The following is a 288,358-nucleotide window of genomic DNA, read 5'->3' as shown; positions in this document are numbered from 1 at the left end:
CAGCCCATGGGATACTGCCCACATTCAAGGCTGGTCTTTCATTGTCAGTTCATCCTCTTTGGAAACACCCTCACAGACACACATACTTTTATGTTTCACCGATGTCCTAGTGTTTATTAATCTAATAAAGTTCACAAGCAAAATTTACTATCATAGGGGGTCAGCTCTAGCCTTCTTGTAACCTAAAGTTCATAGATACTTTCAAATTAAGACCCATCCCAGTGCTCAGGTCATAGCCAGATAGTCGGCCCAAGAGCCAAGACAAGTGTCTGCAGCTCAGTAGTGGGCATCCCCTCCCTCAGCCTGGTCTCATTTCAAAGGGGCTGGCATGTCCACCATGGAGATAGCCACCCAAGTTACTGACTCTGGCTCCCTCCTGGTGAAAGCTTTCACTTTATACATCTGCCTGCACACATTTTCTCCCTCTATAGACTATGTTGGTCTCCTAATGCTAGGCCCCGAATTAGAAACCTTTGCAATGCAAGTGACATAAAATCATGTCAGACTGAAATAGCAAAGAGAGTATATTCAGTCATGTATCTGAGAAGTGCAGGAGTGGACTTCAGGTGAGCCTTGTTCCAGCTGCTCACAAACCCAACTCTCTTCTTTCTACTTTTCCTTAAGTGGTAAAAAGTGTCTTTTGGGTACCCCCAATTTCTCCAGGATCTTCCCTCACATTAACAAAACAACTGTCATGGCTCTATACTCATACCCACTCCCCACAGTCTCTTCTAGAGATCCCATAATAAAGAGAAGAAATTACCACAAATATCATCTCTCACTATTTTGGCTTGGGTTTTTCGAGGAACTAGTTTTAGTAGAAAGCACCTACTTTGGGTGAAAGTCCTTTGGGGACCAATTATCCCTCTTGTGGTTCAAAGTAGACTAACTTTGAAAAACAGACACAAGAAGGCGAAAGTCCCACTCACAAGTCCTCACCCCATGAAGACCTCAGCCTAAGACAAAACTGGTCCACAGGAGCCTTGCTCCAGGAGAGGAGTTCGGGGGAGGCATTATAAGGGATAAGACCTGCTAGTCCAAGCAGCATGAACACAGAGGGTTACCAAGCGAAGACTCTAGGATGAGTAAGAGAGAGTGTCCCCTTCAGAAGGTACAGTCTGAGGAAAGGTAGGAGGCAGAGACATGGTTCCTTAACATGGCAGGATACATCCCAGGCCACCCCGAGTGATGGTCAGTGAGAAGCAACAGGCACATAGGCCAGTCACGGGGCCCAGCCTCCAGCCTCAACAGACACAACTGGTTCTTGCTTGTGGGGGCTTTCTTGACCTATAACTCTTTCTGCAGCAACTTCTTCCTCCTCAGCAGCTCTGGCCTGGCTTCCCACTGTTTGTCTTGTGCAGCTGCTTGGCTACACTCCAGACTGTGTCTGGAAGTCATTAATGGAGAGTGGGGACCTCCTGCTGTCTGTACCCAGCCAAGAAAGCAGACAGAGCCTGAGTGAAGGCCCTGAAAGAGCAACCCCCGCAGTCCAATTGCCCCAGAAAACACTTAGCTGGGGGAGGAGAGAGGAGCTGGAGGAATTAGGGAGAAGGAGGAAAGTGAGAGAACATGGCCATTTGGTGATTGTTGTCTTTGCAAAGGAGAAAGAGACATGAGCGAGCCTCACCGGGGGAGGTGACAATCATAAAGATGCCTACAGGTCATCCTGGCTGCATCTCTGTGTCTCTACAGAGCATGCCACCTGGGTTCACATGGGCTGAGCTCCTCCTCACTAGAGGACTTCAGGAGGATAGTGCAAGCCTCCCCTGATTTTCTAAAACCCTCCTTGGGTCATTTAAACAACACAGAAGAGTTGAGGCAGGTGACCTGCCAAGGGGCCAGAGCTTCAGAGGGCCAGGCCATGAAGAAGTGCCCCACTGGGTATACAAACAAATGTTGAACAAGTGGAGGCAGGGACATATCTCACACTCTCTTCTGGCTCTGACAACAGCACTGCTTGGACTCTTTGCAGCTCACGGAAAGCCCAAGGTTCTGGTTGCCATATGAATCTTTGGTTTAAGAGAATATGCAGAGAGGAGTGGGGGGAAGAGTGAGACCCTGGCTTGTTGGAGAGCTTAGGTGGGTGCCCTCACAACCACAGTTTACCAGCATACAGCATTGCTACCACTATGTGGGGTACTATTGGCACATTTTTAAGATGGAAAGATGTGGCCCAGAAAATACAATCACCCATGCAAAGCTCAGAGCTGCAAGTGTCTGGGCCTGCCAGCCTCAGGCTACCAAATCAGGAAGGGAAGGTGGAGTCCCGCTAGCAGCCATCTTTACCCCAGAGGAAGCTGTGCTCCTTCCTGCCCACAGGGTGCTGGCAGGCTGCTCCAGTGTGTTATGGCCAGTGCCTCCAGGGACAGACCCTGGTTTCCCGCTGGACAGGCTCCAGCTGCCAACTCACAGAAGAACCAGGTGATGAACAGGTTCTTTTCTGGCTCCCTAAAATGAGCAGGGGCTTGAAGCATACCCTCTTCTCACTATCAAGAGGAGGGGAACACAGGATTCTCAGACTAGGGGCCATCTCCATTTTAGGACTGCACATTCCAAGATAGAAAGTAATTTCTCTGTTCATCTTTGAAATTTTGGCAATGACTAGGTTTGGGCTTCAGGAGCGGGAGGACTTGCACCCATCGCCAAGACTGGCTCCAGGTTCTGTGAACTTTCTCTTCTATTCACAGATTCTGCCCTGAGGACAGACACCATCAAATATGGCCCTTCACTGGCATATGATCTGAAAAAATCATTTTACCATGCTTGATGAATGTCTTGCTTACTGTTTTTTATATGTTTTTCTCTTTGTATTGCTGTAATGGTTGCAATAAATTAATTTCCCTTTAAAGATAGAAAACAGCACTGAGTTTTGCCGAGTTTTATGTATAAACAGAACAAACCTCTCCTTTCTTACTGATAAGGTTCAGATGTGGCTTGTACCCCAGGGTTTCACACATTAGAAGTGTGGTCTGAGTGAGGTTCTAGTAGGAGTTTCACAGCGTTTTGGGAGAGAAGGTGACTAGGTAAGTGATGGGAGACATTAAGGCTTCTCCAGAAGAGTGAGTTAGTGCCCCAGAGACTGAGTCATTATGAAAGACTGAGCCTAACCCCTGACTCCCTGTCTGCTCTCTACATGATCTCTTCCTCCCACACAAACTTGCACCACTGTGACACTACTGACTGAAAAACCCTCTCCAGAGCTGAGCAGAAAGCTAATATTATGGTCTTAGATATTTAAAAGTCTGGGCTTAGTAAACCTCTTTCCTCATAAAGACCCGGATTCAGGTATCTTATCATCGCAACAGAAAATGGACTCACATTTTCCATTCTGAAAAAAATAAAGATCTTTTTAAGGTCATACTTGAGTCTCAAGAAAAAGATGGATGGAGAGGTCGTTATAAGTCAACACAGGGTCAAGAACAGTGATACTGGACAGCCAATGGGAACTTCCAGATCTAAGGGTTTGAGTCTTCTGGTTGTCAGATATGTTAGCTTTCCATTACTAGACCAAATGCCAGAGAGAAGTAACTTATAAAGACAAAATGTTTATTTTTCTCTCAATTTGGGAGGTTCCAATCCAAGATGGGGCAGTCCATTGCTCTGGGCCTCTGACTATACCTCAGCAAAGCACCTAGTGGACAAACTTGCTCACCTTTTGGCCAGGAAGCAAAAAGGAAGAACTGGGGTCCCACAGCCCCCTCCAAGGGTAGGTTCTTGTGGTCCAGGGACCTCTCACTAGCTTCACCACCTCCCCATAACACCACCCAGGTATGAAACACAGAACCTGTGGAGTATGCAGCAGCAAGCTTGGGTGAGCCCTAGGACTCCCAGCCGCCTAGCTCCAAACTCCATCCTAAACCTACATACTCCTCATCAGTCTACATGTAATCGAGGAGGCACAGGTTAGGCACTATTCTATGATTCAGGAGGATAGCAGTGCACAAAATGGATAATAATCCCTATCTTCATGGAGCTGACCTAGTGAAAGAGAAACACAAAGAACACCTACTTAGTGTACCACATGCAGGAGGTAAGAAAAAGCTAGAGAGACGGAGAAAAAGGGAAGGAGGATGGAGAGAGAACGGATAGAGCGCAGAAAGGAGATGGAAAGAGATATAAACAGAGGGAGGAAGAAAGGAAGATGTTAAACATGGGGTATGAGTGCATTATGAAAAATGGTTTTCAGGAAAATATCTCACTGAGGCAACACTCTAGTCATAGGCTGAATACTGTCCCACTAATATACTTTGGATGTCCCCACCAAAACTCATGCTGAAAAATAATGCCACTGTGAGGTATCAAGAGGTGGAGACTTAACCCAACAGTGGTATTTGAAGGTGGAGCTTCTGGGAGGTAGTTAAGGTTAAATGAGGCCATAATCCATTGGGAAGGTTGGCTTTACAAGAAGAGGAGGAGGCTGGGGAGCTAGATCAGTAGGTAAAGTGCTTGAGGACCCAAGTTCAAACCCACACACTAACATAAACGCTGAGCATCACAGTACATCTCTCTAATCCCAGCACTGGGGACACTGAGGTGGAGGACCCCCAGGGCTTGCTGGCTAGTTAGTATAGCTGAACTGGGCTCAGTGAGAGAGCCTGTTTCCAAAACTAAGATGAAGAGTGATTGAGGAATATACCCAACATCAACCTTTGGCCTCCACATGCATATGTACACATGTGCACCTACACACACACACACACAAACACACACACACACCAGCAGACTAGAGAACTGAGCCAGGATTTTCTGCCTCACCCTGTGCTGCCCTTCATTACATCATGGCCTAGCCAGAGGGCCCTTGTGAGATGCAGCCATCTGATCTTGAACTTCCCATATTTCAGAACTTCAAACTGAATAAACCACTGCTCTTTTAAAAATGATTAGTCTGGAGTATTTGGTAATAGCAACAGAAAATGAAGACCTTGCTCAGAAAAGATGCTTCCATATCTCAGGACCTGTGAATAAAAGCTTTCTTTGGAAAAAGAGTCCGTACAGGTATAATTAATTTAAGGATCTCAACATGAAATTTTCCTTGTTTAACCAAGTAAGCCGCAAATAATGTTATGTCCTTGTAAGAGACAGAGAAGAAATAAGGGAGAAGAGGAGAGTGCTGTATGAAGCTGGAGGAAGAGGTGGAAGTTAAGCATCTATAGTCCCAAGACTGCTAGATTCACCAGAGGCAGGAGATGATGGGAAATATTCTCACCAGAGCCCTCATAGGGAACATGGCTCTGCTCACACTTTGACTTCAAACTTCTGGTATCTAGGACTATGTAAGAATATGTGTTGTTCTAAGTCACCTACTTTTCAGTGACTTGCTATGGATGCCAAAGAAAGCTACTATACCACCGCAGGGGAGGCAGGGAAAGTGAGAGGCGGGTGTGGGGCTCACCCTAGGGCACAGTTACCCACATTAGCCTCAAGTACATACGACTTGAGAGAGCGAGAGCGAGAGAGAGAGAGAGAGAGAGAGAGAGAGAGAGAGAGAATTGGCACATTAAGGCCTCCAGCCACTGAAACCTAACTCCAGACATGTGTGTCATCTTGTGCACAAGCATAACCTTGTGCACACATCACCTTGTGTGTCTGGCCTACATGGGATCTGGGGAATCAAACATGGGTCCTTAGGCTTCACAAGCAAGCACCTTAATTGCTAAGCCATCTCTCCAGCCCAAGACTTGCCATTTTCATGCTTGGATAGATTTTTGAAAATCATACATTTAAAAAAAAATATTTGGGAGCAAATCAGGTAGAGGGATAGAGAGAACTGGTACATCCGGTCCACCTGATGTTTCAGGTGAACTCTAGACCCCTGTGTCATTTTGTCCATCTGTATTACATGGGTATTGGGGAATTGAACCTGGGCAGGCAGGTTTTGAAGGCAAGTGCCTTTAATCACTGAGCCATTTCCCCAGACTAACCACCTGGATTTCTTTAATTTTCTATTTTTATTTAAATCACCTTGTTTTAAACTGTCATCAGAAGTTAAATATATAACCAGATTAATTTTCAACACACAGAAGATAACCATGAAAATAAGTTTAATAAAAACAAAATTATTAATATGTCCTAGTGAGATTCTGAGTCTGCAGTCTCCATATTGTGTCTAAAAGCATCAAACAGGGCCAGTGTTAGTCAGTGGAGTCAAAGACTAGCATGTAAGGGAGCTCCGCTCACCATGTGACTTTGTGTCTCTACATCCTCTGTACTTGTTCCTTTCTCACTTCTGGGACAAAATACATAACGCTCGGTTTACGCTCGGTTTACTTGAGCTCATGATTTAAGAGAACACAGTCCAACATGGTGGAAGGGGGGGGCATGGCAGCAGGAACATGAGCTAGCTGGTCACATTGCATCTGCAGTCAGGAAGCAGAGAGAGATGCATACTTTTCTATTCTCTTTTCTTTCACTTTTTCTTTCTTTCTTTATTTGATTTTTCAAGGTATGATCTCATTCTAGCTCAGACTGACCTGGCATTTTCTCTATAGTTTAGGCTGGCCACAAACTCACAGTGATCCTCCTACCTGTGCCTCCTGATGCTGGAATTAAAGGCATGTGACAACCATGCCTGGCTTCTCTTTTCTTTTTATTCAGACCAGAACCCTAGCCCATGGTATGGCACTGCCCACATTCAGAGCAGGTTTTCTCTTTTCTATTAAACCTCTCTGGAAATGTCTTCACATACATGCCCAAAAGTGTGATTCCATGGTGATTCTAAATCCAATCAAGTTCACAATGAGGATTCACCACCACACCCTCTGAGGTCAGCTTTGTTCCCATATTGCATAGCCCACACCTAGTCCAGCACAGCACATATAGCTATGACCCCCAAATCATAGATGGCCCAGCCAGATGAGCTGTACATGATACCAGTGTAGTGGTACTGTCATCTAGTAGTGAGGAAGAGGGTTTTCTAGATAAGATGATGTAGTGGGTAGGGACTTGTCCTAGAGAACCTATAAGTAAAAAGTCATCTTGCCAGGGGTACATGAGGAAGAGGGGACTCAAGAGCCAGGTTCAGTGCTCATAAGAGGGACCACTGTAACCGAATAGCTTAAACTGTTGGGAGCATCTTCCCTGGGCAAGGGAATCCAGGTTCACTGGTAGTTTTAGTTGAAGTGCACAAATGTTTAATTACAAGTTTATTTTTGCATGGTTTTAAAGCCACGTGCACATATGGTTCTGACATGCACTGTACAACCCACAGAGCATATCATACATAGAGCCCACAGTATCCATGGGTCCTGCATCCATAGACTCAGCCAACCTTGGAGGGAAATACTTTAAGAAAAATTGTGTCTCTTCTGAACTTGTGAGGATTTTTCTAGTCTTTACTTCCTAAATCATATATTGTAATGACCGCTTATGTATTATTTTTATTGTGAGGTATTACACATAACTGATAAACTTGATTGTCAACCTGATTGGCTCTAGAATCACGTCAGAGACAAACTCCTGGGAATGTCTGGGAGGGACTTTCTTAATTAGGTTAATTGAGGTGGGAAGATTCACCCTGAATGTGGGTGGCATCATCCCATAGGCTGGAGTGTCAGACTGAATAAAAAAGAGAAAGCTAGCTGAGTACCAGCATGCATCTCTCTCTCTCTCTCTGTGCTTCCTGACTGTAAATACCATGTGACAAGCTGCCAAGCCCTCCTGCCACCATGCCTTCCCTGTCATGATGGGCTGGACTCCCAAACTGTGAGGCAAAAGTAAACACTTCCTTCCTGAAGTTGCTTCTGTCAGCTATCTGTTGCAGCAACACGAGAAGTAACTAATACAGCAACCTAGAGATGATTACTATATAGGGAATGTATGTGTAGGTTATATGTAAGTGCTGTGCTGTGTTAGTAAGGTCACAACCTAGAGATGATTACTGTATAGGAGATGTGTGGAGGTTATATATAAATTCCGTACCATGTTAATAAGGTCTTTGGCATTTTTGCAACTGAGGGAGGTCCTGCAACAAATTCCCCCATATATAAAGATATGGCTGTACTGGTCCTAAGAGAGATTCCTGTAGTTGGTCTTCAAGGAGCATGAAAAAAAACATGCACTGGACTATTTAAATGTTTGCCTGACTTGGAAGCAAGTTTTCTTATATCAAATCAGCGTGATGCTGTAGGAGATCCAAATTCCAAGGCAGGCACTCAGAAGTACAAGCAATGAGTGCCAAGTGACTTCATGTGCCTGGAAGCCTGGCCTCTGGAATAAACCAGTGGGCCATCCCTCTTAAAGTGGGCTGAGAAATCAGGGTATGTAGTCCCCAGGTCCTCTCCCTGCAGGGACAGTTTGTCCTGGCTATGTCCTTTAACAAAGGTCACTCACCCTGGCTGGTGACTCCACACAGCATCCCACCTCCTCTGGTTCCTGACAATGCGCAGTGCTTCATGCCTGCAGTCAAAGGGTGCTCACTCACTGCATGTTGCTAAGGATATATAGGGTGCTGCATGCTCCTCTGAGCATTTCTGCACCCCTCGCATACCTTAATTGAACCTCTTAACCATCTCTCTCCAAAGAAAGCAAATCTCCCATTTGTAGCATATGGATGAAGTTATGTGAAAAGTGTCTCAGAAGGACCAGTGCTGCTGGATTCCATGTGCCGAAGCATGAAACATAGTCTGTTTCACTGAAACAGAGCCACATAAACAGTATCCACGTATGCCCATGTAAGTCAGATGCACAAAGTGGCTCATGCATCTGGAGTTCGTTTGCAGTGGCTAGAGACCCTGGGGTGCCCATTCTCTCTCTTTCTCTCTGTCTACCTCTTTCTTTCTTTCGCTCTCTCAAATAAATAAATAAATTATTTTTAAAAAAGAAAGAATACAAGTCCAGTCAGCAATAAGTGATATGTTTTCAGGTGCATTTTTAGAGGTATTGTCTGTGATGGTATCACATTATACCCATATGTACAAACTTACTAGGATTCATACATTAAAGGTATATAATTTTATGTATGGTTACACCTCAATAAAGCTTTAAATCCACCAAAAGAAAACCTTTTAAACTAATAGCCACACACAGACACATATGCACTGACACACATACAAACATGCATACACACATGCACATGCAAAAAGTTATGTAAATATAAATCTTTCTTATAAGCTGCCAAGTGGCAGGTAGCATATATCTGTGGATACACTGAACAACAGATAATTCACTTACTCCAGGGCACAAAGGGACCATGGGTATTGTTATCATGCTAGTCAGAATGGCAATTCAAATGCTAATTATTTCTGAACTTTTCCACCAATAGTTTGACAGAAGTCATGTCACAGTAACCACTTTCTGAAAGTAAAACCCCAGACAAGAGGAAGGGTACTACAATTAATGGAATTTTTAAAAATGACCCTTCTCAAAAAAAAAAAAAAAGAACCTTCTCCACAGAAAACATCATAGAGTTTACTTGGGGTCAAGAAGAAATGAACACCTAAAAATGTATAACAGCAAATGCAAATGCAAATGGAGCATCCTAATGCTCTGTGAAAACCTGGAAGGTGGTTATCACCAGCAGTGGGAAATGTATCTCAATGTTTCTGGCAGTGCAGTCTTGGAAGCTTCCATCAGAGATCAATAGAATGCTCAGGTTCACTCAGGTCCCTGACATTCAGTACAGAAAAAAAAAAAACACCTCAGTATCAATGAAACAACATTAGTTTATCAATTAAGCAGACAAACTTTGAGATGCATTCAAACAGAGTCAAGTACAGACATTGGCGGATGAATGTACCTTTGTGCCTTAGCAGTAGCTGTATGTCGATTGGGGGCTTTGACTACTTAATCTGTAGCCAAGCTTAGATATTAGGGGAAGTATGTGATGGATACTTATCTTTCTTATCCATTAAATGCTATTTTTGAAGAAAAAGCTTTTTTTTTTTTTACTTTAGAGAGAACCAGAAAGAGAAAAAGAGAGAGAGAGAGAATTGGTGTGCCAGGGCCTCAGCCACTGAAATCAAACTCCAGATGCTGTGCCACCTAGTGTATCTTGTGCTTGTCTCACCTTTGTGCATCTGGCTTACAAGGATCTGGAGAGTTGAATGAGGGTCCTTAGGTTTCACAGACAAGCACCTTAACTGCCAAGCCATCTCTCCAAGAGAAACATTTTAGGTACACTGTTCAGAGATATCAGCTAAGATGAAAACACCAAGTAGAGAAATCCATGCTAACTTGATGGTCACAGGGGATTTGACTTAAGATATAGTTCATCATCTTTTTTAATTAACTTGTGATATTTCTCAGAGAGGAAAGTTCTTTTACAGGTGATGTGGTTACTTATAGTGGGAAAGTGAGGGGTCCTTTCCTTCCTCTGTTCCCTCTATTTCCTGAACAGCCCTCCTGCCTCAGTTTTCTGTCCTTGGCAGCAGGGACAGCAAGTATGGCTGAGAACCAAGCCCAAGATCTGATTATAAGGGTCACAGGGTTGCAAGAGCAATGAAATATTCAGTGTAGCTGGGGTCAGTTACACATGTCAAGGGCAGCAGAGAGGGGAACCCTAAGACAGGGGGACAATCAGACAGACACAAATGAGATTGAGAACTCTGAATACACAGATTGAGTCTCTCTTGACAGAGCTGGTCCTTTGTCCCAGGAAACTGACTTCTACTGTAGTCACCTTCATGTTGCTGGGACAAAATACCCAACTGAAAGCAACTGATGGGAGAAGGGGTTTATTTGGGCTTACAGACTCATGGGAAAACCTCAAGATGGCAGGAAAGGATAGAAGAGCAGAGACTGGACATCACTTCTTTATAGCAACTGGCAAAAAGCAATGAGAGGGTGTGTCAGACAGCACAGGCAAGCTGGGGCTAATGAACCTCAAGGTCCGCCCCCAATGACACATCTTCTCCAGCAAGGCTCCACCTTCCAGTTGCCCCAGTCTGGGGACCAGTTATTCAAAATACATGAGGCTATGCAGCATATCTCACCCAAGCCACCACAGCTGCCTGTACAGAACAGCCTTTCAGAGAGGGTCCCTGCTCCTCTGCCCTCCTTGTGTATGGGTAGTACACATGTACAGTGCTGTGCTGTGCTGTTGTGATGCACTGTGCGTGAGTCGTATGTGTGTGCAGTGGTTGTGGTGTGTGTGTAGTGCGTGTGATATGTGTGGTGTGTATAGTGTGTGTGGTCTATGTGATGTAGTGTCTGTGATGCAGAGTGTGTGAGCAGTATGTGTGTGTGTAGCATGTGTTGTGTAGAGTATGTAGTACAGGTGCGAGTGGTATGTATGTAGTATATGTGGTATCATGTCTGTGGCATATGTGTGTAGTGTGTGTGGTATAGTATATGGAGTATGTGTGGTATGTTTTTATTATCTGTAGTATAGTGTTTGTGATGCTGTGTATGTGTGTGTGTACTGCGTGTGATGTACTGTATGGTATGTTCATATGTGTATTCAGATGTGTGAGTCCCATGTGTATACATGTAGAGGCAATAGAAAAATGTTATGTCTCCTCTATCACTCTTCTGCTTGTTTCCTTGAGATACAGTCTCTCACTGGATCCGAAGCTGCCTTTATTTTCTAACAGTCTGACTGACCAGGAAGCCCCAGATATTCTCTGGTCTCCACTTTTCATAGGACTGGAATCACAGATGTGTGTGTCCACACTCAGTCTTTTACAAGGGTGTTGGGGATTGTAGTATTGTGTTTGTGCAGAAAGTGCTCTTATCCACTGCACCATCTCCCCAACCCTTCCTATAGGTTATAATATGCAGCTTCTAATACAATTTCTAATACCATCTGCTATAAGGATTATTTAGAAAGATTTTTTTTAAATTCCAAGACAAAAAACACTTTTAACTATCCTCTTATTATAATCAGAAAAATGTTTTTGTAGTTCTTGCTTTAGAAATATTTAAATTTCTTGGGCTGGAGAGATGGCTTAGTGGTTAAGGTGCTTTCCTGTAAAGCCTAAGGAGCCATGTTCGACTCTCCAGGTCCCACATAAGTCAGATGCACAAGGTGATGCAAATACGCAAGGTCACACATGTGCACAAGGTGGGGCACACATCTGGAGTTCAGCTGCAATGGTTGGAGGCCCTGTTGCCTCAATTCTCTCTCTCTCTCCCTCCCTCTCTCTCACTAAAAAAATACAAAAAACGAAATATTTAAATTTCTCATCAATTTCATAAATATTCCACTAATTTTTTCTCACATAATCCTCCTACATAACAGTGAGAGAGTATCACTCCCATTTCACACAGGAGACAACTGAAACTCACACAGGGCTAATATGATAAATGATTCATTTTAAATGTCAACCTGGTAGCTCAGTCAGTAAAGTGCTTGTTAGACAAGCATGACGACCAGAGTTCAGATCCCCAGCACCCATGTAAAAGCTGATGCACACCTACAATTCCAGCACTGGGGAAGCGGGAACAGGAGGATCTCTGGGACTAGCAGGCTAGTCAAATTACTGAGCTCTGGGTCCAATGAGATCCTGACCAAAAAATTAAGAAGAGAGCAGTTGAGGAATACACTGAAGTTGACCTCTGACCTTCATATACACATATGCAATGAACCTTTACACATGTGCCCACACGCATATGAACATGCATACATATACCACTCACAATAAGAGATCAATTTGACTGGACAAAGGAATATGTGGTATAGTGTCATTTCGGGCTGTGTTGGTGAGGGTGCTATCAGAGGACTTATTGGACCAAGCAGGGGAATCTGCCTCAATGTGGGCATGCTCCATCAAACCAGCTAGAAAGAAAGAAAGAACAAAGATAGCAGAGAAATGACAACTTCCTTTCTCTCTCCTGGAGCTGGGACATTTTTCCTCTCATTCATGGATATAAGAACTCCAGGCTCTCCAGCTGTCCACATTTTGGACTCCAGGACTTGTACCATTGGCTTCCTAAATTCTTTTGCTTTTGGCCTTGGATTAAGAGTGACACCACCAGCTTCCCTTATTCTGAGCCTTCAGGTTTGGACCAAGCCATAATACCAGGGTCAGGGTGTTCAGCTTGCAGATGGCCTGTTGCGGGACTTCTTGGACTTCAAAATTGTGTGAGCCAATTTCCTTAACAAGTTCCCTCTCACCCAGATGGACTAGATAGATATATGCAAAGAGACACAGTGAGAGGAGATAGAGACAGATGGCTGTGCTCTCCTGTTGGGTCTATCCTCTGGGGTACCTGACAACAGCTAGCAATTAAGGGTCTTGGGCAGAGCCAAGACTCAAACTCTACCCAGCAGACTCCAGCAGCAGGGCTTTGAGGCCTGAGAACGGTGCCGGGGGACCACCAGCAGGGCAGTGTAGCTGTCTGGAAGGAGCACCTGCTGGCAGTGATTCATTAGCCCTGACCTGAGCTCTGCCATTTCTCAGTGGCTGAAGGACTTTTTTCATTGCTGTGACAAAAGCAACTTAAGGAGGAAAAGGTTTATTTTAGCTTGTGGATTTTCAAAGTCTGGTTCCTTGTGGCATGAAAAGCATGGGGGCAGGGGCCTGAGGTGGCAGGTTACATTGCACCACAGCCAGGAAGCAGAGAGAGCCGAATGCTGGTGCTCAGCTACCTTTCTACTTTGTTCTGTCCATCGGATGGTGTCACTTGCCTCAGGGTTTGTCTTCCCTCTTCAGTTAAGCTTTTCTGAAAGCATTCACACTCAAATAGACACATCCAGAGGTGTGTTTCCATGGTGATTCTAAACCCAGTCAAGTTGACAACGACCCATCACAGTGGGTCATAACAGAGCAATGAGGTTGAATAATTGGGGATGCACCGCCACTCTAATAGTGCCTTCCTTGCTTTTTCCCAGCCCACTCTTCAAGAGACCAGTATCAAGCTAGGCTCCACAGGGCAGCAGAATGAGCAAGGCAACTTGTAGGGGTGTGTGTGTGTGTGGGGGGGGTTACCTACTGCCTTGCTCACTCAGCTTGGGTCCTCCCAGAGGGAACTGAAGTGACAGCTTGAGGTAGACGTTTGGCTGAATCCTGGTGAGCAAAGTCCAGGCCTGGGCTTCAGAGGGGGCTGCCAGAGAGCAGTGGACTGAGGGGTAGATATCAGGCAGGTTGTTAGAACTATTGGGGGCCTTTAACACAGGGGTAGTCAGAGAAGATTTCTTGGAGAAGGTGACAACAGCCAGTCAACACAGGCAGAAAGCTTCCATGCTGAAGGAAAAGTGAGGACAAAGTCACGAAGATGAACAGTAATTTACTGTGCCAGCCACTCCTTTGTCACCAGAGACCCAAGTTCACATAGGCCCCTGTAATGGTTAATCTCCACTGCCAACTTGACAGGACTTAGAATTGCCATAGAACCAGCGCTCTGGGCACATCTTTGAAGGATTTTCTAAATTATGTTAATTGGAGTGGGAAGACCCATCCTAAATATGAGTGGGGCTGGAGCTTTTAGACTGTATAAAAAGGATAAAGCTAGTTGAGCACCGGCATTTATCTCTTTCTGTCCTGTCTGTGGATGCAATGGAACCAGCTGCTTCATGCTCCTGCCACCATGCTTTCTCCAACTACAAGCCAAAGTGAATGCTTTTGAGCAAAGGAACTAACACAGCCACGCCACTAAGTTTCTTCATGCCCATTCTTTGGCTTCCTGGCACACACACACACACACACACACACACACACACACACTCCACAAGTAACACCTTACCAGAACTCTCCTACCTTTTCTGAAGACATACTGAACTAAGATGGCCTGTGAGCAAGTGTGGAAGTAATGAAGTATGTTTCAAACCTGATAGCACAGTCCTGTCAAGGCTCCTCCTATAGTCTGAATCAGCTGTTGTTCACTTTGAGGGTCTTTGTCCTGCCAGATGCCTCCAGACAAGGTGTTCAGGCTCTTGGGTCCCTCGCCCATCTGTCCAGTGGGCTCATTGACCCAATAGGCCTCTGAGTCCCTGTAACCCACCGTGGTTTCACTTGTATGTACTCCTCAAGTAAACAACGCACAGCTCATTGTCGCTAATCTTTACAAATCTCTTTCAGCTATGATGGATGACAGGACTTTCTGGCCAACACCCATCCTGAGGTCAGTGATCATTTAGTTCCAAAGTGTGTTTTTGGAAGAAAATAATTAAGGCTCTGGATTCTTCCAACAGGGTGGCTCTGTGCTATCCTTGGCAGTGACTCCTGAAGCAGAGCCCCACTATGAAGCTCTCCTCTCCTGGCTTTGGCTCCACCTGTCAGACAGCTGGGGCACTAGAATTTAGCTCACTTGGAGCATCAGAACTGCTGTCTCCTCTCCATGAACAGCTTGACCTTTGTCTGAACTGTAGCTCCTTTGCCCCTACCCATTCCCTGACTGCTGTCCACTTCCCTGCCACCCTCTGAGCACCTGTCTTGTGTTTCCTGGGTTCCACCTGTTTCCACAGTTGCCTGGGAGCCAAGTTTTTTCAGTCCCACATTCCAGATGGTGGAACCAAGGATCCAATAGCTGAAGGCACTTGCCCAAGCAAGCTTGGGGACCAGAACTCAGACCTAGTTTCCTGATATAGCTTTTTCAGCATTTTACCTTCCTCCCCTTTGCCCTCCATCTCTTCAATTCCACATTCCCAAACTTGGATCAGTCTCTAGAAGGTCTTTCTGTAAGCTTCAGAACCATATCCAATGGCTTGCAGACTCCTCCACTAAGGGATTGGATGTCCCCTGGCATCTCAAGTTCAACCCCTCTGCAACCTGTTACCATCTCATATCCTGAATGCCAGCAAAAGGCTTTCTGGGGTATACCTCTCATCTCTGGAGGCCTGTTTCAGACACCTCCCGGAGTTCCCCCATTCACCTTCTATCCCATATTTGCACTGAAGATCATTCATCCAGTATACTACTTCAGGCAAGATCTTTCTGAAATGAAAATCTTACCAGATCATTTCTGCTTAAAGATTTCCATTGACCCTTCCACAACAGAGGGGACAAGGAGGCTCCAATCCCTCAGTCTCTTGTGCTTTAGCTCCCAGCCCAACCTAAGGCTCCGATTCCTACAGCGCTAGCTGCTGCCCACTCTCTTTTCTGCCTCACCCTGTGCAACAGTTGCTTTTCGCATTATTGCAACCAAATGCCAGACAAGAAGAAACTTGAAGTAGGAACAGTTTATGTCAGCTTATACTTCTAGAGGATATAGCCCACCATGGCAATAAAGGTGTGGTGGCAGAAACATGAAGCAGTTGGTCACATTCAGGCCACAATAAAAATAAAAGCTTAGTGATGAATGCTCATTTTTAACATAGCTTTTCCCATCTTATGTAGTCCAGGACCCAGCCCATGGAATAGTGCTGGTGCCACCTACATTTAGGATGCACCCTTTTATATCAACCTAATCTAGAAAAAATATATGCCTAAAGGTTTGTTTCCATGGTGATTCTAAATGTGTCGAGTTGACAGCCAGAGATTAACCACCACACATTGTCAGATGACCTTCCCTCTGCCTCCAGTAGTTTCAATGGGCAAAAAGCTCCTCTAGTCTATTATACGTGTCCTTGGTCTGGTACTAGTACCTCCATCTTATCTTACCTTAGAGTGGTCATTTCACTCCACCCCCAGAGCAGGTCTATAATCTAAACCTGCCATATCATATGAAGTATTCAGACCATCCCAGGAAATCCCAGGAGAGAATGCTCCTGCTCACTGGGCTACTGAATTAGTAGGATGCAAGACTTGCATAAAATCGTGTAGTAGCCAGGCTCTAAGGTCCACAGAATAGGCAGTCACTATGACTTGACTGTGCATTTAGTGTCAGTGGGTGCAAAGACAATGCGTGTCCCTCCAGGAAAACAACCCACCTATTATCAGTGTCTCTGCTATGATCTCATTTACTCACTTGGATGTGCCAGGGTGGAAAGCTGGGTGTGGTGTCTGATGCTGGTAAGTGGTTAGTTATTTTTGCTCACTCACATTATCTATAGACCCATGAAAAAGGGTTCAAAGCATCTGACTCCTCATACTGAGGTCATGACATGGAAAAACTTGTACCTTAGAGAACAGAGTCCCTGTTCTTCCTGCCCTGACTTCTCTGTCAAGGAGTAAACCAGCCAGACTGGCTGGTGCCAGAACCCATGACTCCTGATTAGCAGGCTGGGCAGGGGGAGGAGACACAGGGATCACCAAGAGCAGAAGGGAAGGGACATCTGGACCATGACACCTCTACGGGCAATGTCCTGCCACTAAGCCTGTGAGGGATTCAGTATTTGGGAACTTAGTGTATCTGTACATCATTAAGTGCCTCTAGAGTCTGTGAGACTCAGAAGACTTTAGGGAGCCTGAATCATGGGCCTGCACTGGCTAACTTGCAGACACAATGGGGGGGTGGTCTCACTACTCCTCCTTTCAAACAGGACAAGAGGGTCTCACCACTCCATCTTGTGCTAAGGACAGGAGGGTCTCACCACTTCTTCTAGGCACAAGCCAGCTCTTTTTCTTCTAGGATTACCATGGACAAGAAGCTATTCTCTCTCTCCACAATCAGAAGCTTATAATCTCTCTTTCTCTGTCGTAAGTGTTTCATGACACTCCTCTTCACCAACTTGAATAGACTTGTAAAGATTTGTAATCCTCATGGAGACACCCCTCTGTGAATGTCTGTGAGGGGATTTCCAGAGAGGTCTCACTGAGGAGGGAAGTTCCACCCTGACTGAAGTCCCAGACTGTATAAAATGAGAAACTGGGCTGAAGAGATGGCTCAGTTAATAAAATACTTGTTGCACAAGCATGAAGACCTGAGTTTATATCCCTAGCATCCATGTAAATGCCAGATGTTTGTGTCATGTGCCTATAATCCCAGTGTTTGGGAGGAAGAGATAGGGCTTGCTAGCTAGCAAGACTAGACAAATATGTGAGATCTGCATTCAGAGAGAACCCCTATCTCATTAAATTAGGTGGAGAATGATTGAGGAAGATATCCAGTATCAACCTCTGGCCTCCACATACAAATACATGCATGTGCACTCATATACATGCATACATACACATGCATCCATACTACACACATACACACTTAAAAAAGGAAAACTTGACCTGAGCACCAGCATTCATCTTTCTGCTTCCTGACTGCAGATGCAATGTGATCATCTGTCTCGCTCTTGCCACAATACTCGCCCTCCCATGCCATGAGGAACTGTACCCTCAACTGTGTCAAACTAGATCCATCCTTCCTTGAGTTACTTTTGGCAGATATTTTATGACAGCAATGAGACAAGTAACTAATCCACATCTCAAACTGATTCTAAGAATGTTTGCCTAAGTCTATTACATTAAAAGTCATGGAGTTGTACCCTTCATCTTCCCCTAGCTTTATCGAAGTATAATTGACAAGTAAAATTATGCACATTCATAACGTGCAATACAATGTTTTGATGGATATACACACTGTAAAACAATTATTATGATCAAATTAGTCAACATGTCCATTTACTTCATAGTTACTGGCTTTTGGACTTGGGGTTTTCTTTTCCTTTTAAAGAACAATTTATTTGTTTGTAAGAAAGAAAGAGAGAGAGAGAGAGAGAGAGAGAGAGAGAGAGAGAGAGAGACAGAAGAGTATATGAGCATGCCAGAGCCTCTTGCCACTCCAAACTTCAAATACATGAGCCATGTTGTGTATCTAGCTTTGTGTGGGCACTGGGGAATCAAACCCTGGGCTAGCAGGCTTTGCAAGCAAGTGCTTTTAACCACTGAGCAATCTCTCCAGCCCATAGGCTTTCTTTTCTTTCATTTGTTATTTTAAATGAGCATATTTAAGATGTACTCATGACAAATTTAAAGTATTATTAACTGTAGTCATCATGCTAGATGTTCGCTGTCCATCATATTGATTATACAATAAATAACAGGGTTATGACCCTCTTTTTCTACATATCACTATAGCCCATATAATTGTAGGGCTACATGATATTTCCTTGTGTGTAAGACCTATTCTTCATACAACTCAGTCCTCTATCAACTACTGTTGGTTATTTCCAATGTTTTCTATGTATAGCACTAAGTAAACAATTAGAATATATTTTGCCCAGATGATTTTTGTCTCATTGGAATAATTTTGTGTGAGAATATATACATTTCAAGATCTTTGGTAGATATTGCAAAATTTCTCTCCAGAAAGCTGTGCCCATTGAAAGGTCCTCCAACCTGTTTTATGGAAGAGGATATGTACTTTATGCTGTAGTCTGTAGAGGATGCACCACAGGCCCATAAACACCAGGGTAGCTCTCTCTAAACCCTTGCATATGTCTCTGGTGTGTACTGACTGACATTTCCATCCCTCCCTCATCTCCTGTGTGCTGGCGCTGAGCCCCGAGGCTGCTACTTTTCCAGAGAGTCCCTCAGTGTCACTGCTGCCAGGAAGCAGACATTCTAAGGACCAGCCATTGGGGCTTACAGGGTGCAAAAGCATTTGTTGCCATCAGATTGTCCCAAATGGAGAACAAAAGACATGGGGGAAATAAATGTTTTCATGAATTATCTATTACAAAAATCTCAGAGATGTGCTTGTCATTGCAAAGGACAGGTGCTGTTTATATCCTATTTCAACCAATAGGCTATAAATGCAGCTTTTTGAAACCTTTTTGACAACTTCCATACTTATAGACAATAAACCACAATAATTCCCTCCCCTCTCCCACCTTTCCCTTCACAAATCTACTCTCTATCATATCCCCTCCCCCTCTCAATTAGTCTCTTTTTTATTTATATATTTTTCTCTTATATACCAATATTTTTCTTTATTAGTTATATGCATACTCAGTGTGTAAATAGCACATGTTGGTGCCATCCTTACCCACATCCTTGTCCTCCCCTCTCTGCAGAGACCCTCCTCATTGGGGATTGAGGCAAGCCCAACAGACTATCCTTTTTTTTTTTTTTAATAAGACAGCTAGAGAGAGGATTAGCAAGCCAGAGTCTAAGGACCTCGGTTTGAGGTTCAATTCCCCAGGACCCACGTAAGCCAGATGCACAAGTGGGCACATGCATCTGGAGTTTGTTTGTAGTGGCTGGAGGCCCTGGCACACCCATTATCTCTTTATCTATCTGCCTCTTTCTCTATCTGTCTGTCACTCTCAAATAAATAAATAAGGATTCTTTAAAAATTATTTTAAAATATAGGGCTGGAGAGATGGCTTAGCGGTTAAGCGCTTGCCTGTGAAGCCTAAGGACCCCGGTTCGAGGCTCGGTTCCCCAGGTCCCACGTTAGCCAGATGCACAAGGGGGCGCACGCGTCTGGAGTTCGTTTGCAGAGGCTGGAAGCCCTGGCGCGCCCATTCTCTCTCTCTCCCTCTATCTGTCTTTCTCTCTGTGTCTGTCGCTCTCAAATAAATAAATAAAAATTTTAAAAAAAATTATTTTAAAATATAAATGTTTAGGGAGCAATTTGATGAGCAAAATATATTTATTTAGACAAATACAGTAGTACTTCCTTCCTAGGGCTTATAACCTACCCATTCTTATAGCCATGAGTTTCCTCCCATGTAGCAGTCCTCAAATCTAATCATAGAGCAGTCATGCCACCATTGCACTAGTGGATGCTTCTTGCCTGGCTTGTTATATAACTTTCAGGGTTCACTGTGGGTTAAGACTATTGACAACCTTTCTCCTCCAGCATCCAGCATGGCTCTTTCCAGGTGAAGCCCATTGTTTTGTTTTGTTTTGTTTTTCGAGGTAAGGTTTCGCTCTAGCTCAGGCTGACCTAGAAATCACTAGGTAGTCTCAGGATGGCCTCAAACTCATGGTGATCCTCCTACCACTGCTTCCCAAGTGCTGGGATTAAAGGTGTGCATCACCATGCCCAGCAAGGTGAAGCCCTTTTTGCTTTTGTTTTTATTTGTTTGGTTTCCCCTTCCATCTTTTCTTCCTTTCTTCCCTCTCTCCATGCTTCCCCCTCCCTCCCTCCATCTCCTCCTTCTTTCCTTTTCCTTTCTGTCTTCTCTCTCTTGCCCAAGTTGGTCTGGAACTCATTATGTAGCCTAGACTGGCTTTGAATGTACAGTAAGCCTCCTACGTCTTCCTCCCTAGTGCTGTTTCAGACATGAGTTCCCAGGCATGCCTGTCTCTGCCATAGAGCTCTTGCCCAGCATATGTGAAGACTTGGCTACATCCCCAGTACTAGAAAGAAAGAAAAGTAAAAATACATATTTGAGACAATAAAGTAAGTTTGAATATGAAGTGAGTGTTCAATAATGTTAACGTATTATGTGGTCACAAGAATCATTACATATAAGTACATACAATAAATTATTAACAAATCAAATAGTACCAAGATTTGTTCCAGGAAAGACAAACAAAACTAAAGATGAGGAAAAGGTGAGACACATGATTAAATATTAATGCTGGTTGTTTATAAGCAGTAAGTAGGTGGGAATTCAACAGACTATTTTTGTACATATTTGAACTTTTTCATAACAAAAATAGATTTATTTATGCATATCTGCTATCATCAGAAAGATTTTCTAAAGCTAACATTGTTGAGGAAAGGAAGTTGAGATGTGTACACTCAGTTTTTATTTATAAGGAGATGTTTTTGTAGATGGATGAAGTTATTCCAGAATATAAGTAGAGCATTGCAAGTCAGGGGAATGTGGAAGCCATGTTTATCACCCAGCGTGTCTAGTCTGAAAAGGAGGTGTTTCCCTCTTAGAGACATTAAGTTCCCTGTTCATGTCAGCTTAGGCTGTGTAGAAAAAATCTCTATCCCTGGCAACAGCACCCTTTGCACATACAAAAGAGACTGAGCCAGCATCTAGGGGTGCTCATGTGCTTCCCAGCACATGCTTTTCTGCTACACTGTGAACTATGAAATCACACCTCTCCACATTCATGGAAGAAGGAGTTAGGGTAACAATCTTTACACAGATTATATCAACAGATGGTGTTGCTTCCAGCACTCCATGAGAAAACTCAAGAAATTTTACCAAGAGCAGTACTCAGAGGAGCATATATATCACAGGAAGAGCCTGCCTCTCCCAGGCAGTGTGCATGGAGGTGATAAATATCTATGTGACTTAGCAGGCCACTTGGAGAACCTCAAAACACTGTCAAGCCTGGGGAAGCAGAAGCCAAATAGTAAAGTGGTTCCTTGGTAATAAGGTCAACCTCACCAGGTAAGTCAAGGCCCAAGACATATAGCATGTATTACTACAGGCCAGAACGCGCCCAAGTCTATTGCTTCCTCTTGTTTTCTTCCAAGTAAGGTTCAGCCATTAAGGCCCTTAACTGGAAAGCCTAAGGACCAGAGAGTTCAATTCCCCAGTACCCATGTAAAGCCAGATGCTCAAGGTGGCAATGTGTCTGGAGTTTGTTTGCAGTGGCCAGAGGTCCTAGCACACCCATTCATTCTCTCTCTCTCTCAAACAATTAACTAAATTAATAAATAAAAGCAAGTTTGGCCCCCCTCTGTTCTCTGTCTACCCATATTGCAAGGCAGTCTCTCCATTCATGCCAATGGGTAAGGCTGGAAACTCAGGGTCCTTTTCTTTTTTTGTGAATACTTTTTTAAAAAAAATATTAACAACTTCCATGATTGTAAACAATATCCCATGGTAATGCCCTCCCTCCCCCCACTTTCCCCTTTGAAACTCCATTCTCCATCATATCCCTCCTCCCTCTCAATCAGTCTCTCTTTTATTTTGATGTCATGATCTTTTCCTCCTATTATGATGGTCTTGTGTAGGTAGTGTCAGGCACTGTGAGGTCATGGATATCCAGGACATTTTGTGTCTGGGGGGAGCACGTTGTAGGGAGTCCTACCCTTCCTTTGGCTCTTAACATTCTTTCCACCACTTCTTCTGCAATAGACTCTGAGACTTGGAAGGTATGATAGAAATAATGCAGTTCTGAGCACTCCTGTCACTTCTTTCCACCACCATGATGCCTTCTGAGTTATCCCAAGATCACTGCCATCTGTAAAGAGAAGCTTCTCTACCAAAAGTGAGAGTAGCATTAATATATGGGTATGAACATTAAGAGAAGTGCTTACTGGGGAGTTTGATGAGCATAGTGCATACATTTAGCCAGACAGGAGCAGATGTTACACCCCTAGGGCTCATGACTAACCCTGTTTCAGGTTTTCAGTATCAGGGATGTATTCACTCCCATGGAGTGGGCCTCCAGTCCAATTAGAGGGCAGTTGGTTTCCACTATGACAGACATGCTGCTATTGCACACGTTGGCTCATTTGGCCTGGATGGCAAAATATAAGGCTTGCAGTGTCCACTGTTGAGTATCAGGACCCTTTTCTTTATCATGCATCCAACATGGGGGTGGAGACCTCACAAGAGCCACTCAACTAATGTTTGAACTTTTAGCCTCCAAAACTGTGAGCTAAATAAGCCTCTTTTCTTTGGCTTAGATTTATTTTTTAAGGAAATTATCTTTTTAAAAGTATTATACTTATTTGTAAGCAGAGAGATAGAGAGAAAGAGAAAGAGAAGGAGGGAGAGAGAATGTGTGTAAGTATAGGTGCACCATGGCCTCTACCACTTCTGAACTGCAGATCCATGCGTCACCATGTGAATCTGACTTACATGAGTAGTAGACAATCAAATCTAGGTCCTTATTCTTCACAGGCAAGCACCTTAACAATTAATCCATCTCTTCAGCCCAAGCCTCATTTCTTAATACATTAGCCAGTCTCCAGTACTTTGTGATAATAACAGAAACTGAATTAATATAGGTATTAATTACCAGGCTCAGAGGACACCCTCCTACACCAAGGAATCTGTAGAACATTAACAATACATGGAATATAACTGATCCAGCTGCCAATGGGGACGACTAAGAAACTTTGACAGGTAGGACATCCAACATCAAGATCAGGAATAAGGATGAGAACACCTAAGGGGAAAACCCTTCTAGGGCTATAGCTAGACTCTGCAAGGTGACTGTTGCTCTAGAGGTGAGGCCAGGATTGCCTGTCCTCCCTGACCATGAGAGAAAGGAAGTTCAAGGCACAGTGTCTGTTCTTCTCCCTGACAATGAGAGAAAGGAGGTCCAGGGCACAGTATCTGTTCTTCTCCCTGACCGTGAGAGAAAGGAGGTCCAGGGCACAGTGTTTTTCTCCTTGACCATGAGAGAAAGGAAGTACAGGGCATGATGTCTGTTCTTTTCTCAGACAATGAGAGAAAGGATGCCCAGGGCATGGTGTCTGTTCTTCTTGGCCATGAGAGAAAAGAGGTGCAGGGTGCTGTGACTATTTTTCATGACCATGAGAGAAAGGAGGCCTAGGGCATGCTGTTTATTCTTCTCCCTGACCGTAAGAGTGTAATAGGGTGCTTGGGGTCCAGGAAAGTCCTTGAACTCCAAACCTTAAGTTTATTTCTAATTTTAATCAAAGAATTGAATAAAAAAGACTAAAAAGGGTAATTATTAAATTATATTTATTGAGGGAAATACAGAGCCAAGGAAAAGCACCCACATGGCTAGAGATCCCACGTAGAGGGCCTGTAAAAACTGTGGAAAGAAAGAAGAAAAGAAAGCTCAAAGAGCTCCTGCCATGTGGGAAGCCAGGAGCCAGGAGACGGGGGGGGGGGGGGGATAAAGAGTCCATGTAGAGAGTAAGGGCTAAGTGACTCTCCCCTTGGACCAGCTAAAGGAGAATTCACCCACAGCTGGAAGTTCTTAAGTGGTCAGGCAGCTCCAAGAGCATATCCTTTCTTACCAACTGTATTTATAACCTTATATTAGTAAGCTCTGTCTTCTAGCTCAGGTGAACCAGAGGGACAGCTGATTGGTTAGGTCTGGGAGCTGTCTCAGGAAGAGACCAACCCTGACATCAAGTTCTGGGGGATAATCTTGACTAACCACAATGTTTAAATCCTATGAAACACCTACCTTCCAGCAGGGGTCCAGGTTGTTTGGGAAAAAACAGTTCTAAGGAAGTAGGCAAGAGATAAGAAGTCAGATCATCTTTGATTTCTAGCAAGTGCAGACTTTCCTACCTTTTTAAAATATTTTCAGAGACCCAGTCATCCTAACTGCCTATTCCCTCTCAAGAGAAAGGAGGTCCAGGGCATGTCTGTTCTTCTCCTTGACCATGCGAGAAAGGAGGTCCAGAGCATGACCTCAGGTCCTTCTCACTCTCATTTTAATAGAGAAGAATACAAGGACGCAAGAATGCAGGATTGTCACCAAGACCTCTCTCTGCATTCACCTTTGTTTCCTGAACATTCTGATCTCCATGAAAGAAATTAGATGAGACACAAAATATAGTGAATAAAGTAAGCAAAGTAGAGTAGACTTTATGCAGTGAGAGTGGAATATAGCACAAAAGACTATCCCTGATGTACAAAGTTTTATATATTTCTAATGTCTCCATATCAAGTAGTTTGTCCTGAAGGCCTTTACCCTGCTCATGTGGTTGGCAGGCCTGCTTGTTTTATCAGAAAGCTTTCTGCTGTGCTATAATCTTATAGTTTAGGCTCCTGGAACCAGGTTTAGATAGTTATCAATTTGTGATGTTCAAGGAAATTCAGGATGTCATGTCTCCTTTCAGGGTCAATATGACTCAGGCCCCATCCCTCTGACCAGTACTTAGATTCCTGCAGTTCCAGTCCTTGGTTTTATGAGACGTTGATTATGAGAGAGGGTCCAGATCTAATTCTTCTAATATCTAACCCTATTTAACAGCATCAGAGGCTCTTCAAGAGTCAGATGTTAGCTAGACTGAGTGATCATTCCTAGTCAGGACTAAAGGGTTGCCTGTGGCATAGGAATTTCAGTGCTAAAACCAAGAGGCCTCTAGAATAACTCAAAGATGGCACTCCTCTGTTGCACCTTTGGCCAGGTTAACTAAAGAGGCTAACAGGATGCCCAGCTGAGGGCTGGCAATACAGCTCAGTGGTAGAGCATTTGCCTAGCATGCAAGAAGCTTTGAGCTGGATTCCAGCATCACAAAAAGAGGGAAATGCTCAGTTAGAGTGTGCCATCTCTAGACCTGTAGGGACTGTATCTCAACAGGGTGACTATGGGAGAAGCCACCAGACAAATGGTACCTAAAGCACTTGGAGAAGGCATCATGGAGAGTAAATATTCAAATTTCACTTCCCTTTCTTCTTAGACCTCTTGCCAAGTATTTCCTACTATCCAAAGCCAGCCAGAAGGCAAAGAGCCTGGGGCACTTGCTGAAACTGGCTTCTCAAGATACAAAACAGGGTAAATGGATGAAGGATGTATCTGCAAGGGGCCACGGCAAACAGTACACTGTTAAGAGATCCAAAGCAGGCACTTTGAAAAACTGCGAACTCAGTGAGGCAGGGTCTGCCTTAGCTACCAGCCCCCACTTCCCCTTGATCACCCTGGAAGCTCAAATGAGTGGCCTTGACGGGTCCATGCTCCTTTCACCTGCATCATGGCATCCTTCCCAGAGGATATGTCCTGGGAAGCCTTGAAGTCCACATAGGGGCCCACAAGCAAAATACTGCCAGTGAACTTGTTTTTGCATGCATCGCAAGCTAAAACTAGTTTTCACACTTAAAAGGATTGTGTGAAACAAACTCTTTACCCAGTGGATTTGTCCATATCTTGTTCTGCCATCACACTGCTCCCAGACTTAAAGCCTCAGACCAGGCTCCTCACCATAGCCCTGGCTATCAGTGCAGTCTCCTCTCTGGAGTCCTATCTCCAGAGAGACTCTAAAGGGACAGGAGGACCATTGGGCCACAACAACTGCTTCCTTCTAGCTCTTCAGAGCATCTAAGCCACTGGACCTTCGTGCAGCATCCTAGGACAGCTCTGGAACATAGATCTGCCCCCTACCAAGCCTTTACTAGAAGGCTGTTTATAGAATGGAAAAATTAATAAAACACAAAATACCAACCTGGAATTATTTTAAAGTAATTTTATTTATTTGAGAGAGAGAGAGAGAGAATGAGTGCACCAGGACCTCCTGCCACTGCAAACCAATGAACTCCAGATGCATGCATCACCTTGTGCATCTGGCTTTACGTGGGTACTGGAGAATTGAACCTAGGTCATTAGGCTCTGCAGGCAAACTCCTTAGCCACTGAGCTGTCTGGCTAAGAGTCTATACTATGATCACCAAACTGCCAAGTGAGCACGTCTCTTAATGTTCATACCCATATATTAATGCTACTTTCACTTTTGGTTAGAGAACCTTCTCTTTTCAGATGGCAGTGAGCTTGGGATGACTCAGAAGGCACTGTGGTGCTGAAAAGGAATGACAGAGGGGTGCTCAGCACTGAAATATCTCAATCACACCTTCCAAGGCTCAGGGTCCATTGCAGAAGAGTTGGCAGGAAGAATTTAAGGGCCAAAGGAAGGGCAGGACTCCTTACAATGTGCTCCTCCAGAAACAAAATGCCCTGGATATCCATGACCTCACAGTGCCTGATACTACCTACATAAGACCATCATAATAGAAGGAAAAGATCATGACATCAAAATAAAAGAGAGACTGGGGTTGAAGAGATGCTTAGCAGTTAAGTGCTTGCATATGAAGTCTAAAGACCCCAGTTCAAGACTCGATTCCCCAGTACCCACATAAGCCAGATGCACAAGGTGGCACATGCATCTGAAGTGTGTATGCAGTGGCTGGAAGCCCTGGTGTGCCTGTTCTTTCTTTCTCTTGCTCACTCTTGCTCTCTTTCTCTTTCTCTGTTCATCTGCCTCTTTTTCTCTCTCTCTCTCTTATAAATAATTTTAAAAAATTTACATTCTATATTTCTTAAAATGAACTTTTTTTTTTGGTTTTGCAAGGTAGGGTCTCACTTTATCCCAGGCTAACCTGGAATTTACTATGTAGTCTCAGGCAAGCCTTGAACTCACAGCAATCCTCCTACTTCTACTTCCCCTGAGTGCTGATGTTGAAGGCATGTGTCAGTATTACTTGGCCTTTTTTTTTTTTGTCTTGTTTTAGTGTCTCTTGTATATCAAGAAATTTCTAAAATCATGTAAGTAGCTGCATTAGCTTCTTTTCTCATTACTATGACACAGCAACTTACGGAAGGAAATGTTTACTTTGGCTTAGGGTTTGATGATGGATTTACAGTATCATGGTGGGGAAGGTCTGACAGTGGAATTAGAGGCAGCAAGTCACTTTGTGTCTATAGTTAGGAAGCAGAGAGATGAATGGTAAAGCTCAACTTGTGGCTCTTTCTTCCCTTTTTATCCAGTTCAAGCCCCCAGCCCATGGAATGGTGGTACTCACATTCAGAATAAGTCTTCTCTCCTTAGTTAAACTGTTCTGGAAGGATCCTCACAGATATACCGAGGTGTGTCTCATGATTCTAAATCCAGTCCACTTGATAAGGAAAATTAACCATTCTAGTAACCTTATCTCTATAACAATAACCTACAGTCATCAAAACATGCATGAGTTTAGATTTGTGATAGACTTCTTCCCAAGTTCCCACTCAAAAAGAAAAAAGGGAAAACAATCGAGTGTCTGCCAAAAACTCAATGGAAGTATCACCACTGTGCAGTCACAGCCTGGGCTGAAGAGGTGGTGGTAGAAAGAAGTCTTCTCTTACCTCCACTCTGGGATGGAGTAGGGAACTGTGAGTAGCAATTTGACACCTAAAACTTGAGCCTTGCTCCTTGACTATGCCAAAGCCAAGTGTCTAAGTGGCTCCAAATCAACCTCATTCCCCACAAGTCCTTGGGGTGGGAAGATGTCTCTGTGGGTAGAGTGCTTGTCACACAAGCAGGAAAATCTGACTTGGGACCCTACCATGCTAGGTATGGTGGTGCATGCCTGTAATCCCAGCATTGGGGAGGTGGAGAAAGGAGGATCCCTAGGATTCCACATAAGCTCTAGGTTCAGTGGTAGACCCTGTCTCAAAACATAAGGTAGAGAGCTATTGAGGAAGACACCTTTGGCCTCCACATACACACACACACACACACACACACACACACTCATAGGAACACACATACATGCAAAAAAGAAAGAAAAAAGAGAAAGATCACAGCCTCACTTTTCTGCCCAGCTTCTTAATATCAGGCTGCCTTACTCATCCCAGCCTAGACTTTTTGTCACTGTGATAAAATACTTGAGAAAACCAACTTAAGGGAGAGAATGTTTATTTTGACTTGCAGCTTCAGCAGTTTCAGTAAAACATGGCAAGGAAGGTGTGGAGGAGCTGCCAGGAAGCAAAGGAGAGAGAAGGAACCAGGCATCAGATATAATCTTCAAAGGTTCACTCCCAGTGACTTACTTCCTGCAGCTATGCCAGCCTCCTGAAGGTTCTGGAATTTCACAAAATAGTTCTCTTAGCTGCGGACTAACAGATGAGTTGTAGGAACTGCTTCACATTGAAGCCATAGCACTCCATTCCTGACCCCTAAGATTTGTGGCCATTTCATAATGTTAAGTAAATTTAGCCCACCTGTAAGAGTCTTAACAGTTCCAAAACATTTTTTAAAAATTAAAGTTCAGAGCTGGGGAGATGGCTCAACAGCTAAAGGTGCTTGCTTGCAAAGCCTGATGACCTAGGGTTTAGTTCCCCAGTACCCACCTAAAGACAAAGGCACAAAGTAGTACATGCATCTGAGTTCTTTGGAGTAGTCCTTGGGGCACCCATACTCATTCTTTCCCTCTCCCTCTCTCTTTCTGATTGCACATAAATAAAAGTATTTTAAAAAATTAAAATCCAAAGTCTCCTCTGAGACTCAAAGCAAACTCAGCCATAAACCTCTGTAAAAATTAAAACTCAGTAGCAGAGGCCAGTAAGCTAGAAAGGGGATATAAAGGGAATAGAAAGGGAGGGAGGGGGGACTTAATAGGATGGTATTGTATATATGTAAGTAGAAGGACATATTGGGGGGTGAAAAGGCCTAAGTGAGGTCAGGAGAAGAGATTGAGTAAAGAAAAGGTGGGGGGAGGGCTAATCAAAATCTAAGAGGATATAAATAAGTCATGTGGGAACTTATTTTTTGTGGACAATGGAACACTCAGGAGCAATAGTTTGTTAACAGAAAATTTTCAGTGCCAGGGATGGGATACCTTCCAGTGAGTTGCTGGCCAAGGAGGTCCCTGATACCCCTAAAATATTACAGGACAGATCTATCTTAACACTTTTTCTTTTTTGTTTGTTTATTTTTTGTTTTTCAAGGAAGAGTTTCACTCTAGGTCAGGCTATAACTGGAACTCACTCTGTAGTCCCAGGTGGGCCTCGAACTCACAGTGATCCTCCTACCTCTGTCTCCTGAGTGCTGGGATTAAAGGTGTGCACCACCATGCCTGGCTTTAACACTCTTTCCAGTCTTGTACAGTAAGATAATAAAAATCAATTTCTCTAGGCTGATCCTTCTTCCTAGGCCCCCTACCCCAGCTTCTCAAATCTTAGACAGCCTGAGGCTATTCTACTTGCTTCCAGCCCACCTAACCACAGTGCACTAATAAAAGCCTGAGAATTTTCTATTCCCACTCTGAGAATTTTTTTTTAAGTAAGTCTAGCTGGCCTGTCCTTTGCTTTTTCTCCCAGTCACCATAGGTCCACAACTAATGATAACATAAGCTCGAAGTGACTAATAAGTTCTTATTCTTGTTAAGCATCTTGGTCATGGGACATGGGCTGCTGGCCAAGTGCATCAGAGATCTTCCTCACTGCTTATACAATGCAGACTGAACATTCCTTCTCTCCATCTTTTCCTTTTGAACTATGACCTTTCGTTAGCATATTCATTAGTATATATTTGAATTGCTCATGCTCAGGAATATGTTTGTCCTAATGTACCTTCCCATATGAATATGTGTAAGCTTCACAGATATGTAGGGTGAGGGGTGGGGAGGGTCCTTGGGAGCGAAAAGGTTGGGGGGAAGGTAAGGCCTTTTCTTTTTTTACTAATTGCCTGTCTGGGTGGCCTGATAGCTCTTGAGGTTGAATCTTTGAGAACTTGCTTTGCAACAGATGTCCCTTATCATGCTATGGTCCAGGAAAGTTCTATGGTCCACTGAGATCAGTGGTCTGAGGCCAGTGGTTCATTAACCCTTCATTGATGTCATCAGATCATGAATACCACAACCACTGTAGTGGTTTGAATCAGATGTCCCCTGTAAACTCATGTGTCCTGAATGCTTGGTCCCAGATGATGACAATTTGGGAGGTGGTGCCTTACTGGAGGAGGTGTGTTACTGGGGGTGGGAATAAGGGTGTTATAGGCAGCTCCCTCTTGCCAGAACATGGCACACTCTCCTGCTGCTGTTGTCCACCTGCTGTGGCAGAAGTGACGTCCACCTCTACTCATGCCATGCTTTCCCCTGCCATTGTAAAGCTTCTCCTCAAGACCATAAGCCAAAATACACCCTTTCCTCTAATAGCTGCTTTTGATTAGGGACTTCATCCCAGCCATGAACAGGTAGCTACAATAGCCACTTTGTTTATCAAAAACAGTATTGCAAAGCACTCTGCCCCTTCCTTTGACTATAACATTCTTTCCATCACTTCTATCCCTCAGGGAAAGTCTTTGTTGCAGTCTGGTTTGCATTGCTGGTAGAAATCACCCAACCAATGCTTTAATCCCAGCACTTGGGAGGCAGAGGTAGGAGGATCACTGTGAGTTCAATGCCACCCTGAGACTACTGAGTGAATTCCAGGTCAGCCTGGGCTAAAATGAGACCCTACCTCGAAAAAAGAAAGAAAGAAAAAAAGAAAAAAGAAATCACCCAACCAAGAGCAGCTTGTGGGGGAAAAGAGGTTTATTTTGGCTTACAGGCTCGAGGGGAAGCTCCACAATGGCAGGGGAAAACAATGGCATGAGCAGAGGGTGGATATCACCCCCTGGCCCACATAAGGTGGACAACAGGAACAGGAGAGTGTGCCAAACACTGGCATGGGGAAACTGGATATAATGCCCACAAGCCGGCCTCCAACAATACACTGCCTCCAGGAGGCTTTAATTTCTAGTCGCCATCAGCTGGGGAACCTAGCATTCAGAACACTTAAGTTCATGGGGGACACCTGAACCAAACCACCACATTCTTACAAATGAGTTTTCTCTTTTTACTTTCAAGCCTGCAGTGGGTAGAGTCTATCAACTTTTGATATTCCCAGTACAAACTAATTGGCTTTTGTATATTGGTGTCAATCACTTCATAAGCCAATACTTCCTTAGCATCAGATTTATACTGCTTAAATGGTAAGTTATTAAAAAAATTTTTTTCTGCTTGTCAGTTTGTTTTCAATCCTCACTATAAACCTGGCTAAACACAGCTACCATTAATCATTCTTAGCCCACCTGTTAGAGTTTCACTGGTTTGTCACCTGCAAACTCAACTTCTCACAAAGTCTCTGGACATAAAATGTAGCCATGGTCTTTGTCAGCATATACTGTGTATCACCTCTAGTCCAATTCCCAATGAATAGAGTCCTTATTTCTACATGAATCTTCTTAAGTTATCTTTTCTGTACTATGAGCATCATGGTTTTCTAAACTCCCACCAGAATTACCCAATAGAATCTAATTAAGGGCTTCTCTGAGCCATTTTTTCAAAGTTTTCCAAATTCCTTCTGAAAACCTGTTCCAAAGACTTCTGAACCACATGGTCAGGTAGTCACAGCAGCAACTCCACTTCTCTGGTACCATTTTTTTAAAAAGTTTTTCAAGGTAGGGTCTCACTCTAGCCCAGGCGGACTTGAAATTCACTAAGTAATCTCAGGGTGGCCTTGAACACATGGCAATCCTCCTACCTCTGCCTCCCAAGTGCTGGGATTAAAGGTGTGAGCCATCATACCCAGCTGGTGCCAGTTTTTTTGTGTGAGTAAAACTTTTAATTGCTGTAACAAAATAACTGAGAAAAACAATTTAAGGTAAGAAAATTTTGTTTTAGATATTTCAGTCCATCAAGGTGGGGAAGGAAAACATAGCATAATAGCATAGTAGATAGAGAAAGGAAGGGTCACAAGACCCTCACTGGAAGTTACAACAACTATTCTTGCCTGACCCTCTCCTACCACAGCTATAAGAGATCTTGGGGAAAAGCTAGATTATATAGAAGGTGGAAGGTTAACTAGAAGGGGGATTCCATGATGCAGCTTCCATGAAATTGCTATCCAGGATGGAGTGGGCCCTTGTGGTGATGCAGCTGCCTTTGAGCCATCCATTGCTTCTATAAGTAACCCCAATAAACTCACTGGTTCATTAAAACTGGTCTTTTGGGGGTTTGTCATCTGTGCCCTATGTGGAGAAGACATGTGTTCACATCACTTCAGGGAAAAGGTTTCTTGCCATACATACAGCTTGTACCTCATTATCCAATGTGAAGACCTCAGCTTCAAACCTCAGCTCCCTGGACCCTGCTAAAATCCAAGAAGCAAGAAACACAAAGAATCAAGACAATACAATACCACCAAAAATTATAAATCCATCGGAAATGGACCCCAATGAAAGTGTTTTAGATGAAATGGCTGACGGATTTCCAAAAAATGACTTTATCTATACTCGAAGAAATCAAATGAATCAAAGAAGAAAACAAAGAAATTAAAGAAGAAAACAAACTCCTAAAGGAGCTCCAAAAGAACTCAGGAACCAACTTAATGAAATAAGGAAGTCATTACAAGACATGAGTAAGGAAATAGAAATAACGAAGAAAAACCAGGCAAAAACTCTAGCTCTGAAAAATAGTCAGTGAAATAAAAAACTGTGGAAAGTCTCTCCAGTAGAATGGATGAAGGAGAGAATAGAGAATAGAATATCTAAACTAGAAGGCCAGGTAACAGATCTAATACAGTCCAACAAAGAGAAAGGCACGCTAATAGGAAAGTATAAATGGGAATTTCAAGATATCTAGGACACTATGAAAAGACCAAAATTAAGAATTCATGGTATAGTAGAAGGAGAAGAATTTCAATCTAGAGGTTAGTAAGAATTTTCAACAAAATCATAGAAGAAAATTTCCCCCAAATTGGGAAAGAAATGCTGAAGCAGATAGACGAAGTATTTAGAACACTAAACAGAAAAAAACTAGAAAGAACCTCTGCTTGCCATGTTACAATTAAACTATTAAACATACAAACCAAAGAAAATATATTGAAAGCAATTAGAGAGAAAAAGCAAGTCACCTACAAAGGTAAGCCCACCAGATAACAGAAGATGACTCAACACAGACTTTAAAAGCCAAAAGGGCTTTGAATGATGTATGCCAAGTTCTGAAAGATACCAACTGTCAACCAAGATTACTGTATGCTGCAAAGCTATCTATCTGAATTGACAGAGAAATAAGGATATTCCACAACAAAAACAGGCTAAAAGAATTAATGCCAACTAAGCCAGCTCTACAGAAAATACTTGAAGGAATCCTTAATGTTGAAGAGAAAGCAAAACACACACATGAGGAAATAGGAAAAAATACACCGCACTCAAATAACAGTTAAAACAAGCAAGTAAAGGGAAAACAGGAAAGACTAAAAACCAAGAATGGAGAGAATAAATACATACCTTTCAATAATAACTCTTAATATCAATGGCCTCAATGCCCCAACCAAGAGACACAAGCTTGCAGACTGGATTGAAAGGCAGGATCCTGCCATGTGTTGCCTCCAGGAAACTTATCTCTCAATAAAAGATAGATACCATCTGTTGCAGTCTGGTTCGCACTGCTGGTAGAAATCACCCAACCAAGAGTAGCTTCTGGGAAAAAGAGATTTATTTTGGCTTACAGGCTCGAGGGGAAGCTCCACAATGGCAGGGAAAAACGATGGCATGAGCAGAGGGTGGACATCACCCCCTGGCCAACATAAGGTGGCACACAGCAACAGGAGGGTGTGCCAAACACTGGCATGGGGAAACTGGCTATAAAGCCCATAAGCCCTCCCCCAACAATACACTCCCTCCAGGAGGCATTAATTCCCAAATCTCCATCAGCTGGGAACCTAACATTCAGAACACTTAAGTTTATGGGGGACACCTGAATCAAACCACCACATTCCGCCCCTGGCCCCCATAAACTGATATCCATACATGATGTAAAATATAATGCATTCAGTCTGACTTTAAAAGTCCCCATAGTTTTTATCAATTCCAATGATGTTCATACATCCCCATAGTTCAAGATCTTTTAACTGAGCCATAATACCAAAAAATAACCTCAAAAAACCCATAATGGCACAGAATAAATATTCACACTGCAATAGATGGCATTGGGCATAGCAAAGAAACATTTAACCAATACAAGATTTAAAACAACCAGAGCAAACATCAAACTCTGTAGCTTCAAGTCCAGCAACTCAAACCAGTGACAAATCTTCAAGTCCGATAATTCTAACCAGCAACAAGTCTCTGGCATTCCAATTCCACCCCTCCAGCTAGGCTACTCACAGTCCTGGGAAACTTCATCGGGGCCAGCAGCTCCTCGGCAGCCATCTCATGGTCCCAGCATCTCCACTGGGTCTCCACTGCAATCCACGGTTTGTCCTCATGGCCCCATGGGGTCTCTATGCAGGCAACCAGCAAACCTGCTTCACACTGCCCATGGCCATTTCCAAAACACAAGACCGTGTTGCAAACTCAATGACCCTCTTTCCAGCACTTCTTATACTCCATGATACCAGGTAGGGTGCCAATTTGTTAATCCAGGGGGGAATAAAGCAGACTTTGAGGAACAGGACACTCCTTGAGCACCCAGGCCCCTTCAAAAGAGTTGACATTCTTTCTGTTGCCCCAGCACAGGTCAGCTAGCCCAGTCTCAAAGGTTGTAATCTCTCAGTTGCAGCTGAAAGGGCAACAGTTCACCCAAAGATTTTTCTTTCTGTGCCATATCCCTCTGCACACACCAGTTCATTTCTACGCAAAGCAACCCTGCACAACTTCTCAGGACATGGGCATAAGAGCGAGCTTCTCACACAAACTGCTAGCCCAGTCCAAGCAAAGCTCTTTCTCACCCTCATAAGCCAAACCTCACAGTCCATAGTTCTTACTGCCTTCAGGTCTTTCAGCTCTGACCAGGATAGACCATCAAGCTGTACTTACAGCACTGCAAAGCATCTCTTAGGCCAACGTTTCAAATCCTCCCACATTCCTCTTGAAAATCAGCTCCAAAAGGCCAAAGCCACAGTCAGGTGTCTAGCAGCAACCCCACTCCTCGGTACCACTTTACTGTTGCAGTCCGGTTCGCATTGCTGGTAGAAATCACCCAACCAAGAGTAGCTTCTGGGAAAAAGAGATTTATTTTGGCTTACAGGCTCGAGGGGAAGCTCCACAATGGCAGGGAAAAACGATGGCATGAGCAGAGGGTGGACATCACCCCCTGGCCAACGTAAGGTGGAACACAGCAACAGGAGGGTGTGCCAAACACTGGCATGGGGAAACTGGCTATAAAGCCCATAAGCCCGCCCCCAACAATACACTCCCTCCAGGAGGCATTAATTCCCAAATCTCCATCAGCTGGGAATCTAACATTCAGAACACTTAAGTTTATGGGGGACACCTGAATTAAACCACCACACCATCTTAGGGTGAAGGGATGGAAAATGGTATTTCAAGCAAATAGGCCTAGAAACAAGCAGGAGTTGCTATCCTAATATCTGACAGGATAGACTTCAAATCAACATTAGTGAGGAAAGATATATAAGGTCACATTATACTGATTAAAGGAACACTCCAATAGGAGCATATTACAATCCTAAACATATAGAAACCTAACATGGGGGTTACCAATTTCATCAAAAAACACTATTAGATTCAAGGTCACAGATAACACCAAACACGATTGTAGTGGGTAACTTCAATACCCCACTCTCATCAATTGACAGGTCATCCTAGCAGAAAATAAACAGAGATGCAGCTGGATTAAATGAGGTCATAGAACAAATAAATGGACCTAATCAGATATCTATAGAACATTCCATCCAAATGCTGCAGAATATAAATTTTCCTTAGTAGCATATGGAACATGCTCTAAAATAGACCACATATTAGGACACAAAGTAAATTTTAACAAATACAAGAAAATTGAAATAATCCTTTGTTCTCTATTTGGCCACAATGGGATTAGACTAAAAATCAGCAGCAAGAAAAACTATAGAGTATACACAAATTCATGGAGACTAAACAATACACTATTGAATGATGAATGTGTCATTGAAGAAATCAATAAATTCATAGAATCAAATGATGATGAGACTATAGCATGTCAAAACCTTTAGGACACAATGAAGGCAGTCCTAAGAAGGAAATCTATAGCTCTAAGTGCCTATATTAAGAAATTAGAGAGCTTACAAATAAACAATTTAATGCTTCACCTTAAGGCCTTGGAAAAAGGAGAACAAGGCAAACCAAAAATAAGTAGACAGCAAGAAGTAATAAAAATTACAGCAGAAATTAATGAAATAGGAACCAAAAAAAAAAAAAAATCCAAAGAATCAATGAAACAAAAAAGTGGTCTTTGAAAGAATAAACAAAATTGATAAACCCTTAGTGAATCTGGCCAGAAGAAAGAGAGGAGAGACAAAAATTAATAAAATTAGAGGGAAAAAAAGGCGCCATTACAACAGATACGCAAGAAACTCAGAACATCATAAGTACATACTTTAAGAATACATATGCCTCTAAGTTTGAAAATCTGAAAGAAATGTCTTCCTTTATTCATGTGACCTACAAAAATTAAATCAAGATGAGATAAACCAATTAAATAGATATATTCTAAGTATGGAGCTACAAGAAGTTATAAAAAGTCTCCCAACTGAAAAAAGTCCAGGCCCAGATGGATTCACTGGTAAATTTTACCAGGCCTTCATGGAAGAACTAATACCACTGCTTCTCTAACTTCTCCCTAAAAGAAAAAGGAAGGAATTCTACTAAACTCCTTCTATGAAGCTAGCATCACCCTGACACCAAAACTAGACAAAGACAGAACAAAAAAGAAAATTACATACCAATCTCCCTCATAAACATAGATGCAAAAATTCTCAACAAAATAATGACAAATAGAATACAAGAATATACCAGAAAGATTATTCACCCCAACCAAATGGGCTTTATCCCAGAGATGCAGGGATGGTTCAACATAAGCAAATCGATAAATGTAATACATTATATAAATGGACTGAAGGACAAAAATCACATGATCATCTCAATTGATGCAGAAAAGGTATTTGCTAAAATCCAACATCCCTTCATGATAAAAGTATTACAGAAACTGGGAATAGAAGGGACATATCTCAACATTATAAGAGCTATTTATGACAAACTTATAGCCAACATAATACTACATGGGGAAAAATTTAAAGCTTTTCCACTAAATTTAAGAACAAGACAAGGGTGTCCACTGTCCCCAGTTTTATTTAATACAGTACTGGAAGTCTTAGCTATAGCAATAAGGCAAGAGACACTCATGAAAGGAATAAAAATTGGAGAGGAAGAGATCAACTTATCATTATTTGCAAATGGTATGATTGTATACATAAAGGACCTAAAGCCTCTACCAGCAAACAGTTAGAGCTGATAAACACTTTTAGCAATGTAGCAGGATAAAAAGTAACCACACATATTTTCCTATATACTAACACCAAACATGCAGAGGATGAAATCATGGAATCTCTCCCAACCATAATTGCCTCAAAAAAATGTACCTTGGAATAAACCTAACGAAGGAAGTGAAGATCTCTACGATGAGACCTTTAAAACACTCAAGAGAGAAATTGCAGAAGACACTAGGAAATGGAAAGACACCCCATGTTCTTGGATTGGAAAAATCAATATTGTGAAAATATTAATCTTACCAAAAGAGATCTACATATTTAATGCAATCCCCATTAAAATTCCAATGGCAGCCAGGCATGGTGGCACACACCCTTAATCCCAGCACTCAGGAAACAGAGGTAAGAGGATTGCCCTGAGTTCCAGGCCACCTTGACACTCCATAACGAATTCCAGGTCAGCCTGAGCTAGAGTGAGACCTTACCTCGGAAAACAAAAACAACAACAACAAAAAAAAAAATTCCAATGATATTCTTCACAGAAATAGAAAAAAAGCAATCCTAAAATTCATTTGGAAGCACAAAAAACAATTTTGAGTAACAAAAATAAGGCTAGTGGTATCATCATATCCAATTTTAAGCTATATTACAAAGCCGTAGTAGCAAAAACAGCATGGTACAGGTACAAAGAAAGACACATAGGTCAATGGAACAGAATTGAGGACCCAGATATTAATCCAGGCAGCTACAGCCATCTGATTTTTGACAAAAATGCCAGAAATATTCACTGGAGAAAAGACAGCCTCTTCAACAAGTGGTGCTGAGAATACTGGATATGTATATGTAGAAAGATGAAAATAGATCCTTGTCTTTCTCCATGCACAAGAATCAAGTCCAAATTGATCAGGGACCTTAATATCAGACCTGAAACTCTAAAATTGCTAGACAAAAAGTTAGGGAAACCCTTCAACATAATGGTATAGCCAATGACTTTCTGAATATAACCCCAATTGCTCAGGAAATAAAACCGCTAATTAACCACTAGGATCTCATGAAATTACAAAGCTTTTATACAGCAAAGGACACTGTGAATAGAGCAAAGAGTCAACCCATAGAATTGTAGAAAATCTTTGCCAGCTATACATCTTACAGAGGATTAATATCCAGAATATACAAACAACTCAAAAAACAAAACAATAAGAAATCAAACAACCCAATTAAAAATTGGACTATGAATAGCTGGGCATGGTGGTGCATGACTTTAATCTCAGCACTCGGGAGGCAGAGGTAGGAAGATTGCCATGAATTCGAGGCCACTCTGAAACCACATAGTGAATTCCAGGTCAGCAGGACTAGAGTGAGACCCTACCTCGAAAAACCAATAAAATAAAATAAAATAAAATAAAAAGGGCTATGGAATTAAGTAGAGAGTTCTCAATGGACAAAATACAGGTGGCATATAAACATCTTAAAAAGTGTTCTACACCATTATCCATCAGGGAAATGCAAATTGAAATTACTTTGAGATTCCATCTCACTACTGTCAGAATGGCTACCACCAAGAAAACAAATGACAATAAACGTTGGCAAAGATTCACAAAAAGGGGAACCTTTCTACACTGTTGATGGAATGTAATCTGGTACAGCCATTGTGGAAATCAGTATGGAGGTTCTTGAGACAGCTAAAAATAGATTTACCATATGATCAAGCTATAGCACTTCTAGGCATATATCCCAATAACTCTTCTCACTACCTTAGAGATACTTGCACAACCATGTTTATTGCTGCTCTATTTACAATAGCTAGGAAATGGAACCAGCCTAGATATTCCTCGACAGATGAATGAATAATAAAGATGTGGTACATTTACACAATGGAGTTTTATTCAGCGGTAAAGAAAATTATGAAATTTTCTGGGAAATTGATGGATCTGGAAGGGATTATACTAAGTGAGGTAACCCAGGCCCAGAAAGCCAAATATCACATGTTCTTTCTCACATGTGGATTCTAGCTACAAATGTTTAGATTGTATGTGAGCTGGAACCAAATAATTGATAGTAGAGGCCAGTAAGCTGGAAAAAGGCTATAAGGGAGGGAGGAGAAAGAAGGATTTTAGGGGATGGTGTTATATATATGTAAGTAGAGAACAGATTATAGGAAATGGAATGGCCTAAGTGAGGCTAGGGGAAAAGATTGAGTAAGAGAAGAGTAGGGGAGGGAGGGTCCATCAAAATTCAAGGTATTCTGAATAGGACATATGGAAGCCTACTTCTTTGGATAATGACCCATCCAGAAGCCATAGACTGCTACTAGAAAATTTTCAGTGCCAGGGATGGTATACCTACCAGTGTGAGTTGTTGGCCAAGGAGGTCTCTGCTGCCTCCAAAACATTACAGGCCATTGCCAAGGCCCTTGTTTTCCCATGAGTAACCAGTGGTAAGACTCTATTGCTGAACTTCACATACGTGGGCAGCAAAATCACTGATATATCAAGCTTATGCTGAGTTGAAAACCTTTTCCCTGTAGACCAGCCAACTGAAAGCTGGAAAAAAGCTGCACTGCCCTATGAGAGACAGAAGTCGTCAGCATTGAAAACAGTGGACAATGGAAGCCTCAGGTTTGTCCAGACAGGCCAAATGACCAAACAGGTGCAATAGTGGCAAGTCTGCTCTGGGGGAAACCAACTGCTCTCTAATTGGACTGGAGGCCCACTCTATGGGAGGGAATACATGTCTGGTACTGAAAACCTAATCAAAAGCCTATGGAAGGGGAATTCATGTGCCTTAAGGACATAAAGCTTGCTCTTATCTGGCGAAATGCATATATTATTCTCACCAAACTGCCCTGAAACCACTACACTTAATGCTCATGTTCATATATTAATGCTGCTCTCACTTTTGACGACACATCCAGGGCACTGGCTCATGAATGACCCCACCTTCCTTTTTTAAACATATATATTCATAAAACAGGTTATACTCTCCCATCTCCTCTCCTCAGCCCCTGCCACCTATGGACCATCTCCTGTGGTGTCACGGGGCATGACAGCCTCAGTTAGCCATGACCTTTTAAAAAAAAAAAAAAAAAAACCTTGAGTTCGCTGCCACCCTTAGACTACATAGTGAATTCCAAGTCAGACTGGGCTAGAGGGAGACACTACCTTGAAAACCAAAAATAAAAAATAAAAAGTAAGCCTGACTCCAACTGTGCCTCATCCAGCTGGCAGGGATAGCGCTCTTACAGGCACACACTTCACCATCTGTTTCTGGGGTGTGGGACAGGGGCTGAGACCAACGTGTTTGATCTATCTCTCCCAGGGGCTAGGCTACCTCCTCTGGGATGCAGCCAGGGATCAGCCTAGGATCTCCTGCCTTTTCAGGCTTTGCTCATGGTGCAGAGCCCCTGAAAATTACTCACAGCCTTAGATCTGTCACACACATACACACACACCACACACACATGAGGTATCACAGTGCCTCTGTTCTTACCCACATCCTCATGGGCTCAGAGCTTTGTGCCAGTATTACAATGCCTCCCCTTTTCACGGTGTACCTTCAGGTTTGGGAGGGCCTAGAAGAGAGGGGCTACCTTCCTCTTCCACCCAGAGGTGGGACCTAGCTACAAGGAAATCAGTAGAACTCTAATAGCACCTTATAAGAGGGGAAAAAGCTCTTCTTCCACTTGAGACATGGGACTTGACTCCTCCCCCACTTATTGAGGTGGATCCTAGCTGCTATCTGATGTCTTACTTTGTCTTGAAGCACTACCTTGAGTTGTGAGTTGGTCCACCTCTCTCAGGAGTCTGGTTGCATGAAGGCCACTTGGAGTAGCAGAGCTCTGATTCGGAAGGAGCACCCAGTAATCCGCTGGGCACAGCCTCTCCTCCATCCCTGGAGCTCTTCATGGTGGGAAGTGTACTCCCATGTACCCTGGGAGCTGCAATGGGCTCAAATGGTTGTCATTTCCACTGCTCGCTGTTATCAGAGCCACAGCACCAAGAATGTTGCAGAAATTTGGGTTCTAGTCAGTAAGCAAGCCAAGTGCCACTCAGAGAGGATTGGAGAACTCAGGACTTTATTAAACCAGAGGGCTGAAGGGAAGCTTGTGCTTCAGAAATACCTCCAGAACCCTGAGCCTGGACCACCCATTGTTATAGTCAGCTTTACAGAACTATGTACCTAAGGACCTGTATGGAACAGAGGATGGGGGGAAGCCCCAGACTGTACCTTAGCTAACTGACACAATTGCTCGAGGAAGAAGCCCCAGAGTCATGGTTACCCTCTAGTATGGACTGGCACAGTAGCCCTCTGATTCACTCTGGACACTTCAATCACATGGCTTGGACCCCAAAATGGCCTAGTGGCCTTGGGAGCCTGTGAGTGGCACCAAGAGAAGAGTCCTGTACACAAGTCTCTCAGAGGGTTGGGGAGACAGGCAGGCCCTGGGCATTGCACCCTTGGGGCTCTGTGTTGCTTTGTTCTTGATCACTGGAGGCTGATCAGGAAAAGTTGGGTGCTGGGGCGGGTCCCAAGCTACTACAAGTTTCCTTGCAGACCCAAGGGGAACTTCTTATAGAAACTATGTGAGAATTTGCTATAACTTTCCGTTTGCTTTGTCTCCCTCCCTGGTTTTGTGGAGCTATTAACAGGGAATAGCTTAAAAGTACTTAGACCCAGGAATACTCAATACTAAGTTTGCCAAAAATTTCTAACTATATGACTACTTGCTTACATACTTTAAAAATGTGTTTTGGGGAAATTAAAAGGAAAGAGGTTCCAAAAATCAACATATGATAAAATCTATATGTGTATACTGAATAAATATTATAAATCAAGTCTGGTCTATTTTATGAAGTTATTTATAAGAACTTAATGACAAAAAAAGTCTTAAGTAACTCTGTTAAAATTCTTATAATAAGGAGCATTCTGAGACATTGCCTCCCACTCCCCCCTACAGAGAATACATTCATAACCCAATGATTGAGGGCCTTCAGTGGATTGGGGATAAAGATAAGATAACTAAGGGAATGAGACCAACATGTAACTTGTTTATACGATGGAGGTGTTCTTTTTAATAAAAGTTTTTGTTGATAGTTATAATGAAATAAAATGGTTAAAGGGATAAGCTAAAAGACTTTAAATGTTGGATGCTAAATGTTTGATAAAAATAGATTGTTATAAAGTGGTCTCATAGATTATAAGGTGAAAAATGTAAATAAAGAGTGAAAAATCAGAAATGATAAATAAACAGAGATGGAGTTTTAGAAAAAAGAGATAACAAGAAAGAACTTAACAGATTCTCTCCAGACCTAAGTAACTTTTGTTCCCCAGAGGAGTTATGGAAACTCCCCAGGCCTTAAGAAAACCTAGCCAAGTGTGGTGGCACACACCTTTAATTTCAGCACTTGGGAGGCAGAAGGAGGATCACCATGAGTTTGAGGCTACCCTGAGTCTACCTAGTAAATTCCAGGTCAGCCTGGACTAGGGTGAGACCATACCTCAGAAAAAAAGAAAAAAGGAAATATGCTATGTACAAATAATGTTGCTATTGTTGTCTAAACTTGCATCATACATTCTAACAGTTATAGATCTTGTTTTATGTTAAATTTTAAAAATTGCCAAATTTTTAGAGGTGCTTGCTTACAAAATTACTTTATGTCTTTCAGAATGTCTCTAATGTATGTTAAAATCAAACTGGTTTAGTTCAACAGTGACCAGGTTTTGCTTATTCTTAAGCTGTGTGTAATCAAACAGTCTCAAGTCAAGGTTTTCTTTAAGTAGTTGTCTCATTTCTGGTGTCTCAAGTCCATTGCTTGTTGATAAAATATTGTTTTTAGAGCAGCTAATATGTTATGCCTGTACTTATCAGTGACAGATACTTAAAAATATGCCTGCTTTCTATGTTCCAGATATGGCTGACACTGACACCTAACAACTAAACATAAATGTTAACCAGATATACTCTGTACTTCTTTAATTGGATCTGTTTTGCTAATCAGATGCATATGGTCTCTCTGAGTGATTAAAAAGCATATGTAGAAGCCAAAACCAATTGAAAACATTGGAATTTAAAACACAGTCAATATTTTGGTCCCTGCTCCCAAGTTAAAAGGCCACAGGAGATAATGGGATACTTCTAACCTCTGGTCAGTTACCTGTCTTCTTGATCAGGGAGGACATGGAGTCAGTGTATTTGCAGGAGAGTCACTTTGGATGCTTCTAAAGGAAGCCACATGGTCAGCATGGCCTTGACTTATCCTAGCAGATGATACAATGCTGAAAGTCTTAGAGCTCTTCACAGGTTCCTAAGAGACTCTCCTATGGAGCCATCACTGACCTCTGAAAATACAATACATCAGGAATTTTGGCTGCCTACATGGTCTTAAATACTCAGTAAAAGAATATCACCACAGGGCTGGAGAGATGGCTTAGTGGTTAAGTGCTTGCCTGTGAAGTCTAAGGACCCCGGTTTAAGGTTTGACTCCCCAGAACCCACGTTAGCCAGATGCACAAGGGGGCATACACGTCTGGAGTTCATTTGCAGTGGCTGGAGGCCCTGGCGAGCCCATTCTCTCTCCCTCTCTCTCTCTCTCTCTCTCTCTCTCTCTCTCTCTCTCTCTCTCTCTGCCTGTTGCTCTCAAATAAATAAATAAAAATAAAATATTTTAAAGAATATCACCACAAAATATTCTAATATAAACAAAGATTCAGACTTATAGGCTCCATTGTCCAATGTTGGCCCACAATACGAAGCTCTTATGTTAACTTATGCCTTCTTTTGCCTCTGTCTGGCCCTGATTAGTCAGCCCCTGTTTTCCTTTAAATAAAAGATCCAATAGTAATAATAATAATAAATCAAGCCCAAATGAGCTAAACAAAACTCCTCACAATGTTCAGGGAGACATTAGCAACAGACTTGACTGCCTTTCCCAGGAAACCTGTCAACTACCCTGCTTCAATATGTTGATAATTGTTTTCTGACCAGGCCTGTCCAAGGTGTAATGGGTTAAATGTGGGCCAACTGTTCTACATTGGGATGATGGGAAAAGATGCCTAAAGGTAAAATCTACCCAAATAAGTTTCAATTAATATAAATACAAATTCTCTTAAAAGGAGTTGACTTAAAGGAAAAAATTCTAAAAAGCAACCTGCTCTTCAGAGTCAAGGTTTATTTTCCCACTGGATTATGGATACCATGGAGAACTGATGGCTCAAGATGGGATGTTTGACCAGGCTGCGACCAGTCCAGCTGGAGAAAAACCAGAGACTACTGATTATGTTTACCTCAAGGTTATTAATTTGCACTGGTCCAGTCTCTCCTAGTGTCTTATTATGATGGAAATGTTTACTCTGTGTCATCATATGTTGAAAACATGGAACATACTTCATTTTTATAGGACTTACACTTATCAAACGGTCCTAAATCTCAGATGAGACTTTGGGACTATCTTAAAAGTTGGTAAAGGTTATGATGACCTTTAAATTTAGACTAAATATAGTTTACATTATGAGATGGTCAGAAGTCTAGAGGAGCCAAAGTAAAAAAAAAAATAATGGTTTAAATGTATGGGCCCATAAAATCAGGCTTAAAATCTAAGTCTCCAATGGGTGGAGCCTTACCAGGGAAAGGGTATGTCACTGGGGGCAAATCTGGAGTCCAGCTGTAAGGTATGGGGAAAATAATTTGGAGCTCTGGCTGTGTGTGCTTGCTAATGGTGGTGCTGGCTGTTTTATGATGTCTTACCATATTTAGGTTTATAGAGGTGAGCCAGTTTCTTCTGCCATTGATGGTGTTCCCTTGAAATTTGTAATACAAGGAGACCCACATACCCCTAGGGAAATGGGCTCATCCCCATCAGCTAGAGATATAATATAGATTCATCATACCAGAGTTAAGAGGACAGCATGCTCAGCTGATTGTGATGGCTGACATGTCACCAGGGACCCAGAGGTTTCCCTCAAGGTCAAGCTCCAGAGGACAACAGCCCCTACTGAGGTGACTATGTCCCTGCTCTAGCTGGCCCAGAAGCTGACTGGTCTATGCACAGTAGAAGCTTAAGGAGTCTTCAGCCCTGCTACAGTCACAATCCTGGAAGCTGACTAGTTCATGCATGGCAGAAGCCTGAGGAATTCAAGGTAAGATATCTGGGAAAATGGTCACAATGTCTACCAGTCCCACTGAAATTAAAAATATAGCTTTAACCATGCACCTCATGTGTTTTCTGTCTATGGCTGGAGAAATTATCTGTTTCTTATAACAGCTGGTGTCCTATTAATCTCTATAAGCCAGCAAGAGTCAGACACATGGTAAAGAACCTGGCTTCTTCCATTTGCTGGTCCCATCCTGATACTGTTCATGGTCCTCCTGTTTGGTCTTATATTTTCAATATGATAATCAACTTTGATTCCTATTAGACTCTATAAAATTCAAAATACTCCTCCAGGAGTACCAGAGGATTAACTTCTGTGATGATACTAGAAGATTGGTGTCTCTTTTTAGTATCTATTAAAAAGTCATCAAAAGGGGGGAATATGGTGAAAATTAATAAGAAGATTGGAAAATTAAGTGTACATTTTCAAGTGAGAGACCAGATTCAATTCTCCTTTCCTGTTCTTCCTATGCTGTGAGCTAAGGTCCATACAAAATCTTCTGCAGTTGCCCCTGCCTGTTCCCATGCTGCTGGGACCAGCTTAGCAAGTGATAAGGAGGGAATCAGGAGACATATCCTGACTTGTATTTGTCTGCTGTTGTGTCAATCCATACTAAGGATAACCATGACTCTGGGGCTTCCTCCCCGTACAATTGTGTATCGATTATCTAAGGTCACACAGTTCCCTCCACACTTTTTATGAGCTTATTTTCCTCTGTTCTATACATGTCCTCAGGCACATAGTTCTGTAAAACTGACCATAAAAATGGAGTGGCTCAAGTTCAGGGTTCTGGAGGTATTTCCAAAGCACAAGCTTTCCTTCAGCTTACTGGCATAATAATAAAGTCTTGAGTTCTCCAATCCTCTCTGAGTGATACTTGCCTTTTTCTCTGACTCAACCCCAAATTTCTGCAACATCAACAAAGGTTCTGGGATCATGCATTTTCTTGGTATAATCTATTATATTAGTGGCTGAGAGCTGGGATAGTTTTAGGAGGAAAGGGAGCAGGCTTCCAGAGGTTAGACCACAGCCTCCTGGAGAGAAGAGAAAGCGGGAGCTTAGAGAGGTATAAGTGCCAGGAGCCATGGCAAACTGCCTCTGCACTACTTGTAGCTTTATTAGTGCATGCGTCTGGAGGCTTGAGGGGTCACAATGGAGGAGGTGCATCTACTGTGGTTCTATCTTTCTGCTGGATTACCCCACAATGGAGGAGGATTGCTGGTGTTAGTGAAAAATTGGGGTGAATTTGGGGAGTCAGATTTATATTTGTGTCCATAGTGGAGCTGCTGGGAGAGGGTGAGGAACTGATAGGAAAGGTAAGAGGGGGATCTGAAGCAGAGAAGAGAGGAGAGGAGAATAGGACAGAGAGAGAAGGAAAGGTTGTCTGTTGGGAGACAGACAGAGAAGCTGAGAGAGGTGAGACAGAGATACAGAATATACACTTTATTTTCAGCAAGGCACCGGAAAAAGAGGGAAAGGATGGCATGTGATAGACGTTTTGCTCATGTCCTTGGGGGGGGGGGGTGACTGTCCAATGATGGCAGAACCTTGTGGAGGTGCTCAAGGAAGGAGCCTTGGCTAGATCTCCTGTTGGTTTTGACCACGTGGTAATGGAATGAGGGGATGGAAGAGTGCTCAGATATTCTAACAGGGGCCTTGCAGGGAGAGGCACTGATGCTCTGCTCCACTTCCTCCCTCCTCTGACCCAAATCAGCTCTTCTTCCCTGGTTACATGACATTGGGAAGACTCTTTAATTTCACCAAACCTCAGGAGTTTCCTAGGTTGCATCAAGACAGGTTCTTAACAAAGGAAGCTACCACCAGCCAACACCACCCATCAGCTGGGGCCACTAACTGCCTTCCAGATTGCTCTGCTGGACCTCAGATCCAAGTTCCAGCAGGTCAAAGGAGTCAGGAATGTACATAGTTACAAGAAGTGGGACTGAGGAAATGGTTCAATGAATAAAGTATTTCCTGTGAAACTGTAAGTACTTGAATCCAGATCCCCTGAATCCTCATAAAGCCAGATGCTATAGTGCTTGCATGTGTAATTCCAGCACACCTGCTTGGAGAGGGGAGGTGGAAACAGGAGAATCTACTGGAAGCTTGCTGGTCAGCTGGCCTGGCAAATGGAGCAGTGAACATGAGAGAACCTGCCTCAAACAAGGTGGAAGGCAAGGACCAATACCTAAAAGTTACCTCCAATTCCATACATGTGCTGAGGCATATATGTGCCTGCACTCACACACATGCCAAAAAAATGACAGCAGTGATTTCAGTGTACCTCCAGTAAAGATGAAAAGTTATTGAGTGCTTTACTTTTGTGCTGCTATAACACAATTACAGGCGGGATAATTTATGAACAATAGAACTTTTAAAAAATTATTTTTATTTTCAGTGAGAGAGAAAAATGTATGAGACCTCCAGCTGCTGCAGATGAACTCCAGATGTATGTACCACTTTGTGCACCTGGTTTTACATGGGTACAAGGGAATTGAACCCAGGCCATTAGGCTTTGCAGGCAAATGTCTTAACCACTGAGCCATCTTTCCAGCCCAACAATAGAACTTTATTAGTGCATGTTTCTGGAAGCTGAAAGGCCCACAATGGAGGGGCTGCATCTGTGAAGACAGAACTACAGTTCCTGCTATATTATCCCACAATGGACAGGCCCATGATAAGAGAATGTGAGAGAGCAAATTCAAAGCCTCATATTTTTTTTATACTTGGCATAAGGTGGAGCCCTTGTGACCTAATCAACTCTCAAAGGTCCCACTCTTAACACTTGAATTAAGAATTTTTTCCACCATATGCTTTTGGTAGAACACATTTAAACCACAGGACTGGGACTGGAGAAATGACTCAATGGATAAAGTGTTTGCTATGCAAGCATGAGACTTGAGTTCGGACCACTAGAACCAATATGAAAGCCAGGCACAGTGGCCTGACACATAACTCTAATCTCAGAACTGAATAGGCAGGGACAGGAGGATCCCTGAGACTTGCTGGCTAGTTAGCCTCACTTAACTGGTGAGCCCTAGGTTCAGTGAGAGACCATGTCTCAAAAATATAAGGTGGAGAAGTGATTGAGGAAGACAACTGACATTGATCTCTGGCTTCCACATGCACATGTGCACACATGCATTCACATATGAATCCTCACAAGTGCCTGCCCACACATAGACAGGCATACCACAGACATACACATGACAAGAGAAAAGAAATAACCATAGAATCCCAATATTGCAGAGTACAGAGACAGATCCTGGCTCTAGATCTTCAGATGCTCCAAAAACATGTAGCTTTCTCTGCCCAAGGGATCCTAGTGGCTCTGAGTCACTCCATTTTCAGACAACCTCCTCCTACCCCACCCCAAAAGTGTTGAAAAGGGCCCTAGCATCACCAGGCTAGCCTCTACACAGCTGCATCAAACATCAGAAATCTGCTCATCTTTTAAATTTTTATGTATTTTAAATTTTTATTATTGATAATATCCATAATTATAAACAATAAGCCATGATAATCTCTTCCTCCTCACTTTCCCCTTCACAATTCCACCCTACATCATATTTCCCTCCCCCTCTCAATCAGTCTCTCTTTTATTTTGATGTCACCATCTTTACCTATTACACTGTTTGTTTCTTATTTCTTTTATTTCTCAATTTTTATTAATATTTTCCATGATTATAAAAAATATCCCATGGTAATACCCTCCATTTCTCCCCCCCTTTCCCCTTTGAAATTCCATTCTCCATCATATCCCCTCCCCATCTCAATCATTCTACTTACATATATAAAATACTAACCTATTAAGTACCCTGCTCCCTTCCTTTCTCTTCCCTTTATATCTCCTTTTTAACTTACTGGTCTCTGCTACTGAGTTTTTTCTTTCTCACACAGAAGCCCACTCATCTGCAGCTAGGATCCACATATGAGGGAGAACATGTGGCACTTGGTTTTCTGGGCCTGGGTTACCTCACTTAGTATAATCCTTTCCAGATCCATCCATTTTCCTGAAAATTTCACAACTTCATTTTTCTTTACCACTGAGTAGAACTCAGGATTCATATGTGAATGCATGTGTGCACATGTGTATAAATGGGCCATATCTTCATTATCCACTCATCAGTTCAGGGACATCTAGGTTGGTTCTATTTTCCAGATATTATAAGTTGAGCAGCAATAAACATGGTTGAGCATGTACTTCTAAGGAAATGAGATGATTCCTTCGGATATATACCTAGGAGTGCTATAGCTGGGTCATATGGTAGATCAATCTCTAGGTGTTTTAGGAACCTCCACACTGATTTCCACAATGGCTGGACCAGATTGCATTCCCATCAACAGTGTAGAAGGGTTCCTCTTTTTCCACATCCCCACCAACATTTATGATCATTTGTTTTCATGATGGTAGCCAATCTGACAGGAGTGAGATGGAATCTCAATGTAGTTTTAATCTGCATTTCTCTGATGACTAGTGACGTAGAACTTTTTTTTTTTTTTTTTTTTTAGATGCTTATATGCCATTCGTATTTCTTCCTTTGGGAACTCTCTATTTAGCTCCATGGCCCATTTTTGATTGGCATGTTTGATTCCTTATTAGTTAACTTTTTAAGTTCTTTGTATATCCTAGATATTAATCCTCTGTCAGATATATAGCTGGCGAAGATTTTTTTTTTCCCATTCTGTAGGTTGCCTCTTCACTTTATTTACAGTGTCCTTTGCAGTGCAAAATCTTTGTAATTTCATGAGGTCCCAGTGATTAATCTGTGGTTTTATTGCCTGAGCAATTGGGGTTGTATTCAGAAAGTCTTTGCCAAGGCCAATATGTTGAAGGGTTTCCCCTACTTTTTCCTCTAGCAGTTTCAGAGTTTCACGTCTGATGTTAAGGTCTTTAATCCATTTGGACTTAATTCTTGTGCATGGAGAGATAGAAGGAGCTATTTTCATCCTTCTATAGATACATATCCAGTTTTCCCAACACCATTTACTGAAGAGGCTGTCTTTTCTCTAATGAGCATTTTTGGCATTTTTATCGGATATCAGGTGGCTATAGCTACCTGGACTTACATCTGGGTCCTCTATTCTGTTCCACTGATCTACATGTTTGTTTTTGTGCCGGTACCACACTGTTTTTGTTACTATGGCTCTGTAGTATAGGTTAAAATCAGGTATGGTGATACCACCAGCCTTATTTTTGTTGCTCAGTATTATTTTAGATATTTGAGGGTTTTTTTTGTGATTCCAAATGGATTTTTGGATTGTTTTTTCTATTTCCATGAAGACTGCTTTTTGGAATTTTGATGGGGATTGCATTAAATGTGTAGATTGCTTTTGGTAAGATTGCCATTTTCACAATATTGATTCTTCCAATCCAGGAGCAAGGGATGTTTTTCCACTTCCTAGTGTCTTCTGCAATTTCTCGCTTGAGTGTTTTAAAGTTCTCATTGTAGAGATTCTTTACTTCCTTGGTTAGGTTTATTCCAAGGTTTTTTTTATTTTTATTTTTTGATGCAATTGTGAATGGGAGTGATTCTCTGACTTCATCCGGTATGTGCTTGTTGTTAGCATATAGGAAGGCTACTGATTTCTGTGTATTTATTTTGTATCCTGCTACGTGGATGTAGGTTTTTATCAGTTCTAACAGTTTGCTGGTAGAGTCTTTAGGGTCCTTTATATATAGAATCATGTCATCTGCAAATAATGATAACTTGATCTCTTCCTTTCCAATTTGTATCCCTTTTATGTGTGTCTCTTCCCTTATTGCTATGGCTAAGACTTCCAGAACTATATTAAATAAAAGTGGGGACAGTGGACACCCTTGTCTTGTTCCTGATTTTAGTGGAAAAGCTTCCAGTTTTTCCCCATTTAGCAATATGTTGGCTGTAGGCTTGTCATAAATAGCCTTTATTATATTGAGATATGTTCCTTCTATTCCCAGTCTCTGTAGGACTTTTATCATAAAGGGATGTTGGATTTTGTCAAATGCTTTCTCTGTGTCTAATGAGATGATCATGTGATTTTTGTCCTTCCATCCATTTATACGATGTATTACATTTATAGATTTGCGTATATTGAACCATCCCTGCATCTCTGGGATAAAGCCTATTTGATCAGGGTGAATGATCTTTCTGATATATTCTTGTATTCTGTTTGCCAATATTTTGTTGAGAATTTTTGCTATGTTCATGAGGGAGATTGGTCTGTAATTTTCTTTTTTTGTTCTATCTTTGTATGGTTTTGGTATTAGGGTAATGCTGGCTTCATAGAAGGAGTTTTGTAGAATTCCTTCTTTTTCTATTTCATGGAAAAGCTTAAGAAGCAATGGTGTTAGCTCTTCCTTGAAGGTCTGGTAAAATTGAGCAGTGAATCCATCTGGGACTGGGCTTTTTTTAGTTGGGAGATTTTTGATAACTGTTCAGATCTCCATGCTTGTTATAGGTCTATTTAAGTGATTAATCTCATCTTGATTTAAATTAGATAGTTCATATAAATCACAGAACTCATCCATTTCTTTCAGATTTTCATACTTTGTGGAGTATATGCTTTTATAATATGTCCCTATGATTTTCTGAATTTCTCTGGCATCTGTTGTGCTGTTACCTTTTCCATATCTAATTTTATTAATTTGTGTCTCTTCTCTCTTTCTTTCTTTCTTTTTTTTTTTATTAGTTTTCTACTCAGCAAATACAGGCAGTTTGGTAACATTATTAGGCTCATCCGTGACCTACCCCCTCCTCATTGGCCCCTCCTTGTTGAGGTAAATGTGTCGTGCATTGTGGAGTTAGCCCACCGTTATTGGTATGATAAATGTCTCTGCATATCATGACCCAACATGTGGCTCTGACGTTCTTTCTGCCCCCTCTTCAGCAGAGTTTCCCTGAGCCATGTTGGGTTCATTTTTGGTCTGCTTCAGTGATGAGGTGTTGGGTGCCTCTGAGGCTCTGGCTCTCTGATTTGGTAGGAGTTGATTTTTCTGTGTTGGTCTCCTTCCCCCTTGTGCTGGTATCTGGTTCTTTAGGAAAACAGCACCCTTGCTTGTTTCGCCAATTTTCCTTAGTTTCAGCCAGGGCCTTCAGAGCTTTGTATATTGCCTTTATTATGTTAAGTACCAGCCATGCCAATTCTCTCCAATGTTTTGATCATGAATTGATGTTGTGTAATGTCAATCCCTTTTCTGCATCTATCAAAATGATCATGTGGTTTTTATGTTTAACCTTGTTTATGTGGTGTATTACATTGACTGATTTCCGTACGTTGAACCATCCTTGGGTTCCTGGGATGAATCCCACTTGGTCAAGGTGGATAATGGTTTTGATATGGTTTGCGAGGATTTTGTTCAGGATCTTTGCATCTAAGTTCATTAGGGAAATAGGCCAGTAGTTTTCTTTTCTTGTGGCATTTCTGCCTGGTTTTGGAATTAGGGTGATGCTAGCTTCATAAAAGGAGTTGGGTAGCTTTCCCTGTTCTTCAATTGTGTGGCACAGTTTAAGGAAGATTGGTTTGAATTCTTCCATGAAGGATTGATAAAATTCAACTGAGAAGCCATCTGGTCCTGGACTCTTCTTTTGGGGGAAGTTTTTTTTTATTATTATTACTTTTTCAATTTCCATGAGTGTGATGGGTTCATTGAGGTGATTAATCTGCTCTGAGTTTACCTTTGATAGATGTATGCATCCAGGAATTTGTCCATCTCCTCCACATTATCCAGTTTTGTGGAGTAGGGGGTTTTGAAATAAGTCCTAATGATTCTCCCAATTTCACTTATGTCTGTTGTGATCTCTCCTTTTTCATTTTGAATTTTGTTAATTTGAAGCTTCTCCTTTTTTTTTGCTTGATCAAATTGGCCAGGGGTTTGTCAATCTTCTTTATTTTTTCAAAGAACCAGCTCTTTGTTTGGTCAATTGTCTTAATTGTTTTCTTGGTTTCCAATTCATTAATTTCTGCTATGATTTTAATTATTTCTTTCCTTCTGGAGCTCTTTGGGTTGGATATTTCTTGTTTTTCCAGTGCCTTTAGGTGGATGGTTAGGTTATTGATTTGGGATCTTTCTGTCTTTTTTATGAAGGCATTGAATGCTATGAATTTTCCCCTGAGGACTGCCTTCATTGTGTCCCATAAGTTTTGGTATGATGTATTCTCATTGTCATTCAATTCCAGGAATTTTGCAATTTCATTTTTTATTTTATCCACTATCCATTTATTGTTTAAAAGTGTGCTGTTCAGTTTCCAGGTGCCATTGGGATTCTTGGTGGGTCTTTTGTTGTTGATTTCTAGCAATATAGCACTGTGATCTGATATCATGCAGGGAATTATGTCAATTTTCCTAAATATGTGGAGGCAGTCTTTGTGACCCAGTATATGGTCTATTTTAGAGAATATTCCATGGGCTGCTGAGAAGAATGTGTAGTCTGTGGATTTGGGGTGGAAAGTTCTGTAGATGTGCATTAGGTCTAAGTGATCAATGGTTTTGTTGAGCTCTTTTACTTCCCTGTTGAGTTTCTGTTTGGATGATCTGTCTATTACTGATAATGGTGTATTGAAGTCCCCGGCTATGATGGTGTTGGTGGCTATTCTGTCTTATTGTCAAGTAGGTTTTGTTTTATGAACTGTGGTGCCCCTGTGTTTGGTGCTTACATATTTATGATTGTAATATCCTCTTGATGGATTGTTCCCTTGATAAGTAGGAAGTAGCCTTCTTTGTCTTTTTGATTGGTTTTGGTTTGAAGTCTATTTTATCTGATATTAATATAGCTATACCTGCTTGTTTCTTATTTCCATTTGCTTGGAATATTGTTTTCCACCCTTTCACCATGAAGAGGTGTCTGTCTTTAGTGTTGAGGTGGGTTTCTTGAAGGCAACAGATAGAGGGGTCTAATTTTTTGATCCATCCTGTTAGCTTGTGTCTCTTGATGGGTGAATTAAGGCCATTAATATTTAGCATAATGACTGTGAAGATTTGATTTGATCCCTACCCTATTGTGATGGTAGATGTGTGTTGGTGTTTCAATGGCCTTTGAATATTTTGTGCCTACTCTGAGTTTGGATATTGTGATCTGCTTCTTGTAGATATTTGAGTTTGGTTATTTGTTTCTTCTCTGTGAGCATTTCCTGAAATACTCTCTGTAGGTTTGGTTTTGTGTTCATATAGTTTTAAAGCTGAGTTTTGTCATGGAAAGTTTTTCTTTCACCATCTGTTATGAGGGATACTTTTGCCAGGTAGAGTAATTTGGGTTGGAAGCCATAGGTTCTTAGACTTTGGAGTGTTTCATTCCAGGCCCTTCTAGCTTTCAGGGTTTTCATTGAGAAGTCTGAAGTAATTCTGATGGGGTTACCTTTGAAAATGGTGTGCTGTTTTCCCCTACCTGCTTTTAGGATTTTCTCTTTGGTATCAATGTTTAGAGTCTTAATGATAATACGTCTTGGAGAGTTTCTCCTTTGGTCCAGTCTGTTTGGAGTTCTGTTGGCTTCTTGTATCTTGATGGGCCTTTCTTTTAAGAGACTGGGGAAGTTTTCTTCAATTATTTTGTTAAATAAGTTCTCCATGCCTTTGGTCTGAAATTCTTCTCCTTCTGGTATTCCAGTGATTCTGATATTAGGACATTTAAGTGTATCCCACAATTTCCTCATGATCTGGTCACAGGAACTTTTGAACTTAATGAAATTTTTGAACTCTCAAACTATTTCTTCCATCTTGTCTTCCAGCTCTGAGTTTTTATCCTCCACTTCGTTGACTCTATTCTTGAGAGCCTCTAGAGAGTTTTGGACTTGTTCAATTAAGTTTGCATTTTCCACTACTTTTCTATGTATCATTTCCATTGCTCTGTCAAGCTCCCTTTTCACATCATTTTCTGATTTTCTTGATGATTCTTAGAATTCATCTGTGCATTTCTTTATGTCTTCATTTAGTATGGCCAGCTGATTTTTAAGGTCCTCTTTGTTTTCAGTCTCCCTCAAATCTATTAACTATCTTTGAACTCCTTACAATCTCTTATCAAATTATTCTAGCTTAGTGATGGTAGCATCCACACAATTGTCGGCCCTTTGTTGCTTTCCTACAAGTTCTAATAGTAGGTTGGTCAGGGTTGCATTGCTCATGGCTTCAATTTGATGTTCTGATCCTAATGACTCTTCTATGTTTTGGTTAGATGTATTTTTCATTGTAGAACTGGGTGACATAACTGGATTTTCTTGCATTTGATTTTTCATATTATTTCTTTTGCGCTATGGTCTGCCCATGACAGTGTATGGGCATGTAGGTGGGTGGATCAGCCTGGGCTCTAGCGCAATAGGAATCTGAGGCAGCCTGGGGGAGTTGCCAAGCAGCCTGGGCTTTGGTTCCCACTTGCCAAAGCTTCCTATCTACTGCCTGACAGGGGCGCCAAAGTTGCCTGAATTCTCAAGTGGTAATGCACCAAAGCTGCCTGCGTTTGAGCTTGGAGGGGGACTGAGGTACCAACCCCTGTAGCAGCCCAAACTCCTGGAACCAGAAATAGTCTGTGCTACCCCGCCACAGGAGAATGGGGGATGGCACCTGAGCTGGTGCAAGTGAGAGACACAGTCTGGGCTTGTGCAGCAGTTGCTGTGGGACTGGGCTCACTGAACGTGCAGTGGCAGGAACAGTAATGTGGGCAAATGTGCAGAGCAGTTTAAGCTTCCGCACTTAGGGATAGATAGGCACGCAGTCGGAACATGGCGGCAGTGGTGGTGGGCCTGGCGGGGGCGGGGTACAGTGGCAGTATGCAGGAGGGGTGGTCCACCTGCCTGCAAGGGGATCCGCAATTCCCTGCCCCACCCCCACCCCCGAGCCCTCCCACTGACAAGAAGACCCAGAAAACCCTTAATGTCTTGCTTTTTTCCCCCCAGAATTTGCAGCACAGCTAGGCAGTTGCCATCTTGGCTGGAAGTCTTCTTCTCTCTTTCTTTTGGTCAGATTTGCTAAGGGTTTATCGATCTTGTTTATCTTTTCAAAGAACCAACTCTTTGTTTCATTAATTCTTTGGACTTTTTTTTGTTTCTATTTCATTAATTTATGCCCTAATCTTTATTATTTCTTCCCATCTACTGATTTTTGGTTTGCCTTGTTCTTCTTTTTCCAAGGCTTTAAGGTGAAGCATTAGGTCATTTACTTGCGACCTTTCTAATTTCTTAATATAGGCACTTAAAGCTACAAATTTACCTCTTAGAACTGCCTTCATTGTGTCCCAGAGATTTTGGTATGTTGTGTTCTCATTATTGTTTGACTCTATAAATACAGGTTTTGTCTGGCTGGTGTCCTAAAGGCTTCCTGTATCTGCATTGGCGCCTTTTTCCCAATTTTGGGGAAGTTTTCTTCTGTGATTTTGTTGAAGACACCTACTATGCCTTTGGAGTGAAATTCTTCTCTTCTACTATGCCCTGAATTCTCAAGTTTGATCTTTTCATAGTGTCCCAAATATCTTGAAATTCCCATTCATACTTTTCTATTAGTTTGTCTTTCTCTTTGTTGGACTGTATTAGATCTACCACTTGGTCTTCTAGCTTAGATATCCTGTCCTCTCCTTCATCCATTCTACTGATGAGATTTTCTACAGAGTTTTTTATTTCATTAACTGTGTTCTTCATTGCTAGTAATTCTGACTGTTTTTTCTTTATTATTTCTATTTCCTTATTTATGTCTTGTATTGCCTTCTTTATTTCATTAAATTGGTGTCCTGCATCTTCTTTGATTCCTTTGATTTCCTCTTTGTTTCTTTTGATTTGTTCTTTGACTTCTTTGAACATATTTACAATCATTCTTTTGAAATCTTAGGCATTTCCTCCAACTCGTTTTCACTGGAGGTCATCTCTGATGCATTAATACTTTGTGGTGGATTTATATTGTCTTGATTTTTGGTATTTCTTGTGTTATAATGTATATATTTTTGCATCTTGGATTAAGTTAATGCTTGGATTTTCTAGTTTGCTGGGTATTCTTAGCTGTAACAATGGATCTGATGTTATATAACTTCAGTGTAGGAGATTAAGATGTTAGGTGTGGCTCTTAACACTCTCAGAGTATCTAGAAAAGTGTTCCTAGGGGTTGAGTTTGCCTGCTATGGGAGTATTGAAGTAGGCTGAGTGGAACAAAATACAGGTAGATTCTGAAATTTAACTAAACACTGTATACATTCAATCAACAACAGCACCGAACATTTATGCAAGAGTAGGTGTTATAACAACCAGCTCCTCTATCAACAAAGCGGTTAAGATTTCTGGTCTGTTGAGGGTTCCAAGTCAGCTTGTGACCAAGTGACACCCTTCCCTGGTGCAATCCCAGTTACCTTTTTGAATGATTTTAGTGTCAGTCAAGTTGGCTGGCTGGGTCACTGGACTGCTGTTCTGTTTTCTGGAGCTGGACATTGGCTTTTCCAAGCCTGGCAACTGTGGCCCTACAGATGGGCACCCCCGTTGCTGGAACCGCCACTGCTGCTGCTGAAGCTGCCACTGTTGCCGAAGCTGCCGTTGCCGCTGCTGAAGCCACTGCTGCTGGGTCCGCCGCTGCCGCTGCTGGAGCCTCTGTTGCCCGTGCTGGAGCTGTTGCTGTTGCTGCCGGAGCTACGGCTTCCACCGTGGCTTCCACTGCTTGGGGGGGAGGGGTGCTGCCGGAGCAGCTTCAGCATGCCTGTGTGGGCTCTGGATGCTCTGGGACTCTCCTACTTCTCTGCTGCCATTTTAATTTCTCATACACCTCACTTTTTAGTAAAAGTGTGTATTTTGCTGGGTTTTCTTTGGCTTTTTCTCCCCTAGGCTGCTTTGGCATGGTTCCTATGCCGCCATCTTAACCGGAAGTTCATACTGGTCTTGTGTAGGTAGTGCTAAGCACTGTGAGGTCATGGATATCCAGGCCATTTTGTGTCTGGAACAGTGCATTGTAAGGAGTGCTACCCCTCCTTTGGCTCTTACATTCTTCCTGCCACCTCTTCAGCAATGGCCCTGTTGCTCATCTTGCCTGCCTGTTTCTCATGTCCCTAAATAGGTTTCCACGACCACAGTGCAAGTCACACCCTGATTCCTGAGCCAGTGCTAGGTAGGGCCAAGCGGGTCTACTGGCTGAATAATCAAGCTCAGGCCACCACACTTGCCATGGACTCCCAAGAAGTTGGCCTCCAGAGCAGAAGGGATTCTATGCAGATGCCTCCACTAGGCTCAAAACACCCATTTATGCCCCTTCTCACTGTGGAAGATGTGAATTTACAAGAACAATGACGCTCAGATCTAGGACTTGCTGCAACCCAGGGCTCCTGCTGTCTTAGTGCTAATGAAGGCCTGATAACACGTCCTGTCCCCACTTCCTTAGACAGTGGTGGCCAGTTGGGGGCAGAACACCCTACCTGCCATACTCAGGTTCTAGCCTTTGGGCTTGGACCTTTTGCAAGCATCTGTTTCTCTTCTCTAAGTCTGTTGACTTCCTTCACCAGCCTGCCCTGACACTGACATGTAGCCCTAGTCCTAGGCAGAGCCTCATAACTCTCCCCTTCCAGTTACAGTTCTGCCTGGCCCAGTCCCCTCCCTGTATCCCACTTGGAATTGTCCAGTTCTCTATGTCATCACTAGTGTAGTGTCTGCTCTGTGAGCACCAGCAGGGAATAGGCTAGATCTTCTCTCACTCACGTCCTTAGTGCCTAGACAGGCATGAAATGGAAGCTTGGGAATGAATGGATGAATGGATGAATGAACAAATGAATGAATGGACTTGACCCTGAGTAGCAGAGTAAGTAGCTAATGCAGCAGCTCCTGAATCAGCTCTGACATTTCCCAGCAATGTGATTCAGCCAAACCCTCTCCTGTACTGCCACTGAACCTGTGTCCTCCACACTGCATTGGATACAAGTTCATCCTCAAGAGCCTTGGGGACTTGTGAAGCTGGAGAGACATTATGTCAGAAAAAAAATAAAAAATAAAAACACCCTATTCGGGTGTGGTGGCTCAAGCCTTTAATCCCAGCACTCAGAAGGCAGAGGTAGGAGGACTGCCTTGAATTCAAGGCCACCCTGAGACTACATGGTGAATTCCACATCAGCAAGACCCTACCTAAAACATAAAAAATTTTAAAAAAAACCACCGTAGACAAGACTTAAGGGTCTTTTATTTTCTTTTTTAATCACGATATAGGAGATTCTGTTTAGAATTTCAAGACTTTTTTTTTTTAAGAGAAAGAGAAGCAAATAAATAAATAAATAAATAAAAACCCACCAGATTGCTTTAGTGCGCAGAAGTTGGGCCAGTTCTCCAGACCTTCCTCTGGGGATGCAGGAACTTGGAGAGCAGTGGGGAGAGGGAGGAGACCTCCGGGAAGCAGGGCTGGGGAGTTCAATCTCTGTGACTCACTCCTGGCGGAGCCCAGTGAGGCTACAGGCCACACTGGGGCGGGGGAGCTCCTGGCTCTTGGCCGGTGAGCTGCTGCTAGCAAGGCTGGTCATGAAAACAGCTCCAAGAGGAGGCGGCTTCCCCGACTGCCCCAGCTTTGCTTCCACCCTGGGGAATTCCCGCCTCCAGATGCACAGCAAATCCCAGGTTCGAATTCAACCATGTGTGGGTCAAGTTCCTTCTACCTTTGAGGAGCTTCAGTTCTCTCCTCGCAGGGTGGGGATCAAGCTGACAGGCCAAGTGTGCCACTTTTTCTCCTTTTCCCGCTGTTCAAGAAGCCTGGCACCGAAGGGCACATTCTAAGAACAGGGGCCCTGTGTGGGGCGTGCTCGGGTACCGGCGCCTTGCGCTGACTACCTTTAACCTCGCCGCGATGATCCACCGTCTGACTCGGAGTCTGAACTCCGATCGTCTGTGGTCCCCTCAGGCCGCCGCCCTCGCGCTGCAGTGGAGAACGGCACCCGGGGCAGCCCCTCACCCCTTCCCGGACCGCCCCGCTCCCCAGACCCGCGTGGTCCCAACGACCGGAGCCAATGGGGAGCAGGCGGGCGGGAGCGCCCCGCGCGGCCCCACCCCTCCGAGAGCCGCTGCTATAAGGCGGAGCGCGCGGCGGGAGCGGGATCCCGGCGAGCAGCTGGCGGCGGAGCGGCAGCCACGATGTGCGGTGAGTCCACCCCCGCCCCGGCTGCCTCCTCCGCGGCCTTCTAGGGCCTGGGCTTGAGCGGGGCGCCGGGGACCGGACTGCGGGCTCGCACGGGAGCTTTCTTGACCGGGCCTGATTTCCCCGCGCCGGCCCCCAGTGCTTCGGGAGGAGACCAGCGGGCGGGGACGGGGTCTCAACTCAAGAGTCCGACGTGTGAGAAGATCCAGACCAGGACCGCTCAAAAAGGAAGAGATGGGGGCCAGTCGCGGGCAGGGACCCCCGCAGCACAGAGGGGGACCCCTCCCCTGCCTGAGGGGGCTTTCCTCCACTTCCCCCAAGTGCCCTGCCAGGACCGCCAGGCGCTGGCTGGAGCATCCCGGGTGCACCCCGTAGGGCGCCGTCACCGTCACCGTCACCTGCGCCCTGCCAGCAGCCAGCGGGGCATCTGCTGCGCGGCTCCCTCGCGACTCTAATGAACCTCCCTGTCCCTAGAAGGGTAGATGCCATGTTGAGGCTTACCTGCAAAGAACTCTGGGCAAGGCGCGAGGGAGGAGGGTAACTGTCTCAGAGCCTTGTCCGGAAGCTTGGACCTGGAGCCAGGGCAAGGGTAGCGGTCCAACTAGGGGCTACCGCGAGGCGTCCTGTTGGGCTTCCGGTGCCAAAGGGAGCGTGGCCTAGGCCTTGGGCGCACATCTGCAATTCCTTACTCGCCTGCTTGGCTGGGCCACCTCTGCTGGCTGGCCCAGAAAGCCGGGAACTTCTGCTGGGACAAAAGGTCACTGTGCTTCCCCCACCTCCCACCCCCTTGAGTAGGATTCAGTTACCCTCTCCAGCCCCCCCTGTGGCTGGAGAGCCTGGTGGAACTTTTGAAGCCCTGAAAGGCGCCTCTTTGACTTCGCTAAAGGCTGCTGGGTGGGGTGTGCTGGTGGTAAGCCTGGGGCTGAAGTCTGTGCTGGCCTTGTTTCACAGGCAGATATAGGAAAGGAAAGGACTGACCTAGGAGCCCGCAGCTGGTTGGGAGAAACAGTCGCATCAGCTTAAACCCTCAGCCAAAATATTAAGACTTCTCAGGGTAGTCTGCAATGTGAAGGCCCTCCCAGCATTCTGGAAACGAAGTTGAGGCAAAGGTGTTATTTTCCATGTAGCCAGACTTGTGACCCAGACCCTTAAACTCCGGAGGCTTCCCTTTCTTCCTCCTCAGATGACTCTACCTACCGCTACTCCAGTCTTCCAGCCTATTTCTGACTTTCTCCCAAACCTTTTCAGGCTCGGATACCTTTCTCCTCCAACCCTCAAAATCACAAGGTTGTTATTCCACTTTCTTAAAGGGCTGAACATATGTTGTTCCTTGGGGGAAAGGTAACCAACCTTTTACAGTTTGGGTACTGATTTATGATTGGGAATGTGAAGGATCATGGGTTCCTAAAGGAAATCCAGTGCTCAGGAGCAGTTGTGGCCCATTCAGAAGATGTGCTAGACTAAGACACCACCTTGGAATGTTTTTTAAAAAGAGTTCTTTTATGCTTATACTTCCCACAGCTTCCTGCCTTCAGCTAGGAGTCACATAGAATTCATGCACAGGGAACTGGAGAAGTGGCTCAGTGGTTAAAGATGCTTGCTTATAAAGTCTTGATGGTCCAGGTTCAATTGCCCAGTACCCATATCAAGCCAGAGGCAGAAAGTGCCACATGCATCTGGAATTTGTTTGCAGGAGGCAGCCCTGGCTGCTCATACTTGTTTATCTCTCTCTCAAATAAATAAGTAATTTAAAAAAAAAAAGATTTCCTGCAAATACATGTAAAATACATGTAAAGCTGGAAAAAGTCCCAGTTTAGAGTTAATGTGTCTTCAATACTCTGACACTAACAAGCACCCTTTGCACAGAGGCAACTGTTCCAGGTCTAGAACAGGCAGATAGCAACTTGCTCAAACTGACCTCGTCTGTCTGGGGTATCTCGACTATAGTCTGCATTGAACATGTTGATCTGGGGTGTCTGGACTGTGATCTGCATTGAACATGCCAGTCTGTGGTGTCTAGATTGTGTTCTGTATTGACCATGTTGGTCTGGGTTTTCTGGACTATGGTCTGAATTGAAAATGTTGGTTTGGGGTGTCTGGACTGTGGTCTGTATTGCAAAGGATGCTGAGACGTTTCCTTTTATGGTATTTTCTTTTTCAAAAAGTTTAAGTTTTTTTTTTATTTAGTCAAGTTGACAGAAAATGTAGTAAAAAAATGACTAAGGTGTTAGTACAAGCATAAAATAAATATTGGAGTATCAGCCTAGAAACACCTAACCTCTTATATTTATACTGGAAAATGGAGGTCCAGGGAAACACACCTTTGTCTGAGCAAGAATCGTTTCAGGTCATTTCCTTGGCCTTGCCTGTTCTGCCTTTCAAAACAGCCTTGGTTCTCAAGGTCAACTCACCACAAGCCGGCTGCAAACCATGCTCAAATGTTGTCTTGCTCCCTGCTCCCACATAAGGCTAATTGCAATAGGAATTGACCCTCCATACACTGAACAGATGTTCATAAGCTCTCAGAATGTAGCTAACACCTACGTATCCACATGCAGTTAGTTGACATTAGAGAGTTGCTGGCATTCTGCTAACTTTCTGTCAATAGGAAGGGTATATTTCCTTCTCCTCTTGTTCTCCTTCTCTCTGCATCCACTACAAATAACTACTTGTAGAATGGCTGTGTGTTTTGTAGGCCTGTGTTCTGAATGTCTTGTGCACGTGGCCCCCCATGCTGTAAGCAGAAGCAGGTGAAGCAGAGGAGCACACTTCCGGCCAGGCACTGACCAGCAGGCAAATGCTGCTAGACAGGGAGAGCTAGAGCCAGGACAGCTAGAGCAGTCCTGGACCAAGCCAGGCAAACAGATAAACTTGTTCAATGCACGGAGTTTAAACATTAAAAAAAGTTACCAAATTTTTAAAAAATGAGAGATTTCACATAAGTAGGTGAAACTTTTGGAAAAAAAATCTAAATGTAAGCAAGTCTGCGTCCGTATTTCCCAGTAGCATCCAGTAGCCCTTGGATGAGAGGCACAGCTGTTGCCTCCTCGCTGCCTCACTCACTGATGTTGCCTGTTGCTCACAGAAGTCTGAGCTTGAGACCTGACACAGAAGGCAGAGAGACGACTTTCCAAGGAAGAAGGAGGCCTACAACAGGGCCAGGAGGGGCCAGGCTCAAGCATAAGCTCCACAGAAGGAAGGGGCTAACAGGCCTGCCAATGCCAGCTAAGGGTTACAGTGACAGCCTGGTCTCTGCCTGTGGTCACACTGCCTCTTCCTCTTCCATGTCCACTCCCCTGTGCCTTCCTCTCCTAAGGGGACTGGTGGTTGTTTTGAGGGCTGTCAGATCATCCAGGAGAACCTCCCAGCCCAAGTCCTTAGTATAGTGTCATCTACATGGACTTTTCTCATGTAAGGCAGCCTTCACAAAGTCTAGGGCTTAGGGCCTGATACTTTGGAGGACCATTATTTATCCAACTTTAGTTGGATTGTCACTTCCTGGTGCCTGCTTCTAAATAGTCCAGATGTTTTGAATCACAGATGCTGAAGTCTTGGCCTGGACAACCACAGATCCACATACTTATTTAAAAGTCAGCTGCTGAGCCAGGCGTGGTAGCGCATCCCTTTAACCCCAGCACTTAGGAGGCAGAGGTTGGAGGATCGCCATAAGTTTAAGGCCACCCTGAGAATACAGAGTGAATTCCAGGTCAACCTGGGCTAGAGGGAAACTCTACCTTGAAAAACAAAAATTAAATAAATAAATAAAAGTCAGCTGCCATGTCATAAATGAGTTGTTGCTGCATCTAGCTTTCCATGCACTGTACATTCTCCCTGTTGATCATGTCTGTGAGAAGTTGTCATTAGTTTTATTTTTATTTTTATTTATTTTTATTTTTTTAAATTTATTTATTTGAGAGCGACAGACACAGAGAGAAAGACAGATAGAGGGAGAGAGAGAGAATGGGCGCGCCAGGGCTTCCAGCCTCTGCAAACGAACTCCAGACGCGTGCGCCCCCTTGTGCATCTGGCTAACGTGGGACCTGGGGAACTGAGCCTCGAACCGGGGTCCTTAGGCTTCACAGGCAAGCGCTTAACCGCTAAGCCATCTCTCCAGCCCTAGTTTTATTTTTATTTACCAAAATAAAGACTGCAGGTGTGCGTGTGTATGTGTGCACATATGTGCATAGAGCTCATCTGTTTGTGCAACAATCCTTTGAGAGCTTGTCCAGTGTATAAAAGGACCTTTCCTGTCTTCTTAGCTGGAGTAGAGCTCTATGCTAGAAACTTGGGAAGAAGCAATCCAGGGGGATTAGACAATTCTTACTCCTCCAGCTCTAAAATTCTCATCAGATATGACATTCTTTTCCTTCTGGTAACATTCAGGTCATAGATAGTTTCCATGGGAGGAAACATCTCTTCTAAGTATTGGAAATGGAGAAGGTATGGCCCTTCGGATCAGTTGCTTGGCTTGGTCCCTCTGCAAGTCTTGCTGATAAAAGTGGGCAAAGCAAAGACCCTTATCCAGTGATGTGCTGGGGCATGTTGAATAATGGGCTCTCTGGTCTGCCAGTTTCTGTGGGTAGTATCAGGTGAGATGCCTGAATGAATAGTTGGAAAAAAAACACATAGTTCCTGAAAGCCCACATCAGCATCCATAGCACACAGCTTCCTCTGCTTCTAGGACTGATGTTCTCTGTCTGAAATTGGATTCAACAGTCTTTGTAAAGCCAGGCTCCCCATGCCTGCCTCCACCCCACCCCTCCCAACCCTGAGCTTTCTCCAAAATTCAGTCTTCTCCACCCAGGCTTTCCCAGATCCAGAGAAACTTCAAATGCAATCAGAGCACTAATTTTTAAAAAGTCAGCATTTAAAAAATTGAGTATTCTGTACATATATGGTATATGCAGATGCAAATGCCCCATATGCACACATGCAGACACCAGAGCAATGTTGTGTCCTCTATTGTTTACTGTGACATTTCTTTGAGACAGTCTTTCAGCGAACCTAGATCTCCCCATTTTTCCATCAGACTGCTGACCAGCAATCTTCTGTCCCTCTAGTCCCTGCTCAGTATTGGGATTACAGGTGTTAGGGATTGAATTAATGCCTGCACAGGAGTACTCTTACGTGAAGAATCATCTCCCCAGCCTAACAGTTTAAAAAAAATGAGACAGTTTCATGTAACCCATGCTAACCTCAAACTTGCTATGTAACGAGGAGGACTTTGGCCTTCTCATTCTCCTGCCTCTACCTCCTAAGCACTGGGAGTAGAGACATGTGCAACCATGCCCAATTTAAGCAGTGTTGAGAATGGAACCCAGGGTTTCATGCTAGGCAAGTATTCTATCAACTGAGCTACATTTTTCAGCCCTGTTTTATATTGAGCAAAATTAGCTTATAAGGAAAAATTACAATTTGGGGGAAAATTCTGAAACTGAACTCCATGCAAATGCAGTTAAGCAGTTTCATCTGATTATCTGCCTCCTTCAGTTTTCAAAGGTAAATTTTCTGACTAGAAAAACAGTGTACTGGGGAAATGGCTCAGTCAGTAGACTAGTTGCCTCACAAGCCTGAGAGCCTGAGTAAGACTTCCAGAACCCGTGTAGAAATGCCAGGTGTGGCGGCATGCATTTGGAATCTCAGTCCTAGGGCAGCAGCGACAGGAGAGTCCCTGGTGCTTGCTGGCCAGCCAGTCTAGTTTAATTGGTCAGTTCCAGGCTAATGAGAGAGCCTGTCTCAAAAGAAAGTGGTTGGCATTCCTGAGGAACAACACATGAGATTGTTCTCTGGTGTCCACATGCATGTGCACACGTATACTCCCACACACATGCACACATACACATGCATAAAGAGGTTTTGGCTTCTTTTATAGCCACAGTTTGGAAGTTTAAACAAAATTTGTATTTTTCTTGAACTTTTTAAAATAAAATGTATAGTAGATAGCATTTTCTACTTTATTCTTGGAGAGATTCTAAAATGATATGGGCATGGGAACTCTTCTATGAAGAAGTGCCTTGGGGCTGGAAGATGGCCTAGAGGTTAAGGGAATTGCTTGTGAAGCCTAAGGACCCATGTTCAACTCTCCACATCCCACATAGCCAGATGCAAAGGTGAGGCAAGTGCAAGGTCACACATGCTGACTAGGTGGCTCAGGTGTCTGGAGTTTGATTGCAGTGGCTGAGGCCCTGGTGTGCCAATTCTCTCTCTCCCTCTGTCTTTCTTAAAAAATTAAAAATTATATATAAAAAAGAAGTGCCTTGTTTATATTTGACCCAGGAAGCAGAGTCTGCTGTTTTCTGGAAGATTTATCTAATGCTAATTTTAAGCCAGGTAGTTCTGAGGAAGTCTGAGGCAAGGTAGGCATAGCCTGCCAGGTGCTGGGTCTGCTCAGGGACTATGGTCTAGCCTTCAGACTCACCTTTTTGTAATAATGTGGCTGTGGGACCACATGTTTCCATGGTGTGTCTGCCTTTACTGCTCCTTCAAGGAAGAGGCAGCAGAAATTGTCATCCCCCCGGGCTGGAGAGATGGCTACGGGTTAAGGCACTTGTCTGCAAAGCCTAAGAATTCCTGTTAGACTCCTCCAGATCCCACATATAGCTTGATGGAACAGTGACACAAATATGCAATGCCACACATGCCCACAAGGCGACACACATGTCTAGAGTTTGTTCACAGTGGCTGAAAGGCCCTGGCATGCCATTCTCTCTCTCTCTCTCTCTCTCTCTCTCTCTCTCTCTCTCTTTCTCTCAAAAAAAAAAAAAAAAAGAAGAAGAAGAAGAGAAAAGAAAAAGAAATTGTTATCTCCCACATAATCACTAAACTGGCCTGTCCTAGTCTATAAGAGTGAGTATCAGACAGTGAAAGAGACATAGCCTCTTCACCCTTGGCTCAGTGGCCTCTTCACATCTGTGGACCTTGCTCAAGAGAGTTGACCTGCCTCACCTTGCCCAACACATGAGAAAGAGTGACAGAGAAACAGAGACAGGGGACAGAGAAAGACAGAAACAGATTTAATGCACATTCTCTGAGGAAGCATCCAAACTTAGCCATACTCTCCTGTTTAGGCAGTTTGGAATCTCATCTATATCAGGCTCATGGTCGCTCTAATTTTAAGGAGCAATGTATGGTGGGAGAAAGTAGGCTGGATGTGGGGGTCCTGGCCTGAGTAGACAGTGACTCCCCTCCTGTGTGGCTGCAGCTGGGCTGATTGTATGAGCTGCTCCTCCTCTTCACAGCATTCTGTCAGGGAAGCCAGTAAGTGGAGAACTGAATAGATTTGAAACAACATCCACGGGATGGGAATGTGGGTCTCACCTGCCGCTCCAAAGCTGTTTTCCCTCATCCTCCGGAACCCTGACTGCTCCCACCCTTCTGCCCCAAGCACCCTAGAGACTAGAGTCCCCTGCCTAGAAGATCCTCCACGACGCCCTTGATCTTGAGTCTCTGAACAAGCCTTGTGCAGAGAGAGATTTATACCTCCAAGGTGACCAAACAATGTGGCTGTTTCAGGCCCACCCCCACCTCACAGCCAAGTGTCTTTGGTCCTCTCCATCTATTCTTTTGTTCATGTATACATTCATTCATCTCACAGCTGTTCACTGAGCACCTAACAAATGCTAAGCTAGTACTGGAGGGGCAGTGACAGATAGACAGATGTGTCCCCCATGCTCATGAGAGTTGCAGTAGGGAGTCAAGCAAAAAGGTCAGGAAGTTAAGTGCTGCATAGGAAACAAATGGCTACATGGCTTCTACGGTGCGGCTGAAAACCTACAGTAGCTTTCAAGGGTCTCCTGTCAGCTGAATGTAGAATGAGAAGAGTCAACTTTGTAAAGATCTGTCTGCCCCCAGCCCAACAAGAAACCGTCTACTTCTCAGCCTTCAGTTCCTCTGCCTGTAAATCACAGCTCTAGGTGCCCTGCACCTCTGTGCTCTCCCTTAACACACTCTAGGAGGTCCTTCCCACTTCCTCCTACACTCTATAGTGACAAAGCCCATGTAGGCCAGAGAACTACTTATGGGATGAATTAAGTCTTGCTCAAGACATAGCCAAATCACATATTTGGCTTAGCCATCATATTCCTGGGCAAAAGTCCAAGAAAAAAATGTATATAATAGTGGAATAGTAGTATTTTACTGTTTTAATTGGTAATTGTAGCCAGGTGTGGTGATGCATGCCTTTAATCCCAGCACTTGGGAGGCAGAGGTAGGAGGATTGCCATGAGTTTGCAGTCATCCTGAGACTATATAGTGAATTCCAGGTCAGCTGAGCTAGAACAAGATATTACCTCAAAATAAATAAATAAATAAAATTTTAAAAAAATTATTTGGTGATTGCTTCTTGGGGGTTGACCACACACCACAGGAGCACCACAGGCAGGAACGCAATACACCTGCTGCCCCAGTTGCATGTTTAGAGTAGGATGCTCCTTGCCCTGTTTTATTTGAATGCCCCTTGCTGTGGGCTTCATGGAGATACCTGAATTGTTACAACCCTGTGAGAAGATATTGCTCTCACTCCTGTTTCACCAATAAGAAAATCAAGTTACTGAGGTTTAGTGATTTGAGGTTCCATGTGTTCAAGGCTGGGGTCAGAGATAGGTGCCCAGCCCTGGCTACAGGCTTTAACTATCCCCACCACCAATCCCACGCTTTGCTTTCACACATCAGGTGAGACGCAGAAGGGGGAAGGAGACTAGCCTAGGTAGGGTGATCTTGAGTGGTTCTTTCATAGATCTGATGGAGGAGGTGTGTTTAGGGCTCTTTCTGCCCTCCTGTAGCTGTTATTTCAGGGGAGCATGGTAGGGGAACTGCAGTGAGGTCTGGTTGGACTGGAAGGGGCGACTTAGAATTACCAAGGTGACACTGGTTTCTGGGACAGCAGGGCCAGACAGAGGCTTGGCCAGAAGTTCTAGGTACCTCTCCATCACCAGATTGGTCCCTCCAAGCTCTTATCCTCCCATGCCATGACTGTCCCTACAGGAAATCAGGGTGAATCAGGGCTGAGTCACACTCACCACTCTCTAGATAGTTTGTCCCTGTTAATCTTAGTACCTTGGTTATGACATCTCTCCTCTGACTGCGTGGGTGCTTATTGTTTTTGTTTGGTACGTGCATGTGTGTAAGAGAGAGAGAATGCGGGCATATGCATACAATCTGTGTATGGAGGTCAGAGGGTACCTGGGTCAGTCCTCCCCTTCCACCTTGTATTGAGGCACAGCTGCCTTCACTAGGGTAGCTGGCCTGCAAGCTTCAGAATTCTCCTGTCCCTACCTCACTTCTCTTGGAGGCACACTGTGATTATAGATATTCTCTCTAAGCATCCAGCTTTACATAGGTTCTGGGGATGCAAACTCAAGCTGTCAGGCTTGCACAGCAAGCATTTTACCCACTGAGCCATCTCCCCAGCTATAGGAGCTTTTCTTATTTAGATTTTTCCTAGAGCTGGAGATATAGCTCAATTGGTAGAGCGCTTGCCCAGTATGTGTGAGGTGCTGGGGTGGGTGGGTAGGGGAGAGAGAGAGAGAGATTGATCTTTTCTTCTATCTGGATATTGATCAGATGCTCACCACAGTTTAATTCATATAGTGGCACATGGTACAATGTTATTACTGTCATGTGATGAAATGCCATAGCCATGAAAAGAAAGGGTATGAAGTAGAAAGAGGACATTTCTGTCTCATATCCACAGGCCTCTTCAAAGGTGACTACTGCCCCTTAGGTCTCGGGATCCTTGCAGAAATACAGTGGACCCTCTGTATGAGTTGGGGCAGGGGGGGCTGCTTCCAGGATCCTCTTGGATATCAAAGGTCTGTGTACCAAGTTCCTTTTATAAAATGACAAAATATTTCAATAACCTCCAAAATCCTCCCGTCATCTCTAGATTCCTTATGATGATGAATACCACATAAATACAAGGTAAATAGTTATTGTACTGTAGAGTTTCATTCCAATTTTAGTAGACATGCTGCCAAAGTGAGCACTATGCTGCACTGTTTAGGGGACAGTGACAAGAAAAATGTGTTTCACTTGATCAGTAGACACTACTTATTATTTAAACAATCTTGGATTGAAAATATTTGTGGAATAATTATGAAAGTTCCAGAAAGCAAAACTTGAATTTGCTGAAATCTGAGTACGATACTGAATCCACAGAATTGCATGGTGTGCAGATGAATTAGGAGCTATGAGGTACCTTCAGATGATTAACGTATACAGGAAGGGGCTGGTGGCTTAGCTTAGTGGCTGACCTAGCATGCTCTGAAAACCCTTGATTCTATCCATAGCAGTGGAGAAAGGGAAGATAGAGATATCAAAGAACATGAGTAGGCTGCATGCAGTTACACCTTTTAAAAAAATTATTTTTTATTTTTATTTATTTGTTTGAGAGCGACAGAGAGAGAAACAGGCAGAGAGAGAGAGAGAATGGGTGCTCCAGGGCTTCCAGCCACTGCAAATGAACTACAGATGTGTGCGCCCCCATGTGCATCTGGCTAACATGGGTCCTGAGGAATTGAGTCTCGAACCCGGGTCCTTAGGCTTCACAAGCAAGGGCTTAACTGCTAAGCCATCTCTGCAGCCCACAATTACACCTTTTACATAAAGGACTTGATCTCCTATGGATTTTGTTACCTTTGGGCATCCTGAACCCAATCACCTACATTTACCAAAGCAACACTGCTCTGTGCAGCTCTTCACCCACCCTGCATGACTGACTTGTGTTCTGCAAGTTGCCCTTTTCCCTTCCAAGAGAGTGTCTAGCCTCATCCTCTCTGGGAAGGGACTGCTCAAGTCTGTTTGCTCTTGCGCATCTAGTGGCCCTTACCTGGTCCCAACCAGGCATCCAACTGTCTCCAGCCGACAGTGACCACAAACAACACCCAGCAGCAGTTACGTACACATATTATGCCTGCAAAGATGTCTGCTGGATAGGGTTGTAGAAGCACAACAACTCTGACACATGCTCACTTTTCATGCTGAGAGGTTACCAAACTGCCTTCCAAAGAGTGTACATGAATTTAAATTCCCACTGTCAAATTATTTAAGTACTGATTGTGTAGATTTAAAAACTGGATTTTCACTGTATCTATTATTTGCAGATTGAATGATTCCAAAAGGGCATTCTGACTAACAAAATTCCTGGGAAAGCAGAAATGTTTTCTTTTATGAATTTAAGATACTAAGTGCTGCTGCTGATGTTAGCAGTTTTCAAATTGCTTCATTCACTTCTGCTCAGCAGTGGGCAACCCATATCCAACCAAAAGCATGCACTGCACAAGGAAAGAGAGTGCACTATATTAATGAGAGAAGCTACTGAAAGATATTTATGACAAAAATTAGACTTACGCCTTCTTGCGCAGAGACCTTGAAAACCACTTTTGAGCACAAGTCTCCTCACTGCCAACTCCCAAATGGTGTCCCAACTGGCTGCCAAGCCTTCTGGCTGGGTGTGAACATGGCTGGTGGGCCTGAGGACAATGGCCCTTTAATGCCCCACCAAGGGCTTCTATTGTACCTTCTCCCTCAAGCTACAGTGGGTCTGATGTGCCATAGAGAACATAAGCGACAGACATGTACTCAGAAGTGGAATGTGCCTGAGAGAAGAGGAATTGCACAGAACTGACGAGCTGAACCTTAAAGAACCTCCTGGGGGAAAAAAAAAATCCCTCAGATTTAATTCCTTTCAAAGTTAAAGGGCATTTTTAGAAACATAAAAATATCCATTACCCAGTAAATCAAAATTCATAATGCTTCTCATTCTGCCTTGTATTGACCAAGCACATTGAAGAAAGTATGACCGATAGTAGGAAGAAAAGTCAGTCAGAAGTGCCTTAACCACTAAGCCATCTCTCCAGCCTTGAACCTTTCTATTTAATGTTTTCAGACTGAGGCTGAAAGAGGGTAGATGAATCCTCAAGTCAGAATTTGAGAAAAGGATAACTACTGTACTGAGTTGCTTCAGTCTATATAACTGTCCCCAGTAGATGTGGCCTTTCATTGACCAGAGTGTTGAACACATCACCCAGGGACTTTCTCATTATTTTCCAGAAAAATTTTACTTAACATAGACTGTGGAAATTCGGTGACTAAAAATCTTTGAATTAAGGGGCTGGAGAGATAGCACAGCAGTCAAGGCGCTTCTAAGGACCCAAGTTCAATTCCCCAGTACCCATGTCAAACTAGAGGCACATGGTGGCACATATGTCTGGAGTCCATTTGCTGTTGCTAAAGGCCCTGGCATGCCCGTTCTTTCTCTCTCCAATCTCTCTCAAATGAATAAATAAAATAATTTTTTGAAAAAAACATTGAGTTGTGCACTTTGATGGGGTCATATTATAGTATGTTTATATCTTAAGAAAGATATAAAAACGTTAACACTAATAGCAAAAGATAACCATCTTAAAATAAGTAAGGTGACAAAACTCCACCTGAGAGCCACATGTGGTTTTGGTTTGAAGTGTGGAGTGAAGTATGAACCGTGGCCATCAGTGCTCAGCAGCAGCCCTGCATACTTTCTCTGGTGGGAGCTCCACTACGGAGCCTGGACCAACTACAGACACAGCCCTTATGTTCAGCTCCTCTCTTCTGAACTGAAGTCAGCAAGGAAGACAAAAATAGCTCACTGACAAAATTGCCCTTGGCCATTTGTAAAAGAAAACATCTGTAGCTGCTCAGAAAGCACACTGTGTATATATTTTACATCTCAGCTCTGTGCCTTAATACACATGTTTATACATATACAAATACTATACAACTATACTGTTTACAGTAATGTGCAGTATATAAGGATGTTAAATATATTGTAAGTACTGTTTAATTTTATGACCTATTTTTTGGCTGAGTGTGTTCAAGTGAATTCTAGTAAGTCCTAAGACTACTGTTTAGGAATATAACAATTTTCTGATCAAAGTTTAATCATTAATTTCAATGTACCATAAGGACATCCGTCCTCTTAGATGGTCTGCCATCATAGTCAGTCTTTGATCATCTGTGGGCAGGTTATCTCCTGTTAAGGTTTTTTGCTGGGGGGAAAAATCATCCTGGTCAGATCTTCCTTTCACCTTAGCAAATTCTCTTTTAACCATCACAGTGTTCATTCCTGGGAATGTCAAAACATAGAAGGCCTCAGAGAGCTTTGACAGCTTAGAGAGAATGTGTGGCCAAGTGTTTGCTACACAGAAAGCAGTCAGTAAGATGAGTTGCTGCTGTGGTCTGAATGTTTACATTCCCCTAAAATTTGTATGCTGGAATCCTCACTCCTAAGGTGATGATATTTTTGGCGGTAGAGCCTTTGGGGAGGAATTAGTTTATGGAAGCAGAGCCTCATTGAGGGTAATGAGTGAGTGCCTCTACAACATCACTCCACCATGGAATTAGAATAAGATGACTATCTCTGAGGAAATGCCATCACTAGACAGTGAATCTGTTGGCATTTTGGCCTTGAACTTCTCAGCCTCCAGAACTATACAGAATAAATTTATGTTGTTCCTAAGTCATCCAGTCTATTTTTTTTTTTTATTTTTTGGTATTGCTGCCTGAATGGACTTAAATGGTTATAGTGAGTCAGTTTTCAGCTCTGTTTCATACTGTTGCTTTCTGCAGTTAATACAGATTTATGGTCATTTTGTTCCACCTACATTTATTAAACATGGACTCTATGTCAAGAGACAAAGAAACATATAAAAATGTTTAATGCACCAGGCGTGGTGGTGCACGCCTTTAATCCCAGCACTCAGGAGGCAGAGGTGGGAGGATCGTTGTGAGTTCAAGGCCACCCTGAGATGACATAGTGAGTTCCAGGTCAGCCTGGACTAGAGTGAGACCCTACCTTGAAAAACCAAAAGAATAAAAGTAAAAATAAAAATGTTTAATGCCAACCTATACAGCTGTCTTCATCCAAAATTTGTGTTGTTATAATAAAACCCCAGAGGCTGAATACTTTATAAGTAGATTACTTTGAAATTTCTAATGACTCTGGTGACTGGAATGCCCAAACATCATCCCTCCCACCACTGTTCTGGTGAAGGTTCCCTTGGCTATATAGCAACAGGGCAGAGAAGTGGGAAGAGGAATAGCTATGAGAGGAAAAGACCAAATATGTGGGTCAGCTTACTTGATTGCAACTATTCTCATAACTAATTCACTCCTGTATGATCCAGCCCACATTTCAGGGGAAGTATTAGTCCACTCACTGAGGTAGAACCCCCAATGCCCCTTAAGATAGACCCTACCTCTTAAAGGTTCCATCACACTAGAGACCAAGATTCCAGCAATGATCCTAGCAGCCCTTGTCAGGGGAATGTAGACACCCCATGAGGTAGGATTTGTATCAGGAGGCCCACAGATGGATCCCAGGCAAGCCTTCCATGGAGGTAGAGCTGGAGCTGAGATTTGGAATGGGCAGGTAGTCCCAAGTGGGACAAGATAATGAAAGAATAGAGATATGATGGGATGGGACACTAGCAGGAGAGAAGCAGACCAGGGGGTTATAGTTTGGAAAAACAGAAGCAGCATGACTATTACTCTCCACCTAGGAACTTATTTTGAAATTTAAGTACAAACAATAAAGCCAAAGCAAAATGGCTTTCCAGCCTACCATAACAGTAAGGATTCCCCAAGGGCCAAGGGGTCATGAGATGGTTTTATTCTTGCTGTTGTCCAAATGGTGTCATTTATGAGCATACTCTAAGCCATCTGGACAAGTGGGAAAAGAAGCTAAGGTCTCAGTCCCTGTTTCCACCTGCCACAAGGGGGCTGTGATGAATTCCTTATGACTCAGCCCAGACAAGCTCTGTAAATTAGAGAAAGCTTGGAGATGGGCCTTCTATAGGCCCCAGGGGTCAGATTGCTTTGGTAACCGTCATTATTGCCACAATCAACAGTATCCCTACAAGTCCATGCAGGGGTCATATTAGTCTCTTCAGTGGAATGATAAGAGCACAGGGTATGACGCAGGGTTCATGAAGGTTTTGTAACAGAAAGAAGGGCTGACTGAACATAGAACCCTTCCAGAAGTGGAAAGGAGAGCCACTCTTTTTAAAAAATATTTTATTTATTTATTTAAAGAGAGGGAGAGAGGCATAGCAAAAGACAGACAGAGAGACAGAGAGAGAATGGGCATGCCAGGGCCTCCATCCACTGCAAACAAACTCCAGACACATGTGCCACCCTGTGGATGCTTATGTGGGTACTGAGGAATCAAACCTGGGTCCCTAGGCTTCACAAGCAAATGCCTTAAACACTAAGCAATCTCTCCAGCCCCCAAGAGCCACGCTTTAGTGCTGCCATTGCTGTCCTCTGCAAGCAGCCTGGGAGCTCTCCACCTTTGCAAGCCCGGAAGTTTTCTTAACAGGATACACACATTTTCTTAACATGGCATTCCTTTCTCTTTAACAGGAATCTTTGCCTATATGAACTACAGAGTACCCAGGACAAGGAAGGAAATCTTTGAAACCCTCATCAAGGGCCTACAGCGGCTGGAGTACCGAGGCTATGACTCAGCAGGTAGGTGTTGCCGGGCATTTTGTGGTCTCTGCCACCCCCAACAACAGCCCATTTTCTTTATGTTGGGGCATTTTGTTCCCTTGGGTCTTCTTAACATTCAGTTTTCTTTAATAATCATTATGTATTTTTGTGATAGGCGGGTTAGTCAGCCATTTAGTTGGGCAGTCAGGCAGGCTGTCATGCTGAAAGTTGAACCCAGGGTCTCTCATACATGCTAAGCACACCCAGTGCTACATCCTCAGCTCCTCAGCTCCTATAACTTTTTTTTCTTCACTTGTTTTGGCATTTTATTTCCCTAAATTCCAGCTCATATCTTTCTACTTGGCCTTGGGATTTTAAAGCTTGGTCCTACCATGGCTGGTTAGGGGATCTCCTCCATTCATTGTATCTAAGCAGCCTGCAGAACAAAGAACTAAATGGTTTTACATCACTATGAGTTCATAACATAATGCAAGACCAATAAAAGGGTTCAAGCATGAATGGAGGGGAGATGGCTGCTATAATGGCACAGTGCAAAGAGTAAGACAGGGTAGTGCCCTTGAATAGCCTCGTGCCAGTAATGGCAGGTGCATCCCTAATAGCCAAGCCAAGGATCCTTGTACACATATCTGCTTCTGTGAAGTATTGCCACAATTAATGGCCTTATCTTCCAAAATAGATATTCTGAAAATCATGCAGTGCTCTTTTGGTCAGAAAGCCTAGAGAGCAAGAACTGTGATGAAGACCAGGTGTGTGGCTCTATGGTGAAATGTAGGCCTAGATCTCCAGCACAAATGCTATAAACAGACAGCACCTGGGTAGAGTATTTGTCTGCTAGTATCCCTGTGAGCCAGGCTTCAAGAAGCTGCAGGATACCAAAACCCTGAAATGCTCAAATCCTTCTAGAAAATGGAATGATAGTTGCATATAAGCTATTTATACATTCACTCAGGTACTTAACTCATCCTAAATTGCTTGTAATACCTAAATCAATGTAAGGCTGTGTGACTAGTTATCCTGCTTTTCTTAGGGGACAATGGCAAGAAGAAAGTGCATGGGTTCAACACAGAGGCAATTTTACTTATTATGGTGAATATTTTGGATCAATTGTTGGTTGTTTATAAATGTAAAGCCTCATGTAGGGAGGGCCAGTGGTACCCCATGATGAAAAATTCACATTCTGACATGAAAAACAATGTCTGCTATTTTAGTATTATGAAGTTCTAAAATAGGCAAACTGGTCTATTGTGATGGAAGTGTGAACAATGGTACTGCTTCAGGTGTGGGGAAATTGAAGTGTGGAAGTGGTAGCCACTTCTGGGGCTGGGTAAATTGGACAGTAACTCAGGGATCATACTAAGTAATAGAATTGTTCTACATTGTGTCAGGGTCATACTAACAGGCCTGGCCATCCTGGGGTCTGCAGGCCACATATGTCTCAGGATAGCAATGAATGCAGCCCAGCACATTTGTAGATGATATCATGTCACAATGTCAAAAGGTTGGATACCCATGAGTGGCTAGTGTATGCACTTAACAGAATTTTGTGCTTTTTGCTACATATAAACTGCACTTCAATAAAATATTCAAATATAAAATGTTTGAATGTAGGTGTGGCCATTGATGGAAACAATCATGAAGTCAAAGAGAAACATATCCAGCTAGTGAAAAAGAAGGGGAAAGTGAAGGCACTGGATGAAGAGCTCTATAGTAAGTGGAGACACTCTGCATTGGGGTCAATGTGGTGCTCAGGTCTCCTGAGAATAGTTTATTCCAACAGTGTTTGAGACGAAAATTGCTAATATGCTTAAACTTTGATGAATAGCAGGAGGATTAAGCGTGTGTCATAAAACTGTGTCTCATAGTCTATTGGCTGATTGATTTTGGGCAGTAGCACATGGAGACTTTTAAAAAAAGTGTTAACAGTTATGTATTTATTTCAGTCTGACAAATGATACTGCTTTTCTGTCTGTAGTAGGTACAGGTCATTTTATTTTTAAAGACAGTTTATTTTGATTAGGAAGTAAAGACCAGGTTGGTGGCACATGACTGAAATCCCAGCACTCTAGAGACTGAGGCAGGAGAATTACTGCCAGTTTAAGGCTAGCCTGGGTTACATATTGATAACCTGTGAAACAGAGGAAGAGGGGGGAGGAGAAAAAGAGGAATGGAGGGAGGGCTGTGGGTTAAGTTACTGATAACTACTAAGTGAGCCTCAACACAGGTGCACAGAGCTATGGCAGATCCTGGGGTTGATAAAGATGAGCTGTTGCTGTAGACGATATATTCAGATATAATGAAACCACCTTGCCTTAGCAGTTCATTGCCAAAACTTATTTTTAAATACAGCAAAACTGATTTTTTTTTCCATTTAGAGCAAGACAGCATGGACCTAAAGGTGGAGTTTGAGACACACTTTGGCATTGCCCATACACGCTGGGCCACCCATGGGGTCCCCAGTGCTGTTAACAGCCACCCACAGCGTTCAGACAAAGGCAATGGTAAGTACTCTGGACTTGCTTTTCTGTCGGGATTGGTTCTGCCTCTCCCAATGAGATGTCAGGGATGATCCTGGTCTCAAACTGACTTTCCCTAACACCCTGGTGGGTGGGCCTGGACCTCAGGTCAGTGTTTGCTCCCTGAGTGCTGCTGACCTTCCAGGTACCCACAAGAAAGTGATGGTACTTTGCCACAAGGGTTGATGACTCTGGGTAACCCATCCCAAGAGTGGACTTTGATAGTGTCTTAATCTGTTTTCCATTGCTATAGCAAAATACCTAAAGCCAGGTTCCTTACAAAGACAGGAAATTAGTCTTCAGTTTTAGATTAGGTGGCCACATCTGGTTGACTTCTGGTGAGGGTCCCCTTGGCTTCATGATCATGTGGTATAAAGCAGAAAGAGGGGTGATAGAGATGGCTCAGTGGGTAAAGTGCTTGACAATGTAAGCATGAGGATCTGAGCTTGAATCCCTAGCATCCACATAAGCTGAGTATGGCAGTATATGTCAGTAACCCCAGTGCTGGGGAGGCAGAGACAAGATCTGTAGGGCTAATTGGCTAGTCTAGCTGAACTGGTGAGCTCTAGGTTTAGTGAGAGACCCTGTCTTGGAAACTTAGAACAGTTGAGGAAGACACCTCACATTGAATTCTGGCTTCCCACACATGTACTCACACACATGCATATGTATTTGTAAACACACATACACTCCTCTTTCTGTCTCTCTCTCTTTCTCTCTGTCTCTATCTCTGTCTATTTCTCTCTCTCTCTCTCTCTCTCTCTCTCACACACACACACACACACACACACACACACACACACACACACACACGAAAGCAGGAAGGGAAACCAATTGCATGAAGAAGGAACCAGGCATGTGAATGACCTCACTTTATAACTGCCTACTCTTCCCAGAGCTAACCAGAGTCTTGTAAGAACTACATTAGTTTGTCATGAGCACTCTGTCTCTTAAAGGTCCCACTGTCTGTCACATCACCACCCTGAGAACAACCATCAAGCCCTTGAGGGGTACACTCTAACTATCGCAGGCAGTGTAAGGTTGGAGGGCCAAGGCATGGTTCCTTCCAAGGAGTGTTCTCAAAGTCTGGGGCCTGAAAGAGAAGCATAGAGTTCTTCATCACCCAGCTAAGCCCACTCCCTCCCTGCAGAGTGAAGGCAGTGAGTAGTGGAGCTTCATGCCTGAGATGCTCCTTCCCAGGGAGGTTCATCAGCTCAGGAATTGAGGTTTGGGGAAGAAGAGGCTGTGGTTGGCAGCTCAAGACATTTTCCCAACATCCTCTGATCCCTTGACTTGGCTTGCTTTACAAGGATTACTAGTGATAAAAGTCCAGGCCTCTGGCATCCCTTGAAAACCTGGAAGATATGAAAACACTGGGCTCACAGTGCCTTAGAGTATCACTGATCAGCAGTGGGGCAAAGCTGAGACACAGGGCAACTCAGCCTTGGTGAGATGTGGCTCCTGGGCTCTCCAAACTGCCCCTTGTGCCAGCCAGCTCAAGGTCCCTCACATGCCGGGACTCCTCTAGCCTGCCTCTTGCAGAGGAAGGACTGGCAGGGCTGGGCCCCTGTGGCAGCTCCTGGAGGCTCTGTGGTCATCTTCCAGGGTGCTATGGCCTACTGTACTAGGACCCTCTGGGATGTGAGATGGAGAGAGAGAGAGAGAGAAAGACAGAGAGAGCATTTATTCCATAACTCCTCCCAGGCCTTGAAGGGTAGAGAAAAGTCTAAAATATAAGTTGGCCTTCTAATGGGTCCTAATTTGATGTTAGGCCTGGACAGGTCAGGAGCTCCTGATCACACACATTTGGATATGATGGTAGACAGTGGCCAACAGAGAAATGATTTCTGGAGTTAACAGATACTAAACCCAAGATATCCCTTGGGCTAGTACAAGCTCTTACAAAACCTCATACTAGAGTAAGGCTCAAATATACCAGAATTGTTTTGGAGGCTCCTTAGAGGTACTTAGCCATACACTTGACAAGTCTCACCACAGTCTGTCCTCATGAAGTCAGACCAGGGAGAGAGCAACTCTTCCCTGCTCATGTCCTTTACCCCACTGTAGGGAGTACACCCCAGGGTGTTGTACAGGGCCAGATAAAAAGCAAGCATGCCCACCCCTAACAGAAGATGCAAAGTGATACAGATTCTCCCCAGACCACTTTGAGTGGGTTCATCAGCTCTCTTTAGAAGGGAAAGAATCTTCTAGAGAAGGGACACCCGTGTTCACATGGTCAGAGTCTTAGAATAGTAAGGTTTTTCCTGGAGGATATTTCTTGAGTCTGGTCCATGATCTGAACCATAGGGTACCTCACAACTGTGGCAAGTATCATAATCTTAGAACATTACCTCATAGTGTTGAAGACTTAGCCAAACTCCAAATCAGCTGCAGAACTTGGTCCCTGGAGCAATGGTGTTGGCTGAGAAAACATTACCAAGACCATATGTCAGCCACATAGCCTTCTGTCCACTTTAGTGACAGGTGAACCTGACCAGAACCCCAAGTGTACACAATTATCCTGATTGTGTCTCCAAAGCGTGGGGGCTCCAAGAGAAACCACCCCTTCTCAAATTTGTTGGAAATTCTTGCTTTGACTCAGGAGGACTAGTTGAAAAGAATCATGAGAAATATGCAAAAATGTGAAACTTTCTTGAACAACTATCAGTGATAGTCAAAGAGCATGCTTTCAAGAAGGTCTTATACCTAGCCACTAAATGACATGAGGAAATTATAGAGCTATTTTTTTTTTCAGATCTCAGAATGCCTCAGTGGTAGAGCCATTACCTAGTTTAATCCTCAGGTCCACAAAATTAGAACAAAAAGGTGTTGTTTTCCTAAGAAAATATTGGTTTGTAGGCAATGAGACAAAGATGAAGTGTGACAAAATTAAGAAAATTATGTAAAGAAATAATGATATAACGGATATGGGGGCAAAAACTGAAGAAAGTTTGGTACAGATCCAACATATAGATAACTGGTGGTCCCAAGAAGACATCATAACACATGGAACTGTTAAAAACAAAGCTGCAATAGCGCTCAACTGTGACCAGGATTGAAACTGAACTTTAAAAAATTATTTCATTTAAATTTGCTTTTAACTGATATATAAAAATCATTCATATTCATGGGGTTCATTATGATATCCCATGCCTGTACACATTGCATTAGGTTCAAGTTACAGGCTTTTAAAAATTTTTTTGTGTGATCTCACAAAAATAAACAATAGGCTTTGAAATAACAGGAAAAGGGGCTGGAGAGATGGCTTACCAGTTAAAAGTACATGCTTACAAATCCTGATGGCCTGGGTTTGATTACCCACTACTCATGTAAAGCCAGATGCATAAAGTGGCACATATGTCTGGAGTTTGTTTGCTGCAGCAGGAGGCCCTAATGCACCCATTTCTCCTCCACCCCTCTGCTTGCAAATAAATAAATAAAAATATTTTAAAAATAAAATAACAGGGCTGGAGAGATTGTTCAGCAGTTAAGGTGCTTGCCTACAGAGCCTAACAACCAGAGTTTGATTCCCCAGTACCCATGTAGAGCCAGATGCACTAAGTGGCACATGCACTTGGAGTTGGCTAGAGGCCCCGATGTGCCCATTTTCTCTGCCTGTCTTCTGTCACTTTCCTTGCAAACAAATGAATAAAAATATTTAAAAAAAAAACAGTTTACAAAATTCTGACAATTTCTTTAAAAGAATAAAATAACAGAAAAGAATTTATGGTGAGCACAAAGAAAAAAAATACTGGAAAGCTTTTTAAAGAAATCTCTCCTGACCTGAGGAAAAACTTGATCTGGAGCTACAGAGAGAGGAAGAACTTGATTTGGAGCTACAGAGAACCAGAGTATTTCTAAAGTGCATCTGATATATAGTCACACCACAAGGTAGCCAGTAGATCTAAAGGACAATGAAGCATCTTGCTACCTAAGACAATGGAGAGAGAGAGATTGCTTGTCTTCTGACCTCTCGCCTGGCCTTGGACTTTGCCCCAGGTTCCTTATTCATAAGCTATTTAATAAGAGAAAACAATGATGACTCAGGCAAGCTCATCCTTTGCTCTCCCAGAACCTTCCAGAGAATCCAACCTGTGCAGGGGTAGCCCGAGTGGGATGTGGGCCTGGTATTTAGAGGACCTGGGAGCACCGTAGCAAGCAAGCATGCCATAGAGCTGGGCTCACACAGGAATGTGGGTAAGCCCAAGGATGTAAGGACTTTCTAAGAATTCTTAAGAATTTTACAGTGAAAGTTCAAAGTATTTCAACTCAAAAAAATGTATTAAAATACAGTGTGTGTCAAACAAAGTACATCAGTGGACTGCTAATGTGTGACACCTTTGAAAACTAAAGCTCATGGAAATGCCTAGAATTATTTCTGGATAATGGAGGGCTAATAATCCTTTGTTTGACATTAATTACTGAACACTATTGGGTAATATTTAAAAAGCTCTATGCAGGGTCAGGGGCTATATGCTTATTATGGAAAAATAAATTCTTCAGGGTCAAATTGTAGTCATCTTCAGCATTAGTCTTAGTCGCTGCAAAAGAAATTTGCTTAACGAAAACCTTCGTAAAGAAGAATTTGTAGTTTTCAAGCTATCAAATCTTTTCCTTTCCTCTGACTTGAACTTCACTTCTAATAGTGTTTCTCTGTCCACCAAACCCTTTTTGCAGAATTTGTTGTTATCCACAATGGAATCATCACAAACTACAAAGATCTGAGAAAATTTCTGGTAAGATACTTTCCTTGGGTAACATCCAAGCTAAGTAGTATTGATCTTCCCCCAGAAACTCTGTGAGCAGTTCGTTTCCCTTCAAAAACAAATGCAGTAACTGAGTAAGACTCACATTCAGCCACATCACAGCCTTGAGCGTGAGTTCAGCCCCACTGGAGCCACTATGATCAAGTTTTGTCTGGGGGAAATACAGGGCATTAGCATTTATCCAAAGGGTCACTGCAGATTCATGGAATCAAAAATAACATAAATTTGGTTTCATGAAGGAAGCTTCACCATGTAACACATCGACTCATACGCCAAATGGAATGTGAGGTGGGAAGCCAGATGGTGAATGACCACACTATGAAAAGATTGTGTAGTGTGGGTTAGGATGTAGGTGGATTTGACTCAACATATTTTATCATTTCAACTACAGTTATTTTGCAATGTCCAGATTAATGGTGAAGACAAGCTTCTGAGGAGGGTTGATCTCAGGGAATGCATGAATGACTCAGAAGTGTTTGGCTATGTGGTTCTAGCAGATATCTTTCATCCCTTCCCAGTTTTGCTTGTTCTTGCCGTAAGTCATATCATAAGGGACTAGAGGGAGTTGACCAGGACAGCATTGCACAATGACCAATATCTGTCACCCTGGATACAACCTTATATTCCAGGAAAGCAAAGGCTATGAATTTGAGTCAGAAACAGACACGGAAACCATTGCCAAGCTGATTAAATATGTATTTGACAACAGAGAGACAGAGGACATTACATTTTCAACATTGGTTGAAAGAGTCATTCAGCAGTTGGTGAGTCTATCTATCTAAACATCTCTTCGTTTTTTATAAGCATTTATTTTACATATTTCCACAAAGTACTGAGGATGAAAGATGATTTATCTGTACTGTCTGCATTTATACTACTACGTCTCTATAGAACTGGGAGAAACTCCAGCATAGAAAGCAAACATCAAACAGAAAATGCTTTGCTTCACTTTAATGCCTCTTAGATGGTGGTTGGCCTTGTGATCTATGGTTCTTGTGGTCATGAATTGTACAAACAGGTGAACATAGCTGTCATGGTTCATGTTGTCATCTTTTCAAATGTATTATATGCACTGTTACATACATGAGATAAATTTAACTGTTGGAGACTTAAAATTGTAGTCTTTTCTCCTTATCAGTAGAGCAAACATGGAGGAGAAATGTCCAGAATTACAATGTGGAAAAAGAGTGAGGGAGGAAGGGAAAAAGAGGTGAAAGAAAGGAGAAGGAAGGAAGAAAAGAATGGGTAAAGAAGGAAGGAGGAAGGAAAGAAGGGAAGAAAAGAAGGGAGGGGAGCCAGCACATACAGATGTTTGATTATAATTGGGTATGAAGCAAAAGAGGGCTGCAGTTGCAGAGGACAGTGTTTTTGAGATAAAAGAGATCAGAATACATCAGTTTGCAGAAATGAATGGCCCAGGAAGAACAGCAAGAGAATGATGACAGAAAGAATGATGTCCAAACGGCTAGATCCAAAAAGCAAAGGGGTGCACACCCTGGGGTGCTTATCCAAGGGTAATCCCCTCCTAAGAGAAAAGAGGCAGAACAGACACTGGCCTACATGTAATGGGGTGGGGGAGAGGGTATGCAAGGAATAACAGACATCCCAGATCCCATCCCCCAAGTTATCTGCCATCCACATCTTATCCAGGGTCATGGTAACCTAGAGATAGTGTTCAAGGCCTAGAATGTAGGGCACACTGGGTCAGAGGTTGCTGCAGGGATCACAGTACTTTAAAATACGCACCCCTTCTGTGAGTGCTTTTAGAATCTTGCTTAGAAAGTGACTCTACTATCAAAATCCTTTGCCTTATGGCTTCTTCTTTTGGGGAGACATAATCTATAGAACATACTTATAAAAGATCGCATACTCCACGGTACTATCCTTCAGAATTAATAGGGAATTTGTTCCGAGACATTCCCCTCAGATACCAAAATTAGTAGATCCTTGAATCTCATAAATTATCATAACACATAATCTATGCACAGTCTCTTGTGTACTTTAAAATCTCTAGATTACTTATAATACCTAATACAATATAAATACTATGGAAGTAGTTCATATACTATATTGTTTAGGGATTGACAAGAAAAAGGCTATATATGTTCAATATACATGCAACCATCAGAGCCTAACTGTATAGCACATATTGATAACATAACACGTTTTCATAGTATTGTTTTTCTTTTCTTTATTTCCTGGTACTGAGTCTCAAGCCCAGGGCCATACACATATAAGCCAAGCTCTCCACCACTGAGCTGCACAGCCCTACTCAGGCTGTTTTTAATCCACAGTCAGCTAAGTCTGCAGATGAAAAATCCAGGGATAAGAGGGTAAGATAAACTACAGTGCTGGGCTGGAGAGATGGTTTAGCAGTTAAGCACTTGCCTGTGAAGCCTAAGGACCCCCGGTTCGAGGCCCAGTTCCCCAGGTCCCACGTTAACCAGATGCACAAGGGGGCGCACGCATCTGGAATTCATTTGCAGAGGCTGGAAGCCCTGGCGCACCCATTCTCTCTCTCTCCCTCTATCTGTCTTTCTCTCTGTGTCTGTCGCTCTCAAATAAATAAATAAATAATTTTTTTTTAAAAAGCTATATTCTTATTCTGGCATTGCACAAAAATCAAGGTGAGTCACAAGTGCAAATGCAATTGTTCTCTAAGCACTTAGAGTGCATTAGCCTTTAATCACAGAGTCATACTTGTAGGGCTGCTTTTCTCTAGGACTACTAGGATTCTCTACGATTAGATGAGGAAGTGAGTACGAAGATGGCTGATATGATTGTCCATTTCAACAAAAGGGACAGAGGATTACATCCAGACTGTACGTGTGCTGAGCTATGTTGATCAACCCCTTTGCACTCAAGGCTGCTCCCTGAACAAGTCCTATCTTGAGGCTTGATGCCGGAACTACTAGTGCTGGTTCTCACTCTCTGTGTCTAACTGCCCTTCACCACCTAGCTCATCCCAGAGCTTAGCATCCCTGGCAAGGGTTCCCTGTGAGCCCAGTGTGGCTTCTGTTGTTCACAGTGAGGTTCACAAATCTGGTCTTTGGAACTTCATCAGGGTGCTATCTATTGTGCTTTCTCCTGACCTCACCCTGCACAAACACCCCATGTGATCCAAGGACTGCCTGCCATAAGGAGGAGCTGGGAACAACTTTCCCTGGGCCACCAGGCTAAGGTGGCTGGGCTAGCCAAAGTGAGCCATCCTTCACCTTCTTTCATTCATTTCCAGGAAGGAGCATTTGCATTGGTTTTCAAGAGCATCCACTACCCAGGAGAAGCTGTTGCCACAAGGTAAGGCAAATGTATTGGCACTTCCAGCAACAGACAAATAAATAAGATTAAAATCAGTTGGCTTGAGACACCAGAGGGCTGCAGGACCTCTTGTAAACTGCACAGTGCTTCTTAGGCCTAAAGGCCAGCCAGCTGTGGTTTAACCCCAGCCACTGTGACACACTATGACCGTGGGTACTAGAGTTCCTGCTATTCTTTTTTTAAAATATTTTGTTTATTTATTTATTTACTTGAGAATGACAGACAGAGAGATAGAGAGAGAGAGAGACAGAGAGAGAGAATGGGCGCGCCAGGGCCTCCAGGCACTGCAAACAAACTCCAGATGCGTGTGCCCCCTTGTGCATCTGGCTAACGTGGGTCCTGGGGAATCGAGCCTCGAACCAGGGTCCTTAGGCTTCATAGGCAAGTGCTTAACTGCTAAGCCAACTCTCCAGCCCTGCTATTCTTTATAAAGGGAAACAGGGCCTGATGAGACTGTGGAGATGACTCAGTTGGTAAAATGCTTGCCTTGAAAGCATAAGGACATGAGTTTGTTACCCATATCCCACCTTAAAGCTCATCATACACGCTTGTAACCTCAGTAGTGGGGAGGCAGACAGGTAGATCCTTGAAGCTCACTCTCTAGCATGTCTAGCTTATCTGGTGAGCTCCAGGAGAGACCTTGTCTCAAACCTTGAAAGTGTACCTGAGGAACAGCATCCAAGGATGTCCTGTGGCTTACACACACACATGCACTTGCAGATACACACATATGCAAAAAAAGGGGGGAGGACCAGGAAATTGGATTTTTTGCATGCAGTTTTGTGTGTTGAACATATACATGTATTATGTGGCACATGTGTGCATGCATGTGGTGACCAGAGGTTGACATCAGGTATAATCCTGATGAGCATTATTGCTCTCCACCTTACTTTTTGAAACAGAGAATGAACCTGGAGCTCACCCGGTTTAGCTAGATTAGCTAACTAGTTCTAGGGATTCTCTTGTCTCTGCGTTCCCAGTGCTGGGATTACACATACATGCTGCAATATGAAGTGGGTGCTGGGATCCTAGCTCAGGTTCTCATGCTTGAGGGGCAGACATTTTACCAACTAAGCCATCTTCATAGCTCAGAAAGTTGAATTTTTATATGAAATCTCCAGATTTTTAGAAGTTGGCAATAATACATGTTAAAACTAAAAGTTGGGCTGGAGAGATGGCTTAGCAGTTAAGGCACTTGCCTGTGAATTCCAAGGACCCAAATTTGACTCTCCAAATCCCACATAAGCCAGATGCACAAAATGATGCAAGTGTGCAAGGTTGCATATGTGCACAAGATGGCATAAACACCTGGAGTTTGATGGCAGTGGCTGGAGGCCCTGATGCACAAATTCTTTCTCCCCCCACCCACCTTTTCACTCTATCTCACAAGAAAGTAAAAGTTCATAGTAGGAACCAAGTTTTGTGGGTGCTTGAAGCTTATACTATTTAGGGGACTCCTTTAAGAAAATTCAAAATTATGAACAAGAAATGAGGAGCTAAAGTGAACATTGATTTGGATATAGTACTGAAAAGTCCTCAGAAGCACTCCAGCATCCAAGTTTGGGTCATGATGGCAGGGTGGAGCCTAGATAGTTAGCCCTAGATAGGACTTCTAGTCTCCATGGGTGCTCAATGACACCTGCTATGGGCTCGGCATGGAGACAGTAGTGCAGCAGGATATTGCCCATGCACAGGCTGTTAGGGAGTGGAAAGTTGGGCAGGCCCAGTTGTGCTGGGCCTTAGTACCCTGTGGGCCACAGAAGGCACAAAGGAACCATATAGAATAGATCTGTGGGGCCTTGGGGACTGGAGCAGAGAGAGTGAGGCTGTCTCTTGAAGACTGTCACAATACCAAGGCGATAAAAACATGAATTTTACTTTTATTTTTTGTGAGATTAGACTGACTTTTTTTCAAGGCAGGGTCTCACTCTGGCACAATCTGACCTGGAATTCACTATGTAGTCTTAGGGTGGCCTCAAACTCATGATGATCCTCCTACCTCTGCCTCCTGAGTGCTGGGATAAAAGGTGTGTGCCACCATGCCCAGAAGACTAATTTGTTATTTGAAATGTAATTCTATTAAGTCATAAAAGTGTAAAATACCAGTTGGTACTGATAGTTTAGAAGCTTCCTTTAAAATCAGATCATTTGTATTACTACTTTAAATGGATTCAAGAGAAGGCAATATGAAGAAGCAATAAAACTTAATTTTTCTAAATTGCCTCAAACTGATCTCTCTGTAACCTCCAAGACAATTTTTAGGATGTCTGTGTCATACACTTGTAAGAAACCACAGAGCTCATTCTATAGCAATAAAATCTGGGGAGCCATTTGCCAAGAAGACTAGATAATCATGTGCTTTCTAACTGTCCTTATCAGAAACATGTTTAAACTAGATCCCCAGAACTAGGTCTCTGATTAGTTTTAGGCACAACAACATATTGTCATAAAATATTCAAATCTGGGCGTGGTGGCACACACCTTTAATCTCAGCACTTGTGAGGCAGAGGTAGGAGGATCGTCATGAGTTTGAGGCCATCCTGAGACTACATAGTGAATTCCAGGTCAGCCTAAGCTAGAGTGAGACCCTACCTCGAAAAACCAATAAAATAAAATAGAATTAAATATTCAGGGTGCTTTCATCACCTTTACTTAGCATAACAAACTTTGTCATCCACTTTAAGAAGTCATAAAAAGAGTCCAAGCAAGTCAGTACTACAGGAAAAACAGTCTTATCACTGAAGAAATAAGGCCCTACTTGAGTCAGGTTGACAGACCAAATTTATATAGGCAGGTTGGAATCAGCCTAATGAACAAGTGGTTCATGAGTATAGTGCTTGACATGAGCAAGAAATTGGTTGAAGTAAAATATTACCCCATTATGTTAACTTAATAGGCTTAAGACAGCTCTCTTAAGTGGTATTAGTAAAATATTCTCACAGCTCTTTTAAGTGGTATTAGTAAAATATTCTCAGTGCTTCCTTCTTGTTACTATGTTGGCATAATAGGGGAGAAAAACAAACAACTCTTAGTAACTACAGTGCTTATCCACACTTATCTTTCTAAGACTTCAGCTAACCACAGTCAACCATTGTCTGAAAATATTCAATGGACAATTCCAGAAATATACAATCTACAAGTCTTAAATAATTTTTATTATGGTGTATTGTTATAATTATTCTATTTTATTATTAGTTGCTATTAGTCTTTTATTGTACTAATTTATAAATTAAACATTATCATAGATATGTATGTATGCAAAGACATTGTACACATTGGAGTTAATACCATCTGTAGTTTTAGGCATGCATGTAAAGGGGAGACTACTTTATTGGAATTTTACCTACCTGAATTCTAAGCTTATTTGATTTGCATGCTGTAATTTATAAGAATAAACAAAGAATTAGATTTTGAAGGCAAGATACCATTAAAATAATAGAATAATACCTTAAACACATTCACTCAACAGTTGTAAACCAGAAAGAAATATTGTGAAATTATTCACTAAAGATTCCTTCCTGGGATGCTTGGAGAGCCAGGCATTGGTAGTTGAGACAGGTATACCAGAGAAGAAGGCCTGAGAAGAGAAAGGATCTCTCACTTCAGTCAGCTGTAGTAATTTTCCAAAAATTTGCTCTGTGCAAATCACTGTCATGTTTGTGATGAAGTCTATCTTGTACATGCTAAAGATTCTAAAATCTCATTTAGGGACTATCACTCAGAGATAAGACTACCCTGAGCATTGCCTTCCATGGCCCACAAAGTAGAGTACAATCTTCCCTCGATTTTAGAACTAAACTCCTCAAATCCTCAGGTGCTTGGGTCCCCTTATCTAAAATAGAATGGTGCAGTATTTGTATATAAACCTCTGCATATATTGCCATCATCTCTAAATTATTATAATGTCTAATGTAATGGAAACACCTTGTAAATAGCTTTCATACTATATTACTTAGGAAATAACAGCAAGGGGCAGCATCTTTACAGGTTCAGTATGAGTGCAGTTTCTTGTACCTTTCTTTGTGTGTGCACATATTGTGTGTATGCATGCATGTGTGGTACTGGTACTGGGTCCAGGGATTCATGCAAGACAAACATTGTACTCCTAATCGAAATCCAAAGCCCTGATTTTTTACTTCTTTATTTTACTAAGTTGCCCAGGCTGGCTTTGAGCTTGCTTTGTAGCCCAAGCAGTTCTTGAACTTGCAATCCTCTTGCCTCAGCCTCCTGATTAACTAGGATTACAGGCTTGCTCTATCAGGCTTGGCTTTTCTGAATATTTTTGATCTGCATTTTCAATTGATGTTTGAAACTGCAGCTTCCAGCTGTATACATAAAAGTCAGCTAGTTTTGTGCCCATGAAAGCTAGAGGATCACTGATCTGGGCAAAAGGAGGCACAAAGGGGAGTCCTTGGACAGATTCAAGGCACCAAGTGCTCCCACTCAGACACAACAACTGAAGATGTGTGGCCATCTGCATTGTATTGCTGTATTGTATTGCTACATGTATTGCTGCTGCATACGTCAGTGCTCACTGTGATGCTAAACACTCAGCCCTGTGACCTAAGTGTGTGAAGCAGTCATGTGGGAATTTAGAGAACTGGAAAAGTGTCAGGTCTCACCAGCATGGGGGCAGGACAGGGTACCAAGCTTACTGTTGATGTGGAGATGCCATGTGAACCAGCTAGGATCTGCTTCCTATCCTTCGCTCCAAGTCAGAAGAACATGTTCCCATGGTCAGCGTGTCCACTCTGTCCTCTAAGGGCTGGACTGGGTGATCTTACCTCCAAGGTGGTGACTGGCCTACTACTCCCTCTTTTCTCTACAGGAGAGGCAGCCCACTGCTCATCGGAGTCCGAAGCAAATATAAGCTCTCCACAGAGCAGATCCCTGTCCTGTACAGGACATGTAAGTTTCCTAAGAGGGACTTGAACAGCGCACAGCGCAGCAGCAGGACAGCTGCTGTCCTCTGAGGCAAGCGAGCCTGGTTCTGACTTGTCCCCAACTCGCACATGCGCTGTCCACTTGGCTCCAGCTTTTAAAAGTGTTTCACTGTGGAGCCGGGCATGGTGGCGCACGCCTTTAATCCCAGCACTCGGGAGGGAGAGGTAGCAGGATCACTGTGAATTCAAGGCCACCCTGAGACTACATGGTGACTTCCAGGTCAGCCTGGACCCTACCTCGAAAACCAAAAAAAAAAAAAAAAGAGAGAGAGAGAGAAAAGCAGTTTTTCATTGTGGATATTTTTGAGCACATGCAGACAAGAAAAGAGCAGGCAGCAGACGGGGGAGAATGGCAGCTATGCCCGGATTTAACATCTTCAGTTCGTTTGCGGTTCCCTCCCACTGTGGCCATGTAGCTGCTCTTTCAGTGACATTGTGCTACCCAGGGAGATTTTGTAGGATTTGGATGGCACAGCCGTAGCTACAAATTGTAAATATCTCCCATGCAAATTTAAAGGGGAAAATGGATGCCTTACCATGTGTTACTACGTGCAAATGGAGCAATCTGAGATTTGCAATTGATTTCTTCACGTGCTAGGCAACATTGAAAATGTGAAGATGATCTGTAAAGCCAGGATGAAGAGGCTGGACAGCTCTGCCTGCCTTCATGCTGTGGGGGATAAGGCTGTGGAATTCTTCTTTGCTTCTGATGCAAGGTAAATAAACCTCATTTCCTTTCTTTTCAGATAACCAAAGAATAAAGCGCCATCTTTCTTCTTCCTTTTTCTCCCCTGTGGTGCTGGGGATTGAGCCCAAGACCTCACACATAGTAGATAGGTGCTCTGTCACTAAGCTACACCCCACACTCACTATTTCTTACTTATTTCCCTCCCATCATTTTCTCAGAGCCAGAGCCAAGGCACATTTCAGCCTTCTTTGGCCTTTCTGGAATCCTCACATGGTGTGACTATCCTGGGCACCCTTGCTGGCCAGACTAGTCCTATTGATCCACTGTTTGGACCTGCATGAAGTAATTGAATTACTTGCCAGCATTATGAAACATCATGCATAACCTCCTTCATCCAAGTTTTTTTTTTTCCTCTCTTTTATTCTGTGTGCTTCCCCACCCCCCTCACCCTACCTCTAGAAGGACCTTTGTCCAAAGCAAGAACTCCAGGCTACATCTTCTGGGGTCAAGGGAGGAATAGAAGGCTAGAGTCCAGGCTACAAAGACTGTTTCAACCCTCACAACTGGCATCACACCCAACACTGATATTCAAGGACAGAGTAGCATTTCCCAAACTGTTCCTTTAGAGACCTTTCAGGGACAACCTAATGTTATTTCAATCACTCTAAAACACAATTATTTTATAAGTTGTGGTATCTTTAAGTGATAGCTGACCATTATAATTTGCTGTTTTTATTTTATAAGAAGGATACAAAATGATTATGATACTGTAATCAGTGGTGCCTTATATTTAGTGAAATATGAGAGATATGGCTAAAATTAGAAAAGGAATGAATGCCTGGAAGAAGAGGAAATAAGTATTTGTAGACAATATAATTATACACATTTGAAAACCAACTGAAAGGCTCTTAGAATTAATACTGGCAGCTGCTCAAAGAACAGAGATGGGAATCTTACATCCCACTAAGCTGTCAGCTGCCTGGGCAGGGTGCATGTCTCCCTCCTGCTAGAATCTTCCCCATGATTAAGCACTGTAGGCTCCTGGTAAATGTTTGTGGAACAAAAAGTGATACTGTTCACCACAACTTAAAAAAAAAAAAAAAAAATGCTTTAATTAAATTCCTTAGAATAAATTTTAGTACAAAAAGTCCAGATACAGGAGACTACAAATGTTTATTAGAGAAATCAAGCAGATTTGAATAAAGGGAATGATTCCAAGTTTCTTGGTAGGAAGACTTAGTATCTCTTTAAAAAAGAAACTATTGGAATGAAATAATTGTGTTTTAATTTCCATTGTGTGTGTGTGAGAAAGAGAGAGAGTACATATGCATCAGGGCCTCTTGCCACTGCAAACAGACTTCAGATGCATGCACCACTTTTTGCATCTGGCTTTATGTGGGTATTGGAGAACTGAACCCAGGCCATCAAATTTTGCAAGCAAGTACCTATTACTGCTGAGCCATCTCCAACTTATAATTCATTTTTGTTTTGAGACAAATAGTCTCCTTTTGTAACTTAGGCTGGCCTCAGACTCACAGCAGCCCTCCTGCCTCAGCCTCCCAAGTGGTGGTATGGTAGACATACGCCACCACACAAAACTTTGAAATCAAAATTTAAAACTAACAATTCTTTAATTCTTTAAAAATCTTCATTCTCCTCAAGATTGTGTTTGCATAGGTTTTGAAACTTTAAAAATGATTCTGTAGTGTACATGAATAAGGAAGCCAACTCTTTCAGCTCATTTTCTGTTGCTATAACAAAATACCTGAGACTCAGCAATTTGAAAAGACTGGATGCCTGTTTAGCTCATGGTTTTGAAGAATGAGCAGTTCAAGAGCATGGTGTTGGCATCTGGTAAGGGAATCACATTGTGAAACAGAGAGGTCACTTTTAAACAAAAATTTTCCTGTGATAACCCATGAATCCATCACTCTATTAGTCTATAAGTCCATTAGTGAAACATCTCTGAAAAACTCAACCTCCAAATACTGTTAACTTAATGACTTAGGGGGTTACATTTCCAGCACATGAATTGGGGATATACTCAAGCCATAGTACTGACATACACTGAAAGAAGAAAACAGAAGTGAACCCTCACAGACATGAACTAACATTGTAGAACTCTCAGGACAACAACGTCCGGCAAGACCCAGGTGAAGATGTGTGTGTGTGTAGGCCCAAGGTTGATTTCAGGGTCTTCTACAGTCTAATTCTTTGAGACAGGTCTCTTGCTGAGCCTAGAGCTAACCAACCCAGCTAGACTAGCTAGCCAACAAGCCATAGGATTTCCCTGTCTCTCTCACCTGAATACCACAATTACAAGTGCACACCACCACACTCAGCATTTTATGCCAGCAGATATTACCCATTGAGCAATCTTCTCAGCCATGTAGTATTTTTTATAGGTTGCTTTCTGGTCCTCTATTTTTGTCTTGGTGTGTGTGTCTGTGTGTGTAGAAACTAGGTAATTTGTCTGATGAGTGTCCCACCAGGTGCATTTTTCACAGTGCCTGCCCCCAAGGTGTTTATCACAACTCTCCACCCACTGTGTTTCCTGTAAACTAGAGATGGAAAGGGTCCAGAAGCTTTATCTTAACTCAGGTGTGATTTTTGACAAGACTACTTGGTGGTAGTGTTTCAGAGGACTCTGTCTCATCTCTCCTTTTATGCTGATTCAAGAGGTTCAAGCCTTACCAGCTTTATCCATCCATAATAAAAGCTTCAGCAGCCATGGATGGCTCTTGATTAGAGCTAGGAATTCATAAAATTATTATTTTTATCCTTCCTTACCAACTGCCATGCTTCTGCAAAGAGATTCTTGACCTCATGAACGCCAGGGTAAATCTGAAGGAAGGTTGTTGCTTCTCTCCTTTTACACTCAGAACAGCAAGTAGATTCCTGAGCAGTCTCCAAAGGGGACATACTTTGTATTATAATTTGAAGAATCAAGTAGTGAAAAGACATTCAAGAGATTATTTGGGCAAATTTGAACACATTAGATGGCTGATAGTACAAAGAAAGAATGATTAATTTTAGATATGATGTTGATATTGTAGTGGGTTAAAATAGTCTTATCTTTTAGAAATGTAGATATATTTCCGTACATTCTACAATACTTGATTAAAAATAATTGTGGGCAGGGATCGAGATGTGAAGAATAGAGGGAAGATTGGCCTTTAAATCCATATTTTTTCCTGCCAAGTCACTGTCATTCCTCAGATGTCATTGATAGAGATCTCATCCCAGGAAACAGTGATTTGTAACTTTCCAAGGCAGGGAAACGCTTGTGATGTCTGTTTCCCTCTTCCTTCCAGTGCTATCATAGAGCACACTAACAGGGTCATCTTCCTGGAAGACGATGACATTGCTGCAGTGGCTGATGGGAAACTCTCCATTCACCGAATCAAGCGCTCAGCGAGTGATGACCCCTCTCGAGCCATCCAGACCTTGCAGATGGAATTGCAGCAAATCATGAAAGGCAGGTGTACTTGGCAAGTCCTGTACAGCAGCCTCAGGTGCAGGTGTCCATGTAGGATTGGGGAGCAGCAGTTTCTGATGCTCTCTGGCCCCCTCCCTGGGTGCAGGCCACAGCCCTCTTACTCTCTGTGGCTACTGTGGCAGACTACAGGTGGCCTGTGGCTTTCATGACTGAGAGTCTGTGGAGAACCTGGTATAGCACCAGGAGGACCTTTGTCTATATCCAGAATCTACTTGACATGATACCAGTCTGCCACCTGACTGCCTGGGATATATTCCTCTGCTCCAGCCATCATTTTATCCTCTAAGCTGGAAGTCTGCAGTAATGAAGGTAGGGGACCACTTTCTCTTAACAAGTAGAACCTTGTTAAGTGACTCCCCACTTTCATTATAGATGGTCATTTTGTTTTGTTCCTTTTGGTTGATCATTTGTTTTTGTGACAGGATCTCACTATGCATCCCTGACTGGCCTTGAATTCATGGTCCTTCTGCCTTGGCCTTCCCAAATGCCGGATTACAAGCTCTCCCGCCAGGCCCTGCTACTCTGCATACACGTGTGCCTCAACAGGCTCCACTCTGGGGCAGCCCAACTGCCATTTCAGGAACCTGAGTCAGACCTTGCTCTCGTCCTGCTTGCTTAAAGCCCCTCCAATAAATACCCACCAATGGGATAAAAGTCAAACTAGGGCTGGGCTGGAGAGATGGCTTAGCAGTTAAGGCACTTGCCTGCAAAGCCAAAGGACAAAGGTTCAATTCCCCAGGACACATGTAAGCCAGATACACAAGGTGGCACATGCATCTGGAGTTTGTTTGCAGTGGCTGTAGGCCCTGGCACACCCATCTTATTTCTCTATCAGCCTCTTTATCTCTCTCTTTCTCACACAAATAAATAAATAAAATTTTTTTTAAAAAACTATGCATCCCAGAAGCTCTTCCCAGAAAAACTCTGGCTCCACCACATCTAGCCTTTTACCTGTTATTCCCCACCTGCCCAGTGCCAGGCTACCTCACTATTATTTAGACAGATCTATTCCTTGCCAATCTGAGGTCCTTGCATTTACTGTTGTAATCATTGTCTGGCTCCTTTTGACCACTCTCTAAAACAACACCCCTAAGAGAACCCTTCTCTGACCCTTTACGTGTCGTGACCCTTTCACCCATACAAGCCACCTCTTCACTTGCTTTGTTTCATGACACTTTGTGTAAGTGCAGACAAGATAGAACACCACAGGTCATGTCATTCAATTTGAGGCCTGAAGGCCCTTCAGTCAGATCATCTCTGACACCATCCCTTCATCCCATTCAAACCTGAGCTCTGAAAATGCATGTGCTACTGGAAAATATTGTCTCCAGTATAGAAGCTAGGAGGGTTTTATTGAAAAGAAAATTACTTATTTCTTTGGTCTTTCTTAATTTGTACTTCCCTAAGTAGGTAGCCTTTTGGAAGTAAAGCACTTCACTTAAACCTGGCCTTGCTAAAGAGGAACCAGTCATGTTATTTGTTTCTTACATGCCCCAGGCAAAGCCCATCTGAAAGACCCAAAGTTATAGCATCTAATATGTAAATGAGAGATGTTCATTCGATCTGATCAACTTCCTTCTGACTCATTCTCATCAGGCAGGACAATGCTTGCATTGCCCTCTGGAACCTGTGGTGTGCTTTACAGGTATCACTATGGCATGATGACATAGTAAAAAGTCATGATGCGGGCTGGAGAAATGGCTTAGTGGTTAAGACACTTGCCTGCAAAGCCAAAGGAACCAGGCTCAAATCTCCAGGACCCACATAAGCCAGATGCACAAGATGGCACATGCATCTGGAGTTCGTCTGCAAAGGCTGAAGGCCCTGGCATGCCCATTCTCTCTCTTTCTCTTTCTGTCTGCCTCTTTCTGTCTCTCAAATAAATAAAATATTTTTTTAAAACTCATGATGCAACAGTAGTTAGGCCTTTAATCAGGGTTTTTTCTGGTTCAAAGTTATGTGGAAAGACAATTAAAATAGACTCTCCTCAATGTTCATATGACCAGGTAACTTCAGTGCATTTATGCAGAAGGAGATCTTCGAACAGCCAGAATCTGTTTTCAATACAATGAGAGGTCGAGTGAATTTTGAGACCAACACAGGTAATCACAGTACTCAATGAAAAGCCCCAGTCTATGGCTGTGCCACTGAATACAGTCATGTGTAGAGTCGACATTAATACCCTGCCATGTGTTCTACAGTGCTTCTGGGTGGCTTGAAGGACCATCTGAAGGAGATTCGACGATGCCGAAGGCTTATCGTCATTGGCTGTGGAACCAGCTACCATGCTGCTGTGGCTGTAAGTACAACACACTGGACCTTTGACAGTGGAGGAAACTAGCAGCAGTTGAGGATGAGACACTGGGCTCCAGTGTTATCATGCATTGGCCTCTGAATTCAGCAAAGCCTTTGTACTTATTTCCATGAGCCAGCTTGAGAAATGGTAATGGGCTCTTCCTCCTGCAAGGTGGCCAGTGAGTGACCAAAGTTCACATTCTACCTGGACACTGAGGTGTCATGTTACAAACTGTTCTCAGAAGCCCAGCTGCCCTTAGTCCCTGCAGGGCCCATAACTTACCTTAATATGCATGCATTTGTCTTCAGACACGGCAAGTTTTGGAGGAACTGACTGAGTTACCTGTGATGGTTGAACTTGCCAGTGATTTTCTGGACAGGAACACACCTGTGTTCAGGGATGATGTTTGCTTCTTCATAAGCCAATCAGGTAAGAGATATAGGCACGATGGCCAATTTGTACTCGTTCATCCCCAGGCTTTCCTGTCTGCACCACACCACACCACACTCTCCCTCCTTTTTCTGGTTAATTCCCTGTGAACCTGTCAGTTGCTGTCACCATTTGTGGGGAGAGCTGAAAATGGGCTGCAAACCACATCCACTGGTCTTTCTTGGTCTCCCTTCATCCAGCGCTTCCAAGAACCATTTGCCAAGATGCTCATAAATTTTTCTGGGTTTAATTTAGGGAAGAAAAAAGTCCCCTCAGAACTCTGCTAGAGTCATGTCTTTGTAGTCAGTGTGGACTGCACTTAATCCCAGGGGCCTGCTGTGTGCAGTGTCTACATGATCTGGCAGGGCTCTGGCTAAGGAAAGCTGGCTTCCTCTAGTTGAGGGAGCCCTGCCTAGCTAGGTTCCACCCTAACACCAGGTTAGGCATGTGCTCTGAGTCAGGTAGGTGATCCATAGCCATGTCTTCAGAGTTTTGTGGAGCTTTAGGAAGATTTTGACAATGTTTTATTTATGGAGAATTCTAAACATTTATAAAAGTGGATACATTTATATAATAAATCATCTAGGTTCTGATATTGCCAACCCTAGGGTCATTCATGTTTGTATTCACCTCCCCTTTACTCCAGGATATTTGGAAGCCAATCCCAAACATCATGTGCATAAATACTTCAGAATGTGATAAAAAATGATTAGTTAATTGACAGTGATGCTCTAATCCTACCGGGGATGTTAATATACTTCCATTTTTGATTTTTAATGCCATGGCAAGCTAAGAAAGAGTAATACACTGCCTTGTTAACCAGGAGCTAACATTGAGATCTTTGGGTTGATCGTACCAGTAGCAGAAAAGCAGATCTCATGTGAAAGCAGTACAGTGGCAGCCCCTTAGTCTTCATGCAGAAGACTTCTGCTCTTTACTGAGACTTTCAGAGCCCCAAACTACCGAAGCAGTGCTGATGCACTAGTGCAATCTTCCCCGAGTGGTGCTGACTTAGGGCCATGTACACTATGCCCACAAGTCTAAAGAGAAAAGGGAGAGTGCAACTAGGCCATCTGAGAACACTTGGTAACACTCGTTTGCACCATGCAGAAAAATTAAGATAAACACAACCAAGAACAGGGACATGTGGATCAAACCACCCAGAGGTTCAGGGACTCAGTGGCTTAGATTCTATGGTCTGGCTCATATTTAGTTTTGAGTTCTTTAAAATTAACGAGTAGGAGTTTGTGCTAGTTTAGTGCATAAGCCTGTTTAAGTAACCATATTAGAAAAACCATTTGAGCCCACATTGGAAAAAGTCTTTCAAACTAGTTCTATTTAAAAAACACTATAGGAACATTCTTACTTTTTTGAGAGAGAGCATTGACGTGCCGAGGCATCCAGCCACCATAGTTGAACTCCAGATGCGTGTGCCCCCTGTGTCTCTGTAGGTCTGGCTTATGTGGGACCTGGAGAGTTGAACGTGAGTTCTTAGGCTTCACAGGCAAGAGCCTTAGCCACTAAGCCATCTCTCCAGTCCCATTCTTGCTTTTTAAATGTTGAGTCTGTTAAAATTTGTTTTTTGTCAGGCTGGAGAAATAGCTTAGCGGTTAAGTGCTTGCCTGTGAAGCCTAAGGACACTGGTTCGAGGCTGGATTCCCCAGGACCCACGTTAGCCAGATGCACAAGGGGGCTCACGCATCTGGAGTTCGTTTGCAGTGGCTGGAGGCCCTGGCACACCCACTCTCTTCTCTCTCTCTATCTGCCTCTTTCTCTCTATGTCTGTCACTCTCAAATAAATAAATAAAAATAAACACAAAAAAATTTTAATTCATTTTTTGTCATTCTGACTAAGACAGCCTAGAGCCCTAGAAGAGCCAGCCACATGGTCTGGAAGAGATAATGAGTGCACCAGTCTCAGTAGTCACCTAAGGGGAAACGAAGAGAGTCGCCTGCATAAAATTGTCTTGAGGGTTCAATGAAACCATGGATAAAAAGTGCACGCCACATAAATAGCAACAATAAAACAACAGGAAAAAAATGCCAAGCCTGTGTTTTCTTTTGTGTAGGCTGGCCTGCTGAGTGTTGAGCTCAGATTTCTATGGAGGAGGCTGGGTAGAATATGAAAAAGTAGGAAAAGGGAGGGAAAGAAGGTGGAAGCTGGCGGAACCCTACGCTTCCGGCAGCTCAGTGACGGCGTCCCTGTGTGGCAGGAGAGACTGCAGACACTCTCTTGGCTCTGCGCTACTGTAAGGACCGGGGAGCACTGACTGTGGGTGTCACCAACACTGTGGGCAGCTCCATCTCCCGTGAGACCGACTGTGGAGTCCACATCAATGCAGGACCAGAGATCGGCGTAGCCAGCACCAAGGTAGATGGTACTTGTGCTCCTCTGGGGAGAGCCTGGCAGGGTGCATGGACTGACTGAGGGAGGCCAGGCCATAAGGGTGCTCAGTTATTTGCCCTCCTGACAGTTCCATCTGGCTGGCTCCCTTCTCTCTCTCTCTCCATTTCATTATTACATTATTTTCTCTGCCTTTGTCCATGTTGCTCTTAGCTTTCATAACACCTCTGAGACAGTTGTTTCAAGTCTTTGTGGACCCTCTTCTTTGGCCACAGGCTTATACCAGTCAGTTCATCTCTCTGGTAATGTTCGGCTTGATGATGTCTGAAGACCGAATTTCTCTACAAAGCAGGAGACAAGAGATCATTCGGGGCCTGAAATCATTACCTGGTAAGTTCTAGAACTCAACCTTGATGTATTTTCAAATCCAGTGACTATTCTTGGTCACTCTACTTCTTGGCCTCCAGTGTCCTATAGCTTTCTACTCAATAATAAACCACACCCTCACACCAGATTCTGCAGGTCCTAGGTTAAAATCCAAACTCCTTAGCAGACCCTGGAGCCCTCCACACTGAGCCTCTTGCCTTTGACCTCACCCTGCTCCCTCTTCCCTGGACTGCCTCAGCCTCTAAGAAGCAAACTTAATCATTACTTAGTGGTAGACATTTACTCAAAAATGAACCAAGTTAGTCTGACTCTTCAAGAGAAACAAACCATAGTACTTGTTGCCAATAATAAAAGCCAAACTTTCCATAAAAACTTGAAATTTTGGAAAATTTGTCTACTTCCTTAAATTCAAAGACTTTTCTACTAAGATAGTAATGATTTTAACAAATGTGAATTTTAAAGTGTATTTTGTAACAAAATGTTCCCACTTTTAGAAGACTTGCATAGCTTTGAGGCCTATGTTTGTAACAAATTTATGCAAGGACAAAAGAGCCATTAAAAGTGCAAAACATGCTGAAATATTTAATGCAACAAAACTTTGTCAATGTTTCAGATTCCCTGTTTATAACTTCTATTTGAAGAAGCTGTTGCTTCTCCTATTTGATATAGTATCAAAGAAGATCTTTAATTATTTGAAAGTAATTTACTTCTCCATTTTCTAACTATAAATCTCTGTAAGGCCAGGTTTCATCCCTGTTCTTTTTGTTTGTTTGTTTGGTTGATTGGTTTCTCAAGGTAGGGTCTTATTCTAACCCAGAGTGACCTGGAATTTACTGTGTAGTCCCAGGTTGGCCTCAAACTCACATCATTCCTCCTACCTCTTCCTCCTGAGCCCTGGGATTAAAGGTATGCACCATCTGCCATGCCCTATACTTTAACCAAAAAATAAATAAATAAAATTATAGTGGATTGACTGCAGAAGGATTCAAGAATCAACTTTTTTTTTAAGTCACTGCTACAGATTTATCTCCACATTCCAGTTGTTATGTCACCGACTTCCAGTCCTTATGATGGGTTTCCGAGGTGGGAACAATCATTCTTTTTTTTTTTTTTTTTTTTTTTATTCATTTTTATTTATTTCTTTGAGACCGACAGGCAGATAGAGATAGAGATAGAATGGGCATGCCAGGGCCTCCAGCCCCTGCAAATGAACTCCAGACATGTGTGCCCCCTTGTGCATCTGGCTAACGTGGGTCCTGGGGAATCCAGCCTCAAACCAGCGTCCTTAGGCTTCACAGGCAAGCGCTTAACCACTAAGCCATCTCTCCAGCCCCAAGAATCAACTATTTTATTAAACACCAAAAACATACATTAAAATGTTAGACAGTGCCATTTTCTCACACATTTTTCCAGAAAATACAGAAACATTATGAATTTATGAATACCATTTTCAAATGAGTTAACAAATTTTTGAAGTTTTTAATTACCATTTTTTCCTAATCTAGTAAATATTGAAAGATATGACATACAAAAACAAATGCTCTTGAGGATTAACAGTAATTTTTAAGAGTATAAAGGAGTCCTGGAACCAGATAGTTTGACCATTGTGGATCTAATTTACACTGGCTTTGTGTTGAGACCCAGCCTGTGGTAGAGAGCTAGGGAGTTCATTTGAAGTTAATGTGTATCTGGCCACAGCATTTTATCTCTCTGAGCTTCAGTTACCTTTCTGTACAATAGAGCTAGAAATAACAGTTTTCTACCTTCCTTCTAGGTGTTTAAAAACACATTCACACACAGGGGAATTGCCATCCCAACAAATATCTAGCCAGTAGCCCAGGTTATTTCCCAAATTTAAGTTTAAAGCCCTTCTAAGCTAATGCCAGGAATCAAAGTGTCCTTAATGATAAGAACTTCAAAATCTTGGCTGTAGTCCGTACTTTTCCTTATAAATATTCTTTTGAAGTCATGGTGACTGGCTTTTCCCCCCTCCTTTCTGTGCATGGCTTAGAGCTGATCAAAGAAGTATTGTTGCTCGATGAGAAGATCCATGACCTGGCCCTTGAGCTCTACACACAGAGGTCACTCCTGGTTATGGGACGGGGCTATAACTATGCCACATGCCTGGAAGGAGCCTTGGTGAGTCCCTCTCTGCCGCCGCCTCCTCCAGCAGCTCACTGTGGAGCCTCTGGGTCAGCAAGACGCTGTAAGAGGCCAGTAAGAAGGAGGCCAGGGCATGGAGCACAGGGGAGGAAGGGCTTGCAGACCCACTGGCCCTGAGCCTGCACTGAGCACTGGCTCTCAACCTGTGGATGGAGAAGGGTAAGGCAGGTATTTCTTCTTAGGGAGTTCCAATGCTCTCCTCCTCTTGGTCTACCAAGTGATCAGAGCCCCATCCTGAAGCTACCTAGGAGTTCCCAGCATCACTCCATCCCTTTGAACATTCTAAGGATTTAAGGAATTTTATGTCAAGAAAAGGAATAAAGGCCAAATGTGTATGTCACAATACATTAGTCAATCCCTAGTGCTGGAACTCAGGTCACTCACATGATTCTGATTCCTGCCTGAGGAGGTGAGAGCCTGATATCTCTGTTTCTTAGAGGCACAGAATAGGCAAGGCCTGTGTGGGTGGGTCCCTGATAGTTCTGCTGCTTGGCAGGATGTCAGCTGTAGTGGCTATGTATACTGGTGAAAGATGCACATTCAACTGTATCTCCCAGTTAGTCTTTGGGGAGAGAAAGAAGTGTTTAGCAGCTGCTGGCACAAGTCAATGGCCTCTGTGTGGTCACTTGGAGGCCAGCACTCCAGCTGTCTGTGGTCTCCAGGCAATGTTTCCCTGACCCAAATAATCTCATTCTAGATGTATGGAGAGATGTTTTCTTTAATAGTATAATCAATGTGTGGACTTAATGATAACTGAGCAAAAATGGAGCTATATGAATATAAGCAAAAGTTCAAATAATAGACCAAGGGATTTGTTAGATAGGTCAGTTAAAGCAACTTGATAGAAGTGATTAAGGGTCTAAAATTGGGGGAATGATTAATCGGCTAATGAAATTAAGGCATATCCAAACAGAACACAATGTTTCCATTATAAATACTACCATGGAGAAGCTACATAGCTGGTTAAGCAAGAAGAGAAAGCTAGCTAGAGGCTGTGCAGGAAACTGAAGAGAAATGTGCTGTCCTGCCTGGGGGTTGTCCTGAGGGACACAAGACTGCCAAATGGGTTTTGTGCATGCCCTGGACAGCAGCTACACTTCTCCCCTGACCTTAGGCTTGCCCTTGCTGCTATGTGCCCATCCATCCTCCTTGCAACCCTAAGCTCTTACCCTCTAGAATAATCCCTCTTCCCAGACCCCTCTACTCCTCCATCTCATCTGCTGCATCTCCCTGTCTGCCCAATACGACACTGGCCCCACCGTATGTTTCCACAGAAAATTAAAGAGATAACTTACATGCATTCAGAAGGCATCCTGGCTGGGGAGCTGAAACATGGGCCCCTGGCCCTCATCGACAAGCAGATGCCAGTCATCATGGTCATCATGAAAGACCCTTGCTTTGCCAAATGCCAGAATGCCCTGCAGCAGGTCACAGCTCGCCAGGTAAGGGTTCTTCTTGGGACCAGGAGCCCCCTTCTCCCCTACTCCCATATCAATCACCTCACCACCCTACCAGCACCAGCTACAGGGCATGCTGCTATGAGAGGATATGGACACACTCTGTTCCCAGGCCCCTTTGGGGATAGCACATAAATCCAGCAAGGAACCAGCCATCCTGTGGCCATAGCCTATAACAACTCCTTAGTGAGGTCCAGTGACCAGGCTTGCCAAAATGCCCTGAATCCTAGGCCTGAAGACCAGAGGGGGCCCTTCTAGTGCAAGGCCCTGGTTTTCTTCAGGGATGCTGCAATGCAATTCTGTTAGCAACTTTGTAGAGTTAAGTCAGACTTCACAGGTCAAGGGCATGGGCGTTGCCTTTCTCCCCTGGGTGCTGCCTTCATTTCACTTCTAACACCATACTTGGAGTTTTATAGGTACCCACACCCCTGACTGATTGGCTGCAAATTTGGAAGCTCCCGGACTTCCTTAAGTTTAGTAATTCTCTAGAACTCATCAAACCAGGAATGAGCTATACTTACCTTTTTTTTTTTTTTTTTTTTTTTTTGAGATTGAGAGAGAGAGAGACAGGGAGAAAGAGGTAGAGAGAGAGAGAATGAGAGAGAATGGGCCTGGCAGGGCCTTTCAGCTGCTGCCAATGAACTCCAGACATGTGCATCCCCTTGTGCACATGTGCAACGTTGCATGCTTATGTCACTGTGATCTGGTTATATGGGACCTGGAGAGTCAAACATGCATTCTTAGGCTTCGCAGGCAAGCTCCTTAACCACTAAGCCATCTCTCCAGCCCTATAATTATTCTTATAATGTCATTATAAAGGATTCAGATCAGGACCAGCTCCAAAGAATAGGGTCCCCAACATCCTCAGGATGAGTCCCCCTCATGATACCTCAGTATGTGTCACCAGGGAACACCTCTGAGCTTCTCACTTCAGGCTTTTTCTTGGGATTTCAAGTATGCATGATGGATTACACCAATGACCATGTGATTGAACTTGATTTCTAGTCCACCTTCCATCTTTGGTGACTCACAGACCTGACCCTGTAGTCATATGGTAGATCTTTCTTCATGGTTAGCCTTCATTCTGAAACTGTCACAAGTCACTTTGTTAACATAAACTTGGGTGTAGTCCAAGGGATCCACTATATGCAGTGACACTTGTGATCACTCCAGGTAGTCCAGAGGGTTATGGGATCCCTCTCCAGAATCAACCAGCCAGACTCTGCTGTACAACAGCTTCCCCAGGGTAGGCCAGAGCCCCTCAGATTCATCTTAGGAGGATCATGAGGTTACAGGAAGGTGGAATCCAAGGTGCTGAAGCCACCTGCTGTCACATGTGTAATCACTCACAGTGCAAAGAGATGGTATAAAACACAATTGTGTCATTTCTGGCTTTAAACCCTCCTGCAACATGCAATCAAACTACAGTGAGCCCTAACACTGCATTATCTGACTCCTTCCTCCCAACCCACCACTCCATCTTTCCTTCTGACTCCCACTCATACCAATTTCATTTCTGCCTCTCGGGCTTTTACCTTAGCTCTTCCAGCTATCTGAGAGTCCCAGTCCAAGTCTTCTTTGAGAGGTCTTCCCAAACATCACCAATATCTCTCCGTCACATCACCCTATTTCATTGTCCCTGTGGAATTTACCTAAAATTCATTTTTATTTATGATTGTGTTTTTTCCATTTTATTTTATTTTATTTTATTTTCACAATTTTTATTAACATTTTCCATAATTATAAAAAATATCCCATGGTAATACCTCCTCCCCCCGCATTTTCCCCTTTGAAATTCCATTCTTCATCATATTACCTCCCCATCTCAATCATTGTACTTACATATACTATACCAACCTATTAAGTACCCTCCTCCCTTCCTTTCTCTTCCCTTTATATCTCCTTTTTAACTTACTGGCCTCTGCTACTAAGTATTTTCATTTTCACGCAGAAGCCCAATCATCTGTAGCTAAGATCCACATATGAGGGAGAACATGTGGTACTTGGCTTTCTGGGCCTGGGTTACCTCACTTAGTATAATCCTTTCCAGATCCATCCATTTTTCTGAAAATTTCATAACTTCATTTTTCTTTACCGCTGAGTAGAACTCCATTGTATAAATGTGCAACATCTTCATTATCCACTCATCAGTTGAGGGACATCTAGGCTGGTTCCATTTCCCAGCTATTATAAATTGAGCAGCAATAAACATGGTTGAGCATGTACTTCTAAGAAAATGAGATGAGTCCTTAAGATATATGCCTAGGAGTGCTATAGCTGGGTCATATGGAATATCAATCTTTAGCTGTTTTAGGAACCTCCACACTGATTTTCACAATGGCTGGACCAGATTGCATTCCCACCAGCAGTGTAGAAGGGTTCCTCTTTTCCACATCCCTGCCAGCATTTATGATCATGTGTTTTCATGATGGTTGCCAATCTGACAGGAGTGAGATGGAATCTCAATGTAGTTTTAATCTGCATTTCCCTGATGACTACTGATGTAGAACATCTTTTTAGATGCTTATATGCCATTCGTATTTCTTCCTTTGACAATGCTCTATTTAGCTCCATAGCCCATTTTTTGATTGGCATATTTGATTCCTTATTTAACTCTCTGAATTCATTGTATATCCCAGATATTAATCCTCTATCAGATATATACTGGCAAAGATTTTTTTCCCATTCTGTAGGTTGCCTCTTTGCTTTTTTCACTGTGTCCTTTGCAGTGCAAAATCTTTGTAATTTCATGAGTTCCCAGTGATTAATCTGTGGTTTTATTGCCTGAGCAATTGGGGTTGTATTCAGAAAGTCTTTGCCAAGACCAATATGTTGAAGGGTTTCCCCTACTTTTTCCTCTAGCAGTTTCAGAGTTTCACGTCTGATGTTAAGGTCTTTAATCCATTTGGACTTAATTCTTGTGCACGGTGAGAGAGAAGAATCTATTTTCATCCTTCTGCAGATATATATCCAGTTTTCCCAACACCATTTACTGAAGAGGCTGTCTTTTCTCCAATGAGTATTTTTGGCACTTTTATCGAATATCAGGTGGCTATAGCTACCTGGACTTACATCTGGGTCCTCTATTCTGTTCCACTGATCTACATGTCTGCTTTTGTGCCAGTACCACACTGTTTTTGTTACTATGGCTTTGTAGTACAGGTTGAAATCAGGTATGGTGATACCACCAGCCTCATTTTTGTTGCTCAGTATTATTTTAGATAATCTAGGTTTTTTGTGATTCCAAATGAATTTTTGGATTGTTTTTTCTATTTCCATGAAGACCGCTTTTGGAATTTTGATGGGGATTGCATTAAATGTGTAGATTGCTTTTGGTAAGATTGCCATTTTCACAATATTGATTCTTCCAATCCAGGAACAAGGGATGTTTCTCCACTTTCTAGTGTCTTCTGCAATTTCTCGCTTGAGTGTTTTAAAGTTCTCATTGTAGAGATTCTTTACTTCCTTGGTTAGGTTTATTCCAAGGTACTTTTTTTTTTTTTTTGATGCAATTGTGAATGGGAGTGATTCGCTTATTTCATCCTCTGTGTGTTTGTTGTTAGCATATAGGAAGGCTACTGATTTCTGTATTTTGTATCCTGCTACATGGCTATAGGTTTTGATCAGCTCTAACAGTTTGCTGGTAGAGTCTTTAGGGTCCTTTATGTATAGAATCATGTCATCTGCAAATAATGATAACTTGATCTCTTCCTTTGCAATTTGTATCCCTTTTATGTGTGTCTCTTGCCTTATTGCTATGGCTGAGACTTCCAAAACTATATTAAATAAAAGTGGGGACAGTAGACACCCTTGTCTTGTTCCTGATTTTAGTGGAAAAGCTTCCAGTTTTCCCCCATTTAGTAATATGTTGGCTGTAGGCTTGTCATAAATAGCCTTTATTATATTGAGATATGTTCCTTCTATTCCCAGTCTCTGTAGGACTTTTATCATGAAGGGATGTTAGATTTTGTCAAACGCTTTCTCTGCGTCTAATGAGATGATCATGTGATTTTTGTCCTTCAACCCACTTATATGATGTATTACATTTATAGATTTGTGTATATTGAACCATCCCTGCATGTCTGGGATAAAGCCTACTTGGTCAGGGTGAATGATCTTTTTGATATATTCTTGTATTCTGTTTGCCAATATTTTGTTGAGAATTTTTGCATCTATGTTCATGAGGGAGATTGGTCTGTAATTTTCTTTTTTTGTTCTATCTTTGTCTAGTTTTGGTATCAGGGTGATGCTGGCTTCATAGAAGGAGTTTGGTAGAATTCCTTCTTTTTCTATTTCCTGGAAAAGGTTAAGAAACAATGGTGTTAGCTCTTCCTTGAAGGTTTGGTAAAATTCAGCAGTGAATCCATCTGGGCCTGAGCTTTTTTTAGTTGGGAGATTATTGATAACTGTTCGGATCTCCATGCTTGTTATAGGTCTATTTAAGTGATTAATCTCATCTTGATTTAATTTAGGTAGGTCATATAAATCAAGGAAATCATCCATTTCTTTCAAATTTTCATACTTTGTAGAGTATATGCTTTTATAGTATGTCCCTATGATTTTTTGAATTTCTCTGGCATCTGTTGTGATGTTACCTTTTTCATCTCTGATTTTATTAATTTGTGTCTCTTCTCTCTTTCTTTTGGTCAGATTTGCTAGTGTTTTCCATGACTAGATTTATGAACCCCAATGAAATTAGGAGTAGGTCTGCCTGGGCCTTTGCAAGGCACTGTGAAACCACTCTTGAAAAGGAGTACTGAGTGATGGGGCAAGGTGACAGTCTCTTTATTGGGAAGGGGAGGAAATATACCAGGAAACATCACCCACTGTCCTTTACGTGCATCATACATGTGACCTCATCTGTAATCATAGAAAAGTCATAAGATTAGTATTACTAATCTGTAATGCTGGTTACAGAAGATTCCAGAAACTGCTGTGTGCAAGGTCTTGCTTCTTTCAGAGATGATGTATTTTACTAGTGTATTTCCCTGCTTTAGGGTCGCCCAATTATACTGTGCTCCAGAGATGACACTGAAAGTTCCAAGTTTGCATATAAAACCATCGAGCTGCCCCACACAGTGGACTGCCTTCAGGGCATCCTGAGTGTGATTCCACTTCAGCTTCTGTCGTTCCACCTGGCCGTTCTCCGAGGCTATGACGTAAGTCTAAAAGCTGCAGTAACATAGCACAGAGAAATAACAGAACCCCACAGTTCCCTTCTTATATTTATTGCTTATGACGTTTATGATGTACAGAGTGTTATTTCAGTCCACTTATATGATATGAAATGACAATGTTTATTTTTATTTTTTAAATACTTATTTGGAGTAAATACTCATAAAGTAATTTTCTTTTTAAGGTAGCTTATATCCCTGAGAGCTACAAAAGATACACCATTCTCTCATCAAGTAGAAGTTGTGCTAATAAGAAATTTAAAGTTGTATTCCAGTCTTTTTTCTGGAAATGTGAGTTTTTGAAAACATTTTTCAATCCAGGTGTTTTACACACCTGTTATCCCAGCACTTAGGATGCTGAAGCAAGAGGACTGCAAGTTTGAGAAAACCTACATTGCATAATGTCTCAAAGCACAAAAAGAGAAAAACAAATGCTTAATTTTTCCAATATTATACCGCAGTTAATGTTTTGCTGCTTCTTTATATTAACAAGTATTTTTCATACCCATACAAACTTCTTGCTTGCAACATTTAATCATTGCATAATATTTTACAATCTTAATTTTTTTTTAGGCAAGCCCAACAGATTGGCCTTTTTTAATGCAAGAGAGTGAGAAAGGGAGAATTGTGTGTCAAGGCCTCCAGCCACTGCAGTCAAACTCCAGATGCATGCACCATCTTGTGCGCATGTGCAACCTCTTGCGCTTGCATTACTTTGTGCATCTGGCTTACGTGGGATCTGGAAAGTAGAACATGGGTCATTAGGCTTTGCAGGCAAGCACCTTAACCGCTAAGCCATCTCTCCAGCCCTCCATTGCAATCTTATAACATGATTTTAATAGTTACATAGCAAGTTTCTTACAATTTAAACCATTTTCAGTTTTCACTTCATAAATAACAATACAATGAACATATTGTATGTACGTAATTGTTCCACATTTAAAATTTGTATTTTGTCTAGGAAATGATTCAGTGTTTTCAGATTCCTAACATAGATTGCCAACGTATGCTTCAGAAAAGAACTAATTTTTTATCTCACCAGCATATATGGAAGAACATGATTCATTGTGCAAAGAAATAGATGTCTTATTACAGTTTTATTTTGAGAAGTTTTTTAATATATGTAAAATAACAAGAAAATATAACAAATTTGAATGTATACTTCAAAATTTGACATCTGATAACATTTGTGATGTTTGTTTCATCTTCACATATAAATGAAATAAAACATTGTAAAGCTGAAGCCAATTTATCAGCAATCCACAATCATGTTTCCTTCCCCACCTCTACCTAAAATAACAAGTCTTATATGTATGTTCCCCCAAAAGTGAGTATTTTTAATTACTTTTTTAGGTGTTTGTGGTCAAATTCTATGCCTTGCAGATGCTAAGCAAGCACTCTACCACTGAATTATACCTCCCACCCTGAAAAATTAATTTGATTATCTGTGTGTTTTGAGATAGGCTCTTGCTGGCCTTGAACTTGCTGTGCAGAGCTGGCCTGAACTCAAATCCACTTATGTCAGCCTCCCAAGTGTGGGGGTTACAGATGTGCTTCAAAATGCTTAACAACTGAAAAGTAAATTTTTTGACAATATCTACTGAGACACCTGCTTTTAAATATACAAATCATATTCTTTTTAATATTCCTAACACTGAATGATGTACTAAGTATACAGTGAATGTTTATTGAATAATGTAAACACAGTGAAGTAACAAAGCTTCTGGAGTAAGGAATCCACTTCCTTTTTATTTATTTGACAGAGGCAGAGAAAGAGCAAATAAGCATGACAGGGCTACCTACTGCTACAAACTCCAGACACAAGTGCCACTTGGTGCACCTGGATTTCCATGGGTACTGGGGAATCAATCTCAGGTTATCAGGCTTTGAACGCAAGCATCTTTAACCACTGAGCTATCTCCCCAGCCCAGAAATCCACTTCTAAGATGCAGGTGTCCAGGTAGTTCATGGAAGTGACCAGGTATGCCTGTCTCATGAGATCAAATATTCTAAGAGTCATCAAGATACAGCATGTTGCTAAGAATGGTGGGGTCCTGAGCAACTCCTTTATCTCCTTTTAGGTTGACTTCCCCAGAAATCTGGCCAAGTCTGTCACTGTAGAATGAGAAGAAACGATGATGAGACCATTGTCTCCTTAAGCCTGATTGAAGATTTATCCCAACTGTGGGAATGCCATGTGGGAAAAACGTGGGCATTCCATGTGTCCCACGCTCCCAGTAGAGCTTGACAGCTTTGATGTGCCTTGTACCCAAGTGCTTTTGCTTATAGCAACTACTGCTTCTCTGTGTCCTGAAGTCACCGGAGGAGAAAGAATCATGTTTACACACGGGGATCAGAGCAGGCTTTCCCACTACTGTGCAATAGAGATATACCGCTTTTTTCAGAGTAACTGTGAATCTGTTTTTAATCAACACTAGTTAGTTTTTAAGACAAACTATTTATAATAATAATTTGTATAGCTCTTAAGTTATTTTTCTAGTATGTGGCTTTCTGTAGCCGCAGTAATGCCCAGACTATGCATCTCATCTCTCAGTGCTCCATCTCTGGGCTCACTCCTGGTGAGTGTATTCATCTCATATTTGGGCACAAAGCATTGGCCCTTGGACTTCTTTCTCCTTTCCTTAATTCTTGACATTGCTTCTGTCTTCTGACATCAGTGAATTTCCCCCCTCCCCAATATCTTCCTGTACCTCTTATTAAGTCCCATTGAAAACTTCACTCCTTTCAGCATTTTTCTTCTCAGATGGTCAAATTCTGGCCATTCTCCCACTTCTGCTTGGCCAGAGTGTGGCTGTATTGAAGCCAGGCAGCACTTTGCTCCCTGCTCCCTACTCATAGTAAAGCAGCTTGAACTACCCATGCAAGAGGGTAGCTTCAAGAGGACTGCCCTGCTCTGTTTAAAAGCGTGCACAATCAATGTACTATGCAATTTTAAGACAATAAAGACAGTACCATTGTTTTGGCCTTGTTTGTTTGGATTTGTTTAACCTCATTTACTTTTTGTTTTGCTTTGTTTTTTGTGATACTGTCTCTAGCCCAGGCTGACCTAGAATTGACTATGTAGTCTCAGAGTGGCTCAAACTCATGGTGATCCTCCTACCTCTGCCTCCCAAGTGCTGGAATTAAAGGCACATACCACCATGCCTGGCAACCTCATTTTCTTAATGTACTTCAACTGTGAATACCCCAAGAAGCTCAGCAGTGTCTGGTGGGAATGGGCCTATATATTAGTGGCATGGTTTGGGGTGGATAGAGTGTGTCCTCCAGTGGCTCACACATTGAAATTTAATTCTCATTGGGAGATCTTAAGAGGGGGAAACTGAATCCTACTGTGCAGTTTCAATTTGAAGGGATTTGGAATAGTGTTCTCAGGGAAGAATTCCACACTTGAGTTGTCAGTGGCTTTATAGGGAGAAAAAGACCAGCACACACGTGACTGCATACTGTCCTTGTCCCTTGTCCTATACCACATCAGTACTACTAGGAAAGAAGGCATCCTAGGACCTCTAGAACTGTTAGCCACATAATCTTTTTTCTTTATAAAGTTATTGAGCTTGGTTGTTTCATTAGATATGCAAAATATAATAGTGAATAACTATTTTTCCATATACTTGTGACCCATGTGCTTCTAATACACAAGTGAGGACTGTTACACATGATGTAAGAAAATGTAGCAGATTTGGGACTCTAGGCTGAAGGTCTGTCAAACCTGGAAGGGTAGAACATGTGATACTATTTGAGATGGTTGCCCAGAGCCCAGAGGTAGCATAGAGGTGGGAAACTCAAATTTACACATTTTTTTCTTCCCAATGAGCCTGTTTTAGTCACAGATCTTATATAATCAGACAGAGTCATAGAAGGCCTGAAATAGGATTCTGAAGATCTGCGGACCTGGAATTTTGGTTTCTTACATGGCTGTCACACACAGCTGAATCATGATGTCCACATAAAAATTAGTCAGGACTTGTAGCACTCATCTCAGTAAATCTCTGTTCTAATTCCCTGTGGGCTCCTTAGCCTTTCCATTCTGCTATGCTCTACCTATAGCAATGGGACTGAAAACTTTGGCACTGCATGTACAAGTTATATTACACTAATGAGAACACTTGTGAGATTTGGAACACAGTGGATAGAAATCACATAGATGGTCCCCAGAGGATGATGACTCAACTTGAATGCTTTTAACTTTACAATGATACCAAAGCAATAAACAGCCAATAGAAGCCTCATAATATCTACATGATCATTTTAATACAAGATTCAAGAAATAAGAGATAGTCCCCATTTTATTGCACATTAGGCTTTATGAGAGATGATTTTGTCCAACTATAGGTTGATGTAGTGCTCTGAGTATGTCCAGGTTAGGCTAGGCTAAAGCTATGACTGATAGATTAGGTGCATCGAATGCCTTTTAATTTTACTTCCCAAGAGACACTGGCCACCCTGACCTATGCCTTACTCTTACATATCCAGATGTTACCCCATGGGACTGCCCTACATTTATGTATCCTGATGTTACCCTATGGGATGTAGGGAAGAATCCATGGTTATCTCTGTTCTGATAGGAAGATGTAAATGTTTCAGCAGACAGGATTCTGATACGGCCCTTAGGGGATCCCTGAACTCACATGCCTCAGGGCTCTGGGCAGTGGTAGGCATAGAGTTTTTCTACATCTATTCCACAACTCTTAAGTATTGTGCAGTGATGATAAGTGAAGAGCTATAGTGGCTTCCTTGACCTCCATGTTTCAGTTCTCACAAGTGAGTGAAGGGTAATTTTTGCTGGCAATAAATTGGTTTCTATCTTCCTAACCATGATGAATGTAACTTCTAACATTAGTAGTTGTTTATCATCTAGCTAGAGCATGTTTTATCTGGCAAAACCAAGACCTAGAAAATGTATTTTGTCCAAAGAGGCAATGACTACTGACTTCTATGTTCATTGTTCCCCTGGCTTTTCATTGTAGTTCCACCTATGAACTGCTCTCAAACAACTTCCTTTCTGTTTCATAAACAGTATCTAGTCCACTTTATCCCTGCTTTTGGGTTGATTCTCAGTTGGCTATAGGTGTCCATGGGTCTCACATTCATGAATTCAGCCAATCACAGATTTAAAATTATCAAAAAATTTTTAAAATTTTCAGTACATTACAAAACAAACCCACAATTTGAATTTGCTGCAAACTTAGTATAATACCAAATTCACATAATAAAGTCATGGGTAGGCCTTGTGTAATGGACTATAAATAACTTGGAGATGGTTTAAGGTTTATGGTAGCATGTCAGTTCTACACAGGTTATATGCCATGTTACTTGAGCATCTGCATCTGCAGAAGTTGATATCTGTTTCCCCCTAGAACCAATCCCCTCTGGGTACCAAGGGAGGACTGTGTTGCCCACTGGTGGAGTTACTTTCTCCTTGCTGGGACAAAACACCAGACCAAAAGCTGTTGATGGAAGGAAAGGGTTTATTTTGGCTTATAGTCTCCAGGGAAGCTGCATCATGTCTTGGAAAGGATGGTAGAGCAGAAGCTGAACATCACTTCTTTTCATAGCAACTTTCTGGAAGCAGCAAGAGTAAACTGAACTCTAAAAGACTGAGTGAAGCTATAACACCCCAAAGCCCACCCCTAACAACACACTTCCTCGAGTTAGGTTCTACCTCCCAAACTGCCACCAGCTGGGGACCAAGCACTGAGAACACATGAGGGGAAAACTCACTCAAGCCACCACACTCAGCTTTGAAACTGAAGGATGAACACATACATCTGTGATGGAAGCCCTAAGAAGAGGTATCAAAACTGGGTCTCACTCTAACCCAGGTTGACCTAGCATTCACTACAGGCTAGGCTGACCTGGAACTTACTCTGTAGCCCCAGGCTGGCCTCAAACTCATGGAAATCCTCCTGAGTACAGGACTAAAGGCATGTGCCACCACACTCCTCTGGGGTTTGTTTTACAAGGGCATCATTCCCATGCAAGGAGAATTCAGCCACATGACCTACTCACCTTATGAGGCCCTCTTCTAGTAGCATCACACTGAGAGTGAAGATTTCAGCATATGAATGGGGGCGTGGCCAGGAACAAATATTCAGATTATGCCAGGCAAGCTGTAGTTTTGAGATCTTGCAGAATTAGAAATGACTTCTTTATTCATACTTTATTGGGGGTTTACCTAACATACATTACCTTTGGTTCTGGGAAATTAGAAATTAACTTTGTTGTAGAGTTCCATTTCTATTTCTCTAGCCTCTCTGCCGATGCCTGAGATTCAGGGGCTCCTCAAGGGCTGTATGACTACATACTGAATGCTGGGACTCTACTCCCTCTGTTGCCAGGCATCTCCCAGAACATCTAGGCCCTGACTTTCAGACTGGGGACCAGAAAGCTCTTTTCTGAAAGTAAGAAAAGCCCTAAGAGGACACTGACATTACGACACCCTCATCCCCCTAGAACTTCCCCAGACTTCTCAGCAATGAATGGCCACACCAGAAGATAGATACTCAAAACTTCTAATAAAACCACATTGAATCTAAGCAGACACCCCAAAATCATAAGGTAGAGAAAACATACATGATCAACAAATAACTGAATCTTAATTTTTTAAAAAAGACTATACAAACAAGAACATATCAAAAGATAAAACTTATCTTTGGGCTTCAGAGACACTGAAAGTATAGCACATGTGGTGGTTTGATTTAGGTGTCCCCCATAAATTTAGGTTTTCTGAATTCTGGGTTCCCAGCTGATGGAGAGTCAGGAATTAATGCCTCTTGAAGGGAGTGTATTGTTGGACTTATGGGTATTATAGCCAGTTTCCCCTTGCAATGTTTGGCACATTCTCCTGTTGCTATTGTCCACCTGATGTTAGCAAGGAGGTGATGTCCACCCACTGCTCATGCCATCATTCTCCCCTGCCATCACGGGGCTTTCCCTCAAGCCTGTAAGCCAAAATAAACAGTTTTTTCCCACAAGCTACTCTTGGTCAGGTGATTTATGCCAGAAATGCAAACCTGACTGTAACAGTAAAGTTGGTACCAAGAGTGGGGTTGCTGCTAGACACCTGATGGTGTGGCCTTGGCCTTTTGGAGCTGATTTTCAAGAGGAATGTGGAAGAATATGAAACCTTGACCTAAGAGATACCTTACAGTGCTGTAAGTACAGCTTCATGGACTATTCTGGCCAGAGTTGAAAGACCTGAATGCAGTAAGAACTATGGACTATGAGGTTTAGCTTGTGAGGATGAGAAAGAGCTTTGTCTGGACTGGGCTAGAAGCAGTTTGTGTGAGAGGCTTGCTGTTATGCCCGTGTCCTGAGAACTTGTGCAGGCTTGCTTTGCATAGAAACAGACTGATGTGAACAAAGGGATATGGCACAGAAAAAAAATGCAATCTTTGGGCCAAAACTTCTGCCTGTTCAGCTGCAATTGTATGAGAGATTACAACCATTGAGATTGGGCTTGACCCATGTTGAGGCAACAGAAAGAATGCAAAGTCTCTTAAAGGTACCTGAATGCTGAAAGAGTGTCCTGGTGTTCAAAGTCTGCTTTATTCTCCCCTGGATCAACAAATTGGCACTCTACCTGGTATTATAAACAATAAGAACTGCAGGAAAGAGAGGGTGATTGAATTTGCAATATGGTCCTGTGGTTTGGATATGGCTATGGGCAGTATGAAGCAGAATTTCCTACATGGAGACCCGATGGAGCTGTGAGAATAGACCATGGGTTGTAGTGGAGACACAGTGAAGATTCATGAACATAAAATGGCTGCTAAGGAGAGCTGCCAGCCCCTGATGAACTCTCCTATCCTTCACCATCAAAACCAGGAATCTCCAGCATTCAGCCCCCATTGACAGCACAGCCAGCAGAGCTGAGGTACAGCTGCACAGCACAACACGGAGGGATCAGGGTGGGCACTCAGCACTGGTGAGATTGGAAACCACCCCAAAAGGTAATGAGGCTGACTGACCAAAAAAAAAAAAAAAAAAAAAAAACAGGTACACAGACCTGCATTGCAAGATCTCATCTCTCTTTCCTTGTCAGGGCAGGTTATGGGGTATATATTCTTGGTTGGCTTTACCATTTTCAAATAATCTGAATTTGGGGGTTGAATATTGTTGCCTTTGATGCTTTCATATATATAGGGACCTTATATTTTACTTCTGTCATTATGGGGGCAGGATCTGATCCAGATACAGGTGATCTGGAACCCAATGCAGAGCAGAAATCTCTACCTCCCAGTGGACAAGATCAAGGGTATAGAACAACACACACCTTTAGGGACTTTGGCTTTATAAATCTATCTGTTTGGCTTAATCCCCACAATGGCATATTTTGTGCTGGTTTTTATTGATTGTGTATGTTACTTGGTTGAAGTTTAGAATTTTCCAGTAAATTATTCCACACAGTCCACTAGAATACTTGCTTAGCAAACAAACTCAACACCTGGGATTACTTCTGTGACTTGACTAGGGGACAAGAGCTACACCTGGAACCCTGAACTCATATCCTGAGGGTATATAGAGGTGGATTGCCATGTCTGGGAATACTGCAGATAAGTAGAAAACCCAAGCATCAAATCAATTCAGGATGCAAAAGTCACTATAATATAATACAAGAAACTCAAAGAATCAAGACAATACAGTCCCACCGAAAACCATAAATCCATCAGAAATGATCACCAATGAGACTGTTTTAGATGAAATGCCTGACAAGGATTTCAAGAAAATGATGGTATCTATGCTCAAAGAAATCAGAGAAGAAATGAAGGGAATCAAAGAAGAAAACAAAGGAATTAAAGAGAAAAACAAACTTCTGAAAGAGAACACAGGAAACCAGCTTAATCAAATAAAGAGGTCATTACAAGACATGAGTAAGGAAATAGAAATACTGAAGAAAAACCAGGCTGAAATTCTAACTCTGAAGAACACAGTCAGTCAAATAAAAAACTCTGTGGAAAGTCTCACCAGTAGAACAGATGAAGGAGAGAACAGAATATCTAAACTAGAAGACCAGATGGCAGACCTAATACAGTCCAACAAAGAGAAAGACAAGCTAATAGCAAGGTATGAGTGGAATTTCAAGATATCTGAAACACTATGAAAAGTTCAAACATAAGAATTCAGGGTATAACAGAAGGAGAAGAATTTCAATTCAGAGGCTTAGTTGGTGTTTTCAACATCATAGAAGAAAAATTTCCCCAAATTAGGAAAGAAATGCCAATGCAGATACAAGAAGCTTTTAGAACACCAAATAGACAAAACGTGGAAAGAAACTCTACTCGCCATATTATAATTAAACTACTAAACACACAAACCAAAGAAAATATGTTGAAAGCAGTTAGAGAGAAAAAGTAAATCACCTATAAAGGCAAGCCCATCAGAATAACTGCAGATTAATCAACACAAACTTTAAAAGCCAGAGGGCTTGGAATGATGTATTTCAAGTTCTGAAAGATAGCAACTGTCAACCAAGATTACTATATCCTGAAAAGCTATCTATCCAAATTGATGGAGCAATAAGAACATTCCACAACAAAAACAGGCTAAAGGAATTTATGACAACTAAACCAGCTCTACAGAAAATACTTGAAGGAATTCTTAATGCTGAAGAGAAAGCAAAACGCACACAGGAGGAAATAGGGGGGAAAAAACCACACTCAGACAACAGTTAAAACAAATGAGTAAAGGGAAAACAGGAAGGACTACAAACCAAGAAGAATGGCGAGAATGAATGCATACTGTTCAATAATAATTCTTAATATCAATGGCCTCAATGCACTATCCAAAAGACACAGGCTTGCAGATTGGATTAAAAGGCAGGGTCCTGCCATTTGTAGCCTCCATGAAACTCATCTCTCAATAAAAGATAGATACTACCGTAGGGTGAAAGGATGGAAAATGGTATTTCAAGCAAATGGGCTGTGTTGGTTTGAATAAATGGCCCCCAATATATTCAATATTTTATTGTTTGTAGTTTGCATCTGTAGCCACCTGGCTGGAGGCAGTGTCACTGGGTGGATCTTAAGGTGTGGTGGTGGGTTTCAGATTTCAATCTAAAGATATGCAAAGTGTGCCTAGCTGGAGTTCCTGAAGTGTGCTATGTGGCTTTTGGCTTGTGCTTCTCTTTCTGTGCTTGGGCCTATGAAGGCAGGTCAGCTTCTTCCGCTGTTATGGAACTTCCCCTGGATCTGTAAGCTTCAATAAATCCCTTCCTCCATAACTGTGCCTGGTCTGGAAGTTTATCTCAGTGAACCTGAATCTGTCAGATACATGGGCCTAGGAAACAAGCAGGGGTTACTATCCTAATATCTGCAGGATATACTTCAAACCAACATTAGTGAGAAAGGTAAAGAAGGTTATTTTACACTGACTAAAGGTACACTCCAACAGGAGGACATTACAATCCTAAACATATATGCACCTAACATGGGAGCTCCCAGTTTCATCAAACACATTATTAGACTTAAGGTCACAGACAACATGAAACACAATTGTAGTGGAAGACTTCAATACCCCACTCTCATCAATTGACAGGTCCTCCTGACAAAAAATTAACAGATAGACATCTGAATTAAATGATGTCATGGGACAAATGGACCTAACAGATATCTATAGAACATTCCACCCAAATGTTGCAGAATATACATTTTTCTCAGCAGCACATGGAACATTTTTATAAAATAGACAATATTGGGCTGGAGAGATGGCTTAGCAGTTAAGGTGCTTGCCTGTGAAGCATAAGGACCCTGGTTCAAGGCTCGATTCCCCAGGACCCATGTTAGCCAAATGCACAAGGGGGCGTACACATCTGGAGTTCGTTTCAGTGGCTGGAGGCCTTGGTGCACCCATTCTCTCACTTTCTGTTTGCCTCTTTCTTTCTCTGTCTCTCTCAAATAAATAAATAAAAATGAACAAGAGAAAATTTTTAAAAATCTTTAAAATAGACCATATATTAGGACACAAAGCAAATCTCCACAAATATAAAAAAAAATGAAATGATCCCTTGTACTCTATCTGACCACAGTGGAATTAAACTACAAATCAGCAACAAGAAAACCTACAGAGCATACAAAATTCATGGATACTAAACAGTACACTATTTTTTTTAAATTTTTTGTTTATTTTTATTTATTTATTTGAGAGTGACAATGAGAAAAAGAGGCATACAGAGAGAGAGAGGGAGAGAATGGGCACACCAGGGCTTCCAGCCACTGCAAACTCCAGACACATGCACCCCCTTGTGCATCTGGCTAACGTGGGTCCTGGGGAATTGAGCCTCAAACAGGGATCCTTAGGTTTCACAGGCAAGTGCTTAACCACTAAGCCATCTCTCCAGCCCCTAAACAGTACACTACTGAATGATCAATGGGTCATTGAAGAAATCAAAAAAATATCATTAGGCTGGGCGTGGTGGCGCACACCTTTAATCCCAGCACTCGGGAGGCAGAGGTAGGAGGATCGCCGTGAGTTCAAGGCCACCCTGAGACTACATAGTGAATTCCAGGTCAGCCTGAGCCAGAGTGAGACACTACCTCGAAAAACCAAAAAAAAAAAAAAAAAAAAAAAAACATTAAATTCATAGAATCAAATGATGATGATATTACAACATACCAAAACAACCTTTGGGAAACAATGAAGGCAGTGCTAAGAGGGAAACTGATAGCTCTAAGTGCCTATATTAACAAATTAGAGAATTCACAAATAAATGATTTAATGCTTCACCTTAAGGCTTTGGAAGAAGAAAAGCAAGGCAAACCAAAAATCAGTAGACAAGAAGAAATCATAAAGATTAGGGCAGAAATTAATGAAATAGAAACCAAAAAAAAAAAAAAATCCAGAGAATCAACAAAACAAAGAGTTAGTTCTTTGAAAGGATAAACAAGATTGATAAAACCTTAGCAAATCTGACCAGAAAAGAGAAAAGACAAAAATTAATAAAATTAGAGGTGAAAAAGGCACCATTACAACAGATACCAAAGAAATTTAGACAATTATAAGGATATACTTTAAGAATATATGTGCCTCTTGGTTTGAAAATCTGAAAGAAATGGATGATTTCCTTGATTCATATGACCTACCAAAATTAAATCAAGATGAGATAAACCATTTAAATAGATCTATAACAAGTACAGAGATCCAAGCAGTTATAAAAAGTCTTCAAACTGAAGAAAGCCCAGGCCCAGATGGATTCACTGGTGAATTTTACCAGGCCTTCATTGAAAAACTAACACCAATGCTTCTCAAACTTTTCCATAAAGTAGAAAAGGAATGGATTCTACAGAACTCCTTCTCTGAAGCCAGCATCACCCTCATACCAAAACCAGACAAAGAACAAAAAGGAAAATTACAGACCAATCTCCCTCATGAACATAGATGCAAAAATTCTGAATAAAATATTGGCAAACAGAACACAAGAATATATCAAAAAGATTATTCACCCTGACCAAGTTGGCTTTATCCCAGGGATGCAGGGATGGTTCAACATATGCAAATTAATAAATGTAATACATCATATAAATGGTCTGAAGGACAAAAATCACACAATCATTTCAATAGATGCAGAAAAGGCATTTGACAATATCCAACATTCTTTCATGGTAAAAGTATTACAAAAACTGGGAATAGAAGGAAGATATCTCAACATAATGAAAGCTATTTATGACAAACCTACAGCCAACATAATACTAAATTATGAAAAACTCAAAGCTTTTCCACTAAATTCAGGATCAAAACAACAGTATCCACTCTTCCCACTTTTATTTAATATAGTACAGGAAGTCTTAGCTATAACAATAAGGCAAGAGACACTCATAAAATGGATTCAAATTGGAAAGAAAGAGATCAAATTATCACTATTTGCAGATGATATGATTCTATACATAAAAGACCCTAAAAACTATACCAGCAAACTGTTAGAGCTGATAAACATTTTTCGCAACATAGCAGGATACAAAATAAATGCACAGAAATCCATAGCTCTCCTATACACTAACAACAAACATGTGGAGAATGAAATCAGGGAATCTCTTCCATTCACAATTACATCAAAAAAAAAAAAAGTACCTTGGAATAAACTTAACTAAGGAAGTGAAGGATCTCTACAATGAGAACTTTAAATCACTCAAGCAAGAAATTGCAGAAGACACAAGGACGTGGTAAGACATCCCATGTTCTTGAATTGGAAGAGTCAATATTGTGAAAATGTCAATCTTACCAAAAAAATCTACACATTTAAAGCAATCCCCATTAAAATTCCAATGGCATTCTTCACAGAAATTTTTTAAAAAATCCTAAAATTCATTTGGAAGCACGAAAAAAACCTCAAATCGCCAAAATCATTTTGAGCAACAAAAATAAGGCTGATGGTATCACCATATCTGATTTTAAGCTATATTACAAAGTTGTAGTAACAAAAAAACAGCATGGTACTGGTACAAAGATAGACATGTAGATCAATGGAACAGAATAGAGGACCCAGATGTTAATCCAGGCAGCAATAGCCATCTGATTTTTGGCAAAAATGCCAAAAATATTCATTGTAGAAAAGACAGCCTCTTCAACAAGTGGCACTAGGAAAACTGGATATCTATATGTAGAAAGATGAAAATAGATCCTTGTATTTCTCCATGCACAAGAATCAAATCCTAGTGGATCAGGGACCTTAATATCAGACCTGAAACTCTGAAATTGCTAGAGGAAAAGGTAGGGGAAACCCTTCAACATATTGGCATAGGTAATGACTTTCTGAATATAACCCCAATTGCTCAGAAAATAAAAGCACTAATCAACTACTGGGATCTCATGAAATTACAAAGCTTTTATACAGCAAAGGACACTGTGAATAGAGCAAAGAGACAACCGACAGAATGGGGGAAATCTTTGCCAGCTACATATCTGACAGAGGATTAATATCCAGAATATACAAAGAACTCAAAAACAAAAAGAAATCAAACAAGCCATGGTGGCACATGCCTTTAATCCCAGCACTCAGGAGGCAGAGGTAGGAGGATCACTGTAAGTTTGAGGCCACCCTGAGACTACATAGTGAATTCCAGGTCAGCCTAAGCTAGAGCTGCTATGGAACTAAATAGAGAGTTCTCAATGGAAGAAATACAAATGGCATATAAATACATAAAAAATGTTCTACATCCATAGTCATCAGGGAAATGCAAATTAAAACTACCTTGAAATTCCATCTCTCTCCCTTTAGAATGCCTACCATCAAGAAAACAAATGACAATAAATGTTAGCAAGGATGTGGAAAAAGGGGAACCCTTCTACACTGTTGGTGGGAATGTAATCTGATACAGCCATTGTGGAAATCAGTGTGGAGGTTCTTGAGACAGCTTTGCCATACGATCCGGCTATAGCACTCCTAGACATATATCCTAATGACTCTTCTCACTACCTTAGAGATACTTGCACAACCATGTTTATTGCTGCTGTATCCACAGTAGCTAGGAAATGGAAACAGCCTAGATGTCCATCCACAGATGAATGGATAATAAAGATGTGGCTCATCTACACAATGGAATTCTATTCAGTGGTAAAGAAAGATGAAATTATGAAATTTGCAGGAAAATGGATGGACCTGGAAATGATTATACTATGTGAGGTAACCCATACCCAGAAAGCCAAATGTAACATGTTCTCTCTTATATGTGAATCCTAGCTACAAATGTATAGACTTGTGTGCGTTCTGGAACCAAATATCAGTAGCTGAGGCCTGTAAGCTAGAAAAAGGCTATAAGGGATGGAGGAGAGGGAAGGTCTTAAGGGGATGGTATTGTATATATATAAGTAGAAGAACAGATTACTGGGAGGGGAAAGGCCTAAGTGTGGTCAGGGGAAGAGACTGTATAAAACAAAGGTAGGGAGAGGGTCAATCAAAACTCAAGATATTCTGAATAAGACATATGAAAATATAGTTTCTTGAATAATGGCACATCCAGAAGCCATAGATTGTTACTAGAAAATTTTCAGTGCCAGGGATAGGATATCTTACAGTGAGTTTCTGGCCAGACAGTTCCCTGTTGCCTCCAAAACATTATAGGCTATTGCCAAGGCCCTTGGTTTCCCATAAGAAAGAGATGGTAAGACCCTATTGCTGAAGATTTCACATGCCTGAATGGCAATATCACTGAGAAATCAAGCTACTGCTGAGCACAAAACCTTCTCCCTGTAGCCCAGCCAACTGAAAGCTGGAAAAAGCTGCACTGTATCAGCCTTATGGGAGTCATCAGCAGTGAAAACAGTGGACACTGGAAACCTCAAGTTTGGCCAGACAGGCCAAATGACTGAACGAGTGCAATAGTGGCATGTCTGCTCTGGGAGAAACCAACTGCTCTTCAATTGGACTGAAGGCCCACTTTATGGAAAGAAATACATGCCTGATACTGAAAACCTAATCAAAAGCCTATGGCAGGGAAGGTCATGAGCCTTAGGGGTATAAAGCCTGCTCTTGTCTGGATAAATGCATATATTACTCTCACCAAATTGCCCCAAAAATACTATACTTAATGTTCATACTCATATACTAATGCTACTCTCACTTCTGGTTAGTTTTTAGAGAAGCTTCTCTTTTCAGATGTTGATAACCACTTGGATGACCCAAAAGGCAACATAGTGCTGAGAAGAAGGAATGGAGGAGTGTCCAGCACTGAAACATCTCACATCCTCCAAGGCCCAAGGTCAATTGCGGAAGAGGTGGCAGAAAGAATGTAAGAGCTAAAGGAAGAGTAGGGCTCCTTACAGATAACTGTCCAAACAGAATTTGACCTCAATATCCAAGACCTCACATGCCTAACAATATCTACTCAAGACCCTCATAATAGGAGAAAAAGATGATGACATCAAATTAAAAGAGAGACTAATGGAGAGAGAGAGAGGGTATGTGATGGAGAGCAGAGTTATAATGGGGAAAGCGGGGGAGGGAAATACCATGGTTTGTTGTCTGTAAATATAGAAGTTGTCAATAAAATATATATATTTAAGTGATGGACATGGATACCTGCCAGTACTCAACACTAACTTACAAATATATCAGTTAAAGTGTGAAGAATTTATATGATCTGAAGAGAGACCTGCCCTTGAATGGTTAAAGTACAGAATGTGGCACAGGTGAAGTATCTGATACAGAGAAGGCCTGGAAGAAGAGTGAGCCTCTGGCTTCTCCAGTCGTGGCTCATGAGCCAGTGGTTCCTGAGGCTGCCTCCATCTCTCCCCTCCCCTTCCCACAATGACCCCATTGGACCATCTCAGTAAATGTCCTGCCATGGATTTGATACGGAGTTAGTGTTTCACAGCTTTATGCATTGATATTTCATTCCCATCATGAGATGCTAAGAGGTGGAAGCATTTCACTTACGGTGGTTAGAGATGGAGTCTTGGGGAAACTACTTGGCTTGGATAAGGTCATTTGGATGGAGCCCTCATGATTACTTGTGCCTTTATAAGGAAAAACCAGACCCAGACACACATATACTTTCCCTGATTCTTACCATAATATGCTCTAAACTGTCTGGAGTCTTTGCTAGAAAGAATACCATCACTAGATAAGGCTTCTTGACTTTGTACTTCTAGAACCATGAGCCAAAATAAACCTCTTTCCCCTTTTTTTAAATTGTTGGTGGTGTGCTTTTTATTTTGTTGTGCTGGGAACCAAACTCAGGGCTTCTCTCCTGCTATGTGTGTTACTTTTCCATCTTTGTAACAAAATAACTGGCAAAACTAAAGAGATAATTTATTTTGCTTGTAGTTTCAAAGGACTCATTGTGACCTAACAGGGAGAGCGGACTGGCAGAGCAGTTCACATCATAGCAGAAAAAATACCAGCATTCCTGGCTTTTCCCCCTTTTCCTCTTCTATTCCAGCCAGGCCCTTCAACCTATGTGGTAGTGTGTGGTGGTTTGATTCAGGTGTTCCCCATAAACTTAGGTGTTGTGAATCCTAGCTCCCCAGCTGATGGAGATTTGGGAATTAATGCCTCCTGGGGGGCGTGTATTGTTGGGGGTGGGCTTATGGTATTAAAGCCAGTTTCCCCTTGCCAGTGTTTGGCACACCCTCCTGTTGCTGTAGTCCACCTTATGTTGGCCAGGCGGTGATGTCCACCCTCTGCTCATGCCATCGTTTTCCCCTGCCATCGTGAAGCTTCCCCTCGAGCCTGTAAGCCAAAATAAATCTCTTTTTTCCCAGAAGCTACTCTTGGTTGGGTGATTTCTACCAGCAATGCGAACCGGACTGCAACAGTAAAGTGGTACCAGGAGTGGGGTTGCTACTAGACACCTGACTATGTGGCTTCAGCCTTTTTGGAGCTGATTTTCAAGGGGAAAGTGGAAGAAGTTGAAACTTTGGCCTAAGAGATGCTTTGCAGTGCTGTAAGTACAGCTTGATAGTCTATCCTGGTCAGAGCTGAAAGATCTGAAGGCAGTAAGAACTATGGACTGTGAGGTTTGGCTTTATGAGGGTGAGAAAGAGCTTTGCTTGCACTGGGCTAGCAGTTTGTGTGAGAAGCTTGCTCTTGTGCCCATGGCCTGAGAAGCTGTGCAGGGTTGCTTTGCGTAGAAATGAACTGGTGTGAGCAGAGGGATATGGCACAGAAAGAAAAATCTTTGGGTGAACTGCTGCCCTTTCAGCTGCAACTGAGAGATTACAGCCTTTGAGACTGGGCTAGCTGACCTGCACTGGGGCAACAAGAAGAATGTAGACTCTTTTGAAGGGGTCTGGGTGCTCAAGGAGTGTCCTGTTCTTCAAAGTCTGCTTTATTCCCCCCTGGATTAACAAATTGGCACCCTACCTGGTATTGTGGAGTATAAGAAATGCTGGAAAGAGGGTCATTGAGTTTGCAACACGGTCTTGTGTTTTGGAAATGGCCATTGGCAGTATGAAGCAGGTTTTCTGGTTGCCTGCATAGAGACCCCATGGGGCCATGAGGATGAACCATGGCTTGCAGTGGAGACCCAGTGGAGATGCCGGGGACATGAGATGGGTGCCGAGGAGCTGCCGGCCCCAATAAAGTTTCCCAGGACTGTGAGTAGCCTAGCTAGAGGGGCGGAATTGGAATGCCAGAGACTTGTTGCTGGTTAGAATTATCGGACTTGAAGATTTGTCACTGGCTAGAGTTGCTGGACTTGAAGCTACAGTTTGATGTTTGCCTGGTTGTTTTAAATCTTGTATTGGTTGAATGTTTCTTTGCTATGCCCAATGCCATCTATTGCAGTGTATTTATTCTGTGCCATTATGGGTTTTTTGAGGTTATTTTTTGGTATTATGGCTCAGTTAAAAGATCTTGAACTATGGGGATGTATGAACCTCATTGGAATTGATAAAAACTATGGGGACTTTTAAAGTCAGACTGAATGCATTGTATTTTACATCATGTATGGATATCAGTTTATGGGGGCTAGGGGCGGAATGTGGGGGTTTGATTCAGATGTCCCCCATAAACTTAGGTGTTGTGAATGCTAGCTCCCCAGCTGACGGAGATTTGGGAATTAATGCCTCCTGGAGGGAGTGTATTGTTGGGGATGGGCTTATGGGTATTAAAGCCAGTTTCCCCTTGCCAGTGTTTGGCACACCCTCCTGTTGCTGTAGTCCACCTTATGTTGGCCAGGCGGTGATGTCCACCCTCTGCTCATGCCATCGTTTTCCCCTGCCATCATGAAGCTTCCCCTCGAGCCTGTAAGCCAAAATAAATCTCTTTTTCCCAGAAGCTACTCTTGGTTGGGTGATTTCTACCAGCAATGCGAACCGGACTGCAACATAGTGTCACCCACTTTCAGGGTTGGTCTTCCCCTCTTAATCTCTGGAGATGTGGATACCAAGTGGAGGTCAGAGGTCAATGCTGGCTGTCTTCCTCATGTGCATGCAGCCTTATTTTTTAAGACAGAGTCTCTCACTGAACCTAGGGCTCACCATTCAGCTAGACTAGCTAGACAGCAGGCCTCAAGGATTCTATTCTCTTTACCTACCTGGCACTGGGATCATAGGTGCATGCCACCATGCCTTACTTTTACTTGAGGTCTGGGGTTCTGAACTCAGGTCTTGATGCTAATATGTCAAGCACTTTAGCAACTAAGCTATCTCCTCAGCCCTCTGTAGGTTTTTTGTTTGTTTTTGTTTTTTTTTTAAACAAAGCCACTCAATTTTAGATGTTGATAACTACTCAGACTCTTTGGCTAAACGAGGCATACTAATGAGCTGAAGCCAAGCTATGTGCCATCATTCAGCAGAGCCCAGAGCCAGTTTCTCTCCAGACCTGATACTTCCCAGTCCCCTCATGTAGCTCTTCAGCAACTTCAGGTGACCGGAGTTCACAGTACATTGTCCTCCCTTCTAAGCCTTTGGCCTGACTGCCTTTCTGCCAAAGCCACCAGCCCAGCACTTTCCAGCCTCAGTGGGGCTTGCTTTTGTCTACTCCTTCAACTGCTTCAGTCCATCTGCAGCTGTGACCAGGTGTCAGTGTTGAGCATGTGTCCCATCGAGTTCACATCATACATTTGGCAGTATCTTTTCACCGTATTTGGTCATGCTCGACCAGGATTCTGTGTACTCTTTCAAGGCACAGATTAGCTCCTCCTTCCTGCCATGTCTCAGCTACATAATGTTCACCATATTTTCCGGAACCAGAAAGGAAAGAAATGTCTCTGAAATGAGCAATCCTTATGGAAAAGTCTGTGAAATATGTCTAGATGTGAATGTTTGTACAGTGACTTTTGGGTGCTCACTTGGCATTGAGTTAAGGCTATAAAATTAGGCTTAGTTGTATCTGAGAATTTCTTTTCTAATCTGGGGAACCACCTATATGTGCTCCTTGGCGAAACTCCAACCCTGTCAGATTTTCCATAATGGCAATTGTTGATGCTGTTTTCTTTGGTGCCCCTGCGACAGGGGTGAGAAGTATGGGCAGAAGCCCACCAGATGGACCTTCCTTCATGCAGCACATTCAGAAGCTATGAGAATTTTCAGTAGGGATGAGCTATACGCACTTTTAGAAAATTCCCTCTGGTGGCCAAGATGGGTGTGCCAGAGAGGATCATGACTGACTGGAACCCTTTCTCTATTACAGGTCCCTTGTGTGGGTCACAGGGTGGCAGCCCTCTTCAAGTCAGCCTCCACCCTCCCTGTGCCCCAGCCCTCTGACCTCTTCATTTGCAGGGTCCTGCAGTCTATGCTGTAGCTCTACTTTCACAGTCACCATGTTCAACCACTGTCCCCATTTCTCCAATCTCTAATGGCCAATCCTTTAACTCCATAGCCATTTACAAGATCTCTGAGCTTTTCCCTGTGTGTCCAACCTCCCTGTCTTACCTCCAGCTTTTCTACCCAAACGCACAGCTGATAGCATCTAAAACTCTAGCCTCTCCCAACATCTTATACCACCCTGGATCTTCTGGAACCTGATCTGAGGAACCCAGGGCTGCAGAAGATGTGGTAAAAGCAACTCAGAGTCAAAGGAACCCAGTCTAGGTGCCCCTCACAATTGAGCTCTTCTCCCGCGCGCCCCTCCTCACCGAGGCACAAGCTGACCCCTGTTACCAAGGGCCCTCTCCTCCATACTCCTTCACTGAGCATGTTCACCACCCATCCATCCCCGCAACAAGCCCTGCCTTTTGGCCGCACCCCTAAATCCCGTTCTGTGCGGCATGCGCAGCGAACTGCAGCGGGCTGGGGAAACCAAGGCTCCGGGCTGCTCCTCCCTCCTCCCGCGCCGCACTGCCTTCTACTGGGCCATTTACTGGACGGCTTCCCGACCAGGCCCGGCGCTCGCCGCGGGCTCCGGTCCTTTTCCAGGCTGCCCTGCCGCCACGAGCCCGCACCCGCAGCCCGGAGGCCAGCCTCTCGCTCCGCCTCGGCCCTGCCCCTGCCCGGCTCCGTCCCCTCGGGCCTCTCGCTTCGCAGTCCGCCGCGGTGTGGGCTCAGCCGACCGGCGTCTCCTAGTTCCCGCCGACAAGCGAGTAGCGGGTCGGCGGTCAACGCCGCCGAGCGGACTAGGGGGCGCCGCGCCGCACCCCGCGCTCCGGGCCAGTCCGGTGCGTCCCCTCCGCGCCTCCCGGTCCCGGCCCGCCCCCCGGCATGATTGGTCGCTCCGGCGCAGCTCTCCGCGCGTTGATTGGCCAGCCTGCGAGTCGGTCGGGCTGAGCGCCTGGGGCCGCGGTGGCGGCTGCGGAGAAGGGAACCGGGCCGGAAGGGTCGCTGCGCCCCGACGCCCCTGACACCCACTGCGGCGGCGGCGACGGGGCGGAGCGGGGCGGGGCGGGGCGGCCGGGCCCCAGGCAGCGGAGCCGGGAGCCGCCGTCGCACAGCGCCGCCAGTCCGCCCGCGCTGTCTCCCTGGCGCGGCGGCGGGAGCCGAGGTGAGAGCCGCGCGGTCGGCTAGGCCCGGCGGGGCTGCGCGGGCCGGGCCCCGCTGGAGGGTGGCGCGAGAGCCGCGGCCCGGGTAGCGGGTGGGCGCGTCGGCGGGGCGCTGGCCGCCGCCTGGCCCTCCGCGATGCCGCAGTGGCCCCCTCCCGCCGGCTGTCAGCGCCGGGGCTGCGGGCCCTCTTCGGCTGGGCGCCTGCAGCTCGGCCCGCGGGGTCTGGGGGCACCATCCTTCCCTGTTGTGAACGCGCAGATGTACCCCGTGCTGGGTGCCCACCAGCCCGGGGTCTAGTCCTCGCGACCTTGGCGTTAGCTGTGACCCGCGCTCTCCCCTCGGGAAAGTGGGGAAATGTCTGGTTTTGTATGGGGTTGTGGCCTGGCAGTGTGACTGCATGATCGCGCCAGGGCGGAAGCCCGGGGCACATTTGTAGAACACTGGGTGGAATAGTGCCCCTTGCAGGTTTGAGTGTCCTAGGACCCCTCCCATCTGCCTGTGGTTCTCTTCTCACTTGCTGCACTCTACCAGTGAGTGCCTTGTCATTGCTTCTGCGATGCCCAGCAAAGCCAGAGTGAGCCCTGCCCACCCTCTGCCACTCCCCACACCACCCCTACCCAGGCTTCCCACTGCTCACCTCACCTCACCTGCCTGGAACACGACAAGCCCATTTCTATCTGTTTACCTCAGGCCCTTTGCACTTGATGGTCCACATATTTGGAGCTGTCTGAGTATTTTTGTGCCCCTAGTTCTTTCCAGTGTTCACAGGTTTCATTTTAGATGAGGACTTGGTCCCCTTTTCTTACTCATCCTAGTTGGTCAATTTCTACCTTTTCTTCCTAGTATTTACTCTACTTTGAAACTATCCTATTTATTTCCCTGTTTATTTTCTGTAACTTTATGAAAACAGGTAGTTGTCTGATTTATTCCGTGTTTTTTCTCCAGTGCTTACGAAGTGAGCAGGAGCTGTTCAGTAGTAACAGCTCAGAGAATGATCTAAGGACTGTCCCTGCCTGCCTGTTGTTTCTCATTTGCTTCTTATGCTGATGACATCTAACTTGTGAAATGTGTAAGCTGATGAGATCTTGATCACATTTTGTGAAATGTTTTAATGTTTTTGACCCTTTTCTTTGGTAACTGTCAGAACAAGCTGTGATACAAATTTTATATATTTTTTTAAGAATTATTTATTTGCAAGCAGAGAGAGGACAGAGAGAAAAGAGAGAGAATACACATGGTTGCACCAGAACCTTCAGCCACCGCAAACAAACTCCAGTTGCATGCACCACCTGTGCATCTGGCTTTACACTGGGTACTGGGGAATCGGACCTGGGTCCTTAGGCTTCACAGGCAAGCACCTCAACCACTAAGCCATTCTCCAGCCTAATTTCACATTTTTATAAGCATTTTTCTCTAGCTTCCTTCCACGCATGCAGGAAACATCTACTGGATTCTGTATTATCTAGGTCATGCTTTCTTCTGGGCCCTGGGGATACAAAGGAGATACGAACAAGGTACTTTCTCCCAGAGAGCCTTGGAACTCATTAGAGAAGGCTGGCATAAAGACAGCTCTGGGACAAGGTATGGCTCCAGCTATAGTAGAGGGTCTGTGCCATGGAAGTGGAGGGGGTTATAGGTGGTGCTGCTGGGTTTTGAGCGGTGACCAGAAGTTTACCAGACAAGGAAAGGTACAGAGAGTGCAGGGCAAAACCAGCAAGGGTCTTCATCCACTGTAGAGGTGGGAATTTATCAGATGCAGGGCCATGGAGTGGTGGCCAGGACACTAGAAAACCAGAACATTACTCATCAATTTTCTGAAAGAAAAAAAAAGTTTCCTAATCTGCATCTGGACTCTTTCTGATTTTGTATTGGCAATAGCCAGTTAAAACTTTAAAAATATCCCTGAGTCTAGCCAAATGCAAGCCTCAGGCCACTTGCTTGCAGCAAGATTGTTAAACTCCAGAACAGGCTGCCTGGGATGGAGAAGCAGTCCACTCATGAAGCTGGAAAAGTAGCCTGAGGCCAGGGGAGCTGGACCCTGTTCGCCCAGATACCAACTAGTTACTCACTTGATTGTGGCCTGTGAATAGCAGTAATGAAACCTGGCTTTACCAAGGGAGTATTTCAGCAGTCTGCTTCAATGGAAGCAACTGGTAAATGGAATATAACCCAGATTTCCCAGATCAACATTCCTTCCTAGGTTCTCAGCTCTGAATATTCTTTTTTGGCCTTTAATTTTTTTTTTTTTCTGGAAGAACAACAAACAATCTACTTTATGTTTTCTTCCAGTTAATCTTTTTTTTTTTTTTTTTGAAGAAGAAGAATCCTGCATGGTTAAAAATAATTTTTTGTCATAATCTCGAGAGAGCTCTCTGAGAATGTAATTCTCAGGGTGCCAGGACTTTATAATAATTTGTTTACAGATAAAAATGTATTCAGTTCTCTAAATAAATGTTTGAATATGTCTATTTGAAAAAAAATCTTCATTTCCAGATAAAGAAAAATATAAGACAAAGTAACTACTAGTCAGTAAAATACAGACCTAATTTTTTTTTTCTCAAGTCTGTTTATTTGGCAGAGGAGCAACCATTTTGGTCTAACCATGAATTTTTCACACCTTGCTAGGGAGGTACCAATTCACATAATTTTACCTAAACAAGTAAATATTAATTTGTATTTATTTGGCTTTTGTGTGAATTGGGTTCAACATTTGTCTGTTACTTTAGTAGTTTTTGATAGGGACTTTCAAAATGTACAGAAATAAACAGATTAGTATCAGCTTCAATAATTTTTATTGACAACTTCCATAATTATAGACAATAAACCATGATAATTCCCTCCCCCCTCACTTTCCCCTTCACAATTCCACTCCATATCCCCTCCCCCTCTCAATTAGTCTCTGTTCTTTTGATGTCATCATCTTTTCCTACTGTTATGAGTGTCTTGTATAGGTAGTGCCAGGCACTGCGAGGTCATAAATATTCAGCCATTTTGTGTCTGGAACAGTGCATTTTAAGGAGCCCTACTCTTCCTTTGGCTCCTACATTCTTTCTGCCACCTCTTCTACAATGGACACCGAACGTTGGAAGGTGTGGTAGAGATGTTTCAGTGCTGAGCATTCCTTTGTCACTTCTCAGAACTATGGTGCCTTTTTTTTTTTTTTTTTTCCGGGGTAGGATCTAGCGCTAGTCCAGGCTGACCTGGAATTCACTATGTAGTCTCAGGGTGGCCTCGAACTCATGGCAATCCTCCTACCTCTGCCTCCCGAATGCTAGGATTAAAGGCGTGTGCCACCACATCCTGCTTATGGTGCCTTTTGAATCATCCCATAGGTCACTGCCATCTGAAAAGAGAAGCTTCTCTAACCAAATGTGAGAGTAGCATCAATATATGGGAATGAACCTTAAGAGAAGTGCTTACTGGTCAGTTTGCTGAGCATAATGTATGCATTTAGCCAGACACCAGCAGGCATTACACCCCTAGGGCTCACGACCTCCCCTCATAGGTTTTCAGTTGCAAGAGAAGCAGATTCCCTCCCATGCAGCGGGCCTCCAGTCCAATTAGAGAGTAGTTGGTTTCCCCCATAACAGACATGCTACTATTGCACCCATTGGCTCATTTGGTCTGGCTGGCCAAACTTAAGGCTTGCAGTGTCCACTGAGCTTCAACAGTTTTTAACTCTGGCAGGCTTGTTTCATTCCTAACCTTATTCATGTACATACTTCCTTCTCACACTTTTTTCAAGTAAATCCTAAATATGGTTTCATTTCACCTGTGAAGTTATCAATATATGTGTCTCTAAAAGATAAGACTGTTCTAAAGAAAGCAATCACCATTCTTAATGTCAAATAACAAGTCAGTATTCAAATTTCTAGTTGCCTCAGGAATTTTGAGTTTCTTTAATTTAGGTAAAATTCATATATTATGATTGACTGACATCTTTTCAGTTCCTAAACCCAAGCTGGCCACAGACTCATGACAATCTTCCTACCTCAGCCTCTCACATGCTGGGATTAGAAGTGTGACTTCATAAATTTCTTTTAATTTGTAGAGTCCCTTTCTATTTCTATTGTGTTTTCTTTGTAGTTTACTTGTTGCAGTTGGGTTGTTCTATAACATCTCCATAGTGTAATTTTATGATCTCAGCAATATAATTTAATCTGTTTCTCTGTATCTCTGGAAAAGTACTAAATGTATCTAGATAAAACTTGGTTAGATTCAGGTTGTCCTCTTGTCAAGATCCATCTCAGATAGCCTATACTTCCATCTAGTGGCACCTAAGATTATCCTTGTTTCACAGATGAGTGTAGTCACTTGCCTGGGGTCACCCACTGGGAATTGGATTCTGGAGTTCTGGTGTTAACCCCTGCTCCACACTGTTGTACCACATTTACCCTCTACCTTAGTTTTGTGACAGACAGTGTCTGGGCACCCACTGTGTAGTGAGGACAGGTTTTAAGATAGACAGTTTCTGCCACTGAGGAGAGCTAGAGGTGAGCTTGCCATGAAAAGTCAAAGGAACGAATAGCAAGAAGGGGGTCATGTCCAGTGTGAATTAAAAGGAAAGACAGAAGAGAGGAAGTTTCAAGAGAAGCAGATGCTCAGACTAGATTCTGAAGGAGAATGAATGTTGGCCGGTAGAGCAGAAGGGAGAAGAAGGAAGTTATTTAAGCCAGATGGAACTGCTTGGGCAGAGGCCTGTGGGTGTGCAGTGGCCAGACATGTCTGTCATCCCAGGTGGTTTAATATTGTTCAAAGTGGGCCAGAGGAGCTGCCATCTCCCTTGCTGTGTCTCTCAAGGTCACCATTAAAAAAGAATTCAAACAGGACAGTAAGATGATCACAGCATACATTCTATAAATCCTTTTAATTCCTTATTGTGGTGGTTTGAGTTAGGTGTCCCCCATAAACTTAGGTGTTGTGAATGCTAGCTCCCCAGCTGATGGATATTTGGGAATTAATGCCTCCTGGAGAGTGCGTATTGTTGGGGGCGGGCTTATGGGCTTTATAGCCAGTTTCCCCATGCCAGTGTTTGGCACACCCTCCTGTTGCTGTGGTCCACCTTATGTTGTCCAGGGGGTGATGTCCACCCTCTGCTCATGCCATCGTTTTTCCCTGCCATTGTGGAGCTTCCCCTCGAGCCTGTAAGCCAAAATAAATCTCTTTTTCCCAGAAGCTACTCTTGGTTGGGTGATTTCTACCAGCAATGCGAACCCGGACTGCAACACTTATTGTTCAACAATTATAGATCCTGGAATAGTTGCAAAATTGTATGTCACTTTCACCCAGTTTTCTTCAATAATCGCATGTTTACATAATTATAGTACTGTATCATAATAGGGTATTGGCATTGGAACAGTATTTGTATAGTTCACTGTCATTTTATCACAGGTAGATCTTCCTGGAACCTCTACTGCCAGTGCAACCAAGATACAAAACGTCTTACCCCCAAGATTTTGCGCCACCCCTACATAGCCATGTAGTCCATCATGTCCCCTACCATGCATAACAAACAGTAGGTGATTACTCATCTGCTCTACATCTATATCATCTTATCATTTGAAGAATATATGTGGGATTATATAATACATGACTTTTTGAGATTCATTTTTAAAAAATATTTTATTTTAGTTTTACTTATTTATTGAGAGAGAGGAGAGATGAAAGAGGAAGAGAGAGCATGGGTGTGCCAGGGCCTCCAGCCACTGCAAACAAACTCCAGACACAAGCGCCATCTTGTGCATCTGGCTTATGTGGGTTCTGGGGAGTTGAACCTGGGTCCTTAGGCTTCATAGGCAAGCGCCTAATTACTAAGCCATCTCTGCAGCCCCAAGATACACTTTTAAAAATAAAATTTTTATATGGGGTCTTAGAAGGATTAAACTCAGGTAATCAGGCTTTAGTAGCTAATACCTTATGCAGTGAGCTATCTTCCCAGCCTGAGATTTACTTTTCTCACTACATACACTTAGTTGTCTTTCAGTATCCTCAGGGAATTGGTTTCAGGACTATGCTAGCTCTGTGGAGGTTCAAGTCCCTTATATATAATGGTATAGTATGGGTTATAGAGAGGGCTCAGTTGGTAGTGTTTGCCTTGTAAGCATGAGGACCTGAATTCAGAGTCACAACACTTATGTAAAGGCACAGACAAAAGGTCCTTGGGGCTTGCTGGCTAGTAGATCTAGCCAAATTTGTTGCCTCTAGATTCAGTGAGAGACCCTAAAGGTGGAGAGTGACAGAAGAAGACACCTGATGGTGACCTTTGGCCTCTGTATGCACGTGTATTCACACATATACAGTGATGCATGTCCACACATGCACAGGCCAAAAGTGTATAATCCATGAATATGGAGTGTCGACTGTTTTATGTTCTTGAGATTACTGAAGTTACTGTGTGTTATCTAATTCAGTTATTTTCAGTGCTGAGTAATATTCCATGATGTGGATATACAGCCACATAACCAGTTACCCACTAACGATATTTGCATTGCCTCTAGTTTTGATCTGTGACACGTCTGCTCTCAGTGTTTATGTACAGGTTCTCATATGTACAAATAGCTGTCTATCTCAAGTGATGTGTGTGAAATGGTTTGCAAGTAGCAGGAAGGGAAGCTGGAATATCACTTCTGTCAGGTCCAGGGAGCCATATGAAAGCCTTAACCACTTAACAAAGAGAGGTGATACCTGGAGAGAGAATGGACAGGCCCAGTGTGTGAAAGCACAGCATAGAGAAAGGAAGCCCACTTGAGTCTTTAGCATCTAATAGGGGATGAAATCAAAATCAAGTACAAGTCATTATCTTGCATTGCTGTATATGAGCTACCCAAAAACAAATTCAGAAGGGTGAGCATGCAGGGCTGTAAGGTTCTTGAATATTAAAGTAAGTTTGGCATGGGATGCAACTCAGTGCAAAAGCACTTGCATGGTATGTGAGGGTCCATGAGTTCAGTCTTCAGCACTGGGAGCAGGAAAGAAAGCTAAATTGTACTAACGTTTTTTTTCATAAGAGTTAGAGTAGGCAAACAGAAGAGCTTTATAATAAAAATTTCAGAAGCAGTTATTAAAACAGGGTGATTGTGACAATCTGTTTTAAAACCACAGCAGTCAGTTCTCTTAAATAGTGTGTGTTGAGTATTCCAGAACTTTAATGTGATTAAAAGTTTAATTGAGGGCTGGAGGGATGACTTAGTGGTTGAGTGCTTGCCTGTGAGGTGTAAGGACCCCAGTTCAAGGCTCAATTCCTCAGTACCCATATAAGCCAGATACACAAGGTGGCACATGCATCTGGAGTTCATTTTCAGTGGCTAGAGCCCATTCTCTCTTTCACTCTCTGTCTGTCACTCTTAAATAAATAAAAGCAAAAAAAAAGTTTGACTATGGATCACTGAATAATCATGTCAAAAAAAAAGTGTTTGGGTAGCTGGAAACTAGTAGGATAAAGTAAAAGAGAAGATCTGTGTTTTTTCCTGGCTTGGTCCTGACCAGCCCCTGCATACATGGCTTTACCTTCTAAATAAAATTAGAGATATTAATGGTATATTGGGAGGAACATGAGTGTTATTCAGATCTGAGCCAGACTGGGCAACTCTCATACCCTCTCTGAGCCTGTTTCTTTGCACAGCATATTACTATGTCCTTCACAAGTTGTTTCAGAGCATTTACAAATGTGTTTCTCTGAGCCTGGCCCACTTTCCCTCCTCCACTCTTATCTGTCTCAAATCCACCTTCTGCATACAGATACCAGAAGGATTATTCTACAGCTTTTCGTTTATTTTTGTTTGTTCAATCATTTTTTAAATGTAAATATTATGGTTAACTTAATAAAACAAGTTATAATAGGAAGAGGGCATGTTTTTCACTGTTTATGTATTTGCTGGCATAAATTGTGTGTGTGTAAACAGTTTGACATTATTATTTATACTCTTCCATTTTATTTCTTTTGTATTGTCTTTCCATGTCAGCACATAAAGTCCCTGCATTCTATTTAATGGCTTTACTATGCTTTATCTTGTAATTTGTTCATTCATTTCACAATGTACATTTTAGGTTGTTTGTAGTTTTTGCCTGTTAGAAATGCTGTATTCATATCTAAGTATTTTTGAATATTTGTAAACACATTTGTCTAATACATTTATACACTTGTTGCTGAGTTAAGATTCACATAAATTCTTCATTATTTATTACTTGTATTCCTTCCAAGAAAAAATTCTTTCAATTCACATCTCTCACCAACATTTGTAACAGGGTCTGTGTCCTTATGCCTTGGTTGATAGTGTGAACAAACTTGAGCTTAAGTCTTGCCTTCTTTGTGAAGCCATTTTTACCTGTTTACACTTGGTTCAGTTTGTTCCCTCTGTTCTTATTCATTCTCTCTCTTTCTCTTTCTCCCTTTGGGGTGCTGAGGATTAAACCCAAGTCCTTGCATAGGCTAGGCAAACACTCTACCACTGATGTATACCCAGATCCTAGCTCCCTACTTTTGAGCAACTTGGGAAGAAGTCAGACTTGCAAAAACTTTCATAGCACAACGTGGCAGGTGCTGCTGAGTGCAACAGTGGCACAGTGTAGAAGTGGCATGGTGTACTACACTAATGATGGGGGCATCACCTCAGTATGAGAGCCAATGGTGAGTTGCCAGCTCCTGCTGGTATGCAAAGTGGAGAGAGTAAATACAGATCTTGGTTTGTGGCTAATGTAATTGCATGAAGAATTCTTATACTTCTCGGTTTGTAAAACCTTCTGAGCTCCAGTTGTTGCTTCCTTTTGTTGAAACATAATCCGAACAGAGTAGATTTATTACTAGCTTAATTACATGTTTTTTCAGGTTGTTTGGTTGGATGGGGGGAATCTTTGCCTTGCTCTCATGAAGCCCAAATGTGATAGAAAAGGTGGCTTTGACAGGTTCTCTAAAAGGTGAATTTTTTTCTACCTAACAGTGCCTTATTTTAATTTTAGAATTGAGATGAAGTTATATTAATAATTTCATATATGATAGTATCTACTCCCCTAATTCAAGGAAGCTAACTTACATTGTTCTAGTCAGAGCATGAGATGCAAGCAGCTGTAGTAGAGAGAGTCCAGAGTTGCTCAAGAGGCGTATGATTGCCTTGGGTCAGTCTCAGTGTGGACACATGGTCCGAAATAGGGAGAAGGGGCCACCCTGTGTCACAAGGTCATTCAGTGATCTGGTTACTGGGCAGTTCCACCATTTCTAGCACATGACTTCCATTTCTGAGTGCCTGACAACCCATGCCTTGTCCACAACAAGGGAGAAGGACAGAGTAAACAGCAAGCAACTTTCTATTAAAAGAAAAAGAGACATAACAACAAAAAACCGTAGTTTGGGAGTTTCACATAGCATACATCTCCTTGGTCAAAAGCTGCTAGCCCATTATTCAGCCAGCATGAGGTGGGTTCCAGTTCTAAAGCCAGAAAGGTGTGAATGGGTCCTAAAGTGCACCAGCGGCCTTTGGTACAGTTGTGCTGTTGTCCCTTAGCTTATAACATTTAACTGTCCAAATTCAAGCTCACTGAACAAAATGTATCTACCGCTTGCTTAACTCCAGCTTCTTCACCCTTATTTCTTATTTTCAAGTCATGTGAACTTTCCTCAAAACCTTGTTCTACATCTTTCCCCATCTGTCACTACTTTCTCTGTCTCCAGCCCACCCACTCTAGTCTACCCCTTCTTAGTTTCCAGAACATCCTAACCATATTCTGGTGCTTTGATAATTACCACATCAAGACCAAGGTAGCTCTGAGTGGCTTCCATGGCCCCAGGTAATCTGATCTTTTTTCTCTCTCTAGCTTCAATCCCCATTGTCCAGCAAACATGGCTTGAATGCACCCCCTCCTTTGTGTGCAGGCTACTTCTCCTCTGTTCTGTGGGTTTGGGACCCTGCTTGTGTTGGGCCTCCTCAGCGTGCCCATGCATGTGCTTTGTAAGTTTGCTGAGTACAAGGGACTTTGCTGCAGTGTCTATGACCAGTGTTGCTGATATATGTACAGTATGACAAAGGAACACCTGCCCCCAGTTTGGCAGGCTGTAGTGCGCACCTATCCTTTTGTAGAGTGATCCTTTTGCACTTGCACTTTGCTAACCAAGCTGAGTAGTCCATCCTATCTGGACACAGTCAGTTTTAGCTCTGTGCCTCCACTTCTGTCCCTGGCAAAACAGCTCAAGGCAGATGGATACTGCCTCCTCCATGAAGCCTTCTTTATCTTCTGTAACCCATAGGATCTCTTCTGCTTTTTGCCTCTGTTTACATTTTTCCTATGGCTCTAAACTCACTATGACTTGTATAAAATGTAATCATTCCTTATACTTCTCCCCCAAGTAGTGAATTAATATGCAACTTCAAGACTGGTTCCCAGCTATACATGGTATGTCTTCAGTACTTAACCACTTTCATGCATAAAGGCACCCCCAAAAATGCTAAGTTAAATTGTTTCAACCTCTTATAAGGTATAAATGAATTCGTCTTTAAACAGGGATAGTCACAGATGTCAGTAGAGTAGAGTGGTATTGTGGGCAGTCATGAAATACTAAAGGGTAGGTCAGAATAGTGAAAGTTTAGTTAATGCTCACAGTATCCTCAAGGTCAGACCTTCCCTGTCCTGTCCTTGTAATATAAGATGTCATTGTACTTACAGTGACTTGCTGGCCTGGGACTGCTCCTGGATCCCCTCCTCACAGCAGTATGGTCAGGGCAGGCGTTCTAACTCAGAAAACCCTGAGGTGCTTCAGAGATAGGAATGCTGCTGTGTGTGTGGATTGATCTGCAGTTGTTTGTCTAGAGCTAGTGTATTTCAGTCTGGGACATTTCCTGGATTTCAACTGGAATCGTGTGAATAACAATAGTCAACTGAAGAGACTACTTATGCTTAATCTCTGTCAGTTTAACAGGATTTAGAATCACCGTGAAACCAAGTCTCTTGGCAATGACTGTTAGGGATTTTCTAGGACAGATTGAGGTGAGAAGACCCATCCTGTGGGTAATGCCATTCCATGGTGTGGGTTCCTGGACTGTATAAAATGCTGAATATTCAGCACTCATCACTCTCCTCTGCTTCCTCACTGTGGACTGAATGTGACCAGCTCCTGCCACCCTGCCTTCCCTGCCATGATGGATGTCATCTGAAACTAAGCCACATTCAAACCTGTTCCTTCCAGAAGCTGCTTCTCAGGTCAGGTATTTTGACCTAGCGATGAGAAAATGACTTATACACTACTCATTTTGTCTTAAGTCTTTACTTAGGCTATAATTAACTCATTTCCATGTTTAAGGGAACTCAGAGACATCATTGTGTTGAGGTATAAATGAACATTACAGAAAACTCATCAGGTAGTTGATAAATATTAAATGGTAGAACAAAAGGCAGGAATTTGATGGAGCTGTAGAAAGAAATAATTTTGTGTTTACCCCTATGCTTTTTTTTAAAATTTTTTTTTATTTTTATTTATTTGAGAGTGACAGACACAGAGAGAAAGACAGATAGAGGGAGAGAGAGAGTATGGGCGCGCCAGGGCTTCCAGCCTCTGCAAACGAAGTCCAGACACGTGCGCCCCCTTGTGCATCTGGCTAACGTGGGACCTGGGGAACCGAGCCTCGAACCAGGAGTCCTTAGGCTTCACAGGCAAGCTTAACTGCTAAGCCATCTCTCCAGCCCGCTTTTTTTTTTTTTTTTTAAGGGTAGGGTCTCACTGTAGCCCAGGCTGACCTGGAATTCACTCTATATTCTCAGGGTGGCCTTGAACTCATGGCAATCATCCTACCTCTCTGCCTCCCGAGTGCTGGGATTAAAGGTGTGCGCCACCACGTCCAGCATGCCCCTGTGCTTTTGTTGTTGGCTTTTTAATTTAAAAGAAAAGCACACTAACTTTGCAATAAATAGCATCAGACAAGAGCCTGGAAGCTAAGTAAATGGTAGCCTATTTTGTTTTTATGTAAAGTTATCCAGGTTTTTTAAAGGTGGGTTTGCTGTGGCCTCACTTTTCTAGTCATGTGACAGCAATTTAAGAGAAGTATTCATTTTGGTTCATGGATTGGGACAGTACAGCCCATCATGGCAGAGTTGATAGTGGCAGGAACATGATGCTGAGATTCTTTCTAACTCTGTGGACCAGGAAGCAGTTTGGGCTGGAAGCCAGTGAGCTGTAACCTGCGATACCCACCCACCAGCCATCCACTTCAGGCAGACTCTACCTCCTAAAGGCTCCTAAAGATTCTACATTCTTCCATAAGAGCTCCCGTCTCTGAGGACCAAGTGTTCACCGATTGGGTACATTTCACACTCAACCCCCCCCCCCCCAGTAGGGCTCTCAGCCTGCTGTCAAAACCACAGGAAGCTACTTTCTGTGTGTGTGTGAGTAAACTTTGTAGTGTTTTGTTGTTTCATTTTCTCTGTAGGATACAGGTAGAGTCTGTGAGGCGAAGGGGGTGCAGGCCACTGTCATGGAGCAGGGACCCACTCATGGGGTGCACAGCTCCCACTGCCACCACCGCTACTCGTCCCCTGAGCAGCCTGCGCATCTGAACCTGGCCTTCTGCTTCATCACTGTAACCTGTTGCCTGTCTTCAGGAATTCTATACTGAATCATTCTGAAATAATCCCCCCATCTGTGCTTGAAACTGCTCGCCATAAACTGGTCCCACAAGAAACAAAGTGACGAGAAGCATTTAGTGTCAGTCGTTTTTTTCCAAGTATGCTAGAAGAGTATTCTACCACTAAGCTATATCCCCGCCAAACGTGCTGTTTTCTAATCTAGTCTCCTAACACGTGGTCTTGCTGTGTCTCAGAATTCCTTTCTTTCATAATGGTATTGTACTATTGAAGTGTGTGTGTGCTCGCACTTATGTACACACACGGCTTTACTTAAGTCAGAACTGGGTCACACTGAGTTAATCAACTTATAGCCACGTTGCCTTACATCCCAATATATGTGAATGCTAGGAAGTGAGCTTTCTGTACATATATAGCTCAGTAAGAATGTGCATTCTTTATGCTTCTCTTCTAAGGAATCTGACAACAATCCTGGCTCTTCGGAATATTGCATGACACTGCATCATGAGTGACAGTAAATGTGATAGTCAGTTTTACAGTGTGCAAGTGGCGGACTCAACTTTCACTGTCCTAAAACGTTACCAGCAGTTGAAACCAATTGGTTCTGGAGCCCAAGGAATTGTTTGGTAAGTCTGGGCAATTTTAATAGTGTGGATTGAGTTTTACTGCAATAAAAAGTAAAATTAAATCATTAGAATTTAGAAACACTGAATTTGAAAATACTGTTACAGGTTTATGAGCTAAATAGAATCAACTCTTGCTGTAGATATGTGTAGTCATGTTGTAGGACACAAACCCAAATTCTGAGAATGCTATATAAACTTAAGTAGGTAGAAATTTTTCTTTTGTTTTGTTTCTTTTTTGTTTATTTACCATGTCATTAGGATATCAGAATAATAATAGGTATGACAGTGAGGTGTAACAAAGAGTTTTATTCATTTCTTCATCATGGCCACCTTTTCCCCTCCCCCTTTTGTTCCCAATCACTCCTATTCATTTCTAGGCGCCATCATTGCAGTGCCTTGCCATTCATTGGCAGGATGAGGCCAGTCAGTATCATTATCACACCATGGATTAACCGGGAAGGGATGCTGTGTGAGGGGTTGGGCTGGCCGCATCTTCTTTGGTGTCTCTCTTCAACTATGTCCAGCCCAGAACATCAGAACCATTAGTCTGACCCTGAACCTTAGTCTCTTGCATGGTAAGACAGTCAGCTGCTACGACATCATTGGCCAGCCAAAGGTAAAGTTTTTCACATGTTTTCTAGACTATAGTTACCAGCATTTTCCAAACTTTTTATCCCATATTTTTCTGGCAAAAATTTTCTGCATTTTTGATCAAAATTCAAATTTATTTATTTATCTGTCTCTAAGAGAAACTGTGATAAGGTGCTGTGCTGCAGAGACTGTGAATAGGGAAATCTCTGCTCTTCAGCCTGGGCAGCTCAAGGCCCTGGGAGCCAAGAGAAACTGAAGTCCACAGGTTCTAAGAAAACTAGCAAAGGAGGAAGGGTTGCTTGGAAGGAATGCTCAGTTTGTGTCTAAATAGCGACTGTCTTTACTTCCACATAGTCACATGCTGTTGGTGTAGGTTAAGTATTTTTTATCTGAAATGCTGAAGCACAAAGATTTTTGATTTTAGATTTTTCTCATATTTTGATTTGTATAAACTTTACTGGTTAAATATCACTGAACCGATACTGATCTGATCTGAAATCTCAAATGCCCCAAAATCCAACTTTTTGAGCATCATGTCAGTGCTCAAAAAGTTTCAAATTTGGGAGCATTATAGATTTTGATTCTCCACATGAGGGTTATCCAACCTGTAGTTAAAGCCACCATACCAGGAGAAGTTTTGAAATAAATAGATGGCTCAAATTAGAAAACTTTGATGTTAATAAAGAGTTAATGGGCTGGAGAGATTGCTTAGTGGTTAAGGCACTAGCCTACAAAGCCTTAGGACCCAGGTTCGACTCCCAGAACTCACATAAGCCAGACACAAGGTGACCCATGTGCACAAGGTCACACGTGGAATGAGGTGGCATTGGAGTTCAGTTGCAGTGGCTAGAGGCCCTGGTGCACCAATTGGCTCACTCTCATAAAATTTTTTTTTTTAATTTTTAAGAGTTAATGAAGATTCACTTGGCTTTTGCTCCCTTACTTGGAGGAAGGTGATAATTTGGCAAAAGAACAGGATGGGGTAAAAACTGTCTTCGGGGGCTGGAAGGATGACTTAGCAGTTAAGGTGTTTGCCTGCAAAGCCAAAGGATCCAGGTTCAATTCCCCAGGACCCATGTTAGCCAGATGCACAAGGGAGTGCACACATCTAGAGTTCATTTGCAGTGGCTAGAGGCCCTGGCTCACCCATTGTCTCTCTCTCTCTCTCTTCCTCTTTCTCTGTTAAATAAATAAAAATAAATTTTTTTAAAAAAAAACCCTATCTTCAGGCCTTGAGAAATGGCTCAGAGGTTAAGGCACTTACCTGCAAAACCTAATGACCTGAGTTCAATTCCCCAGGACCCATGTAAAACCAATACACAAAGTGGCGCATGCATCTGGATTTCATTTGCAGTGGCTAGAGGCCCTGATGCACCCATTCTCTCTTCCTCTCTCTCTCTCCTTACAAATAAATTTTTTTGTCCATTGTTAAACATTTCATATATGCCAGATGACCCATTGTTCACTTGTTTTTGATGGGTAGAAGGACTGCAGAGGGTGGATATTTTCTAATTACTATCAGTTCTTCTGTCACTGTCTCTCTATAAATGTATAAATGCCATAAATGGGATGGGGAGATGGCTCATGGCTCAGTGGCTAAAGGCACTTGCTTGCAAAGCCTGCCAGCCAGAGGTATAATTCCCCAGTGCAAAAACACGTAAGGCCAAATGCACCAACTGTCGCATGTGTCTGGAGTTTGTTTGCAGCAGCAAGAGGCCTTTGCAGCCCATATACTTTCTCTCTGCTTGCACATAAATAAAACAAATATTTTTAAAGAATAAAAAAATGTATGTCATCAAAGACTAGGAATCCTCATCAACTTTCACCAGTCTCATGAGGTGTTAGGGTACTCTGAGACCAAATTCTAGCTCATAGTCTCTTGGGACCTTATTGGATGTATTGAGGTAAGGCTTGTTGATGACTGAATTACTGATACTGTTGAGTATGACCAGGACTCTGACCTAAACTCTGTTTAGAATTTTATCAATAATGAGCAAATAGTGGACTGGAGAGATGGCTTAGCAGTTAAGACATTTGCCTGCAAAGTCAAAGGACCTCAGTTCAACTCCCGAGGACCCACATAAGCCAGATGCATTAGGTGGTGCATGTGTCTGGAATTCATTTGCAGTGGCTGGAGGCCCATTCTCTTTCTCTATCTGTGTCTTCCTCTTTCTCTCAAATAAATAAATAAATATTTAAAAAATAAAATAGTAATGAGCAAATGAATATTCATTGAGTACCTCAGTAAAATATTTAGAGGGAGAGAGGAAAAGTATTTGTCTCTGTAGGACAGCTATTATACTCAAGAAACATTTAGGACTAGGAAGGTAGCTCAGTTGTAGAGCATTTGTCTATCAGGAACACATCCCTGGGTTCCTTCCCACACCCAAAACATAAATACATACATACACATTACAGATGAAATTTGATTTTGTAACAGTCACTGCACTGATAATCCATTTTAGAGTATCTATCCTTTTATGCTGCCCCCACCCCCAGAAAAAGTAAAACCTAGAAGTGATTTTGCCCGCTGTTGCAGTCCGGTTCACATTGGTGGTAGAAATCACCCAACTAAGAGCAGCTTCTGGGAAAAGATATTTATTTTGGCTTACAGACTTGAGGGGAGGCTCCACGATGGCAGGGGAAAACAATGGCATGAGCAGAGGGTGGACATCACCCCCTGGCCAACATAAGGTGGACAATAGCAACAGGAGAGTGTGCCATACACTGGCATGAGGAAACTGGCTATAACACTCATAAGCCCGCCCCCAACAATACACTGCCTCCAGGAGGCGTTAATTCCCAAATCTCCATCAGCTGGGAACCTCGCATTTAGAACACCTAAGTTTATGAGGGACACCTGACTCAAACCACCACACCTGCCTTTCCCTCTTTCTTTTTGTATCCATCCTTTACCAGGATATAAAACATCAAATAGGATTGGGAAATAACCTAGTAGTGGCATATTCTTTTTATAATAAAATAAAAATAAAATATTTTTGACAATAGAAATTGGATTTCCTGTCATTGTTCATTAAAATATTGCTATTCTGTTGTTACTTCATGATGTGAGCCTTCCTTTAGTTGATATTATATTTAGTTGATATTATCGGTGAACTGTTAGGGATGTGATAAGCAGAATGATGCCCCCTCAGTGATGTCCACATTCTAATCCTAGATCCTGGGAATACGTTGATTTATGTGGCAGAAGGAACTTTGTAGTCTTGATTAAATTAATGATCTTAACATTCAGAAGGCTGAGGCAGGAGAGCACAGTAAGTTTGAGGCCAGCCAAGGCTGTAAAGTGAAACCCTGTCTCAAAAAAAAGCTGGGTATGGTGGTGCACGCCTTTAATCCCAGCACTCAGGAGGCAGAGGTAGGAGGATCGCCATGAGTTCAAGGCTACCCTGAGACTATATAGTTAATTCTAGGTCAGCCTGGGCCAGTGAGACCCTCAAAAAATAAAAAAAAAAAATTAAAAATCAACAGCAATGACAACCAAGTAATGACCTTGAGGCTAGGTGATAGGTTTGGGTTAGCCTTACTTAGCCTGGGTTTGCCTGGTGGACCAATATAATTGAAAGTGTTATTACAAAAGAAAGTTAGGAGTGTCCTCTTCAGAGAAGGACATGTGACAACTGAAGCAGAGCTTGGAGTGGTACATGGAATGGCCAGGAACCTCTAGAAGCTGGGAGAGGAGAGGGAACAAAGCCTCCAGAAGGAGCATAGCTCTGCTGACATTGTCTTTAGCCCTTGTAGGATCCATTTTGGACTCCTGACCTCCAGAATTATAAGACCATAAATGTGTGTTGTTTTAAATCAGTAACTTGTGGTTACTTATCATATAGTGCCAGGAAACTAATTTTTGAGAAATAAAATGCACTAGTCTCTGGTTTGTAATGAGTTAGTCTTCTGTTAAGTTAAAACATTGTGAACACATAGGCATAAGTACAGAAACCAAAGGGCAGGTTGGGCTGGTGACTTGTGCTGAATTAAATAGAAGAACTGGAACCAGAATAAAATATTCTGACTCTTCATTTTATGTTTTGTCTTTGTTTCCCGGTTCTAGAACTCCAATCCCATCCCAGCACATGCTAGGAAAGTGCTCTTCTGTGGAGCACTGCTAGCCTCCCTAATTTTGAGCTGTCTTTCCAATTGACTGATTTTATTTGTTTCTATCTTGTCATTCATTAGAAGATGTTAGTGAAATTTATTAGGAAGTAAGCTTTGAATATTTATCATTTTAGGGTATTCATAAACATTAACCAAGTTATATGGTAATATTAAGTGCAAGATTTTGGTGGGAAATATATATGTATGTATGTATGTATGTATATGTGTGTGTGTGTATATATGTATATATATATGCACACATACATACACACACACACACACACACACACACTTTTTTCTTTATCCTTGTAAAATCTTAAGTGGTTCAGTCAAATAGTACAGAGTTTTTCTTTTATTGTACAATTTTATAAAATATTTAATATTAGCCAGGCGTGGTGGCGCATGCCTTTAATCCTAGCACTTGGCAGGCAGAGGTACAAGGATCGCCATGAGTTCAAGGCAACCCTGAGACTCCGTAGTGAATTCCAGGTCAGCCTGGGCTAAAGTGAAACCTTACCTTGAAAAAACAAACAAAAAAATTAATCTTTTTGTTAAATTTTTGTGTATAATATAGTAGGTGTAGTATGTATGTGTATACAGTTGTGTGTTCATATGCATGTGCTGCTTGAGAAAACATGGAAGTCAGAGGAGGATGTTATTGTCTTCCTCTATTGCCCATCTACCTTATTTCCTTGAGACAGGGTCTTCCTCTGAACCTGGAACTCACCATTTTTTGACTGACCAGTGAGTCCCAGCAACCCTACTGTCTCCACCTCCTCAGTGCTGGGATTATATTGTGCAGGATCACACCATACCCTGCTGAGCAAATGCTCTTACACACTAATATATCTCCCCAGTCCTTTTGCTTCTAATTTTAATATCAGGTCTGGCAACTCTTTTAAAGTACATTTAGGGCTGGAGGGATGGCTTAGCAGTTAAAGCATTTGCCTGCTAAGCCAAAGGACTCAGGTCAAATTTCCCAGGACCCACATTAGCCAGATGCACAAGGGGGCACATGCATCTGGAGTTCGTTTGCAGTGGCTGGAGGCCCTGGCATGTCCATTCTCTCTCCCTCTCCCTCCCTCCTCTCCTCTCTCTCTGCCTCTTTTTCTCCCTTTCTGTGTCAAATAAATAAAATAAAATATTTTAAATAAAATGTATTTATTTATTTGCAAGCAGAGAAAGAGATACAGAGGAGAGAGAATAGGCATGCCATAGCCCCCAGCTGCTACTAATGAACTCTAGATGCATGTGCCCCTTTTGTGCATCTGGCTTTACATGGGTACTAGGGAATCAAACCCAGGTCATCAGGCTTTGCAGGCAAGTGCCTTAACCACTGAGCAATCTCTCCAGCTCCCACCCTTTAAAAAAATATTTTTATTCATCAGTCTGGCAAGTCTTAAAGGTAAAAATTAGTGCCTTAACATGGAATAACTAATAACAGATTCTTCATGCTTTCCCTTCCAGTTCTGTATAAACATGAACTTTGGATTTTAAGTTGTCTTATTTTTCTGTATTAGTATAAGTAAAATACAAGCATAAATAAGATCAGCATTTCTGTAAAAAAAAAAAAAAAAGGGAGAGAGAAGATTTGTGATGTGCAGTACAGAATGGCTATGACTTAGGAGGCTTGAGCTCTAAAACCAGTGCTGATCTTCATAGCTGAAATTCTTTGGGACCTTGAGTCACAGTGTGTGTTCATGAGTCTTAATATTTTTACCTCTAAATGATGGTTTGGAACTAATGACTTAATATGGTAAATCAAACACCTAAGCAAAAGACCAGTGACAATAATCAGTAAGTGAAAAAGTATTAATACATTTCTGAAATATTAAAGTCAGTTTGAATTTTGATCCAAGTAACACACAACAGAAGAAGTTACAATGAGTAGACAGTCATTTGCAACAAAAAAACAAAGCCTCTCCGTAAAAGAAACACAGAGATCACAAGTATAGAAAATGAGGATGAAGTGAGGGGAGGAGCTAAAACTAAGAATGGTAAAATATGGCTATAAAACAGCTTCCAGAGGCTGGAAAGATGGCTCAGTAGATAAAGTGTATGTTGTATAAGAATGAGTTCCTGAGTTTGAGTTCCCAGAACCCACGTAAAGCCAGACAAAGTAGCATCATGAGTGTAATCCCAGTGCTCCTTTAACAGTATGGGAAGCAGAGGCAGGAGAATCATTGAAAGTTTGCAGGCCAGCTAGCCTGGCATGCACAGCTATGAACAATGAAAGACGCTGCCTCAAATAAGGTAGGAAGTAAGGACCCACGTCTGTGGTTCTCCTCTGACCTCCACACATGTTCTATGACATATAATGCAGCTATACTCACACATATGAGTACATACACACACAAAATAACTTCTAATTTGTTGCCAAAATTTTCACACCCTCCTTCATGCTCAGCATTGGTCCCTAGAGAGCTAGTGAGTTAGGGAAGAATTATTAGGTCAGGATCCTTGGTAAGGACAGAAGCCTAGTGTGGGGAGGCTAGCACTTGAAATGCTGTTATGCACCCAACAAGTAGTTAAGCATTAAAATGCTCATGATGCCAAATGTTGGTTATGATGAAGAATAGCTCATATGCAGTTCTCAGACGAAGGCTTTTCATACTGCTGATAACCTAGAAACTGATAGAATCATATAGAAAAGAACTTAGCATTACCTACTGAAAGAATATATGCATTGCCTCTCAGTTATTTTCTCATTAGAAATGCATGCACAGATTACCAGAGCCATGTATGAATGTTTATGACAGTGCTTCTTATAATCACTTGAAAACTGAAAGGAACTAAAGTATTTATCAATGTTATATGACAGCCATGCAAAAGAATATCATAGCAATGACAATAAATTTTAGAATAGTGGATGAATCATAAATACAGTATTGAGTGAAAAGTCAGACACATTTCAAAAAACTTGGACTATGGGGATTTAAGGATACATGTTGGTCTGGTAAAAGCAAGAAAACAAAAATTATTTTCTCTGGTAGACACAAATGACAACAGTTGGAAGGTCATGGGGGAATTTAGGGGAAACTGACAAAACTTGGATCTTTGTGATAAATCATTTAGATAAGGAGCAAAAAAGGCAAAAAAGTGACTATCAGATAGACATAAGCCTCCTTCACCAATACTCAAAGCTGGAAGCCAGTGGAGCAGTGGCCTTAAAGTTCTGAGAGAACACTGATTTTTAATTTAAAAGGCAAGCTGTCAATCAAGGATGATGCCAGAGAAGCACCATTTATTGTCCATGTACTTTTTCTGGGTGAAATTATTTGATAATGTACTCCAAAAGGTAAGACAATACGAGAATCTGGTGACCAGTGAAAAGAAGTCAGTATACTAGCAATGAAGTAGGCTTTGCAAGAAGCTCCAAGAGCATGTCCTCAAAAAGAATGGAATAATTTCTAAACAATAGATGATGTGAATAAGAAGCCAGAAAGCTGGCCATAGGCTTTAAAAGATGTGTTTCTTCTCTAATTTATAAAGGGGGGCTGGAGAGATGGCTTAGCGGTTAAGGCATTTGCTTACAAAGCCAAAGGATCCCAGTTTGATTATCCAGGACCCACACAAGCCAAATGCACAAGGGGGCACGTGCATTGGAGTTCATTTGCAATGGCTGGAGGCCCTGGCATGCCCATTCTCTCTCTATCTCTCTCTCTGTCTCTTTCTCAAATGAATAAATAAAATATATATATATATGTTTTTGAAAAGGTTGATGAAATGTGTGAGAAGAAATTAGAAAAGGTCATGGTCCATGTATGAAACAACAAAGATGTGATACTTTGAGCAACTGATGGAATATAAAAATAAAGAACCCATTTTTCCTTTCTGATACTTTGAGAGGAAGCAAGGGTCATTTGATCTTTGGCAAATGAAATATAATCCCAGCTCTGTAACTAAGGATATTTACATATGCACATACACATACCCACTCAATGTTTTCAGTTGTTAGATACAGCCTAAGGAAACATAGAAGCTCAGCTATACATGTAAGATAAATATGTTACCACCTGATCATTTAAGACAAAAGTTTGGAAGAAAAGGGAAGAGGGTAGAGAGATGGAAAAGAAGGAGGATGGAGTAAAATATTCTCATTTTATTTACTGAGGTATAAAAAGATTCCCTTGAAAGTTGGTGGATCAAGATGATTAGGCATGTTACTAGTTACAAAACAAACCCAAAAAAATAGCATGAGAGCAAAGCTGAGAGGTTTTGGGGACTTGTAGTAAGCAGCTAAAAACTAAAATTTCACAATAGAAAGTAGTTATTTTCTAAAGCTGATAAGTGAGGACACAGTGATGAAATACAGTTTTGGAGTTAAGAAGTGATCATAAGAAGTAAGGCTGAAACAGGGCATGGTGGCACACGCCTTTAATCCCAGCACTCAGGAGGCAGAGATAGGAGGATCACTGTGAGTTCAAGGCCACTCTGAGACTACATAGTGAATTCCAGGTCAGCCCGAGCTAGAGTGAGACCCTACCTCGAAAAACTAGGGAAAAAAAAAAGACTGAACAATTGAAGGTCCTTGTCCTGGAGCAGAGAAGAGCATGTCTGCTCAGATGCTTGGTGTTAGTCCATCTGATTCATACTGGACAAAAAAAAAAAAAAAAAAATTTAATTGACAAAGCATTTATGTTTATCATGTATACCATGTTTTAAAATGTAGATACACTGTGGAATGGCTAAATCTAGCTAATTTACATATGTGGTAAGAACACTTAAAGTGTATTCTCTTAGCAGTATCAAGAATACAATACAGTGGTATTAACAACTGTATACACTATAATATATAGCAGAACCCATGTAAATGCAGGGTGTAGTGGCATATACTTGTAATCTCAGCATTGGGGAGGCAGAGAAAGGGAATCCCTGGGGCTCAGTGACTAACTAGTCTAGTGGAATCAGCAAGAAACCCCGTCTTAGAGAGTAAGATGGAGAGCAATGGAAGGAGACAACCACACAGATATATGTGCCTACACTCATACTGACATAATAGTGCATACATACCACAAAGAACATTAAGTCAGAATTGTGTGGCAGAAAACATTAATAGAAAGACAGTATCATAAACTCAGTAGAATAAATCAATAGATGTAATATTTAAAATGATGCCTGGATTTTCAAGTCCTTAGCAGCTTTGAACCCCTAGTGAGGAGTCAGATGGCCTTAACATTAATGATGCTATTTTGTGCTAGTTTGAAGCCTGAAAAAGTACAGCTGGGCCACTCAGGTTTTTGTTCTATGTTGTTTTGTTGGGGTTTTTTTGTTTTTGTCTAGGTAGAGTCTCATTCTAGACCAAGCTCCCCTGGAACTCACTCTGTAGCTCCAGTCTAGCCTCAAACTCATGGCAATCCTCCTACCTTATTCTCCTGAGTTCTGGGATTAAAGGCATGTGCCAACATACCCAGCTCATTCAGTTTTTTATGTCCAATTTCTGGAGGAAAATGAATGCCAAATTCCTTCAGGGAACGCATAATAGTAGAAACATAGGCTTTAGATTTTATTCTTACTATAAAAAGAAAAAGTATTTATAGTAGAATTTTATATATAGCAAGTGCGTATGTTGGGGATTTTATATCTTGGAATTTACTATAAGCTGGTCTTCAGCTTCTGATTCCTTCTTAGATTCTCTTGTCTAGGAAAAGCAATCAAAAGATTAAGATTAATTAAATTCTTTCCACAAATTCAACCACTTCATCTGCTGGGTGTGTATTTAGTTTTGTTTTTTTGAGTTAGGGTCTTACTGTAGCTCAGGCTGACCTGGAATTCACTATGCACTCTTACAGCGATCCTTGAACTCATAGAAACCCTTCTACCTCTTTCTCCTGTATACTGGGATTAAAAGTGCCATGCCTGGCACCCAAAATATATTTTAATCAGTGATCAGTGAAATTTTCAGTATCTTTGCCTGTTTTAAACTGAAGATTTCATTTATTGACCTGTCCTACATGCTGTATATTAATCTCAGCTAACAATGATAATTTAATGTGAAAAGAATTTCCAAGTCCCATCCTAAGTGTAGCTAAGTTGTCTGTGTCTCCGGGAAGAAGTTGGTCCATACTGCAATCTGAGCTAATTCACTGGATTTTTATATAGTATACATATGCCTTGATTAGAAGCAATCAGAAACTTTGTTTTTCCTTTTAAAAGATTAAATGTATAATCTCCATTGCTGTTTTTCCAAAAACTATTTTGATAGATTGTTTGTTATATTTCCTAATTATAGTGCTGCTTTTGATACAGTTCTTGGGATAAATGTTGCAGTCAAGAAATTAAGCCGTCCTTTTCAGAACCAAACTCATGCAAAGAGAGCTTACCGTGAACTTGTCCTCTTAAAATGTGTCAATCATAAAAATGTAAGTTACATATGTTTCCTTTATATGTTGTGGTATCAGTGATGTGATAATCTTTTAGTGCTTTTTGGAGATATCCTGCAGACCTAAGATGAACTGATAAAATAACTGTTAAGATGATTGTATTTTGCCAGGAGTCCTGTACTCCCTGCACATGGGTGGAGGAGGTGCCAGAGGATTAGGAGTTTAAGGGCTTTGTTGGCTAAATAGCAAGTTAGAAGCCAGCCTTCTCTATATGAGACCTTATCTTTCTCTTAACCCTCATGCTTAAAGTCTTTATTAAAATATATTTAAGAATATGCAAGTCTGGCCAGGTGTTGTGGCACACACCTTTAATCCCAGCACTCGGGAGGCAGAAGTAGGAGGATTACCATCAGTTCAAGGCCACCCTGAGACTACATAATGAATTACAGGTCAGCCTGGATCAGAGTAAAACCCTACCTTGAAAAACCAAAAGAAAAAAAAAAAAGAATATACAACTCTGCTTCATAAATAATATTTTATTTTACCAATAAAATTTTTGACATATAGAAAATTGAAGTTAGAAGTTTCATGGTCTGTAAAATTCAAGCGAATCAAAAAGTAGTACTAGTTGGTCCATAGCCATTTGGTTCTCTCTGTTTCTGTTTCTATAAAAGGGAACAAATACTGACCTAACAAAATGAGAAAAAAAAAATACTTTGGAAAAATATTAGTTTTTAAGCACATATTCTTAGAGGACATTGCAGCCAGGATAGCTGTACTTGCATTTACGTAGAAGTCAAAGTACTGAATTTTCAGGAGAAATAACATGTCTCTAGAAAATAAGGTTTTGCTCAGCACATTATATGTTCCAGTGGTTCCTAAGCATAATTTTGATTAACTTGTCATGTGGTAAAATCATAAAAATGTGAACCACTGGAAGGGATATTGAGGATCAACTCAGATTCCCCTCCCTAGTCTATCATATTATCATATTATCCTTAGTAGTGCCTTTCCAACCATTATTTCTAGTCTCTTTTATAAAATTCTATTTAAATTCTATGTAATAATTATTTAAGTTACTTAGGGCCATATAAAAGTGATTTGGGGCCAGGTGTGGCAGTGCACACCTTTAATCCATGCACTCAGGAGACTAAGGTAGGAAGATCACTGTGAGTTCAAGGCCAACCTGAAACTACATAGTGAATTTTTGGTCACCCTGAGCTAGAGTGAGAGCCTACCTTAAAAAACAAAAACAGGACTGGAGAAATGACTTAGCAGTTAAGGTGCTTGCCTATGAAACCTAAGGACCCATGTTTGACTCTCCAGATCCCACCTAAGCCAGACAAACAAATGTGAGGTAAGCGCAAGCTTGCACATGCCCATTAGGTGGTGCAAGTGTCTTGAGTTTGATTTCAGTGGCTGAGGCCCTGGAGTGCCATTTCTCTCTCTCTCCCCCTCTGTCTCATTCTCTCTCTCTTTTTTTTTTTTTTTTTTGGTTTTTGGTTTTTCAAGATAAGGTCTCACTCTGGTCCAGGCTGACCTGGAATTAACTCTGTCATCTCAGGGTGGCCTTGAACTCATGGCGATCCTCCTACCTCTGCCTCCTGAGTGCTGGGATTAAAGGCGTGCGCCACCACGCCCGGCTCTCTCTCTCTCTTGCTCTCTCTAAAATTTAAAAAAAAAAAAATTAATTAAAAAAAGCCGGGCGTGGTGGCACATGCCTTTAATCCCAGCCCTTGGGAGGCAGAGGTAGGAGGATCACCTTGAGTTCAAGGCCACCCTGAGACTACATAGTAAATTCCACGTAAACCTGGATTGGAGTGAAACCCTACCTCAAAAAAAAAAAAGTGAGTTAATTAAAAGTGTATCTTATTTTCAATTGATGTTTAGCTTTTTACAAAGACCATGGAATAGAATGTTTTGAAAATTGCTATAAAAATACTGAGTTCTATAATGATTTCTTTTCCATTTTTAATATTTTGCAATGTTCAACTTAATTTTTAGAATCCAGTATTATTCTGACTTACTAAAGTCTACATTTTTCTTTCAGATAATTAGCTTGCTAAATGTATTTACACCACAGAAAACTCTAGAAGAATTTCAAGATGTGTAAGTATCTTTTGCATCACACTGAAAATTTAGAAAGTAACTGACTTTTATAGTTAGGAAATCTAGGTGGCCACCATTTTTAATGCCATCATAGACATTTTGTCAATGCATGACCACTGATAAGAAAAATGGAAGGTGATGGTTAGTTATTTGTGCTGAGGGCTATCCTTTCTAGAACAGGAAAAGGATAACTGATAATTCCTCAGAACAGGTAGTGACCATCAATACTACTATCCTATTTCACTGAAATAGAAAATACTGTTCTGCAATCCCTGATGGCCAGGACTCAGAGTTCAGGTGTTTGTAACACTATGTGAGATGATTGTATCATTAAATATGGAGTTTTCAGACTCTTAAATAGAACTACCTAACAATGAAATATTAACTTACCATGTTATGACATAGTATCCAACTTCATCCTAAATTTACTGGTGTATTCAGTCATCCAATATGTATGGTATCTCACTGTGTAGACCCTCTTGCACTTGAAATACATTAGTGAACCACACAAGCAAAAATTTCTCATTATATAAGAACTGTAGACAGTAAGCACCTTCCTAGAGCCTGCCAGCTTGAAAGTTAAATAAATATAATATATAAAGAAAGTGTATCATCCATGAGATTGTATTCAGTGCTTTGAATAAAATGTTAAACTGGGTCAGATCAGAAGTGCTGGGGGTGGGGGTGGGGGTCAAGCTGCAGTTTTCAATAGGATAGTATATTAAGATTCTCCCAAGAGACAGCACCTATAGGAGATACATCAAAAATGTGTGAGAGAGAATTTATTAGGAAAGTTGGCTCACGTGATTATGGTAGCTAAGAAGTGTCACGACAGGCCATGTGCAAGCTAGAGACCCAGGGATGCTGATAGCATGGCTCAGTCCAAATGCAAAGGCCCCAGAACTATGGGAGCCAGTGGTATAGCTTTCAGTCTGAGGACAAAGGCCTTTGAACTTAGGGGACTGCTAATATGTAAGTCCCAGATTCCAAAGCCCAAAGCCTAGAGTTCTGATGTCCAAGGCAACAGGAAAAGTCTATCTCTTGTAAGAGGCTACTTAACCCTCTTGATTTTGTATTTCTGGGCTTTTGCCCTATTGAATGTTGTCCCCCACTTAGCATACTCAGACTCATATACTAATTACCTACAGAAAAACCCTTCAAGACACACCCCAAGTAAGTTTTACCAGGGTTGTAGTACTGTAGTCTTTGATCTAGTCAAGTTAACACCTAGAATTTATCATCACAGGGTAGGTGGGAAAAAAACCTCAAGGAGTCAGTGGCATTTGAAGTATGTCTTAAAAGGAGGTGAGGGAGTTGATCCTACATGTGTTTGATGTGTGGTGGAATTGAGACAGAAGGAACAGACTGTGCAGAGAAGCTACAGTGGAGCACACCTAATGTACGCAAAGACCAACAAGAGGCCAGTGAAGCTAGAGTGGGAAGAGCCGAGGGAGATAGGGAGAGTGTCATGGTAGACATTTTGAGGTCTAGGCCATTGTAAGGAATCCCCTTGTTCTAAGGCAAGCCATAGAAAGATTTCCAGCAGAACAATGATCTCACTTGTCTTGTGGTTTAAGAGAAACACTGGTTTCTGGGCTGAGAACCTACTATAAGAGGTAAGAACAAAGAATCCTAGTTAGCAAAGGGAATCTGTCACAGAAGTTCATGAGAGAGATTGTATTGGGTAATAGGATGAAGACATGAGGTTGAAAACCAAGGCTGCATTGAAGAGCCAGAATATTTGCTGATAGGTAGATGTAAGACAGAGGAGTTGAGGACCACACCTGGATATTTGGTCTGAACACCTGAAGGGAGAACAAGCTCTCAAATGAGATAAGGAAGGTTATGGAAAGAGCAGATTGGAAGTAGAGAGCCAGTGGAATCAGGGTTCAATTTCGGACATAGACTCAGATATCTATTAACTATCCAAGTGGAACTGTGAAGTAGCCAGACACATACATGAGCCTGCAGTTCAAGAGAGGTGTGGTTCGAGTACAGGAATCTAGGCATCTATAAAGTGTACTTATAGGCATAAGACTGGAGATCACCAAGAAAATGAGTGTGTTGAGAGAAGAGGGCCAAGGAATGATCATGCAACACTCCAATAGGAAGAAGTAATCAGGCACAGAAAAGGGCAGGGGCATAGCTAGGATTGTAGGGCTGGCCTTTAGATTTTGCAACATACAATTTACTAGTGGCTTTAAGAAGGACAGTTTTAGTAGGGAGGTGGGGCACAAGCCTAATCAGAATGGAAGAATTGGAGGTGGCAAGTATAAATACCTTTATGGGGGGAGATGCTTGCGAAAGGAAGCAAAAAAAAACCCAGGCTGCTGTGGGAAAGTGGCATCAAAAGTTTCTTGTTGTATGATCAGTTTCTAAAGATAGACTATGTTGTAGAGCAGTTTAATGCACACTGAACAGTAGAAGATGTAGTGTTCCTATATATCCCCCCTTACAGAGTCTTGTTTTCCGTAGCCTACTAGAATCATGCATTCATTAAAGATTAATGAACCAAGAACAATATGGTTTATCTGTTGGTAAGAGCAAATTGTAAAAAGAGAGGAAATTTTGTATGAGATTATATTTGTCATGTTTTTAACTTAGAAGACATTGGTTACTTCTTATATTCTTGGGAATATTATGGAGTTCTTTATACATTTGTTTCTTTAAAGGTGATTAGGTACTCAGTTATCATTGCTTTGTAGAAATTCTGATTTACTAATTATGGAGGAATTTTGATAGTACTCATGTGCATGGTTGATCTCTTTTAACCCTCAGGTACTTGGTTATGGAATTAATGGATGCTAACTTGTGTCAGGTTATTCATATGGAGTTGGACCATGAAAGAATGTCCTACCTTCTTTACCAGATGCTCTGTGGTATTAAACATCTGCATTCAGCTGGTATAATTCATAGAGTAAGTAGTAGTATAATGATCTTATTTTTAAAATCATGATTATTTGGTTCTGAAAATCCTCAAGTTACAAAAGAAGTTAATATATTTATTTTTAACTTGGCAGTGTTGAAAATCCAAGTTAACTATGGGATCATGTTGTGTTCAAAATACTGTTCAGATCAGCACCTGATTAGCTCAAGACCCATGTGGTTCAGGCACTGTGGACACAAGAGGCAGATTGCTGCCACAGGGTTCCCATGTCCCAGGCGGGTGCTACAGAGGAATCTCTTTGCCTTTTTTAAACTCTTCACTCTGAAGTAACTTAAAACTTAAAGAAAAATTACAAGATGAGACAAAGAACTCCTCAGCACCATTTCCCAAGATTCATCCATTGTTAGTATTTTTTGCCATATGATGTTACCACTGCCAAGAAGTATAGTAGTCAGCCTCACGTTGCTGTGCTAAACCTCCAGACCAAACAGTTTATGGGAGGAAGAAGGGATTTATTTGGTTTACAGATCCAGGGGATATTCCATAATGGCAGAAGACGCTGGCCTGCTTTCACAAATCCAAGCAGAGAAAAAAACAGCCAACACAAGCAAGCACACTTAGGAACTCCAGGCAAAGCTCAAGCACTTTGCATATCTTAGACTGAAATTCAGATCTTCCCCCAGTAACAAACACCGTAGGGCTGGATCCCAGGGCCCCAGGATCCACCCAATGACACCTCCTCCAGCCAGGTAGTTGGAAATACAAGAAGCTTTAATGAAACTCCGAAATCTATTGGTGGGTACCCATTCAAACTACCACAGCAAGTAAAATTTAAAAGCCAAGAATAGGGCTGGAGAGAGGGCTTACTAGTTAAAGGTACTTGCTTGCAAAGCCTGACATCCCTGGTTCAGTTTCCCAGTACCCACATAAAGCCAGATGCACAAAATGGTGCATGTATATGGAGTTTGTTCTGGCACACCCATACTTACTTTCTCTCTCTCCCCACAAATAAATAAATAGTTTTTTAACTTTTTATTGACAGCTTCCATAAGTATAGACAGTAAACTATGATCATTCCCTCCACATTCCTGTTTTCCTCCACTCAAATCCAACCTCCATTGAATCCATTCTTCACTATAATTAATCTCTCTTCTATATTGATGTCATCATCTTTTCCTTCTATTATGAGTCTTGTGTAGACAGTGTCAGGCACTATGAGATCATGAATATCAAAGCCATTTTGTGTCTGGAAGATAGCGCTGTAAGCAGTACTACCCTTCTTTTGGCTCTTACATTCTTTCTGCCACCTCTTCTGCAATGGTCTCTGAGCATTGGAGGGTGTGATAGAGATATCCCAGTGCTGAACATTTCACTGTCACTTCTTCTCAGTACTGTGGTGACTTATGAGTCATCCCAGTTGTCAACCACAATCTGAAAAGATAAACTTCTCTAATCAAAAGTGGGAATAGCATTAATATATGGGTATACACATAAAAAAGTGTTTAAAGGGCAGTTTGGTAAACACAATATATGCATTTAGCTAAACAACAGCAGGTGTTACTTCCCTAGGACTCCTGACCTCCCTAGTCCTAGGCTTTTGACTAGGCTTTCAGTACCAGACATGTGGAATGGGCCTCCAGTTCAGTTAGAATGCCTTTGGTTTCTGCTATAAGAAACATGCCACTATTACACCAGTTGACTCATTTGGCCTGTCTGACTAATCTTAAGGCTTATACGGTACACTACTGTTAACACCATTGATGACTTCTCTCTCCCAAAAGGCTCCATGCAGGATATGTCTTTCTAGTGTTCTGACAGCTAGTCAACAGGAAGGAGGCTTCTAGCTCAGCTCAAGCTTGACTTCTCAGTGACTTACAGCAACAAGCATGTGGAGTCTTTAGCAGTAGGGTCTTACCATCTAGATCTGATGGGCAATCAAGAGCCTTGGCGATGATCAATAATTTGGGGGTTGTATCAGGGACCTCCTTAGCCAACGAACAACTCATTGGAAGGTATTCTACCTCTGACAATGAAATTTTTCTAATAACAACCTATGGCTTCTGGATACACCATTATCCATGTCCATAGGATACTTTGGCCCATTTATTCTCTCTCTCTCTCTCTCTCTCTCTTTTGAGGTAGCCCTGCTCTAGCCCAAGCTGACCTGGAATTCACTATGTAGTGTTGTCAGGGTGACCTCAATCTCACAGAAATCCTCCTACCTCTGCTTCCCCAAATTCTGGGATTAAAGGTATGCATCACCATGCCTGACTTCTCAATTTTTTAAAGCATATATATTATTGTCTAGCAAAGAAGTAGATTTCTATATGGTTTATTTATAGCATCTTAAATTTTGATTATGCCCCCTCCCATCCTTCCTTTATCTCTCCCCCTGATCCCACTTAGACCACTCCATCTATAGTAATCTGCCCCTCTAATTACATAGCTACAGTACCCTCCTTTCTCCTCCTACCCTTATAGCCCCTTTCTAGCTTCTTGGCCTTTACTATTGACTTTTACTCCAACTCAAATACCAATCTAAACATTTGTAGCTAGGATCCACATATGAGAGAGAACATGTGGCATTTAACTTTCTGGGCCTGGGTTACATTGCTTAGTATAATCCTTTCCAGATTCATCCATTTCCTTACAAATTACATAATTTCATTTTTCTTTACTGCTGAATAGAACTCCATTGTATAACTGTATCACATCTTCATTATCTGTTTATCAATTGAAGAGCATCTAGGCTGGTTCCATTTCCTAACTTTTGTGAATAGAGCAGCAACAAACATAGGTGAGCAAGTAGCTCTAAGGTAGTAACTAGTGTTCTTAAAGTATGTATAAGAAGTATGTAGCATACATCTTCAGGTTTGCTGAGAAGAACTTTCAAACCAGGCACAGTTATGGGGGGAAGGGATATTTATTGAAGCTTACAGATCCAGGGGAAGTTCCATAATGGCAGAAGAAGGCGGCCCCCTCTCAAAGGAACAAGCTAAGAGAGAAAAAAAGCCACACCACACAGCACACTTCAGGAACTCCAACTAGGCACACTTTGCATATCTTTAGATTGGAATTTCAAACCCACCACCACACTTTAAAAATCTGCCCAGTGATACCTTCTCCAGTCAAGTGGCTGTAGATCCAAACTACGAACTAATAAAATATTGAATATATTGGGGGAAATTACAGGCAGATCTGCATTGCTGGTAGAAATCACCCAACTAAGAGCAGCTTTTGAGAAAAAGAGGTTTATTTTGGCTTACAGGCTTGAGGGGAAGCTCCACAATGGCAGGGGAAAACGATGACATGAGCAGAGGGTGGACATCACCCCCTGACAACACAAGGTGGACAATAGCAACAGGAGAGTGTGCTAAACACTGGCAAGGGGAAACTGACTATAACACCCATAAGCCCGCCCCCAACAATAACACTGCCTCCAAGAGGCATTAATTCCTAAATCTCCATCAGCCGAAAACCTAGTATTCAGAACACCTAAACTTATGAGGGACATCTGAATCAAACCACCACATTCCACCCCTGGCCCCCATAAATTGATAACTATACATGATATAAAATGTAGTACCTTCATCCAACTTTAAAAGTTCCCATAGTTTTTATCAATTGCAATGATATTCACATATCCCCATAATTCAAGGTCCTTTAACTGAGCCATAATACCAAAAAAAAAAAAACCCAAAAAACAAAAAACCATAATGTCACAGAATAAACATTCACACTGCAAAAGATGACATTGGGCATAGCAAAGAAATACTCAAGCAATACAAAATTTAAACAAGGCAAACATCAAACTCTGTAGCTTCAAGTCCAACAACTCTAGCCAGTGACAAGTCTCCAATAATTCTAACCAGCAACAAGTCTCTGGAGTTCCAATTCCACCTCTCCAGCTAGGCTACACACAGTCCTGGAAAACTTCATCCAGGGCTGATAGCTTTCCTTAGCAGCCGTCTCATGGTACCAGCATCTCCACTGGGTCTCCACTGCAATCTATGGCTCATCCTCATGTCCCCATGGGGTCTTCATATAGGTATCCAGCAAACCTGCTTCACACTGCCCATGGCCATTTCCAAAACACAAGACCATGTTGCAAACTCGATGACCCTCTCTTTCCTTCATTTCTTATACTCCACAATACCAAGTAGAGTGCCAGTTTGTTACTCTGGGGAAAGGGGATCATAAAGCAGACTTTGAAGAATAGGTCACTCCTTGAACACTCAGCCTCCTTCAAAAGAGTCTACATTCTTCCTGTTGACCCAGTGCAAGTCATCTGGCCCAATCTCAAAGGTTTTAATTATTTCTCAATTGCAGCTGAACTGGGCAGCAGTTCACCCAAAGATTTTTTACTGTGCCATATCCTTTTGCTTACACTAGTTCATTCCTCCATACAACCCTGCACAACTTCTCAGGACACAGGCATAACAGCAAGCTTCTCACACAAACTGCTAGCTCAGTCCAAGTAAAGCTCTTTCTCACCCTCATAAGCCAAACCTCACAGTCCATAGTTCTTACCTGCATTCAGGTATTTCAACTCTGGCCAGAATAGTCCATCAAGCTGTACTTACAGCACTGCAAGGTGCCTCTTAGGCCAAGGTTTCAAATCCACATTCCTCTTGAAAATCATCTCCTTTAAAAGACCAGATCCACACAGTCAGGTGTCTAAAAGCAATCTCACTCCTTGGTACCACTTCACTGTTGCATTCTGATTGGCATCGCTGGTAGTAATCATCCAAGAGCAGCTTGTGGGAAAAGAGGTTTATTTTGGCTTACAGGCTCTAGGGGAAGCTCCATGATGGCAGGGGAAAACAATGGCATGAGCAGAGGGTGGACATCATCCCTGGCCAACACAAGGTGGACAATAGCAACAGAGTGTGTGCCAAACACTGGCAAGGGGACCCTGACTTTAATACCCATTAAGACCCCCCTCCAACAATAACACTGCCTCCAGGAGTCGTTAATTTCCAAATCTCCATCATCTGGGAACCTAGCATTCAGAACACGTAAGTTTATAGGGCACACCTGAATCAAACCACCATAGGGTCCATCTATTTTTAGCTATCTCAGGAACCTCCACGCTGATTTCCACAATGGCTGTTTACATTTCCACCAACAGTGTAGAAGGGTTCCTCTTTTTCCACATCCTCACCAGCATCATTTTTTCATGTTTTCTTTTTTTTTTAATTTTTATTAACGTTTTCCATGATTATAAAATATATCCCATGGTAATTCCCTCCCTCCCCACCCCCACACTTTCCCATTTGAAATTCCATTCTCCATCATATTACCTCCCCATTACAATCATTGTAATTACATATATACAATATCAACCTATTAAGTATCCTCCTCCCTTCCTTTCTCTACCCTTTATGTCTCCTTTTTACCTTACTGGCCTCTGCTACTAAGTATTTTCATTCTCACGCAGAAGCCCAATCATCTGTAGCTAGGATCCACATATAAGAGAGAACATGTGGCGCTTGGCTTTCTAGGCCTGGGTTACCTCACTTAGTATAATACTTTCCAGGTCCATCCATTTTTCTGCAAATTTCATAACTTCATTTTTCTTTACCGCTGAGTAGAACTCCATTATATAAATTTTCATGTTTTCTTCTTGATGATAGCCATTCTAATAGAAATGAGATGGAATCAAATCTCAAAGTACTTTTAAGTTGCATTTCCCTCATGCTATAAGGATGTAGAACATGTTTTTAGATGTTTATAGGCCACCTATATTTCTTCTTTGAGAACTATTCAATTCCATAACACATTTTTTATTGGGTTGTTTGATTTCTTATAATTTATTTTTTTGCATTCTTTATATATCCTGGATACTAAATCTCTGTCAGATATTTAGCTGGCAAATATTTTCTCCCATTCTGTCGGTTGCCTCTTTTCTATTCAGTGTCCATTGCTATACAAAAGCTTTTTAAGTTCATGAGGTCCCAGTGGTTGATTAGTGGTTTTACTTCCTGAGCAACTGGGTTTGTATTCAGAAAGTCATTGCCTATGTCAATATGTCGAAGTCTTTTCCCGAGTTTTTCCTCTAGCAGTTTTAGAGTTTCAGGTCTCATATCGATGTCTTTAATCCACTTGTACTAGATTCTTGTGCATGGAGAGAGATGAAGATGCATTTTTCATTTTCTATATATAGATATCCAGTTTTTGCACCATTTGTTGGGGAGGCTTTCATTTTTCCAGTGAATATTTTTGGCACTTTTCTTTCAAAAATCAGATAGCTTAGCTGGATATGGTGGCACACGCTTTTAATCCCATTGGTAGGCAGAGGTGGGAGGATCACTGTGAGTTTGAGGCCAACCTGAGGCTACCTAGTAAATGCCTGGATACCCTGGGCTAGAGTGAGACCCTACTCAAAAAAAAAAAAAAAAAATCAGATGGTTGTAGCTACCTGGGTTTATATCTGGATCCTCTGGTCTGTTCCACTGATCCATGTGTCCATTTTTGTGCCAGTACCATGCTGTTTTTGTTACTACATCTCTGTAATATATCTTAAAATTAGGTATGGTGGTACTGCCAGCCTCAGTTTTGTTGCTTAGAATTGTTTTTGCTGTTCAATGTCTTTTGTGTTTCCAAATGAATTTAAGGATTGTTTTTTCTATTTTGACAAAGAATGCTATTGGAATTTTGATGGCAGTTGAATTAAATGTGTTTTTGTTTTGGGTAAGTATTACATTTGCATAATATTGATTCATTTAATCCATGAACATGGGATGTCTTTCCATTTCTTAGTGTCTTCTGTAATTTCTTTCTTGATTGTTTTAAAGTTTTCATTATAGAAATCTTTCATGGTCTTAGTTAGGATTATTCCAACATACTTTTTTTTTGAGGCAATTTGTGAATGGGAGTGTTCCCCTGATTTCATCCTCAGCATGTCTGTTGGTGGTATATAGGAAGGCTACGGCTTTCTGTGTATTAATTTTGTATCCTGCTACTTTACTGAAAGTGTTTATCAGGTCTGACAGTTTTCTGGTAGAGTTTTTAAGGCCCTTATGCACAGAATACTATCTTCTGCAAATGATGATAATTTGATCTCTTCCTTTCCAATTTGTATCTCTTTTATTTGTGTCTCTTGTCTTGTTTTTTTTTTTTTTTTTTTTTGGTTGTTCTTTGGTTGGTTGGTTGGTTTTTCAAGGTATGGTCTCACTCTAGCTTGGGAATTCACTATGTAGTCTCAGGGCGGCCTCAAACTCAGTGGCGATACTCCTACCTCTGCTTCCCAAGTGATGGGATTAAAGGCATGAGCCACCACACCCAGCTTCTTATCTTATTGTTAATAGCTAAGAATGCCAGTACTATACTAAATAAAAGTGGGGACAGTGGACACCCTTGTCTTGTTCCTGATTTTAGTGTTAATGCTTCCCGTTTTTCCCCATTTAGTATAATGTTGGCTATAGATCTGTCTGTTGTTAAGGCATGTTCTTAAGATTTTCTGAATTTCATTGGTATCTATTGTAATGATGCCTTTCTCATCTCTAATTTTACTTTATTTTATTTTAAATTTAATTTATTTTTATTTATTTGTTAGAGAGAGAAAGAGGCAGAGAGAGAATGGGTGTGCCAGGGCCTCTAGCTGAGGCAAGCAAACTCCAGATGCATGTGCCACCATATGCATCTGGCTTACATTAGTCCTGGGGAATCTAACCTGGGTCCTTAGGCTTCGTAGGCAAGTGCCTTTACCATTAAGCCATCTCTCCAGCCCTCATCTCTAATTTCAGTAATTTGTGTCTCTTCTCTGTTTTGGTTAGATTTGCTAAGAGTTTATCAATCTTGTTTATCCTTTCAAAGAACCAACTCTTTGTTTCATTAATTATTTTTTTAATTTTGTTGTTTAATTTTATTTATTTATTTGAGAGTGACAGAAGAGCGGGAAAGAGGCAGAGAGAGACAGAATAGGCATGCCAGGGCTTCCAGCCATTGCAAACAAACTCCAGATGCATGTGCCCCCTTATACATCTGGATTACGTGGGATCTGGGGAATTAAGCCTCAAACCGAGGTCCTCAGGCTTCACAGGCAAGTGCTTAACCACTAAGCTACTCATTGATTCTTTGTATTGTATTTTTGGGTTTCTAGTTCATTAATTTATGTCCTGATCTTTGCATCTACTGATTTTTATATCCTTCTTGATTTCTTCAATGACACATTCACCATTCAATAGTGTACTTTTTAGTTTCCATGAACTTGTGTATGTTCTACAGTCTTTCTTGATATTGACTTGTACTTTAATCCCATCGTGATCAGATAGAATACAAGGAATTATTTTAGTTTTCCTGTATTTGTTAAGATTTGCTTTGTGTCCTAATATATGGTCTATTTTAGAGAATGTTCCATGTTCTGCTGAAAAAAATGTGTATTCTGTGGCATTTGGATGGAATGATCTGTTAGATCCATTTGTTCTAAGATGTCATTTAATGTGGATGCTTCTCTGTTTATTTTTTTGCTGGGATGACCTGTCAATTGATGAGAGTGGGGAATTGAAGTCACCTACTACAGTTGTACTTGGTGTTCTCTGTGACCTTAAGTCTAGTAGTGTTTGTTTAATAAACTTGGGAGCATGCATGTTTGATGTGCATATGTTTAAAATTATTATGTCTTCTGTTAAAATTTTCCTTTAATCAATATAAAGTGACCTTCTTTATCTTTCCTAACTAATGTTGGCTTGAAGTCTATCTGTCAGATATTAGGAGAGCAACACCTGCTTATTTCCTAAGCCCATTGGCTTGAAATACTATTTCCCATCCTTTTACCCTAAGGTAATGTCTGTCTTTTATGGAGAAGTGAGTTTCTTAGAAGCAACAAGCAGAATGATCCTGCTTTTTAATTCAGTCTGCAAGCCTGTGTCTTTTGGTTAGGGCATTGAGGCTATTGATGTTAAGAGTTATTATTGAAAAGTGTGTATTTGTTCTTGCCATTCTTATTGCTTTTGTAGTGCTTCCCATTTTTCCTCTCTGTGTATTAACTATTTTTATTTTTATTTTTCCTATGGTATCATGTATGTGCCTTTCTCTTCAGTCAAAAGGATCCTTTCAAGTATTTTCTATAGAGCTGCCTTAGTGGTCATGCATTCCTTTATCCTGTTTTTGGCATGAAAATTTTCATTTCTCCTTCAATTATGATGGATAGCTTTACTGGATATAGTGATCTTAGTTGACAGTTGCTGTTTTTCAGAACTTGAAATATATCATTCCAAGCCCTCTGGCTTTTTAAAGTTTGTGTTGAATAATCTGCTATTATGCTAATGGGCTTGCCTTTATAGGTGACTTGATGCTTCTGTTTTAGTGCTTTCAGTATATTTTCTTTGGTTTATGTGTTTAGTAGTATAATTATAATATGGTGAGAGAGGTACTTTTCTTTTTTTGATGTTTTTTAAATATTTTATTATTTATTAGAGAGAGAGAACAGGCAGATAGAGAGAGTGAATGAGCACACCAGGACCTCCAGCCACTGAAAATGAACTCCAGACATATGCACCACCTTGTACATCTGGCTTACGTGGGTACTGGGGAATCAAACCTGAGTCCTTGGGCTTCTCAGGCAGGTGTCTTAACTGCTTAACCATCTCTCCAGCCCAAGTACTTTTCTGGCCTTGTCTATTTGGTGTTCTTAATGTCCAGAAGTTCACTCATACCTTTTCTGAGTATCATGGTCCAAATTGTCCTGCCTTGGGCAGGTCTCTGAGGTTGACACTTACCACTTCTCATTCCCTTTAGGGCATGTGGTTTCCACAATGAGGCTGGACCTGCTAGAGGTTTGTTAGAAGCCCTGTGGGAAGACAGTGTGGGTACAAGTCAGAAGAGCAGTACAGGCCTGTACTTGGACAAGGGAGGGAGGAAGGAAGGTCAAAGAGGCTCTCAGAAAGCATTGGCTCAGCCATGGTAGTCCTCAAGTCACCTAACAGTAGGCTGTGGAGTCTCCCAGAAGTAGACCTGACTCACTCCTTCTGCTGCTCAGTCAGTAGCTTAGAGTCACCATGGAGATGCACAGATTGGTAGGTTCAGAAAGTAGTAGCTGAGGTCTTCTTTACTTGTATATCCATAGAGGGAGACCACTTGCTTCATTTCCATGGTCCTCATAGCTCTGTTCTCCACTTGCTTTGAGGGGCAGCTTTCCTCTGGTTAACATGGTCCCCTCTTTCTCAGGTTAGTATAAGTTGATGTAAGTTACCTTCTTGTTGCTAGGACAAAACACCCAACCAGAAACAACTTATGGGAAGAAAGGATTTATTTCAGCTCATAGTTTCAAGGGGAAGTTTCATCACGCTGTGGAAAGCATGGCAGAGCAGAAAGCTGACTCACATTGTCACAATTTAGGGAGGAGCAAACAAGAATGAGGTAGTACCCAGTAGGGTTGTACTAATAAACCTCTGCTCCCCAGTGACACACTCCTTCATAAGGGTCTACTAGCTAAGGATTGAGTATAAGGCTTCATCACAAGCTCATGAGGTCATGGAGACATTTCATGTTCAAATCACTGCATGTCAGTGTCACATGATTTCATTCTCTTCCTTTCCCCTTATTTTCTCAACTACCAACTTGACAGGTACCTGTGGCTTATTTGATATGTGACCCAAACTTTCACTTGGGCCCTGAGGCTTATCCAGTGGACATCTCCCCACCCCTGATTGTATGGCTGGATCTGAGATACTTGGCAGCTGGAGTAACCCCCATATAGGTTCTTTGACCTGCTTCACAAGGACAGAGGTCCCCTCATGTCTCAGCCTAATTTGCTCATCCAGTCCTTGAAGATGCCACATATTCTGGAGAAGACTGTAAACTACCACATGACTAACCATCCACAAGTCCTGCTCACAGTGACTGCTGGATTTGTATAGGTGCTAAAGCAGATTAATGAGGCCTTGGGTCTGTGTGTTGAATGGACAAATGCATTCTACCATGCTGACTGTAAAAGCGAAGCTTTCACATTCATGTGAGATGGATAACAATACCCTCTTTCAGTTTTTCCAGGTCTGTGTTAATCCTTCACCTCCATCATAATATGATGTGAAGAGATCTGAATGAGATTCCACCAACTGGCCCCTCACCAAATTCTCCCCATTGGAGGAGGGTTGGTGATGCCTCAGGTCTGCTTCAGCATCCACTAGAATTTATATCCATTCATCCTGAAGATATCTGGTCATTCTCCTTTCCAGTGTTCAGCCACCTGTGCTAATGTCCCCTGTGGAAAAGGAGCAGACATTTGTCATAATGTGTCAGATCCTGCCTCCTCAGTCTGTGGGTCTGGATCTGGGATTTTAGCAAGCAGTAGTGGTGGTTGGCTGCCTAACACCTTGCTCTTCTGTTCTTGCCTTCTTATTCTGGGATGTGGCTATTGCTTCCTTGTGACTGCCATGCTTTAGTAGTCATCTTAACAGCCCTCTGTGGGGCAGATGTCGGAGTCCTCAAGTCACCTGATAGTGGTTAGGTTTTGGAATGTTTGACTGTAGATATGAAGCTGATTGGAGAAAGCATGTGGGCATCAGAAAAGCTCTCAGGAACCTCTGTGCCCTCTTTACCCCCTTCGTTCTATGGCAAACATCAGCTGCCTTGCACAGTCTTGCTGGTAATGCCTTGCCTTGTGCACCACATGTGAGGACAGCTGTATATACAGACATCCCAGACCTGTATTTAATGCTAGTTTTCCAGCAGGTGGCAGTAGAGGGTAAAGTTGTTCCTACAAAATTGGTCTGTACCTACAGCTTTCTGGTAGGTATATGTGTCCTGTCATGGCCTGGTATGTTTTCGAATGCACTTGGGCTCCTTGAGCTGGCAGGTGAAAGTGGATTCCATGGCTTCCTGCTGTTTGTGTGTGTTTGGGAACCTGCATTGCTGAGGCCGTCTTTGTTCATGTGGCTGTGTTGTTAATTCTAGACCAGCCTAGATATCAGGGACTATGGGGTTGTGAGGTACTATTGACCCTCAAGATCCTTGGGTTCTGCATATGTGGATTTGACTACATATCACAAAATATTTAGAAAACAGGGCTGGAGAGATGGCGTAGCGGTTAAGCGCTTGCCTGTGAAGCCTACGGACCCCGGTTCGAGGCTCGGTTCCCCAGGTCCCACGTTAGCCAGATGCACAAGGGGGCGCACGCGTCTGGAGTTCGTTTGCAGTGGCTGGAGGCCCTGGCGTGCCCATTCTCTCTCTCTCCCTCTATCTGTCTTTCTCTCTGTGTCTGTCGCTCTCAAATAAATAAATAAAAAATTTAAAAAAAAAATTTAGAAAACATATCATAAACTACTCAGAAAACAAAAACTTGATCTTGGAACCAGGTATGGTGGTGCACGCCTTTAATCCCAGCACTTGGGAGGCAGAGATAGGAGGATTGTCAAGAGTTCAAGGCCACCCTGAGACTACATAGTGAGTTCCAGGTCAGCCTGAGCTAGAGTGAGACCCTACCTCGAAGAAACAAAAAAAAGGGGGGGAATCTTGGAGCTGGAGAGGTGTCTCAACAATTAAGGCACTGCTGGGTTCAACTCTCTAATACCCACATAAAGCCACATGCACAGAGTGGCATATGAATCTGAAATTCATTTGCAGTGGCAAGAGGCCTTGTTGCACCCATATACTGTCTTTCTCAAATAAACAGATAAAATTTTATAATTGGATCTGTACGAAACACTTACAAACTTTTTTTTTTTAATTATTTATTTATTTATTTGAGAGTGACAGACACAGAGAGAAAGACAGATAGAGGGAGAGAGAGAGAATGGGCGCGCCAGGGCTTCCAGCCTCTGCAAACGAACTCCAGATGCGTGCGCCCCCTTGTGCATCTGGCTAACGTGGGACCTGGGGAACCGAGCCTCGAACCGGGGTCCTTAGGCTTCACAGGCAAGCGCTTAACTGCTAAGCCATCTCTCCAGCCCACTTACAAACTTTTTTAATTGCCCCCTAAACAATACAATGTATCTATTTTCTCTTTTTTTTTTTTTTACATTACCTGCATGTGTATATATATATATGCTTGTATATGTGTTGTGCACATGTACGTGCATGTGTGTGGAGGCCAGAGGTTGATGTTAGGTGTCTTCTTCAATCACTATCCACCTTATTCTTTGGGACAAGGTTTCTCACTGAACCCTGATTCTACCACTTAGGCTAGACTAGCCAACCATCCAGCCCCAGGCTTCCTCCTGCTATGATATTGCAGGCACATGCTGCTGTCCCTGACATTTTACATGCATGCTGGGTTCCCATATATGGTCTTCATGCTTGCATGACTGAGCCATTTCTCCGACTCATAATAACTATTTTAATAGCATTTACATTGTTTTAGGTATTTAAGTCATATAGAGATGATTTTAAATATGCGAGAGGCTAAGCATAAGTTAGATGCAAATACTATGCCATTATATATAAGGAACTTTTAGGCTAGCAGGTGTGCATTTGTGTGTGTGTGTGTGTGTGTGTGTGTGTGTGTGTGTGTATACACACACATACAGGCAGAGAGAGAGAGAATATCAGGCACATGTGCCACCTTGTGCATTTGGCTTTACTTGGGTACTAGGGAATCAAACCTAGATCCTTTGGCTTTGCAGGCAAGCACCTTAACCACTGAACCATCTCTCTAGCCCCACTAGCAGGTTTTATACAAAGAAGTAAATAGGGGTAAGAGTGAGTACCTGAATCATGACTTATTTTGAGATAGGGTCTCACAGATTCATTCCTACTTGCCTTGTTCAGTAGCCACTGATTCCACAGCCCCTCACCACTGCGAGACTGTATCTTGAGCATGCTTTTTGATCCATCTTGATAATTTAAACCACATCTTTTTCTAGGACTTGAAGCCTAGCAACATTGTAGTAAAATCAGACTGCACTCTTAAGATCCTTGACTTTGGTCTGGCCCGGACAGCCTGTACCAATTTTATGATGACGCCCTACGTGGTAACACGCTATTATCGGGCCCCAGAAGTCATCCTTGGCATGGGCTACAAAGAGAATGGTGAGTATAGGCAGAGCTGCAAGAAACTAGCCCTGGTGGTCATCACTAGCTGTTTCTTTCCTTCAAATTATATGAAACATGGTTTGAGGACTGTGCCATATGGAGAGCATTATAACCTACAAATAAGAAGCCTTAAATTTGTATTCCTATTTGTTAAAATCCTCCATTTTTAAAATTAGCATTTTTGAACTTTTCTCAGTGAAAGTATAGTATCCTTAGAGAAGAATGTACATACTGGGTATTTGGCAGCCTGTGAGCTTATGCTCTGAGACACCCAGGTCCATGTGCTTCCAAAGAAAGTAGACAAAATTAGATTCCCTGACAGCTTGTGCCTGAGCCCATCCACCAGAGGTGGGATTTATATAGTTCTGCCTGTCATGTCTTAGGTGTGGGCTCTGGCTGGGCCCCATGCTGGATCCCACAGACAAGGGAAATGACCACACGACTGTGCTCAGGTGGGTCTTGCCAGGAGGCGTTCCCTTTTGAGCACTGCTGCCTTTCTGAGGTGGCAACTTAGAAAGTGATCATGCAGAAGACAGAGAGGAATTTTACAAGTTCCCCCTGATGAGTTGATGCTTAGTGGGTCTGTCTATGTTTGGGAGGGGCTTGAAGAAAAGAGGTGTGGGCTCTCTGGCTGGCTTTTAATCACATGGTGTTTGGTAGTGGACATCTGGTCTGTCGGGTGCATCATGGCAGAAATGGTCCTCCATAAAGTCCTGTTCCCAGGAAGAGACTGTATCCTTCACAGGGAGAGACCCAGCACTTGGCCATGCAGGCTTGGAGGTGGGGGAAATAGCCCTAAAAAGCTTTATGTCCATTGGAACTTCCTGTTTCTGGCTTTTTTATTTGTTTTTGTTTGTGTGTGTGTGTGTTTGTTTGTTTTTTAAGCTATAAAGTATTGAAATCTTTGGCACTAAAGCCCTCAAAGCTGCAAAGTGCTGGCTAAAATAGGAGTCAGCAATCATTTATACCATGTGAAAGACACCCTTAGCTAGCACTTACTTTTCCATATTTATCTTTTTTTCTCACTTTTTTTTTGTTCATGGCACTTCATAATTTTATCATTTCATTTTATTTTCAGTTGATATCTGGTCAGTGGGTTGCATCATGGGAGAGCTGGTGAAAGGTTGTGTGATATTCCAAGGCACTGACCGTATCCTTCCCCAGGACCTTGACTGACCGTGCTTTCCATACCAAGGGCAGCATGGTTATGCCTGCTTACTCAGGTGCTCGAAAGGAAATGTCGGGATCTAGACTGTGTTCTGAGGGATCTTTGTGATGTGTGTTAAGTTAGTGACACACACCAAGTGGTACAGTTTTACATTTTCTTTTTTACAACTACCTGTGACAATTTTGTAGTTAAGTTAGACTAATTTTATTAGCTTTTTATTTTATAAAAATACCTGGATAATAGAAGAAATTATTTTCCTCTTGATAAATACATTCTCAGATTTAAGTGAAAATACTGTTTTAAAATTAGTTCATTAATTTAACTGGGGAAGATGCTATCTAAATTTAATATGTTAATATGCTTGTGTGATTTAACTAATACATGATTTTGTTAGTCATTGATATCCATTGAAATTTTTCTCTCAAAGTAAGAACTGAAGCATACTATGTAACCTGTGTGAAAAGGGTTAAAATAAAATTTTGTGAGGAACAATATGTTAAACTTCTAGTTTGTTACTTTACTGATTTTTTTTCTTTTTAAAGAACTCCACTCAAGTTATTTTGTGACACACTAGGGAAGGTAAATTTAAATACAAAAGAGTAATTCGTGCTTTAATCAGCAAGTCATCTTAAGAGAGAAAAGATAATACAAAAGTTAATAGCTTTCTTTCTTTGTACAGTCATTCTTCCATCTTTAATATTTTTATATTAACATGGCTTGTCATATATATTTTTTTCATTTGTGTTCTAACTTAATAGTTTTATTAGTCTTTGACTTTGTTTTTGTGATAAAAGCTTAAAATGATTATCTAAGACTAAATCGATGGATACTTTTAATGGAAGTCAAGCTTTCTAGAGTTTTATATGCATCTCATGAAAAAACTCTAGTTTTTATAATTTTATGAAGACAGTTTTCTTAAAATATTTCTTTATACATTAAGAACTTGAACAAAGATTTTATTTTTATCTGTTTATTTACATTTTCCTTATAGATTACATAATATTTAAAGCTAATATAGCATTTTAATTTGTTTTAACATTTTTTTTCCATCTTCTTGTAGTCCTACCTTAGATTTATTTCAAACTATTAATAAGGAAGATTTATTTTGTGAGTAATTGCACTAATAATTTGAATCTCTGAAACCTATTTCCTTGACAAGTTTTCTGAATTGTAACATTTGGAAAAACTGGGTGTGTGCCTGGGCCCTAGATAATTTTATAGTGACTTAAGTTCATTTTCTAGGAAATGCCAACTTTTTTTTTTTGATCCTGTGTTTATGGTTTTTGTGTTCTCTCATATAGCTGTGTATATTTTGGCCTTACTTCCCACACACATTAGCCCAGTAATCAAGTCTGTGAGCTAGGCAAAGCTGGTATCATCCGCACTGTACAAGTGGGGAAGTTGCCCCTGAGGATGATTGACTTCTTCCTGACGCCTTGAGTAGGTTATGCACCCTGGACTCTGAACCCCAGACCATGTAATTTGAAAGGAAATCAAATGTTAGATGCTGTAGGTATAGTGGGACAGGTCAATGCTAAGTACAACAGAATGGCTTCTGAAAGCTATTATTGTCTAAAACAGTTTTAGGAGTGTGGTCTGTGGGAAAGAACTAAGCCAAAATGCTAACCTTAGCCAGCCCATCATACAACACTCTGGTTGCCCAGTTATGAGCAGAGAGATTGGATCAGTCTCTAAGCTACTTTCTCCTTTACAGATCTATGAATCTAAGGTAATTTGTATGAAAATTTATTTCAGTTTGCTTATGTGACTTTTATCTGATTTCATGTTTAATCATTTTATCATAAGTTTAATCATTTGTCACTGTTTTATTTTGAACTAGAATTGAAAGGCATGTAGAATTTGTTGGTTTAATAAACTATAATTTTAGTTTATAAAGATGCAGAGCATAAGAGATTTTTAAGTACTGTGGAAACCCAGACCTTACTTGGATAGTAGCCCCAAATACTTCTGCTGACCCAGTGAGGTAGCCTAGTTACCACTTGTCTGAGGCATAAATAGTATTTCTTTGAATGGTGTCACTGTATGTATTATGAATGCAAAGCATTTCAGTTGTATTTTCCTCAAGAGAATCTTTAGATATCGATCAATGGAATAAAGTTATTGAGCAGCTAGGAACACCATCAGCAGAGTTCATGAAGAAGCTTCAGCCAACTGTGAGGAATTATGTAGAAAACAGACCAAAATATCCTGGAATCAAATTTGAAGAGCTCTTTCCAGATTGGATATTTCCATCAGAATCTGAGCGAGACAAAATAAAAAGTAAGCCATCCTTTCATTTTATTTGTTTTCATAATTCAAATGGTATTTTCATGTTTTTATGTTTACATTTGAAAATCTGTGAATATTAGGAAATAAAATAGTTTAAACCTTAAAATCACTCATAGACTGAAGGTATATACATCAAGATACTGTAGAACAAAAGCAAAGACCAAGCATCTTGTTCTCAATAAAATGGCTTAACTAAAGCTTTTGGCCAAAATTAAAATATCTAAATTTATCTGAAATATTTGTTTTATAATGTAACAATCAAAATTCAAGACAGTTTTCAATTATAAAAATACTTCAGTAACAATTCTGGAGTCAGAAACCATATGAAAGTGGTTCAGTGGAAGAGATGCCCACCTTTCTCCTGTGTCCTTGATGAAAAAGCATAGCTGTGTTTCCCCCATATCAAGGCTAGCTTCACCTTCATCAGAAAAGCTCATCTTTCCTTTGCCTATGCACATGAACTTTAATTACTGAGACCTCACTAAACCTTATGCCCAAGTCACTGAACTTGTTGAGTTTTTTACCTAGATTAGAAAACAAACAAACAAAAAGTCTACTTGCCAACATTGTCCACAGTTCAGCAAAGCAGAGGTGTCTGTGAAGTGTTTTGTACCATGGAGATGTGAGATTACTCGATTACTCTGAAGTTTTAAAAGTTGGTTCTGATTTCATTTTACTGTAATTATGAAAATACTCCCTGCACTTCATCCCTACGCTCTTGGCAGTGTCATCCTGGTTGAGGCACTTGCCACCTTTCTTGCCATGGTTTCTTAGGTTTGGGCCCTGACTAGACACTACTGTAAGGCTGCTTGGTGCCCTCATTCTATACACTGGGGCCTGTGCTTTCTCTCCTCCCTCCAAGATCCAGAGGCATTTAAAAAAAAGGAGGGGGCTGGAGAGATGGCTTATCAGTTAAGTGCTTGCCTGTGAAGCCTAAGGACCCTGGTTCAAGGCTCGATTCCCCAGGACCCATGTTAGCCAGATGCACAAGGGGGTGCACCATCTGGAGTTCGTTTGCAGTGGCTGGAAGCCCTGGTGCGCCCATTCTCTCCCCCCCCCCACTTTGTCACTCTCAAATAAATAAAAATGAACAAAAAAAAAGTTAAAAGCCTGGTCTGTAATAGTGGCCACTGGACCTTTAAAAGTTCTGAGCTCTGTTGATACAGAACCCATTGTACGTTTCTCCAAGTCATTGTATCTTTGGACTATCTGCTTGGTTCTTTAAAGTATGGTGTTGTGTTTTCATGTTAACTGAGTAAGTATATTAATCTAGTATTTGTTTTCACCCTAGCAAGTCAAGCCAGAGATCTGTTATCCAAAATGTTAGTGATCGATCCTGACAAACGAATTTCTGTCGATGAAGCTTTGCGTCATCCATATATTACTGTTTGGTATGACCCCACCGAAGCAGAAGCAGTAAGTGTCTTATTTGGAAAAGATGACTATGTAGAGTGCTCACTTTCCTTGTTAGATCTTCTGTTTATTAGTCCAAAACAGCTATATAAAAATAGCAAGCTCTAGACTTTAGGGGTCCTGATTATAACATTAGAACAGGGCTATCTGAGACCTAGGTTAGCACCCTTGGAGCCACTTGCTACTGGGGCTGTAGTCTAGAGTTCCTCAGGCATGAGCATGCTTATACTGTGGAGATGTAGTTGTCTTTAAACACAAACTGAAGCATCTGGGGCTGGAGAGATGGATCAGCAGTTAAGACGTTTGCCTGCAAAGCCAAAGGACCTCGGTTTGATTCCCCAGGACCCATGTAAGCCAGATGCACAAGGGGGCACATGTGTCTGGAGTTTGTTTGCAGTGGCTGGAGGCCCTGGTGTGCCCATTCTTTCTGTCCCTCTATCTGCCTGCCTCTCTCTCTCCCTCCCTCCATTCCTCCCTCCCTCTCTCTCCCCCCTCAAATAAATAAATAAATAAAAATAAAGTAAAAAAAATAAGAAAAAAACTGAAGCATCTGTTCTGTGACTGGTACTATGCCATGATCTTTAGTTATACCTTCTTTAGACCCTCAATTCAGAAAGGCTAAGCAACTTACCAGAAGTGACAAACTGCTTATCCTTCCCCAAAGCACCCAGGCCTCCCAGCTCCCTGCACATGAACTTCCCTTCCATGTTTGGTGTTCATAAGTATTATACATAGTGTCACTTGTCTGAATGGTCCTTAGCTGTGAGTGAATGACACAGTGATATGCCTAAATCATTCCAGTGGTGGAACACACATCTATATCTTGATTAGAGATTTTACCAGTATTTTAACATTGTTTTATATAAAATAAATTGGATTTGTGATTAGCCTTTGGTATATTCATGATATTCAGCATATTAATGAGTTGGGCTTAGCTCTGGATGGAACATATGGGCCTTATCTGGGTCTCACTCATATGGACCATATGAAGTATGTTCTAAGGAAGAGCTGCGCCTCACACAATAACTAGCACAGAGCCTCGTCCCTGGGGGATCACAAGGGAACAACTGGTGATTATTAAATTCTTTTAAAATTACTTTGGGGCACACGTCTATAGTGTCTTAAGGTTACATGATTATTGAGAGGTTGATCGACTCTCGGTTTTTGGTTTTTCTTTATTTTGATTCTAAAACTACAATGTCACTGTAATATTGATAAGCATGATACAACATCACACTTAAGATGAAGAAATCTTGTAAAAACATTTGCTAGTTAAACTGAGTCCACATTCTGGGAAGCGCTGCTACCTTTCTGTCACATCTCATTAGTTTAAACTGTTGACCTTACCTATCATTTAATTTTTAGCCACCACCTCAAATTTATGATGCTCAGTTGGAAGAAAGAGAGCATGCAATTGAAGAGTGGAAAGGTAATGGAAGATTATTTTATCCTTATTTATGGCAGTTTTCACAGCCCTATAAGCAGAGGCCTTTTGCTTTTTGACATTAGCCCATGGGAAGGAGCTGTAGACACAGAGACCCTGTAGTGCTCTTCCCTTTCCAGTTGAAGAATAAAGAAGTACAACACAAATGCATTCCTACTATTGGCTTCAAAGAAAACATTAAGGGCTTTTCACATGGTTTTCTGTGATCAAATATTGATTTATAATTGTATCATACTTATCTTGGTAATGTGAACATTTGTCAAGCAACACAAATTCACAGGCCACACTTACCTACAGTTTCCTACTAAGGTCATATGAACTCTGTAAAACTTTAAGCCATGTTTAAAGTACATGTTTTAAAATAGTTTGTGAAAATTTGCCAATAAAAAAATAGGCAGCCCTCTTGTAGGAGGCAAGAGCTTTCTGTACTGTATTATTTAACACACTTTCAGCCCTATGGTCAAAAGGGGCCTTCTGGTTTGAGAAGACTTATAGGTCTGCTGATGATTTATTTCATTTTCCTTTCCTTCTTAAAGAAAAAAAAATGTTTTAGCTGGGCGTGGTGGTGCACACCTTTAATCTCAGCACTCAGGAGGCAGAGATAGCAGGATCACCGTGAGTTTGAGGCCACCCTGAGACTCCATAATGAATTCCAGGTCACCCTGGGCTAGAGTGAGACCCTGCCTTGAAAAACAAAGCAAAAAAAAGTTTTAATTCTCTAAATGGGAAAAAATTTTTAATTATCTGTACCTTTAAGGTACTAAAACTTTATTCATATGTTTATTTGAAAAAGGTAGGCACATGGTGACTTCCCCAAGTCCCTGTGGAGGCTCTATATTTTTGAGAAACTATGTTGAGAATACAAATTTTATTTATGAATAATTTAATGGGGCCTATAAATACTAGTGTACTTCTCACAACTTTTTGAGAAATGGTATTTGATTTTAATACTAACATTTAATGGTGGTGGAGTAACCTGTAATACATCTTTAGTTTGTATTCACATGTATACATGGTATTGAGATTTAAGAGGATGATGGTCTTTGATCTTGGCTGGGCAGATTCTATTTAACTGCAGTTCTGTATTCAAAAAGCAATAACTGATATCTCATTTATGCAGGCTGGACCAGGAATGTACAGTGTAGTTTGTGTGGGTCAAATGGAAATTGTGAAAGGACCTTCCTGTCTGGAAATGCTTCCTAAATAACAGTGTATGATACCTATATAATAAAAGTATTCTCAATAGAAAATAAAGCATAGGAAAGAGGACTGGGGAGATAGTTCAGTGGTTAAAGTCACTTGCTTACAAAGCCTGCCAGCCCCAGTTTGATTGCTCAGTATTCGCATAAATGTGGTGCAAGCATCTGGAATTTGCAGCAGCAAGAGGTCTTCACATGACCATTCTCCACCCCATCTTAAATAAACATGCAAAGTATTTTTAAAAAATAGACAAGATAACAACATGAACCACACAGCCCAAAATAACCTAAACTGGCAAAGAAACTAAATCAGTGATTTTTCAATCAGAAGCAGGAACAGTAACCACTAAGGACTGTGGTCAGCAGAGTCCTCATTTGTCATGTATTGGGCCCTTCCAGTATGGTGTACAATCACCCACAGTCATTGTGGCAATGTAAGCAACCACTTGCTTCCGTGCAAGGCCCAGGGTTTGATTCCCCATTACCTCAGAAAAGGAAAGATAAGATGGGTGTTATAGGGGCTGGAGATATATCTCAGTGGATAAAAGTGCTTGTCATATAAGCATAAGGACCAAAGTTTAGATCCCCAGAACTTGCAAAAACTGGGCAGGCATAGCAGTTTGCCTGTAATCCCAGTGCTCCAGTGGCAGGGACAGTGGATCCCAAGGAAAAGCAGGCTACTAGACTAGCAAAATTAGTGAGCTCTGGTTTCAGTGAAAAATCTGACATCAACCTCTGGCCTCCACACATGCATACATACACTTGTCCATACATGTGAACACATACACATATCACACACACAAAATAAATAAATACACACACACACACACACACACACACAGGTGTTTTAGTCCAAGTTGACTATATTAATGAATTAGCTATGTATCACAATTCCATTGATTTGGAAGCAGAGTTTAGAGATTCAGAGAAAATGGCAAAGCAATTTAACTTGCATTTCTGTTTGAAGAGCTAATTTACAAAGAAGTAATGGATTGGGAAGAAAGAAGCAAGAATGGTGTTGTAAAAGATCAGCCTTCAGGTTAGTGATTGCTTTAATTGTGTGATTTCATAAATGGTGGAACTGTGTTTGATGGCTATTTAAGCCACCATTGAATGCGAAAATTGCTTGTAAGACCAGGCACGGTGGTCACGCACTCAGGAGGCAGAAGTAGAAGGATCTCTGTGAGTTCAAGGACAACCTGGGACTACAGAGTGAGTTCCAGGTCAGCCTGGGCTAAAGTGAGACTCTACCTTGAAAAAAACAAAAGCAAAAGAAAACAAACAAATAAACAAAATGCTTGTGAAATAGTCTTTTCCTCTTGGCCTGTCCTGATGGTTGTGCTGTGGGTGGCAACTTGTGTTTTACTCATAGCCAGTCCTTGAGCGCACTGCATTTTAAACATTCTTGTTTTGTCCTTGTAACAGCTATTGCCAGCTCATTATAAAGATGAGAAAATTGACTATAAAGCCTTTTCAATGTGCATGACCTTTGTACTGGTCCCATCTGGTTTAGAGAATAATATTAATGTAAACCTGCTTAAGATGAAATTTGTTTTTATTTTGTTTATTTATTTATTTATTTCTGAGGCAAGCTCAACAAACTGGCTTTTTTTTTTTATGAGAGAGAGAGAGACGAATAGGAATTGGCACACCAGGGGCTCCAGCCACTGTACTTGAACTCCAGATGTGTGTGCCACCTTGTGCTTATGTATGACCTTTCATGCTTGTATCACCTTGTGCGTCTGACTTACATGGGACCTGGAGAGTCGAACATAAGTCCTTAGGCTTCGCAGGCAACACCTTAACTGCTAAGCCGTCTCTCTCCAGCCCTGTTTTTCTTTCATGTATATTTGTATATATGTGTGTGTATATATATATATATATATATATATATGTATATATATGTGTGTGTGTATACATATGTATATATTTGTTTGCTTATTTATTTATTTTTAGAGAGAGAAAGAGAAAGAGAGAATAGGTGCACAAGGCTCTCTAGCCACTACAACAAACTTCAGACATTTACCATTTTGTACATCTGGCTTTACATGGGTACTGGGGAAAGGAGCCTGGGTCCTTAGGCTTTGAAGACAGGTGCCTTAATCACTGAGCCATCTCTCCAGCCCCAATATTTGTTTTACTTTTGATAAAATTATTTGTAAAATTTTCCCATTTTTGTACTTAACCTACCTTGTGGTAAAAGCCTGATGGCTAGGTATTTTGTGATTATGGGAGAATCTCTTATTAGTAATATTATTCTATATCTGCTGATTTCTACTTGTTTACTAAGTGAAACCTTAATTGTATTTATTTCCTCATTCTCACTTGAAATACACATATATGCATATTCACAGAAATGTAAATTTGCACAGCTTATTTTAAATCTTGAATTTCATACTCAGCATGACATGTGTCAGGTAGTGAAAGATGATACACCATTAGCAAAATTTTATCTTCTTGTTAGCCACATACAAATTTAAGTGTACACACACTAACCTCTGAGAATGTGGAAGCTTTGCTGAAACCAGACTAAAGCATGGATAGTAGGAAACAGTATGGCTTCATTTGCATTCAAGGGTTAAAATACCAGGTTTCTGGACTCACCAAAAAAAGTACATAGGAAGGCACTATTTTTTTTTCCTTTTTGAAGTATATAATCTTTATTTCAGATAGTGTCTTTATCACAAAACATTTCTTTGACTGTTCATGTGTTTTTTTCTATATACTTGGAGTTTATGTTATAAATGAAATGTCCATGGCATTTGAATTTTCTCCAGGTAATACTTTTAGGATAAATTCAGCAATTGCCTTCTAAGGTCTATTTGAACTCAGCAAATATTTTTTAAATGGTTAACATGATGAGACATGGCCACATGTATGTCTACTCACATGGAAGAAGAAGAGTGTCACAAGGCAACTCCTAGACTACTTGGGACCTGGGGCAAAAGAAAGACTTGAGGGAAAGTCCCAAAAGCTTATAGTATACTTAAATAACTCATGCATGGTAGTACTTAGAATTGAGTACTAAAAAAGACAGAACCAAGGAATAGCCTCAAGTCTCATTGCCTGAATTTGCAGCAATGTTGTGCCTCAGATTTTATTCTATTTGGTTTTCTTAGCACAGATGCAGCAGTAAGTAGCAACGCCACTCCTTCTCAGTCGTCATCTATCAATGACATTTCATCCATGTCCACTGAGCAGACCCTTGCCTCAGACACAGACAGCAGTCTCGATGCCTCAACAGGACCCCTTGAAGGTTGTCGATGATAAGTTGAAGACAGCAAACTTGTCATCAGTGAAGGAACTCTCACTTCCATGGCCCTGAAATGTGTGGGAATCGATGGAACCAAATAGAAAAACTCCATGTTCTGCATGTAAGAAACACGATGCCTTGTCCTACTCAGTTCTAGTCGGATTGCCTGCTTAGATTATAAAGTGAAGCAGATTATGTCTGAAGAAAAGAAGTACAACCACACTTTTAGAAATTTTGTTCAAGATCATTTCAGGTGAGCAATTAGAATAGAAGATTTTTTTTTTACAAGTTGTGTGGTAATGGTGATAACAGGTTCTCATCATCTATAACTGTTGGGACTTATATGCATGTGACCACAATGCTTGCTTGAACTTGCCCATCTAGCACTTTGGGAATCAATATTGAAATGCCAAATAATCTTACAGGTTGTGCTGCTACTATGATGCTCTCATAATCCTCGTTAGTAATTTGGTGTTTGTCCAGAAAAAAATAGATTTATGTGTACTAATTGGCCACCATCATATAATATTTTACCCTCTTTTATGATATGATTTATTCTATCTTTTGTATTTCAGAAGGAATAAATTAAAATTTATTTAATAAATAAAAAATATAGCTTTTCTTAAAGTTGTGGTATTTGGGGCAAAAAATTATCACTGCTAAAACCAAAACACTTATATGAACACTGTTTCCTCTAAAATGCCAGCTTGGGGTGGTTCTACATCAAGCTTTACTGCATGGTAGAATTTTTATTGTTTTATTCTGCTTAAAGACATATATAACTGAAATCCTTTCCACTTACATCCTTTTTTTCATGGTCTTCTGGACTATTATAATGCTGCCTAGAATTTCACCTTTCTCAGATAAATAACCTCCATCTCAGTAAGTAGACTTCTGAATCCGTCACTTAAAATTAGAGTAGAACTGGGCTGGAGAGATGGCTTAGTGGTTAAGCGCTTGCTTATGAAGCCTAAGGACCCCGGTTCGAGGCTCAATGCCCCAGGACCCACGTTAGCCAGATGCACAAGGGGGCGCATGCGTCTGGAGTTCGTTTGCAGTGGCTGGAGGCCCTGGCGTGCCCATTCATTCTCTCTCTCTCTCCCTCTCCCTCTCCTTCTGTCTGTCACTCTCAAATAAATAAATAAAAAATAAAAAATATTTTTAAAATTAGAGTAGAACTGACAGTGTTCTCAAGATCAGTCATTTACCAAACGTTCCTTTCTCCAGAACCCAGCTTGGGTCCATTCCTTACATCCTTTCATTCACGATATAAAGTAAGGTGACCTCACGTGGCAGTGTTTCTTTTTGCCAGTATCACATTCTAACCCAGTTTTCTTTCTTACTGGAGGAAGCTGTGTCAGCCAGCACCAGGCTGACTCAGATTTTCAGTTTGTTGTTGTTGTCTATTTTGTAGAGGCATTTCCTTTTCTTAAGGGAAGTCCATGAATATTCTGGAAAAATTCTTCAGAAGAACCTAGAAGGAAAACCCTAGAGAATAGTGATTCACTCTTGAGTATTTTCTGAATTAAAACTGCTCACCTGAAATTGATACTTTCAGACTTCCTAATATGTAAGTTATTAAAAATTCATTGAGATATACTGAGTATTTACATATCACTGCAGAAATGGAGTTATGGTGATTGTGTTGGTTTTACCTGTGCTCAGAATGTTTTCCCCTTAAGCTTACTTTGTTACCAACTCATAGCTTGTGTTCAATTATTTTGAAAGCTATTTGGTGAACAGTCTATAAAATGTGTTCCAAGAGGAATTTTGATAAGAAATTCATCATAAGTGTCATCTGAAATACCTGATTCATTCTGCACCAGTTGTATACTAAAGTTGGAACCCTTGATGAACAGTTAATCTTAAAATAAGGACAAGTTTTATATTATGCTTACAGATGGTTTCTTGTACAAAGTACAAACACTAATATGGATGGAGGCAGAAATGCCAGTTGATAGCTTAGAGTCGTTTTGGCCCCGGAGACCTGGTGTTACATTATGAAAGTTATCACTATTCATATATAAGCATCTTATGATAGCCTTCTCTCTAACACACATTCTTTTAAGACTTCACTAAATATATCTTTAGAAGGAAAAACAAAGAAAAGGGAGTTCTTTGGGCTGCGGTAACTGCCTATACCATGTAACAGCAGTGATGTTCTGAGGATGAGGGGTCATCCAAGTGCCATTGACCAGGAGACACTTAGAGCAAGATGCCCCACAAAGTGACTTCTCTGCTCACCTATTCCTCTGCTTGCCCAGTAAGCCTGTTGTCATGAATGGAGCCTGTTCTGGTTTGGGCAGCGTCTTCCTTCAGGTCGGAGAGTCGTGCTTGGGACTATCCACAGAATAGCCTCAGAAATAGCTCACCTCAATTTCAGGCTCCTCCCTCCTGAGCCTAGGTTTTCCAGGGTCCTGGTGCAATGCAAACAATTTCAAACTGATCTCTGTGGACAATGGTGATGTTAGATAAATAATCTGAAAAAATATGCTTAAATTTTTCATCTTTTTATTTTATTTTTGTAATTTATATTGTACACACCCTGGAAGCAACTATTTTGGACATGTATTTTTATAAACCAGGTAATTCATGATTATCTGGAATTTGCACTAGGTTCATTTTTTTTGTTGTTCTTGTTGGCTTAGTTTCCAGTCAAAAAGGAAATGACTGCCTCCCCCATGTCTGGGTCTCAATTTCAAGCACAGGTCTTAAGGACAGAGAGAGTCCAGTCAGGTAGGAGAGTAGTCTCGGAACTCTGCCTGTGCAGTGTCCCGCACTTTTGCACCTGAAGCTGGAGCCAGACTCCACTCTTAACTTTGGAACATTAAACTTAGTGCTGGAAGAAGAAAGCCCTCTGTGGGCCCCCTGTATTCGAAACACTAAATGTTTAATCTGGACTGAATAATATATAAGTCATGAGTATGAGTTCATCTGGTTAAGTTCTGCTGTAACTCCTCTGGTATCTTAAACTAGTACTAAATGCAGGTATTACCTTTCAAATTGCATATCGCAAAAATGACATTACCTAATGTTTCATAATAAAATATATGATGTGTGTTTTGGTTGGTAAAAAATAATACAGACTACATTTTAAAAGAGAAATGTACAGAATGTCCAGTTTTTGTGTATTTTTAAGTGACAGTTGACTGTATCTTTCCACATCTCCATCTGTGATTACAGACTTAATATTGACAGATGTTGAAGCGTCATGATTTCAGACAATATTTTCCAGTGTTTTCAAACTGAAAGCCAAGAATACTTCTCAGTTCTTACCAAAAATCTTTGCAAATGCCTGAGTCTAAGTTTTTAAAACAATGGCGGTAAGTTTTAAGTTAAAAAAAATATAAATACCAAATCAAGTACTTGGAGTATTGATGAAATTGTTTCTTATAAGATGTAACCAAGAGAACCTGCCAACATATCTATTTGATCACTTAAAATTGTTGATGATGCTTGTGTGTTTGTTTGTTTGTGTATGTGTGTGTGAGAGAGAGAGACAGAGAGAAACTGCTGCCATATCCCTTCTGCTTTTGAGCACTTTAAGATGTTTGAGGGCTGGAAAGATGGCTTAGCAGTTGAGGTGCTTGCCTGCAAAGCAAAAGGACCCAGGTTTGATTCCCCAGGACCCACATAAGCCAGATGCACAAAGTGGTGCATGCATCCAGAGTTCATTTGCAGTGGCTGGAGGCCCTGGTGCAGCCATTCTTTCTCCCTCTCTCTCCCTTTCTCTCTCTCTCTATCTGCCTCTCTCTCTCAAAAAAATTTTTTAATTAAAGATTTAATATAATTTTTAAAAAAGATACTTGAAACTTAAAACCACAGAAGTTTTTCAGGCCCTCCATGGTTCACTTTCTTTTCTCTTCTTAAAAGAATTAGACACATCCCAGATAAATGAGTATCAGTTTTAAAGCTTCCAGATTAGGAAAACACTCTTCCTTTAAAAAAAAAAAATCGCTGGGCGTGGTGGCACACACCTTTAATCCCAGCACTCAGGAGGCAGAGGTAGGAGGATTGCCGTGAGTTCAAGGCCACCCTGAGACTCCATAGTGAATTCCAGGTCAGCCTGGGCTAGAGTGAGACCCTACCTCGAAAATCAAAAAAAAAAAAAAAAATCATCATATTTTTTTGAGAGAGAGAGAGAAAATGGGAGCTCCAGAACCTTGTGCTTCTGCAGACAAATTCTAGGCACATGTGCCACTTTGGGCATCTGGCCTTACATGGGTGTTGGGAATCGAACTCAGGTCATAGGCTTTGCAAGCCAAGTGCCTTTTAACAACTGAACCATTTCTCCAGCCCTGATAAATTATTTTCTTGACTCAAGTCTCAGTTCCATTTCTCTACCTACCCACCCTCTCTCTCTCAATGTAGATAACACCAAAATAAATTGTATTTATTAGCTTAAATAACCCATGGAGGTATAGGTATGTTTTGATATAATGTGTAAACTTCTTAATGTCCTTAATATTCAATAGCTTCTGTTAATTTAAGTAAATGTTTACCTTTGATAATAAGACAGTTATTTATTTGATGTTTTGCTTTTAATCTGGAAAGTCATCTTCACTTCCCCTCTTGTCATAGGAACACTATGATTACAGATGCTCCTACTGATCCAGCTTTTTACTTGGGTTTTACAGGTCCATACTCAGGTTCTCATGCTTGTGTAGCAAGCACTTTACCTACTGAGCCATATCCCCATCCATATATTCTTTCTTTGTCCTGGTGTTTTAGTTAGAAGGGAAATTCAAAATCATTTCACCTGACCCCTCCGCCATACAGCCATGAACAGGGAGGGAGGAGAAGAAGCACACCTTGCCTTGCATAAGGAGGTGAGTGACTGGTTCGGTCCTGACCACTTCAGACAGTGTTTCTACCAATCTCCTTCTTTACTCTCTTCTCTATATAAACACCTGAGAAACCAGAGAAAACTTCCTAGAACAATGCCATGAGCACAGAATCTTGCCAGACTTTCCGTGGAATCTTAGGTTCCATGGGCACTGAATTAAAAAGCCTTTCTAGGGCTGGAGAGATGGCTTAGCGGTTAAGCGCTTGCCTGTGAAGCCTAAGGACCCCGGTTCGAGGCTCGGTTCCCCAGGTCCCACGTTAGCCAGATGCACAAGGGGGCGCACGCATCTGGAGTTCGTTTGCAGAGGCTGGAAGCCCTGGCGCGCCCATTCTCTCTCTCTCCCTCTACCTGTCTTTCTCTCTGTGTCTGTCTCTCTCAAATAAATAAATAAAATAAATAAAAATAAAAAAAAAAGGTGTGTGCCATCACGCCTGCTTAAAATATATTTTAAAAAAAAAAGCCTTTCTAGATAGTTTGCATCCTCAGAATGTAGGAAAGCCAGTGGGTGGGATCTGCACCCATTCTGCTTGTCCTTGCTCTGATACTCACACAACAATTCTTGAGTGGAAATCTTTATTCTAAGCCCCAACACTAGTCAGTATTTTTAATTAATATCAAAAAGAAACCATGGGTTTCAATGAAATGGACTACTTCTGTCATCCCTTCTAAAAAGTATTTTCTTCCCTCTCCAAAACCCCCTGTGATTATCTTATAATTTTATAAGTATGCTTTAAAATTAATTCATTGTCACATATGTTGTAGCATGTGAGTACACAGAGATGGTCTATAGTTCACACCCCATTTGGTGTAGGATCAACCCAGATTCCCTTAAAACTGGTCACACATCCTCTGCTCCAAGGATTTCATGAAGGTGATTTTTTTGTTGTTGTTTTGACTGATAAAATTTCTTTAAGTTAAAATGAGACATGGCTTCTACAACTTGTACCCATTGGTCCTTTGGAATAGAGTAAGTCAGATCCATTTTGGAAAGATAGGCTCTGATAAATCCACCTATTTTATTTTGGTTTGGGTAATGACAGTCCAGTTTTCCATCATACAGTTACATTTTCCTACCTGTTATGAGAAATTTGTGTGTTCCTACTTTGAGAATGAATAACTCATCTATCACAAGATTCATGCCATTAACCTTACTTGATAATCCTTGCTGTGAATGAGAAACTCATGAGGGCTTATAGAAGAATGATTTCCTTAATTCATCTGTCCGGATGACAGTTACTAGCTGACATATGTGTCAGGTGAGATGCAAAGGGAAGAAAGCCTCTGAGCCTGGCTCTTTCCAAGTAGCAGCCAATGTTCAAAATTAGCATGGCTTAAGAATGGCATCATGTGATGTCACATGAAGGTTTAGTTTCTAGATTTAAGTATTTCATTACTATCTGAGATTTAAATTGCCATAACTGTAGCCAGAGAAACTCCCCACAAAGCCAATTTTTGTGTCCTATTGATTGATCTCATTAGGTTTTAACTTTTAAAATTTTTAAATAATTTCAGATTGATAGAACAGCAGAAAACTGTTATATACCCATCTTCATATTTCCCAGATGTTAAGTATTTTCAACATGTGTGTTACCCTTCTATGTCTACACAAATTCATATGTATATACATATGTGTGTGCATGCATTTCCCACTTTCAAGTTTTTCAAATAACCAGATTTTTTTTTTTTTTGAGATAGGGTCTCACTCTAGGCCAGGCTGATCTAGAGCTCACTCTGTAGCTCCAGACTGGCCTCGAACTCACAGCAATCCTCCTATCTCTGCCTCCTGAGTGCTGGGATAAAAGTAATGTGCCACTATACTCAGCCAACCAGATTTTTAATGTCTGTAAATTTATGTATACAAGAGATATATGTAAACAGTTTTTCAAGCAAAGCTACAAGATGCATAGACATGTACATGTCTACTTGTATATCTACATGTATATCTAAGTGATATTTACAGTGAATAACATTTCATGCAGTTAAATATTGGGCTGGGCAGATTGCTCAGTGGTTAAAGGTGCTTGCTTACAAAAGCCTGCCAGCCTGGGTTTAGTTCCCCAGTACCTACATAAAGCCATATGCACATGTCTGAAGTTCATTTGCATTGGCAAGAAGCCCTGGTACAGGGCTGGAGAGATGGCTTAGCGGTTAAGCACTTGCCTATGAAGCCTAAGGACCCTGGTTCAAGGCTCAATTCCCCAGGACCCACATTAGCCAGATGCACAAGGGGCGCACGTGTCTGGAGTTCGTTTGCAGTGGCTGGAGGCCCTGGCGTGCCCATTCTCTTCTCCTCTCCTCTCCTCTCCTCTCCTCTCCTCTCCTCTCCTCTCCTCTCCTCTTCTCTTCTCTTCTCTCTCTCTCCCTCTAACAGCCTCATTCTCTCTCTGTCTGTCCCTCTCAAATGAATAAATTTAAAAAAACAGAAAAATAAAGAAGCCCTGGTACATGCACATGTTTCCCCACCTTTCTCTCTCCCTCCCTTTTTCTCTGTCTCAAATAACTGTTTAATAAATATGTCTATTTTGACTTCAGAGGTACTGCTGAAGATCTGTGTGCTTTATGAGAAATTTGAGGAATGGCTCAGGAACTTCGGACACCTTTCTTGGCCACAAGACTTTACTCAGAAGTGAAGATCTAGAAGGTGGTATGCTGATGGGGGTGGAGATGAGATGAAGGGAGAACTAGAGGGAGGAAGGAGAATGCTGAGGACATACTTGAGGTAGGGTGGGATTTCAGAGATGGAGGCGTAACATTTTAAGAAGCTTAGAAAGCTAATAGATATTAAAATTTGTTATTTGAGTCAGAAGAAAATTCAGTCAGAAAAAGAAGAAGTCTGATAAATATAAAAACTGAAATCCCTACATAAATAAGTCCTGATATATCAGCAATAGAAATGGCTCCAACAAACTAATTAAGAGACTTAAGGATAATGAGCAAATACATAAAATTATACACATCCACTCATTTATGTATTATGTATATATGTATTATGTACATAATGATATCTGTGTGTATGTGTATAAATGATTGACAATATTATAAGGAGAAACACATCAAAGACTATAGTTTGAAATCTGAATGCAGTCCTCTCTAAGAAGGGTCAAGTGGATAAAATATGAAGTTTCAGGCTGGAGACATGGCTTAGCAGTTAAAGTGCTCACCTGCAAAGCCTAAGGACCCATGTTTGACTCTCCAGATCACACGTTAGCCAGATGCACAAAGATGAGGCAAGCACAAGGTCACACATGTCCACTAGGTGACACAAGCATCTGGAGTTCGAGTGCAATGGCTGAGGCCAGTGCATGCTCACTCGCTTGCTCTCTCTTTCCCTGTCTCAAAAAAAAAATTAAAAAAACAAAAAATGAAGTTTGGAATCTTGCTGCTTAACTTACGTTCATAGGGAATATTATACCCAACAAGCAAATTCTTTTTGATCATAGTGGAACTGAAAGGAAAATCAACTATGTATAAATTCACAGAGGAAGTCCCAGCAAATTCCTAAGGCAGTGGTCATAGACCTTTTCTGAAAAGGTCACACCTGGAGACAAAACAGTGCACTTGAAGCAATTTGAATGAAAGAGGAAATGATAAGGGAAAGATAAGAAATTCCCAAAAATGAAGAGGCTCAAAAAACACTACAACCAAATTTCATAAGCCCCAGCATAGGCTTAAGAACATTAATGAAAAAAATAAACTATTTCAATACATGAGTTCAATGTTCAACTGAAGAGATGGGCAAAAGCAGAAAGAGTGAGCATTAAGAAACAGACAAGGGATAATAAGAGTGGGGATCAAGAAACCAGAAAACAAAAAGGAGAAAAAAAAAAAAAAGCAAAACCAAAGGATTCATAAAGCAGACAAATCTTTAGCAGTAGTGATAAGAAAAGATAGTGCAGGTAAAAATGCATAGTGGGGATAACGATAACTGGGGACAGAAGATGATAGTCAGTTGTGATCCTACAGAATACAGAGTCCATAGAAAGGAAAATGACAAGATTAGTTCAAGAGCAAGAAGAGCCAGGCACGTTGTGTCGTGGACAGTCACATCGCAGTCTGTGAGTGGTATCATTACCGTCAGGTGAGCATGGGGATAGCTGGAGCCCCACAGGAAGGCTGTGCTGAGCTGGAGGCTGCCACTGGATGAGCAGACATCACTTTCCTTCCCACATGTGTGGCCCCTGTGCATTCTGGACAGCTTCCAGAAAACAGGAATGGACCAGTGAACATCAAAGAAAGTGAATGTAAATAAAGGCTACCTGCCCCCAGATATTCTCTGTAAATTTTCAAAAACAAACCCTATCTTATTAAAGGTGTTCAAAGCACTCTAACCAAGTTTATGAGACTAATCCCATCTAGATTCCAAAATTGGATGAAGATATAAAGAAAATTATATGCTATTTTCATGGATGTGAACTAAACCCAACATTGTGTTTTACTCCAAAATGTAAGAATGACTTAACTGTTCAACAGATAGCCTACTTTTGTTTTCTTTAAAAAAAAAAATCTCAGGGCTGGAGAGATGGCTTAACAGTTAAGCACTTGCCTGTGAAGCCTAAGGACCCCAGTTTGAGGCTCGATTCCCCAGGACCCATGTTCATTTGCAGTGGCTGGAGGCCCTGGCACGCCCATTCTCTCTCTCTCTCTCTCTCTCTCTCTCTCTCTCTCTCTCTCTCTCTCTCTCAATCTCTCTCTCAATCTCTCTCTCTGTGTCGGTATATATATATATATATATATATATATATATATATATATATATATATATATATATATATATATATATATATATATATCGCTCTCTCTCTCTCTGCCTCTTTGTTTGTCTCTCAAATAAATAATAAAATCTCAGAAAACTGCATAGAAAAGAGCTTCCTTTGCAGAGTGGTAGGGCTTGTTGGAGGAGGAGCAGAAGGAAGCAACAAATGTCATCATGCCCTCTTTTTTTTAAAAATTTTTATTTATTTATTTGAGAGCGACAGACACAGAGGGAAAGACAGATAGAGGGAGAGAGAGAATGGGCGCACCAGGGCTTCCAGCCTCTGCAAATGAACTCCAGACGCGTGCGCCCCCTTGTGCATCTGGCTAACGTGGGACCTAGGGAACCGAGCCTCGAACCGGGGTCCTTAGGCTTCACAGGCAAGCGCTTAACCGCTAAGCCATCTCTCCAGCCCCATCACGCCCTCTTGAGAACATCTTCCAACCCCTCTCCGCCTAACACAATATTCGGTCTTGTAGCCATTCAGAAGAGGGCAAAGATTGGTGAGGATGCAATTAGGCTGCCATGGGCCTGCTTTCTATCTTCATAGTCAGGTGCATGAGTGAACACATGTACATGTGTTTGTATAAACCGAGACATAAGTAATGAAGAGGGCAGAGCACTTGGCCAGGCTACTCACAGAGAAGTTCCTTCAGACTGCAAGTCTAGAAATGGGCAATAGCCCAGCTGAAGGCTCCCTAGAGAAAGCTCCTTCTCTACCCAAATCAAAAACAAAAACCAGGGCTGGAGAGATGGCGTAGCGGTTAAGCGCTTGCCTGGGAAGCCTAAGGACCCCGATTCGAAGCTCGGTTCCCCAGGTCCCACGTTAGCCAGATGCACAAGGGGGCGCACGTGTCTGGAGTTCGTTTGCAGAGGCTGGAAGCCCTGGCGTGCCCATTCTCTCTCTCTCCCTCTACCTGTCTTTCTCTCTGTGTCTGTCACTCTCAAATAAATAAATAAAATTAAAAAAAAAAAAAAACAGCCTGGGCTGTAGAGATATCTTAGCAGTTAAGGCACTTGCCTGTGAAGCCTAAGGACCCAGGTTCTATTTCCCCAGTGCACATGAAGCCAAATGCACATGGTGACTCATGTGTCTGGAGTTTGTTTGCAGTGGCTAGAGACCCTGGTGAACCCATTCTCCCTCCCTCCCTCCCCCCCCCACACACACATAAATAAATAAATATAATTTTTTTCAAAAAGAACCCTAGCTGTGCATGGTAGTCCATGCCTTAATCCTGGCCCTTGGGGGTTGGGGGGAGGCAGAGGTAGGAGAATTACTGTGAGTTCAAGGCCAGCCTGGAACTACAAAATTTCCAGATCAGCCTGGACTAGAGTTAGACCCTACCTCAAAAAAAATTTTTTTAGAGACTTAATTTCATGACTCCTCTACTGTGTAGTGATGTTTCCCCAAGCCCCCAACTCCTCCTCTGGTTCCCTGACCCCATTGTATGTTATTCATGCATTCACTCTCACCTGATGTCCTCTGGGCATCTCCTCATCCAGATTATTGGCTGGAGACAGCCATACCCAGACTCACCATCCCTGACTCTGAGTACCCAAATACTCCAAGACTGCTGCAGAATATTTCCAAATTAGAGGCTATAATCAAAAGATACTGGTCTGTCCTCAGCCCCAGCTTGGGATGGATGGGGTAGGATGGATGGTACTGAGTAGATAGGACAAGAAACCACAGCAAGAAGATCACACCTGACAGTTTTAAAAGGTAGCCAGAAGACAGGTAGATAGTCTCTTGCCTCAGTTCCCAAGTGCTGGGATTACAATCATGTACCACCATACACACCACAAAGTTGATCCCTTTCTAAGTACCAAAAAAAAAAAAAAAAAAAACAGCTAGAAATGTAGATCAGTGGTAGAGCACTTGCCCAGCATGTGCAAGGCCCTGGGCTTAGTCTTCTGTACCGCATAAATAAAACTATTCTCTCTCTCTCAAAAAAATAAATAAAAAATAAAGTTAAAAAATTCTTTCACATGTATCTTGACATGTAAGTATCTTCTATGAAGTTCTATGAAGTTCCTATTCAAGCTTTACCCATTCTTTTTCAGAGCTTCCAAATTCTGTCAAATATTTTTACTCTTTAATAACTTTTGTCTTTATTCCTTTATGTTATTTTCCAGTTATTTAAAGGCTTCTGGACAGTTTGTAGACCTGGTTATACCCTTTGTATAGTTTCTTCTTCACATCTTAACATATATGATAATCTTTCTTCACTGATTTTCTTTTCAGTACTGGTTATTAAATCTAAGGCCTGATGCATGTCAGGAAAGAGCTCTGCTGCTGAACTACATCCCCAGCCCTAGTAATTTTTTATACTATGCTAGGCATTATGATTGTGTGTAGCTTTGCCCCTCAGGGGGAGTGGTTTTCCTTCCACAAACACACTTTCAAAATTTGGCAGGTGTTTTCATGGGGACAGGGCCTCTCTTGGCACCCCTGGGCCAGTAGTCTTCAACTTTGTTGCTTCACCTGTGCAGAAATTCCATCGTCTGTTAAGTTTTCATTTCCCTGGCAATGGCCTCTTGCCAGGACTTAAGCTGGATTCCAGGCTCTGCCTGGGCTCAGAATTGCTAAAGGCCCCCTTCCCAAAGGTGTTCGTGTCTCCCTAGGGCCAGCTTACTGCCCTTGCATGGCTTTCTTCTGCTGCCCATTTTGTTTCCAGGTTCCCTTCCAGTGATCTAGTGTACCAAGCACTGTGAGACTAAAGGTGTAAACTCTGGCTGTCAGAATGTCTGGAATTAGAAGCTCCTCTTGCACCCATCCCTATAACTTCAGAGTCAACAAATTCATTTTAGGGGAATTTAGCCTCAGATCTCCAATCTTACACTGCTAAAAGCTTTGCAGGTTCTCTCCACCAGTGCACACCCCTCTCCCCAGCAGCCCTCTGCCTTCTCTAAGCCCCATGTCCCTAGTCTGTGTACAGGAGAAAGAAGGCTGCCCTTTGACTGGCTCAGCTCAGAAAGTTTCTTGCTTCTCTGGACTAATACTTCTAGTCTAAATGACTCAGCTATGGTTTAGACCTGGAATCTTTTCCAAAGTTCTGTGTGTTGAAGGTGAGGTGAGCCTAGTGGGAGCTAGTTAGGTCATTGGGGACATGTCCTTTCAAAGGATGTTGAGCCCCTCAACCCCTTTCTCCCTGTTTCTGCTTCCTGACCACCTTGAGCTGAGCAGCTTCTTCTGCCAGATGCCTTTGAAAATATGAATTTTTTGCATGTGTGTGAAGTTGAATGAGGCCCATATGCACAAGTGTAAAGGCCAGAGGAGAATGCCAGGTGTCCTCCATTGCTTATCTCTCTCACTGAATCCAGAGCTGTCATTTTCAGTCAGACTGACTGACCAGCAAGTTCCAGTGATTCTTCAAATTCCACTCCCCACAAGTTCAGGGTTACAGGCCTATGTGGCCCCACTATTTATGTGGGTTCTGGGGAATTTTGCTTCCCCAGGATGAGTCAGGCCCTCTCAGGCCTTCATACTTGTTGAGCATGTGCTCTTACCCAGTGAGCCATCTCCCTAGCCCTAACAATATGATTTTTAAAAGTCATATCCAACCTGGTTGTCATAAGACAAACATGGTCTGCCACAGTTACAAGAAGCAAACACCTCTTTTGCCTTTGTATTATGAAAATGTTCCCTCATACAGAGAGAGAGAATAGAAAAATGAAAATTCTTTGCCTTGACTTCCTTAACAGTTGATTTAATAGATGACAGAGATATATGGATGACTGTAGGTAGAGATACAGCTATAGGGCTGGACAGATGGCTTAGCAGTTAAGGAACTTGGCCTGCAAATCCTAAGGACTCATGTTCAACTCTCCAGGTCCCATATAAGCCAGACATACAAAGTGACACAATCACGCAAGGTTACATATGTGCACAAGGTGGCACATGCATCTAGAGTTCAATTACAGTGGCAAGAGGCCCTGATGCATCAATTCTCTCTCATGTTTATTGCTGCTGTATTCACAATAGCTAGGAAATGGAACCAACCTAGATGTCCCTCAACTGATGAGTAGATAATGAAGATGTGGCACATTTATACAATGGAGTTCTACTCATTGCTAAAGAAAAATGAAATTTGCAGAAAAAAAATGGATGGATGTGGAAAAAATTATACTTAGTGAGGTAACCCAGGCACAGAAAGTCAAATGTCACATGTTCTCTCTCATATGTGAATCCTAGCTACAAATGATTGGATTTCTATGTGAGTAGGAAGAAAGCTCAGTAGCAGAGGCCAGTAAGCTAGAAAGGTGATAGAAAGGGAGGGAGTGGAGACGTAATTGGAAGGTATTGTATATATGTAAGTAGAATAACAGATTAATAGGGTGAAAAGGCCAAATTGAGGTCAGGGGAAGAGACCGAGTAAAGGAAGGGTGGAGGGAGGGATAATCAAAATTTAAGAGGATATGAATAAGTCATATGGAAACCTATTTTTTTACAGTGGAACACTCATAAGTCATAGATTATTACTAGAAAATGTTCATTTCCAGGGATGGGATAACTTCCAGTGAGTTGTTGGTCAGGGAGGTCACTGATACCCCCAATACATTACAGGCCATTGCTGAGGCTCTTGGTTTCTTGGTTGGAGTATGCAAGAGTCAGACAAGGGAGAAGGGATATGCCTCCTCTTCCCTATAATTGTTGTCTGTCCCTTTTCATTTAGCACTGACTCCTCCCTACTTAAGTATCCATCTCTGGAACAAAGAAAGAAGAACCTCTGAGATGTGCCTAGAGACAAGAGTGGGCTGTTAGGTACATTTCTGGAGCACTATAACTGAGGCCCTGTGAGAACGAGTAATGTGTAAATATGTGTCAAGCTAGACAATGTAACACCATCCATGACAGTGCCAGACAGTGTAGTACTATTTATGATGGTGCCATGGCATGCATGATTGCATATGGTACTCCTCTCTGCTTGGTGTGGTAGGACTGAAACAAGAAGTGAGATGGAGCAGAATGGGGGGAGGGAAAATGCTCTGTATTTACTTGCTCGTTAAGACTCCCTTCTGTGCACAGCTGGAACTTGGGCACTAGATATTTCTGCATTGTCAATTGGCTCCTTGTTGGTTCTGTCCTAGGAGATTCTAGGAGAGAGTGGTAAAGTATTTGCTCCTTCCTGCAATGCCCACTGTGGCCCAGAAACAATGCCCTCCATGCTGTGGCTCAGCCTAATGCCATTCCACTGGAACAACATCATCACCTCCTTGCAGCAGTCCCAATTAGCCACGCAGTGCCTCTCCTCATAGGCTGGAGCCCATGTTCCAGGGCCCCTTCTCTGAATTCTGGAAGAGGCAGTTATTACCTTCTGAGATTAAAAAAATAGATGAGGGATTCTGGGCTCACCATCTCTGAAAATTCAGAGAAGGAACCCAGGAACATGGGCTCCAGCCTATGAGGAGAGGCACCGCTTGGCTGATTGGGACTTCTGTCAGGCTCCCAAGTAACCTACTACAGCTGTACCAAGAGTTTTGGTAGATATGCTGTGGAAAGCCACGCCAGCTCCTAGCCCTTGTGTGCAGCTACTGAAACACAAGGGTCTCCTTCCTTTAGCCCCAAGAGCCACCACAGGCTGCATCACCAGTCCAGGTGATCCCCAAGATGTCTCCTCACCCACAACCTCAGCAGGTCCCCTCCTGGTGTGAAGAGGCTCTTTGGCTCCCCAGGGAAAATGCCCTTGTCTCCCAGGACAATCTAATGACTCTCCCATCCCCATCACCTCTCACACTTCCCCTGTCGTATACCACGGAGTTCTGTGGCTTCTCAACTAGAAACAGCCCCTCTAACCAGGGTTTGTATTTCTCAGCAGTACTCTGCCTGCTCCCCTCCCAGTTCCTGCCTGTTGTGGCTCCCTCCCACCCCTTCTCAGTTAACAAGGATCCCAACCCCTACAGTCCTGTGCTCAACTGGTAGAGTCAACTTCAGTGGCCAACATCACTTGCAAACAGGAGACACCATACCATCAAGGCAACCAAGGCAGTAGCTTCATGGAGACAAACCCAATACACCTGGAGAGGACACCATCACCTCCTGTTGGGGGATACTGTGACAGAACTGGGGCTAGTAAGTCTGCACCCAGGGCCACACTCAGGAGACTGGGCCCAGCTCCTCACCCAGTGCAGGAGGCTGGCTCAGCCCTGATCCCTTGCACCTTAGCATTCTTCCCTACAAGATGCAAAGTCCATGCTATCCCAAGACCTTTGCCCGTGCCCTCCCCCCTGCCTGGAACACTCCCCATAGGCCTCCTCAGCAGGCTGTTCATCCATCAGGTCTCAGGCCAAACACATGTCCCTCCCCTCAGAAGCCCTAGCCTTGCCCATCCACTGGTGCAGGGTGAGGGATGGGCAGGAATCCACAATCTTCTCACTCATCGTGGACCCCCAGTCCCCGCCATGGTACCCAGCACATATGGGCTCTAAAAATACCAGGGGATGCATGTCAGGGTAAACTGAGCTGAGAGGTCTCTAGCTATTTCGCTGTATATCCCAGTGACAGTCCAGCACTCCAGGATGAGCCCCTACAGTGAGAAGAGAAGACGGGACAGTGGGCTAGAGCAGTGGAGAGATTTGCTGGATAAATCAAACGTCTTGGGTAGAGTGGGAGAGGTGGGGCCAGACATCTCTCCAGACCTAGTACAGCCCCTGTAGCCAGTGTCCTCCAAAGCTGGGGATAGCCTAGAGCAGGACTTTAGTTAGGATGGCCATGAGACCTAGAGAGCCACAGGCAAGCAGTAACCTGACCGTGGTTGCATGCTACACCCTGAGCAAAGCCCTGGCCTCCATACAGCTGCGGGAGTTGCTGTCAGGGATAAGACGCAGGTGTCTCCATGCACCTCCTTTCCAGCACGCAATGTGCCTCAGTGGGCACACCATTTGCTGGGAGAAAGATGCTTCAGAAAGCAGGATAGGAAAAAGCTGGCCCCTGCTCCCACATGGGTGAGTTAGGTTTGTTTTCCAAAGGGAGAGCTGTGTCCCTAGAGGTCTCCTGCAATCTGCCCCTGAGAGCTGAGATTTGCAGGGAGAATTAGAGAAGATCTGGACTCGGTGCCCAGCAGGAACCTAAGAGCTGCCTCAGAGCTCACACCCAAGTTGTATCTATCTGCTGGAAGTCACCTTCCCCCCCTCCACACACACTGCATGGGCTCCCTTCCTTTCTCGCCTTCCTGCACCTGACCCTTACTGTAGGTCTGTCATCACCATTACTGTGGCCAGCCTCTGGCCCTGACCCTGGCTCAGCACGCACTGCCTGCTTGTCCAGCCCACCCAATCCAAATGGGTCCTAATGTATTTGTGTGCCCCAGGCACGTGCCTGCACTCTCCAGGCCTCAGTTTCCCCAGTGGTGGGAAGAATAGGACTCTAGCTTTTACTTAACCATTCTTCTTGAAGAAGTTTCCCAACAGGCTAGCTCCAGCTGCATGGCTGGCCCTCGCTGGAGGGAGAGGGGTTGTGTGCAATCTTCTGAGTCTGCCTGGTGCCCATAGGACTCAGCCACAAATGGCTCAGCTTGATGGTCATTGTAGAAAACCTAGCCAGGTGTCATGGCACACTCTTTAATCCCAGCACTGGAGAGGCTGAGGTACGAGGATTGTTGTGAGTTCAAGGTCAGCCTGAGACTAATTCCAGGTCAGCCTGGGCTAGAGAAAGACCCTACCTCAAAAAAACAGAGAGCCCACAGGAAAGCCCAAGACCCAGCCTTGAGGAAGGAGTGAGCCTGGTCTTAGGGTCTCAGCGGCTGGTCAAGTGAAGAGGTCCGCCCAGGGGGGCAGAGTCCTCTAGGGACCATGTTCCGGAATTCTGCCCTGTGGGGCAGGGTGAGAGGTGAGGGGGTGGCGGGTCATGGTGGAAGGTCTTGACCCTGAGGTCTCGGAAAAGAGAGGGCTAGTGGGCAAGGCCTCCTGGGGCCACCAGGAGAGAGGGCAGCGGACCAAGGGCTGGACCCCAAGGCGAGGCTCGCTGGCTCCACCCCGCGGGACCTGGCTCTGCGCTCCCTCGTGCGGCCGCGAGGGGGCGGCGCGCGGCGCTGCTTGGACCCGCGGCGGGGCACCGGCGGCCCGAGCCCCAGGCGAGAGCGGGCAGAGGCGGCGGGCGGCGGGCAGCGCCCCGGTCCGCGGCGCCGCGGCTTTCAGCGCGCGCGGCGGGCGCTGCCCGTGGGCCGGTTCCTGGCTTTGGCAGCGGCGGGAGCCGGTGAGCGCTGGCACGGCGGGGCGGGACACCTGACGCCCGGGACGGGACGCGGGAGAGGCTGCCGGCGGCCGGGCACCACAAGGTCCGCACGGGCGGGGCGGGTAGGCGCGGCGAGATGGGCGGGGCGGGGCGGGGCGCAGGTGCGCGCGGGGGACAGTGCGCGCGGCCGCGGCGGGAAGGAGGGCGGACTGGGGCCCGCGCGCGAGGGCGGCCCGCGGCGGGAGCTGGATCGCGGAGCGGCTGCGCGACGCGGTGCTCCCGGGGCGGCGGGCCGGGGTCCCGGGGATGACAGGGCGTAGGACCCACGAAGGGCACACCCCTTTCCCGGCGGGAGACCGGTTCCCTCCGCCCGGTACCCCGCGCGAGGAGCGAGCGGCCCGGACCAAAGTCTCCACCCACGCGGGACCTCAGTGTTCCTGTCTATGAAATGGGGACAGTAAGGTTGACCTGCTTGTGAAGATCTTGTTGGAAAGGGCTTATTTATCTCAGGCCTGAATCGGATCTGACGACCGGCCCAGTGCCCAGGCCTTCAGGGCGGCGGAATCTGCTGGAGCTCTGGAGGTCTCTCGTAGTATCAAGCGACTCCGGTGTCTGTGTTTCCACGAGAAAGGGAAACCTGGAGGGTCGTTCGAGAGGGGTAGGCGCTCCACAGCCCGCTGCATGCCCATCAGGGAAAATGCTCTGGCAGCGTAGGTGGTGGGGTCCCCACCCCGCTACTTTCTGTCTCCTGAGGCTGTGCAGCAGGTGTGCGGCTGAGCCTCAGAGAAGGGTCTGGGAAAACCCACCTGCTGCTCATACTTCACAGTCCCGGACCTCAAGACCATGCCGTGACAAGGGTGAGGTTCCAGGTGCCAACCTCCTCCGTGCTTCAACCACCTTGCCAGATCGCCTGGGAAGGCCGTACAGCTTCCCCTCCCTTCTTCCCTTCCCCCCTCCCCCCCCGCTCTCTCGGCATTCATTGAGCACCTACTGTATACTGCCTGCTCCTGGCCCTGCCCCGGACTGTTGCTCCCCGCTGGGCTAGGGGCAAGCCTTACAGCTCACAGGATATTTCTAGGAAGTCAATAGAAAGCAGGGTGACAGATGGAGAGGAGGTGTGCGCAGAGCTTTGATCTGGTCATAACGGGCGTTCCTAAGCAGGGCCTGTGCCCTGACTCAAGGGTGGCGCCCAGAGCCAGTGTCTGGGGGACCTGCAGGCACGTGGTCGCTGAGGCAGATGCAAGTGATGGGTGGGAGGGTCTGGAGCCCACAGAGCCACTGAGATAGGCTGGCGTTTGGATGGTCTCCTGAAGATTTGCGATTTGAATACCGAAAGGAAGCCCCCATGGTGGCCGAAGAGGTCCGCGGGAGACAGAAAAGGGACAGGCTGTTGGAGCCGGCCAGGCAGAGAAAACAGCCTGGGGCAAGTGATCTAGAGGTGTAGAGATATTTTTAAGGAAGAGCCAAAAGGCTGTGCGTGGTGCTGTCCAACCCTGGGGCCACAGCCACCCAAAGGCATCAGTCCGGGCAGCACCTGGGCGGTGACGAGGGCGGCTCCTGAGAGGTGCAGTTTGCCGACAAGCGCTGTCCCACTCGCATCCAGCAGGGGCGCCAGCCTGGGGTTTGCGGAGACCCAATGAAATGCTGTTTTCCAGCTCTGCCCTGTGTCTACTCTAGAACCTTCTGATAGGTCCCTAGGAGTCTTCAGAGTTTTGTCGAATGTCATTTGTACTTGGACTCAAACCTAGAGTAAGCCGTTTCTCCAAACAGCCTTGGCTTCTTAACGTGGGAGGTAAGGGGCCTGCCTACAAACCAGAATCTGGTCTAGGTGTGCTTGTGTGCACACTGCCCGCACTGCCTGGACTTCGTCAGTGGCCTTCATCAAACTGTCTTTTTGAAAAAAACTTTATTTATTTGAACCTGTGGGGAGCACACCAGCGTCTCTTGCCACTGCAAATGAATGCCACATGCATTTGCCAGTTTTGTGCCTGGCTTTACGTGGCTACTGGGGAATGGAATCCAGCCAGCATATGCAAGCAAGCGCCTTTAAACCCATTAAGACATTTCCCCAGCCCCTGACTTTTTAAAAAATCTAGAAATCAGTATTTCCATCTCCTTTCTCTCAGTGAGAACCTGTCTGTTGTTTGTTTTGTGAGGTGCATCTTGAGAATAAATTGATGAGAGGATGTAAATATATATTTTTTTCAAGTATTTCCAAATCCCCTCTCAAAATATTGTGCGATTTTCCACTTATGTTACCAATACATGACATTGTCTTCCCTGCAGGCCTTGGTGATTTGAGAGTTGAGAAATGGTAATTAGTTTAGTATTTTTAGTTTACAAACATCCCTGTTGTCATAACTGAAATTCAGTGTCTTCTCATATGACTAAGCCAATTGACTATCTTTTCCTGTGAATTATATGTTCATATATTTTGCCCATTTTTATGTGATTTTAGGTCTTTATTTCCTTAGATTTAAAGGTTTAAAATACACACTAGAGAGATTACTGTTGTATCTTTGTTACCTTGAAAATATTTCTCAGTCTTTCTTTGTTTATGATGGGATTTGCCATCAAGAGCTTCCAATTTTATGTAGTTGATTTATTCATGCTTTTGTTACATCTAGATTTCGAATTATAATTAAAAAGACACTTTCCAACCCAAGTATAAAGGAATTCATCCATCTTTTCTAATACTTGTTTGTTGATGTTTGGTTTTATACATAGTATACAGATCCAAAAGTCTATTCCTGAATCCCAACACTATTTATTCAAAAGATCATCTTGTCTATAGTGATCTCAAATGTATCTTTATTATATGCTTGATAGACATCCCAAAGTATTAGGCTTGTTTATATCTGTCTCACAACTCTGTCTATTCATGTGGTGTGAAAAGTGTTAGTGTGTGTGTGTTAAAGGCAATAAAGGCTTTATTTAAGACCCTTGCACAGGGGGGGGGAGGCTTAAACCTAACTCTTCCTTTGTTGTGGTTTAGTATCTGGTAGGACTCATTCTTTCCAGTTTCATTTCAAGGATTTCCTGACTATTCCACAGTGCTGCTGGTGTTTGGAAGTAAGAAGTGAATCATCTTAAGCTCATAAGTTGACTTCAGGAAAATTGGCTTCTTTTGGAGTGTGTGTGTGTGTGTGTTGCAGTTACCTTAACATTGCTGTCAGAAAGCACCTGACCAAAAGCAGTTTATGGGAAAAAGGGTTTATTTTGGCTTACAAACTCAAGGGGAAGCTCCATGATGGCAAGGGAAAATGATGGCATGAACAGAGAGTGGATATCACCTCCTGGCCAACATTAGGTGGAAACAGCAGCAGCAAAATGTGCCAAACACTAGCAAGGGGAAACTGGCTATAATACCCATAAGCTTGCCCCCAACAACACACCTCCAACAAGGTTCTAATTCCCAAATTGCCATCAGCTGGGAGATCAAGCATTTAGAACATATAGGTTTATGGTAGACACCTGAATCAAACCACCACATTCTGCCCCCATAAACTGTAAATGTAAAATACAATGCATCCAGTCTAACTTTAAAAGTCCTCATAGTTTTTATCAATCCCAGTGATTTTCAAACATCTCTGTAGTCCAAGGTCTTGTAACTGAGCCATAATACTAAAAAAAGATTTTTTTAAGGCACAGAATAAACATTCACACTGCAAAACTTTGAATCTTAAATTTCTCAGTTCTGTATCTTCCACCAAGTACATCATTACTTTCAAATTCAACCTTGATCAAACTCTCTGGGCATGGGCAGCAGAACACAGCCAGCCCTTATGCTAGCCCAGTTCAAACAAAGTTCTCTGCAATCATTCCTTCCCTTTAGAAAGTTCATAAGCAAAGCCTCCAAACATGGTTCTGTCTGCACTTAGAATTTTCAAGCTCTCAACAGAATAGTCCATAAAAGTTTGTTTACAGCTCCTGAAGGTGTCTTTAGTTGCAAGTACCAAGTCCATGTCCATTCCTATAAAACAAAGTTCCAAAAGACCAAAATCTACATGGTCAGATTTGTCATCATGCAGCAATACCCCACTCTCTGTACCAAGCTCTGTTATAGTCAGCTCCACGCTGCTAGGATGAACCTCCAAACCAGATACAGTGTATGGAAGGAATGACATTTATTTCAGGCTTACAGATCTGGGGAAGTTTCATAATGGCAGATGAAGCTGTTCCCCTCTCACAGATCCACACAAAGAGGCAAACCACCCCCAGCACCACCAGCAAGCACACTCTGGGCACCCCAGGCGGAGCTCCAGCACTCTGCATGCCTTAGGCTGGAATTCAGACCTGCCTCTGTGACTCCACTCTCCCCCAGCAGGAGTCTGCCTGCTAGGAGCAGAATCTGCAAACTCAATTTTAATAACGACTGAGTCTATTAGGGGACGTAGATTTAAACTACTTTAGGCGTCATTGTCCATTCAGGCTGCTGTAACAGTGGCTTGAAACAACAGAAATTAATTTCTGATTATTCTGAAAACTGGGAAGTCCAGGACAAGGCACCAGAAGATGATGGTCTGGGAGGCCCTTTTGTCATTACAGACAGCTACTCTGGGACTCTGGGGTCTTTTTAATAAAAACACTAATCTCACCCATGAGGGCTCCACTCCTGTGATCTCATCACCTTACAGAGGCCCCATTCCAAGTATAGTTACTTTGTGGTTTAAGTTTCAACACAGGAATTTTGGGGGTTGAAGACACACATTCAGTCTATAGCACAAAAAAATTCAAGTCAGGTTTTGGTGTTGTTTTTCTCTTTGTAAACTGATTTGTGAGGAAGAGTTATATTGGCTATCTATAGGTGTTATTTTCTGTGGTCTGTTAATTCAGAAATATCTACACTTGAGTTAGGAACAACAGATAACTCAAGCTAGTGTTGGGGATTTGAGGACAGAAGTAATTTTCTGCCTTTGAGAATGCCTTCTGCTGATTCACAGTATTCTTTGCTTTGTGTTATGTTGTGTTGTGTGTTGTGGGCTCAGTCCTGGCTAACACCAGCAGAAGCGCAGCTTGAACAGGTACAGATTCCTGAGCCAGAGCAATTATGAAATAAAATAATGTACACATGAGGCTTTAATTTAGATGAGCACTATACATTGAGCTATTGCCCTAGCCCTCTCCCCCCTTTAAATTTTCTTTTTTAAATTTTGAGCCAGGGTCACTTAAACTCACCCTATAGGCCAGGCAATCTTTAAAGTTGTGATCCTCCCACCTCAGTCTCCCAAGTATCTGAGATTGCAAGTCAGTGCCACCAAGCCTGTGTATGCAGGCTCTTTCCTTCTTATCTTTTGGGAGGTAGGAGCCATTAAGTCTCCTGGTTTACAATTTACTTTGCCTCTATAGGTTCTCAATGTCCATGTTCACTTCTTCTGATCAACTTGGTACCCAAACTCCAAGGGCTGTGCATCTGAACCACATGCTGGTCCCTTGGAAGCAGAGACTTCCTATAACAGCCACTTTAAGCCAAAGACATTTCTGTCTGTTCTCAATTCCCTAGCAGAACAGTGGTCTATCTCCCTAGTGTCTGACCTGTTCTCAGTACTTCCCACAGGGGTGGTATTTTCTTCTGGGGGAATTTTCTCTTAGCTCTTCCCCAACTGTGCCCCCACTTCCAATACCAGCATGAACTCTGGAGCCCCACCTAAAGATGAGGGTTTTCTTCTTTACACCACTTAGTGGTAGGCAACAGCCCTGTGTCTTACTTTGGTTGTGTATGTGGGCATGGGCAGTTATATTTGCTCTCTTGGTTGTTCAGCCATGGTTATCATAGAAGGGTTTGGATTTAGATGGATATTGCACATGGGCACCTGAGATGTCTCCAATCTTGTTATTTCAAGCTTCATAAAAAGTAGTGTACTCTTTGGCTATAGTCACTTTTTTTTAAATATTTTGTGTATTTTTATTTATTTATTTGAGAGTGACAGAGAGAGAAAGAGGCAGTTAGAGAGACAGAGAGAGAGAATGGGTGCACCAGGGCTCCAGCCACTGCAAACGAACTCCAGACGCGTGAGCCCCCTTGTGCATCTGGCTAATGTGGGACCTGGGGAACTGAGCCTTGAATGGGGTCCTTAGGCTTCACAGGCAAGCGCTTAACCGCTAAGCCATCTCTCCAGCCCTAGTCACTTTTTTTAAAAGCCTAAACTATTAAGAGTGTTAGCAGGGGGACTGGAGAGATGGCTTAGCAGTTAAGCGCTTGCCTGTGAAGCCTAAGCTCAGTTCCCTAGGACCCACGTTAGCCAGATGCACGAGGGGCACACATGTCTGGAGTTCGTTTGCAGTGGCTAGAGGCCCTGGCATGCCCATTCTCTCTCTCTATCTGCCTCTTTCTCTCTCTCTGCCACTCTCAAATAAATAAATTAAAATACACAAAAAATTATAAGAATGTTAGCAGGGTGCCTATAATCCCAGGACTTCAGAGGCTGAGGTTATAGAATTCCTGTGAGTTTGAAGCCAGCCTAGGTTATAGTAGTAAGTTCCAGGTCAGTTTGGGGTAGAGTGAGACCCTGCCTCAAAAAATGGGGGGCTGGAGAAATGGTTTAGCAGTTAATGTTAAGGCCTGCAAAGCCTAAGGACCTAGGTTTGATTCCCTGGTACCAATGTAAGCCAGATGCACAAGATAGCACATGAATCTGGAGTTCATTTGCAGTGGCTGGAGGCCCTGATGTGCCCATTCTCTCTCCCCCTCCCCCTGCCTGTTTCCTGTTTTCTCTCTCTCTCCCTCCCTCCCTCCCTCTCTCCCTCTCTCCCTCCCTCTCTCTCTCCCTCTCCCTCCCTCCCTCTCTCTCTCTCTCTCTCTCTCTTTCTCTCTCTCTCTCTCTCTCTCAAATAAATAAATAAAATATTTTTGTAAAAAAATGCCTGGGAAGATAACTCAATGGTTAAAGACACTTGCATACAAAACCTATAGGTCTGGGCTTAATTCTCCAATATCCATACATAGCCAGACACACAAAGTAGGTTTTGTGTCTGGAGTTCTTTGTAGTGGTTAAGAGCCTCTGATGTACTCATATTCTCTTCTATCTTTCTGTCTCTCAAATAAATAAAAATTATTTTTAAAAGAGAGAAAACAAAGAAGGTAAAGAAAAGGAACTTTGCATTTAAGATTGTTACTGGAATAAATATGGGCTCTCTGCCCTTGAAAGCCAGTATGCAGGAGACAAGAGTTGTAGGGTGGAATCAGTTGCATGATGGAGAGACTCTTTGCTCCAAGCTTCCTGTGGAGGTTCTCAGTGTTGCAAAAGGCTTATATAGGGAGGAAGGAGGAAGGCTCTGTTCTGAAGGGGGCCTTTTTCATCCAAAGCAGATTCTCTTTTTTTCTTCTTCATGGGAACGTTAGCTTCTGTAGCTCTTTGTGTTACTTGATATATACTACCAAAGACTAAAGAGGACCATTACAAAAGTCTTCAGATGTTCTAGGTTCTAAATTTAAAGAAAGATAATATTGGCATCTTAACCATTTAGGTAGGGCTTCTCTTTAGAGTGCAGAATGTCAGGCAAAATGAAGGGTATAAACTTTGCAGAAGGTTAGGGATGGGTGGGAGGACAAAGTGAGTGATTTTACTGAGGATTCTCAGGCACCTTCCCGTCCATCTGGATCCACTGTCTGAGGGACCTGCTACTCTGAGAAGCCCCATGGATTTCAGTTTCTCTTCTATCCCCACATCAGGAATCCCTCCTATCCAGCAGCTGTTAACTAATCTACAGAGTGTGTGATTGTAAGCATGAGTATTCCTAAGTGTGTAAAGTGCTCTCCCTTATCACTGTTAGAGTGAGACATTTGGGAAAGATGTCATGGTCTAGGACTAAGGAGGGTTAGCAAGACATTGAATGTAGGGCTAGGCGCAGAGAAAGTAACCTGGTCCTGCCATTGTCGGTGTCAAGGGAGCCCACCAACCCCAAGCCTTCCAGCAGCACACTGACTCCTTTTAAGCCATTCTGACTGTTAACACACCAGTGTCACTCAGAAATGTTTATGGTAAAATGTTGCTTTGAAATACAGAATGCTTCACTGAGTGTCTCCTACATACCATACAAAGTGTGCCAAGTCTTTTATGAATACTGTCTTATGAGAACAGACATGGGAAGAGTAGAAAACAATAAATAATATAGAAAAAAAAACTCTTTGAGAAAAGGTTAATAAAGCTTATCAACTCCTAGCAAGATTGACTATAGTTGGGGAGGGGAAAGAAACATAAGTTACAAAGTCAGGAAAAGAACTAGAGATGGTGTAGCAGTTAAGACATTTGCCTGCAAAGCCTAAGGATCCAGGTTCGATTCTCCAGATCCTACATAAACCAGATACACGTGGTGGCACATGCATCTGGAGTTCATTTTCAGTGGCTAAGGCCCAGGTGTGCCCATTTTATGTCTGTCTGTCTCTGTCTCTCTTGTCTCTAATAAATAAATAAAAATAAAATATTTTTAAAGTACCCTCACAACTTGTTAATTTAAAAATTTTGCAGATAGTGGGAACTCAGGGAGGGGGTGGGCACAGATGACTTGTGATGCTTACTGTGTAAACATCTTGGGGCTGAAGAGATGGCTCAGTGATTAAATAACTTATTTGCAAAGCCTGCTGGGCCAGATTTGATTCCCCAGTACCCATGTAAAAGCCAGATATACACAGTGACACATGTGTCTGGAGTTTGCAGAGATAGGAGGCCCCAATGCACCCATAAACATGTGTGTGCTCTCTCCTGCTTTCTCTCTCCCTCTCATAAATAAAATAACAAAACAAAATTTTAAAAATTAAGAAACAAAAACCATAAGTGTCTGGAGGCCCCACCTACCTGATAGTTGCCATGTTTCTTGACCTCCACATGCTACAGGTGATCACTGCATGCAGGAAATGTCACAAAAAATAGGTTGAAAATCTCTTATCCACAATCCTTGAGACCACAAGTGTTTCTGGTTTTGGATCTTGGAATACTGATACAGCATCTTGATGATGGGACCCAAGTCTACACAGAAACTTTACTTAGTTTCATATTCACTTTATACACATAGCCTGAAAGTGATTTTGTATAGCATTTTAACTGTGCTGCATTTTGTATGTTTATGAAGTGTGCATGCATGTGTGTATGCATGTTCTGGTGGGGGGGACACACATGTATGTGCAAGTGCAAATGCACATGTGTGGGCTTGGGTATGGAGGCCAGAGGTTGGCAGCAGGTATCTTCCTCAATTGTTCTCTCACTCTTTTTTTTTTTTTTTTCGAGGTAGGGTTTCACTCTAGTCCAGGCTGACCTGGAATTCACTCTGTATTCTCAGAGTGGCCTCGAACTCATGGACATCCTCCTACCTCTGCCTCCAGAGTGCTGGGATTAAAGGCATGCGCTATCACACCTGGCCAGTTGTTCTCTGTTGATACAGGCTCTCTCACTGAGCCTGGAGCTTACTGATTCAAGTAGACTAATAAGCCACGGAGGCCTTCCCGGCTCTGCCTCTCCAGACCTAGGGTTACAGGCCCACACTGCTGTGCTCAGCTTGTATATGGGTGCTGGAGATTCAAACGCAGGTCCTTATGCTGTGCAGCAAGCACTTTGCCAACTTCATTATGTGTTTACTTATTGCTGTAGCTTGTGGAAGACAAGATTTATTCTGGCTTATAGCTTCAGAGGACACATTCTTTCATGATGAGAAAGGCAGGGTGTTCACACGGCAGCACCAAGTGACAAGCGCAGCTACTCAGCTCCACTTCTTTTTACTCAGCCAGGATCCAGACCACAGAATAGTGCTGCCCTTATCTAGTGCTACCATTATCTAAAAATCCCTCACAGGCATGCCCAGAAATTGATTTCCATGGTGATTTTAAATCCTGTCAAGTTGACAACCAGAGATGAGTCCCCACGCTAACTGCCATGTCCCCAGCTCAGTGCACTGCCTTTTGTGAGGTAGGGTCCCACCGTGGCCCCGGCTGACCTGGAATGCACTCTGTAGTCTTAGGCTGGCCTCAATCTCATAGCAGTCCTCCTACCTCTGCTTCCAGGGTGCTTGGATTAAAGGCAAGCACCACCATGTCTGGCAGTTGTGGGTTTTTTTTCTTTTGGTCTGGTTTTGTTGTTGTTATTTGGTTTGGTTTGGTTTGATTGTTTAAGGCACTGCATTTTTAACTGCCACCATCACCAGTAGTCATGTGTGGAACTTGGTTTTTGTTGATGCTCAAGAAGTTTTGGATTGTGTAGCATTTCAGATTTCAGACTTTTGGATTACAGGTGCTCAGTCTGTAATAAGATATGGAGAAGCAGCCCATATCCTGTTCCCATGCTCCTCTCTCTGTCTGGTCTCACCTTGGAGGCCACCAATTAATGAACCCAGGCTTCTGTGCAGCAGCCCTGGGTGTGGGCTCAAGGTGTTCCCAAGCGCGTGTATGTGTGAAGGCTGAAGTAGGGGGGGGGGGTTAAGGAGGATGTTGAGGGAATGTGATATGTCAGCTGCTCTCTAATGCCCAATAAGCCAAATGTGGGTGTCTGGGGAAAGAGGAGGAATGAGCAAAGAAAGGTCAAAGCCCCAGCATGGGGGATTCTAGCTTTTCACTGCTCACTCTGCATCAGGCCCTGGACCACTCCTGTTACCATCCTGTACACAAAGTGAAGGTGGGGTTTTGTGAGGTGTGGTATACAGGGGACATCTAGGCCTATTTCCTCCCTTTAGCATTTAGATTTTCTTTTTTTTTTATCTTTTTTAATTTAATTTTTATTAGCATTTTCCATGATTATAAAAAATATCCCATGGTAATTCCCTCCCTCCCCCACACAGATTTTCATTTTTAAATTGACATACAATATTTGTACTTATTTATAGGGTACAGTATTATTATTCCATACATATATACTGATCAAATATTAGATGATCATTTTTATCTCCTCAAATATCATCACTTCTTTTTTAGATATAACAAATTTATTTTGTAAAAATAATACATTATTTATTTATTTTTAAATTAATTAATTTTTTATTAACAACTTCCATGATTGTAAACAATATCCTATGGTAATGCCCTTCCTCCCCACACTTTCCCCTTTGAAACTCTACTCTCCATCATATCCCCTACCTCTCTCAATCAGTTTCTCTTTTATTTTGATGTCATAATCTTTTCCTCCTATTATGATGGTCTTCTGTAGATAGTGGGAGGCACTGTGGAGTCATGGAGATCCAGGCCATTTTGAGACTGGAGGAGCATGTTGTAAGGAGTCCTACCCTTCCTTTGGCTCTTACATTCTTTCCACCACCTCTTCCACAATGGACCCTGAATCTTGGAAGGTGTAGTAACACTTCTTTATATTGATAACCTTCATATTCTTCCCCACTGGCTACTGAGAGGCATATAGTAATTGTTGCAGGCTTAGTTTTTACTGTGCCAAGAACATTAGAAGTCCTTCCCCACTACCCTGCTATGTCTTGGTACCCATTTTCTACCCTCTTCCCTAACCAGAGGCAGGTCACAGTGCATACTCAGCTCCCTGACCACTCTGCATCCTCAGAGGTCCATCGCATTCCATAATTCCTACAGGGAGTTGCAATCACCAGTGAAAATGGCTTTAATGTCCCACATCTTCAATGTTTGGTGGTAGCACCCATCAGTCACCCCGTGAAGTAGAAGTGGTTGTGTCCTGACCACATCAAGTTCTTTCCCCAGCTTAGCACGCACACCTGACCATGGGGCTGTTAAGAATGAAAAATGGCACACTTGGTGGTTTTTGTGAACATACTCAAGGTGGATTGTGGAAGAGGCTTGAAGAGGCTTAAAGATGCTGAGATGACAGAGTGTGACAGCTGCTCCCAGGATGTGAATTTCAGGCCCCAGTGGCCTGTGGTTTGAAAACAGATGTTTCTGCATGAGCACAGCCAAATTGCATTAGCACTTTGGATGATGAAAAGGACTTTAAGTGACTGCGTGTTGAAGTTCTGAAATGTTTACTGGAAAAATGTCCTTCTATTTTGCAAACAGCAAGTATAAAGGAGAAGGAACAAATTGGGCTATTGTGCTGTGACCACTTCTGTGTGCAAAGTGGTTGGCAGATGCACATTTCATCTAATGAATGAGATGGGCACTGCTGCCACTCACACAGTGAGTAGAGATGGGGAACCAGGCATGCCCTCCTGCTACCAGCTTTTCCCTAGCTCAAACACAGGGGAGTGCCCAGCAGGCCTGGTCCCCAAAGCAAAAGGTTGCACAGCATGAAGGTCAGCAAAGACTTTCAGGGAGACAATCACAGACCTTCCTCACCCATTCTGCCCTTCCAGCCTTTTCTTATGAAAATTTTTGAAATCATGCAAAGAATATGCCTTGCAAGCATGAAGACCTGAGACCCACTCCCAGAATGCACATTTCAACAAAAAAGCTGCATGTGTAGAGTGTACTCACAATCCCAGCACTGGGAAGACAGAGACAGGTGGATCTCTGGGGTTCATTGACCATCTGGTCTAGATTAATTGGCAAGTTTCAGGCCAGGAAGAGACCCTGTCTCAAAAGATGGATGGAGCCTGAGCAACACCTACAGATGTCCTCTGGCCTCCACATGAACTCATGCATATGTGTGTGCACATGCATACATGTACACACAGAATGCTTCCCCCACAAAACCTTAGCAATCATGTAGTAGTTCATAATCAGATGCCCCATTACTTCACAAATGTCTTTTCTACAGTTGTTTTGTTTAAATCAGGAATATTTCAAGTTCTATGTGTTACTGTTTATTTTCATTTTTCTTAAGGCGCCTTTATTCCACTGATTTTTAAGAGAATTGGGAACATTAATTCTGCAGATTATCCCCTGTTCTAGATTTGACTATTTGTATTCTTAGGGTGTCATTTAACTTGTCTATGGCCCACACTTCCCCAAGCAATAGTTGGATCTGTAGAGACACTGCCCAGTGTCCAGTAGTAATATCATGTGGACTCCATGAATAACTTGATATTTTCTAGTAACTACATTATAAAAGGAAAAATTGAGCTGTAGAGATGGGTCCATGCATAAAGGCATTTGCCTACAAAGCCTGATGGCCCAGGTTTTAATTCCCAGTTCCCATGTAAAGCCAGATGCACAAAGTGGCACATATGTCTGAAGATTTTTTGTATTGGCACGAGGCCCTGGCATGCCATAATCACTCTCTCTGTTTTTCTACCTCTCCCTCCCTCTCAAATAAATAAAAGATATCTTTAAATAAAAGGAAAATAACAGTAATACTACTTTATTTAATACAATATACTTCAAAAATATTTTTCCAACACATAACCAACATAAAATTTACTAAGAATTTATGCTAAGTTCTTTTCTAAACATAGTATGAAAAATCAGATGTGTTTTTCCGTTTATTATTTTCAGACTGTGATTAACCATGAGTAATTAAAACTATAGAAAGCAAAGTCACATGTAAGAAATGACTGCTGGGTCTCAGGTTCCTGTGTGTATCAAGAGCTTCTTCCTTCTCATTGCTGAGCAGTATTTCCATTGTATGGGTGCACCACAATTTCGTTGTTGTGCTGCCTCCTGTCCCGGGAGGCTGGGCTTAGCTCCGTGCTAGAACACTTGCTAGCAGGCGAAGGACAGCACTGGGGGGAGAAAAGCCCTGCTCCATGGTGCACGCGTCAGTCCTTGAGCCTGACAGGCAGCTCTGAATGTGATAAGATCTTTGGTCATATGGTATGTTGTATGGCACATGACTTTCCAGGAGGTAAGGACACTAGGCAATTGGCTTTAAATTAACACAAAGGGAGACTGACTGAATTGGGAAAATCCTCAAGGCCCTTCCTGTAGCCCCGGACATTCCCTTTGGGGCTTTAAAGAGGCAAATTGTCATGTCACATGGGTGGGAATGGCTTCTTAGAACCGAAGGCCTTGAGCTTACACCATCAGGACATGAATTCTACCAATGGTCAGTATGCTGGGAAGAGATGTGACAGCAGCCCTGTCTGGTTTACTTTCTGTGGCTGTAAGAGAATGCCCAACAGTAGAAAACTTATAAATAAAAGAGGTTTACTTCAACTCGTGGCCCTGGACATGGAAGTTCAAGATGGAGTGCTGTGATATATTTGGGTAACGGTGAGACCCGCAAGCTACACCTACTCATGGCAGAAAGCAGGATTGCTGAGCAAAACGGGTGTGTGTGGAGGAGGCAAAACCCACAAGGGACACTTACTTTAGGACAACCTGTCATCATGACAACTACACCAGCCCATGAGAGTGAGAATTTACTCCCATGAGAAAGGCATTAGTCCTACCTAATGACTTAGCCTGCTCTTAAAGGCCCTCTACCATCTCTCAAGGCTGTTATACCAGGGACCAAGTTTTAACATGAGTTTTGAAAGAAGTAGCCATATCTAAAATACAGTTCCAGGGCTGAGGAGATAATTGGGTCATTAAGTGCCTGCCACATAGCATGAGGACCTGAGTTCAGATCCCCAGTTCCCATGTCAAAATGGACAGGTATGGTGGCACCTGCTGTAATCCCAGCACTGGGGAAGCAGAGACAGGGGATCCTTGGGGCTTGATGACTACGTAGTAGAGCCAAATTGGTGGGCTCCGAGTTTAGTGAGAGAACTAGCTCAAAAAGTAAGGTGGCAACTGATGGAGGAAGACACCTAACATTAACATCTGGCCCTCAAATGCATATGCACACATGTATGTATGTTCCTGTGTGTACACATGCGTATCCACACACAAACAACATGTATATGCACATACACACATGCAAAAAAACCATACACACTCATGATTTCAGCCTTATGAGTACATGAACAGAGAAGTGAGAAACAAATTTATTTTGCTTTAAATCATATTTGTTTTCATTTGTTACATAGCAATAATAAACTAATCCTTGTAGCCATTGCAGCTGCTGATGGGCATTTGGTTTGGGACTATAAGAAATAAAGTTGTTATGAACATGCTAGTGTTCATGTGTATGTGATTTTATTTTTCTCCAGTAAATGCCTACAATTAAAATGGCTTGGCTATATGGTAAATTCACTTTTAAGGTTTTTATTTTTTTAATTTTAATTTAATTAATTTATTTGAGAGTGACAGACAGAGAAGGAGACAGAGAGAGAGAGAGAGAGAATGGGTGCACCAGGGCCTCCAACCACTGCAAACAAACTCCAGATGCATGCACCACCATGTGCATCTGGCTTAAGTGGGTATTGGGGAATTGAGCCTCAAGCCAGGGTCCTTAGGTTTCACAGGCAAGCACTTAACTGCTAAGCCATATCTCCAGCCCCACTTTTAAGTTTTTTTCTACATTCTTTTTTTTTGTCATCTTGTATTATTAGATATGGACATATTTTTTATGTAAACATCACATGTTGATACCATCCTTTCCCTCCTCTTTGCCCCTTTTATGAAGAGGCCTTCCTCCTTGGGGATGCAGGTCAGCCCCATGGGGATTGTGGGTCATGTATTATGGGGGTAGCAGTCACTTATTGGGGAGAGGCAATGTCTCTGTGCAAAATGTCCCAACTTGTGGTTCTAACAATCTTTCCACCCCCTCTTCTGCAAAATTCCCTGAGCCATACCGGGAGCATTTTAAGTCTATTTCAGTGATGGGCTCTTTGGAGCATCTAGATGTCTGGTTTGGTAGGTGTTGAGTGTCCTCAGTATCTTTCTCCATCACCCTTGTGCTGATATCAGCTTAACTAAGAGAGCAGCATTCTTGCTTATTTTCCCCAATTCTTCTGTGGTTTCAGCTGGGGCTGGGGTGGAGTGTGCTGGGTCATTTATCTCCTCAAGTCCAGCTCCCATCTGAAAAAGAGAAGCATATTCTCCAATGGCAGCACCAGTTAAATGGGATAACCATTATTAATGTAGAGAGAAAATACAAGGATTTAGACACTTTCATAGTGTAAGGTTAGTGGGAGCTTGGCAATGGAAAGCAGAATCATTATCTGGATATGATTCTGACTTGTTTCCCAGTTCCAGATATGGTTTCCTTTCCACTGAGCAGATCTGTTAGCCAATCCAAGAGCAGTTGGTTGCCCACCATGGCTGTGTGACACTGTTGCACTTGTGTGAGCATATCATATCAGGTTGTTTGCTTCTGAGTCCCTTAGACTTTGAGTTGCTTGGATAGATATTGGCCACTATCCCCTGGTAGCTCATGTAGCACCTTCCAGCACTAGATGGGCTAATTAATGGAGAACTGGCTCTCTTCTGGATTCCAATCAGGTCGCTCCATGGTCTGTGCTGACAGTGATTGCTGTCTTCAGCAGTAGGGTCTTAACCATTAACCTCTCGTGGATGATCAAGTGATCTGACAGAAGTCTGTCTTGTTTGTTTTGGGAGATCTAGTAGGTTTCTATGATCAACAGCTCATTGTGGATGTAGGCTACATCCTGGTACAGGGAATTAGAGGCCAGTGCCAAGGGAAAAGAAAAAATTAAAAAAAGAGAAAAAAGAGAAACAGGAGAGATTTGAGGTTAGGTTTCATCTCACTCTCTCTCTCCAGGTCCCTTTGATTCAGATGCTCCCTCTAAGGTTTGCTTCAGGATTCCACCTTTTAGTCTGACTTCCAGGATATAGGATTGTATGGTACCAGTTCGATTTGGGTTCAGATTTTGTGTCCCCTCCACCATTCCCCTTCCCCCAAGCCCTACCCTCCCATTTGTCCAAGCCTCAAGATGCTATTCAGTTATGTCAGCAACTTAGGCTGATTCAGGTTAGGAATAGCCAATGAGTGAGATCATGTGACGATTGTGTTTCTGTGATTGTGTGAGTTCACTTAAAATGATCTTTTAAGTTTTTTAAGGAACTGCAAAATGGTTTTCCAAAGACATGGGTCATGATACATTCCCTCTAGCAGCATTAGAACATTTCAGTTGTGCCGCATCTGTGCTACCTTTGACATGGTTAATCTGTTAAATTTCCACCTTCCTTACAGGCATATAGTATGTCTTAAAGTGGCTTCACTTCTCATTTCCCTAATGGCTAATGGCATTGAGATTTTTTCTTGTGCAGCCACTTGTAAGTCCTCTTTGATGAAGTGTCTGCTCAAAAATTTTCACATTTTTTTCCTAGTTTTCTGAGTTATTTTTTTATGTAGTCTGGATTCAAGTTCTTCCCTCCTGCTATGCATCAAGTCACTTTATTCTCTTTACAGCGCACACCTCCACAGGCAGAAATGCTTCATTCTGAGGACACTGATTTTATCAAGTTTTTTCTTTTTCTTTTTTATTTAAAATAGAGAGAGAGAAAGAGGCGGGTGGGGGGAGCATGGGTGCAATCGGGCCTCCAGCTGCTACAAATGAACTCCAGAAACATGCACTACCTTTGTGTATCTGGCTTATGTGGGTCCTTTGGCATTTCAGGCAAATTCCTTAGCTGCTAAGCCATCTCTCCAGCCCAAGGTTTTTCTTTCCCTCTTTCTTTCTTTCCTTTCTTTCTTTTTGGTTTTTCAAGGTAGGGTCTCACTCTAGCTCAGGCTGACCTAGAATTCACTATATAATCTCAGGCTGGCCTCAAACTCACAGTGATCCTCCTACCTCTGCCTCCAAAGTGCTGTGATTAAAGGCATGTTTTTTTTTTTTTCTTTTTTATCATGTTTTGGCCTGTAGGAAATTTTTACCAAATCTATGTTATAAAGATTTTCTCCCTACATTTTATTCTACAAAGTTTATTGTTACTGATTTTGCTGTTGCTACCTGTGATCATTTTTTAGTTAGTTTTTGTGTTTGGTGGGAAAAGAAGATCATTTACTTTCTGTGTCAGGTAAACAATTGTCCCAACTTTGTTGAAATTGACATCTTTCTCCACTGAACAGCTTTTGCATCTTCTTCACAAGTCAGTTATCATGCATTTGTACCTCTTTTCCTGGCCCTTTAGTATTCATTTGGTTTCTTTACCTTGATGTTAACATCCCGCTATCATGATGACTGTAAGTGCTCTAACTTTGATCTATATTTCAAAGTAATTTTGGATATTCTAGTTCCTTTGAATTTTGAAATATACTTTACAAACAATTTATCAACTTCCAAGATTCATAGCACAATATAGGAGAATTGACACCTTAATAACATTGAGTTTCTGATCCAGAAGTGGATATTTATTTAGGTATTTAATTTATCTCATCAGTGCTTTGCAGATTTCTGTATACAGCCCTTTCTCAGTTTAGTCTGAGTTAATACTCAGTTTCCAAATATCTGAGAAATTTTCTAGATATATTTGTTAATGATATGAATTTAATGCTTTTTTATGCAAGACAGTGAGAGAGAAATGATGCTGCAGGGCCTCCAGCCACTGTAATTAAACTGCAGACACATGCACCACCTTATATGCATGTGTGACCTTATACACTTGTGTCACCTTGTGAGTCTGGCTTATGTGGAACCTGAAGAGTCAAACATGGGTCCTTAGGCTTTGCAGACAAGTGCCTTAAAAGCTTAGCCATCTCTCTAGCCCCTAATTTAATACTTTTGTGACCAAGCACATTTTCTATGACTTAAATCCTTTTAAGTTTACCAAGACTTGTTCTGTGGCCTAACATATGTCTGATTGTATGCCCCAGTGATCCTCCTATCTCTGCCCCCTTCAGCACTGAAGTCACAGGAATCATGGCCACGTCTGGCATTTTTGGGGGGGTGGGGTGGGTTCAAGGTAGGGTTTTACTCTTAACTTAGGCTGACCTGGAATTCACTATGCATTCTCAGGCTGGCCTCAAACTCATAGTGATCCTATCTCTGCTTCCCGAGAGCTGGGATTAAAGGTGTGTGCCACCACACCCAGCTTATGCCTGGTTTTTTGTACATGGATGCTGAGGATTGAACTCATGTCCTTGTGCTTGCATAGCAAGCATTCTTATCCACTGAGCCATATCCCCAGCCCTGTGTGTTTAATTTTCATTTAGGGATTCATAGTCAGTATTATGTGATTCCTGCTTTCTTATCTGATCTGGAAATCCTCATCTTTAATTGGATCGTTTGGACCATTTACATTTAGTGTCATTAATAATGGTGTTAGGGTTAAATCAACCATCTTGTTGTAGGTTTTAATTGTTTCATTAGTTCTTTGGTCTTTCTGTCTGGTTCATCTGGCTTTTTGGATTAATTAGGTATTTTGCCATTCTGATTTATCTTTTGTTGGAATACTGTTTTCCTTGATTGAGTTGTCTTCATGCTTAGATGACATAATACACATTATGCTACTCTTCTGTTGCTGCCCAAAATATCAAAGCTCTTTTTAAAATGTAAAACATGCACTTACTATTTGAGTTACCAGAGTTAAATGTTCAGAGACAGATTTTGTAAGTCTTTTGAGGGTCTTGTCAGTCTGGGGCTGGGAACCCATCAGAGATTTAGGGTCCCCTTCCAGGATAATGTGGCTGATAACAGAATTAATTTCTTTTTGTTTATTTATTTATTTATTTATTTGCCAGCAGAGAGAGAGAGACAGAGAGAGAAAGAATGGACACACCAGAGCCACTGAAAACAAACTCCAGATGTACATGTCACTTGTGCATCTTGCTTTACGTGTGGGCTAGAGAATCAAACCCTGACCATTAGATTTTGCAGGCAAACACCTTAACTGCTGAGACATCTTTCCAGCCCAGAATTCATTTCTTTGCAGCAGCTGATTCCTGATGGCTTACTTCTTCAAGATGGGGGGTCTGTTGTCTAGATCTTCTTTCAAAGAGTTTATCTTGTCAGGTCTCTTCAGTGAGAATAATCTCCCTCTTGATTAACTCAAAGTTAGCTGATTAAGGACTTTAATTAAATTTGCCAAACTCCCTTCATCTTTGCCAAAGAATATAACTTAATCACAGGAATGACATCCATCTTATTCACAGGTCCTGCCAGCTCTCAAGGAGAGGGAATTATACATAGCATGTCCACCAGGCAGTATGGGAATTTGAAGCCATCTTAGAATCCTTCCCCCTGCAACATCATTAACTTACCACAGCTGACTTTCAAATGATATTATGTGATTACACATATGGTGTGAAACCTTGTGCCAGTATACGTCCATCCTCTTCTGTCAGCCTTTGTCTTTACAGGTTTCCTAGGACTATCTTAATTTATTTTCTCACAGTGCTGGAAGTAAGAAATCCAAAATCAATATTACAGAAGAGTTCTGGTCCTTCTGACACCAATGGGAGAGTTCTTTCCTGCCTCTCCTTTGCTTCTTGTGGTTTGCAGAAATCTTTGTGTTCTCCAGCCTTAAACTGCATGACTGTGACCTCTGCCTTCATTGTCACAGAAGGTTGTCCCCATGTGCAGGTGTCTTCAAGTAGACCTTTTCTCATAAACCATCAGCCATATTGGTCTAGAGTCCACTCCACTATGGTATGGTCTTATCTTTTTTGTTATTGTTTTGTGTGTGTGTGCGTGTGCATGTGTGTTATGGTATGATGTGGTGCCCCACATGCTTGCCTGTGGCAGAGGTACTCATCTACAGTGGTCAGAATGGAGCATTGGGTATCCTGCTTGTGGCCTTGTCTTTCTTTAAATTTTTGCTTATTTGTGTGCAGATTTGGGATCTGGGGGGAGGGGAGTGAAGGAGAGTTTCAGAGCCTCTTGCCATTGCAAATCAACTTCATATGCATGAGCACTTTGTACATCTGGCTTTATGTGGGTTATGGGTAATCAAAACTGGGCCATTATGTTTTGTAAGCAAGTGTCTTTCACAACTGAGCCACCTCTCCAGGCCCTGTAGCCTTATCTTAGTAAAATATATCTATGGTGACCCTATTTCCAAATAAGACCATATTTTGAGATAATCATTTCAGAGGGGACACAATCCAACTGTAACAATACTATTATTATCATACACTATATACTATGTATCTATAAGACCCACACTAAATTATTATTTTCACTTGAAACAGTGAATTGTATTTCAATGATACAGGCTGATTATCCAAAAAATTTGAGATGCCAAAGAGTTTCAGATTTCAGGTTCTTTTCATATTTTGGACTACTTATATTTACATAATGAGTTATCTTGAGGATAGGGCCCAAGCATAAACATGAAATTCATTCAGTTTCGTAAGCAACTTCTGCATATATCCTGAAAGTAATGCTAAACCATGTTAGTAATTGTATGTATGAAACAAAGTTTCAGGGTGGCAAATTTTCTACTTATGACATTATGTTAACACAAAAAAATTCAGATTTTGGTGCACTTCAGATTTTTGGATTACTGACATGTGAGATATATGTTAATTAAAAAAAAAACATTTCTAGGGCTGGGGAGATGGCTTAGCGGTTAAGGCACTTGCCTGCAAAGCCAAAGGACCTAGGTTTGATTCCCCAGGACCCATATAAGCCAGATGTACAAGGTGGCACATGCATCTGCAGTTTGTTTACAGCAGCTAGAGGCCCTGGTGCTCACATTCTCTCCCTCCCTCTCTCTCTCTCTTCCTCTTCCTCTCTCTCTCTCTCTCTCCTTCTCTCTCTCTCTCTCTCTCTCCCTCTCTCTCTCTCTCTAATAAATAATATATATAATTAAAATTTTTTTTAAAAAAAACACTTCTAGTCATCCTAATTGCTATATGTGACGCAGCAGGTGGACGTATCTCTAGCAGCTTACTTCCATACCAGCTGCAATAGCAGGAGCAGAGTGAGCAGGTCCCAGTGTCCGTCCCAGCAGAGACCCGTGAGAATGGGCATGCAAACCTTCCTTTCTTCTTTCTCCTGCCATTGGTGCCCATCCTCACCAAGGCATGTGTTGAGAGCATGACAATTCATGTGAGCAGCTGTGGTTTTCAGTGTGGCCTTTCTCTTCATGTTTCCTCATAAGTAAGATTGAGCACTCAGTGGAAGGGACCCCAGTGGGTTCCTAGGCAGCTGGGCAGGTTCCGTTCTACAGAGAAGTTGCTGCTCCCCTGAGTATGTTGGCAGCAGAACTTACCTGGCTGCACCCTTCCAATCCATGTATTTTCACAATATAGGTTATGCTTCAGCAAAAACTTAATGCAAACAACCGAAGCTGAATCAAGGACCTAGAAGCATCAAGGATATGGCTTTGCTTGTCCCAATGGCAGATTGACCAGTGGCCTGTCTGGGACAGGGACTTAGCTCCCTGAGCCTCTAGGCAAAGGTCTGAGACTCAGGAACAAGGACATCTTGTGTCAATCTGTCCCTGCAAACCACTAATGTGGGCACATGCCAGTCTGACTGAAAGCTGTAAAGCAGGTGCATGTGGTGCCTTACCATGCAAACTGTGAAGTGGGATATATATGCCAGTCTGACTGAAAACTATAAAGTGGGGTACACATACCAGTCTGACTGCAAAATGTAAAATGAGGTCCATGTGCAGTCTGACTGTGCAAACTGTAAAGTGCAGTGCACGTGCCAATTTGTCTCCTGCCTGCTTTGGGTCTTGAATCACACCCCAAATGGCAGCCATGGTGGGGTGCTGGCTTGAGGCCACTGTATATCACAAGGCAGCAGCTGGCGACCCTTCATGCCAACTCCTGCTTTGACAAATGACTTGGAATCAATCATCCTTGCTCTTCCTCAGATTCCAGTGTGCCCTGAATGCTCTGCTCTGTTGTTACCTCTGCACACTAATAAGTGGCTGGAGGGAGAGAAAACCACATCTGCTGCCTTTTAGAGTAATTGGCTGGCTGGCTTCCCTCAGAGCTGCACATGTGCTTGGTGCAAGCAGGCTGCCTCCTCCTGGTGACCCTGACCTGCTCCTGCCTCACCAGCAATGCAGTCATTCTCTCTCTTTCTCCCACATCTTTCCTTTCATTTATTTTTTCTGAACTAAGAGCCTCTTTCTGCTTTTCTGTTCATTAAAATGATACAATCTCATGGTAGGGGGAAGTTGGAAATGCAGAAAGGATTAAGGAGAAAACGAAAACTTCTTACTTGGTGCATCCAGATGAACAAGTCCCCCCTGCCCCCCCCCACCCCCACCCTGTGATTTGCCGAACGCTGGACGCTTTCTGGAGTATGTGAAGATGCAAAATTTTTTGTTGCAAAGATTCTACTTCACATAGCTTGTTTTGTTCTGCTGTGCTCACTGGTCAGCTCAGACATTCGGCCCAGACCCTGCAATTCCTTCCACAGCTATGATGTACCCAAACTAGGAGCAGTTTGCTTATCCTGCATTGTGACTGAACTAATCTCATTCTCCTACTCAGTGGTGCAGAAACCTTCTTGCTCTTGGTGGCTGCCATACTGATTATCTCATTTGTTCTGAATTAGATCATTAGGGCAATTGCTGGGTTCTGGGTTAGAGGTCTTCTGCCTTTGTGCCATCCTCCAGAGTTGCTTTGGGGGGTCCCCCAAGCCTGGGGTCATCATACCCCTTGTTTCTCTGTATCCTCAAGCTTCTCTCCACTCTGCATCCCTGGCCCACTGTCCACTCTTCCATTCTGGACCTTTCAGTTCTTTGCTTCTAAGACCTGTACCCTTTTCTGGGCCCTTTTCCTCCTGCTGTTTTGCCTCCCTGAACCCTTCCAACCTCTTTCCTGTACAGTATCCCTATTTGGAGTTTGCATATGAAATGTCCCCCCGTAAACACTCATGTGTTGAAGACTTGGTTCTCAGCTAGTGGATCTAATGGTTGGGTTGATTGGATGATGAAGGTGCTAATTTCATCAATAGATAAATTCTTGTGTTCATACTGAAAGTGCTATTAGGGATGAGGCCTGGTTGGAGGAAGTGGATCAGTGGGGGTGATAAGTCTTTGAATAGTATATCTTGCCCTGGCTTCTTCCAAGCATGAGGTGTGCATGTGCATCTGTGTGCATACGTACATGCATGTCTATGCTTTAAGTAAGGCATGTCTGCTCAAAGGGGTCCCTCTAAAGTTCCTGTTGAAATTTGATTGCCAGCGCAACAGTCCTGGGAGATGGGAAGACTTGTAGGGAGCTCTCAGGCCCTAAGAGCTCTCCTCTCACAGAAGGGTAACGCCGCTCTAGCAGACCTGAACTGCCTGCCCAGGATTAGACTTGTTGCCACAGAAATAAGTAGTTATCACATAAGATTGCCTCTGATGATTTGTCTTTCACATATGTGCCCCCTGTCCTGAGAGGCAGCAGCATCCTTACTTCCAGAAACATGAACCAACAGAAACTTCTTGTTTCTCTTTTAATTAGCCATAGGGCCTCAGGCATAAAATGATAGCAACAGAAAATAGATTAAGACAACTTCCTACAGTCTATAGCTGACTCCATGTAGGCCTCATTGGCTGGTAGTAGTACTTTTCAGAAATATGCCAGTCCTTAGAACTGGGATGCTAGGATTTTCTCCTTTTCAAGTGCAGAAACTCAACTTAAACATACTTAAGTACAAAAAGACAATCTCTTTGCTTTATAAATACATTTCTTATTAAAAAAAAAAGTCTGGGTGTGGTGGTGCACACCTTTAATCCTAGCACTCGGGAGGCAGAGGCAGGAGGATTGCTGTGAGTTTGAGGCCACCCTGAGACTCCATAGTGAATTCCAGGTCACCCTGGGCTAGAGTGAGACAAAAAAAAAAAAAAAAAAAAGCCTGGTGTGGACTCCAGTCATGGCTAAATCCAAGGCATGGTCTCAGCCCCTCTGACTCTTGACTTTGCTTTCTCCATGCTGGCTCCTTTCACAAGAAAGCACAGCAGTTTCACTCTTGCTTGTCATTCCATTTCCCTGAGCATCAAAGAAGGCTCTGTTCTAACAGTTCTAATAAACACCCCAAGAACAAGTCTGGTGGCCCATCCTGGTTACATCTTGACCACAATCTGTCCCAAAGACTGAAGGGACAGAAAACACTGAGAAGTCAAGCCTGGACTTCATGCTTGTCCCAAACCATTACTGAGTCAGACACTGGGTCTGTGTATCTTCTGCCATGGGCAGGCGAGAAAGGACAAGTGGGTTCTGTTGTCAAGAGGAAGGACAGATGCTGAGCAGGAGGAGGCCATGGTGTCTGTGACCTTGGGCAGCTCTTGCTGGCCAAGCCTTGGCATGAGACCTAGAGGCATGCCATTCTGTCTGTGGCACACAGGGCTTGCCCCACACCAGCTTCACTCTGCCCATGCCCTCTGCAATCTGGTTGGGGTTCGCTATTGTCCAGGGACCTTCACTGCAGCTACTGAGCTTAGAGGAGGCTGAAGGTGGAGGTAACTGCCAGTTTCCTTGGGGAGGGCTGTGGAAGAGCGAAGCAGAGCTCTCAGTTAATTCAGTTTGAATAGTAAGTGACCAAGGAAAGGCTGCAAGGAGCAAGGATGGAGCAGGGCTGCTGGGCCAGGAATCTGGTATGAAGGGGGCCCTGGATGCATCCTTTCCTGGCGAGGACACTCCTGGAAGTAGCTCTGGTTGTTAGCCTGCCCTTTTATCTCCCTCTGAGGGGCTCACCTCCAGATCTTGTCCCACACATGCTGGTCCCCACCTTGCCTGCAACTTCATCCTTTAAGAAGCAGGTTGGCTAAGACACAGCAGAAATATGAGGGTAGACTTAATGGTGGCCCATACCTTTAATCCCAGCACTCGGGAGGCAGAGGTAGGAGGATCGCCAAGAGTTCAAGGCTACCCTGAGACTCCATAGTGAATTCCAGGTCAGCCTGAGCTACGATGAGACCCTACCTCAGAAAACCAAAAAGAAAAAAAAAAAAAAAAGAGGCTAGACTTTGGAACCGGTGGAAGGCAGAATGCACGTAGGCAGGACTACGTCCTGCACCGTGGTGACAGCCGGCACCACCACAGCGGCAAGGCTTCCGTATTCTCACTGAACGTTTTTCGAAGGAAAGCCGGGGCCCCAGAAAGCCAGGGCCCCTGTCACACATACAGCTGGGCCCTCAGTCACTCCATGCAACAGCCTTTTCTTTTTGCCTCCCTTCCTGGCAGGGCAGAGAGGGTGTGATAGATGATGATGCCTCTGCTGACCAGAGGCCCCATGCTGAGCCCAGAGCTGCAGAGAAGTGGTTGGAAGTCATTATTCTGATGACAGGATTGATGGATCCTGGTAAAGTCATGACTTTGCAAGATTAAAGTGAGCACTTAGCGTGGCTGGATCAAGTACCCTCTAGGGGCCTCTCTTTCTGCCAGAAGTGGGAAGGGCTGCCTTGGCCTCAGCCTCTGTCTTTGCCTCCAGTGCCTACCTGCTGCTTGGGAAACTGCCTATAGAGATGAAAGTCATTCTGATAATAGAGCCTAAGACAGGAAGGTCCAAAATCTGCTTCACCCAACAATTTTTTACCCTCTACCCACAGTGGGATTGGGCTGAGGACCAAGTACAATGATGCAACATTTATCACTATCTTCACTCATTATTAGGTATTTGTTTTAATGCATTTTAAAAAGCTCAGCATTAGCACCTTATGCTCATGAGCTCACAGATATCACAGGGAAGATAAATGCTAATTTTAAAATATAATTGATGGAAGCTGTGCAAGTAAGAGACCAACACCAGGAGTACTCAGCCTGAGGGATCCCAAGGGAGTCTGGAATGGCTCCTTTAGACAGCTAGTGCTAAAATGGAGGGCAATGGCCTGAAGGTCCTGAACCCAAAGCCAGGCTCTTGGCAGGGCCTGAGGGATGGGACTGCATAGGAAGATGTAAGGGAACCCCAAATGCAAATCTAAGGCTCCTTCTCTGACAGAAGTATTAGGTAGGACTGAGCCTCAGAGACACCAAGACTTCCCAGTAGTTGCCCCTCAACCAAGTCAAAAACAGATACCCTTCCCTCAGGAGAGCCCCAGCCTGTCCTTAGAAGGCAATCAAAACCCAATATTAGACAGCCGGGCGTGGTGGTGCACGCCTTTAATCCCAGCACTCAGGAGGCAGAGGTAGGAGGATCGCCATGAGTTCGAGGCCACCCTGAGACTCCATAGTGAATTCCAGGTCAGCCTGGGCTAGAGTGAGACCCTGCCTTGAAAAAACAAAACAAAACAAAAAAAAAAAAAAAAAAAAAACAGTATTAGTCCAGGTCTGCAGGAGAGGACAGGACAGTCCTGTCACCCATGTTCCAGCTGTGAGTGCAACACAGGTCAGATCCTGCCCAAGCCTCAGTTTCTCCTGTAAAATGCCAATAACAACAAACATGTTACATAGAGACTTGTGAAGTTTTTTCAGAGAAATAACACATATTTAAGATGATGGCTGTATTGTTTATGCTCATCTGAGGAACATATGCATGAAAACATCACATTGTGAGGCTGGGGAGGCAGCTTAGTTGGTAAAGTGCTTGTTATACAAGCATGAGGAACTGAGTTTGGATCTACAACACACACATAAAAGCCACTTGTGCCAATAATCTCAGTGCTGGGCACCTGGTGACAGAGAGATCCCTGGAACTTCTTGACTAGCTAGTCTAGCAAAATCAGTGAGCTCCAGGTTCAGTGAGAGACACTGTCTCAAAAAATAAAGTGGAAGCCTGGCGTGGTGGTAGCACACGCCTTTAATCCCAGCACCCAGAAGGCAGAGGTAGAATCACTGTGAGTTCAAGGCTACATAATGAATTCTAGGTCAGCCTGGACTAGAGTGAGACCCTACCTCAAAAAAACCCCCCAAAAAGGTGGAGAGGAACACACCTGATATCAAATTGTTTCCAAAATGTACCCACATGCACATGTATCCACATGTATACACACCTAAACATCACACACATGTACCAACACACACATGCAGCCACATGTACATGCACCCAAACATCACACATGTACCCACACAGACATGCAGCCATATGTACACACACCCAAACATCACACATGTGTACCCACACACTTGTGCATCCACACATACATGCTCCTAAATATCACACACATAAATACCACACATATGCATCTACATGTACACACACTCAAACATCGTACACGTGTACCCACAGACACATGCATCCACATGTACATGCACCCAAGCATCACATATGTGTTCCCACACACACATGCACCTACACATACACACATGCAAATGTACACCTACATACATATGCACTCATACATACACACACCCAAATGTCACACATGTGTACCCACAATCACATGCATCCACACATACATGCACTCAAACAGCACACACATAAATGCACACAAAACTATCACGTTTTACCCCATTAACATGTACAATTATTTTGGTTTTTTTCTTTTTTAATATATTTTATTTATTTGACAGAGAGAAAGAGGCAGAGAGAATGGGCATGTCAGGGCCTCCAGCCACTGCATGAACTCCAGAAGCATGCACCCCCTTGTGCATCTGGCTTATGTGGGTCCTGGAGAGTTGAACCAAGATCCTTTGGCTTTGCAGGCAAATGCCTTAACCACTAATCCATCTCTCCAGCCCCATGTACAATTATTTTATATGAATCAAAAATAACATAATAAAGCACAAAGAAATAGAAAACTTGAATTAACAAAATGTAAAACTTACAGCATAAAAACTGTAAGTTGGGGCTGGAGAGATGGCTTAGCAATTAAGGCATTTGCCTGCAAAGCCTAAATACCCAGGTTTGATTCCCCAGTACCCATGTCTGCCAGATACTCAAGGTGGTACATGTGTCTGGAGTTCATCTGTAGTGGCTAGAGGCCCTGGCATGCCCATTCTCTCTATCTGCCTTTCTCTCTCTCTCTAACATATAAAATAAAATATTTTTAAAATCTTATTTTTATTACTTTGCAGCAAGTTGGAAGGAAAGCAATTGGTGGTTATGCCTTTGTGCACACACTGTCTGGGTGACTGGTTTGGATAATGGCCCTACTGTCCCCAGAAACTATAGTCTAGGAAAGGGATTGAACCCAAAATTCCATGTTCAGGGACACACACACACACACACAAACAAGCATCTCAGCTTTTCTGACAAGGGCCTTTTCAATATGTACTCAACATTTCTGAGGGAAGGCCAAGCAAACAGCATGCTTCTTTGTTTTATTATAACACCAATGACTTCATCTTCTTTGTTCTTCCCAGAAAAGATGGTGATGAACTGTTAAAGTTCAGCTGAGAGCCGCCTCTTCTTGCGAAAATGAGAAATATTCAAGCAGCATCTTGCTTTTCAGAGTTATTTTCAGATATGTTCATGTCCTGTTTGGTGTCTTAGTGTTTTTCAAGCCCAAACCATATGGTCAATGCTCCAGTCAATGTTTCACTTGTTTCCGCTGGCTCTGAGAACACCACAGCAACATGCCCTGTATCCTTCAGAGGGTGGGACTTATCAAGCTCCCCACAATAGCATAGAAGAACTATATTTCCACAACTTTATGAGACCATTATATGTGTCTGGGCTCCCCACATCTATGTACCCAAGTCACATCACCATTAATGAAAACCTATACAGGTTTTTTTTTAAACTCATTCCCCCAAATTTCTGAATTTAGGGGAGAAATGAAAATTATTTTGATTTTTACTTCATTGTCACTTTTTTCTGTACCCTTGGCAAACATCTCTAGCTGGAAGACCATGGCCCAAGAGAGCGATGCCATGTGCCGCTTCTTCCTAAACAGCTGGGTCAGTGTGAGCATCTGCTTTTCAGTATGCCCTAAGGTACCAGAACCCCTACCTCAGTGGCCCTTCTTGACCCAAACTTCAAACAGCCACAGGGGATTTAATCAAGATGCAGTATAGCAGCCATGAGCAGGTGACAGAGACAATGAGCCAATGGAATCCTCAGTATATAGGCAGACCACTCAACTGTGGCCAGCAGACATTAGCAATGTGGCCAAATCCTCTGAACTTTCCATGGAAAACATATGCACTGACTTTCAAGGAACTCCCCTCCCTGTTGAGTGAATGAGACCAGCAAGTTCAGTTGAAAAAAAAGGCAGCATGTAACCCAAACAACATACTCAGGCTACAGCATGTCAACTTCAGGTAACTTACCTGGAGGGACCATCATCAGCAGGCACTTGGCAGATTCCCACCAGCATGAGTTCAGAGGACAGAAAGGTAACTGAATGATACTTACCTGTGAGGAAGCAGGCGGGGGATGGGGAGGGCGAGGGGGCCAGCCAGTGGGCTGCAGGTCCTGGCAGATAGCAAAGATGTACAGAGGGCTATGCAAGGGGTACAGGAGCCCAGGAAAGGAACTATGGCCACCAAGATGAGAACTGGGATAAGATTCCCAGAGAAAACATGACATGAGTTGAACCTGAAGGGCCTCTGACAGGCAGAATGGCAAAAAAGAGCAGCCCAAGGACAGGGAATAGCCTGTACAAAGGCTGGAAGGTAGATGTGTAGCAGGAGGCCAGAAGTGAATGCTATGGGCAGGAGCAAGGGCCAGAAGTGGAACGGTCACTGAACCTGGGTATGGGAAGGTATGGACTCCAGATCAGGTGGAGTCACAGGCAGGGATTCTAGAGAAAAGTACAGTATGACTTTTTGCTGGCTGAAAGGCCCTGGCAGATGGTGGCATTATCATGGCTAAGTTTCGTGGCTTTGTCGGAGGGCATAAAGAGAGTCAGTAAGCAGATTCTGACTGGGAAACATGTTGCTATGGACTTAGTGTCTTAACTGCAAGGGACCCCTGCTCCCCCCCACACACACCCCATCTCCTTGGCTACGGAGCCCTGGACCCCTGCTCCCCCTACACACACCCCATCTTCTTAGCCACTTAATGACCCCGGGACATAGCTATACTCAGCCAGATCCTAAAATCTGTGCTCAGGAGAGAAGCTGAGTCCCACCAGTAGCAATGGAGGGACAGGAAGCTCAGGGCTGGAGAGCTTCCCAAACATGGCACCTAAGAGATAGAGAAGCAGGCTGGGGTGACCAGCCAGCTGAGCATGGGGATTGGGACCTGAGTTCTTGGGGCATGCTTGTGGTATTTGGTGACCACTCTTCTCCACTATGTCTCTCTGTGACCCACTGGCCCACTTTGGTCAACCTTTGGGTGACATGGGTAAGACAAAATGATACCAATGGAACCCTGGTCCTTAAGTCCACTTTAAAGGTGGGAAAACAGAGGCTCAGAAGGTGGAAGGGCCAATCAGTAGGAAGACCCCTGGGACAGCACACACTCTTCTGCTACCCCATGAAGCAGTCCCCCAACCATTGTTTCCTAAGACCATTCTTTAATATTTTATTTATTTATTTATTTGCAAGTAGAGAAAGAAGAGGGACAGAGAGAGAATGGGTGCACCAGGGCCTCCGGCTGCTGCAAACAAACTCCAGATGCGTACGCCACCTTGTGTATCTGGCTTTTTGTGGGTACTAGGGAATTAAACCGGGTTGTTAGGCTTTACATACAAGCATCTTAACCACTGAACCATCTCTTGAGCCCCTAAGACCATTCTTAGAAACAATTCCCACAGCCTTCAGGAAGGCACAAAGTGTTTATTTTTGCCAAATGCTCTTGTTCCAAAAGTGGCTGAGGTGTTTGTCAGGAGGTGTGGGTGACTCATGCAGACACTTGGAAATGGAGCTGACTATTTTTGCCCCAGACTCTGGGGAAGGAGCCAGCAGCACCCCAAGGATTGCCTATCTCAGAAACACAGGTAGTCAGGATGGCTCAGCTCTCTGCAGCATAGACCAGGCCACTGGCCCAGGCACTAGCAGCAGGTGGCAGTTCAGTGAAGGTCTCAGGTGGGAGAGGCATTCCAGGGACAAGTATGTCCCTAGACTAACATAGGCTCTGAAGGTGCTGGGGCACTTGTCAGCCGCAGGGCCTCTGGTCCTCTCCTGGGTTTTGTTGGAGTCAAAGGCCACAAGGAGGGAAGACAGTGGTCCTTGTTGACATGTCTGCCAGTCCTCAGGGTCCAAACATGAAGCTACTTCTCTGGCCACCCCATACTCTGCCATTCCCAGTGTGAGTGGGCTCACACTGCACATGTGTCTCAAGTTCTTCCACATCCCCCAAGTCTTTTGCTGCTGTGAGCTGGACATTCCATGCTCTTGCAACCCAGAACTCTCAATCCCACAGGGTGGTTCTCAGCATCCTGTACTCCACTAGGGGTCCTGCTTCCCTGGGTGTGGGGGACTCACTTGGGGTTGGAGGAAGGCCATCATATCTAGGTTGGAGGACCATGGCCTTGTCTTGCAGTGGACTCCATGTCCTGGAATACCTTCTGTCCTGGGCTGTCTCCCTACCCTCTGGGGTTTAGGGACCCTACTTTGGAACAGTTCCACAGCATTCTTCCTGTATAGTTCCAGACAGCTCAGGACAGGAGTCCCTACGGAGGATTGCTGGCTCTCCAAATTTCAGTGCCTGTATAGAGGAGATGAAAGGCAATGGGGCTGAGAGCAGCGACCCCGGTGGGGAGGGAGGGAACTTTCACAGGCCTTCATGCTCTTGATTTTGCCCTAAGGGAAGAGAGGGGTAGAGGAGGAATGTATCCATATGTGCTGGCTTTGTCTGCAGCACAGAGCAGTACTTGGGGCATGGTGAGAAGATGACTAGGTGGACAGAGGAGACCGAGGTCTGAGGGCCCCAGTGGAAGATGCCACTGGAGGGCTGGCTGTGGGCAGAGACACCCACTACAGCTTTGGGGACCAAAAGAGCCTTCAGAAGATGTGATGGGAGAAGAAACTAGCCTATCTGACTTAGGAGGGTCACAGTTGGGATCAGGTAGCTGTTCCTGGACAAAGGTGACCAAGACTGTAAAAGAACAGTGCCCCTTAGCTGGAATGGTGATAGTTTGAAGGAAACTTTCATCCCTGGGTGCTTATCACTTCACAAGCCTCAGTGGCAAATGTTACTTTTGCACAGTCTGATATTCATTCTCCATGATAAATAAAGTGCTTGTTTTTGCCTCACTGACCAGGCTGCTCCTAGCTTTCACAGCTGCTCCCCAGCTGGCCAACCTTGCAGAGCAACCAGGTCATCACTGTCACCCTCGGCCACTGGCCAGGCACATGCTGAGCTTTCTCTTTGCTGTCCTGACACCCAGCCTCCTCCATCTGCTACTGCCTCCATCACCTGCAGTGGCACTGTTTGTCATTCATCGGTCAAGCATTCACTGAGTCCTCCTCTGGGAGCAGGGGAGCAGCCGTGAACAGGAAGATGCAAGGCCTGGAGCCCATAGCCTCATGCAGAGGACACATGACTTCAGAGCCAGATAAATACTGCCAGTAAGATGAAATGAAGTCCAGGGTGGAGAGCACTGAGCAGCAAGTCCATGTGAACCAGCAGTCAGGCAAGACCTCTCAAGGAAGACCCTGGAAGGGTGTTTCCAATAGGAGCATAGCAAAGCAGGGACCGTGCATTTCATCCCTAACTCTGAGGATTGCAAGACTTTATCCTACACATATGAAAGAAGGAAGCAAGGAAAGAATATGAGGTCACATCAGTTAGATTTGGTAGGGGTGAGCCCTCTGGACCAGGTGAAGAGCCAGGCGGAACAGGTTGTGGTAACTGTGATGCTGAGCAAGTCAGCTCTGTTCAGAACTGGCAGAGGTAAAAATATCTCTAAGTGTTCAAGGCCAACTCGAGACTACATAATGAATTCCAGGTCAGTCTGGGCTAGAGTGAGACCCTATAAGAAAGAAAGAAAGAAAGAAAGAAAGAAAGAAAGAAAGAAAGAAAGAAGGAAGGAAGGAAGGAAGGAAGGAAGGAAGGAAGGAAGGAAGGAAGGAAGGAAGGAAGGAAGGAAGGAAAGAAAGAGGGAGGGAGGGAGGGAGGGAGGGAGGGAGGGAGGGAGGAGGGAGGGAGGGAAGGAGGGAAGGAAAGAAAGAAAGAAAGAAAGAAAGAAAGAAAGAAAGAAAGAAAGAAAGAAAGAAAGAAAGAGGTAAGTAAGTAAGAAAGAAAGAGAGAGAGAGAATAGGGAAGAAAGGGAAGGGAAGGGGAGGGGAGGGGAGGGAAAGGAAAGGAAAGGAAGGGGGAAAGAAAAAGAACAAATCCCAGCTCGCAGGGGCGTAAGATGGAGAATTAATTAAGAAAAGACTAGAAATTATTGACATGAAAATCAGAGCGATGTTATAAAACAGAGAAACCAAAAGCTGGTTGTTTGGGAATATCAATCAAATTGACAAACCTTGGAAGGAAGGAAAGAAGGAGGGAGGAAGAAAAGAAGGGAAGGAGGGAGGTACAGACAGAGATCTGGAATATCACTAGAGACCTATAAATATGAAAAGAGCATTTTTTAAAAAATTTTTTGTTTATTTTTATTTATTTATTTGAGAGTGACAGAGAGAGAGAAAGAGGCAGAGAGAGAGAGAGAGAGAGAGAGAGAGAGAGAGAATGGGCACACCAGAGTTTCCAGCCACTGCAAACGAACTCCAGACACGTGCACCCCCTTGTGCATCTGGCTAACGTGGGTCCTGGGGAACCGAGCCTCGAACCGGGGTCCTTAGGCTTCACAGGCAAGTGCTTAACTGCTAAGCCATCTCTCCAGCCCGAAAAGAGCATATTTTTAATGAAAGGAATCACATAGTTAGATGACTGAAAAAATACCAAGCCCTTGTAAACAGCTATGTACAAAAACTCACCTATAAGGATATGGGTAACTTGAATAGTCCCACAACTGTTAAAACTCACCTACATTGAGATGGATAACCTGAACAGTCCCACAACTGTTAAAGACACTGAATTAATAATGTAAAACCCTAGGAGAAAATTCTCTAGGCCAAGCCTGGATGACTTTATTGGTAAGTTTTACCAATAACTTAATGAAGAAATAACACAAATTCTATGCTAACTCTACCAGAAAATAATTGAGAACATGTCTCGTGATTTATTGTGAGCATGGGAGAGGCCAGCTTTTCCCTCTCTGGAGAGTTTCTCATTTGCCAATCTGCTTGTAAGTCTTGGTGCTCTCCAGTTGCACAGATTGCTTTAAAGCCAGACCTGAAGCTCCTAGAAAGAACTGCTTCTGGAAGTATGGAAATAACAAGGTCTGTCCATAGGAGCTGAGGGCCATCTGGACCCTAACTTAGCTCAGTACTCCCCTCACTGCCAAATCTATCACCAACCTCCTGAGGATAAGACCAGGTACATTCTTGGCCTGGGAAAGCACAGCCCCTTGACCCACACCTAGCAGAGACCTCAACATCTGCACAGCATCCCTTCAGAAACCAGAGGCTAGGAAGGAGCCCTTTTCAGGACCCCAACTAGAATGAGACATTTCACAGCTGTCGTTTTTGCCTGGGAGGGAGAAAAGGGGAACTCCAGGGTTTGTAGGTGACTACACAAGATGCTTTTACTCCTCATAGTAGCTGATATGAGTTGGCATGGTCAAGGCCCATATTTCAGGGGAAGTGGTTTCCTCTACCCCAACCCCAAATTTCCTCTGCAAGGTAGAGGAAGGGTGGGCTATGGCCTGGGATTGCTTCCTCAGCTAAATCCAGCAGCCCCTGCTCATAGGAATCCTCAGCACTGAAAACTAAGCCAAATTTGGGCTTCCTGAATAATCAGGTGGTTCTCCCTCACCTCCTAGTCCCTGAGCCATGATAAATATTTAGACTCTGTCTGTTATTCACTCAGCCTTTACCCACTCCGTCTCACAGGGATTGGAGTTGGGCCTGGACTCAGGAGCCTAGGGATCCAGTAAAGTCCACTAGTCACCTGCTGTTAACCTTGTCTGTCACATTACCTGTTAGGACCCAGATTTGCTGCTCTGTGGATTGAGCAGCCAGCTAGTAAAAGGGCTGTCATCCTCTCAAGGATTAACCCATTTGACCCATGATGCAGAAAGCTTCTTCTTTGAGCTGAAACTGTTGGAGGACAGAACCTGTCTGGGAGAGATGAAGCAGGTACTTTACCCTAGATCCTTAGAAACAGCCCTGCATTCAGCTCTCTATTCCCCAGAGGCACAAGGTTGGCCCCTGTTTTGAAAGAAGTGGCAGAAGCAATTCCAGAAATGTGGCTGTTTCACCAGTGCTCTGAACCAGCTGCCCAGAAAGCAGACCTGTCCTGGGCCTTGAGAAATAGCTGTGAGTTAAGGCCTTTTCTAGGAGATTTCAAGGACCCTGCAAAGAAAAAAGGGAAACTGAATGGAAACTGATGCAAGGCTGTGTAGAGGCCAGGATTCTCAGCTCTTTCTATGCTGGAAGGAGGCCAAAAGGCCCAAGTACTTCCAGAACACATGTAGAGACAGAATCTGATTGGTGGTATATGGTGGGGGTGGTAGTGGTGGTGTGTGTATCTGTCTGCCTGTCCTCTACTCCTCCCCCAAAGATGAAGTGTTGAGGTTTAAAACAGGAGGATGAGGAAACCACCCTAGGAAGGCTATCACCTGTCACTAGAGCTTACCTTGCCCTGAAGGAGAAATGGAATATAAGATTCTTATTCTCCCCTATATCCAAAGTTTCAGCTGGTACATGGCGACAACAAAAGGAAGTGAAAGGTGATCACCTGAAAAGTAGTGATGAGAAATCACAATTAATTGTAGACCTGATTAGCCTTTGTGAGCTCCAAGACCATTAGAATAAATGAGATATAAAAATTCATGTACAGAACCCAGTAGCAATAGCAAGGTAAAGCTATTTGGGCAAAGGTACCAGGAAATATGGCAGAGTAGGACATACTGGAATTCCTTATCCTCTGGACAGTGACTGCCCTGGAAGGAGCCATTTGATATAACTCTGGAGTACACTTGAAGACTAAGACCTCAAATGGAAGACTTAGACATGTAATCATGGTTAAGTCAATTTTGGCTGTTAACATGGTAGTCTGAATGAAATGCCCCCCATAGCTTCTCAACACTTGGTCTTCAGCTGGTGGCAGTTTGGGAGGTGGAGCCTTACTGGCGGAAGTGTGTTACTGGGCCTGACCCTTGGAGGTTTATTAGTTCATTCCTGCTGGGTATTAGCCAGATAGCTCACTCACACTACTTCCACCCAGATATGTAAGAAGCCCTGCTCACACTGTGCTTTCCCTGCCACAGAAGCTCCCCCTGAGACTGTAAGCCTGGAATGACCCCTTCTTCCACAGGTGTTTTGTTCCAGCAACAATAAGTTAACTGCAACAGTTAGACAATAATACATATTCATATATGAACTAACAGGGCTGCTGATTTGACACAGCAGTTCAAAGCACTTGCTTGCAAGCTTGCTGGCCTGGTCAATTCCCTAGTATTCATGTAAGCCAGATGTACAATGTGGTATTTGCATCTAGAGCTCATTTACAGCAGCAAGCAGCCTTTGTATGCCCATTCTTTCTCTCCCCCTCCCAATAAATAAATATATATACATGAAACTAAAGAAGATAAGAGGAGAAAGACCTCAAGCTTGTTTTTCAAGATGATTAGCAAAATTAATAGACTTTTAGGTAGATTGACTCAGAAAAAAGATTGAAGACTCAGCTTTCTTAAATCTGTGATTAAAATAGATGCAGGTGGGCTGGAGAGATGGCTTAGCGGTTAAGTGCTTGCCTGTGAAGCCTGAGGACCCCAGTTCGAGGCTCAATTCTCCAGGACCCACGTTAGCCAGATGCACAAGGGGGCGCACGCATCTGGAGTTTGGTTTGCAGTGGCTGGAGGCCCTGATGCGCCCATTCTCTCTCTATATCTGCCTCTTTCTCTCTGTCGATCTCAAATAAGTAAAAATAAACAAAAAAAAATTAAAATAGATGCAGGCATGGTCATACAGCCCTATAATTTTAACAGTATGTACACTGAGTTAGGAGTATCATAAGTTCAAGGACAGCTAACCTGGGCTACATACTAAGACCCTGTCTCAAAAAATAAAAAATGAAAGAAAAAGAAATAACCAATTTTACAGAAGTTTAAAAAGTTATCAGAGTACCATGAACAATTGTATATCTATGAATTGGATAATTTAGATGAAATGGAATGAAAATCCTAGGAATACAAAACTTACCTAGACTAAATCACAAAGGAATGAAGATTCAAAACCAGACAGTAGACTGAATCAGTAATCAAAACCAGCAAAGGAAAATCATGAACTTGATGGCTTCACTGATGAATCTGTCAAACATTTAAAGATTAATATCAGGGCTGGAGAAATGGCTTAGCAGTAAAGGTACTTGCCTGCAAAGCCAAAGAACTCAGGTTCGATTCCCCAGGACCCATGTAAAGCCAGATGCACATGGTGGTGCATGCATCTGGAGTATGTTTGTAGTGGCTGGAGGCCCTGGCGCTCCCATTCTCTTTATTCCTTTTTTTTTTTTTTTTTTTTTTTGATTTTTTGAGGTAGGGTCTTACTCTGGCCCAGGCTGACCTGGAATCCACTATGTAGTCTCATGGTGGCCTCAAACTCATGGCGATCCTCCTACCTCTGCCTCCTGAGTGCTGGGATTAAAGGCGTGCGCCACCATACCCGGCTTTCTTTCTGCCTCTGTCTCTCACTCTCTCAAATAAATAAATAAATATGTTTTTTTTAAAGTTAATAGTTTACAAAAAGACTAATACAATTCTTTTTAAACTTTTACCAAAATTGAAGAGGAAGGAATACCTCCTAGGGTCATAAGACCAGCATTTGCCCAGATGCCATGTAAGATAGGAACCTACAAGACTCGAAGCTTACAGACCAATGTTCTATATGCACATTATTGCAAAGGTCCTTTAAAAAAAAAAAACTAGAAAAACAAATTCAGCAGCACATTTAAGGCATTACATACTATAACTAAGTGGTCTTTATTATTGAATACAAGGTTGACTCAACATATGAAAACTGATATAATGCAGCACATTTACAGAGAAAACACACACAGTGATATTGATAAAGAAAATAAATGACAATGGCTGGAGAGATTGCTTAATGGTTAAGGTGCTTGCCTGAGAAGTCTAAGGAGCCGGGTTCAATTTTCCAGTGCCCATGTAAACCAGATGCACATAATGGCACATGTGTCTAGAGTTCCTTTGCAGTGGCTAGAGGCCCTAGAGTGCTCTCTTTATCTGCTTCATTCTCTCTCTCAAATAAAGAAATAAAAATAAGTACTTAAAAAAGAATTGACAAAATTCATCATAAATTATGATTTTAGAAAAATTCAGGCTGGAGAGATGGCTTAGCGGTTAAGTGCTTGCCTGTGAAGCCTAAGGACCCTGGTTCAAGGCTCGATTCCCTAGGACCCATGTTAGCCAGATGCACAAGGGGGCACGCACATTTGGAGTTTGTTTGCAGTGGCTGGAAGCCCTGGCGCGCCCATTCTCTGTCTGTCTGTCTATCTGCCTCTCTCTCTTTGTGTCACTCTCAAATAAATAAATAAAAATGAACAAAATATTTAAAAAGAAAAGAAAATAAAAATTCAGCATGCTGAGGATAGACAAGAACCAAGGGAACTATCCAAACACAATAAAAGCCATATGTGAAGAAAGAAGCTAGCACTGCACTTAGTGATGAAGGACAGAGAACTTTCTTCTAAGAGAAGAGTAGCAGGGCACGGGTTCCTGCCCTGCCATTGCTAGGTAACGTAACCCTGCTAGTTCTATCTATGGCAATTAAGCAAGAAAAAGGAATAAAAAGCATCCAAACTGGAAGAGTAAAATTAGCTCTGTTTGCAGATGGGAATATTCTTTTACATAGAAAACCCTCAAGGGTCTACCAGTAGTTCAATCTACTAGAACTAATTTAAGAATTTGGCAAAGTAGCAGTATACAAAATCAACACAGAAGAATTACATAGGAGATAGACGAAAATCCATCTGTTCTCTAGGACTATGCCTGCCTCATAACAACCCCACCCCCATTATACACTTGTCCCTCCAGACTTTGTCTCTCTGAGTTTAGGCTTAGACCATCCTGTCCCAGAAAATTTATTTATTTATTTATAAGAGAGAGAGAGGGCTGGAGAGATGGCTTAGCGGTTAAGTGCTTGCCTGTGAAGCCTAAGGACCCCGGTTCGAGGCTCGGTTCCCCAGGTCCCACGTTAGCCAGATGCACAAGGGGGCGCACGCGTCTGGAGTTCGTTTGCAGAGGCTGGAAGCCCTGGCGCGCCCATTCTCTCTCTCTCCCTCTATCTGTCTTTCTCTCTGTGTCTGTCGCTCTCAAATAAATAAATAAATTAATTAATTAATTTAAAAAAAAAAGAGAGAGAGAGAAAGTGTTAGAGAATGGGCTTGCCAGGGTCTCTAGCCACTGTAAATGAACTCCAAACACATGTACCACCATGTGCCTCTGGCTTATGTAGGTACTGGGGAATCGAACCTGGGTCCTTTGGCTTCACAGGCAAGCACCTTGACCACTAACCAATCTCTCCAGCCCCTGCCCCAGAAATTTTTCCTGCACCTTTGTCCAGGAGCAAAGTGTGTTCTGGGTCTGTCTGCATGGTATGAGGAAGGAAGCAAGCCCAGTTGTGGGTTGGCATTGGCAGACATCAGAGTGTTCCCTGAAGGATGGCTTGTGGGTTCTCTCCTTTTGTCCCTGTAGATCCAATTCCATGCAGTCCAAGAGATTCAGGACATTTATATCTGGGCCTATATGCAGAGGGTATGTCTAAGAGGACTGAGACTGGGAAGCAAGAATAGGATAATTGGGCAGAGAAACTGAGTCAAGAGATCATGCCTACTTGAAAAGCAGGAAGAGGCAACTGTGGCTCAGAAGCCACCTCCACTTCCTCCCATGCCTAAAAATTCCAGGTCTCTTCCAGTTGTATAGTCGGAGAGGTGGTGTTTCATTGGCTCAGCCTGGGCTGGTGCCTACCCCTCAGCAAAGGGAGGTTTAAACCTCCACTGACTGCCCCAGTAAAATTGGAGCCTTCATCAGAGGATGCCATTGTTCTTCAAAGCTAAATATTTAAGGTCCATCTAGAACAAAGAGAATTAGATGCCCAGAAGGCAGACCCAACAGATGGAAGAGCCAGAAGGGGTGAATTTGGTCCCAGCTGGTAATAGACTTGGAACCTGGGAGGGACTGCAGAAGGCACAAGAGGGGTAGGTTGGAGAACTGGCCAGGAGTCTTCCCCCAACCATGAACCAAACACAATACTTGGGGAACTGTCCTGTCCCAGAACGGTTGTGACCAATACGAGCATTCAACACAAGCTTCTCTCTTCATTTCCAGGGCACCACTGGCCACATCTCAGGAAACTGACTGTGTCCTGGCTTTTTTCTGGCTTGGGTATAGCAGCATCATTGCCCAGGTGGACAAGAATAGAGGGTGGGGCTCAAAATTGCCGTGTTCACATTGCAGCTCTGTCAGGTACTTGTGTGGTCTACCTCCCTGCCTGTCACCCTCTGAGCCTCAGGTTCCTCATCTATAAGATGGGAGAGCTACAGAATGATTTCAGAGGTAAGGCAAGGAGAAACCCTCTGAGTTTTCCCAGGCCAGGTCCCCAAGCATCAGCTCAGCTCACCTGAGCCCTTCTGTTGTCCTTACTGCTTGGATATCTGGCATGCCTACCGTTGGTTAGCCGGTTCATGGCCATTGCTTACAGTCTTTGCTGACTTTTACCTGTATCATTGTAGTCATTTAAACGCAACACATCTTTACTGTATACCTGGTATGTTCTGGGCACAAATATATGCCCAGGGGTAAAGCAATGAACAAACCAAGCTTTTCTGGGATACTGAGTCCAGCATGAGAAATGGAAGAAGAGGGCAAGAAGTCCAGTCTGAGCAAGAGTGTGGCACAAAGCTGGTTCTATATCTGCGTCCTTACTGGGTCAGGACAGAAAGTTAACTTTCTCAAACTTTGTCTCAGCCACTTCAGTTGTGAGCTAGAGCATTACTTCTCAGTGAGTGTCCCCTCAGTAATCATGTCACAGGGTGGCATGCACCCCTGACTGCACCATTCACAAGGCCCTGGAATCTGCCCAGGTGTTTCTGGGCCCTTTCATTATGCAAGCTTCATCTGATGATTGAGCTTTACATAAACTTCAGCTTGAATGAATGATCCAAAATCAGGAGCCAGGGAGATGGCTCAGTTACTCAAGTGTTTGCCTTAAAAGCACAAGGGACTGAGTTTGGCCCTAGAACCCACGTGAAAATGCTGGGCATGGTGGCATGCATCTGCAACCCTAGCATTGGGGAGGCTCAGACAGGAGGGTCCTTGGGCTCACTGTCCAGCCACTCTAGTGGCATTGGTGAGCTCCAAGCTAAGGAAGGTGGATGATATTCTGGAGATGACACCCCAGGTGTCCTCTAGCCTCTACGTGCAATTTCACTCACCTAGATATACATGCACCATATGTACACATACTTGTACATATATACACACATGCATAAAGAAATGTAGTAATAGGGCTGGGGATATGGATTAGCAGTTAAGGCACTTGCCTATAAAGCCAAAGGACCCAGGTTTGATTCTCTAGTACCCATGTAAAACCAGATACACAAGGTGGCACATGTGTCTGAAGTTCATTTGTAGTGGCTAGAATACCTGGCATGCCCATCTGCGCTCTCTCTCTCTCTTTCTGTCTGTCTCTCTCTCTCTGCCTCTTTCTATTTTGCAAATAAATAAATAATTTAAAAAATAAATATAGTAACAGTGAAGCAAACAGAGGACATACCAATGACACAGTACATGGTGTCTCACTGTAGCCTTCAGTTACAGGTATATCACTGGATTATGTGCTCTTTTCTCTCTGGTTGTTTATACTTCTTTGTACCATGATTATTATGTTTTGTGTTGTTACCAACTATTCATAACCACCACCCAATAGCAACAAACACTGAACCAGTGGATATGTGATCTGTCCTTATCCATTCTCAAGAATGCTCATCATTTATAGCATTGCAGACTATTTTCACTGCCTGTAGTTGAAGCTAAAGCAGATACCATTTTTTCCACAGCTTCTCCCCTTTAGATGCTTTTCATGGACTGGATTGTGAATGATTTGATTAGGGTAAAATCCCATGAAGCCAAATCTTGGTACAATTCAAATGGACTGTGACACTGTATGCCCCACCCTCAACAGTGTTAAAAGGTTTACTCCAACATGCCTGCCAGCATTGGTTATTTTGTAAGTCTCATTTATTTCATTGTATATTAGAGTTTGGATCTTCATATGAGTGTGTGTGTGTACTCACATGGATGCTGGTGTGCATGTGTCATGTGCATGTGTGTGGAGGCCAGAGAACAACCTCAGGTGTCATTCCTCAGTTGCCATTCTCCTTTTTTTTTTTTTTTTTTTTTTTTTGAAAGAGTTTCTCGCTGGCCTGAAACTTGCCTAGTTAGGCTAAACTGAGTGGCCAGAAAACCCCAAGGACCCTTCAGTCTCCTCTTCCCTAGCACTGGGATTGTAACTGTGCATCACCAGACCCAGAATTCCTACATGGTTTCTAGGTTTCAAACTCAGGCCCAAGGCAAGCTCTTTACTGACTAAGCTATCTCTGCAACCCCTAGTTTGAATCGAAGAAGTTCCCCAAAGGCCCATATATTAAAGGCTTGGTCCCCAGGATGGCACTTTTGGGAAGGTATAAACTTTAAGAGGTAGGGCCTAGTGAGAAGTCTTCATGTCATTGAGGTTGTATCCTCTCCTCTTCCTCTTTGTCTTACCAGCAATGAGGTGAGTGAGCGTCCTGTCATATAGCCTCGTCATTGACTCAAATGCAATAATGCCAAGGAATCATGGACCAGAACTTCAAAATAATGCACCAAAATAAACCTTTTCTTTTGATAAGCTGATTGGCTCAGGTGCTTTTTACTATAATGGAAAACTGACTGATTCAACCATCAAGTGGAAACCTCTAGAACCATATTGTGCTCAAATCCAGTTCACATGCTGAGCCCTGAGGTACCTACAGAAAGAAAAGTTGAAACAACTTTTGTTGGCACTGCCCACCATTCTCCAGTCTCCCTGTGTGTGGAGAGCCCTTGAGCCTCTCTATTCCAGCCCCTGAGCTCTAGGCTTCTATGCCACAGGCACCATGCCAGCTCTTCACAAGACACAGATTGGGAAGCTTCCTGGTGACTTAAAGGTGACTCAAGGGACTCCAGGGAGATGTCTCAATGGGTAAAGTGCTTACTGCACAAACACTACATAAAAGCCAGGCACAACAGCACACACTGGTAATCTCAGTGTTGGGGCAGGAGAGACAGGAGGCTCCCTGGGGTTTACTAGCCCACTAATCTAGCTGAGTTCAACTTCAATCAGAAACCCTGTCTCAAAAATAAGGTGGAGGGCTGGAGAGATGGCTTATTGGTTAAGGTGCATGCCTGCACAGCCTAAGGACCCAGATTCGATTCTCAAGGTCCCACATAAGCAAGATGAACATGGTAGCACATGCATCTGGAGTTTGTTTGCAGTGGTTGGAGGTCCTGGCACGCCCATTCTCTCTCTCTCAATCTGTGTGTGTGTGTGTGTGTGTGTGTGTCTCCCTCCCCCTCTCTCTGTCTCTAATAAATAAAATAAAAATAAATCTTAAAAAAAATAAAGTGGAGAGATAGCTTAGCATTTAAGGCATTTGCCTGCAAAGCTAAAGGACCCTGGTTCAACTCCCCAGTACCCACATAAGCCAGATGCACAAGGGGGTGCATGCAACTGGAGTTTGTTTACAGTGGCTGGAGGCCCTGACATACCCATTCCCTCTCCACCCCCCTCTGTCTCAAATAAATAAATGAAAAAATAAAAAATAATATGGTGAAAAAAATAAGGTGGCAATACATTGAGGAAGACACCTGTCATTGTCTTCTGCCCTCCACACACAAGCACATGCACATGCATGCATGTATACATGTCATACATGCAAAAATTCTATCATCATTGACTTGGCTAAAATTATGACAAAATACATAGAGAAAAAGTTTCTACCATAACTATTATTTGTCCATTTCAGGGACATGGAGTACATTTGCATTGCTGTGCAAACATAATTTCCCTATTCACCTCACAAAATAAAGAGCACAATTTTCATCTGGCAAAACTAAAACTCTGTACTCACAAGTTCATACATTTCATTCTCCTTCCCTAACCCCAGCCCACAGCAACCACTTTCTGTCTCTGAGTTTGACTGGCACCACTTATAAGTGGAATCATACCATCTTTATTTTTTGTAAGATAACATCATATTTATTTATTTATTTTTAATAATATTTATTTTTTTATTTTTTATTGACAACTTCCATCATTGTAAACAATATCCCATGGTAATTCCCTCCCTGTCCCCACTTTCCCCTTTGAAGCTCCACTCTCCATCATACCCCTTTGCACTCTCAATCAGTCTCTATTTTGATGTCATGATCTTTTCTTCCTGTTATGATGGTCTTGTGTAGGCAGTGTCAGGCATCTTTGTTGTTTGTGACTGGCTTATTTTCCTTACAATAATGTCCTCACTGAATCTTCATGTTGTAGAATGTATCAGAATTTCCTTCACATTTAAAATAAAGTAATAACTGTTGTGTGTATGCACTATATCATTTACCCATTCACCCATTAATAGACATTTAGGCTGCTTCAACATTGGCTTTTAGAAATGATTCTATGGGGTGGGAGAGATTTCTTAGTAGTTAAACAGCACTTGTTTGCAAAATCTGCAGGTCTGGGTTCAATTTCTCAACACCCACATAAAGCCAGATGAACAAAGTGTCTGAGTTTGTAAGATAGGAAGCTCTAGCATACCCATATTTTCTTTCTCTCTCTCTCTCTCTCTTTCTCAAATAAATAAATTAATTTTAAGATAACTTATCCCTGGACATGAAAATAACGAAATACTATGATATGATTTAAAATTTGTAAGAGAAAACCCTACATGATAGGAGGGAAAACAATGATATAAAGAAAGAAGAGAGATTAGATGGAAAGAAGGGATTCAATGAAGGAGGGAGTTGGAAGAGGATTATAATCATAATATGTTGTATGTTTATAAAAGTTGTCAATAAAAAGTTAAAAGTAGAGAGCCAGGCGTGGTGGTGCACGCCTTTAATCCAAGCACTCGGGAGGCAGAGATAGGAGGATCACTGAGAGTTCAAGGCCACCCTGAGACTACATAGTGAATTCCAGGTCAGCCTGGGCTAGAGTGAGACCCTACCTTGAAAAAGAAAAAAAGTTAAAAGTAAAGCCAGGCGTGGTGACGCACACCTGTAATTCCAGCACTTGGGAGGCAGAGGTAGGAGGATCACTGTGAGTTCGAGGCCACCCTGAGACTCCATAGTGAATTCCAGGTCAGCCTGGGCTATAGTGAAACCCTACCTCGAAACCAAAAAATAAATAAAATAAAAACAAAAAACAAAGAGCTGTGTAAGCACAAGCACCCGAGTTTGGGTTCCCAACACCCACATAAAGTGCAAGGCATGGTAGCACACATCTATAATCCCAGCAGTAGGAAGGCAGAAACAGGAGGATCCCTAAGGCTTGCTGGCTAGCAAGTCTAGCAAAATCAGAGAGCCAGGTTCAGTTTAAGATTCTGTCTCAAAAATAAGATAGAGAAATGATAGAGGAAGACACTAAGCATCAACTTCTGACCTACATGCACACATGTGCCCATACACATAGAAACATGCATACACACACACACAACAAACACAAATAGATTGATGAATTAATTTTTAAAAATCCTGACATTTCTCAATGGTTAACAGCACTCGCTCAAAAAGCCTAGTGGCCTGGGTTCAATTCCCCAGTACTCATGTATAAAGCCAGATACACAAAGTGGCACAAACATCTGGAGTTCATTTGCAGTGGCAGAAGGCCCTGAGGTGCCCATATTCATTCTCTTTCTCTCAAATAAATAAATAAATATTCTTTTTTAAAAAAGGATAAAAGCCAGATGTCCTGTATTGCCATGGGAAGATGTCCAAATGCATTGTTAGTGAAAAACTCAGTGCAAGACAGCATGTATGCTATGCTAGGTTTTTAAATCTCATAAAGACAAAAAGGGGATAGAGTATATTTATGTGTCCTTTCCTTTGCACAAAGAAGTTATAGAGTGAAGATAGGTGTGGCAGAATATGCCTTTATTTCTAGCACTTGGGATGCTAAGGTAGACAGATGCTGTGAGTTTGAGGCCAGCCTGAACTAAAGTGAGACCCTACCTCAAAAAAAAAAAAGGAGGGGAGGAGGGGACTGGATAGATGGCTTAGTGGTTAAGGCATTTGCTTGCAAAGCCAAAGGATCCTGATTCGATTCTCCAGGACCCATGTAAGCCAGATGCACAAGGAGGCACATGCATCTGGAGTTCGTTTTCAGTGGCTGAAGGCCCTGGCATGCCTATTCTCTTTTCTCTCTAAAATAAATAAAAAATAAATGAATTTTCAAAAAAGAGGAGGAGGGCTGGAGAGATGGCTTAGCTGTTAAGCCACTTGTCTGCAAAGCCAAAGGACCCAGACTCAATTCCCCAGGACCCACGTAAGCCATATGCACATTGTGACACATGCGTCTGGAGTTTGTTGCAATGGCTGGAGGCCCTGGAGCACCTATTCCTACACATTTTTCTCTCTCTCCCCTCTTTCCTCTGTCTCTCAATCTCTATCTCAAATAAATAAATTAAATATCTTAAAAATATTTTTACTTTATTTTTATTTATTTATTTGAGAGAGAATGGGCATGCCAGGGCCTCCAGCCACTGCAAACAAACTTCAGACTCATGTGCTCCCTTGTGCATCTGGCTTACATGGGCCCTGGGGAATTGAACCAAGGTCCTTTGACTTTGCAGGCAAACACCTTAACTGCTAGACCATCTCTCCAGCCCATAAATTTAAATATTTTTTAAAAGGAGGATGGGGAGCAGCAGAGGGAGAGGGGCAGGGGAGGAGAAAGAAAAGGGAGAGGAAGGGAGGGGGGAGGAGGAGAGAAAGGAAGAGGAAGGAAGAGAAGAGGAAGAGGAGGAGGAGAAACAGCAGCAATAGAATAGTAGATAAAAGTAAAAGCAGATACTTATGGGAAGGGGCAAGGGCCACTGTGGGCCTCTTCACAAGGCTATGTTTCTGCTGATGGAAGTGAGACCCTGCTTTCCTATTTATCCCCCCTAGGTCGCTTAGATATGGCCTGCCCCCTGTCACGTAAGCAGGCATTTCATAATCACCACAGCCTCTGGTGTGATTCTCTTAAGGATCTTTCCTACCCTCAGTCCTCAGTTCAGCCCCCACCCTAATCTCCCCAACCCCTCTGAGAGGGGATAAGGAAGCTAGGGTGTCCACAGCAGACAGGTATTTGGCAGGAGGGAGGGGACCTTGCAGTCTCACAACTGTATGCCTATGTAATTAGACCTCTGTGCTGGGTCCTGGATGTGAGACAGAACTGCATCTACACAGAGCTAGCCAACCTTCCCTGCTGCAGCCCTTGGGTGCTTTCGTCTGCAGTGACCTCCCTACTGGGATGGACAGGATGTAGTTTGTGAAATTTAGCTTTATTAGCTGTAAATTGAGGACTTATCACATTGTCAGGTTAGAACCTATAGTTTGCCATCCACACTGATGTCCAAGCCCTCCTCACATTAAAACTCTGTCCCAGCACCAGCCCATAGACAGACCTCTAAGGAATTCCTCTGATCCCTGGTCAGCTCTGACCTCCCAGCTCTGACCTCCTCCTCCTGTCTCACCTCCCAGGACAGGGTCACTTGTCTAGCAAAGACAGAAGCAGGGCAAAGTTGAGGTCTTCCATGGGGGCAGTAGAGGAAATGTGGAGTCTTTGGAAATTCCCTGAGGTAAGTCCCTGAGACTCCATGTTTGAGAAAGTGGGATGACCTGAATGACTTGGCTGGGGCTGGTTAAACTGCTATAGACAGGACTGCAGGACACACAGACGAGACTGTGAGCAAGCACGGGCTCTGTGCACACAAGTGCGCAAAAGCCCTCTGCTGGCCAGGCCGTCGACTCAGCAGTGGCTCACAGAGGCAGTCTGGCTTTTGTCTAGACGAGATCTTCATGGAGAGGACACTGACCACCTCAGAGAGCATTGCTTTGCAACATGAGCTAACAGCAGCACCCCAGACACCCAGCAAAACTCACAAGAAGAGTCTGTGGATGCCCCTGGGACAGGCATGTCCCTGTGTGGGGTGACACCACAGAGGGACAGGGATGGCCCCACTGAGGAAATGTTCCAGCCATGTCTCAAGGGATGGAGGAATCAAGATAGAAGAAAACCATCCTATAGAAATGACATTGTACAGTACTCAGACAGTGGAGAAGGAACATTGTGGGAGGTGCCAGGAGGAAGCATGGACTGTCAGAGGAGGAGAGGCTGGGCAGTGAGTGGGTCCAAACACAAACATCTTGGAATGCCAGGCTCCAGGCATGGTGTTAACTGCGTCAGAGAACGAGAACTCCAACTTAACAGGAGTACGTAACAAAAAAAAAAAAAAAAAAATTCCCAGAGCAGCTGCAAGTACAGGCCCAGCTGGGGTCTCCAGTGCTGAGGTGGCAGAAAAAATGTAAGAGCCAAAGGATGAGGAATGTTTTGGAATGCTATCTTCCAGACACAGAAGGGCCAGTGCATTCTTGACCTCACAGTAGCTTTCATTACCTGCACAAAACCTACATAATTTTGGGCCCATCATGAATGACAGGGAATGGCAAAAAAAATAAAATAAAATAAGATTACATCAAAACAGAAGAGGAAGCTGAGAAGATGGCTCAGAGGTTAAAGGCACTTGCTTGCAATGCTTTTTGGCCTGGGGTTCAATTCCCAAGCTGGACCCAAAAGGTACCACAAGCATCTGACATTCATTTGCACAGAGGTAACAGGCCTTAGCAGGCCCATACAAATACATATGCAAATAAATAATAATTTGGGGGGGGGTTCAAGGTAGGGTCTCACTCTGGTCCAGGCTGACCTGGAATTAACTAGGTAGTCTCAGGGTGGCCTTGAACTCTCAGCAATCCTCCTACCTCTGCCTCCTGAGGGCTGGGATTAAAGGCGTGAGCCACCATGCCCAGGTCAAATAATAATTTTTTTATATTTTAGAGAGAGGGAGTGAGGGAGAGAGGGAATTGGCATGCCAAGGACTCAGTCACTGAAATAGAATGCCAAATACTTGCACCATCGAGTGGGCATGTACAACCTTGTGCTTGCATCACCTTTGTGTGCCTGGTTTATATGGGATCAGGAGAGAGATGGAACATGGGTCCTTAGCTTCTCAGGCAAACACCTTACCCGCTCAATAATAAATTTTAAAATAAAAGATGGAGGGGCTGGAGAGACAGTTTAGTGGTTAAGCGCTTGCCTATGAAGCCTAAGGACCCAGTTTGAGGCTCAATTCCCCAGGACCCATATTAGCCAGATGCATAATGGGGCGCACACATCTGGCGTTTGTTTGCAGTGGCTAGAGGCTCTGGCATGCCCATTCTCTCCCTTTCTCTCTCTCTCTCTCTCTCTCTCTCTCTCTCTCTCTCTCTCTATTGCTCTCAAATAAATAAAAATAAACAAAACGTATTTTAAAAATAAATAAATAAAAGATGGAGTAGCTAGAAATAAAAGAAGGCAGTTCAATGGAGGGGAGGAGATTCAATGGAGAGAGGGAAATAAAAGAGGGTGATGAGAGGGGATTGCTATCAAGGTAGATTGTGCATGTCTATAGAAGTTGTCAATAAGTTTATTTTTTAAAAAATGCCCATTTTCAGCCAGGTGTGGTGGTATAGGCCTGTAATCCCAGGTTGAGGCAGGAAGATCAAAAGTTCAAGGTTAGACTGGGATACAGAAAAAAAGTTCAAGGTTGGGCTAGGTCAAGTCCAGCTTAGACAATTTAGCCAACTCTGTCTCCAAATAAAAATAAAGGCTGAAGCTAAGCGTGGTGGTGCACGTCTTTAATCCCAGCACTAGGGAGGCAGAGGTAGGAGGATCGCTGTGAGTTTGAGGCCATCCTGAGACTACAGAGTGAATTACAGGTCAACCTGAGCTAGAGTAAGACCCTACCTCGAAAAAAAAAAAATAACGATAAAAAAATAAAGGCTGAACTATAAGGTAAGGGATCCCTGGAAGCCCTCACAGGAAGTGGCCACCATTGACTATTAGTAGGAGAGCCCTCCAGCCTGGAACCCAGGGAATCAGTAGGCCCCAACTGAGGTGTACCCCAACTGCTCCTTGCCATTGCAGGCGGGCATGCCCAGGACACTCAGTGCCTCCAACATGGTCACCCCAGGCAGCCTCAATCTGCCTCCAACAGAGCCCATAGATGGCGAACAGGCTGGGCAGTCCCTCCTGGATGGAGCTCCATCCTCAGCCTCTCTGGACACCCTGATTCAACACCTGGTGCCCACAGCTGACTACTACCCTGAGGTAGGTGAAGCACCCAGCAGAAGGGGCAGCAAAGAGAACATTCACCAGCTGGGAGTGGGGCAGACAATAGGGCTGGGAGTAACCTTGGGCTTGGAAGGCTGAAGTCACGTCTCCACGTCTGGTGAGTTTGTGCCATCGATCTCCCCTTCCCAGAAAGCCTATATCTTCACCTTCCTGCTGAGCTCACGCCTTTTCATCAAGCCTGGGGAGCTCCTGGCCAGGGTTTGCCACCTGTGCATCGAGCAGCAGCAGCTGGACAAACCGGTTCTGGACAAGGTGAGGGTTGAGTGGGGCAATGAGCCTCTGAGTATCTCCCTTGTCTCCCTTCCCCCATCAGCCTTTCCAGGAAGCAGCCATTCTTCTCTGCTTCTGACAAGAAGCCTACCTGGGCTTCTGATTTGCCTGAGGCTCAGGACCTGAAGGGCCATAGCCAGGAAATCACATTAAGGGCAGACCTAGGTCTCCAAGGTCCAGTCAATAGGGCTCCTGCTATCTGTAGGATGGCTCTGTGCCTCTCTACTGGCCTTCCTTCCCCTGCATTCCCACCTTCCCTCCCTGCTCTGGCTCTTCACACCCTTTTCAGTCTTCCTGGCCTGATCTTTTTTTTTTTTATGTTTATTTATTTATTTGAAAGTGACAGAGAAAGAGGCAGAGAGAGAGAGTGAGAAAGAATGGGCACGCCAGGGCCTCCAGCCACTGCAAACAAACCCCAGACGCATGTGCCCCCTTGTGTATCTGGCTAACGTGGGTCCTGGGGAATCAAGCCTCAAACCGGGGTACTTAGGCTTCACAAGCAAGCGCTTAACCACTAAGCCATCTCTCCAGCCCCCTGGCCTGATCTTGTGAGCTGTGGATATTTATGCAGTTGTCTCTCGGGGTTTCCAGTATCATGACAGAATCCTAACTTCCAGTAACCTGAGCAAAGAGCCATAACTAGCTCATGTAACTGCCAAGGTACAGGTACTACTGGCTCTGGGAACACAAGGCACAGTGATAGAACCTGGTCTTTCACTCTGAAGCTAGCTCTGCAGAGGTTTCCTCTGGGCCTGCCAGCCTCAGGTGCCTGCCAATTCTCCCACATGATTCCAGGCTGCCACCATTGGCAGAGTCACCTTCAACTCTTTCCAATCACGTGAAAAAAGCAAAACCCTTTCTCCATAAGTCCTGTAAAAGTCCCAATTTCATTGGCCTACATAGGTCACATGGCCTATCTGTGAGCCAACCATTACACATGATGGGTCTACTGCTCCTAATCTCCTGCCCTAACAAGGAGTGGGAGCAAAGAGAACATGGATGCTGTGACCCCAGAAAGAGGAAAGGAATGGGGGAGATGCTGGGCAGGCAGAAACAAGAAATGACTGGCCTCAAAATGTGTAGCTGCTTCCTTTTGGCCTGGGGAGCAGGGTATAACAGCAATGCCCCTCACCCATCCTCACTTTCCCCTGGTACAGGAGAGTAACAGGGCCTCCCTCAGCCCTCTCTGTGGCTTGCAGGGGTAGCCAAACAAGCCGAACAGGCAGTGAGGGGCTGGTGTGGCCATGGGTACTCCCTGATACCCTTCTCCAAGAGTAGACCTTTGCTTTGGCTTGCCCTGCAGGCCCGAGTCAGGAAATTTGGCCCCAAACTGCTACAGTTGTTGACCGAGTGGACAGAGACCTTCCCACGAGACTTCCAGGAGGAGTCGACCATTGGACACCTGACTGATGTGGTGGGCCGCATCGCTCCTTGTGATGAGGTGAGCTAGCCAGAACACAAGTCAATTCCTTATACCCTCATCCCGAGCCTGAGCCTGAGTCTGGTCCTGGCCCCCCAGGTCCCTCCTCTCCCCTACATGGCGCATTGCAGCCCTCAATGCCCCCCTTAAGCCCATGGAGAAGCCAGGCCCTGCAGGTGCTGGGAAAGAACTGATGGTCTTAGTTTCAAGTCTGGTGTCTTCAACTCTCCCTTCTGCTGTGTCTGATGGTGTCAGATGGTGCGAAGGGAAGACCTACCCAGGAGTTCTAGTGAGCCTGGGCCAAGCAGTGACTCATGACCCACCTGGCAGGACCCATGTCCTGAGATTTGTGCCCCAGAGGCCTTGCTGCTGCCCTGCCCCTCATCCAGAACCATGTGACAGTTGGTGCTGCTGGCACTGAAAAAGGTTCCAAAGATAAACCACAAGGACAACTCTGCTGGGAGTGAGTCAGGCTGGACAGATGCTGCTGGGAGCACTCAACCACCAGCACAGAACGACGACCCTGTAAAGAGGGGGACCACTCTAGCAAGGATCAGGTAGAGGTGGCCCTTACACTTAAAACCCCAATGGCTTGGCAGCCAGTGTCCTGGGCTTGGTGCCTCTGTGTCCTAGGAACTCTGCTCTCTAGCCTGGATCACTCTTGGGGGAACACTCTGAGGCCTCCAAGCCTCACTTCCTTTGTGGGTGACATCCCAGGAGTATGGTAAGCATATGAGGAAGAGGCTGGTGAATCAGCATCTCCAAATGACCCTGGTGGAACTAAGTCACTTTATCTGGAAGTTCAGGTTCAGGTTAGGGGAATTGCCTGTAGGAGTGACATTTGCCTCAAGCTAATGAGCTCAGGGGCCTTTTCTGGGTTACTCACCCAAACAAATCCTTGGGAATATATTGATGTCTCAATAAATCCAGATCAGCTGATGGTATCTCTCTGCTGGAGGACAGTAGCTAACATTCTTGCAGTGTAAGCCTGAGTTTGATCTCCAAAAGCCACACTGAAAAGTTGGATACTGTAGTGACCTTCTGTATGACTACTGTGAGAACAGAGGTTGAGACAATCCCTTGGAAGTTCAAGAGTTAGCTGGCCTGGTAAATGCAAAGGTGAAGAATCAGAAAGAATCTGCTTCAAACAATGTGGAAGGCAAGGACTGATAACAGAAGTTGTCCTCTGACCTCCATGTGCACTCTGTGACATATGTGCACCTACCCATGCACACACATCACACACATGCACATGCACATGCAAAAGAAGAAATAATGTCTCTGAAGGGCAGATGATGAGTTTCTCCTTGTGGGTAGAAGGGTAGACCCTGGAGGAAGGTCATGGTCTTTTATCCCTGCACCCAGCTTGGGTCATGATTCAGTGCAGGACTGTCTGAGCTGAATGGTGAGGGAGTCTGTCCACGTTGTTTGCTGACTGCCCACGGCATGCCCAGAGCAGAGCTGGGCTCTTACAACACAGCCTTCCTTGCCTTGGGCAGCAGTCATTTTAGCTGTGGTCATCTCAGGTAGCAGTCCTATGAAAGAAGTCATATTGAGTGACCTGAAGGAGTACTATGAAGGTGTATTGCCAGGGACACAGGGCAAGACAGAGAGGCTGGCCTATAGAGGAAGGCCTTTCTGAGCTGGAATGGAGAAATAGGAGAGGCCCCCATTGAAGTCAAGTCCTTCAGTGCAAGACCAATTCCACATTGTCCCCCCTTTCTTTCCTCCTTCCTCTTGCTCTCTGGCTTACATTGCCTGCTTGCCCCACTCTACCCTGTGGTCCAGACAGCTGGGGCACTTCTGCCCTGTTTTCCCCATCTGATGGTATTCTTCTCAGTTGCCACCCGTAACCCTTCTGCCCAGCCACCCTTGAATTTTGGCCCACCCCCACCAGGGGATGGATCTTATTTCAGCATAGGGTAGGTTCCAGCACACTTATTGGTATCTGGCTTTGTCCACAGATTCCCTAAAGAACACCTCAGCCCCCTTGAATGCAACAAATGAGGCCCCTATATCCTCCAAGGCTCAAGGAACATTAGGCATGAGGAAGCAGGAAGAATGTAAGAGCCAGAGGATGGGGAGGAGTGCTTTGCAACTGTCTACTGGACATGAAGTGGCTGTTGCATTCATGACTTCACAGCAGCTGTTACCTGCACAAGATCTGTATAATACTAGGGCCATCGACCTTGCCTCATGCATGATGGAGAAGGGGAAATGCATCAAAATTGGAAAGAAAATGTTCAGTGGAAGGCGATGGGGGAGAGAGGACGGGATTAGGATCAAAATACATTATGTGCATTATGAAATTATTAGTAAACATGTTTTAGGGGCTGGAGAGATAGCTTAGTGGTTAAGGCACTTGCCTGCAAGGCCAAGGATCCAGGTTAAATTCCCCAATACCCATGTAAGCCAGATGCACAAAGTGGCACATGAGTCTGGAGTTAGTTTGCAGTGGCTAGAGGCCCTGGTACACCCATTCTTTCTCTCCCTCTGCCCCCTCAAATAAATAAAATAAAAGATGTGTTGGAGCCCAGTAGTCTGTGAGCTGGGGATTGATATTGGGAGATGGATGTTCAGATCTGAGTACCTCCCTCCCCCTGCCTCTACCCCCACCCCCCAGGCCTACCAAAACAGGATGCACCAACTCCTACAAGCTCTGCACCAGAGACTGGCAACTCTGAGTCAGGGGACTGAAAGCCTGGTAGAGGCAGACAAGCCCATCTCCTACAGGACCAAGCCCTCCACCTCCATCCACAGGGAACTCCTTGGCATCTGCAGTGACCCATATATGCTGGCCCAGCAGCTGACGCATGCGGAACTGGTGAGCAGAACCCAGGGCCCCAGGCTCAGTGGCTAGCTGTTACCTACAGAAGACCCTGGAGCTGTTGCTCAGCATTCCTGGAACCTGGGGCAGGAGGACTGGAGGTCAGTCTCTCGAGGGTGGGATGGAGTAATGGGTTCAAATTCTGGCTTTGACACCATCTTTATGTGCTCCTCTGGGGCCTTAGTTTCCCCTTCTAGAGCTCACACGCACTGCAGCCTCTCCAGCTTTCCAGAAGGGCACTTGAGCCCTCCTTCCTGCTAATATAAGAGATGAACTGGCCTAGCACCAGACACATGGGGCTTCTTGTGGGTGCAGAGGTTGAGGGATGAGCTGAAAGAGGAGAGGTGAGACGGGGAGTGCTGGGACAGGGAAGAGTCTGTCTTCCTGCTCCACCTGCTCCACTTCCTAATAGGCACCTTGTTCCTACACTTTCCCATGATCCCTATTCTTCCTTCCTGTGCAGGATCGGCTGCGACACATTGGGCCCGAGGACTTCGTCCAGGCTTTTGTGCGCAAGGACACCCTGGCCAGTACAAAGGTATATATAAAGTTCTTGGACAGGCTGACCTAACAGGGGCTGCTCACGCGTGGGGTCACCCTGGGGGAGACATCGAGGCCATGAACTGTGCCAACCTTGGAACCCACACACCCCAGCAACTCAGCCATAATTGCCCAGGCACTGGGAAGCAGCAGAAAGCAGCCCTGGGTGGAGGAAAGCCCAATGCTTCAGGTACCCCACGGCTGGGTAGGCGCGTTTCAGTGGGTGCCGGTGCCCTCCAGCGGCCATGCAGGGAAATGCAGTCTGGTGACCGCTGCGGGAGACTGGCTGAGCTGCGGCGAGGGCCGCCCTCGGTCCTGCTCGTCTCTGATTTGGACCTGGTAACCTCTTCTAGACCAGCCATTATCAGAGTGTCTTGCCAGCGGAGAGAGCGGAGCCAGACTACAAGCAGCATATCTTATGTCCTCCCTAATCAAAGCAGAGCGATTCTAATGTACCTGCTCTCAGACAAAGATGGCATCGTAGGATAATATACTATGGAGGGAAAGCAACACCCGCGATCCATTGGAGGAGGATGAGATTGACGCATTTTAGAGGGCAGATGAACAATGTCAATGAGCTGGGATGTCCCTTGAGCTGGGAGTGGAGTTCGGAGGTAGAGAGCTGCCCCTCATGGACAAGCCCCCAAGGGTAGATCCCCAGCGCCAAATAAACGAATAAAAACCTTTAATTCAGGGTTGGAGAGATGGCTTAGCGGTTAAGGCCCTAGCCTGCAAAGCCAAAGGACCCAGGTTCGATTCCCAAATACCCACATAAGCCAGATGCACAAGGTGACACATGTATCTGGAGTTCATTTGCAGCAGCTGGAGGCCCGGGTGTGCCCATTCTCTCCTTCTCTCCTCCCTCTCCTTCCCTCCGTCTCCCTCTCTCTCTCTCTCTCTCCCTCTCTATGCCTCCTGTCTCTGTCTCACTCAAATAAAAATTAAAAAACCTTTAATTCAACTTTCTCCACCTAGTGATTGATCCTGTGCATATACGCATTCCTGTACACATAGCGCTTGTTGTGTACTGGAAGCAAATTACCTTATCCACATAGACTAGATGAAAAAGCATAATAATTTCAGAAACAGGATGGGTTGTGACTATTGAAGTTTTAATTATGCAGTTTCTATCACAGTTATCAATATTGGCACTTACAACTGATCATTTGTGACTGAGAATTTAGCTTAGTTGGTACAGTGTTTACCCAGCATGCACAAAGCCCTGAGTTGTCAGTGGCCCAAACCTATAATCTTCGTACTAGGAAGGTGGAAACAGGAGAATCAGGAGTTCAAGATCACCCTCAGCTACATAGGGAATTGTAGGCCAGCCTAGGTTACACAAGACCCAATCTCAAAAACAGTAGAACTTTTAAAAATATGTATTCACAACTAGCAATAATAAACTATTGCATGTTGACATAATTACCATTTTATGAAAAATAACCATATTTTCCAAAATAGAAAGTTACCAAGGAGCATGACATTGTTTTATAATACAATATTTTTACAAGTCTTTGTAGTATCTGGATTCTTATATCTTACTTCAGTGCTCAGTCTCTTGGCATACATTATTTTGGTTTAAGACAAAGCTCAAAAGCTTGATATACAGCTCAGTGGTAGCACTTGCTTGGCCAGGAAAAAAAAAGAAAGAAAGAAAAATCTAATGTCACAGTTATGTAGTTGCAAATTTGAGGAGTATTTGACATCCTTTTCAGATAATTGTGAGTAGTCTTGTTATAGACTAAACTGAAACTCAGCACGTCTTTAAAGACTAATTGTAATATAAAATCTGAACATGTATCAGTGAGCTTTCCATACAATGCAACACCCATTGGTTGTCACACCTTGAGTGCGTGATTTTGAAACATCATACATTGGTCACTTGAAGACAGTGAGGCAGATGTTCCATGTTGTTGGCACATTGCACTGTAGAGCGCTGTGAAGTCCCATCCATTAGCATCACTTCTGTTCTAATGAGTTTTAAGTGGAGCTGGGTGTGTAGCTCCAAGGTAGAGGGCTTGTAATGCTTGTGGAAGGCTCTGAGTTCCATCCCCAGCCCTGCAAAGGGAGAGGAAAGGAGAGAAGAAGAAAGGAAAGGAAAGGAGGGGAGGGGAGGAGAGAAAAAAGGGGTAAGTTAAGGAAGGGGAAAAGTTATGAATACTGAGCAGCTGTTAAGCTTACAGAGGTGGACACATGTTTTACAAGTTTCCAATTTTCACTTGAAAACTTGAATTTGATCCTTGGCAACAAACACTATGAAATGTTTCTTTGAAGTGACAGGTTCATTTTATTCATTTTCAAGAAAAGATCAGCCAAATACTGAGGTCTGAATAATGAGTTGCTGTTATTCCTTCAAGTAAAAAATAATAGTAAAGACAGTGCTCAGTTCAGTTCATGGTTCATCATATTTTAGAATCATTTATCAAATTCTGTGAAAGTCCTGTAGATATTTTATTAGGCTATCTTAAATAAGAATCAGGGGCTGGGGAAACAGTTCAGCAGGTAAGAGCACTTTCCATGCAAGCATGAGGGCCTCAGAACATCTAAGCTCAATTCCCAGCACCCATGTAAAAAAATTTGGCATTACTGAAAACTCTTATTCTGCATTCTTTGGGAACTTTCACATAAGCAATCACACCATCTGAGAATAGTACATTTTCTTCCCTCTTTTCCAAGCCTTATTCTTGTTATTTCTGGGGTAGCCATAGAATAGAAATTTCACTGAATATGAGAGGGCCATGGATAGTCAATCGATCTTCATTTAGCATTTTAATCTCTGAAATGCTGGAATCATTAGTTACTGCAGATAATACCACTCAAGAATGCTTGCTGCCTTGGCTGGCACCTCAGGCACAATGTCAAGTAGTCTTGGTAGCTGGCATCCTTCTTTACTGATTTTAAAAGGAATGCTTTCAACAGGACACGTGAGAGTATGATGTTTGCTATTGGATTTTTTTTCAGGTACCATTTGTCCTATAAGAAAGTACCTTGTTCCTTCCTGATTGCTGAAAGGTCTTATGTGACTGGTTACTGAGTTTCTTGGAATTCTTTTTCTGAACCTACTACTCATATGTTACTTCTCTTTTAACCTTTTTTTTTTTTTTTAATGAGAGGGCTGAGGAGAGAGTGAAAAAAAATTGGCACACCAGGGCCTCCAGCCACTGTAATCAAACTCCAGATGCACGTGCCACCTTGTGTGTATGTGCGACCTTATGTGTGTGTCACTTTGTGTGTCTCGCTTACATGGGACCTGGGGAGTCTAAAGTGGTTAAGGCACTTGCCTGGGAAGTCTAAGGATCCCTCTTTTAAACTTTTAAGCGATGGTTTAAATTGTTTTTGTTTAATTGATGCTGAATTTGTCTTATATTTCTGAGATACAACTGGGATAAGCAAAATCATTATCTTTTCACACAACCCTCAATGCTGTGTACTGTGTTGTTCAGAGCTTCTGCGGCTGCCATCATGGGTGAGACTCATCTGTTGTTTCTTGCAGTATTCTTGCCTGCTCTTTTTCTCTTTTTTCTCTCTTCTGTGTGCAAGACTGGAGCCAGCCACCTGTTCTTGCCAGGGAGACATCTGGGCCTGGTATGCTCGTAGAGAGGTAACCTTTATGAACTGAGTCAAGGTTTTTCTTGTTGATTCATTTCTTTGCTTATTCCTATTGTTGTTTTAGTGATTTATGGAACCATTTAAGTTTCCTATTTTCTCTTTTTTGAAAATGATAGTTAAGATTGAACCTAGGGACTCCCAGTATCCAATAAAATTTTCTACCACTGACTTATATATCCCAGCCCTCTTTAATTTTTTTGTTTATTTTTATTTATGTATGTATTTATTTAAGAGTGACAGTGAGAGAGAGAGAGAGAGAGAATGAGCGCACTGGGGCCTCCAGCTGCTGCAAACAAACTGCAGACACATGCATCCCCTTGTGCATCTGGCTAACGTAGGTCCTGGGTAACTGAGCCTTGAACTGGGTCCTTGGGCTTCACAGGCAAGCATTTAACCACTAAGCCATCTCTCCAGCCCAATATTTTTTATTTTTTTAATTTTGCAACAGGTTCTCACCAAGTAACCCAGGCTGATCTTGAGATCACTATATAGCCTAAACAGGACTTAAAGTTGTAATCCTCCTGACTCAGCCTCCTGAGTATGTGGCCCTTTTTTTCTTTTTCTTGTCTATTTTGTAACTTTTGTTTGTTTGTTTGTTTTTAGGGTTTTGTTGTTTTTGTTGTTTTGGTTTTTTTGGTTTTTTGTTTTTTCATGGTAGGGTCTCACTCTATCCCTGGCTGACCTGGAGTTCACTATGTAGTCTCAGGTTGGCCTCGAACTCAAGGCCATCCTCCTACCTCTGCCTGCAAGTACTAGGATTAAAGGCGTGTGCCTCCACGCCCATGTTTTGTAACTTTTATTGTTCTAAGAATTTGACTAATTCCCCGAAGTTATATGAAGTTATCAATTACTGTTCTCTAGTAATTCCTTAAGTTTTTTCACATTCATAGTGGCTTATCATTGACATTCTTGGTGATTTATTTCTCTGTTTTTTTTTAAATTGTTTATTTTTATTTATTTATTTGAGAGTGACAGAGAAAGAGGGGGAGAGAGAAAGAGAGAGAAAATGGGAGTGCCAGGGCCTCCAGCCACTGCAAAGGAACTCCAGATGTATGCACCCCCTTGTGCATCTGGCTAATGTGGGTCCTGGAGAATCGAGCCTCGAACCAAGGTCCTTAGGCTTCACAGGCAAGCGCTTAACCGCTATACCATCTCTCCATCCCTATTTCTCTGTTTGTTTTTTTTTTATCAACATCTTCATAAGTATGTTAGTTTTATTACTATTTATTGTCTGTGTGTGGATGAGGGGGACACACAGCCACGCACAGTGTGGAGATTACAAGCAACCTCAAGTGTCAATACTTGTCTTGTTTGAAATAGGGTGCCTTGTGTTCACCACTGCACATGCCAGGCTAACTGAACCACAAGCTTCCAGAATTCTCCTGTATCTACCCCCCATTTTGCCATAGGAGAAAGGCTGGGATTACAGATGCTTCCCACTGTGTTCAGTTTGGGGTAGATTCTGGGGATTTGAACTTGGTAATCACATTTGTATAGTATATGCTTTCCCCACTGAGCCATCTCCCCAGCCCTTAGTCTTATTAGTTTTCCACTGTTCAAACAAGGATGAGGTCAGAGACAGACAGAGACCCCAATAGTGTGTTTGCATTTTACTTTAGTGTCAAGGGAGGCTGCCAAAACAAGATAACATAGCTTGATCAGTTCAACCTCAGCTGGTAATGCTCACGTGAGTTGAGCAGCTCACATATTTTGCCCATCTACACTTATGCACACACAACTGAAAAAATTATATAAGCAATGAAGTTACAAACAAAATTTAGGCTGTAGGCAAATTTGAAATACAAAAAATGTGAATAGGCCAGGAATGGTGTTGCACACCTTTAATCTCAGTACTTGGGTTCAGAGGTAGGAGGATGGCTATGAGTTCAAGGGCAGCCTGAGGCAATAGAGTGAATTCCAGGTCAGCCTGGGCTAGAGTGAGACCCTACCTTGTTTAAAAAAAAAACACAGAATATGTGAATAATAAGGGTCAATTCTGTTATTTTTGTTTTGTTTTAAAGGTAGGGTCTTACTCTGGCTCAGGCTGACCTGGAATTCACTCTATAGTCTCAGGGTGGCCTCGAACTCATGGCCATCCTCCTACTCTGCTTCCCAAGCGCTGTGATTAAAGGCATGCATCACCATGCCCAGCTAATTGTGTTGTTCTTTCTTGCACTATTCTTACCTGGTCTTTCCCTTTTCTCTTTTCTGTGTGCAAGATTGGAACCACCTGCTCCTGCCGGCAAGCCATCGGGACCTGGTGTGCTCTTAGGGGGATAACCTTTATGGACTGAGCCAAGGTTTTTCTTGTTGGCTCATTTCTCTGTTTCCTTAGGTGTTTGTTTATTTTTTGTGCTATAGGTGGAGCCCAGGGACTTGTACATGCTGCGCGTCTCTCTAGCCCTCCCCTGTGTCTTTTCCCCACTGTGATGTTGGCGACGAACCCAAGGCTTGTGTGTGTAGGAGAAAGACCAGAAGAACACATCAAACCATTGCTGTTTCTGAGTGTATTGAGGTTTCCCAGTGTCCAGCTTATCTATGATGATCATGACCTGATTCTGTATTCTTGACAAAGTGACTCAGCCTGTGCGTCTTTTCTAGCCCTGCTTCAATGACAAGAGTAACAATGTTGAAGCTTACGTGAAATGGTTCAACAGGTTGTGCTACCTTGTGGCAACTGAAATCTGCATGGTGAGTTTAAGTAAAATAGGGTGACAGCTAGAGGCCACTCAGGGGTTGGAAGGACATATTGAGTCCTGAGGTTGTTTGAATCAGATGTCCCCCATAAACTTAAGTGTTCCGAATGCTTGGTCCCCAGCAGATGGCAGTTGGAGAGGTAGAGCCTTGCTGGAGGAGGTGTATTGCTGGGGATGGGCTTAGCCATTCTATAGCCAGCTGCCCCTTGCTAGAGCTCAGCTCACTCTTCTGCTGCTATTTTCCACCTGATGGTGGTAAGGAGGTGATGTGCAACCTCTGCTTATGCCATGCTTTCCCCTACCCATCACAAAGCTTCCCCTCGAGTCTATAAGCAAAATAGTTTCCTCCCATCAGCTACTTTTGGTCAGGTTATTTATCCCAGCAACGAGAAGGTAACTACAACAAGCCCCAATCATCTCCAAGGCCAGAGCTGGCCTGGACTCCTCTGCAGGACACCAGGTTCACCTCTTTCCTATAGTGAAGGGTCTACTCTAGAGCTCAGGGTGGATTCTCCAGTTAAGGCCACAGAGAAAGTCAGACTGTTTGCTGAGTCACTCCACTGCTTTCATCTGGACCTGTTTGCCTCCAGCAGCTGGGTCGTTTAGCTTGCCCAGGACTTAGAGGTAGAAGTGGTCCAATCTCTGAGAATTTGGAAATTGCACATAAAAAATCCAGGCCACGCAGGGGCTAAGCCCCTCATCTCTCATCTGTAGAACAAGAGAGCTGCCAGAGTGGCCCTTTGCAGCCCTATGGCTCCTCTAAGCAGCTCTGCTGACTCTATCCTTTCCCAGACTGCCCTTCTTTCCCAGAGGGGTCACTCTGACCCATCCTGCCCTATTGCTGGGCTTAGGACCCCAGCCCTTTGAGGGGCTGTGAGCAAGGTAGAAAGGAGCTGGTCTCCTTTCTTTGAGCCTACCTAGGACCCAAGAATCCCCCCCCACCAGGTCCCAGGCCTCTCGTCCCTGGCTGAGGGATGGGGTGGGGTTGGGTTTGAGACTCAAGCCCAGGAGCAGAGGAACAGGGCACTGGAAAGTGACAGCTCAGCATGTGATGTGGTATAGACCAGGCTTGGAAGGGCTGGTGTACTTGTCAGTCTGTTGCACATTCTAGGATATCAGTATTTTAACAGGTTCTAAGTGCCTTTCTATTGTAGCTTATGTTTTTCCTCCTCTTGGCTCCATTGCTGTTAGCATAGAGTTTAAAAACAAAGAGATAAGCTAATGACTATAACAATATATTCCTCTATGTGAGAGGAAGTTTATAAAGAAACAATAAAAGTGAGTTGCAAAGGCAAAAAAAAAAAAAAAAAAAAAAAAAAGTCCAGGCCAGTGGTTTCTCCTGGAAAGTGGGAAGTCCTGGAGTCATGGAGCTGAACACACTTGTCACTGAGGTGAGGTCCCACCTAGCCACGCCCTGTCTGTCATCTCTTCCTTATAGCAAGGAGACACCTTCAAGTCTAGATTGGCCAGGCCAGCTGGGCTCACTGAATGCAGGTGCTAAGGCACAGCTTAGAACCAGAGGTCAGTAGACATTAGGGGTTAGCACCTGTGAGGGAGAGCAAGGACAGTGAGCTATGCAATGAGGGAAAAACTGATGTATATTACCCACTGTAAGATGAGGTGGTTGGCCTTTATCCTGCCTGCCAGCTCAGTCACTATCACTGGTAAGTGATACCCCTTGAAAGGTAGCTCTCTGCAGCCAAAACCTCCCTTTGAGGGGAGTTGGTGGCATATCTCTGCAGGCACCACAGCATGCTTTTTAGTGGCAGAAACGTCTATGGCTACACGTTTGTTAGGCAAACAAAACCTGCTGTGTGGTGTGGATCCAGCCCTCTTCCTACATGAACATCACTGAGCAGCAGCTAAGCTGGGATTCACCTGTGTAAGGGCTACAGTAGGCCTATCTGGACATACCCAGGAGCCTACCAAGGATGGCCTGGGGAAATGACTCAGTTTGGTTCTGAGCCACCAGAGAGGTTATCAATCTCAAGTGCTTGTCCCCAACATGGTATTTAATGGTCACATAGTCATTCACTAGGAAGTCATGGCGGGTCAACACACAGAATAGGGCCCAGTGAGTGTTTGGCCCCCAGTGAGGGGAGAGAAAGCTTGGTATTGGGAGGAAAGGGAAGAGTAATGCTTCTGGCTTTCAGGAGAGGCTAAGCCTTAAGAAAGAGCTGTCAAGTTGCTCCTGAAGGCACCTTGGAGCCCCTCCCATGCTGCATGGGATTCCTGTGACTGACAGGAGGCTTACTGGCCACATCTGCCCTCCGTATCTGTGGACCATTGGCTGGCTCTGCTGTGGAGGGCCCTGAAAACCCTAGGCCTCACACTTCTCAGCTGTGAAATAAGTTTGGAGAAGGCCAGAAGGGCTGAGTGCATGGGTGTCAGATCAGGCAAGGGAGGAGTATGTCATCACTGATGCTCTGCTATCCTGTCCCCAGCCAGCCAAGAAGAAGCAGAGAGCTCGGGTGATGGAGTTCTTCATCGATGTGGCCCGGGAGTGCTTCAACATCGGCAACTTCAACTCTCTCATGGCCATTATCTGTGAGTGGCCTGACCCAGGCCTGGGGTTCCCTGTTTGAAGACCTCCAGAGAGGTTGGAGTGGGCACAGCTGAGCAGGTGGGGTTCAAACCACAGGGAGGTTGGCATGAGTAGCCAGCAGCCCTTGTCCTTGCTTCAGAGGCTGAAGGAGGTGCTCTTTGTGAGGCAAGTTTAGTCACCTCAGAGTGCTCTGTAAGGGTTTGGCAGTGTGTCTCCAGAGCCAGAGAGAATGAAGGGACCAAAGCAGGTATTGCCCCAGAGTGAGGTGTGATAGGGACGGAGTCATTCAAACCTACCACCGCTGGCAGATGTGCACATCCCTCAGCTGGGACACTGAGGCCATTGAAACCTCAGCCCTGGCCTGGGAGCTCTGAGGCCCCATGGCAGCAAGGGGGACTGTCCAGGTGAGAGAAGCTCTCCCAGCCCAGCTCTCCCTCTTCCAGCTGGCATGAACATGAGCCCTGTCTCCAGGCTAAAGAAGACTTGGGCCAAAGTGAAGACAGCCAAGTTTTTCATCCTGGAGGTAAACAAGATTGCTGGGCCAAGGGGTGTAGCCAACTGTCACTGGACAGAGCTGCCCAAATGTCTGCCTGTCTCCCTCTAGCATCAGATGGACCCAACAGGGAATTTCTGCAACTACAGGACAGCCCTGCGTGGGGCAGCACACCGCTCACTGACCGCCCACAGCAGCCGAGGAAAGGTAGGAGAGAGACCCCATAGGCCAGAAGTCAGACTTCAGAGCTACCCCTGCTCTAGACCCCATTAGACCTGTGGGTTGTACCCATGTGTTGTTTCTTCCATTGAGCAGAATGCCTGACATAATCAACTTATAAAAAGAAAAGGGTTGTTTTGGCTGACAATTTTAGAGGTTTCCGTGCATAAGCTATTGCCTTGTGCCTGTGGTAGCACATCATGGTGGAGGCACGTGGTGAGATAAAACTGCTCACTTCATGCTGGGGAAGCCAAAAAGAAAAGAGGAAGGGGCCAAGGCCCCACTAGATTTCAGACATAGTCCTCACATCTGTTCTGTGTGTCAGTGGTGTGCTCACAGTGACCACAGCTCCTGAGACACTTGAATCAGGGCCTGCGTCTGTGGACCTCTGGGTGGGAACACAGTGGGTCCTACCAGCCTCACCCAACAGGTGATGGAAGAAATGTGCATCTTTCACCAGACCCCAACATGTGGGAGAATGGTACTGTATATAGTAGGAGCTCAGCACCGGTGCCTGGTAGCACTGAGAGGAAACTTTGTCAAGTCCCAAGGTTTTTGGGGACTACTCCTTTCTCCTTGGTTTGCACATTACCTCCTGCAGAGTATGCTGATTATATGCTAATTAGCCTTAGGTATAGTTCAGAATGTAAATGTCCCCTAAGAGCTCATATACTACATAAAACTTTGGTCACCAGCCTGTGGTGCTATTAGAACCTTTAGGAGATGGTGCCTAGTGGAAGGAAGTTAGGTCACTGGGGATTGAGCCTTGGAGGGGAATAGTGTGAGCCAAAATAAGTTATTTTGTTCTCTTAAACTGCTGCATGGTTGAACATGATTGTCAGCTTGGTGGGATTTAGAATTGCCATAGAAGCATACCTCTGAGTGTGTCTGTGTGGGAGCTTCCAGAGAGATTTACCTGAATGGGTGTGTACCATTCCATGGTCTGGGGCTGTGGGCTGAGTGAAAAATGAGAAAGTGGGCTGGGAGCTTGCATTAATCTCTCTCTGCCTCCTGACTGTGGGCCCAACATGACTACCTGCCACTGTTGACTTCCCCATCATGACAGACTATAAACCAAAACAAACACTTCCTTCCTTAAGTTGCTTTTGTCAGGTATTTTGTCATAGTAAAGGAAAGTTGATTGGCAACTTTATAACACTCATGAGGCCCTGAAATGAGCAGCTTAGGAAGCTGCTCTGTTATTTTGCATCCTAGGGCTGCATCAGACACCCCTGGGGAGGTGTGTGCTGGCAGAACTGCCTCTTGAGCCAGCCATTACTGCCCCTGCATCCTCTCCCTTCCAGATAGTAATTCCCTTCTTCAGTCTGCTCATCAAGGACATCTACTTCCTGAATGAGAGCTGTGCCAATCGCCTTCCCAATGGACATGTCAACTTTGAGGTGAGTCCACAGGCCTTGGTGAACAATGCCACTAATGAGACAGGCCAGCAAAAGTTCCCAGCATGGGACTTCTGACCCCTAGATGGTTGGACTAGTGGGGACCTTGGGACAAATAGAGTTCAGCAGCTTGTAGCCACTTCAGGGTGGTGGTATCTCAATCCCTCATGCATATGTCAATATGTATCCATACTGGGCCTTGTGCCTGGCACTAGTAGGAAGAAATTTTTTTTGTTGTTGTTGTTTTTTTGAGGTAGGGTCTCACTCTAGCTCAGGCTGACCTGGAATTTACTATGGAGTCTCAGGGTGGCCTCGAACTCTCGGCGATCCTCCTACCTCCTACCTCTGCCTCCCGAGTGCTGGGATTAAAGGCGTGCACCACCAAGAATTTTTTTTTTTTTGAGGTAGGGTCTCACTTTAGCTCAGGCTGACCTGGAATTTTCTATGTAGTCTCAGGGTGGCCTCAAATTCATGGTGATCCTCATACCTCTGCCTCCCGAGTGCTGGGATTAAAGGTGTGCACCACCATGCCTGGAGCATGTTATTGGTGAGAAAAACAGCCCTGAGCTGGATGTGGTCACACACACCTTTAATCCCAGCACTTCAGAGGCTGAGGTAGAGGATCACTATGAGTTTGTAGTCAGCCTGGGCTAGAGTGAGACACCACCACAAAAGACAGAAAAGAAAAGAAAAGAAAAGAAAAGAAAAGAAAAGAGAGAGAAGAGAAGAGAAGAGAAGAGAAGAGAAGAGAAGAAAAGAAAAGAAAAGAAAAGAAAAGAAAAGAAAAGAAAAGAAAAGAAAAGAAAAGAAAAGAAAAGAAAAGAAAAGGAGGAAGAAGAAGGAAAGAAAGGCAGCCTTCTAGACCCATGGTGATAATTGACAAGGTGCTAAAACAGGGACCACGCAAAATACATAGTACATGGTGACCTGATCAGGCCCCAAATAAGGGATTCTGAGCAGCAGGAAGGAGTTTTGAGGCCGAGATCATAGTGGGAAGAAGCAGAGAGGTTTCTTCTCCCTCTAGTCACCCTTGTCAGCTCAAGTGTCCTGTCCTTCCAAAAGCCTCCATGATCTCCCAGGCAGAGGGAGCCCACCTGCAATAGCTCCCACAGAGAGGCAGGTGGGGTACCCACCACCTAGTCCTAGTATCCAAGCTCCTGTGCTCCTCAAAGATGGCCAGGCCCATCTGCTCCAGACAGACCCCCACAATAAGCCCATTCACATACTTATGCTGATCGGACGGGTGGGCTCTGGGGACACTGGGTCATGGTAGAAGATAGCTATAGTTATATAGTCACACAGATAGAGCGTGGCAGGCAGCAGAGGGCCCTCCTGTCTGTAGGGAAAAGAGGGTCCTTCTCACTGGTGGGCTAGCCCCACCTAGTGCACACCCCAGAGCGTCACGAGTGGACATGAAACCCTACTCAGCCTCCAGCTCCAAGGCCTGGGCCTCTCACTTGATCTGTAGGAGCCTCAGTCCCTCTTTCTATAAATGGCCACACAGAGGGTCTAGAGGCCTGCCAAAGAAAGACTGTCTTCTGATGATGAGGACCACAGCACATGTCTGGACTCTCTGGCCTGCAGCAGGTTCTCTCTGTACAGACCCAGCAGATCATCTCAACTTGCTTGGATTCCCTGAACCTGACAGAGCAAGGGAATGTCTGGCCTACCATATGGTTTGAGGCTGCTGAACCCTTAGGTCATTCCTGGCTGGAAGTCACATGGATGAGACCATAGGGGTTCACAGCCAGAGATGGGTGAATCTGACACATAGCTGGGCAGTGGGGGCCCCTGTCTTTTTCTTTTCTTGAATCAATCCTCAGAATCAGGGCTGAGGGTTAAAACTGCAAGATATTCATTCATATGGCCACAGGTTGAAAAAGCAAGCAGGGGTCCACATCTGACTACCAAGGTTAGTTGGAGGCTGGCAGACAGCAGCCTTCCCATGCAATCACAGCCTTTGGGCTGCTATTTGTTTTAAAACTCTTCTGAAAGTTAAACTATTTTAAAATAAAATATATGTATAAACAACCCCCTTTATCTGTTGGTTCTGCCTTCATGAACTCAACCAAACAGGAATCAAAATGTGTTTTATTCACATCTGTACTAAAGATGCACAGACTTTTTCTTATCACTATTCCCAAAACAATATAGCGAAACAGCTATTTGCTTAGCAGTTGGTGGTGTTAGAGGGAATCCAGAGATGGTTTAAAACATCCAGGAGAAAGTACATAGGTTATATGCAAATGCTATGCATTTTATATAAGAGACTTGAGTATCTCTAGATTTGGGTATTGGCTGGAGGAAAGAGATCCTGGAACCAACCCCCTGTGGATGCTAAAAGGTTCTTGTATTTAAAGTGGTACCTGCAAGCCGAGGATCTGGCTCGGTGGATGAATGCACTTGCTGCACAAGCATGAGGACCTGAGCTCAGATCTTCAGAACCCACAGAGAGCTGGACGTGGTGGTGTGAGTCTGTAAGCCCAGGGCACCTATGGCGAGCTGGGAGGCAGGCAGGAGAACCCTGGAAGCTCACTGTGCAGCTAGCTTGGTGAATGCAATGGAGAAACAAGATGGAAGATGATGACTGATACCCTGGATTGTCCTCTGACCTCCACGTGGATGCCATAGCATGTGTGTGCCCACATGTCACATACACAAAGTGTTAAAAACTTTTACGTAAAAGAATTTACTTAAATTTTGCTTACGTAAACTTATTGCACTGTATTTGCTTTATTTTAAGTCAATGAATATTCATTACTTAGCATAAATAGAAGGAAATCACAAAAATAAAGTAAAACAAACTCATGTACATTCTTGCTACATTTGGTCAAAGGCTATGAGCCAACATGGCTGCTTTCTCCCTGGTGAGCCTGTGGTGGTGTTATAGATTGCTCACAAGAAATAACGGAGAAGTGGCAGGGTGATCATCACAGAACTCCAAGGGTTCTTTTTGGGTATACTGTCACCTACTGTCCCATGGTTCTCAAATTCCCAAGATCCCTGCAGGATGCTGAAAGAACTTTTCTGGGACAGACCATTCACCTTCATGGGAGATGCCTTCATTTTATGTCTCTATGACCCTGGCAGAAATTTCTAGAACTGGCCAAGCAGGTTGGAGAGTTCATCACATGGAAAGAAGTGGAATGTCCTTTTGAGCAAGACCCCAGCATCACTCACTACCTGTACACAGCCCCCATCTTCAGCGAGGACGGTAAGGTGGGGCAACAGCCCTGGTACTCGGGGAATGGGACTTCTGGGTGGTGACATGCAGAGACCCTACACTGGATGGGGTGCACTAAACACACTCCTCTGGGCCCAGGTTGGAACAGAGAAGATTCTGTTCTTTGGGCTGGCAGACTGATCTGAAAAGCATAGAATGGGCCCAAGGGGGTGCAGACTGGGACCTCAAGGACCCTTCAGAGGCCACATTCCCCTCTGGACGCAACTGGAACACTGTTGGGCATTCCAAACCTGAATGGTCTCCTTTCTACCCTGGGTAGAGAGAAGATGGTGGTCACTTGGATATGGTTGAGCACTGTGTCTTTCTGTGGCTGGTGCATGGCAGGGAGACGAGGCGATGACACGCACTGACGTAAGAGGAAGCATTAGTATCTGTCCACTCCAATAAATAAGCATTCTCAGTGAATCATTTGTCAGGCACAGATTCTTGAAAATTTACTAAGTGAGCAGACCCCACAAACCCCTACTTCCAGAAAGAGAAATTCTAGAAAGTAAGTTACCTGCGTATCCTGGGACACAGCAGGCTCCTTACCCCACAGTGAGCATGCTGCAGAGGGACCTACAGCCCTGCTGAGAGGACACTTCTTGCCAGACATAAGTTAATAAGTAATTATTAATAGAGATAATTAAAGGGGAAAGACTTTTCATGATTTGCCTTTGAACGCTTCCAACTTTGCCATTTTACTTTTTGTTTTTGGAACCAGAAACTTTTAGCAGACTGGCTTTTTGAAAAGAACAATAAAGTAACTGTATGGAGCTAAGAACTTCTTGACAAAAAGAGAAGACACAAATTAACACCACAAATGAATATCACTAAAGACAACAAAAAGATAAGAGAACAAATACTCCAAATAAATCTACATACAGCAAATTGACAACTCAGATGAAAATAGTGAAATTCTTCAAAAAACAAACTGCCACTTCTTGACATAAAATGGATAATTTGAATAACTAGTAAACAGTTCAGTTTGTAACTCCCATAATTAAATCTCCAGGCCCAGATGGTTACATTAGAGCCTTCCACCAAATGTTTAAAGCATTAATATGACTTGTATACAATGTCTTCCAGCAAGTAGAACATGATGGAACTTCCCAATTCATTTTATGGAGTCTTAGTTCTGGCCGCTATAACAAAAGATCAAAAACTGGATAATTAACAAGTAATGGAAAATTAGTTCTCGCAGTTCTCAAGGTTAGGAAGTCCAAGATAAACACACAAGAAGAGCTGGTGCCTGATAAGGGCCTTCTCTCTCTTCTCCCAGAAGGTACCTTCTTGCTGCAACCCTCCTGTGGAGGAAGGGACAAATACAGTGTCTGCATACAACAAGCCAAAAAGTGCTGAATTCACTCCTCGAGAAGGGAGTTCATTTGGGTACTTTCATATGGGCACTCATCCCCTGAGGGTGGTCCTCTGAGGCCTGATCACCTCCTACTTACTTCATAGCACTGTAGTGTTGGGAATTAAGTTTTACCATGAATTTTAGAGTGACACACACTTTCAACCACAGTAGTTACTATTACCCTCATATTAAAATTACAGAATATAGAGGAAAAGAATAATGAAGTATATGCCAGTATTCTTCTGAATATAAATCTAAAATCATTAGCCCAATGTTAGCAATTGCATTAGCAGCATATGAAAATACCCCTGACCAAGTGACCTTACAGCAACTATAATTCAGCAGTATATGAAAATAATCATATGTGACCAAGTGATCTTATTCCAAGCATGCAAAGTTACTGTATGTTTGAAAACCAGTTGATATTATCTACTCTTTTAAGTAGCAAAATTGCATGATTGCATCAATCAATGTAGAAAAAGCATGGACAAATGGCTTTTAAAACTCTTAGAAAATAGTAATAGAGGGGAAATTGTCAACTTGTATTATTGCATCTACAAAAAATCTGCTCATGACATATTTAGTGAAGAAAGAATAAATGCTTTCTTACTGTAATAAGTAACAAGGCAAGGATAGCAACTCTTCTCCACTCTCATTCAACACAGTGATAAAAGACCTAATCATTATAAGACTTTTAAGAAAAGGAAAAACATAGAGATGATAAAGGGAAAAATTCATACCATACTTATCTTAAGGAATATCCCGAAATACCTAGAACTACAAATTGAGTTTAGCAAGGTCAGAAAATAATATATATATATATATATATATATATATATATATATATATATATATATATACATACATACATACACACAGTAGTCAATTGCATTCCTCACTAGCAATAAATACACAGACATGAAAACTTAAAATATAATGCACTTATGGGCTGTGGAAATGGCTCATCAGTTAAAGGCACCTGCTTGCAAAGCCTGTTAGCCAGAGATAAGTTCCTAAGCACTTAGGTAAAACCAGATGCAAAGTGGTACATGCATCTGTGATTCCCACATGCCTACACCAATTGGAGGTGGAGCCTGGAGAATCCCAAGCTCTCAGGCCAGCTAGTCTGACATTCATTTGCAGTCTGGCAGTTCATTTGTAGCAAGCAACAAGAGGGCCTGTTTCAAAGAAGGTAGAGAACAGACACCTCCAAGTTGTTCTCTGACCTCCATATGCACACCATGGTACACATGACCATACACACACAAATAAATAATTTTTTAAAAATTACATAGTACACTAATACTCAAAAATGAAACACTTAGGTATATATTTAATAAAACATGTATATGATGAGTTGTGTGCTAAAAATTAAACAATGCTAAAATCATACATCAGAATAAATGGCGGAACATGATATTCATTAATTTAAAAAAGTTAACATAGCAAAGATTTAGTTATTCTCCCCAAAATTAAGAACAGTTTTAATACAATTCCTATCAAAATCCCAGTAAATTATTCTGTAAGGCGTAGACAAGACTGTACTATGGGCATAGATGTTTATATAGAAATGCAAAGGGATCGCCGGGCATGGTGGCATACGCCTTTAATACCAGCACTCGGAAGGCACAGGTAGGAGGATCACCATGAGTTTGAGGCCACCCTGAGAATACAGAGTGAATTCCAGCTCAGCCTGGGCTAGCATGAGACCCTACCTCAAAAAGAAAAAAAAAATGTAAATGAATTAGTTTAGAATGTGTTATCACTTGTACCCAGGATATCAACTTTGTTGAGTGAAATGTTCAAAATAAAAGGTATAACACAGAAAAAAAAAAAAAAGGAAATGCAAGGGAAATAGAATAGCTGAAAAAGTTTTGAAAAAAGAACTTTCAGGGACTGGGGAGATGGCTTGTAAAACTGCTGGCCTGGGTTCAATTCCCAATCCATCCATGTAAGCTGGATACAAATAATGGCGCAAAACATCTGGTGTCACTTGCAGAGGCAAGAGGCCCTAGTATGTCCATACATATACACATACATACATACATACATACATACAAGTTTTTAAAAAGGATTGCCAGGCATGGTGGTACCATATAATCCCACACTTGTGAAAAGGAGGTAAGAACAGGAGTACATAGTAAGTTCATGGTCAGCCCAGTCTACATAAGACAATGTTTGAAATAAACCAAAAATATTGAAGCTGGGCTGGAGAGAGGGCTTAGCAGTTAAGCACTTGCCTGTGAAGCCTAAGGATCCCAGTTCGAGGCTTGATTCCCCAGGACCCATGTAAGCCAGATGCACAAGGTGATGCATGTGCCTGGAGTTTGTTTGCAGTGGCTGGAGGCCCTGATGCACCCATTCTCTCTCGCGCGCTGCCTTCTCTGCCTCTTTCTTTCTCTGTCTGTCACTCTCAAATAAATTTAAAAAAATATTGAAGCTGATATCACATAATAATCAAGACAGAGTGTTATTGGGAGAAGGGTAGACATACAGATGGATGGAACAGAACAAAATCCCAGAAACAGACCCACACCAATGTGCCCAAGTGGTTTTTATTTTATTTACGGATATTTCGATTAAAAGGTTGTATTCTTATACTCCCTCCCACCCACCCCAATTCTCCTGAGGGTCTTGTTACAGAGGGTTATTAGTGTTCATTATGGAGACCAAGAGGCCGCAGTCTGTGTTTGCCTCGGGCATGCCCACCCACCCTGAGGTTCTTATAATCTTTCTTGCTCCTTAGAGGGCAGGACAGGGGTCTGTTGCTTTTTCTGGATCTCTGTTTTGATGAAGTTTGAGCGGCAACAATATCTTCACCATCTCCCTGCAACTCGTTCTTGTGCTAACCATGAGAGCAGTATTCGTGTCACTGCTTTCTCTGTAAGGACTTCCTACTGTAATGAGGTGGATGTGACCCATCTCATAGTAGGCTCTACATTCATGATGTACTGATGGACTCTGGTTCTCCCCAATATTCTCCACTATCTGCCCCGCATGAGCATACCCTGGGAAACAGCCCCAAGTGGTCTTTAACAAACGTGCATAAGCAAATAAGTGAAGGAAGCTTTTTAACTTTTTAACAAATAGTTCTGAAGCATCCATAAACCAAAACAAAAAAAAGGACCTCTGCTTAAGTCTGACATTGTATACACCAACATATTTTCAATTTATTTATTTATTTATTTATTTGAGAGAGGAAGAGATAGGAAGAGAGATGTAGAACAGGCACACTAGGGTCACCTTCTGCCACTGCAAAAGAACTCCAGACACACACACCACTCTGTATATCTGGCTTTACGTGGGTACTGGGGAACTGAACTCATACCATCATGCTTTGCAAGCATGTACCTTTAGCCACTGAGCCACCTCCAGCCCCCAAAAGTATTTGTTTTAAAAACCTAACTCAGACTGGATCTCAGACTTGGATATAATATGTAAAACTCTAGCACTTTAAAGAAGAAAAGCAGGGGAATCTTCAAGCTTTAGAACATTTACAATTTATGATGGCTTGACAGAATTTTTCAACTTTACAGTGGTGTGAGAAACAGTATCCTTCAATGGAAATTACTTCACATTTTGAATTTGGAACTTTTTCTGGGCAAGCCATGTGCCGTCTATTTCTTTCTCAAAATACTGGGTAGCCACCACTATCTGCAGCTCCTAGTACGCCAGAAAACCTTGAGGGAAACAGCCCTCTGGTATGTGCTGGGATGGTCAGTGGTTATATATGTTTGTGACACTGTTTTTTTTGTTTTGTTTTGCTTTGTTGTTTTTCAAGGTAGGGTCTCACTCTGGCTCAGGCTAACCTGGAATTCACTATGGAGTCTCAGGATGGCCTCAAACTCACAGCAATCCTCTTATTTCTGCCTCCTGAGTACTGGGATTAAAGGCGTGCACCATCTCGCCCGGCTCAAACACTGGGGTTTTTGAACCCAGGGCCTCACCCATGCTAGGCAAATGCTCAACCACTAAGCTACAACCCATAGCTAGGCCACCAGGCTTGTCTTATTAAATGCAGTTTTGCCTTACAATCTTTTCACCTTGTGGAGGTTTGCTGGAATATAACCCTGTAATTTAAGAAATGTCTAAGGCTGTTGTTTGTTTGTTTGTTTGTTTGTTTGTTTTTGGTTTGTTCGTTTGTGTTTTGTTTTGTTTTTCAAAGCAGGATCTCATTCTAACCCAGGCTGACCTGGAACTCACTCTGTAGTACCAACCTGGCCAAGAACTCTCAGAGATCCTCCTTCTTCAGCCTCCTGAGTCCTGGGGCTAGAGGCATGTGCCACCACACCTAGCTGTGTTTTTGTTTTTGAAACATTCTCACACAATAGTCCAGGAACTTTTATGTAATCCAGGCTGACCTCAAACTCACAATGCTCCTATCTCAGCCTCACCAGGAGGATTACAGAAGAGCACCACCAAACCTAACTGAGAAAGCATTTCCTATTAAACTAAAAGGCTGAATAAACGCTATTTTTTTTAAATTAACTAAATGTTATTAATATTGCATGAACCAAGCATTATACTCTGGGCATTTATTTTTTCTAAATAAATGAGTATCCATGCTCACACAAAAACCTGTACATTAGTGTTTGTAACAGTTTCATTCACCACTGTCCCAAACAAAAAAGAACCCAGTTGTCCTTCAGTGAGTGAGTAGTTAATGAACTGTGATATACCACCATGTACAACTATAAAAAGGAGCCAACTGCAGCAGATATCCCCAAAAGGTATGACTATTTACATAATGTTCTTGAAGTTATGAAGACAGAAGTAAAAAACAGATTCGTGACTGCCAGGAGTTAAGATGGGGGTAGGGTTAGGGAAGCCTAGCAGGTGTGAGGCACCAGGTTAAATTCCCAGCAGAGAATAGAGGAGGCCCAGAAGGGTGATCATTAGTCCCAGTATTTGGAGGCTGAGGCAGGATCTCTATGAGTTTGAGGCCAGCCTGTGGCTACATAGTGAGTTCCAGGTCAGTCTGCATAGAGTTCCTGCCTTGAAAAAAACAAAACAACAACAAAAAACAAAAATGAAAGGAGGGCTAGAGAGATGGCTTAGCAGTTAAGCGCTTGCCTGTGAAACCTAAGAACTCCGGTGCGAGGCTCGATTCCTCAGGACCCACGTTAGCCAGATGCACAAGGGGGTGCACACATCTGGAGTTCGTTTGCAGTGGCTGGAGGCTCTGGTGCACCCATTCTTTCTCTCTCTCTCTCTGCCTTTTTCTCTCTCTGTTGCTCTCAAATAAATAAATAAAATAAACAAAAAAAAACTGAAAGAAGAGGAAGGTGGAGAGAACAGAAGGGTGAGATAATGAAGGAGGTAGATGTGGAGAGGGAGCAGATGGTGGGGGAATGAAGAAAGTAGGTGTGGAGAGGGAAGGAGGGAAGGGTGATGGAGAAAGGAGGTGAGGAAAGGGAAGGAGGGAGGGGTGATGGAGGAAGGAGGTGTGGAGAGGGAAGGAGGGAGGGGTGATGGAGGAAGGAGGTGAGGAAAGGGAAGGAGGGAGGGGTGATGGAGGAAGGAGGTGTGGAGAGGGAAGGAGGGAGGGGTGATGGAGGAAGGAGGTGAGGAGAGGGAAGGAGGGAGGGGTGATGGAGGAAGGAGGTGAGAGGGAAGGAAGGAGGGAGGGGTGATGGAGGAAGGAGATGTGGAGAGGGAAGGAGGGAGGGGTGATGGAGGAAGGAGGTGAGGAGAGGGAAGGAGGGGTGATGGAGGAAGGAGGTGAGGAGATGGAAGGAGGGAGGGGTGATGGAGGAAGGAGGTGAGGAGAGGGAAGGAGGGAGGGGTGATGGAGGAAGGAGGTGAGGAGAGGGAAGGAGGGAGGGGTGATGGAGGAAGGAGGTGAGGAGAGGGAAGGAGGGAGGGGTGATGGAGGAAGGAGGTGAGGAGAGGGAAGGAGGGAGGGGTGATGGAGGAAGGAGGTGAGGAGAGGGAAGGAGGGAGGGGTGATGGAGGAAGGAGGTGAGGAGAGGGAAGGAGGGGTGATGGAGGAAGGAGGTGAGGAGAGGGAAGGAGGGAGGGGTGATGGAGGAAGGAGGTGAGGAGAGGGAAGGAGGGAGGGGTGATGGAGGAAGGAGGTGAGGAGAGGGAAGGAGGGAGGGGTGATGGAGGAAGGAGGTGAGGAGATGGAAGGAGGGAGGGGTGATGGAGGAAGGAGGTGAGGAGAGGGAAGGAGGGAGGGGTGATGGAGGAAGGAGGTGAGGAGATGGAAGGAGGGAGGGGTGATGGAGGAAGGAGGTGAGGAGAGGGAAGGAGGGAGGGGTGATAGAGGAAGGAGGTGAGGAGATGGAAGGAGGGAGGGGTGATGGAGGAAGGAGGTGAGGAGAGGGAAGGAGGGAGGGGTGATGGAGGAAGAAGGTGAGAGGGAAGGAGGGAGGGCTGATGGAGGAAGGAGATGTGGAGAGGGAAGGAGGGAGGGGTGATGGAGGAAGGAGGTGTGGAGAGGGAAGGAGGGAGGGGTGATGGAGGAAGGAGGTGTGGAGAGGGAAGGAGGGAGGGGTGATGGAGGAAGGAGGTGTGGAGGGGAAAGGAAGAGAGGGAGGTAATGAAGGTAGTAGGTATGGAGAGCGAGAGGAGGGTGGGTGGAGTGATGGAGGAAGTTGGTGTGTGGAGGGAGAGGAGAGTGGGGTGATAAAGGAAGTAGATGTGGAGAGGAGGGTGGGGTGATGGAGGAAGTAGAAGTGGAGAGGGAGGTAAGGGTGGGGTGGTGAAGGAAATAGAAGTGGAAAGGATGGTGAGGTGATGGAATAAGTAGAAGTGGAGAGGGAGTTAAGGGTGGGGTGATGGAGGAAGTAGGTGTGGAGAGGGAGGTGAGGGTGAGGTGATGAAGGAAATAGAAGAGGAGAGTCAGGTGAGGGTGGGGTGATAGAGGAAGTAGATGTGGTGAGAAGAGTAGGGAAATGAAAGAAGTAGGTGTGGAGAGGGAGGTGAGGGTGGGGTGATGAAGGAAATAGAAGAGGAGAGGGAGGTGAGGTTGGGTGATAGAGGAAGTAGGTGTGGAGAAAGAGGTGAGGGTGAGGTGATGGAAGAAGTAGAAGAGGAGAATCAGGTGAGGGTGAGGTGATGGAGGAAGTAGAAGTGGAGAGGGAGGTGAGGGTGGGGTGATGGAAGAAGTAGATATGGAGAGGAGGGTGGGATGATAGAGGAAGTAGGTGTGGCTTGGGAGGGGTCCCTTGGTAGTCATGTAAATTTCTGTATTTATGATGTGCTAGCTGTCAATATACTGGCATATGACATACTATCCAGGTGCACCTCAATATATAATGAAGGTGTATCCCAATAAACCTCTTATGTTGGAAATATCATAAATCAAAAATGCATCTTGGGGGCTAGAGAGATGGCTTAGCAGTTAAGACATTTGCCTGCGAAGCCAAACAACCCTGGTTAAATTCCTCAGTGCCCATGTGAAACCAAATGCACAAGGTGACACATACATCTGGAGTTTGTTTGCTGTGGTTAGAGATCCTGGCGTGCCCATTCTCTACCTACCTCTCTTTATCTGTCTGTCTCTCTCTCTCAAATAATTAAATAAATAAAATATATTTTTTAAAAATGCATCTTGAAGAAATGGCTGACTGGTTAAGGCGCTTGCCTATGAAGCCTAAGGGCCATATTTCTCCACATCCCACCTTAGCCAGATGCAAAAAAGTGAAGCAAGTGCATGATCTCACATGCCCACTAGGTGGTGCAAGCATCTGGAGTTGGATTTTAGTGGCTGGAGGCCCTGGCATACCAATTCTCTATCTGTATTTCTCTCTCTCTCTCTGTCTCACTAAAATAAAATTTTTTAAAAATGCATCTTGGGGGCTGGGCATGGTAGTGCACACCTTTAATCTCAACATTTGGGAGACCTAGTTCGGAAGATTGTCATTAGTTTGAAGCCACCTGGAAACTACATAATGAATTCCAGGTCAGCCTGACCTAGAGCAAGACCTTACTTCAGGAAGAAGAAAAAAAAAAAAAAAGCATCTTGGGCTGTAGAGATGGCTCAGTGGGTAAGGCGTTTGCTTGCAAAGTCTAAGGATACAGGATAAAATCCCCAGTTCCTATGTATAGCCAGATACAGAAGGTAGTGCATGCATCTGGAATTCATTTGCAGTGGCTAGAGGCCCTGGGATGCCTATATTTCTGTCTCTCTGTTTTCTTTCTCTCTCTCTCTCTCTTTCCTATAAACAAATAAATCCTTTAAAAAAAATGCATCTAGTACCTTAACCTATCAATCTCATAGCCTTTGTTAAATGTGCTCAGATAGTTTACATTGGTCTATAGTTGAGCAGAGTCATCTAACACAAAACCTATTGTGTAATCAAGTGTGTAATATGCTATGTGGCTTCTCGATGCTGCGGAGTGCTGGCTGGACACGTGGCAAGCTGGGAGCTGTGGCAGCCTCTGCCCAGTGCCTCTAGAAGACATCACACTGCATATCACTAGCCCAGGAAAAGATCCAAACTCAAATTTCAAACTGTGGTTTCTCTTAAATAGAGTCACTTTGCAGCACACTAAAGTAGAAAAAAACTTATGTCAAAATTTTTTTTTTTTTTTTGAGGTAAGTCTGGCCCAGGCTAAGCTGGAATTCACTACAGAGTCTCAGGGTGGCCTTGAACTCATGGCGATTCTCCTACCTCTTCCTCCCGAGTGCTGGGATTAAAGGCGTGCACCACCACGCCTGGCTTATTATGTCAAATTCTTGTAAGTGAGGGACAGGCCATATATACTATAGTTTAGCAAGTGGATGCTATTGGGGAAACTGGATAAAGAGGTCTCAAAATCTTTGCATAGTATTCCTACAATTATATGTGAACAATAATCTTCCAACAAAAAGTTTAATTCAAAACTTTCAGCTGAGTGTGGTGGTGCACACCTTTAATCCCAGCACTTGGGAGGCAGAGGTAGGAGGATCACTGTGAGTTTGAGGCCACCCTGAGACTACATAGTGAATTCTAGGTCAGCCTGAACTAGAGACCCTGCCTTGAAAAACCAAAAAAAAGTTTAAGTCCAGCTGGAGAGATGGCTTAGTGGTTAAGGTGCTTGCCTGAGAAGCCAAAGGACCCAGGTTGGATTCCTCAGTACCCATGTAAGCCAGATGCACAAGGTGGTGCATGCATGTGGAGTTTGTTTTCAGTAGCTACAGGCCCTGGCGTGCCCATTCTCTCTCTCTCTCATATACACATCTGTGCCTTTCTCTCTCTAATAAATAAGTAAATAAAAAAATTAAAAATAGTTCAAGTCAAGCTCTGTGTATCAAACAGGTTATAGTCATTAACCATAATTATATAATTTCACTTCCTTTTCTCTCTAGGTCTTTATTTGGCTTCCTATGAAAGTGAAAGCCCAGACAACCAAATGGAAAAAGAGAGGTGGAGGTCTCTAAGGTGAGTCTAAGTGCAGTATGAAAATCACACAGAAAAAGAGAGATGGAGCTCTCTAAGGGTTGTCTATATGCAGGATGAGAGGTAGAATGGAGGGAAAGGGTTGGGCTCAGGCTAAGGCTGAGGAGCTTCTAAGCTACCACTTACAGCCTCCTGAGGACTTGACCATCTGGGGATGGGATAGGAATAGGCTGACATCACAGAGTCAGGACAGAATTTGGGGAATATGAGAAAAAGACTGGGCTGATAACCCCTCATACATGCATGGTAGTGTTTCTGTGGATGAACTAGATGCATGCATGCTTCATGGCCAGAAGCTTCAAGCCCATATTTTAATACCAGCAAATAACAAAAACATACACACACCATCTCCTGCTTGTTAGCATGAAAATGACTCACAGAACTAGACTTAGAGAACTGAGCCAAAAAGATCTGCTGACAGCCTCATGTCCACCTCCTCTCCCCTGTGGGAATGTTGCCCATGCTGGGAACAGGCCCACCCAAAGGCTGGGCTCTCACCCACTCTCCAGTGTGTTTGAACTTGCAGATCATCTATTCTGGGGAAGACATGAAACACACCGAGCTGAAGGAGGAAGAAGAGATGGAGCCAATGGAGGTCATCATCAGTCCTGCCTCAGATGGCCCTGTGGGTGGACACTGATGCCTGCCTCACTACTTTGCAGACTGAGATCCTGCAACCTGACATCGCCATATGACCCCATAGGCACAGAAAATCTTTTGTGAGGCTTCCGCCATGACTGACCTGGCAGGGCTTCCAGGCATGTGGGTGATTATGCCTTGGGGAAACTCTGTCTTCGTGACCAAGGGGTCATGTTGCTAGTCAGTCTGTCACAACACAGCACTATCCCAGGGGGCTGGGTGACCTGATCTTATGAGTAACAAGTGCCATGGAGATTAACACCCCAGCCTATCACCAGGAGGCTTGGGGGCCTCTTTGACTAAAGTAAGCATGACATGAGATGTGCCTGTACCAGCCCCTGCCATTCTGCCGATGTCCCTACCCTATCCCTCCAATGGACTTGTTTCTGCAGCCCTGGTCACCCTTCCCTTTCTGAATCCTGCTGGTATCAGGATAGCCTTCAGGTGACAGGTGTGAAGCAGTTCAGTGGGACAAACCAGAGTCACAGACTTGACCATGTATACATTACAACCTGCTGCCCCTGTGAGCTTTAGAGTTGGAGTTTGTACATCCACTGTGCATATACAAGTTGGCTGCATTTCTCATCCTCGGGCCTAAGATGAGCTTCAACCAGGATACAGGGCTGGGAGGTTCCCAGCTTGGCACCAAAAACACAATAATGCACTTCAAGAACGGGATACTGTGGCTGCTTCTAATCCACATGGCATGTTGGGTTGACAGAGCCTGGTGCATAGCAGTGCTTAGTAAACCTCTGGTCACTGGATACTTTCTGGCCTGCATGGTGCTTAACAGTTCTGGTGCAGAGTGGAGAAAGTCAATAAGATATACTGAGGCTCTTCCTTCAGCCCACACCCAATATGTGTATTTCCAGTCCCTTGAACACTGAGCCCAGAAGCAAATGAACAGTCTGCCAGGAAGTCAGTGAGTGCAAAGTGTATCCATCCTCCTGGTCAGGACCTTTTAGGTGTAGAGAGACATAAGAAATGGGGAGTTCAGGCTTACTAACCCACCCTGGCTGGCTCCTGCTCACATCAGGACCCTGAGGCTGTGCTCTGCCCAGAACTAGACTCAGCTATCCTAGTCTTGGGTCCCTGTATTAATTATTCTTCTCATTGCTGTGACAAAATACCCAACTAAAAAGTCACTGGGTCACTGGTCACAAGGAATCTTCAGTCAGGAAGCAGAGAACAGGAAGAGGGACCTGATATAAAATTTTGAGGTCCTGCCCCCTAGCAGTCCTCTTCCTTCAGCAAGGCTCCACCTCCTAAATGGCCGACAGACTTCAATTTCAGTGCCTCTAGCTGGGGACCAAGTGTTCAGACATAAGCCTATAAGGGACAGATTATATTCAAACCACAGTAGATCCCATCTCAAAGAGAAGATGGCCAGCAGCCTAGGTGCCTTAACAACACAGGGAGTTCTGTCTGCTGAACAGAGGATCTCAGTAAGGCCACTGCAGGCAGTCATCTGGCAGAGGCATGGGACACAGTGTGTTAGAATTGAATGGAGTCTGCCTGGTACCTACACCACACTGTTTCTTTCACCTGAGACCCTAGAGAATGCAAGCAGAGCAGGGACCTGGGGTAGGGCAGCAGCTTGGCTTCAGCCCCAGACCACATCCAACTCCCAACCAGTGCTGGGAATTTTCAGGGCCCCAGAAGCTGCTTCCTAATTCCCCCCACTCTTATACAAAATTGTACTTCTGTCCTTGGCAACCTGTGGGCAACATTTAAAAAGACCCCATGTAGGCATCAGCAGACTCTCCCTGCCTCCTGGCCACACTGAGAGCTTCTTGTCAGATTCTAGGGTAAAGAGAGTAGAATGAGCTGGGCTGGGCTTGCCAGGTCCAGGGCTGATGCCTGTGAAACTGACCCAGGGCCCAGATCCAGCCCAAGTAGCCTGTCTCCTGCCCCAGCTTGCGGAGCAACTCACCCCAACAGCAGTTCCCTCCTCCGGGCCTGCTAGCCCCTCCATGGCCTAACATAGAATGGACTTCAGGGATGAAAAGGTAAGACCTGAGCTCTCTGGTGCTCACCACTAACCAGGAAAGAGCCCAAGGCAGGAGAGAATGAGGCAGCCTACTTTTGGGCCTGTCAAGAATGCAAAGCTGGGGGCCTTAAGCTAAATCTGTTTGTGCCTAACATCCAAGGGGCCCTCACAGTTGCTTCATATGTGTCTGAACAGCTGCTGGGTGTCAAACACTGGGTGGGACCTTTCCAGGAGCCAAGTCCCATGTGCAGGTCATTGTGCCACTCTCCAGCTGCTACCATGGATCCTAAACAAGGGTGAGCCTTGCTCATAGCCATAGAATCTGTCCCTGGACCACACTGATGACTCACCAGCCTTCCCTAAAGAGATGCCATCTTGGTCTCCAGCTCACAGCTGAGAACGGCCAGGGCATTGCATGGAGGGCAGGGCCTCCAGCTTCCTCTTCAAAGTTCCATAGGACCTCCCAATACTAACATCCTGGAGACCAAGTTTCCCATACATGGACCCTGGGGAGACACACAGCAGCCAGCCACAGCAGGAAGTTTCTATCAAAATTCCAAATGTGTGAATGCTGTATATGGCTATATCATCTCCAGAGATTTATCCAACTATGGTCCTGTCTCCTTCATTGCAGTGCTGTTGGACAGAAAATGATTAGAAACCACCCACGGTCCATAACTATGAACCTAGATATATACATCACCACTTAGCCCACCTCTGCAAGCTGTTATGAGGATACAGTGATACAAAGGTGCCTGTGATCCCACAGAGGTCGCACCCTCCTGCCAGCATAGCTCAAGAGG

General features: G+C 43.1%; 3 protein-coding genes across 8 annotated transcripts; all 3 read left to right on the top strand.

The window, feature by feature from the left end:
- Positions 1 to 61,478: 61,478 nt before the first annotated feature.
- On the top strand, positions 61,479 to 113,963 carry Gfpt2 (glutamine-fructose-6-phosphate transaminase 2). The gene is made up of 19 exons (XM_004666604.2): positions 61,479 to 61,523; positions 76,917 to 77,024; positions 78,615 to 78,713; positions 79,379 to 79,504; positions 84,197 to 84,255; positions 84,915 to 85,049; positions 87,521 to 87,582; positions 92,432 to 92,511; positions 93,145 to 93,262; positions 96,549 to 96,712; positions 98,740 to 98,835; positions 98,935 to 99,032; positions 99,338 to 99,458; positions 101,672 to 101,829; positions 102,078 to 102,192; positions 104,201 to 104,328; positions 105,627 to 105,794; positions 110,807 to 110,968; positions 113,065 to 113,963. Exons 1-19 carry the CDS (start codon positions 61,517 to 61,519, stop codon positions 113,107 to 113,109), a joined length of 2,049 nt encoding a protein of 682 aa, XP_004666661.2. The 5' UTR covers positions 61,479 to 61,516; the 3' UTR covers positions 113,110 to 113,963.
- Positions 113,964 to 132,284: 18,321 nt separating this feature from the next.
- Positions 132,285 to 186,933, top strand: Mapk9 (mitogen-activated protein kinase 9). Of its 6 annotated transcripts, none has more exons than XM_045152057.1 (12): positions 132,285 to 132,359; positions 145,378 to 145,548; positions 156,485 to 156,614; positions 158,626 to 158,684; positions 161,463 to 161,601; positions 175,377 to 175,542; positions 176,624 to 176,695; positions 178,811 to 178,993; positions 180,294 to 180,418; positions 181,781 to 181,844; positions 184,026 to 184,097; positions 186,183 to 186,933. In XM_045152057.1, the coding sequence occupies exons 2-12, from the start codon at positions 145,427 to 145,429 to the stop codon at positions 186,323 to 186,325; spliced, it is 1,275 nt and encodes a 424-aa protein (XP_045007992.1). In that variant the 5' UTR covers positions 132,285 to 132,359; positions 145,378 to 145,426; the 3' UTR covers positions 186,326 to 186,933. The 6 variants fall into 6 exon arrangements, with proteins under 6 accessions (XP_045007992.1, XP_045007993.1, XP_045007994.1 ...); XM_045152058.1 differs by lacking the exon at positions 132,285 to 132,359 and adding an exon at positions 143,471 to 143,545; XM_045152059.1 differs by lacking the exon at positions 132,285 to 132,359 and adding an exon at positions 144,933 to 145,043.
- Positions 186,934 to 204,108: 17,175 nt separating this feature from the next.
- On the top strand, positions 204,109 to 287,533 carry Rasgef1c (RasGEF domain family member 1C). The gene is made up of 15 exons (XM_045153690.1): positions 204,109 to 204,186; positions 246,555 to 246,724; positions 254,732 to 254,914; positions 255,068 to 255,190; positions 256,512 to 256,649; positions 259,252 to 259,452; positions 259,919 to 259,993; positions 266,206 to 266,295; positions 268,745 to 268,847; positions 269,289 to 269,368; positions 269,450 to 269,545; positions 270,862 to 270,957; positions 274,045 to 274,168; positions 284,836 to 284,908; positions 285,453 to 287,533. The coding sequence occupies exons 2-15, from the start codon at positions 246,701 to 246,703 to the stop codon at positions 285,475 to 285,477; spliced, it is 1,431 nt and encodes a 476-aa protein (XP_045009625.1). The 5' UTR covers positions 204,109 to 204,186; positions 246,555 to 246,700; the 3' UTR covers positions 285,478 to 287,533.
- Positions 287,534 to 288,358: the final 825 nt, after the last annotated feature.

This window comes from Jaculus jaculus, chromosome 6, assembly GCF_020740685.1.
Source record: "Jaculus jaculus isolate mJacJac1 chromosome 6, mJacJac1.mat.Y.cur, whole genome shotgun sequence".
Taxonomy (NCBI): domain Eukaryota; kingdom Metazoa; phylum Chordata; class Mammalia; order Rodentia; family Dipodidae; genus Jaculus; species Jaculus jaculus.
This window is presented reverse-complemented; position numbering and strand designations above follow the sequence as displayed.

Coding starts and splice junctions, on each gene's coding strand:
- Gfpt2 (XM_004666604.2), top strand. Junction 79,505..84,196: donor GCGTTCAGACAAAGGCAATG/GTAAGTACTCTG, acceptor CCCTTTTTGCAG/AATTTGTTGTTATCCACAAT. Junction 101,830..102,077: donor TCGGCGTAGCCAGCACCAAG/GTAGATGGTACT, acceptor CTTTGGCCACAG/GCTTATACCAGTCAGTTCAT.
- Mapk9 (XM_045152057.1), top strand. CDS start 145,427: ATGAGTGACAGTAAATGTGATAGTCAGTTTTACAGTGTGCAAGTGGCG. Junction 161,602..175,376: donor CAGCTGGTATAATTCATAGA/GTAAGTAGTAGT, acceptor ATCTTTTTCTAG/GACTTGAAGCCTAGCAACAT. Junction 180,419..181,780: donor ACCCCACCGAAGCAGAAGCA/GTAAGTGTCTTA, acceptor TTTAATTTTTAG/CCACCACCTCAAATTTATGA.
- Rasgef1c (XM_045153690.1), top strand. CDS start 246,701: ATGCCTGCCAGCATTGGTTATTTT. Junction 256,650..259,251: donor GCATCGCTCCTTGTGATGAG/GTGAGCTAGCCA, acceptor CCCACCCCCCAG/GCCTACCAAAACAGGATGCA. Junction 268,848..269,288: donor CTCTCTCATGGCCATTATCT/GTGAGTGGCCTG, acceptor TCCCTCTTCCAG/CTGGCATGAACATGAGCCCT.